The 219,725-nt window shown below is 40.4% G+C and overlaps 1 protein-coding gene and 1 long non-coding RNA gene across 5 annotated transcripts; both read left to right on the plus strand.

Annotated features, from left to right (window-relative positions):
• Positions 1–40,850: 40,850 nt before the first annotated feature.
• On the plus strand, positions 40,851–195,557 carry SYT14 (synaptotagmin 14). Of its 4 annotated transcripts, XM_075204195.1 has the most exons (8): positions 40,851–41,413; positions 58,486–58,533; positions 90,418–90,558; positions 100,233–100,427; positions 143,005–143,276; positions 149,351–149,803; positions 165,178–165,367; positions 170,725–171,328. In XM_075204195.1, exons 1-8 carry the CDS (start codon positions 41,401–41,403, stop codon positions 171,036–171,038), a joined length of 1,626 nt encoding a protein of 541 aa, XP_075060296.1. In that variant the 5' UTR covers positions 40,851–41,400; the 3' UTR covers positions 171,039–171,328. The 4 variants fall into 4 exon arrangements, 3 of the variants coding, with proteins under 3 accessions (XP_075060296.1, XP_075060295.1, XP_075060297.1); XR_012689795.1 differs by lacking the exons at positions 40,851–41,413; positions 58,486–58,533; positions 90,418–90,558 and adding exons at positions 94,870–95,976; positions 195,415–195,557 and having other exon boundaries at positions 170,725–171,289; XM_075204196.1 differs by lacking the exons at positions 40,851–41,413; positions 58,486–58,533; positions 90,418–90,558 and adding exons at positions 94,971–95,976; positions 167,956–168,012.
• A 1,090-nt stretch (positions 195,558–196,647) lies between these two features.
• LOC142143036 (uncharacterized) lies at positions 196,648–201,790 on the plus strand. The gene is made up of 5 exons (XR_012689473.1): positions 196,648–196,727; positions 199,078–199,130; positions 199,519–199,597; positions 201,149–201,212; positions 201,285–201,790. It is a non-coding gene; the product is annotated as an uncharacterized LOC142143036 (long non-coding RNA).
• The last annotated feature ends 17,935 nt before the right edge of the window (positions 201,791–219,725 follow it).

Raw genomic sequence — 219,725 nt, forward strand, 5'->3', positions numbered from 1 at the left:
TCGTACCAAAGAATGTATGCCTTGCCTTTCAGGCCCAATGATAGATGGTTGAGGAAGACACTTGCCTGGCTCTGATCAGGGTACCAATCACCTGGCCCTAAAAATTAGGGTCTCAACAGTCAAGCCGTCAAAGCTAGACAATCTAAAGAGTGGCAAAGAAGAGGTCCTCAAACGAGAAGATTGGGTAGCATTGGCAGACGTAAGGGAGGTGCTGCCGCCAGTTTCAGAATGTCTGAAAACCATGCCCTGCATTGCCAATGAGGGGTTACCAGGATTCCTTTTTTTTTTTTTTTTTTTTAGATTATATATATCTATCTTTAGCACCCGTGCAAGCATGGGTATTGGGGGACAGGGGGAGGGGGGGACAGGTGCACTAGGCGGAAGTGCCATGGTACTGTCATGGCATCTGTGAATGCTGCCTGAGGGTCTTGAGACTTTGAGTAGTATTGGGGAACTTGATAGTTTGGCTTGGATGCCATGAGATCGATATCTGGCCTGTCCCAGCGCTCCACTAGGAGAGTAAAGACCTGCTTATTGAGGAAACCGTTCACCTCTGCCTGCTGAGTCAGCCTCCCAATTCTCCACGCTGGGAATATAAATGGCTGATATCTTGGGAACATGACGCTCCGCCCATACCATGTTCCTGGCCGTCTCCTGCATGGCCCCTACACTGTGAGTTCCCCCTTGGTGATTTAGATATGCCAAGACTGTGGCATTGTCTGACTGAATTTGAAGAGGCTTCCCTGACAGGAACCTTTGTGCTCGCGTCACCATCCTGTACACCGCTCTGAGTTCCAGGACGTTGATTGGGAGTGTGGCTTCCTTGGGAGACCAGAGACCCTGTTACCCCTCCACTACCTAACAGACTTGCATCTGTCGTAACCAAAGTCCATGACCATGCTCTAAGAGACTGATCTTTTTCCAGATTTTGTCTGGATAACCACCATTCCAGAGTGGAACTGTGCAAAAGGCACTGCCTTGAACACTGATACCATCGTTCCCAGGCGTTTCATGCAGCTTAGGAGAGAGACCTCTCTCCGCACCAGGAGTGCTTTGGTTTTGCGCAGCAGTCCGAGGACCTTGTTTTCGGGTAGGTATACTCTCTGGGTAACCATGTCAAACATGAGACCCAGAAAACGCATTCGTTGTGCTGGGATGAGTGATGACTTGGGTAAATTCAGAACCCACCCGTGTGCATTCAGCAACTGCATACTGAGCTGGATGTGATGAGATAATAGCGATGCGGATGGGGCTTTCAGAAGGTCGCCTAGATAGGGAACTATCCTGACTCCCTTCTGGGGCAGGAGTCCCGCCATAATTGCCATGATCTTGGTGAAACTCGAGGAGCGGTCGCTAGACCTGAAGGAAGGGCCCTGAACTAGAAGTGGGAGTTTCCTACCGCAAACCAGAGAAGACAATGGTGTCCCCTCCATATAGGAACATGCAGATAGGCATCCCCCTCCCACCGCGACTCACTATAGCTAAAGAAGTAGCCCGTTATCCTTTGTGGGGCACCTAATGCCAAAAAACACAAAGTATGGCTCCATGTGCACATTTCTAGGGGAGAACTGCAGGCCAAGAGGTGCCAAGTAAGTGAGACCAGGCTGCTGCTTACCTTTGCAGAGACCCAGGATGAATAGAGCCGACAGTTTATTCACCCCTCTGGGTCTTGAGGCAGATGTTGGAGAGTTCTCGGCATGGACAAGTTATTCTAATGAAACAGTGGTTCACAAACTTTGTGCCACGTTTTTAACTGTTGTTGAGCAGACCCGAAATAAATTCCATTGATAGAATGTAACCATTCTATTGATTACTGCATTTCTACCAGCTGGGTCTGGTTTCTTCCATACTTTCGCAACTTGGAATTTAGCACCGTTACAACAAAAGAACAAACATCAAATACATATATGTGATAAAAAATAGATATATTCTCCTTGTATGACAAACACAGAAATTATATATAAATATATGATCCAAAAAATTGTATATTTGACAACTACACCGATCAGTCACAACATCAAACCTTTGAAAAGTGAGTGAATAACCATCATTGACTGTCTCATTAAGGCACCAATCAAAGGATGGGATATGTTAGGCAGTAAGTGAACAGTCAGCTTCTGAAGTTGATGTTGGAAGCAGGAAAAATGGGCAAGCGTAAGGATCTGAGCGACTTTGACAAGGGCCAAATTGTGATGGCTAGATGACTGGGCCAGAGCATCTCCGAAAAAATGCTGGCTATGATAGTAAGTTGTCCGAACACACAGTGCATTGCACCCACCGATCAGAGTGCCCATGCTGACCCCAGTCCACTGCTAAAAGCACCTCCAATGGGCATGTGAGTGCCAGAATTGGGCCATGGAGCAATGGTAAAAGATAGCCTGGTCTGATCATGTTTTATTTTACATCCTGTGGATGGCCGGTTGCATGTGCGTCATTTACCTGGGGAAGACAGTGCATCCTGGTGCACTATGTGAAGAATACAAGCCGGCGGAGGCAGTGTGATGCTCTGGGCAATGTTCTGCTGGTAAACCTTAAGTCCTAGCATTCACTTGGAGGTTACTTTGACACGTACCACCTACCTAAATATTGTTACAGACCAAGTACATCCCTTTATGGCAACGGTATTCCCTAATGGCAGTGGCCTCTCTGAGCAGGATAATGCGCCCTGCCACACTGCACAAACTGTTCAGGAATAGTTTGAGGAACATAACAAAAAGTTTGAGGTGTTGACTTGGCCTCCAAATTCCCCAGATCTCCATCTGATTGAGCATCTGTGGGATGTGATGGAAAAATAAGTCCAAGCGATGGAGGCCTCCACCTCACAACATATAGGACTTACAGGATCTGCTGCTATAATGTCTTAGTGCCAGATACCACAGAACACCTTCAGAGATCTTGTGGAGTCCATGGCTCTACAAGATCGGGTCAGACCTGTTTTGGCAGCGCGAAGGGGACCTACACAATATTAGACCGGTCCTTTTAATGTTGTGGCTGATCGGTGTATAAATGTGTTCAAACTGTGTGAGTCTACGTAAACTGTATAATTTTATCTGGGATTGAATAAAGCTTTTTATCTGTATGTCTTATGCCTCCACAGCAACCAGATAAGAGAGCAAAGGCTAACATTATCTTGCAGAAGGTAGCATGGAGGCACAGGGGTAAGTACTGCTGTCTCACAGCATAGTTACCTGCAGGAAATTGTTTATGGTAACAGTACATAAACATTTTGATACAGAGATATAGACATATCTGTCTGCGATAAGGATACTTTCTAAAACTCTGTCTTTTGAAGCCTGTGCAGTTTCCTGTCATTCATGTAATCTCTGTTGATCGTTAAGAAGTTCCAGTAGGTGGCAGACTATGATCTCTGATAGGTGGCTTTTATATCACCCCTAACACCTAAGCCTGTAGGAAATGATAAGGAAAAGTAATAGTAAAGGTTTAGGTGTGTACAGATTGTACAGATCAATGTATAGATCAAAGGAGGTCAGATCAACACTAGAATTTTTATTTATTTTATTTTGTGGGCTTCAACTAAAGGGAGATTTACAGTTTGAGAACCACTGGTCTATACATTTCTATACATTGGTTTGTGTGCTAGTGATGTGTAGCTTTTGTAACTAGACTAATTTTCGCTGACAACTGCACAAAACTCATTATATCTTTAATTTGTACTGTGAAACACCCGCTCAATCGATGTCTTTTATATATAATTCTCTCATATATAACTCAATATATTATCTTCATGTATGTGGCAGGAGTTGCACCCAAGAGAATAAATTATGAATAAAGGACATAGAAGAAAATATTCTTTTATAGTAGGGGCGTTCTAAGGTTCACTTTGCTAGTTATTAAAAAAAATTTAATACTTTTATTTCATTGTTTAAAAACATTTCCATGTCGTCTTATAAATCTCTTAAGTAAAATATTAAGATATAGAAAGAATCTCAAAATCTGAAAATCAGATCTGTATTCAGCCCTTCACTGTCAATGGCTGCTAGGAAAAAATCCCCAAACAACAACTGTAAATAAGTTGAAATCTAAAATAATACCCCATTCATACTGCACCAAAATCCCGGGTTTTTGCCGGGGCGAGCTCAAACGACCCGGGTCTTGGTGCAGCATGAATGGTACAAGTCAAAAATCCCGGGTCTAAAAACCCAGGTCTTCAACCCGGGATTTATCGAGGGGTAATTCCCGGGTCGGACGCGGGTTGCCTGCACTATGAATCGTGCAACCCGGGTTTTTCAACCCGGATTGCACAGAAAACAAGCTGATTGGCTGTCTGCCTGTCTCTGGAGGATGATGTCATCGGTGGGAGCCCGTGGAAGATTCGAGAAGGAGTTTAGGTCACCTTTCAATGACATCACCATTTTTCAGCCAATCAAAACTGCTCTGGTGATGACTCCCACAAATTGCCAGGGCACAGACTTGTGCAGTATGAATGGGGTCAACCCGGGAAATTCCCGGGTCCGAGGTGCAGTATGAATGGTGTTTCTGAGCTGGGACGCTCCGAGCCCCGGCAAAAACCCGGCTTGAAAAACCCGGGATATTGCCGGGGCGGCGGTATTATAGAACCTAAACATAAGAATTAGGAATTATTCCAGCGCTATTGATTACTTAGAAAATGAACAAAAAAAAAATTATACTTAGACCATATTGCAGTGAGAGGAATTTCTTCACAACCCTACAATGAAGAATATGGAAAAAAGAAGAGAAATATAGTAGTGCAATATTGTATAATATATTGGACATCAAATAGTATCTGCATATAATTGGTGTCAAATAATGGAGAGCTTCTATTCCACATGATGTTCACCACTATCTTCTCCCCTTCGTGAATACACTTACACCAAAGATACTTGTGTTCCAACTTTATTCATGTGATTTTAACACATGCGATACAAAAGGAGTTTTATATGGTCTACAGTGTACATGTGACAAAGTATATGTAGGTAGGACTACGAGACCTCTGAAGAGACGCATTTTAGAACATCTAAAAAATATCAGGAATGTGGACAATGACCACAAAAAAAATTCGAAACCTTGACCTCAGTAGCCAAACATTTTTTGGACAAACATGGGGGGAACCCAAAAAAATTGGTGGCATTTGGTTTGGAGAAGGTCAGTTTAGGCATCAGAGGGGGTGATCTCAGTGCCGAATTACTAAAAAATGAGAGTAGATGGATGTTCTTTTTCTCTTTTTTCTCTTTCCCTTCTCTGAGAAGATACTATAATTGTACATTCTGTTTTTTAATCCTTATAAATATAAATTATAATCAATATAAGACTGATGAAGTGAATAGACTTACCTCTGTGTTGTGGAGTGTCCTCATTTTTTGGAGGGGAGACATTCTAGTGATAAAGAACATAAACAACATGAATTCTAATGAGATTTTGAGAAACCAAATTAAATGTGATACAGGATACAAATGTGCGAGAATGCAGGGCATGTAATATAATATATAAAGATAGAAGAGATTCTAAAAATAATCTAAAAACTAATGAAAATAAGTAAAAGGTAAAATATATAGATAAAAAATAAATAGCAATAAACAAATAAAAACTAAAACTAATACTAATAAATATACTACTTTTTAATATATCATATATTTTGGAAGACTTATGTGAGACTGATGACTATGATGTATAATAATGTGATTAAATAATTTCACAGGTGCGTAATAACAGTCTAAAACAAATTTCACGTATGACAGTTTTTATCACCCATATTGTTAAGGGTCTACACTATAAATATTTCTTTTTTCATTTTTATTTTTTGATCACTTCTTTTTTTTATCTATTTTTATTATTATCACTTGAAAAGGATTATACATTATTTAAATTAATTTGATTCACTATTGCACATAATGTATTGTAGATTCATTTTAGTTAGGGATTTGACAGTTTGCTATAATAAACAAATATAACACCTTATAAAATTATTAATTCATCACGGTTATACAACATAAAATATTACATTACATAACACTTTTTAGTCTGCACGTTACAAATTTTTTTTTATTTACCACATATATCACATAAAACATTAGATTAGCACATTAATAATGGTTTTTAAAGGTTTAAGTACAATAATATAGATAGGACTAACAGCCTCTATATATATATATAACATATATATATATATATATATATATATATATATATATATATATATATATATATATATACTCTGCATATCTAGATCAATTAATCATTTGTTACATAGAAATAATATATACAATAATTTTAGTTTACGTTTTTTGGTTTACACTTGTAGTTTGGTTTTAGATTTGATCTTTAATATTAACTGCGTGCATTGAAAACATAAAAGATACATGTTTAATCTAATATATGTCACCACTTTGTATCAATGTCTTTTTGGAAATAAATACATGTTAGGGAATAGGATTGGTAGCCTAGGCTGTCAATCAAGCAATTACATCTGTGATTGGCCATAGGAGATTTGAAAGTCTTTTAGGAATAGGAAACAGGTTGATACCCTGATGAAGCTAAGCAAAACGTGCGTTGGCTAGCAGCGTCGCAAGATGTTGTGTCAAGATCCTGTTAGGAATGCTGCTTAACATGCTTATATAAAGAATGAAACATAATAGTGATCTTACTACTTAAAAACGCAACACACTGAGAAATTAGGCAGTAATAATGGGAGCATGATTTGCCAAGTATTGTGTGTCCATTCATTCATCATGCAGTCCGATCAGCGTACTGACTGATATATGGAGCATCAGTGTTAGTCAGAACATATGTCCACAATTATGCCTACAGATATTTCATTTGGAAAGTTAATCTACACATGCTAGTGGTAGAAGCAAAGGACACAAATGATATGGATGGTAGTCTAAAAATACAAGTGCTACCTGTCTGGTACTGATTTGAAGTATATAGTTTCTTGTGGACTAAGTGTTCCGAATCCTTGTTGCGTGTGTGATTGCCGATTTGTTGCAGACACTTAATTATTTGGATATGAACTGTTAGTCTGGCATTGTTATGATCCTGAGTGGGGATAGAGATGTATATATATATATATAGTGTGATCATCACATGGATCGTAATATGGAGGATGGGTGCTAGACAGTATATGCAACCATAATATAGACCCCTTAACTACAAAGTTAGTTAATGCATTTTCTACACATTAATAGGATAACTGAGAGATATAGGGGGCAGTTTAACATACTGTACAAATACTATCTCTTTATAACTGATTAAAATATATTATACAGGTCTAAAACTTTTTGAACATGGATTACTAAATTAAGATTGCTATGATCCTGAATGAAACAATTATATATTTTCATTAAATCATTTAACCAAATATAAAGGATATAAGTGTCTGTAAACTATGAGGTTTATTTCTACCCACAATCAACATCACTATATGATATTCTTATTATTGTAGAAGATTAAATGAAGGAATGGAATCTGGATAACATAAAATCTACAGACTTTTTTTTTTCACATTTTTCTTTCTATATTTTAATATTTCACTTTAGAGATTGATAAGACTATGTGGAAATGTTTTTAAACAATGAAATAAAGTATTGAGTAAGTTTTAATAACTAACAAAGTGAACCTTAGAGCGCCCCTACTATAAAATAATATTTTCTTCTGTAGGCTTTTGCAATGTTAGAGGAAATGTCAACATGAAGGATTTGTAATTGCACTATACATACACTACATCGGCAAAAGTATGTGGACACCTGAACATCACATCCATATCTTTTTGTTGAACATCTCATTCCAAATCCATGGACATTAATATGGAGTTGGTCTTTGCTGCTATAACAGTCCCCGTTCTTCTGGGAAGACTTTCCACTAGGTTTTGAAACATGTCCATGGGGATTTGCATCCATTTGGCTACAAGAGCATTGGTGAAGTCAGGCATTAGTGTTTGACAATAATGCCTGGCTCGTAGTCAAGCGGGACGATAATGCCTGGCTCGTAGTCAAGCGGGACGATAATGCCTGGCTCGTAGTCAAGCGGGACGATAATGCCTGACTCGTAGTCAAGCGGGACGATAATGCCTGGCTCGTAGTCAAGCGGGACGATAATGCCTGGCTCGTAGTCAAGCGGGACGATAATGCCTGGCTCGTAGTCAAGCGGAATGATAATGCCTGGCTCGTAGTCAAGCGGGACGATAATGCCTGGCTCGTAGTCAAGCGGGAAGATAATGCCTAGCTAGTAGTCAAGCGGGACGATAATGCCTGGCTCGTAGTCAAGCGGGACGATAATGCCTGCCTCGTAGTCAAGCGGGAAGATAATGCCTAGCTAGTAGTCAAGTGGGACGATAATTCCTGGCTCGTAGTTAAGCGGGAAGATAATGCCTGGCTCATAGTCAAGCGTTCAAATTCATCCCAAAGGTGCTGAGGTCAGGGCTCTGTGCAGGCCAGTCAAGTTCTTCCGCACCAAACCATTTTTTCATGGACCTTGGGACACAGCAATATGCAATGTGAATTGGAGTGCATGAGATGATAGTTGTGTATTTTAAAGTTAATTGTGCACTATGCATCTACCAAAGCAAAAAACAAATCCCAACGATGTCCTTTTTGAAATCTTGTAGGCAAGTAAGCTATGCATTCTCCTTTCTCCCTTTGGTGATTCTGCTCTATCTGGGGCCAGATCATGCTGGGGGAATGAAGGCAACTATCCTGGCAGCATTTCAAACAGCATAATTACCTTTTATTGTTTATTTTGTATGGGTGGGGGTAGTTTAACTTGACAAACCCCAAAAAGATATTTTAAAGACACTAATGTGATTTTACATAATCCACCAATATCACTGGCATCACTAGAATATCTATATGTGTTTGTATATTCCTTAGTCACTATTGTCAATATATCTAATTTGAAATGCAGATAACACAGGTGCTATAGATTAGGTTTAATTAATATGTCTAAGCGTAATAACTGTATATACAGCAACAGGTATCGTGATCACTGATCCACTCAATAAAGTATAGTATAAATGTGCTTTGTGACTTTGCTCAATTCTGTAATAGTCATGAAATTCGCATACCGCATGGAAAAATCAGACACAACAGTTCCTTAACTTCGTTGTTGTGTAATTACTTACGTTGAGGTGTCTTTGTGTAGAGCGGTTGATTTTAGTGCATTTAAGCAGTAGTCTGTTAAAATCCTTCTTTAAGACAACATATTCAATAAGAAATGTCCTCCGTCCTTTACCGTAAAGGGGAGTGCTCCTCCGTTGTCCGTAGCTTATTTACCGGTCCTTTGGAACACAGCCTGTGTGTCAAAAGCCGAACTTCCGTTTTCGGCTACTGCATTGTGGAATGCATGATGTCTCATGCGTTCCACTGCGGGTGTTTGTGCTTTGTTAGTGATGTTAAAGTGAAAAGATGCTATTTGAAGACTCCACCAACGCGTTTCACCAGTTTAGGCTTCCTCAAGAATAAGAGTAACATAGTCCCTCGTGCACATATATATGTAAGTTAGTCAATTGTTCATCCCATTAGTCCATCACTAATGTGATTTTGTTAATGAGAATCACTTTAAATTAGACTTAAAATAAATGAAAGTACATATTTTAAAACTCCGTATATAGGACACCTATTTATATGTGCAAAAGTGATCGATATGTTTCTGATTTGTCTGTTTCCAAACTGGAGAAGAATTCTGGTTCCACTTCCACTAAGTGCCAGAATTGTCCCATGTATCATGCAATGTTCTTTATGATTTTCTGATTAACCATAGTGGTTCTAAATAAAGACAAGTCAGTATAGTTATTTATCCACTGCAGCATATCAGTTTCTTTTGTTTCATCTAAAGTTAAGATAAGGTTACTCATCTGATGTAATTTCGGCTCAATAAGGAATATTGCCATGCATTCAGCCGTGGGATGCCACTTTCTACAAGTCCCCTACCATTAGAAGACTGCAGCCCACAGAGATGCACAATGGACAGCAGTAAGTTACATTTAATCCCGGGATGTTGCTAAATAGTGTTTTGAATCACCCTTCGCACGGTCCGTGGGTTAGTGATTAGTTGCTAAGCTATGGTGAAATCACCTGCAGTGAGTGGCTCACGTAATGCTCAGAGAAGGTGTAGGTTAAATTCTCCAGCAGAGAATAAAAATACCCAGCACAATAGGCAGGAACACTGGAAGTGTAGAAAGACTCAGTGATTGCAGCGTAATTGGCTTTATTGTCATCCATTGAGAAGGGTGTACGGATTGTTTAATTGAATTTGATTGCAGGGAAAACTAAAGCAAAAGAAAGAAACAGCTGGATGCCAAGTTTCCACTATCCCATCCTAAAAGGAAATGTTCTAATGCGAAGTAAACATTCTTTACAAATAGAGATTTCATTCTATACAGTTGTTTTTCCCCCGTATTCGAAATTATGAATCACGTTGCATTGTATTTTATTCTGAATACAAAATCATAACCTCCTTTCCAACAGAAGAGAAATCCATTCACTGCCGCTGAAAATAAAAAGATGAAAAATATGTAGGAAATGGGTTTTATACTTAGAAGAAAGCAGACTATGAAATGTCCATATCTGATTCATAAACTCTTGAGATGCTCACTGCCAATCATAGGCCTGCCTGGGAGCTGTGATTGACAGCTTGACATCTATATAGAGTTCAGTTTAGACAAACTGTCTTAGTGGTGGTGAGAAAAATCAGATGGATATACAGGCCAATCTGTGCAGAAAATCCCCTCAAAACACAAAGTTGTGTCTCAAGTGACCTGGTCTGTCAGACTCAATGTTCAGGGAAAAATATACAAAATTTCTAAAGACAGTATTTTTACACTATAGTTGTATAAAAATATTCATGGACTTTTGAACTCAACAGACATGTCGGTCTGCATATCAGAACAGTGGTGAGTGTGTGGAGCGCGCAACTGACACTTCTTACGGTGGCATTGAAAGGTTGTCTAGAGGCTACCTGGGTGCAGGCAAGTGCTCAGAAGTGCTGATCATCCCCCGTGGCACACCAGTAACCCATGACCACATCCCATCAATTCCCCAACTTCAAAAGTTGGGAGTTATGAAATCCATACTTGCTAACTTTTGTATTGTCAAGTGGCAAGAGCAGGGGTGCGTGGCACCGCAAATGGCATCATTTATACGCTGTCCATCTGACATCGCAATCGTGGCATTTCAGCATGGAATAGGGAACAAAATGACAATGTCTGCCATGAATTGTGTCATTGAGGCCCCGTCACTAAGCAGTGGGCGGGATCTGGAGAAAGGCCTCCGCTCCCGGTAGACAGGGAGAGGTACCCGAAATTCTAGAGGGTAGGCAAGTATGATGGAATAAGAACAGCACAGGTTAATCAGAAAATGAATGAGACGTTTCTCACTTGGGGGCACGTTTATCAATGTTCGCATAAAGTGAAAAATAGTTTTCAATCCTTATCGCATTGATAAGGATTGAACTATTTCTCAAATTTATGAAGCACCCAACACAGTAACAGCAGTTCGATACACTGCTGTTTCTGTGATAAAAAAATATACTCGCCCCGCCTCTTCGGAATGCGCTGTCTCTGGATCTCTTCCTTGTCCTCTTCGTTTTCCTTCATACTGCAATTGCGCATGTCCAGTTCTTCGAACTGGACATGCGCACAAACATCTCCGCTCTGTCGTTGCAGAGAGAGAGCGGTGAGTGACAGGGAAGGATCATGTGATCTCTCCACACATGCGCTGTCCAGCTCTGCTCTTCGGAGCAGAGCTGACAGCACTGACATTTTACAATTATGATAATGTACGCCAGCTTCAGGTGTTGTACATTAACATGACAAGTTTCCGAAAAAAACTATTTTTCGAAAATTGTTAGATTGCGAGAGGGAGCAGTCACCATACTATTGAATGGTGACTGCTCCCAAAAACGAAGCGGAATGCAAAGCAGCAGATAGCCACGATATCTGCAGCAAAACACCGTTCATAAATATGCGGGGGACACTACAAGTGATGTGGATTTTACGGTAAGTGTCCGAAATTGTAACATCACTAGTTGTTAAATATGCCCCTTTATGCTGCTGTCATATCGTCTGTAAAAATACATGTTTAGTCATTGACATGATACAATGCCTGTTTGCAGCAGTATGCACCTGTAGTCTTTTATTTAACCTCCTATATCTGTTTACGTATCGTGGTTTTACAGAACTGGACAATCAGCCCTTATCTTAGACGGAGATTGCAAAACAGATTTCAAGTGCATTTGTCATCTATACACAGTGGAGTCAGTCATTTTGTGGGCTGAACCAGTATTTATCAGAGGGATGTGTGGCTGGGTCCCCCACCTCCGAAGTGGTCTAGATGGCTTCCATAGCATCGAATGGGTTATTACCTGATGCTTCGGTGCTGAATGTGTTAAAACCTGGCATTAGGCACCAAACATTTAGAAATGTATTAAATGGAAAGTTTATTCATTTAAATGTATATATTAAATAATTATGTATTAAATGTATGAGTGCTGTGCGCTGGTTATCAGTAGGATTAAGTCTCAACACTGGACGGTGAGAGTGTAGATATATATATATTTTCATATTGTTTTGTATAGGTTTATGAGTTAGTATACCATTTTGGAGGCAACTTGCTTTTGGAACATTTTTTAAGAAAGGAAATCTTATGCTAATTAAGTCATTTAGTTTGAGAGTGACCAACACATCTTTTTAGCCTGAATAAACAGCAGGGGGTCATTATCCTTTTTGTCCTGTGTGTTCCTTATGATAAACAGATAGGGAAATATCTAAAAAATAAAACAGCAAGTAATTTGGGAAATCACAGATTGATGTAAATTTTGTTAAATTTAAATTGCATTAATCCAAGTTTAATGAATATATTGAATCCTGATACTATACATTGAATGTGATATCTCAGACTTGGTGGTGCACGGTATGGGCAAGGGGCTGCCAACATATATGTCACAAACTGTATAAATAGAACTGTATTTTGTATTTCAAGATATATACCTTCTGTACTTCTGGATGAAGTACAGTACACTAGTACCTGTAACTAGTGTGTAAAAGTACTTATAAGGACCCTTGAGCAATAAACCATCACTGCTTCAAGATTCTGTGTGATGTCTATTGTCTGCTGTATCCTGTGACTAACAGATAAGATCTTACACTCTAATCTGTTCCCGGTTGTACAGTGTTGAACCCAGTGTCTAGTTCTGCCCACTACCCAGCAGTCCTGATCCATAGTAAGTGGTCAGGAGGTACCAGCCCCCCACGGTAACTAGGCACAGCAGCATCAATAACAGTTACCCAGAAGTAAGCTGTTTCAGATGCCGGTGAAGGAGTTGGTGGTGGCAGTGGTATCCTCCAACAACTATTGCACAGTTGGCAATCGCAGTTGGCTAGTGTCTGGTGAAAGGTGACACACTGCTTATCCTACTGCTAGGCCTGAGTGACAGGGTCCTTGGATGGGTTCATCTGTTCCTCCCTTGGCAGATGTCCTGGACATTGGTAAATATACGTGGGCTTTGGAGTTTCTCAGCTTATGTTCTTCTTATAAGACGTGGTGGACCTTATGCTAAGTCTGTTGAAAGGACCGACCTGGACATCTCTTCCTTTCCCCTTACTAACTTTCCCTCTTGCCCTAACTCTTCCTCTCCTCTGCTCTTCCTTTCCTCAAAGTTCTCTGATATCGTATCATTGTTTTTCTGCCTGAGATACTTGTGACTATAAACTTGTTCGATATTGTGTAGCTGTTTTCATTTCTTATCATATTTGATAATGAGGACTGCTCCTTGGTATCCCCTGCCTTTTGTTTTCCTTAATTGCTGTTCTTCTGTATACTGTTTTAAGTTTTAAAAAGAAAACGTTAATAACATTTGTTTAACAAAGTCTGTGTAGACGAACAATATCCATTGTAAACAAGAAAATAGCAATATACAAAGTCTGCTGATAACAGGAAAGTTTATTTAATAAAGTAAGTCATAGGCATCTGGTACAGATTTTCACAGAAAAATATCAGCATACAGTGATTCATTTCATAATAATTTCTCTGTAAATAGGTTTATAGATTTACGGAAATCTTCACCCTCATCCACACCATATAAAAAAAATATTTTATTTGGGTAAATAGTTATACTACCTAATTCATTACAGTAAACAAGATTCTTACTTTCACCACCTTAAGACTCCTGTAAATGCATTTTTCATGCTTATGAAAAGTGCATTAAAAATAGTTCACATTTGTTTTCAAATGCGCCTTTCACACAAATGTGCTTTCAAATCTTAATACAGTGTTTAATATTTTTAAGACATATACTGAACAGTTTTTAATGCACACTCTAATTATAAGCATACAAACCATATTAAAACCACTTTTAAATAAAATCAATGTGCTTTCTATGTGTTAATAATTTTGCATATACTAAAAATGGTTTATATTTATTATATTTTGCACACACAGTTGTTTATTATGACATAACAGAAATATATGCTAAAAATGGTATTCACTATAGAAGAGGTCAAGCTGACCTTGTCAACGTATGGGAAAGCAGAGAACCCACCCAATATTGATATTGTCTTCGTCTCTTTATCAATAACATAGTCAGTGCCGCTATGATAAATGATTTAGAAGCTTTTTAGTTAAAATTACTGCTGATCTCTATGAAAAGCAGAACGGCAACAGTAAAATACGGGTATCAAAAATGTATGTGAAATTGATTTTTTATAAATAGTTTTATTTTGTACAAAAAAGCGGTCAGAAATCACTAGGAGGAAGGGGCTCGATGACGCTGTTTGTGGCATAAAGTGGGTGAAGCAATCTTGTTATCGGCATGGCATACCTCAAATTAGCAGGGATGGGATGACATCCACGGAACCAGGTACTCACTGCGGTGGGTGTGGTTTGATGACGCATTTCGCACCATGGCCCCATCCACCTTGCGACAGGTAAGTGCTTCCAGACAATTTGCTTGTTCTCTCAGAGTCCAGGAGGTCTTCCCCTAATTTGGGAGTCTCCCAGACATTCCGGGAGCCTATTATTTCTATGCAGGCAAAACAAATACAAAAACCACCGTGTTGCTCTTCAGCACAGTAAATTATGAAAACACATTCAAGTTTCAACCAGGAGGAGTGATGTCATAAAAATCAACAATCCCTGTGACTGCTCTTATTCTCCTCTGCTCTATATGTGGAGGTGAGAGTGGGCCTTGGGCTTACTCGTACTTGTAGCGGCTTGTTTTGTGTTTTAACTTAACCCATAAACGCCCAAGGTCTCTTAACGTAGGGATGACATGGGCGCATATGGAATGCGTCTACACGTTGCTACTTGCAGCTGCACATTTGGAGTCAATCAGATCCTGAGACTCCAAAAAAGATGTTCAGCAAATGTTATTATTATTCCTGGAAAGTATATACTGGAAGCGGTATTTCTGCATCCTGTATCCCACCTGGTAATCACATGATCAGCGCCACCTACCTGAGAAAGAGCAAACTGTCGCATCTAGGATGACAAAGATTGACTCTCATAATAAAAAAAATAACTTTTTACTATTTTATTTTAGCATTAATAAAAACAACTATTTATTTAAAGATGCTACGTTAAAGAAAGCCCTATCACAAAAACAATATAAAATTAAAGTGTGTCTGATTATGAAGCTATAAATGTGTATTGTCATGAAGCACTAAAGTACCCTGGTTAAGGGGTTAATAATGTTCTGCTGCTTTATAAATTCAAGCTCCGGATGGCCCTATATTAAATTCATCTATTAATAGCACAAGGTATACTTCACATCATCATCATTTATTTATATAGCGCCACTAATTCCTCAGCGCTGTACAGAGAACTCACTCACATCAGTCCCTGCCCCATTGGAGCTTACAGTCTAAATTCCCTAATACACACACACACACAGACAGACTAAGGTCAATATTAAAGACAGCCAGTTAACCTACTAGTATGTTTTTGGAGTGTGGGAGGAAACCCACACAAACAGGGGAGTACATACAAACTCCACAAAGATAAGGCCATGGTTGGGAATCAAACTCATGACCCCAGTGCTGTGAGGCAGAAGTGCTAACCACTGAGCCACTGTGTACTTATTTTTGTGGTCAGCATGTCAGGCCTCACACATGTACTGTATGTATGAGAAAACATGACCTTAAACCTACTTCATTTGCCATTCATTTAAATAAAAATGGCATGTGCACAGGTTTTAGGGAAATAATATCACTGCTCTAAAGAGAGCAAACTAGGCTGAAGCAAACCTGTGTGGACATTCTCTGCCAGCACAAACCTGTGTCCTGCTCTAAAAACCTAAAGTGGTTGGTTACTCACAGGACTGCCATGTAAGTGGATTTACTCAGCAGCCCTTTCTCCTTTGGATTATTTGATAGTTGCCTACTGTGCCGGAATGTCCGGGAGAATCCCAAATTTTTGGCAGTTCTCCCGAACTTCTTGAGATCTCAAGTGTCGGCAAGTATGGATTTTTTGCATTTTCTGTCATGTAGACAACTGCACATTACAGGTATCACTGAACAACATATAATTAAACAAATGCTACGTTTGCTGCATGTCACAGCTATATTGTTTCTTCTAATTTCACCTTTTTAAGTGTCTTCATGAACCACCTTAAGAGCAGATTTGGAATGGGTAAATCCCATGAGTGTACTCACTGTGATCCTGAGTAACCTTCTATGATATCGTCAAACTGTAGGAAGTCTACCAGCTTTAAACATAACCCGTAACTGATATAAGATTAGAGACACTGGCTCTTTAAATCACAAGACAAACCACAACAACATCTAATTTAAATAATGCCTAAGATATTATAGCAGAACACGACAAAGACAGAGGAGTTCAGATTTATAAGTGATTTTCTCACAAAAGATGTGTGTGTTAGGGGTAGATTTATCAAAAGAAAAAGTGGAGGTGTCGCCCATAGCAACCAATCAGATTCTAGCTATCATTTCTAAAGTGCATTCTAGAAAGTGATAGCTAGAATCTGATTGGTTGATATGGGCAACACCTCCACTTTTCTTTCTTAGAAGGTGTGATAAATCTACCCCTTAATAACTTTGCATTTCAGTCAGGTTTTTATTCACAATTAACAGTATATTCTTTTTTAGATAGTTTACTTGAATAAAAATTAAATACCAATATCATTGTATTTATTTATTGGCAGATCAAGTATTTTTTTTAATGTTTTAGGAAATCTACTTCACTTGATATGTTTTTCTATTATTATTCTCAGTGTTTAACTGCAACATATCCAACAAGCAGCCAGCACACACAGGTAGGTATATTGCATTTCATAATGTCCCTGGGTTAATCTAAGGGCAGATGAACAATTGGTCTGTATCTTTTGTTGATGAGTAATTTCATCAAACAGGCGGGTTCTGTGGCTCACATGATCACATTTCAGCTCGCAGACCTCTGCTTAACTGAAAGTACTGTCTGTACAGGTCACCTTACCTAACACCATGGGCTAAGCAAGATTACCTGCGGCTCATAAAAATGACTTAATTGCCTGTGTCAGATGGAATAACCTGCTGTTTAAGCCATTTGATTTGATTTACAGCTAACCGACCGGTGTGATTTAATACTGGGCACAGCAGTTTTTATGTCTATGATAATTCTTTTGTGTGTAAACTGTGAGTATTAATGGTGAGAAAGCCAAGAACAACTTCATAATTACTCAATTGTTGAGTCAAAGGATGGAAAACAAGCATAGCCTTCTGTTTTTACAGTAAGGGCAGAAAACAAAAGTGCAGGATTTATGAAGAGGGGTTACTAATGTAAAACATACAGTAGATTATATATACGTTAAATGAGTTATACATTCCCCATGCGTTAAATTAAAATAGAGAATGTTCAGTGCCAGCTTGGAAGCACATGATTGGTTGGTGTTTAGGTAAGTGTCGTTTAAGAGAATATTTCCTGATTTCACCCCTACCCTTGTAGAATCTGCATTTCTCCAAGGTTCTGGCTGTAGCTGTTATCCCAGGGTACTCTGACACCTATAAATGGCTATAATGTGCTATACTATGAAATAGGGATGAGCGCGCTCGGATTTCTGAAATCCGAGCCCACCCGAACGTTGCGGATCCGAGTCGGATCCGAGACAGATCCGGGTATTGGCGCCAAATTCAAAAGTGAAACTGAGGCTCTGACTCATAATCCCGTTGTCGGATCTCGCGATACTCGGATCCTATAAATTCCCCGCTAGTCGCCGCCATCTTCACTCGGGCATTGATCAGGGTAGAGGGAGGGTGTGTTAGGTGGTCCTCTGTGCTGTTTAGTTCTGTGCTGTTTAGTGCTGTGCTGTTTAGTGCTGTGCTGTTTAGTGCTGTGCTGTTTAGTGCTGTGCTGTGCTGTGCTGTGCTGTGCTGTGCTGTGCTGTGTTCTGCAGTATCAGTCCAGTGGTGCTGTGTGCTGTGCTCTGTCCTTCTGAGGTCAGTGGTGCTGCTGGGTCCTGTGCTGTGTCCTGTTCAGTCCAGTGGTGCTGTGTCCTGTGCTCTGTGCTTCTAAGGGCATAGTTATTTCCCCAATATTCCCCTGTGTTTAAAAAAATAAAAAAAAGTTTTTTTTATAAAATACCAAAAACTACTTTAATATTTTTTAATTACCACAAAATTTTCACAACCAATCCTGCAGTATAAGCCCATTGGTACTGCAATATTACCAAGTTCACACATTCAGCAGTAAAAGTCCAGTGGTACTGCAATATTACAAAGTTTACACATTCTGCAGTATCAGTCCAGTGGTGCTGTGTCCTGTGCTCTGTCCTGCTGAGTTCCGTAGTGCTGCTGGGTCCTGTGCCGTGTCCTGTTCAGTCCAGTGGTGCTGTGTCCTGTGCTCTGTGCTTCTAAGGGCATAGTTATTTCCCCATTATTCCCAAGTTTGTAAAAAATAAAAAAAAAGTAAAAAAAAATAAAAAATTTAAAAAAAAAAAAAATATATAATAATTATAACCAAATTTGCAAAACCAATCCAGCATTATAAGTCCATTGGTACTGCAATATTACCAAGTTCACACATTCAGCAGTAAAAGTCCAGTGGTACTGCAATATTACAAAGTTTACACATTCTGCAGTATCAGTCCAGTGGTGCTGTGTCCTGTGCTCTGTCCTGCTGAGTTCCGTAGTGCTGCTGGGTCCTGTGCCGTGTCCTGTTCAGTCCAGTGGTGCTGTGTCCTGTGCTCTGTGCTTCTAAGGGCATAGTTATTTCCCCATTATTCCCAAGTTTGTAAAAAATAAAAAAAAAGTAAAAAAAAATAAAAAATTAAAAAAAAAAAAAAATATATAATAATTATAACCAAATTTGCAAAACCAATCCAGCATTATAAGTCCATTGGTAGTGGTACTGCAATATTACCAAGTTCACACATTCTGCAGTATCTTGTGCTACATATAATGGAGACCAAAAATTTGGAGGATAAAGTAGGGAAAGATCAAGACCCACTTCCTCCTAATGCTGAAGCTGCTGCCACTAGTCATGACATAGACGATGAAATGCCATCAACGTCGTCTTCCAAGCCCGATGCCCAATCTCGTAGTACCGGGCATGTAAAATCCAAAAAGCCCAAGTTAAGAAAAAGTAGCAAAAAGAGAAACTTAAAATCATCTGAGGAGAAACGTAAAGTTGCCAATATGCCATTTACGACACGGAGTGGCAAGGAACGGCTTAGGCCCTGGCCCGTGTTCATGACTAGTGGTTCAGCTTCACCCACGGATCTTAGCCCTCCTCCTCCTCCCCCCCCCTACAAAAAATTGAAGAGAGTTATGCTGTCAGCAACAAAACAGCAAACAACTCTGCCTTCTAAAGAGAAATTATCACAAATCCCCAAGGCGAGTCCAAGGGTGTTGGTGGTTGTCAAGCCTGACCTTCCCATCACTGTACGGGAAGAGGTGGCTCGGGAGGAGGCTATTGATGATGTAGCTGGCGCTGTGGAGGAACTTGATGATGAGGATGGTGATGTGGTTATTGTAAATGAGGCACCAGGGGGGGAAACAGCTGATGTCCATGGGATGAAAAAGCCCATCGTCATGCCTGGTCAGAAGACCAAAAAATGCACCTCTTCGGTCTGGAGTTATTTTTATCCAAATCCAGACAACCAATGTATGGCAATATGTAGCTTATGTAAAGCTCAAATAAGCAGGGGTAAGGATCTTGCCCACCTAGGAACATCCTCCCTTATACGTCACCTGAATAACCTTCATAGTTCAGTGGTTAGTTCAGGAACTGGGGCTAGGACCCTCATCGGTACAGGGACACCTAAATCCCGTGGTCCAGTTGGATACACACCAGCAACACCCTCCTCGTCAACTTCCTCCACAATCTCCATCAGATTCAGTCCTGCAGCCCAAGTCACCAGCCAGACTGAGTCCTCCTCAATACGGGATTCATCCGAGGAATCCTGCAGCGGTACGCCTACTACTGCCACTGCTGCTGTTGCTGCTGTTAGTCGGTCATCTTCCCAGAGGGGAAGTCGTAAGACCGCTAAGTCTTTCACCAAACAATTGACCGTCCAACAGTCGTTTGCCATGACCACCAAATACGATAGTAGTCACCCTATTGCAAAGCGTATAACTGCGGCTGTAACTGCAATGTTGGTGTTAGACGTGCGCCCGGTGTCCGCCATCAGTGGAGTGGGATTTAGAGGGTTGATGGAGGTATTGTGTCCCCGGTACCAAATCCCCTCGAGATTCCACTTCACTAGGCAGGCGATACCAAAAATGTACAGAGAAGTACGATCAAGTGTCCTCAGTGCTCTTAAAAATGCGGTTGTACCCACTGTCCACTTAACCACGGACATGTGGACAAGTGGTTCTGGGCAAACGAAGGACTATATGACTGTGACAGCCCACTGGGTAGATGCATCCCCTTCCGCAGCAACAGCAACAGCTGCATCAGTAGCAGCATCTACAAAATGGCTGCTCATGCAAAGGCAGGCAACATTGTGCATTACAGGCTTTAATAAGAGGCACAACGCTGCCAACATATTAGAGAAAATGAGGGAAATTATCTCCCAGTGGCTTACCCCACTTAGACTCTCATGGGGATTTGTGGTGTCAGACAATGCCAGTAACATTGTGCGGGCATTAAATATGGGCAATTTCCAGCACGTCCCATGTTTTGCACACACCATTAATTTGGTGGTGCAGCATTACCTCAAGAGTGACAGGGGTGTGCAGGAGATGCTTGCGGTGGCCCGCAAAATTGCTGGACACTTTCGGCATTCAGCCAGTGCCTACCGCAGACTAGAGGCACATCAAAAAAGCTTGAACCTGCCCTGCCATCACCTCAAACAAGAGGTTGTGACGCGCTGGAACTCCACCCTCTATATGCTGCAGAGGATGGAGGAGCAGCAAAAGGCCATTCAGGCCTACACAGCCACCTACGACATAGGCAAAGGAGTGGGGATGCGCCTGAGTCAAGCGCAGTGGAGACTGATTTCCGTGTTGTGCAAGGTTCTGCAGCCATTTGAACTTGCCACACGAGAAGTCAGTTCCGACACTGCCAGCTTGAGTCAGGTCATTCCCCTGATCAGGCTGTTGCAGAAGCAGCTGGAGAAAGTGAGGGAGGAGCTGGTAAGCCATTGCGATTACAGCAAGCATGTAGCTCTTGTGGATGTAGCCCTTCGTACGCTTTGCCAGGATCCGAGGGTGGTCACTCTTTTAAAGTCAGAGGAATACATTCTGGCCACCGTGCTCGATCCTCGGTTTAAAGCGTATGTTGTGTCTCTGTTTCCGGCGGACACAAATCTACAGCGGTGCAAAGACCTGCTGGTCAGGAGATTGTCCTCTGAAGAGGACCGTGACATGCCAACAGCTCCACCCTCATTTTCTTCCACATCTATGGCTGCGAGGAAAAAGCTCAGTTTTCCCAAAAGAGGCACTGGCGGGGATGCTGATAACATCTGGTCCGGACTGAAGGACCTGCCAACCATTGCAGACATGTCTACTCTCGCTGCATTGGATGCTGTGACAATAGAAAAAATTGTGGATGATTACTTTGCTGACACCATCCAAGTAGACATGTCAGACAGTCCATATTGTTACTGGCAGGAAAAAAAGGCAGTTTGGAAGCCCCTGTACAAACTGGCTCTATTTTACCTGAGTTGTCCCCCCTCCAGTGTGTACTCGGAAAGAGTTTTTAGTGCAGCGGGGAACCTGGTCAGTGAGCGGCGAAGGAGGTTGCTTCCTCACAACGTTGAAAAAATGATGTTTATAAAAATGAATAATCAATTCCTCAATGAAGTACAGCACTGCCCTCCAGATACTACAGAGGGACCTGTGGTTGTGGAGTCCAGCGGGGACGAATTGATAATGTGTGATGAGGAGGAAGTACACACTGTAGGGGGAGAGGAATCAGAGGTTGAGGATGAGGACGACATCTTGCCTCAGTAGAGCCTGTTTAGTCTGTACAGGGAGAGATGAATAGCTTTTTTGGTGTGGGGGCCCAAACAAACCAATCATTTCAGTCAAAGTTGTTTGGTAGGCCCTGTCGCTGAAATGATTGGTTTGTTAAAGTGTGCATGTCCTATTTCAACAGCAGACCTCTCAACTGCAGCTCATCCCTCCTCTGCGGGGATAATGTCTCCTGTGCTCTGACACGTCACTCTGTGTACTCTCAGCCTCAGGATCTGACACTACAGCTACCATGCCTCTTGTAGCAGCCCTCACTCCAGGGCCTCTTCCATGTGCAGTGTCCCCCTCTCTCTTGGGTTCACTATAGTGGCATGGAGTTCTCCCCCTCATCCAGGGCACACATTCCTTGCCCTGGCTCAGTCACCACGCTCAGACTTCCAGGCAATGCTGGGGGAGCCTGGGAGCTTCCACCCCAGGTCCCCAGCTACAACTCTCCTCTCCTGTGTCTTCTCTCTCTTTCTGACACTTTAAAGATCGTGCCTTTAAATGAAAAAGTCAGTCTTGATTGCACGACTATGTGCAAGTGCAACAGGGACATTTTTTTGGGTTTACAAAGTCAAACAGTAACACTACGACCCTGTCTGTCTGGGGTCTGTCAATGACGAATTGTCTGGAGCATGTTTTGAGGAGGTATTGTGGCCCCGGTATCAAATTGGGTACCGGGGCCACCCCACTATGCAGTCCAGATACTTGTTTGGTGGAATTCCGACACGTGGAGGGTTTTTTAATTATGTTGTGGCCTCGGTACCAAATTGTGTACCGGGGCCACCACACTACGCAGTCAAGATACTTGTTTGGTGGAATTCAGACCAGTTGAGGGTTTTATTATTATATTGTGTGGACCACTCTATCTATACCACACTACAACTCTATACCACTCTATTTCCTACTTTAATTCTATTTAATTCTATTTCCTACTTTAATTCTATTACTAATTAATTACCATAAAGAGGAACCAAAAAAACCAATTTTACCAAAAGTATAATATGACTTAGACTTACAAACACTACACTTGAAAGATCGTGCCTTTAAATGAAAAAGTCAGTCTTGATTGCACGACTATGTGCAAGTGCAACAGGGACATTTTTTTGGGTTTACAAAGTCAAACAATAACACTACGACCCTGTCTGTCTGGGGTCTGTCAATGACGAATTGTCTGGAGCATGTTTTGAGGAGGTATTGTGGCCCCGGTATCAAATTGGGTACCGGGGCCACCCCACTATGCAGTCCAGATACTTGTTTGGTGGAATTCCGACACGTGGAGGGTTTTTTAATTATATTGTGGCCTCGGTACCAAATTGTGTACCGGGGCCACCACACTACGCAGTCAAGATACTTGTTTGGTGGAATTCAGACCAGTTGAGGGTTTTATTATTATATTGTGTGGACCACTCTATCTATACCACACTACAACTCTATACCACTCTATTTCCTACTTTAATTCTATTTAATTCTATTTCCTACTTTAATTCTATTACTAATTAATTAACATAAAGAGGAACAAAAAAAAACAATTTTACCAAAAGTATAATATGACTTAGACTTACAAACACTACACTTGAAAGATCGTGCCTTTAAATGAAAAAGTAAGTCTTCATTGCACGACTATGTGCAACAGGGACAGTTTTTTTCTTTACAAAGTCAACTAATAACACTTGGACCCTGTCTGTCTTTAACATACTTAATGGGATCTCAATGACGAATTGTCTGTAGCATGTTTGGAGGAGGTATTGTGGCCCCGGTATCAAGTTGGGTACCGGGGCCACCCCACTACGCAGTCCAGATACTTGTTTGGTGGAATTCTGACACGTGGAGGGTGTATTTATTTTATTGTGGCCCCGGTATCAAGTTGGGTACCGGGGCCACCCCACTACGCAGTCCAGATACTTGTTTGGTGGAATTCTGACACGTGGAGGGTGTATTTATTTTATTGTGGCCCCGGTATCAAGTTGGGTACCGGGGCCACCCCACTACGCAGTCCAGATACTTGTTTGGTGGAATTCTGACACGTGGAGGGTGTATTTATTTTATTGTGGCCCCGGTATCAAGTTGGGTACCGGGGCCACCCCACTACGCAGTCCAGATACTTGTTTGGTGGAATTCTGACACGTGGAGGGTGTATTTATTTTATTGTGGCCCCGGTATCAAGTTGGGTACCGGGGCCACCCCACTACGCAGTCCAGATACTTGTTTGGTGGAATTCTGACACGTGGAGGGTGTATTTATTTTATTGTGGCCCCGGTATCAAGTTGGGTACCGGGGCCACCCCACTACGCAGTCCAGATACTTGTTTGGTGGAATTCTGACACGTGGAGGGTGTATTTATTTTATTGTGGCCCCGGTATCAAGTTGGGTACCGGGGCCACCCCACTACGCAGTCCAGATACTTGTTTGGTGGAATTCTGACACGTGGAGGGTGTATTTATTTTATTGTGGCCCCGGTATCAAGTTGGGTACCGGGGCCACCCCACTACGCAGTCCAGATACTTGTTTGGTGGAATTCTGACACGTGGAGGGTGTATTTATTTTATTGTGGCCCCGGTACCAAATTGTGTACCGGGGCCACCACACTACGCAGTCAAGATAGATAGATGCGTATCATAGATAAAGTACATTCAGTGGTGTGGGGCAAATTGAAAAATATTCAAAATGCACTGACATTATCAAAAACAAGAGGTTGTCACACGCTAAAACTCCAACATGTATATGATGGAGAGGATGGAGGAGCAGCCGTATGTGTAGTGTAATGCAGACCTGTTGAAGGTTTTTTATATATTTTATTGTGGTGCCCAGTGCCCACTCCTCTACGCAGTCCAGGTACATTTATTGGTGCGAATCAAACAAGTTGATGGTTTTCTTATTATATATATTGTGGTGACCCACTCCTCTACGCAGTCCAGGTACATTTATTGGTGCGATTCATAAAAGTTCAGGGTTTTTAAGATATTGTGGTGACCCACTCCTCTACGCAGTCCAGGTACATTTATTGGTGCGATTCATAAAAGTTCAGGGTTTTTAATATATTGTGGTGACCCACTCCTCTACGCAGTCCAGGTACATTTATTGGTGCGAATCAAACAAGTTGATGGTTTTCTTATTATATATATTGTGGTGACCCACTCCTCTACGCAGTCCAGGTACATTTATTGGTGCGATTCATAAAAGTTCAGGGTTTTTAAGATATTGTGGTGACCCACTCCTCTACGCAGTCCAGGTACATTTATTGGTGCGAATCAAACAAGTTGATGGTTTTCTTATTATATATATTGTGGTGACCCACTCCTCTACGCAGTCCAGGTACATTTATTGGTGCGATTCATAAAAGTTCAGGGTTTTTAATATATTGTGGTGACCCACTCCTCTACGCAGTCCAGGTACATTTATTGGTGCGAATCAAACCAGTTGATGGTTTTCTTATTATATATATTGTGGTGACCCACTCCTCTACGCAGTCCAGGTACATTTATTGGTGCGATTCATAAAAGTTCAGGGTTTTTAATATATTGTGGTGACCCACTCCTCTACGCAGTCCAGGTACAATTATTGGTGCGAATCATAAAAGTTCAGGGTTTTTAATATATATTGTGGTGACCCACTCCTCTACGCAGTCCAGAAAGATACCTTGTTGCAACGTTTTGGACTAATAACTATATTGTGAGGTGTTCAGAATACACTGTAAATTAGTGGAAATGCTTGTTATTGAATGTTATTGAGGTTAATAATAGCCTAGGAGTGAAAATAAGCCCAAAAACTTGATTTTTAAACTTTTTATGTTTTTTTCAAAAAAAATCCGAATCCAATACCTTAAATCCGAACCGAGACCTTTCGTCAAGTGTTTTGCGAGACAAATCCGAACCTCAAAAATAACGAAAATCCGGATCCAAAACACAAAACACGAGACCTCAAAAGTCGCCGGTGCACATCCCTACTATGAAAGCACATGATAGTATAACTCAGTATGGCACATTATAATTGGCCAGGCATTCAGTGGCAATCCGAACAGATTCAATCAAATGCTTTTCACAGAACTTTTACATTTCATGTACTCTGCATACATTAAATAGCCATTTTATATGCTGCCCTTCCCATGCAATTGATTGGTCCTTTGATAGCATTATACATGCAGCAAAGCTGTGTAAGGCAGATAGGCTAAGCCACAGAGCCCATGTTTGTTAAGATAATGAGCAGGCCTGGTGGAACTTTTAGCACTAGGTAGATTTACCACCAAATAGCACCCATGTTACTTACACCTGTGGAAAGGGACTACACAAAGTAGCAGGGCTTAGGACTTTTGATGTGATGTTTACACATTTGCATAGTGTCATTCTTCAGATTATCTCCTTTTCTGTACACCTAGGTGCCTTCTAGTTTGTGGAGACATTATTCTAAGAATGGAAAGTAGGCATGTACCTTGGTGACCAGTGGTTAGGGCATCTATGTGTAAAAGGTCCCCCCGATGGCCTATTCTAATACATGCGGTCCTTTCTGCCCAGGCTAGAAGGTGGGTACAGACTAATTAGATCAGAGGGCCCCACCCCCGAATACAGGGGAATTTAACACAGTGGTGGTGTGTAGTGGACACTAGTGTGTGAGTGGTGTAGTGAAAATAATGTTGGGTGCCAGGCCATCTCAGCAGGAGGTTAGCGCTTCTGCCTCACAACAATGGGGTCATGAGTTCAATTCCCAACCATGGCCTTATCTGTGAGGAGTTTGTATGTTCTCCCCGTGTTTGCGTGGGTTTCCTCCAGGTGCTCCCATTTCCCCCCAGACTCCAAAAACATACTGGTAGGTTAATTGGCTGCTAACAAATTGACCGTAGTCTGTGTGTCTGTCTGTGTGTCTGTGTGTGTGTGTGTGTGTGTGTGTGTGTGTTAGGGAATTTAGACTCTAAGCCCCAATGGGGCAGGGACTGATGTGAGTGAGTTCTCTGTACAGCGCTGCAGAATTAGTGGCGTTATATAAATAAATGATGATGATGATGATGATGAAGCAGGAACATACACTTTATTAACTCCTCTTCTTCCAGCACAGAAAAGCATAGCGGTTGTAAGAACGTACACATTTACACACCTTCTCCTCCTGCAACATTTCTAAAGCAGATGGTAATGCTGTCCCTTTACCTCCCCACACTCCTGCACAGTGCTTAGAAACCGACAGCATGTTACACACCAGCCATTGCTGGGAGCAGTAGTTCCACAGGCACAGACCACAAGTTGCATCACTGTAAAAGAACCCACCTTTACGCCATAATTGTGCACGATATCTTCGTATCGTGTGTGATTGCGGACATGTGTTGTGGTAGCTGGTGGATGGGGCTTCTGACAATGACTAGCAGCCGGGCGATAGCTAGGGCTGATGGGTTTAGCTAGTGTCAGAAAGCAGTGGAACATTTGTTGATTATGTTACAGAGTTTTTGTGAGAAAATAAAACAGCAACTTGTTAAGAAGACCGGAACGAGCAGTCACTCATTTGGTAACTCTTAAATCTAGTACTCACAATAAAATTTATCTTACAGACAAATCTTGCCAATACAACTTCACGGCTTAATAAAACTTCCCTGTTAAAACTCACTACTTAAAATGGCCAACCTCATGCCATGCTTTGTTGACAGCCCATGCTAATGTTGCTCCCTGGTGGCACACATTTCGGAGGCCCACCCGCCATCACGCTTACCTCCCCCACAGGCTCCCGGATACCAACATTGTAAAGTTGGTAAGTATGTGATATATATATATGTGGTATATATATATATATATATACAAGTTAACCCGTGCATGATACTCATGCATTCTAGTCAAATCAAGCTACTTAAGGTGTTAAAAAGGTTCTTGTCATGCATTTGGACCTAGCCCAAGCCTCCTCAGGGGAAGAGCGTTACTTCCCGACGCAAGCGCCCTTTTTTAACGTGGTTTTGTCCACATGTCATCACCTCATCATTTTTCTCCATTACCTCATCCTTCATCTTCATCGCCACATCCTTCATCAAGCTACTTAAGGTGTTAAAAACTCCCCACTGTCACCCCCGGCAACCACCAACCACTCCCAACTGTCACTTCTCCTTCAATAAATATATAGGTCAGTGTATAACTCTGCCCAGCAGGTGGCGCTGCAGCTTGTTGTTTTTTTTTTTTCCACACACGCCACTAGGCATTTATATAGTAGATAGATATATATATATATATATATATATATATATATATATATATATATATATATATATATATATATATCTATCTATTTCATTACCAGAGAAGAAATTACTTTTACACTGCAGATCTTCGTTTTGCAAATGACCCTGAAAGAAAACAAACATTGACACTTGGTACACTACACAAGATTTAGCTGAGCCAACAGTTCTGTTATCGGTACAGATTTTTTTTCTTGGTAATTGAACAAGTCTCATTTATATCAGGAGTTGAACTTAAATTGACCATCTTGAATGTAACAGCCTAATCTCTATTCTCCACACATACGATGCTGTATGTAATTAAGCATACTCCTTTAGACATCTTCATAATTTCTTAACACCGATGTTCTCTTTACACTTAGATAAATCCCTATAACTCATTAAGGTCAGGCTATTATTGAATTGTTTTTAATTAATAGTCTTGAATACACTACATTCACAAGCGCACCGAGCTTGACACTGTTCCCTGACTCATTATGTTCACGTAAGACCCCCTATAATGTGATACAATATAATCTAATTGTCTTGGTACTGAAAGATTGAATTTAAATTATTCTCCCCAAGCAATATATCCATTATTCTCTACTTCCATAATGCCGTCTTTATTGGTATAGGGTCCTCTAGTATTTAACATAGGTGATTACCCACCTATCTTTGTGTTTTAACAATTGCTGGTACCCAACATTATAATGAGACTTTGCTGTTCAATAATATTCCAGCGCGATAACTTCAAGACGAAAACAAAAGCAACAGAAAGAAAACTCAATTGTTATTTAAAGGTTTATGCCATGTGTATTGTAAAGCTGTCTGAACCATCATTAACAAACAATTGTAAAAGGTTTAACATTAATATGGAGTGCAAGGGTTCTCTTTACCAGCTGTATATTTCGTCTTTCAAAAGAACACAGAGGGTTTGGTACAAAAAAAAAATAAAAAAAATATTTCATACAAAAAAAGCTTGATTGTACAAAAGAATGAAAAAATGTATTATTTCACTGAGCGAAATCACAATCGCTGGTAATTTAGGTCTCAGAATATTAGGGTCTTATTATGTAAAGAGTGACTTTAAATACATGAGCTGATTTGTTAACACTTTCGCAGAGTGGAAAAAGCCATTTTATTTAGAAGGGATTGTGGAAGAGTGGAGTAGATGTGTTATTTATTCCGCTGATACCAACTGGTTCTTATAAAAAAAAAGCACTATTTCATCCTAATCACAATGGGTATTTTAAGAATATTTCTGCAAAAAAAAACCAACAGATTATTGCTTGCATGCATAAAATGGTAACAGTCTAAAAATAAAAAGTTATGCAAAACCACAATCACAGTCATCATAATCATATGCAGGTATTCAATCTCTTCTCCAGAAACCCATTATCTAGAAAGTTCCAAAAAAGTGAATTATTGCTCATTGTTTTTTTCGTACATCCAGATATGATGGAGGGGGAGGGGGTGTCAGCGGCAGTATGGGGAATTATAGGGAGAACTTTTAAATGTGAGTTAGTGTATTTTCGTTTTGATGCTTTATCTGGAAAACCTGTATTCCAAAACGGTTATCATATGATGAGCCTATGACTGTAGATACAACAGGATGGATGAGATTAATTAAACAGTAAACAATGTATTACTTTAAAATCTCAGACCGATGCATGCTACCATATCTTTGAGGTCTTTATACCACTGGTGTCATTGACTGTATTAGGTGTCTTGTTAGAACTGCTTCAGTGTACAGGTAAGCTTTTTTTTTTACCCGTTGACAAGTCCCATTTTTGAAAATGACTCTAAAATGTATTTTCTTTGATAATTGTAGCACAATAAGGCTGGGTACACCCTACAGGTTGTTCAGCTGATTATCGGGCCAATCACATGATAAACGACAGTTCGGCCTGATATCGCATTAGTGTGTATTCTCCAACGATGAACGATTAACGTTCCAAAGCACACAGTATCGCTTGATTTAATTTTTAAACCGGACTAAAAATCTCATTCAACGATGTCATTCCAATCCTGCAGTGTGTATGCACTCAGGACCGGCAGTACCCATAGGTCTCTATGAAGTGTGCAGAGTCACAGTCTTTTCAGCAGATGGTAATGACAGATGAAGAGCACAGATCTGACGGTAAATCTTGTGAAACGTGTTTAGTGTGTAGACGTGAATCAGTAGGCTGATTGGGACGATATCGCATATCACATCCAGAGAAATTTTCTCTAGTGTGTACCCAGCCTTAAGCCCAGGTTCAAAATCAAGATAGATGGAAGCTCAATAATTGTAGAGCTGACAAAAGTCAAAAATATTGTATACTTACCAAAACTAAACTGCAACTAAACTGGGCTAGGCATTCGCAAAGTGAGCAATGAGCTTGATGAGATTATTTGTATCTTTTATTAATATGGCACCGCAAAAGGACCGCAGCGTTTACAGTAGCAAGTAATAGACAGTAACGATCCATAAAAGGACAGACATACTGATTCAACAAAAAATACACATATAACTGGTAATGCAGGTGAAGTCATTTACAGGACAGTAAGTGAGAGTGATGGTCCAATGTGAAGTACCGTATTTCCCCATGTATAGGACGCTCCACTGTATAAGACGCACCTATATAAATCATGTGAAAAAATTGAGGAGAAACATTATCCTCAATTTTTTCACAGAGTATTTGTGCAGCTTATACAGTGGAGAGACTACGCTATAGTGAATTCTGACTTACCCTAGTCAGATGCTTCCTCTGTCTGGTAAAGTCTTCTGTCTTCTCTCCGTCTGATCCCGATGCTGGAAACCCGATTAAGGTCCTCTCTGCGATGTCCGGATGTCCTTTCAGGACCTTGACAATCCTTTCAGGACCTTGTCAAGGTCCTGAAAGGACATCCGGACATCACAAAGAGGACCTTAATCGGGTTTCCAGCATCAGGATCAGACGGAGAGAAGACTCTACCGGACAGAGGAGTCATCTGACAGGGTAAGTGCTACTACCCCTGTATAAGACGCACCCAGTTATTAGACCCAACATTTTGGGGAAAAAGGTGCGTCTTATACATGGGGAAATACGGTAGGTCTGAGTCAGAAGCTAGGGCTAGGGAAGCAGGCCTAGAGGTACAGAGGGTGATGGAACAGTAGATGGAGTACACGAGTGAAGCGGGCTCTGCTTGTGAGAGCTCACATGCTGAAGGGAAGGGGAAGACACAAATAGGAAGGGAGGGAGTGGGGGGCGTGGAGGTGATAGCAGAGGCAAAGGAATTAGGAGGAGGGCTAAACACAACCAGTTAATAACAGAAGCTTTTTTTTATCCTTTATAATTCTGTTCTCTAGTATTATTTCTGTGAAATACTAACTCATGAACCATATTTTCCAAATGATTGATATCACACACAAGAGGGTATATCCTCCCCTGCTTATCACAAACATGACAACAGGCCATCAAGGAGGAAGCTACAAATGCTTCTGGCCTTCGTCAAACGCACTCACTAAGTGTACAGTAGAATCCTATCCAGTAATAGAAAATTGTGTATTTTTAAAGGTATCTAAAGGCTTTTACTTAGTAACTGGTACAAAGGTGCTGAGCGTATTCTGCTGCATCTGTCTACATTCACAGCTTGGAATAGGTGTTCTAGCACCACCTTTTCACATTTGCTGTTCACAATATTGATGACACTTTCCGAGCCTAACTACCTGTAAATTTATGTAGCTCGATTGTAGCCATATCAGTGTTGGAGTCTCCTGCAGGTTACATCAGGAGTAAAATGTCATATTGATAATCAAGCTCTGCTGGGCAGTTGGGGAATTTATATTATCAATATTGTGCAGTGAAGAACAGAATCAGGACCGATTCGGAAAAGCTGGGACGGGTGGCAGGCATGCTGCAAACAATTTGAGCATCTATGTTGTCACGAAGGAGGAATCAGCACCTGCAAGTATTGGCACAACCACACAAGGAGGTGCGGAGTCTAACACGCCACCGGTTTTCACCAGGGACCCCCGCAAGGAGGTTTGGACTTCGCGGCGAACGACGTGCAGGTCGCGGCCCTCCCAGGTGGCTACTTGCGAGATGGCGGAGATAATCGTAATCGTACAGGCTGGAGTCAGGAACCAAGCGGGCAGTAAAGGTACCGAATCAGGAAGCGAAGAATTGTCAACAGGCCGAGGTCAAACCGCAGAATACAATGCAGAAGGGAGAATCCAATAACGAGGTCAGAGAAAGCCAGGTTGGTAACAGGTATCAGACAGGGTAAGTATATATATATATATATATATTTCAGGAACGCTGGAGGCTAGATAACTAGTTGCTCTGGCACCCTAGTGGTGTCAGAGCAGGCTATTTATAGGAAGTGGCTACTCCTTATTGGTTGGCAGTGGTTCGACGGTCAGACGCGCTGACCGCTGACAGGAAGCTCACAGCGCGTCCCGTTGCTATAGGGACGGGCTCGCATGCGCACCACGCCGCCAGAAGAATCATCTCCGTTGCTTAGCAACGGGGAGCTCAGACAAAAACAGACGTCCGTCCCTGCTTAGCGTGGAGGCGTGGGGACGGCGTCTGATATATGCCATACTTGCCAACCTTATGTTGGCCGGGTCCGGGAGACCCTGGAGAGCAGGAGGGGTGTATGGGTGGAGAGGGCGGGGCTTCGAGATTTGCATAATTTTGGCCCTGCCCCCGGTGATGCAATGCCTGTTTTGGGTCTTTTTAAAAAGACCCCAAACAAGCATTACATCACTGGACGCAGGGCCAAAATGACGCAAATTTTGAAGCCAGCCCCCTCTGCCCGTGCATTTCGTCTCTAATTTTATTGAAGTGGGCAGATGGGCCAGATGTGGGAGAATCGCCAGCTCTCCCGGGAGTCCGTGAGACTGACCTGAATTTCGGGAGTCTCCCGGACATTCCGGGAGAGTTGGCAAGTATGATCTATGTGTCTGGACATATTACCTACAGATTCAGCTGAGCCCACAGACTGCGCTGTGTTTGTGCAGCAAAAGTCTGACCTTTTAGCATATTTCTCCTTTATTTTCATTCTGTGTTTAAATAATTTAACCTTTATATTTTACACGTTTACACAAATTTGGTCCAAACATATACTATTATTTTTGTAAGATCTTTTTAGCATTACCCTCAATCTTTCTCAATTTCAGAATACTGCACAATGCTTAATTCTTGAATGACTTTTGAATATTTCCATGCTATAAGTGAATAAGATAAGCATTTCCATACAGTGTATGCGTACCAAAAAACGTACACATAAGTCCTTATCCAGATTTTGATGCATTGTACATTTATAATTCCTTACACTTGTAAAGGTAGAACGGGAGAGGGAAGAGGAGGTGAAGCACAGGCTGAGTACATTAAGGGCACATTTTTTACGTAATTGCAAATCAAGTACACCTGGAAGCAGATGCAGATACACCTGTCAGGAGGCGTATCTCTTGCGGGTGCTGATGTGCTGTGATGACTCAGCAGTATTATCTAGCCCCTTCTGATTGGCTGATTCTGGATTATCTCCAGCTGAATTAAAATATCAGTGTTGCAGTATATATTATGTGAAGTCATTGCTGTCGATTTGCATTACCTAATTGACATTTCCATTTGGACAACTGCAGAAAAGAAGATTACCATTCGATTTTTAAAGGGGGAATCAACAAATGTTTGTATTTAATTTCTTGCATTGCATTCTATATTGAAAATACGACATTAGCATTTATTTATAACTGTCCAGACACTAATTTCTCTTGTGAATATGACACTTCATTACATTATTATATTGTGTACAAATAGATTATACAACCTTAGTTAACACTGTCAAGCAGAATCTCTAAACAATCTCTTCTCTACCATAGGAAGTAATTATTACGCAAATCCAACTCTACATGAGTCCCATATTCTCTCAAATGTTTCTACCACATCACTGCTTCTGTTCTGTGAAGTCTTCATAGACATGAAGTAGTATCAATGCTTGTTATTTATTTGGTATATATGGTATTTATATAGTACTTATGAAAATTAAAATAAAGATCTTATTTTTATTCTCAAACCTTTCATCCATTCTTTCCTTATTTGGCAAACACTATAATGTATTATTTTTTCAAAATGTGCATCTACTCATCCCCTTTCTTTCATATGTGTGTTGAGAGTAGAACATAAATGGATGATACATAATAAGGCATCTTTGGTCATATTTTCTAACAATTTGTGGCTCTAGAGATGACTTACTATTTGTAGCAAGCATTGGATCATGTGGTGCTTCAGTTTACTCCGAAAAGACACTAGTTTTTTTAATCCTATAAATGGATAGTTCAGAGAGTGTGCTTTGGCCATTTGATGGCAAATAATGTATATTATTTATGCAGAAGGGACGCTACTAAGATGTAGAATAAATGTGAGTGTTTGCATGGCTTTGTACTGTGTCACTATACAGCATGTGTATGCAGTGCATTATCGTTCCTTTGTGGCTATAAATGTGCCCTTGTCCTATAAAACCAGATCAATAGTGCAAAAATAAAAAGAATGATATACACAATAGATGCCATCTAAGCCACAGTACACCCTTACCCTTACAATGCGTCGTAATTCCTGACCTCCAAAATGAAAAGTATTTTCCACCAAGGACTTGTAAATATAATTGGCTACAATAGTAGGAGAAAGCAGCATGTTTTCCTACAAAGATACACTTTGTCCACAATGGTATTTGTTACATAAATAACAAATACATTTGCACAATCAGCACCTATACTTTTTAAAGTGAAATAATAAATTGGGAAAGTGAATATATATGTGATTAGCATTTTCACACAAAGCTATTGTGTTATTAGCTATGCTATGTTGTGACGAATACAAAAAGCCGCACAATATCACATACACAAGTGTACTGATGAAAAAATTGATTTTTTAATGTCATTTATCAGTATAATATTTAATTTCATTATCATGAAAAAATGTCCTCTATGCTTTTAAGTATAAGGTAGCATTTCCTTTATCAACTTTAGAAACATAAAATGTGAATTTAAAGAGGTGTCTATATTTGGTGTGTGTTTGGGGGGAGCTAGGTTTACATAAATTGTTCCTGCCCGCACTGTCAACTGTTACTGAGATAGATAGATAGATAGATATAGATATATTGTGACAAAGGGAGTGCTTTTCCACAGGCTTCTAAAAGAGGAGTTAGGTTTTTCAGCTAGTAATCTGCAGAGAGGCTGCAAACAGAGTTACAGTAGTGCACCTAAGTTAAAGAGATATAGGTGGAGAACATATATGTGACACAATAATAGTAAAGAGTCTGATTTCTATTTTGAAGAGGTTTAAAGGCATCTTTTTACATAGCTAGCAGCCAGCTGGCAGGGTCTGTCTCCGCTTAAGCAAAGCACCTGTAAAGGACTCCCTTTTAAAAGCAAGGTGGGTGTGTCATCTGTCCATCAAGTTAGGGCTGTGGGAGGAGTGTAAACTATTTAAACCTGTCTTTTTCTTTTATGCAAAGTGACTGATGCCAGACAGTGGCCTGTGTCTAGAGAGCTGGTCTCTGTTACTTTAGCATTAGGGTCACAAGACAAGTGTGTGCAAATTTATGTTATGAATTACTTTGTCATCCTGACAATAGAAAGCATAGTAAAAGAAAAGCAAGAAAGTGTTTGTGTGTGCATCACCTGAATTATGCCTGTGTCACAATAAATAATTATAATAAAAAAAAATAATTAAATAAATAAAAATATATATATATATATATATATATATATATATATATATATATATATATATGGTAACCTGCAGAGCTTGCTTAACACTCACTGATCAATTTATCAGTTATTACAGAGGTCCCAATGGTGGGAATCCAGACACTCAGGGTGACGGATATCTCTGTAGGCCAACAAGATGGAAATTTCACATTGATTTCTTTTATCAGTCAGGTGCTCAAAGAAGATTCCCAATTCCACAGCTGCCACTGTCCCTAATTTTCAAGGACACTTCCATATTTTAAAGATCTGCCCCTGGAATTGTTTGAAGATGAAGGATTACCCACCTAGTCAGTATGGCAATTTCATCGACTGTCTCAGCAGCAAACTGCCCCTGGAAATTATTTAAAACAATTGCCAGCTATTCAATTCCAGTATCTAATACATCAAAAATATCTTTGTACACTGGATACAAACAACTTTTCCTTTATTAGTTCAAAGACATGCTGGTCTCCTTATCCATAATGTATATCCCCTGAAAGTGTCAACCATCGTAATATTTGTCCAAATCCTGATTATCCAATAGACTGAATCGGCTGCAGCCTAGGGTGCGAGGCATTTGGTTAGGAGGGTGCAAAATTGTGGCAGGGAGAGGTGTAAACTAAAATTAATTTTAAAAATGAGAGAATAGTTGTTCTCCAAATTAAAAAAACAAACCTGAAAGAAAAATGTAGTAAAGCTTTAATCTTGCGCAAGATTAAAGCCTTACTACTGGGTGGAAGCGGAGTAGAGAGACAAGAATGGCAACGGGCACAGTCGTGACAGCTTCCTCACCCTCCGCTTTCACATATTCACCCTCAGTAACGCTCTTTCATTCCTCCGTTCTGCTATACAGTTCTGATTTTAATAGAAATGAATGACAAATATTGCTGTGACCGTTTTAAAAAGCCAAGTGGAGTCAAGTTTCAAAATCATGGGAACATAAACATTGGTGGGGGTGAAGGAAGCCATATTTTAAATTAAGAACAAATTTGTTTTTAGCTACGCATTAGCCTGGCGTGGAAGGCGAGAGAGCGCTACAAGCGTATTAGCCTATGGTAGCAGGAAGCCTCAATCAAGCCTCTACCCCTGACGCTGCTTTATTGATTTGGAAACACTGCGTTTATGTATAAGAGCTATATTTCAGTTCATGTAAAAGAGTCTTAGCATTGCATTTGAACTTGCATTGTTTCTGCCATAGGATGCTTGTATCCGTACAGATTAGAGCAAATGCTGACCATCATTTCCTTCTGTTTATATTTAAACTAATGGATATTAGCATTGCTCTGCAGCTGGTCAAGCAGTAAGACTAAAGGATAGTTAATAGGACTTGATATTCAGTAAAAACCACCATACTACCTTAACCTTATGCCAACAGCTGCAGGGCCATCTTAACAACATTATGGGCCCCCGGGCAAAGCAGTGCACCGGGGCCCCTAGATATAGATATATAGATGTATACAGATACAGATATAGATATAGATATATAGAGATAGATAGATGTACTTGCTCAGTGACCCTTGTAGGTTTTCTTTGCAGGTTTTTTTCTTTTGCAGGATTATTTATTCTCATTAAGAGCCGTGCCTATGGGGCCCCATTGCCCGTGGGGCCCCCGGGCAGCTGCCCATTGTGCCCAATGGAAAAGATGGCCCTGAACAGCTGGATTGAGAGATTGAACGAAGATAGAGAATACGGAGCAGAGCAGGAGAACTGCCACCATCCATGTAATTACAAATGGAACAAAATTGGTACATAACATATTTTGCTATTATTTAGCAGTACAACATTAACGAATAAGGGTACTTTTATGTAGAATAATTTAATTTGCATCATAACATTAATAATAATAATTATAATTCACATACTGTCTCTACAAAATACAACAATTAGGAAAGCATCCTGCCCCGCCCAAATGAGCTTACAACGTAAGATTTGTGGGGAACAACTGGTAAACAAAGTAGCAGAATAACTGAATGATCCTCATGTGCATCTGTTTTTCCTTTCATTAAGGGGGGAATTCAACTGGACGCAATTTTTTTTTTCCTGCGCAGGTTTTTAACTGCTATAGCGACCGTTTTTAGTTAACGCAGCGTTAAACCTCGTGCAATTCAATTGAAAAAGAGGTAACGCTGCCCCCGCGCGTTAATCATTGGTGCATGCAAATTTTTAGGGGAGTGAAGGGGAGGGTTTAACGCAGTCATGTATATAAAAAAAGGATTGGCATACATTTGCATACATTAGATTGCATTATACAACCATTCTATTTGATAATATCTACATACAGTACTTTCTTTTAGCAATTTTTTTTATTTCACTATTTTTTACTATAGAATCATCTATACCATGTCAAAACACATTAGTACATACATATTAGTATAAAAACATACATAAATATAATTATTTAGTGATTTTTTTTTTTTTTTATATTTTTTCATTATTATTTTTTTAAAAAAATCTACTTTTTCATGTTATGCATTACTGATAGATATAGTTTATCTTTTTTTTTTTCATTATTACATGATTTCAAATAGTTTTCTTAGGTTTTTTATTTTTAGCACACCCCAAAGAGGTGTGAGACAAAACAGCATATTGGCATGTTTAACGCGCCGCGTTAAAAAACAATTGAATAGCTTTTAACGCAGCGGGCTTTCACCCACCCTATACTTTCAATAGACATTCTACTGGAGCGCGAGAGGTCCGTTTGATGAAAAAAACCGCTGCGTTAAAAATGGAATTGAATCGTGGGTAAAGTTAACCCGCTAGAAAACGATAAAAAAAAACTGTGTTAAAATGAGTTAACGCTGTGTTAAAAAAAAACTGACGGTCAATTGAATCCCCCCCTAAGAGTTTTTAAAATCATATATGAGAAAAAGTTAGAAATTACTTTTTTATTGAGTCCATACTTAATCATATAATGACCAGAGGGTTTTCTCTCCTTCAAAATCAGCCCAAAGTTTAGGTTTGGGGATAAATTGCTTTTTTCCTGTGAATCATTTTTCTATTTTTAGTCTGCCCAGCAAATCTTCTATTGATTTTTTTTTTCTTTAAAGATACATAGGGCTTTCTTTTGATAGCATATTGGAATAAATATATTTTTATTTTATTGACTTTAGGGAAAATGAGAAGAAACATACAATTTTTGATAGGACATAAATGAAACTAAGCTGTATTTTCAGAGACAAAAGCAAAAATTGCAATGAATTCAATAATTCATTTTACTACTTGTATGTAATTTACTTCCTGATGACAGCTCCCTTACTGATATGCCAACCTCCAATCCCCCGGCAACTAACTACATGGCATTTGTGTTTAAACCCTGAATATTGAAGGTTTCCCTCTTCCAGTAGTTTATATATTTCAGCGGACAGCTTTGCTTTCTGCAACAAATCTTTTTGTTTGTCCTCAACCTGACGTCCAGACTTGTCCTCCCCTCTAATTACTAAGGCTGGTGGGCAGTCTCCTTCAATAAAATAGATTTCTGCTCTATGACAGGAGAAAGTGGGTGGAACAACCATGAATCTAGACCTTGCTGGGAATTGTAGCTCTGAGAGTCACAGGCTGTCCAAGTAATGTAAAATAAGCATTCAGTTAGGCAACCATGGCTACTGAGCTGCTGTGGAACTACCAATTCCAGCATGCCGAGAGTTGTAGCTCTGCAAAAGCAGGAGAGGCATATTCTACCTGTTTTATAGTTTTTTTTTATATGTTTATGGTGATTTCTTATTCTCCTTTTGATTAGAAATAGCAGAAGAGCAGAGAAATGTAAAAAAAAAAAAAGTTTTTTTGAACAAGGGTGTGGGGTGCTTTTGCTCAAAACGGTGGATGGGGGGCGTTTAATACAGGAGACACAAATCAACCCACCACTTAGAGATGCTTCCAATTTTGCCGTATCTTTAAGATTAGCCAATTAAAAGGTGTATCTTTGCGCTTCCTGTTGACCTAACACATGTACCTGAAGCCTAGATTTAAAGAGACTTGTATATTAAGATATGTGCAACTCTAAATACAGCATCAGAAATGCGCTTATGCAAAAGTCGCCATTTTACTTTTAGCCATACTTGCCAACTCTTCCTGAATGTCAGGGAGACTCCCTGAAATAGGTGTGATCTCCCTCACTCCCTGAAGAGTCTGGCATTCTCCCTGATGCTGAGCCAGTACAAGACGTGGTTGGCTTCGCCATCTGTGGCATGATGACACAGGTCAGAAATTGTGTCCTATGGCCATGTATTGATGCCTATGGAGGAGGCCATTTTCATGGAGACCAAGATTTAATCAAAGACTGACAGGTAAGACAACATGACTTCAGTAATGGAGACAGAAATGTAAAAGACACTTCAGTCTCTAGAGATTCATTAGCTGCTTTTCTTTAACGCATAGTTGCCTACTCCCACATTTCTGGGAGACCTCCTGAGCTCCCAGGAGAGTAGGGCAACCTCCCGGTTCTCACCCCCGCAATAGATAAGTGACTTTGGGGATGAGGGGGGGGTCATCTTAGCCCCGTCCCCTGCTGTAATTGGCCAAAATTGTGACAATCGTTTAGTAGCGGGGCCAAAATGATGCAATTCATCAAGCTCCCCCCCCCCTCCCCAGATCTCCTTGAAGCCTCCATGTTTTTTCCCTGTTTCTAAATGACCCCAGTGTTAGTATCAATTGCAAATAGGTCTCTGAAAATGATGAGACATCTTTATTACCCTAATGATGTTGCTATGTAATACCAGTCTGCAGTATTACTGTGTAACTGGGATACATTCCTATTTAATAAAGACTAGATGACACTCATTGCTAGTGTCACTGTGAGAGTGTTACTGACAGGTATATGTCAGGACAGTCCATGACAGACATTAGCAGCCCAGCCTGGCAGCAGCATCCTGTCACACACACACACACAGGTGACCAGCCCGGGTGCCAGCAGATTCCCGCCGTCAGGGTTTAAACGTGGGCGCCAACCGTCACCACAAACGCGTGCAGCACTGGGCGAGCCCACCTCGCACAACACCCCCCCTCGAGCCTGGAACAAGTGAAAGCAGAACCTGCTGCTGCCGCCGCCGTGTGTGTGTGGTTCATTCCTGGTGCCTTGTCAGTCACTCACCGGTTCACTCCACCCCCTTAACCCGCGAAGTTGGTACGCTCCGTCCTGGAAGAATCATGGCGATTGATGGTAAGTAGGCCAATAACCGTCTGCTGATCGGCTCATTAACAACTCATCAGGCGGCTCTGAGACCTCTCGGCCGTCGCAGGGGTGAGGCAGTTCCAGCTATGTGTCTACCTGTTACCTGCCGTGGTGTGTGTGCATGGTATACATGGGGTTATAATGTGTGTACAGCCTCCATGCAATACCTCCTGTGTGCATACTACTGCTTACTTAGAGACCAGGTCCATGCATGGTATACATGGGGTTATAATGTGTGCACAGCCTCCATGCAATGCCTCCTGTGTGCATACCACTGCTTACTTAGAGACCAGGTCCATGCATGGTATACATGGGGTTATAATGTGTGCAGAGCCTCCATGATATGCCTCCTGTGTGCATACTATTGCTTACTTAGAGACCAGGTCCATGCATGGTATACATGGGGTTATAATGTGTGCAGAGCCTCCATGATATGCCTCCTGTGTGCATACTATTGCTTACTTAGAGACCAGGTCCATGCATGATCGCTGATCAATGTTTTGAAAACTATCTGCATTGTATATTATATGTGTTCATGTGTGAATGTATTATATATTGAATGTGTCCTTAATGCAATACAGTGTACGTTGTATGTTAGTTTTATGTGGGCATTACAGTATGCATTGACAGTCCATGTGGGGATGCAGTGTACATATTACATATATGTTCATGTTGGGGATCAAGTAAACATTGTAGAAGTGCCAGTAACAGTGATCCAATTGCTGTTTCTATGCAGTTTATAACTGCAGAGTGCAGATTTATATATTGTACAGTATAAGTGGTGATACAGTATACACTGCAAATGTGATGTGTGTGTGTGTATATAGCATACCCTGCATTTGTTCATATGAGGCTACTGTATATATGTGATGGTCATGCACAGTGAGTTATTTATTATTTAATATTATTGATACAGGTATGCAGAAAGAAGGACAAATAACTGGTTGCATACTTTAAATGTACTTTAAATGTAAACTGTTGTGGAGACAGAATGTAATATACAGCAGTGTTTCTTAAAAGTACCCCCCATGTTTTTGCAAAACTTTTTAAACTACACCTAAAGTATATTCATGTAGACTGAGTGCTCTCTAAGGTAATTTGATTTCTTTCAAACCATTTCCTAGGCATTTACATGTTTTAAAATCGCCTCCTACATTTGTATATGTTTTATTCTACACCGATGTAGTTACATGTTATATTTAACAGACTGACATTCCCCTTAAAGCTCTGCGATGTGCCCCTTGGTGTACTTGTAGCACAGGTTGAGAACCTAAAGGTGACAGTTACACAGGATCTGCAATGGTGCTGAATGGACAGCTCCTCACTAACACTTATTCTGTTAGGATCAGGGAGTCCTCACTTTATGCCTCATTTAGGGCCTGAATCATTAAGGAGAATAAGGCAATAAAAGGTGTAAATTTAATCCTGGACAAACCATGTTACACTGCAAGGGGTGGAAAATAGTTTATTATTTTGCATGTAAGGAAAATACTGGCTGCTTTTTCATGTAGCGCATAAATACTTAATAGCTTTATTTTTACACTGAAATTTAAAGTTGGTCTAGGACAGGGGTCGGCAACCCCCGGCACGCGTGCCAGACTTGGCACGCCGGCCCCCGGGTCATGTCCTGACATCAAGGGGGAACGCTGTTTTCGGGAGCTCCAAGCTTCCGCCGCTGGTGTCTCTGGGGAATAGGTAGTTTCCATTTGAACTGTAACGCGCATGCGGTCATTTATACAGGTACCGCAGCGCTACATTCTCTACCTACAGTCGCCTGCTTCTACCTCTTTTTCCCCTCTTCGCCTCCCTTCTGACTCATTATCATTGAGTGCCTCTCACGCGGTGCAGTGTAAAAGCGGAGCCTGAAGTAAGTTAGATCTCCCATCTGCATTACAACCCTGCCTTTTCCTGCCTCCATTTTTTCCTCCCAATGTGTGCCTCTGCCCCCCACTTGCATGTCTCTGCCCCATGAGTGCCTCTGTCCCTCCTGACCCATGTGTGCCTCTGTCCCTCCTGACCCATGCGTGCCTCTGTCCCTCCTGACCCATGCGTGCCTCTGTCCCTCCTGACCCATGCGTGCCTCTGTCCCTCCTGACCCATGCGTGCCTCTGTCCCTCCTGACCCATGCGTGCCTCTGTCCCTCCTGACCCATGCGTGCCTCTGTCCCTCCTGACCCATGCGTGCCTCTGTCCCTCCTGACCCATGCGTGCCTCTGTCCCTCCTGACCCATGCGTGCCTCTGTCCCTCCTGACCCATGCGTGCCTCTGTCCCTCCTGACCCATGCGTGCCTCTGTCCCTCCTGACCCATGCGTGCCTCTGTCCCTCCTGACCCATGCGTGCCTCTGTCCCTCCTGACCCATGCGTGCCTCTGTCCCTCCTGACCCATGCGTGCCTCTGTCCCTCCTGACCCATGCGTGCCTGTGTCCCTCCTGACCCATGCGTGCCTGTGTCCCTCCTGACCCATGCGTGCCTGTGTCCCTCCTGACCCATGCGTGCCTGTGTCCCTCCTGACCCATGCGTGCCTGTGTCCCCCCTGCACCATATGTGCCTTTGTCCTCCCTGCCCATGTGTGCCCAAACTGTTTGTGTGTACCTGTCTTACATTGTGGCTGCCTGTTCCTTTCTCTCTCCCTCTTTGTGTGCATGCCTCCCTTGTCCCCCCCATCCCATTTGTTTCCCCTTTTTTCCTATGTGCCCCCACAATCCACAGTCCTATTGCACAACACCTTCTACCCCCTTGTCTTCCACATCTCCTCTTTTCTCACCTTTTCTTCTGCTCTCCTGAATGTGGTAGGCAGCGTTGATAGCTGCCGATCTGAAGCAACGTAAAGGAACAAAGGCAAAACCACATCCAGCACCACATAACTGAACCTGAAAATTGTAACCTGAGGCTGGCGGGTAAGCAAAACTTTCCTTTAATAAATCGTATGTTTTTTTTTTTCAGAGGGTACCTCTGGGTATAATACTGCTATTGTTGGAGGGAACCCCTACAGGAGGCTTTTGCACAGTGAAGCCTATGTAACACAAAATATTTGTCCTTTGTGTGTGTGTATGTGTGTATATATATATATATATATATATTGGCACACCTGGGCTTGACGAGGTTTTAGCCGGCACACAGACAGAAAAAGGTTGCCAACCCCTGGTCTGGGACATGCCATAGCCCAAATATAAATCTGTCTTCACATCTTAAATTTACCTCCCCCTCCAATGCAACATAGTGTTGCCCAGGTGCAAAGTTACTCTTTTTTTTTTTGCAAAAAGAAAAAGAAGCAAATTTGCATCTTGGCAAAACCATATTGCACTGCAAGGGTGGGTAGGCACATGCTAAATGTACAGCCAGATTTAGAGTTGGGAGGGGGCATGTTTCAACTGAGTTCTAAGTTGCAGTGCAGAAATAACGATGTCCAGCATGAGTGTGCTACCTGCAAAAGCAGCTACTGCATGCACAAAAATAAATGCATTTGCACCCCTTGCATTGTAACATGGGGCCTGATTCATTAAGGTTTTTAACTTGAGAAACTTCTTATTTCAGTCTCATGGACAAAACCATGTTACAATGCAAGGGGTGCAACTTAGTATTCTGTTTTGCACATAAGTTAAATACTGACTGTTTTTTCATGTAGCACACAAATATCAACTTTAAATTTCAGTGTACAAATAAGCTATCAAGTATTTGTGTGCTACATGAAAAAACAGTCAGTATTTAACTTATGTGCAGAATACTAATTTGCACCCCTTGCATTGTAACATGGTTTTGTCCATGAGACTGAAATAAGAAGTTTCTCAAGTTAAGATCCTTAATGAATCAGGCCCATGGTTTGTATTTTGCTTTGCTCTTAACTCTAAATGAAACCCTTTGTGAGATGATATTCATGAAAACAAAGGCGCTAGAGTATTATTAGTGGTTATGATTATTATCAATATCAACTATTTAATTGCTAGTACAATTCTGAGGTGAGTAATTGTTGAATATCTTCATGCCCTGAATATAATGTTTTATAAGTCAGGAATGCCCTCAGTTATGCATACTTTCCAACCCTCAAAGTCCATATCTGATTCATCAAACAAAAAAGTTTTTTTGTAGCTTTTTTGCATATAGTAAGGCTCACTATTGCCACATTTCATATGGAACATCCCATTGGTCCGTGTCCAATTAAGTCTGGACATCATCTCAGGCAAATAGTTGCTTATCAAAAAATTGCTGCCAGCTTAGTCCATGTGTGGGCAGCACGGTGGCTTAGTGTTTAGCACCTCTGTCTGGGGTCATGAGTTTGATTCCCGATCATGGACTTATCTGTGTAGAGTTTGTATGTTCTCCCTGTGTTTGTGTGAGTTTCCTCCAGGTGTTCCGGTTTTCTCCCACACTCCAAAACCTACTAGTAGGTTAATTGGCTCATATGAAATTGACCCGAGTCTCTCTCTCTCTCTCTGTGTATGTTAGGGAATTTAGACTGTAAGCTCCAATCGGGCAGGGGCTGATGTGAATGAGTTCTCTGTACAGAGCTGCGGAATCAGTGGCGCTATATAAATAGCTGATGATGCTTATGATGTGTGCGTAAAAATAGAAGAATAATCTTGGGAGGAAAAATGATCTTCGCACGGCTGCACATCCCTATAATATTTGAAGATAACTGTCAAGACAACATTCTCTTGTTTTTATGACACTTCATTATTATATTGGGTACAAATAAGGTGATGTTAGAATGTCTACTTACACTGTCAAGCTATATCTCTGTTATTATTGGGTGTTAGCACACACTTACACCTTGCGCAAATGATTTTCCCGATTCAAAATATACACGTATGCAAGTATGCTATTTTTTCATGTAGCACACAAATATCAACTTTAAATTTCAGTGTGCAAATAAGCTATCAAGTATTTGTGTGCTACATGAACAAACAGTCAGTATTTAACTTATGTGCAAAATAAAAAACTAATTTTCACCCCTTGCATTGTAACATGGTTTTGTCCAGGAGACTTAAATAAGAAACTTCTTAATTTAAGATCTTTAATGAATCCGACCCATTGTCTTTAATGGTGTTGCAGATTAGAGTTCTTTTTACTGCTGTTACTAGAAGGAGAGGGAGAACGAAAGGAAATCCAAATATAATTTTATGGACGTTTTATGCTCCTAATTATTTTGTCTTCATTGTACATTTGAATAAGTATTCAAGTTGGTGTTTTCTGCTGACACATGTCCTTTAAAATTTTAGTTGTAAAATGTTTGACTAATTTCCAATTCAGCTGCAGTTCTCGACAGCTATAGGAAATCATTATACTAATAAAAGGTTGATAGAATTTCTTAACAATGCAAAAGTTGCTTCAATAAATCTGCTTTGTAGTTTTATGAAATTAAGTGGTCCAGGAGATTCAAGGCTTGGTATGTGTGTATTAGTAGTAATTTATAGTTCTATATGTATCTGATGCTTATAATATGCTGAGCCGTATCTGGTGCCAACAGTAGAAACATAGAATTTGAAGGCGGATATGAACTGCTTGGTCCATCTAGTCTGCCCACTAATATGCTGAGCCGTATACAGTGGCATTATTACTTATTTCCTTCTTCTACTGATTTCTCTCCTTATGCAAACATGCATCTGACTTGCTACTAATATGCTGAGCCGTATCTGGCGCCAACACGAATATGCTGAGCCGTATCTGGCGCCAACACGAATATGCTGAGCCGTATCTGGCGCCAACACGAATATGCTGAGCCGTAACTGGCGCCAACACGAATATGCTGAGCCATATCTGGCGCCAACACGAATATGCTGAGCCGTATCTGGCGCCAACACGAATATGCTGAGCCGTATCTGGCGCCAACACGAATATGCTGAGCCTTATCTGGCGCCATCACGAATATGCTGAGCCGTATCTGGCGCCATCACTAATATGCTGAGCCGTATCTGGCGCCATCACTAATATGCTGAGCCGTATCTGGCGCCATCACTAATATGCTGAGCCGTATCTGGCGCCATCACTAATATGCTGAGCCGTATCTGGCGCCATCACTAATATGCTGAGCCGTATCTGGCGCCATCACTAATATGCTGAGCCGTATCTGGCGCCATCACTAATATGCTGAGCCGTATCTGGCGCCATCACTAATATGCTGAGCCGTATCTGGCGCCATCACTAATATGCTGAGCCGTATCTGGCGCCATCACTAATATGCTGAGCTGTAACTAGTAACAGCTGGGAAAAGTTGAGACATATTTTGTTCTAAGAAAACTGTCCGAAATCAGGAAAAATAACTTTTTCCTAGTGTAAGAATGTTTTATTTTTGCTGAATAAGTTTCAAACAAGAAACCAAGCCATGGTCCAGTATTTATGTGATAATCCATTACTGGACTGGTACCAGCTGACTATTATGACTGTTTTACACAATCACGAACATCGAAAAATAGTTGTATGCATAGCAATTAATACCAATATTTAATTACAATGCCGTATCCCAGTATAGCACATTTTCTATAGATGTCACGTGAGCCTACACCTGGAGTTCTGGCATTGCTGCTGTTCATAAAGGCTGACAGCCAGAACCTGAGACAAGTGCACAGCCCTCACTGGGAGCATTCAGAGCTGGAACATGACTCTGAAGTACTTATCGCTCCAAACCTGCTAAGGTTGGGCAGGTGGCACAGCTATTTGGGCTGGCTGGTATGCGTAGGACTGCCTATGATGCCCCTGCTTAAAGAGGAGAGTCTTCAGTTACAGCTGATGTTAGATACTCTGCTAGATAGTGTACCTAGCCAGCGGAAAAAGTTAAGTAGACATCCTTTAAAGTTTTGTTCACTCTAATCTGGAACCCTAGATGGATACATTTCTTTGCTAGGGGCTCTTGCATGGGACAGATTGTTGTTTCTAGACTTGGTCACATACACATGGCAGTCAGCTAAGGTCCTTTGTGCAATTATGATAGGAATTTGTGGCTTCTCTCTGTAACAGTTGTTTGTAATACCTTAATCTGAGGTATGGACTGAATATAACTGAACATTCCCGAGACTATCAGACTGGCCCTTATTGTCCTCTGGATCCAACCTATGCAAGTGCTTATTTCTACATTATATGCAAGTCTTATTTCAGCCAGACTATATTGATATCCTTAGTCCATGCTGGAGAGGGGTGGATGGCTCTGGTCCTGGGAGTATTAGAATGTGACTGAGAAGACATATTGAAACCCCCACAAATGTTTTCCATGCTGCAAATACTAAATTAATTCAAGGTTTTATTGTTCACAAAGCATACCAAACTGGTAAATGATACTGTACCATATGAAGGATGCTATTCAAGCACCAAAAATTCCTAAATTTTGAAAAAAAAAAGAAAAAAAGGTCTTACCTGTGAAGCTGCCGGCTGCTGCTCCTCCATGTTGGTAATAGGCTGGGAGTAAAGCCCTGTGCAAGGATGGCCAAGCCCAGTGCCATACTCCCAAGAGGAGAGGATGCTGCCTACCACCACAGACATAGGAGGGTGCCCAGTGCCATGCAGGGTTGGTTTCTGAAGAAGATGATTTAAGGAAACTCAGATTGGAATAATGTGAATTTGTTATGCAGGTCACATGCTCCGATATCGAGAGGGCAGTTGGCTCGTTATTGTGACTGGAAAACGAGCCTGATAATAATTAACAGGCTCCCAGGTACAATGAAAGTGATCCTGAGCATCTGAACGACTGTATCATGTCTAATTTGGCCACGGTATTGTTGTCAGCTGTACAGGTACAGAGAATGTTTGAGATCATGCATGGCCTATACAAGACATTTTGTACTTTTTAGAGTTCCATGTATACATGGATTTTTGGTCTAATGCCGCACACTTAAACCCAGCAATCAGTACTCGACGATTCGCATATAGCAGCCCCTTTTACCACAGAGCAGATTGTGCTCACAGGTATTGCCCCCAAAACTTTTGCACAGGATTTTTAGGTGTTTATCGTAAAGGTTATTACCGCAGCGAAAAATCATCACTGATTGGCGCAGTCTATCATTAAAATATCGCCGGGGCAGCACAGCGATAAGTTATTTTACTGGTTCACTGGGCAGTCTCTGGATCTGCGTGGCCCGGGTACCCTATTAGCGCATGTGCAGGTTTGGGCTTTCAGTTCAGCTTAGTAAATAAATAAATATAATCGTAAAAAACAGATTAAAAAACTGAAAAAAAATATATATATATATATTTAAAAACTATGAACAGAATGAAAAAATGCTTTTTACAAAACATTGAAGCGGATTTTTTTTTCATTCATTTTTTGTGTGTTATCTCCATTCTGAGAAGAGGTTAACAGAAGGAATACAGCGGTACTTGTATTGCACCGACTATTGTTAGATTGCCTTCCCCATGCTTTGCATCAGGCCGCTATCGCCCATTTGTGCAGGATATAGGGCTTTTCATCATTTACTAACTGGACTCCTTAGTGAGAGGATCGGGCGGGGTCATGTCTAAGCATCAGATTGGTTGGTAGACATGTTTTTGGCATTCAGTATAGGACTCATTCAGTAACATGTCTTTCAGTACAACATTTGCGCTGAACCACAGCAACCAATTATACCCTTGCTTTAATTGCCCATCCTGCACTAGACGGATAATTGCCGATTGGCTGCTGTGGTTCAGTGAAAAGTTTGCACATAAATGCAATGTGTGTAAATGTGTCCTTATCTTATATATTAAATAATGCATCAGATTGTGTGAGAGTACAAAGATGTGCATTTTTACATTGCGTTTGATACATGACCTTACAGGGAGGAAACTCCATGTAATTACTAAAACACAACAACCAAGCAACTACATAACCACTTACTTAAGAGGAGCATCCTACCAAATCCGTAATGGTCAATTTATACATTTTATACATTTTCTTCAGCAAAATATTTTATACAGCATATTATAATGTAGCATGTTGTTGAAAGGTCCTTAATTATATGCATCCTGTAAAATACTCATTAGTAATCAGTTTCATAATTGCTTGTGAGATTCACTATAAAACTTTTATTTCTTGTAGTTAAAATTCTGTGATACCAGCATTTTATTGGCATGTACATATAAAAACACTATTTCTTTTTCTCACCTTTTTATAGAAACTCATTAAACCATCAATATTACTTTTGGTGTTTTTTTTTTTTAACTCATGAAGTTGTGTTAAAGGTTACAAGGCAGCAAACAAAAAATGGAAAAGAGGATAGGACAGAAGGTGGGACTTTAATTACCCAGAAAGCCTAGTATAACTAGTAGAGGCAGAACTTCCAAGTAAGGAATTTGTTGTGTTTGTGTCCAGGGGATATAAGATGTTAAATTATTTTCTGCAAACCAGCAAAAAAATCCTCTGCTTAGATTCTATATATTAAAGAAATTGCTCTGAAACGTAGGCTAGCAAATTAATATATACACAATATTCTACACTATTTAGAAATGACTGAATAAATTATGCTACTAGTAAAAATCTGCATATTATAAATATGTTCAACAATCGCTAAACGGCACTAGCTATTTTGTCCACTACTGTAATCGGTCCAATTCTTAACCTCAATTTTCCTTGCCCATAAAGTATTAATTTAAAAGTAATTAAATGTTGGCAAATTGGGGGCATTAGGGACAAAAGTCAGTTTGCCATGATCAAAGTTTCTTGTTATTATTAGATGTTTTCCTTGAGGAACGACGTTTACCCCCTGGTCCTAAACTATCTATTATAGAGGCAGTTTCTGTGAAGTTGTTGGTTTTTCCTTCCTCTATATCTTCTCTTACTGTTTATCTCCTGGCCAGGACAGCTGGTTCCTCTAGAGTTTGGAGTGAGTGTAATGATGTGGTATCACTTATCTCATTAAGGGCTAGATTTATTAAAGCTTCAGCCAAACAGATTCTAGCTAGCTTTAATCTAATACATTTTAGGAAATGATAGCTAGAATCTGACTGGACAGATTATCACTTAACTACTAATTTACTGACTAAAATGAGAGACAGTATTTCACTTACTGACGTCTATTCAAACTACCTGACTACCTAACCGTTCCATTGCTTCTTCTCCGCTATACTTTTCTGTGTTCTGTAATTTTCCTTTCTCTGTCATTAAATTCCTCAACTCCCCACCACACTCTATTTTCTTTGATCAGTTGAATGTTGTGTTACACTTACCTTAACTCACTTCCTCTGACTCTTTAGTGCTTTTATATTATATCTCACCTCCATCTGTCTACTCCTCGGTGCCCTCCTCATCACTTTCTTCCACCTGTCGGCTGCTCACTCCTCGTCTCCAGAAGAGCCCTCTCCTTCTCCAGCAATTCTCTGATTGGCTGACCTAGTTGGATCAATGGGAGGCTCGCTCCAGCCAGCTGAGGAAAGCAGATTATACAAGTGATCTTTCTGGTTCTAGGAGTAGATTTATTAATGTGCAAAAACCCCTGTGCCATTGAAAACATTGCGATAGGACCGTATCAAGAGCTTCACCTTATACATCAAGCGCTTTCACCAGCGATCTATTCAAAAAGCATCGCAGTGGTACATGTACCGCCACAGTACTTGTTCTGTTATCACCATCTCAGGTTGCCGATAACAGAAGAAAATTGATGAATAAATGCTTTTCATTTTTTTTAATGGCCAATTATTTTGAAATATTTTTACAAATAGTTTTAATCTACTGTTTTTATTTTTATTTGATAATAAGTGGAAATGAAAGCCCAAGTTTGAGCTTTTAATTCCACTGTGCATGTGTGAGTCGGCTTTCAAACTCATACCCAAGGCTGTATTCCATTTCTGCCAGTTAAATTCCCCAAGTAGACAAGTTTATAGGTGTTCAATCTGTTCATCTTAGAAGCAATGCAACCCCATGGGAGTGTTTGACCACTAGGTGCTATATCCTCAACATACAACATAATCTATACCCCTTATAACCTGCCCTTAAAAAGGGGAGACTCTAGATGGAGACACTCTTCTAAGAAACTGGAGTCAACTTGGAAAGGAACTTTTGAAGTTGTAAAGGAATCATAATTATTTTCCAAAATTAAAGTATGTTTTGTAGATGGGGAATGGTGATACCATTTTTGTACATATAGCCCTTTTTCAGTCTTTTCAGACTATACTGTTCTTGTAACGCCAACTTGATATTATTTTTCTGCTTTACAAACTTTTATCCAATCATTGTGATTGACAATATAATATTGAGTAGTTGGTTGCAATAGTATTTGTTATGCCAGCTTTGCTACGTCGATTAGGTCAGAGTTTTCACTTTCCCCACAGTAAGCTAGAAACGTTCGATTTGAAATGGTTCTTATTAAATAGCACAACTTTGACCTACTTGAAATCACTCATACGTATTATCAATGCAGCGCACATTTTCCTTTGTAGCGGCATCAAAATGCTTCATTCTATAGTTTCAGGGCTGAATTCCATCTTTCAAATTAAAAATGTTACATTAAATTAGCGGTCAGAGATAACCGTATCAGAATAGAGCTGTATTATAAATCCATATTTAAAAGAAATCCAAAACCCTTTGTCATTACTTTGCTATCCTCTCTACAAAGCTACTGGTACCACCATACTTCGCCTACACACAATAGTGGTTTAGTGGGCTGGTATTCAGCCTATCAGTACACCAGGAACTATACAGGCCCAAAGAGTCTAAATGATGTCTAATGTTCCAAATAAATTGATAAGCTGCATTCTTGTAGCTGCTTATTGTGTAGGCAAAAGGTTCACTTGTGGAGGGGGGTATTTATAAAAAAAAAAACATAGAAAATGAAAGCAAACCTCTGATTGGTTGTGTTTTACAGTACATTTTGCCTGAGCATCAGTTCTCGTGAAATGTCCCAAGGTAGAGTCTTTGTCCTCCCTTGCATGTGGATGACATGTCTGTTTCAATAGGGCAGAGTTTCAGTGGGTTATATTTTGTGCTTTAACACAAAATAAATATTGATAATAACAATTATTATTTCTGGATTGTATGTTTAGCATTTTTCTGTCCTATTTCGTTATATAATGTATAGCGCCAGTATATGACACCGCACTTTACAGAGAATCATTCACATTGATCACTACCCTAGTGAAGCTTACAGACTAAACTCTACCACATAGAAAGTGGTAATTTATGAAGATAGTTTCATTTTAATAAATGCATAAGCTACAGTGAAGATAGAGGATTCCTGACACTAAATCATATTAATGGTGTTGGTTACATTAATGCAGTGACTAATAGACATTCCGGGGTGTTGCTAGTTCCCATTGTCGCACTTCTGCTCTTTACTGTGGAAGCGAGCACTCATTCATTCAACTGCACTTACCACTGATTTCTCTTAGTTACACAGTACAAAAGATGTAGAAATATGTCATCTCCTCATTTATTCAAGTACAGACATCATTTATGGAATACATCACAGATCTGCACTTAGCAATTACCTTCACAATAAGATAGCAGGAACATGTTGTGGCTGCTCAATGCTGGAGCTCATTGTATCCAACCAGCCTAATTTGAAAGTGCTGGTAAAACCGTAACCCCTGCCAAAGTAGTTGTCACCACAAATACACCTTGGTTTCCTCTCCCGTCGTTGTGAGAAGTCCTCCTGCGATGGTGGGACCAGAGTGCCTGATATCCGAGCACTCAGCTCACAGGACATGCCTCCAGTCTCACCCAGCTTCATTGTGCTCTATAAGTCGGACACATATAAGTCCGAGGGGACATCTTCCAACCATATTTTCTACGCCCATACGGATCGCATCAGTTGCAAAAGGTTCATTATGTGGTATTGCTGTGGTTTTGTGGCCACACATGTTGCAATATTGGGCCAAGTGCCCATTATTGGGTATACTATTGTAGTTTGCGTGGTTGGCTTTCTTCACAGTTTTGTTGGCTTTCCAGATAAGCTGTCCCTCGACAATCACCGATCTGGAACAGTAGTCATTACTGCACCCTTGCTGTTTTGTCTGTATTACTGTATTACAATGCATAGCTCAAAACTGGAGGCAGTTGTCAAGGAACATTTTTTATGTTGGAAATCTATGAATTCTGCAGCTGGGAGTACACTCCCTCTAGTGATAGTGTTTTATGTTCCAAAAATGTACAACTACGGACATGGCCATGCTGTGTATGATAATGAAGGCTATTTTTTTGGGCCAAGATGGTTATAAAATAAAGCAAGCAGCTTTTTCTAATACTAAGCCTGGGACAATGTGTGTTGCTGTGTGCTGCTATAATGAATATGCCATGGCATGCAAGATCCACTTCTGAGATCTTTCAGGCTTTTATGATCTGTCAGGGAGAGTTTGGCTGCACATTCATTTGGGCATTGCAGTGTCATTACACAGACCTGTGCGCTCTCTACCCAGATGCTTCTGTATTGTTTGTCTCTCGCACACCCGTCACCTCCCGTCTCTAGAGTCCCCCGCTGGATTGTGGCTCATGCACATTTAATAGGGAGCAGGAGACTAAATAAACAACTCATTAAGAGTCTTCTGACTGCAAATTTCAAACAATGTGCTTAAATCTGCACTGTTGTGTTCATGAACGTTCCTCTTTGCTGTTAGTAATAGTATACGGTATTCCATGTCTTTATGTTGGATATTGGTGTAAGATAAAAGAAGTGTCAGACTGTCAGGTACAAGAAGCCACTGTCACATTTGTTGGAGAGATATACATGAAGAAACAAATGCTTGGCTCTGCTCATTTACCTGCTGTGGGAAATGAGCTCAAACCTGTAAATAATAATAACTTCAATTTCCTTCATTTTTACAGTTTTATTTAAAGGCTTTTTAGATCAAAATATAGGTATGTTTAATAGGCCTTTACTTGATGATTTCATCATTGATCCATACTATCCCTCCTCTGCCTCCCCTCTCTGCCTTGCCTTACACTGGCTCCCCTTCCCCTACAGAATCCTTTTCAAACTCCTCACCACCACTTACAAGGCTCTCTCCAACTCTACTGCCCCTTATATCTCTAACCTACTCTCCATTCACACTCCTGCCTGCTCCCTGCGCTCGTCCAACGACCGCCGCCTCTCCTCCACTCTTATCACCTCTTCCCACTCCAGAATCCAAGACTTTTCCCGTGCAGCCCCCCTTCTCTGGAACGACCTCCCTCGTTCCATCCGTATCTCTCCTACTCTGTGCTCCTTCAAACGTGCACTAAAAACTCACCTCTTCCTCAAAGCCTACCAACCATCTACTTAACCCCCATCTCCTCCGTTTTGCTCGTCCTCCCTTCTCTCCTCTTGCCTCAACTGGCTCCTCTTGTGCCTGGTCTGTTTACCCTCCCTTAGGATGTAAGCTCGTATGAGCAGGGCCCCCTCCCCTCCTGTCTCCATACCTGTTCTTCTGCTCCGTTTTTACTGCATATGACTAGCCGGAGTTTCTGAAGTATTGGTACTTTTTGTTCATTGTTCTGTATGGTTTCACCCTATATAGTCTACTGTTAGTACTGTGTGCGGCGCTGCGGATACCTTGTGGCGCCTAACAAATAAATGATGATGATGATGATGATAATAATAATATTATACATTTCTTTTATGAAAGAAAATCAAAGATTCATAGTGTAAACTCTTTCCACACTGCCATGTTCTTAATGAAGTATTATTATATGAAAGCTTATAACTATGGGTTATTAAGGAATCATCCACTTTTATTTTATTCGTATTTCCAAAGTCATAATACAATGATTTGTGAACATAGCTATACATTTTTATGGTGCCTTATGGTTGAAAAACAGCACTTAACACTGCACTACCAAGGAGCCTCCTCTCCCTATCTAGAGCCCCGGGGGGGTTTGTTACATGCAAATCCGGTAATTCAATTAAGCACTTTTAAATAACAGCAGAGGGGTTGCATGAGCAAAAGGGCCAATCACAAGCCACAATCTCTTGATCGTAGCTTGTTATTGGCCGTACCTCTTACACCTAACTGTTTTTTTTTGCCAGGGCTGTTATGGAGATGCAGAGCAGCTCCTGGGGGTTCTGGGTAGGGGACACCTGAGGAAAATATTTTGCTAGTTAGAAGTGCGGCTTTAAACTTATCAGCTTACCTGAAACACTAAGGGCTTGCAGGGTGCCTGCACGCAATCTACTTTACAGCAATTTTCAGTAACTCACATCACTGATGCCTTAGAAAGTGATCGTAGACAGGACTTTGCACATCCCCATCTCATCCCAGAAATGAATGATAGGCACTTTCCAAACCAAGTATGGAAGTTGCATCAATGTGCATAGACATATAGGCGCATTTGCAAAAAAATAAATAAATCACTGTGCATCCACATATTAACTAGGTGAGTATATGTTTATAGATTCGCTCTGACTTTCACAGTGACTAATGACCCGTAAAGTTTATGAGGTAATCACACATAATAGATGAAAGAAGATCGATAAACACATTGTTGGCCATTTCTTTCATCGTTATAATTACTGTTGCAGAGGACTGTTGTGTCTTTCTCATGCATAAAGTAGGCCCAGCTTCATGGAGAATTTTTATAAAACAGTAGTTGCTGTAAATAATACCAATACTGTGCTACCATTTGTCAGCCAAAATCTAGAGTTTAAAGAGGAACTAAACTTGCAAACTACTGACATGTTTAATGAGAAAAGTATGCAGAATTTGATCACTGGCACCCAGCCATATCCCTAGTCACTGACTACAGCTGTATTACCAGCTAAGTGGCAGAACACATAAGTGTGCCACTAAACACAACTGCAGCTTTTAGCCGGGGCTGTGCGGCGAACCATAGAGTCCCGGGAGAAAGGCTGCATGGGGCAGCCCCAGGGTCTGGGGAGGGGAAGGAGCATATTAGTGATGGGTTGTAATGCAGCTTTAGATAACATGTCTTACTTTCAGCAATGCATGCTACAGCAGAGAATCTCCCTTATTATTTTGCTCACTGCATACACAGAGACCTCATAGATGTCAGAGACCTACCAGTGAGCTGAGTGGCCTATTTACTAAAAGTTCTCCATAATCGCTGCCTATTTTGATTGAGACCCTGCGAATCTAACCTACAGCAGCCGGCAATAGCAGTGACCCTTTGACGTATAGGGCTTTTTGCCCCATAATAAATAGATTCCTAACATTGAACACCCATTTATCACGTTCATGTGTACATATGTATGCATACATCCCTAGAGTCAGGATTTTCAGGAGGCAAAAGTGCCTTGACCTATTGGATTGGGGTCATGACAAAGGCTAATAGGGGGCAGATTTGGAGTGTGGCATATTTCATCATCATCAGCTGTTTATATAGCACCACTAATTCCGCAACGCTGTACAGAGAACTCATTCACATCAGTCCCTGCTCCTTTGGAGCTTACAATCTAAATTCCCTAACATACACAGACAGAGAGACTAGGGTCAATTTTGATAGCAGCCAATTAACCTACTAGTATGTTTTTGGAGTGTGGGAGGAAACCGGAGCACCCGGAGGTAACCCACACAAACACGGGGAGAACATACAAACTCCACACAGATAAGGCCATGGTCGGGAACCGAACTCATGACCCCACTGCTGCAAGGCAGAAGTGCTAACCACTAGGCCACTATTTAGTACCAAATTTGTGATTGGAAAGTACTGTGTGTAGATGCCTGCTAAACAGATCCTTAAAAGTATTTTTGAGCATACCTTTAACAACAGAATTATTCAGGTCTGAGTAATGGATATTCAAAATATGTGATCTAGCACATGGTCCCTGCAGAATCAGAAAACAAATCCTCTTTACCAGAGCTCTGACAGTCACAGTAACCTGTGTTTTCAGACCTGTGGAGATTTAGTGTGCGGCCGTAAACATGACGACTTTGCCCCACACTAATATAAAGTGATGATTGGGTATGTAAGTGTCCTAACAAATACTGAAGTGTTGACAATGCCGCAGACTGTTCATTGGAGTGTATCTTCAAGGTCACTTTTGTGTTGTATGAATTGAATATATATCTGACTTGTAGAGATCTCTGATGAATGGTAAAATATTGACATGTTGCTTTAATTTTAATGAATATGTGTGACATGATCTGATCAGTATGTTGTCTGAAAGCAGTATGTGAGGGTAATATCCATGAATTCATACTTAATCTTTTTGTTTCCCATCTTATTTTTGAAGGTGGAGAGAGAACTTGTGGAGTCCATGAACTAATCTGCATTAGAAAAGGTAAGACGTTGTATAGGAGAGAGAGAGCTAGATAAATTCTGGACAGTTTCTTGTCTTCTGGTTGGAGACCACATTGTGGCCTGCATGCCCCTAATACTTTATTTCACGTATATCCGTAAGCCATATATATGAGCATGTTAATGGACTTTTAAACTCCAGATCTCCCCATATATAAAAATAACCTTTCATTTGCTTTGCCACTAGTCACATTAGTGGGACTGTGTTAGCATTGACAACAGATGTTTGTTATTTGTCCCATTGTGGGTTATTTTTCAGCCCCTTTAAGTTGTCACATATAGTTAAATGTTTCCACTTCTGATATTTTCAAGGCAGAAATAGGAAAGAAAAAGAGGTGGCTAGTCATCTCTATAACAGGCTTAAGCACAGCCATCACTGGGCCTCAATTATGAAGTGCAAAATGGCCTAAACACCGCTCCAAACTCTTTCTTGGTGTCGCCTGCCTATATTTGTACCCCTAAATTTCCGTCAAAGTACATTGGTTTCCAATGGGGAGGAATTGAGTGAGGACGATTCTTGCACCTTTCGTTTCTATAATCTCGCTCTCATGATTAATCCACACGTAAGGCTAAACCAAGCAGTATTTTGTGCGAAAAAAATATTGTTTGAAAGGGGTGGTTTTAAAGTGGTGGGAAGGTTGGAGGTTTGTTGTGACATTTACTTTTGCACTGGGAACTTCTTTAGATTGTTCCACCTTTCTGCAAACCTAGGTGCAATTCTAGTTTGCAGAGGTGTCACGCACAAGCAGAGAGTAAGCGTGCACCTTGATGGAGAAATGGAGCTACGATAGAAACATTCAAATGTTTCAGAAGTAGTAACAGAGGGCAGGAAGGCAGTATTTATACAGAAAAGAGGATTTCTAGAATGAAGGGGACACACTTTGAAACCGGAGAGAGTTAAACTGAAAGGCAACATAGGGAAGAGCTTTTTCACAGAGAGGGTGATGGGTCCATGGAACAGTTTCTCAGCACCTGTAGAGATTACTCATACAGTAAAGTGTGGACAAACCATACCCTCAACTGTCCCGATTTATCCGGGACTGTCCCAATTTGAGGGCTCTGTCCCACTATCATGATCGGGACAACTTGTTGGAGATTCTGTCCACTAGCGATGAACGGGTTGTGCGCACACTTGTGTGCACAGCAATGAAGCGGTTTGGAGGGGAGGAGAGAACAGGGCAGCCTAGCTTTTCAAAAGCACCTCTCCCCCCCGTCCTGCTGCTGGAAGGACCAAGGTTGGGAGGTATGGACAAACACATGGCTATTGCTAACACTTTTATATAAAATATATAAAAACCCTCCCGCCAAAAAAAACACCAAAAACTAAAACAGACAAAAAAAACAAAAACAGACACAAAACTAAGGGTGATCTATGTGAATCTCTAGTTTCTTTTCTGCCATCACATCCTATGTTTCTATGTGCGCTTTGTAAATAAAGTTCACCGATTTCTCTTTTTGAATTGGTGCATATTTTTTTGTACTCTGGCATCTGTAAGCCTGGTGAAGCCTTCTTATCTCTTTGAAACTGGCATGAATAACATATTACTTGACCTAATAGGAAGCAGATATATCTAGCACACAGTTAGTGCAGATTTATTGTAATTACCAATTGTTGAGCACATATAAAACATTTCCCCGTGTACAAACACAACTAAAGAATCCGCTACATGAACAATTAATAATCATATCAATCGGTAACAAAGTTCTTAACACTTATATCAAATAAACAGGACTCTGACTTTATTTATGTAAAGTACATTGCTCAGAGTATATATTGTAAGATAACACATTGATGAAATATAATTATTGTTTGTGATTGGATTATGTGGCATAAAGACACCTTGCATTATTTTGTTTACCTTTTTGAGTGCTGAGTAAGGTTGTCACATAGTAAGTGAAGTCAGACATCATAACAGTGGCTAAGTGTATTTTCATATGCATTATTAACGTCCATTACACAGACTTACATCTTATGCCATATAATATATATAATACTGAGGCGCATAGTTGAATTAATAAAAGTGATCAGCCGGTACAGATCATACCTACTTTCCCTGAGCGCCCCGTGGAGCTTGCCTTGCTGTGCTCACTGATCCAGCGCTGACGGCATATGCCTAAGCAGCAACTATAGCTTCTGCATTGGGTTCAGTAACCAGCTGTTTGGGACAGGCTCCTGGAGGAAGTTACATGAGCATGTCTGAATTATAAGTTAGCAGCCATGGTATGCCGAGACACCACTGATCCAGGTATAATACGGTGTCCATTGATTTTATTGTATTTATAAATTTATAGCAGTATATATATTACTTGCTATTAATTTGAAACTCTACTGAACAAGCAGACTAAACAGACTCATTAGAATAATCCTTTAATATCATCGCACAATACAAGATGCACCAAATCATCAATATTTTTCAATTATCCATAAAGATATTTCAAAATGATTACTAATAAAAAATAACCTACCTATTGTAATTAATATGGAAAAAAGAAAAACATAGCCAAGTACAGACCAATAAAATCAATGAACAGCGGTGGGTTAATGGGTTAATGATCTTCAAAATGTATTCAGATTTCTTGCACTTCACATGCATAATTCGTTTAACAAGTACTGTATCTGAAATCAAAGATCTTGAGTTCCGTGTGCACTCCCCCCCAGAAGAAGTGTTTCCAGTCCTCACTTGACCTGAGCAGACTAAAAGGCAACATTGTTTTTGTGACTAAAATAAGGTTTTGTGTGCACCATTTAAGTGTATTCCTGCCCAGTCCATCAAACGTCAAACATGTTTTAGAGGAGAAAGCACTCTGCAGCTGGCAAAGGTTTATTATTTGTCCTTAATTATGTATGGTACGCCCGAAGAGCTCCTAGTGCTTGTAAAATCTGTGTTCACGTCCCACGCTGTTGTGCTATTCTTTATGTTATGCTTAATGGACTGGACTGTTCTCTCTGCCTTTCAGAGAGTGGTATCATGCCTTTGATAAAAGCCGAGCGTTACATTATGCTTTGTGTAATGAACCATAAGATTATAAAGGTACCATACGATGCGGAACACACTGCGCCTAAAGATGAAGGATCTCCGTAGTTGTCCAACCTTGGCTGACCAACCAAATCATATCTATTTAGTCCATGGAAAATGATAAAGATTTCTCCTTTCTGATGAAAACCAGAAGCCTCCACCTGACTCTTTTTGTATCGTGATTGAAGACATTCATAAGCTTTGTGTTCTAATTACTTCCACTAGCTGTTTCTGTGACAAAGGATATCACCATTGATTGTTTTAGGAGGATGCTTATATAAGATAGTACAAAGGAGGATCTGCTTAAGAACTACAAAAATAGCAATACTTGTTTCTATGGCCCATAAGTAATTGTCTGATTAGTATAATTACGCAGTGGGGGTCTTGATTTTCAGAAGACTGTTTTGAGATGTGGATGTGGAAAGGGGTGTGGCTTTTCAGGAGGGGGCTGGTCATTTGGGAAATGAGTGGATTGTGGTGAGGACAAATAAGTGACAATTTTCAAATAAAAAATGCTGGTGTGTATATGCATGGGATGGTGGATGGGTGAGTCAGGTTTGCACTGTTGCAATATAGGACTACTGGATTGTGTTTCTGATCCGCAAAAACAAGACTTAATTGTAGGGAGCTCGATATTTATATGATCAGGAATGGTGCAGTCGCTTCTATACAGAGGCATTTATTAAGGCTTTTTAGCTGGGGGTAAATTTATAACTCGGAGGACCTTGTTAGTAATAAGTCCCTTAAAATTTCCTGATGGGGACACCATTAAAAGTACAGACTCGCTCATGTGCATGCTGACGCTTGTAGTGCCACAAGTCTGTACTTTTAATGGTGTCCCCATCACGAAAGTGTTGACAGAGCATAAAATATATATATTGCCCCACTGTTGATGAAACAGTAAGCCACTGCTATAAAAAACAACAACATTTATTCTATAATTACATTTGGCCCACTAATTTATTATTAAAATAAATTGCCCCATAACAAAATTCATAATAATCTCTGCCCCTCTACAACAAAAAGTATAGTTTATTTAGACTTCCATTATGCCTCCTGTTATATTAACATTGCCCTACAGTGTAACCGTGATGTGTTTGCCAATCTCGCCTATAGAAAGCAGCGTGTTGTATCTGGCGATTTTGACTTCAAACCCGGGTGAGGTTGCAAAATCGCAGCTTCGTACATTTGACGATTTGTATAGCTAAAGTGGCAAAAAATCGGGACTGCGATTTGTAGCGGTTTTGAAAACAGCGATTTTGAAAGAAACTCGTCTGGTGATTTTACATCAAATCGCCAGTTAATAAATCGGCGATTTTTAAACTTGCCCAAGAAAATCGCAGTAAATTGAAAATGGCAGCTTGATACATTTACCCCCTGGACTGCGTGCACAGCGTCTACTTCTCCCGAAGCGTGTCAATATGATAGCTGTATATTTGGTGATGCTTTCACTTGTGTAATACATTAACATTTGAGTCCCATCTTTAAAATTGTAATAACTGCTCACATTAGATACATACATGGACTATGAACTTACACTCATAATGGAAAATAATGAAGCTGCATAACTTATAGATACAGTAAATGTTCTCCCTAATATACTATTTCCGAACTGCTTAATATCATGGAGACAATGTCCTTAATGAAGTGTCTTACACCTCTTGTGCTGGAGCGAGTGGTGAGAGAGAATCACACACTTACGGCCATGATTCCATTTCAACTTATATAACTATTCAGGATATGCTTCTGTGTTAATACATAAGTTGATATCTCTAGATATTTTTTACTGTTAATTTTGCAATTAGTATTCACCCTTTTAGTATTCTCCCTAAGATAAATGAGACTTAGGGGCATATTTACTAAACTGCGGGTTTGAAAAATTGGAGATGTTGCCTATAGCAACCAATCAAACTCTATTTATCATTTTGTAGAATGTACTAAATACATGATAACTAGAATCTGATTGGTTGCTGTAGGCAACATCTCCACTTTTTCAAACCCGCAGTTTAGTAAATATACACCCTCATATTCCAATTATTATTTTGTTCTTTGCCACACCCTGCTATGTATCTCTAGCTATATGATGCTGTGTAATTTCCCAAATGTGATACTGTCATATCCCAAAGAACTGTTACTTAGATACATTGTCTTTTCTGTTGATAATTGCTAGTATGATTTTTAAAATGTTTCATTTATTATAATTCAGTGGGTGCTTTTACTTTGCAGTTTGTAAAAACTACAGTCACATGATCCTTCACAATTTTTTTTACAGACTACTGTTCTTGTATTTAATTGTGCTGATGGTTTGTACATTTGCATTGTGGTAGGCACAAATCGTTGTACTTCTTGCCTGATGATTAATAAAGTTTTTACTCTGGTCGCAAACACAATTGTTTGTGCTGATGCTGACGACATCCAGCAGCACCTTTTAGATTTCCTGCACCTTTGACCTATTCATTATTCTCCAGGCCTTCTCTCTGATGCCATAATTGCTTTTCAGAGACTTTAATGTAACTATAAACCTGTGTTGAGGAAGGCTGCTCAAACTTCCCTCACCTATTTCCTTCTGGCAGTTCATCCATTTACTGGAATTCATATCAATATGCCACGTAGGATGGACAATTCTCCATGTGTTCCAGATCTGCCCAAATTGGTCACCAGTCTGTATGTTGTCCAAGTGCCAAGGTTAGCTCTTGTATGGGCAGCATGTTAGCACATGGTCAATATTCAATTAATAATAATGTTTTTCTCCCCCAGGGATACTTTTAAGGGTGTTTCAAGAGGTGCATTTATTACTGACGTGCCTGGATTTGGATCAGCTCAAGCAGTGTGTCGACAGAATGTTTTTATTGAAAATGATACTACGTGTAGTGTGGTTTTCTGATTTGCACGAAGTACCATGTTACTTCACTGACATGGTTTGTAAATCCCTGTTATACAAATCGGCTGCTGTTCCTAAGAATGGGGAGAAGAATGGCAGGATGGGAGCTTACCAAAACTGGCAGGCTCTCAGTTGTAATTATCCACATTTAAACATATAAATTCCCATATCCCAATATAGTTATAGTAGTAATTATCTAGCTTCTCATACAAACCATAGGTGCGTTATCAATTTTTTTGGATGTAGATGGTTTCATCAATATGACAAGGACCAAAGTCACCTTGTGTGGGATTTTTCCCATTGAATACCGATGTAAAAAATCTCTGTACTGATAGGATGCCTTAGTAACGTCTCTGTAGTGTAGTGTAGTGTAGTGTAGTGCCTTCTCTAGATCTGGTTGATAGATTTGGAGCACTGTGTGATCTGCAGGTTAATTGGAAAGATTCTGTGTTAATTCCCTCCTGGTGTTTACCAGCCTGGTTGTGTTGTCCCAATTAATTGAATCAGAAGTTAAATTTGTTAAAATTATATATTCACTGAAATGTCTCGGTTTATTACGGAATACCACTAGTCCCAGGGAAAAGTGTTTTATCGACACTGGAGATCATGTACAAAGGGCTGGCGACTGGTGCAGTGTGTAAAATAAGTTTTGGTCCTGCCATACACCTTGATTTGTGCAAGTGTGTCTAGGTTTCCGCTGTGTTTGTAGAGGAGCAGAAATTTGCACTGGATGAGGGGAAGTGAAGGTGTTCCTTGCAGTAGGCGCACTGGTGCAACTAGTTTTGCGGAGCAGAGCCAACACAAGAATTTCATTTGCATAGCCCGATTATTTAAATGAGATGAAAGTGTGAAGAGGGCACATGTTTAGGAGCATTACTTTCTATGCAGGGAGGCACACAGACATTTACAGACATCGAAAGAGCTTGTCCTAAACTTTTAATGACACCCATTTTTGCCAGGTAATGTGATAAAATGCTTTATGGACCCAAAAGTACAGTATGGAATAAAATATTCCTGATTTCTCCTCTGTCATAATTAATTTAAACCATGAATTAGGTAAAAATGGGCGAAAGGGTTATTTCAGCCTCTCCACACACATAGACACATTTCTAGTTTGCGGAGGTGTCACCTGGGAGAATATGGATGTATTTTTTTGTTCGATGGTTGGACTACCCAGGTGCACCAGTATAACACAAGGTGTTTTGTGGTGCACATGGAGTGCACTTTGCAAGAGAGGCCCACTGTTGGCTGTTATGTGATCCTGAACTAATGGCTCTGGTGGGATCCAATGAAATTTAGCTGACCTAGCATTCTCATCCAGTGCTTCCTGTGGGATATATGTTCTCCTGGTGATGTTTTAACTTACATTTCATTCATTCTCCCCAAGTTTCTCTATTTTGGTAATTGATGTTATACACTGCTTTCCCCTAAAATGTTGTATCACTTCTTTTATGCCACTTGGGCTATTTTACTGAAATGGAAAAAGGCGGCTTCACCTATTCTAGCAAAGTGGACCAATTGTAGTTGGAGGACTGAACAATTTGAGAATGGAAATACGCGATATTCATGTGGAGTTCCATTGAGTGGATCCCCACCATTTGTACTACCTGGGGCAAGAAATCCCCTTGTAAGGTTCTGCCTAAGTGGAGATATTTTTTAGTCTACTAAAATGTTACATAGTTGTTCATGAAAGACAACCCAATAATCTAAATTAATTGAATAAAGTCTGTTGAAATGGTGTACCCATTGTGACCAATAGATCGTTCTATACCACCAGTACATTATAGGTATTGAGGTTAGTGGCTCCTGTGATTTGTTCTGCCCTGATTTAACCCTTTTATGTAGGCATTCATTGGCTCCTTTACTAACTAGAAACTCCTAGTAACTCTTATAAACAGATTTTTAGCATCAGGAACAGCCAGCTTTTGTAAATAAGTCATGCTAAAATTAATCATAATCACAAGTACAGTACAGCAAGCCATCTGTTGCAGAAAAGTCAGTCTAATAGAGCCACTCTGTGAAGAGCTGGGCAAAGTCTCTGTGCCAGTAGAGTTTGAAATAAGACACAAAGAGAAATAAAGTGTACAGACGGCGAGCTTTAATATTTTTTTATTTTGGTTTTTGACAAGCTTCGCAATGAATAATCTCAATTCAGAGACCTCTAAGGGAAGCATCACGTTGGCATTTTATACGCCTGTCTTTTATACACAGCATTTAAAGCGCTGTGTACAGCATTTTTAGACAGTTTGAATGCTAGTCTGACATGGATTTAGAATATCCATTTATTATTTTTTGAAGAAATTGACTGAAGGGCTGCTGTTAGGTTGCAGAAAAATCAATATTTTCTACTCTACAAATATGGCTTTTCTGGAGAAAATTAATTTTTGGGTTTGGCCAAAATCACATGCCCCCTAAAATATGAATGTTTTTTCTATTAAACAGATGTTTCAGTTTGAACACCGAGCGCAAGCTTACTGTTACACAGACGGTACCATATATACTATGGGATATACCGAGCACAGGCTTATTTTTTCTCTGGTTTTGTCTCAAAATTTTGCCCTATTGTTATAGTCGCTGTCCATCAAGCCTATTTAAGGGTCATTTGGGTGTGGCTTACAAGCCAGCCCTTCCTAGATGTAAACCACTATACCTGGGAGATGAGTGCTTCTGGGAGGTGAGTGCATCTGATTTTAACTGCATTTTAATGGTGTTTTAAAGCATATAGGTCAGCGTAGAACCTGCATATAATGAGGTATCCTGGATGCAGACTTCAATGTTTTAAACAAAATATAAACTGAAATCTCATGTTTTTATTTTGCTAGGTACACACAGATATGCAGTGTTAAGGATAAGCGCAGACAACTGTCTTTTTGTTTTGTATACATATATGGGCATTTATATTGCCACGCAGCTGGTACCATATATATTATATGGATATACCAATCGCTTGCTTATTTTTTCTCTGGTTTTGCCTCTTTTTGGATGCACTGTACATCATGCTCTTGAATAGTCATGAATGGAGTTATTCCTTACATCACTGTTAACTGGTACAGATGTGAATGAGATATCTGTGAAGGAGAGGAAATGTACTGTCGCCTCATGAAACTTGGTCTCCAAAGACTATGTACTCTGAGCGTGAATGTTACTATCGACTAATGCAGGAGTCGTTTATTATTGGATTGTCGTTTAATGTATGATGATGTTAGTGTTGTGGCCACTTGTGTTAATATTTGTCACCTGTAATTTAAATGGAGCCAGGTTGAGTTGTAGGAAAATCTGACATCTATGGTGTGAAGAATACAGGTTTGGAAGCTGCATCCCCCATAGCCACTCCTTCCTTCTCTCAAACAGGAAGTCCTGGTCAGCTGGAAGCCCAACTGAGCTGAAAAAATAATGTAAGTGGTTAATTCTGGGCAGTTCTCTTAAGCAAGCAAGCCACATCCCTCGTTTAGCAAAGTAGGTATCCATTGTTCTGGGTAATTGACAGCTAGTCATCCTGGAGCCAACTCAGCAGGGGTTCTAGGCAAGTGTGCATCAACAAGTATCAGCCCCTTTTATGATCAGCGGCTAATCCAGGGATACCAAGTTATCTAAAACCAAATGGGGTGAGTTCAGAGATCAAGGAGTCTGAGAGACCCTGGGAATTTTTGTGCCACTGCTGATGCTTTATACCAGGACACTAGTGTTGGAACTCTGGCTTTTGCCAGGTTCAGCTATCCTGTACTGTCAGTGCTGACACACAAGACCCTGACACCTGAGTGCACTTGCTGGAGCAAGAAGTCTTGGGCAATGATCCTATCACGTTGACAGAGGGTACTTGCCTGTGTGATCCAAGAACCCTAAGGGACCAAGATTATCCAATTAGCTCTGGTCTGTATCCTAGTTCCTGGTAGGTCAGCTTTCCTCCAGCACATACATCAGATCAGGAGGAGGAAGCAAGTAGACCATAAGGGAATCTAGCTGCTATTTGTGGTTCACTTCTCTATTTTAAACATATTTTCTCAATCCCATCTAATGCATCCTGTCCATGGGTGGTCATTTATGTTCCAGATAGAGTGCATCCCTACAGAATTTTTCATGTTATTATGCGCAGGGACACATGCTTGCAGACTACCCCTGTGCAGTGAATCTGCAGCTTCGTTTGTGGGATTGTGCGTCCAGCTGGAAATACATGGTGGAAAGAGAAAATGTCATCGCTTGTTTCAGGACCAGCCTCTTCATTTATTTCACATTGGGACATCAGGACTCTAATACTTTTGTTACTATCATACATTTGAATATTGTTATTACAATGGTAGAATCGCCCTATAAATGTGCCATCCTATATAAAATGTGCCTGGAAGGTAGAATCTTTTCCATCTCAGAGAATGTGTACAAATCGGCACCTTTTTCAGGTAGAACGTCTGAGAAGCCACATCTGAAAAGAATAGCTTTACTCCTGCAGTGCTTGCTGCAATTGGTCATGCTGAGTATTGAAGTTTAAAGAGCAACTAAAGCCGCTTGGACAATATATAGCAAAGGTTGTTTATAATTCAGCTGAATAATATACCTGAATGAACTGAAGATTTAATAGTTAGTTAATAATAGTTAATAGTTAACTAAGTATGTCCATCATCCTCTTTCAGGACTCTGCAGCAGTCACCATGTTAGGTGGGGGAGGAGAGAGCTCTTAGACATGTCTCAATAAACACTGTCCCAAACATATGCTATACTATATTTTGCATGTTTGCTATGTTTAATACATCAGTTTTGACCCAACTAGTGGATCCCTATAATTTAGTGGTCTATCACAGTACAGACTGGCTGTTTAATAATTTACAATCCAATAATTAAAAACTATTTGGGACAAGGGTTGAAGTAATTCTAGGGTTCAAGTTAAAATAAATTGTTCAAAATTCAGAAATGCCCATAAATCATTATGAAAATCTAGCAGTTCTATCTATAATTCTAGAAATATATAAATAATACTGTTCTATTGTAACAATGTAACAAAACCAGAGACTTTATAGTTTACTAGCCGTCTAATAGAAGAAATAGTCAGCAGAGGATGGACTGAAGGAAACGCTACTTTAGGTAATTACATTGGAAGAGTGAAGGATACTTACAGTTTCAGATGACTATAGCTTACACTGTCAAGTTACATTCATGTCTCAAGTGCACTCAATGTCTTGGTGATACCAGTTCATCGTGCACTATAACTCATGTACTGTAATTAGGCCAAGTTGTATTTAGTATACATGTAATTGCATGCATCATTTTTACCATTATTGGCCTTATTTAATATACATTACGCAGTTCCCTTGCAAGCACTCTGCAGTGTTACTTGATGATTTATCTGGAGTACTAGGGGGGGCGGGGGGGTCATTACCAGCTAAATGGTTTCTCTGCCATTTTGAGCATTATGCCTAAAGATTATTTATTTTATACATTTTGTTTTCTTCCTGATTTCCCCATGATGCACCTAAAACTCCTTAATTTTTCCTATATAAAATATGTATTACCTGTGGAAAGAGCATCAAACTCTGTGTGATGCTGCTACCTTGGTGTAGTCCATGCAGTACAATTTCTCTATGGTTTGCGTTTGAAATATTACCATTATATGAGGTAAGGCTGAGATCTGCAATTTACACTGAATCATAAATGCTGGTATACATAAATAATTAAAAAACAATTCAAGTGCATGAAACGGCAGTATCTGTGGCCTAAACTAGGTAACTCAGTCGCTGGCAGATAAAAGAAATCTATGGAGAAAATAAGAGAACTGGTAATGATTGACAGTTACCTCTGCGCAGGCCACATATGCTACATTGTGTGAAAATAAATAAATACATTGAATTGTCAGCATGCCCCCTCCTATCTTCAAACAGCCTCTGCCCTTGATAGTTTGGACTCTTTTCCAGTATAACAGGGGGGGCATGAGTGTGAAATCCCCTGCTATAATTAAAAACAGTCCCTGTCTAGTTAGTGCATGTCTAGTGCCTCTATGGGGAAAATGGCCACAAATCATGCCCCCGATTCACTCTACCAGGGGCTGAAAAGTGCTGGGGCTCATCCCAACTCCTGTGGAATGAGGTTAAGTAACAAGATTGGAATCCCTGGAGTGCCCACTTTGCCTGTCCATTACATCAAAAGAGTAAAAATAAATAACAGTCAGTATACCACAATGTTTGTTAAAAAAAAAAACTCATTAACCAAAACTTATGTTCACCCTTATATTAAATATTAAAAAAAATATTTTTGCTTAATCTGTTTTATATTCCAAATTGCATTCAGAGGAGGCACACAGAAATCCAAATGACCCAACACTTAAATGTCAAGTGACAAATAACTATCTTCAAGAGTAACCATGAGTTCCATTTACTATTAACCAATCACAAGTGGTTTCCGATGTTGGGTGATTGAGATTGGCTGGCAGTAAAGGGGAATCCCTACTTAGATTACCTAGGTTTGCCTATTGACAGCACTGGTCCTGCTTGTTGAGGATGACTAAACCACCTCCTTTATCTATTAATCTGTTTATTTTTGACAACAACAGTCGAATGAAGTAGGCAACAAATATCAGTAAATTTTGGACAACAAGAGAAAATAAAAAAATTACAATATCACACACAGCCTGTGAAAGTAAGAATAGAGCATGAACATGTGATACTTTGTAACCACAGAGTCTATGTAACATGGACCAGAGAAGTTGGGTACAATAATGAGATACAGTTGGCTGGATTCTACAGATAGCATGTGATCCCGGGGTCTGGTATCGGGGATGATGCCATGTTGTTGGGTTTTCTCTGTTGATAAGAAAAGGGGGAAGGGTACAGGGAAGGAAAGGTTATGGAAGGGGATAGGGGAGGAGGGTGTGTAGGGGGTTAAGATTGTAAAGAAGGAGAATAGGCGTAATGAGAGCGGCAGAGAGAGCAAGAGTAAAAGGCCTCTCGGGATGGGGTGACCTGCACCACTACTATCCTGAGTGATAAGATAAGCATTGTGTTAGAAGAGAAAAAGAGAGAGATTCAGGTGTTTAGAGGTGACGAAACAGTTCATCTGATGCCAGGTAATGGGGTGTGGTGAAATATGTACCAGGAATCCCATGTTTTGTGAAGGTTTGGTACATTATCTTTTAAAAGACTTGTGACATATTCCATTGACCCTGTATGCCACACTCTAGTGACCAACGCCTGGGGGCATGGAGGGCATGAGGACTTCCAGTCCGCTGCAGTTTATAAGCGGGGAGCTGCACATACATGCTTTACAAGTTTGTCTCTGTGTTTATCAATGGTTTTCATCGGAGAGCAAAGCAGCATGACTAGTGGATCAAGGGTTACTTCTGTGTCCATGATCTGGGTAAGTAGTGCAGACATCTGTTGCCATAAATATGATATATGAGGACATTACCACTATATGTGGTACAAAGTCCCCACTCCTCCACACCCCCTCCAGCAGAGATCAGATTTGCCCGGGTAAAGTCTGTGTAGACGTGTGGGATCCATATACCAGCGTGTGTAGACTTTATTTGCATTTTCTTTGATTGAAGTGTTTATTGATACCTTTGATATTCTGATCCTAATCTTGGACCTCCCTCCATGTCCAGGGTGCTCTGGGTATCACGCTCCCATGCTAATTCAAATGGTTCCAAAAGCTCGGTATCCGCTGATAAGGAAACATGGTAAATATGGGACACCTGGAAATACCACTCAGTACTTGCAGAACTTCTCGAAAATGGTATTTTTACCGTGATTTTCTTGCGGACGTTTGATCTCTCAGATGTATTAAAGTGAGATATGTAAAATTGCCAGAGATGTGTTTCTGTGAAAATCGTCATTTCCAAAATTGATAGAGATCAAAGTCCAGATTGTTTGCCACTCTAGCTATACAAGTCTCGAATGTATAAAGCTTTGATTAAGCAAACGCTCCCGAGTTTGCTATAAACATCGCTAGATACAACATGCTGCTTCCTAGCTGCGTGATTAGTAAGCACATCACTGTTACACTGCCCTGTGTATAGAGCAAGAGGTCTGGCAGCTGACAAAAGTGTAAAAATAGAGAAATGTTCAAAAAGAAAAATGCGTGGGGTCCCCCTGTCCGAGCACTATTAACCCTAGTGCTGCCAGCCTACTGCTGGATGCGTGAAAATCGGGAAAAATTTGCGTGGGGTCCCCCCGATTTTCACATAACCAGCACTGGGTGGGTGGGTGACGCTATAGCAGGGGGACATGCGGCAGGGGTCCTCCTGCCATAATGACAAACCATCCCCGGGCTGTTCAGCTCTGGGCTGGATTCCCTAGGAAGTGGGATCCGCTGAAGAAAAAAACGAGCAGGCCCCCCCTCTAGGTGTAACCCCTGGGCAGTGGGTGTAGGGTAATATCGGCAATTATAATGTTAAAAAAAACACAGACGCCATTTTGTTTTGTGGAATTACAAATACCATTTATGCCAGGGTGCCATAAACAGTGTGGGCATGCTGATGCTTGCATAACTACAAGGACCAGCATATCCATGGCAGCCAGGTCATGCTGGCACTTGGAGAACCACAATTGCCAACATGGCCTGACACCCGTGCCTGGCTGAGACCTGTAGTTCCACAAAACAAAATGTTAAAAAAAACACTGTCACTCACCGGACCGTGAGTGCCTCTTCCCGGACATTTAGGAACCGTGGCCGTCCTCCATCCTGAGGGTCTGCGCATGCGCAGCCCTTTTCTACCCTTCAGTGTATGTCCCTTTAACTTAATTGGCAGATCAGGCAACACTCCCTATATTAAGCACCTGTGGTCAACACCACGTTGCCTGATCTTGGAGTCTCATTCCCCATGAGTCTCTGAAGGTGTTCCTGTGTTTCCTCGTGTATTCAGCGCTGCTGATTCCTGTGGTTTCCAAACCACTTCTACCTCTGTGGTTTCCAAACCACTTCTACTACTGTGGTTCCCATACCACTTCTACCATCAAGTGTATCATCGTGACTGTTAGCTGATTCCTATCCGCTGCCTCCGTGCACTACAGTCTTCTAAGCCACTTCAACTCTATCTCATATCATTGTGACTGTTTGCTGATTCCTATCCGCTGCCTCCGTGCACTTCAGCCACTCTCCACATCTACTCACCTGTTCATCATCAAGACTGTGAGCTGATTCCTATCCGCTGCCTCTGTGCACTACAGTCTCCAGCTTACAACTCGTCTGTGTTTCAACATCGTGACTGTTAGCTGATTCCTATCCGCTGCCTCCGTGCACTACAGACTCCAGCTTGCAACTCGTCTGTGTTTCATCATCGTGACTGTTAGCTGATTCCTATCCGCTGCCTCTGTGCACTGCAGTCTTCATCTCATCTCTCCCGTGTTTCCTCGAGACTGCTGCTATTATTGCCATCCTCTACTCTCCGTGATCAACAGCCCCTGGTCTACTCTGCTCACCCGTGTTCCATCGCTATTTGCATCTGCTGGTTGCTACTGGTTACCTCCGTGTGTCCGCAGAGTCCTGCTGCTGCTGCCAGCGCTAGTCGTCCATCTACTGCTGATCCGCTCTCCACGCCTTCCTGTGTTCCGCTGGTCTCTACCCGCCTGTCAGCATTGGATTCGTGTCTCATCCGCTATCCTGCTGCTAGATCATCACCATTCTCCTGGGTCCTCCAAGAGTCCAGTTCCGCGTTCTACCGATTCCTGTGGATTCGTGTCCCTGTTGGTTTACTTACCTGTGCGCTGCACCTACTAGACCTCTGCTTCCTCCATCCAGGGACTTCTCATCCTGCCGGCCTCCTGCCGCTCAGGTATCGCTGCACTCCTGTCTGACTGCCTGCTTCTGAACCACGGTATGCATACTTCTCATTGACTGTGCTGGTGTATTGCATATCTTGCTGGACTGTGTTGGTTCTCCTCTGGAGTCTGCTATCCGCTGAGTCTGTTGCCATCATTGACTGTACTATCTTGTTCCGGATTACTTCAAGAGACTTTCCATATTTGCAGTGCTGTTCAGTCATTCATATATCTATATTGTGCATATTACTGTGGATCGTGTTAAGGTGCCGTGTTTACCCTGTGTTGCAGTCTCTCCCCGTGCACCTCCTCACATATATATTCAGTGGTACAACTTGCTAGTAGCAGACCACTGATCCCTGTTTCCAGTTTCACCTGTTCCAGTATCCTCTCACATAGCAGCGGTACAACTTGCTATCCGCAGACCGCTGACTCTCATCACCTCCTCGTTTCTGTTGGACATTCCTCCTCACTATAGCAGTGGTACAACTTGCTATCGCAGACCACTGACTACCTTCACGTGTCCTTGTCCATACAGTTCCTCGTGTACTATTACCTCCATATTACCAGTGTTGCTAGTCATAGACTTTCCTGAGCATCTCATCATCTGCTATTTACTGTTCCGTGATCACCCTGCTACCAGAGTACCCTGTTACCACCTACATTGCTCTGGTAAGCCTACCACCTGGTGATCCCTGGGTAAAGACTCCTAGTGCCCGTGACAAACACAACTCCCTGTTTAAAACCACCATTTTTTTATTAAAAATAATAAAACCTCCAAAATACTCAACAATTTGATGTCTTCATCTGTTGTCAGCAGCTTTTAATCTAAATGTGTTTAAAAACCATGTACCAAATAATTCCAAATGACCTTTTGTTCTTCTGGCCAGAAGGGCCCCCTTGTTGATTGCAGTCTTCTTTTCCCCAGGCTAGAAGAGACCCCATAATTGTATTCCAAATCCATAACATGCTTGGTTTAAAAAATAAACCCTGATTACAGACGCCGGAAGCTTAGCTTGTATCTAATTCAAGCTCCGATACGCAATGAGTTTAGCTCAGGCAAAGGTCTATTTGTAGTCTAAGGGATTTTCCCACGCTGTCATGGGAAAATCCCTTAGACTATAAATAGACTTTGCTCTTGTGATAGAGCGTGCCATAGTCCTTGGTGATGAGTATCCCTAAGTATCGTAGGGATTTGGGCACCATTGGCTTACAAACTTAGTCTAGAGAGTCCGTTTTTGTGCGTCCGAAGAAAGCAACCCATTAGTCAGTACAGATGAGGAGGAGTGATAATAGAGAGCTTGAATAGCGGTGAGAAAGGCCCCATGAAACTCAAAGTGTCTAAAAGTGCGGAACATGAAAGGCCATAAGATCCTGTCAAAGGCCTTCTCCACATTTAAGGCCAGGATGACCGAGGGTATTTTGTTTTTGTTGATGTGTGCAATAATGGCTATGGTCCTCCTTGTGTTGTCCAGAGCTTATCTGGAGGGAACAAATCCTACCTGGTCAGGAAAAATTAGAGACATCAGGTGGGTGTTTAAACGTATGGCTTGTACCTTGGCAAATAGTTTTATGTCCACGTTGAGGAGCGACATTGGGCAATAACTGGCGCAACACATCGGGTCCTTGTTCGGTTTTGGGATTACTACTATTGTGGACCTAGTGCTTTGGTCGTGGAACTTCCCTCCCTGCATTATATGGTTGTACATAAAGGTTAGTTGAGGCACTATTTCTTTGGAAAAGGTCTTATAATGAGACATCATAAACCCATCTAAGCATGGTTATGTAGAGCTCTATTCGGATTTGAGGGCCAGTGTGACTTCCTCTTCTGTGACCTTGCAGTTGAGGGAAGTGATCTGCAGTGGGGAGAATGTGGGTAGAGAACATTTCTCCAAATATGTGTTTATCGTCTTGGTGTCTGGAGCTTGGGAGGATTGTGTAGAGTGAAGGTTGTATAGTGTCTCGTAGTAGATTTGAAATGTGTCATTAATAACTCTTAGGTCAAAAGACAAGGCTCCTTTTTTATTTCTAAGTGAGGTAATGGCCTGCGAGGCACATTTCGCTTTAAGCCTATTGGCCAGTATCTTGTCAGCCTTATCTCCTGTTTCATAAAATGACTTTTAACCATCTAAGTTGCTGTTCCGTACGTTTGGCTTTTATTGTTTGGATCTCCCCCCTCACTTTTTGTATGTGTTGAAATAGCGTATGGGAGTGGGTCTGTTTGTGTAGGGTTTTGAGTTCTTTAATTTGGGCAGACAGTTAATAAAATGCTGCAGTGCGTTCTCTTTTCCTCCATGAATGCGAATTGGATAATATCTCCTCGAATAACTGCCTTTTGGGCCTCCCAAATTGTGGACTTAGGGACCTCCGGGTTGGAGTTTAATGTGAAGTACTGAACAATAGAGGCTGAAATATTTTCCCTGAAATTAGGAAGTTTAAGAAGCGTCTCGTTTATTTTCCATGAGGTCCACCCTCTGGGTTTTTGGAGAAGGTTAACAGTCAGCGACAGGATAGAGTGGTCAGACCACATATTTGGTGTGATATCAGCTTGGGTGATGTGCCGAAACGTTTGCGCACAGCTCAGAAACATATCGATACGTGAGTAAGATTTATATGGGAATGAGTAGAATGTGTAATCCCGGGAAGTTGGATACAGTGCGCGCCAGATATCAAAGAGACCAGCCTCGGTTACCTGTTTCTGGAGGATTCTCGTGTGAGGTGATGTTCTTAGGGAAGGGTCTGGAGGCTGACTTGTCCAGGCAAGGCGACATAACCGTGTTAAAATCACCAGTAGAAGCAGTCTCTTGCGTATGTGATGTAATGTGGAGAAAAAAGACGACCGACCTGTATTGGGGGTCTATTAGGCGTGTAAATGTTAGTGAAGGTAATGTCTAGGTGACCAATCTTTCCCATAATCATGAGAAAGCGTCTCTCCGGGGTCCTCCTTGCTTTCGGAGAGAACGAAGGGGACGGAGTTACGAATCATGATAGCCACTCCATTTCCCTCGGAGAAGTGGAAGGCGTAGTGTACCGTAGAAAAGCGGTGGACATACCACCTTTTAATGTAGATTAGATAGAAATTACTTTTGTTTTAAAGGTAGCATCTATGTCAATACAGAAGAGTTTTTTGTGTTCATCTGTATCTGAGCTTTACCTTATAAAAAGTATTTTCTGATGGGGAGTTTCCTAATAAATTTATGTAAATCAATGTATGTGTCAAATGTATTAAGTATATTGTATGGGGCACTTTTTATTATTTCTTTATTTTTCCCTCCTTTGACTTGTTTAGTTTTAAGTTCTTTTTCTGCTTGTTGTTGGTTGTCAGTGAGTGATATGAATCTTCTACAGAGTTTATTGGAATCTGGTTCTACACATACAAATTGTGTACTATTGTATTGTATGTGGATGTGTGCGTTAGTATTTGCTTGTTTTCTGTAATTTTACAAATACCTGCAGTGGTACTATTTCTGATTTTATTTCGAGCCTTGTTTGAATGATTGTATAACTGTAGTTTTATATGCATTAAGGCATTATTTTATTGTGGGATGTTTGTGTTTAAGGGATAACCTGTTGGTCTGGAGCAGGGGTAGGCAACCTGCGGCTCTCCAGGTGTTGTGAAACTACAAATCCCAGCATGCCTTGCCACCTATCTGCTGGTTATCTACTGGCAAAGCATGCTGGGACTTGTAGTTTTACAACATCTGGAGAGCCGCAGGTTGCCTACCCCTGGTCTGGAGTGTTCCTAATAAGTTGGTTATTTGTATGGAACCAACTTTTCCCTGTGATAATTTCTGTAATTATGTCTATGCTATATTCTCATTTGTTGCTGATATGTGAAATTGAGTTGTGTTTTGTACTTTTAGCATTCTTACCACCTTTGTTAATGTCCTAGTTGTTATGACTTTAAATGTTTGATTTCCAAGCTCTATGGTTTGATTTATAATCCAGTTTGTCTCCTTGGAACTAGTTGCCTTCTTACGTTCTAATTTTGATTTCTGTCTAATATATTCTTATTGAGTTCTTGCAAGTTTCTAAAATCATCTATGTCCACAGTGGTTTCTAGTTTTTGTTTCTCAATCTCCCCATTATATGTGTTCACTTGCTCTGTCAGTCTGTCCCTTAGCCTCAAGTGCTTCAAATGCTCCCTCAAAACTCACCTGTTCACAAAGCTCACCAGATTGCTGCCTAACACCTCCCTACCAGCCCCTTCTTCTTCCCCACTCTGTGTCATCCCCTTGTCTTCCACTTCAATCCCTCCCTATTGGATTGTAAGCTCTGACAAGCAGGTCCCTCCTTCTTCTTGTTGCCCCCCACCCCCTCTTCCCCACTTGCTTTACAGTCATCCTTTGACATCTTTAGTTATCCTCCCCATCCTTGTAACTGCCCAGGAATAACCCAATGTAAAATGACTTGGTTTATGTTAACTTTCTGTTATTGGTACTTGTATTTGTTACCCAACTTTTCAGTTACACTATGTACATTTTTGTGAGCTTTTGTTTGTTGATGTAGTCTATGTCTACCTTGTTTGTACTACCCTCATGTATAGCTCTGCTGAACATTGAGCACCCTATAAATAAATGCTAATAATGAAAAGATTATATTTTCTAGAGATTGGTTCCTATCAATAAGCAACTTAAGTGGTACAAAAGAGCAAATATCCCATATATTATTCCATTTGTCCAAAAATTTTGTAATTTCAAGATTACAAGTGGGACTTTTTAATATTCTAAGTCCCCTATGGATTCCTTTAAAAACAATAAAATAATTATCTTCATCAGATTTTATTGTATGGTTTGGCGATGTCCTCCTCCGTTTTGTTTCCCATTGAGCTCCAGCACAACTATAACTGACAGTAATTGACAACAAGGTGGTCTTATTCTAAGGGGGGTATTCAATTGTTCGGCTTGACGGCCGAAAAACTCGCGCTCTAAAACTATTACCGTTAATACGGTAAAACTGCGCTCAAAAACCGTTCATACAGTAATTTACTCGCTGAAATTCAGCGCGTAATTACCGTATTAACGGTAATAGTTTTAGAGCGCAAGTTTTCCGGAGGTCCGGACGAACAATTGAATACCCCCCTAAGTGTTATATAACTGCCCTGAAGTAAGAGTGCTCCAAGGAACTAGAGAGGCTCACAATGGACCTGATTCATTAAGGATCTTATCTTGAGAAACTTCTTATTTCAGTCTCCTGGACAAAACCATGTTACAATGCAAGGGGTGCAAATTAGTATTCTGTTTTGCACATAAGTTGAATACTGACTGTTTTTTCATGTAGCACACAAATACTTGATAGCTTATTTGTACACTGAAATTTAAAGTTGATATTTGTGTGCCACATGAAAAAACAGTCAGTATTTAACTTATGTGCAAAACAGAAAACTAATTTGCACCCCTTGCAATGTAACATGGTTTTGTCCAGGAGACTGAAATGAGAAGTTTCTCAAGTTAAGATCCTTAATGAATCAGGTCCAATGCGGCTAGACAGATAAGCAGCAATAACTTTCTACCTGTCCGATCCCTGGAATTTGGGATCTGCCTCAACAAGGTGTGTGATCTCACCCAGTAGCTTTTCAGTAGAGAGCTCAGAAAACTCAGTGAGGAGCTGAGGAGACCGCTGCTCAGTGGACAGCTCCGTCTAAGAGCTGTGGTGTATTCTACAAGAGGCAGGAAAGCTGAGACAGCAGATAGACCACAGTGACTGGCTGTGGAGGGATCCCCAGCTATAGAAGGAATGTGTGTGTGCTGCTAAAGAGAAAGTGCTAAGCTAGCTGTCCACTGGTTAGAGAGGGGCCAAAACATGAGGTATACATACAATTAGTCTTCTTTATTTGTTATTATGACATATCCTCAATATAGTGGTACAGGGTCACCTTGTAAAATATAACGGGTCTCTTTGTCATGTGTAGTGTATGATAAATGCTTCGTATCTTTCTGGTCCATTCGGTGAGGAGTACGTTGATAAATGGTGCATGAACTTGCACTATCCCACACAATGGGGAGAGATATAGTGCAGCAGGAAGTTCAGCTTAAGTTCATAAATACAATTTCCTTTTGAAGTAATCCCTTTTTATATGATTATGATTGCAAACTCACTTGATCTATTTTATCTACATGTATCTGACATTCTTTCTCCATCCATTGTCCAAGGTCTAACTACAGCCATTATGAATTAAGTATACACAAGCGCTCATTGAAAGTATGCTACGGCATGAAAAGAGAGGGAGCCATTGATCATATTACATCTCCTCTGTGTGTGAACGTATTCTAGATGAAAGTTTACATTCATGACATGCTTTTATACTGCTCATGTTTTGACAAGCAATGCTTTTTCAAACATACAGGAATATACTTTGAGAAAGGTGAGGTATAATCATTCTTGTCTAATCTGTTAAGGTCGCCTATTTTTTTTAGTGCTTCAAAGCTCCGCACAATACAAGTACACAGCTCTACAAATAAAATGGTTATTTAAAGCATAGGCATTGTCTACTCTCCAGGCATTCGTTTTGCAGGCAAAACAAATATTCGCGAGAATGTAGCCTCAATTATTCTATAGATAGGGAAGGGCTCGGTAGTGTAGAGTAAAATGGAATTGGGGAGACGGCGGATAGAGGAACTTTGTAGCATAGATGTAAGCGTTATGAAGAAGGGAAGAGGAATGATTGACATCTGCAGTAAGGACCTTTACATGCTGGAGGTAAACATATCAAGTTACGATTTGGAATTTTCCACAATATTCTCGGGTGAGTGTAAACTCGTCAATGTATTAAAGTGCGAGTTGAAAGAAAATCGTCAGTAAAGTGTTTTGTTTTTTTTTTTCAAAATTGCCATTCCCAAAATCGCTACTAATTGCGGCCCCTACATTTTGCCACTCTACCAATACAAGTCGCCATATGTATGAAGCTGCGAGTTTACAAACTCGCCCGAGACTGCTGTGTAAATCGCCACATTAAGCACGCTGTTTTGGATAGGCAAAATTAGCAAAGGCATCAGCTTTCCACTGCTGGCCAATGTTAACATAACAGGAGGCACAATACAAGTTATCAGGGTAACCATGAATTCTGGATTAGAGGGACATAAATTATTATTAATTATCTGCAGTTTGTGAATAAATTAGTGGGCCAAATTTCATTAATGATTATGTGTAAGATAATTTTTTTTTTTAATTATATTATTGTGTCTTACTATTTCATTATCAGTGGGGCAATAATATTTTTTTTTCTGATGTGGCAACACTTAATATTTCCAGATGGGGGAAAATGGTTGAGCAATGGTTTTCGCTGCTTTGTAGATCACTAACTTTTCTGTCCCCATAAAGTTCTATTGGGTCTGTGGTAACCAATGAAAAGTAGGTTCATAAATTGTGTAACTTGACGCAATGGCAATTGAACAGAGAAAACCACTGTTTTCTCCAGTTTTATGGCTTATCACACCATTGTTTTTTCTAGGAGATTTTGTAGTTTAGGAATAATGTTAATGGCGAATTGACACATGAAGTAGGAATGTCCCACAATGGACACTGTACTTGTATCGTCACTTCAGGGATAGTGTCCATATCCACCAGCACGAAGGACATACCCTGTTCCATGCTCTTTACTACGTTACCTCTTTGTCTGAGGTCCGGGTATGACACTGGTACAAAGTGTCCTTTGTACCAGTGAGCTTGGACAGTTTTCAGGAGATACTGCCCATAACACAAAGTGGGCACACGATGTTTGCATTGGGCTTCTATTGTTTCAGGACATGACACTATAATTGTTGTATACTCTTTTAATGCCCCTTTTTGGTAAGTGCCGTCAGTGGCTCAGAAATGAATATGTTTTGTATACAGTTTGCAGTATAGTCTTTTTTCTTTGTGCTCTATCTGTTCAGTATAATTAAAGTTAATATTTGGTTGCTGTTAGTTTCACCACACTATTAAAGGAATCTTATTACGGGTTGTGATGTAGGCAATTTTAAGCAGGTATCAGCATTTAAGCCACATTAATTAGTTTTAGACATTAAATATAGCCCAACGCTTAAGTTTGAGGTGCCTGTTCCTATTTCCTGGGGCCACTTGACAAAACGTGCTGTATTCGAATGAAGACAATGCTATCTATTTATGCACTGCGTCCTCTATTACAATGGTAAAATATACTAAGCTGGCAAAGTGCTGTAAACTACAGCATAGACAAATGAGGAGCGAGCTGATTGTAATGTGCTCACGTGACTTCCTTGTTTGTACATCAGTCAGATAGTATTACAGCAATTAAATCAATAATTAAAGCGCCATTAACATATGGACAGGTAGCCATATGGTCTTAAGCCACAAAGGATCACTTGATAGTATGCTTAGTGATAGGACACATGCAGACACTCTGATGGCAGAGAATATGTCCTGGATTCTGAATATATTGTAATATTACTTGACATTGATCTTAAGCTTTCATCACAAGCTGATAAGTTTGCAGAAACATTATATCATCAGGGTTCGGAGCTTCTCAGGTAAGGAAAGTCTACACCTCAAGGCTAGGTGTTTATTTAAAGCATGAGCTGTATAATTGTTACTGTGCTACCAGTGTATATAGGGCACGTGCATTTTTGTAACATTGCACAGCTTGACCTGTAATTTATATTATTTAAGGACTGTGCTGGTCTCCAATTATACTACTAATTAATTTTGCTTTTGCTGTAACTTGTTAAAATACTTTGAATTTTGGTAATAACGTAGAATGACGTATACATCAATCCTCGTTTAAGCTATTTGTCCTGCACATAAATTGTGTATTCTACTGGTGTAGTAGGGGAATCTGCACTCATCACCCTCATTGTATTGGGAATATAATTGTTTTAGCCGAATACAAATCACAAGTCAATCTTTTCTTTGTACAGTAGTATACATTTTACTTACCATCTGATCCTAATTTCCATTCTCCCAAGTTTTAACAGTTTCTCCCTGGAATGATTTGTTCATGGAAAGTCCCTATTCTTGAATATCGACCATTTCCACAATACAATTGCACATAGTCTGTATATTGGATGTAATTCTAACAATATTTTCTTGTGATTTTTGTTTTATGTTACTATTAGTAAAAAGTTATTTAAAATAATTAAAGGTAGAGTATAAACAAGTTGGATAAACATATATCGCTGGGTTTTGTAGGTCATCTACACTTTCTAGAGAATACCATGAGTAAAATGCCATTTTGTCAACTATAATACCTTAGTTGCATTGTGCCCTTTCTATTTGCCATAGCTCATTTACATCTTATAGAGAATAAAGTTACCTCTAAATTATAATCCTATTAGAAACCTCCAAAGAGTTACGCAGCCATAAAAAAGACTGCAGGCCAAGTACAATAAAGGGGAACATCATTATTTCTTATAATATACTAGACTGAATTAAGAACAACAATGACATTTCAATTAGCTTCAAATTGATTATTTTCTGAAATTTGTTTATTTTATACACTTCTCCATATCGCAAAGATTGCACATAGTGTCCATGTATAGAACGAACCTAACAATATACAAACCATATAAATGGGACCCTTACCCAGAATATATATTACATCTGTTGGACCATGGTTACTTTATCCTATATAGTGGTTTGAATGAAGGCGCATAATACATCAAAAGATAGTAACATGTTTCTCTGTATACTGTGCACTCACTATTATTATTATTATTATTATTATTATTATTATTATTATTATCATTATTTATATGGCACCACAAGGGTCTATAGTGCAGTACAGAGGGGGAGTACCAGTGCTAAGGTTACAGTATAGAGTAGTAGCATGTAACTAGTACTAAACTCTGCCATAATGTTAAATACAGCACATTATAATGCATAAGATGTTGAAAATGTATATTAATTTGTTGTTTCACTTGCTTATGTTTATGTTGCTGTTATCTATATGAATAATAATCATATGCAATAATATAACAAAGTAAATAATAATTATTCAGCATTTTGCATACTATAATTGAATGTGCTCTCTTGGAAATCTTGAAATACCTTACTAGAGATTTTAATTCAGGAATTTGGCATAAATATAATGATTAATATATACATGCTAAGGTTTTAAAGTGCGTTGTGAACATACTACAGTTTTGTATAATATTTTGGGGTATACTTACTGAACTGGGGGTTTGAAAAAGTGGAGATGTTGCCGATAGCAACCAGATTCTAGCTGTCATTTTGTAGATTGTACTAAGCAAATGATAACTAGAATGTTTGGTTACTACAGACAACATCTCCACTTTTTCAGACCCGCAGTAACTTTAGCCCTTTGTCTTTTTTCTATGTTTATCTGTTTAAAATACCTCTATACCTAAAGTACAAGTTGTCTTATATAATAGACATACTAGTAACATTCACATGTATACTAAGAGTCAGAAGCTTATTGGAACTGAACATATGTGAGATAAAGTTGTGATTGCTGGAAATATCTTTATTCTCCAGATAGCTTATTGTGTTTCTATAATGTAATGAATAATATAGTGCGCCTTCTTCAGAGTATTATCAATATCCTTTATTTATAAAGCACCAACATATTATACAGCGCTATACATAGGGATTATGATGCATATGAATGACATACAATGGATGAATCACAAGGTAAAATGGCTCTGCTCTAATGAGCTTACAGTCTGAGAGGTGTGGGGAAAACTTCATACATAAGGAAACAGAATAACAATTGTAGCTGGTGGTAGGTAAATGTGTGTGGCTGATTGTCACAATCTGGTGTTTTGCAGCATGGATCGATCCTGGTCAAATGGAGGACAAAAGTATAGTCAAGGTCAGGTACATCCGACAGTCAGGAATGATGAATGAGACACAATAATCGGCAACTGCATGTTTGCATTGCCAGATATTGATAGCCGCTAGTATTATTATCGTATATTTGTACTGCGCCACAGTGCTCCACAGCGTCGTACAGTAGGTTAAAACTTTACATACATAAAACAGGGACATACAAGGTAGACAAAATAAATGCAGACATGAAAACAAAGGGTATGAAGGACTCTGCTCATTAGAAAGCTTACATTCTATGTGGAAGAGGGCACAGCTGTAATAAAAGGAGCTAGCATGGCTTAGAGTGGAGATTGGAATAGTTGTGAGGGTGTATTAGTGTGAATAGTGTTATCGAGGATAATATCTCCTCTAAAAAAGATGGGTTTTCAAAGAGCTTCTTAAAATTTGAAGGCTGCGGGAAAGTCTGATTGAGTGTGGTAGGGAAATTCCATAAGTGGGGAGCAGCACGGGAGAAGTCTTTTAGGCAGGAGTGAGAAGAGGTTACTAGAGATGAGACAAGGCGCAGGTCAGAGGTAGATCTAAGAGGGCGGGAAGGAGAGCATTTTAATATGAGATTTGAGATGTATGAAGGGGTGGTGGTGTTGAGGGCTTTGTAGGTAAGGGTGAGTAATTTGAATTTGATTTTGGAGGACACAGGGACTCAGTGTAGGGATTTGCAAGTGGTGCAGCAGATGTGGAGCGGTGAGAGAGGAAGATCGGTCTTGCAGCAGCATTTAGGATGGATTGAAGTGTGGATATATGGGTGTCAGGACTGCCAGATAGCAGGAAGTTGCAGAAGTCAAGACGGGAGATGAGAGAATGGATAAGAGTTTTGGTAGCAGAAAACTGCGTTTTCTGGCTATGTTTTTAAGTTGGAGTTGACAGGACTGGGAGCGAGTCTGTAAGTGAGGAATAAAGCACAGGGCGGAGTCAAGTGGGACACCAAGGCAGCAGGCTTGGGAACATGAGGAAATTGTGGTGTTATTGACAGTGAGGAAGATTTGAGGGCAGATGGTGACTCTGGCAGGAGGGAAGATAATACGCTCAGTTTTGGACACGTTGAGATTTAGGTAGTGTTGGGACATCCATGTGGATATAGCAGAAAGACAGTTGGTTACACAAGATAATACAGAAGGAGAGAAGTCAGAGGAAGAGATATAGGGTTGTGTGTCATCAGAGTAGAGGTGGTATTTGAGGCCGAATGAGCGAATTAGTGCCCCAAGAGAAGTGTACAATAAAAAAATGTAAAGGGCCAAGAACAGACCCTTATGGGACCCCAACAGATAGTGGGAGTGGAGGGGAGGATGTGCCAAATGTAGAAACACTAAAGGATCGGTTCGATAGGTAGGAAGTGAACCAGGAAAGAACTGTGTCACGAAGGCCAATGGTGTGAAGGGTGTGTAGGAGAAGAGGGTGATCAACAGTATCAAAAGCAACAGAGAGGTCCAGGAGAATGAGTGTGATGAAATTACCCTTAGATCGGGCATATGCACTTTAGTCCGATTCAAGCTCTGGGCATCTATCTTAAGGTACGTGTGTTTTAGCCCTATCACTTGTACCAGCTGCAGGACAGGTGTAAGTGCCGACTGATAGAGATGACTGACATGTAGACATGCCAGAACTTGTGCATGCAAGTAAGAGAAACTATAAAAGTGCATTGCATATACATTACACATTAAGAACATCCTGTATTATGTAATTTATGTTTAAAAATATTTTTACATATATGTTTATTAATGATTGTAGCATTAATATTTGTAAATTAATTTTTTGAACTCTTTTTATTTTTGCATGCGTTCTGATGGGACTGGATGCATGTTCGTATCCAGCTCTGTATTCTGTCTGCATACGACAAGTAGCGTATAGACAGAGCGTACTTACACCCAGACTCAAATGGAAACGTTTCTTGAGATCCGCTTGTGCTTGAATACGGGTGTACGTGCTTACAAGGGTCTGTGTGCTTACAAGGGTCTGTGTGCTTACAAGGGTCTGCGTGCTTACAAGGGGTGTACGTGCTTACAAGGGTCTGTGTGCTTACAAGGGTCTGTGTGCTTACAAGGGGTGTACGTGCTTACAAGGGTCTGTGTGCTTACAAGGGTCTGTGTGCTTACAAGGGTCTGTGTGCTTACAAGGGTCTGTGTGCTTACAAGGGGTGTACGTGCTTACAAGGGGTGTACGTGCTTACAAGGGTCTGTGTGCTTACAAGGGGTGTATGTGCTTACAAGGGGTGTATGTGCTTACAAGGGGTGTATGTGCTTACAAGGGGTGTATGTGCTTACAAGGGGTGTATGTGCTTACAAGGGGTGTATGTGCTTACAAGGGGTGTACGTGCTTACAAGGGTCTGTGTGCTTACAAGGGGTGTACGTGCTTACAAGGGGTGTACGTGCTTACAAGGGGTGTACGTGCTTACAAGGGGTGTACGTGCTTACAAGGGGTGTACGTGCTTACAAGGGGTGTACGTGCTTACAAGTTACATTCATTTTTTTTTAAACACAAGCTGCGTTCACATTGTGTTGGAAGAAAAATCAGGCCCAGAGTTACTGTCAGATAAGTGGTGACTGCCAGCAATGTTTATAGAACCTTTCAGGGTTAGAATGTCATAGAGTGTCACATATAGAGTTTAATAAGGAGCCCATACGTTGGCTGCCTAACTTTATCCCTATTGCCACTAACCTAAATGTGCTCTGATTTGTTGTTAAATAGAAATATAGGGGAGTGGACTTGCACTGCCAACGGCAAATTAAATAACCTTAAATTGTTTTATAAGAGCCAGTTTTTCAGTATTATCTAACTTTTAGTCGCAAATGTTTTACGTTTTTGACCTGAAATCTAATAAAACAATCTTAAGAATAATGTTAACGTAGCATATAGTCAATTCTCTAAAAGCCAGTTATATATGTTTTATTGGCAGTTCTGCATATCACCCTGTGTAATTATCACAAATGGTTTTCTGGGACAACCTTTATCTGACAAATTATCTTTTGAAATCCCAAGTACATAATCGCTTTTAATGGTATAGTATGTCATAGCGTACGGGTGATATAATGATAGCGTTTAAGAAATATGCCCTAATTGTCCTCTAATTTAAACGGCTGCTTTTAACTGTTTTTCTTTTAAAGTTCTTGAATTCGGGGAACTATTTCCACTCATTATCCAGTTCAAGCAGCGTCCTTCTGCTGTGGGCATTTTATTCATGTATTTGTATAAATAAGTATATAGGGGTGTGTGTGTATGTATATATGTATGTGTGTATATATATATATATATATATATATATATATATATATATATATATATATATATATATATATATATATATATATATACACACTTACACACACACTCTGTGGGCACTTTATTATGCAGACCTTTCTAGTACTGGGCAGGACGCCCCTTTGCCCCTAAAGCAGCCTGAATTCTTCATGGTATGGATTCCACAAGGTGCTGGAAACATTCCTTAGAGATTCTGGTCCTTGGTGACATGATGGCATCACGCAGTTGCTACAGATGTGTCGGATGCACTTCCATGCTACAAGTCACCAGTTCCATCACATCCCTAAGGTGCTCTATTGGATTAAGTTCTGGTGACTGTGGAGGCCATTGGAATACACTGACCTCATTGTTGTGTGGAACCAGCCTGAGATGACGCGTGCTTTGTGATATGGCGTGTTATCCTGCTGCTGGAAGTAGATAATAACTAATTATGTTGTGGTAATAGTTTCCTGTAGGTTATATATTTTTACAATATCCTTACTTTTCTGTCAACAGTAAGATAATTGAAAAAAAAGTAAATTCGTATTGGAATAATGAAAAATCGCAAAAATGATTCGCAGTCATAATTTGGTTGTGAACAAAAAAGGTTTATCAACCCTGCGCATGCAGAAGAGACCTGTTTATACTTTACTATGTATGTATATGTCCAAAATGCAATGGCGCTAATGCAAAACAGTCCCACAGTATCTGCCACTTCATGTATGTATTGTAGTTATATTCAGTCATCATCATTGTTTATTTAGAAAATGTCACAACTTCCCTAAAAAATGATGGGCCTGATTCATTAAGGCATGGAAAACTAAAGTATTGTGCGTTTTATAAAAACGCACAGAATGCGGGCATACGCACATCTGTATTCAACTGCAAGAAGAAACGTCTCTTGTGGAATACGGGTCTAGATATGCTCTGCTTATACGGCACTTGCCATATGCAGACAGAGAGAACACTTATAATACATATGTGGGATGTAAAGTCCCAGTACAAAAGAAATAATAATTTTTTTCAATTATTGTCACCTGTTAATAATAAAGTTATCAATAAAAACCATGAAATACATTTAGCAGGATGTTATTAATGTCTACAGTACATAAAATGCTTCATCACTATCATTCAGCATTTACACCTGACCTGTAGCTGGTGTATCTCAGCTGGTGTAAAAATATGTATCGGAGCTCGAGCTTGGCACGCCCTGATTACATGCATACGCCATTCCCCTCCCAGCTTCGCCCAAGAAATCGTAGGCTGTTAAAGTTTCATTTTTGTTCGAAGATGGTTGTACTTATATTCACTGGCATAAAGTTCCTTTCTGGGCATACGCAGGGCAATTTAACGCAAAATAGAGCACATATCGGCATTTACCTTACATATACAAATCATAAAATACAAATAAACAAGTATGGAAAATCATACCAGACACAGAAATAGACAATAAACAGAGACAAAGCAGGTACATTTGAGGTATACAAGAAGGTGGTATCGGAAGATCTGACAAGAGACAGGTTAGTGAGGGCCCTGCTCGTAGATCTTACAATCTAGAGGAGGAGTTAATATCCGAGGCAGTAGGATCAAATGGGATACAAGTAGGGATGGCAGGAGGAGTAAGTAGAGGGATTATCTAATGTAATTTGAAATTAATGTATCTATTTTTTCATGATTTGAAGTCCCTGTTCCTGTCATACGGTTCAAGTATTTTACTTTAGATATTTAAATGTTGATACTTAAAAATTAAATTGCACAACGAGCTAATGCATACAACTGTGCATAGATGTTGAATGCATTTTGAATGATTTGCACTTGCAGAGCAAACTTGTGGAAAATAACAATCACTCTTTGGGCTCATTACAAACATTGGTAATGCTATGTGCATTGAAATGTCACAAAGGCAAAACTGTTCCATCCAGGTTCTTGAAATATAACTATCAATAACTATTAAAGTGCAAATGATGTCTACACAGAGTGGAGGTTACCTCCATTTATGGGTTGAACAAATATTCCAAAACACTCAACAACATTATCATCACCATCACCATCACCATCACCATCACCATCACCATCACCATCCATAATAATGCATATATTTAATTTTGCCTATAATATTAATATTTTTTTTATTTAATTTTTGCATTTCTTTACTGTTTGTTGGTTGTCTAACTATATGTGTTTCTCCTTCTAGTGTCACCAGAGGCTATTGGGTTTCTTTCAGCTGTCGGTGTGTCCATTGTTCTCCTCTTGTTACTATTTCTCTACATTAACAAGAAAATGTGTTTTGGGAAACCTGGAGGTTTCCACAGGGGCGGTTCTGAGAATTATCAAGGTGAGATGGAAATTGGTAAATATTGTAAACCGTTGGATACGGTATCTGAATTTAGCTGTAAATACAGAAATCTGCAATTGCAGGACTAGAATGTGAGATTACGGAGTCATGACCAGGACAGTCTGTATCCTTAGTTTTCATGTCTGCATTTATTTTATCTACTTTATTTGCCTTGTTTTATGCATTGCACAGTTATCCCCACTATCTGTTGTGCCTTGTAAATTAATGACAATAATAATTATAATAATACTCTGTTAATGTAAACATATCGTTGTTTAACTTGCTCTCGATCGCTGGCAATAGAATTATGTTGACGATGAATGGCTTTATTATTATCCTTTATTTATAGAGTACCAATATATTACACAGTCGACGGGAAGAGGTGTGGGAAACACTTGATACATCAGGTAGCAGAATATCAATGATAAGTGGTGGTAGGGAAAGTGTGATTGGCTGATGTAAGCAGAGTTGGGGTAAGTACAGTCATTTTAGAGAAGACGAAGAGGGATAGGCTTCATTGAAGAAATAAATGTTCAGGGACAGTTTAAAGATTTTTAAAGTTGAAGAGAATCAGTGAGTCTGGAGTAGAGCGTTCAATAAAAGGGGAGCTGTACTGGAAAAGTCTTGCAGACAACATGATGAGAGAGGTAAATATCCAGTTCAAAGTTTACTGGAGAACAGAGAACGACTGGAAGAGTATCAATGGATGAGGAAGAAGTCTAGGTCTGATTGAGGGATTTTTAGGCACGGCTGAGTTTTTTTATTCTGGAGTTTATGGGAAGATGTTATTGACATACAGGGACAACAGATGAGGAAGGACAGAAGGTGTAACAGAATTCATGATTGATTACAGGATGGATAGCCTTACAATAGGCAGGGCAGGAGATTCTAATGGGGGTGAACAAAATCTTGGTGGTATCTTGTGTGAGAAAAGAACATATTTTGCAGATGCTGTACAGGAGCAATGACTTAGTGACTGCCCGTCTGAACGTGTGGAATAATGGAGAGTGCAAAGTCGAGGGTTACACTATTAAATTGAGAAGTAGGTATAATTATGCCTTTGACTGTGAGAGAGATCGGGCAGAGGTTTGTGAGAATATAAATGGAATATAAATTCCTATTTTTTTTATATTTAAATGCGATTAAGAAATCCGTGAACAGGTGGATAAAGAACAGTCTTAGGTGTTGTCTAACACAGAAGGAATGAGTGCAGAGGTGTATATGTACACCTAGGGGCATACAAGAGATACTGGAGCCATACGTGGATATCAGTGAACTCCAATAAAGAAGATTGGAAGTGAGGATTAGGTGTCATATAAGGGAACTGTGAATGGTTAGTCGGACAAGCATGAGGGGAACTTAGAAAGGATAATATCACAGATGCTTTGGGAATGGAGCGTTTGCAGTTGTGTGAAGGTTGTCAACCGTTTCAAATGCAGAATAGAGATTGGGAAGGAGTAGGAGGGATAATTAACCCTTTGATTTAGGAACTAAGTTAGCAGCTGTGTGTGAGTGTGGTTTATGCGGAGTGAGTTTGGTGAAAGTCCAATTGAAGAGGGTCTAGTAGGGAGTTCAATGTGAGAAAAATTATCAATTTCTTTTGTTCCAAGCAAGACTTTTGTGAGCTTGGGAAACTCCAATAACAACATAAGGAAATGAGACCTCTCTAATTTAAATGTTTAGTAGCAGTTTATATGCTTGTGGAGGAATGAGTAATACAGATCATGACTGAGGAGCCAGCACTGTGCACTAGTAGTGTCTTTTCCTAGCACTGTGCGTCTGATGCGAGGCTGCTATACTGAGGTGTCAGGCTACTATTTATACAGCAGAATCATATAAGTATTGCACAGTAGCACAATGCACAAGTAAAGCAGCCATCCTTGCAGCTACGTAGTTCCCTGAGTAGGTGTGAAGTTTGCAAATCGTATAAGTACTATACAGTAGAACAATACACAAATAAAGCAGCATTCCTTGCAGCTACGTAGTTTCTGATCTGACACTGCCTCTCCCTTTTTGCGTCTCTTTTTCTCACTCTTGGCAGGCAGGTCTCTCTGAAACAGTGCTTGCTGGAAGATGTAGTTTATCATTGTCTTTTGGTGAAGTCTGGTGGGAAGTAGTATAAATGGTGAATTAGTTTTAATACATCTATATGTGATTTGTGCAAATAGTAGAATAAATATTCCTCCCAGTGGATAAATGTGCCCAATTCTAGCTCCCAGCTCATGACTGCCATTGATTTGGTGGGGGAGGATAAGGCGAGAGTACCAGGCAGAGATATCACCTTTGGATTTGGAGGCCTAAAGGCAGGGTTTGGCTGGGTTGGGGGATTCTGGGTTCTACCCCAGTCTGGGGAAGAGACAATAGTCAGCTTTTGTTCTTTAGATATTTATAGAAATACCATTTAGGGACATTTAACTTCTAAAGTTGATTGGCAAAATATTCCATTTCCCAAGTGCGTTAAGATCTGCCTCAGGTGAGGACAGCAGGACTATTGTTGTTCACAAGGAGGTATACTGGGAAGCCCCAATAATATTAGATTCTAGGCTATCAAAGCACAGTTGTGATAGTTTACAAGCATCTCCTCTTAGCTAGTGTGGCTACAGACAAATCTGGGAAGATCTGAATATTTTCCAGTATATAACATATAGCATATGTCTCTTGAGAGGTGTATCTTCTTTAGACTTTGTTTTTTCATATGGAAACAATGGATGCATAGTAAAACACACTTATGGTAAGCTTCAGTTAGGTGTTTGGGGCTTGAGATGCACAATTCTATCAATAAAACTTTATTTGAAGCCTATGGAATCAGGGATTTAAAAATTGTCAGGATGTGCATCTCTAGATCTGAGTTTGGAGATCCTCCTAATTTGCTTGTTATTTCGTCTTGACCTCCAAGTTTGTCTCAGAGTTCCTGTAACTCTTTTCCCTGTTCTTGATATGCCGAGATAAGGTCATTATGGGATTTAACAAATCCCCAAATTTACATTCTACGTGGTCTGTGCATTGGTTGAGCTCCTGCAAATAGCATTCTGTGCATGACTGTAATGGTAAAGGACAATTCCACCTTTTGTGAAGTTGTTGTTAATTAAGTATACCGCCACTTACAACAGATGACGGGACCCAGGAACCCTACTTTGCTTGAAGCCGAGAGATGTAACTAAGCTCAAAATTGTGCTCATTTTAAAGTTGTCCTTAGCTCTCGATAGAGCTATATAGTACAGCTTCCATAGCGTTCTGTTGTAGCCGTCCTTAGCTCTCGATAGATCTATATAGTACAGCTTCCATAGCGTTCTGTTGTAGACCTGTGGGTAGACTTTCGTCTTCCAGCCCTGAGAATTGGTTCTTGAAGGTATTGATTGGTTCTTGAAAGTAACTGGATAACCCCATTTGCTTCACATGGGTTGGGCTGTTTATTTACTGACAGCTCTACTAAAGAAAAGGTTGTCCTTTAAAATAAATACACTTATATATTTTAAAAATAAAATGATGTTAAAGTACTGTTGGGTATAGTCCTCCAATACAACGCTCATTAAAATATATCTGGTAATGTATTTATGCAAAGTTGTAGCTTAAACTATGACTAAAGAATAATCACATTTTCTTACTTTGCACGTTATTCATCAAATCACAATGTAGCATAATTCTACTGCACGCTCTTCAGTAATATTATAAGAATATTGAAAGCTAAAATTATAACATGCTCATTGAAACAAAGTAACTAGTTGTGTCACCCTAGGACTGTAGTAGGCTGACTTATTATTGCTGTCAGAAACACATGATGAAGAGAAGAAATGCGTAGCGCTGATCCACTGCATGTGGTATAAAACCAACTTTCAGCTTTGTTAGAAAGAACCCTTTTCATCTAATAAGGCATTCATATATTCCCTGTTAGTACAAGCCCATTATTTTTTAAAGATTCAGGCAGGGATGTATCAGGTGTAACGGCTGCTTTTAGCCGTGTAAGACATTTCCTTGTATGGTCAGTGTTCCAGCATTCAAGTTATTAATTGAGCTGCTGAACCCATGCATTTCATTATTCTTTTTAAAATATTAAAGTGAATGCTTGTGTAAGCATAGTTTATTACATGGATGTATCTGAAATGTTGTGGTTTTTTTTCTTTCTTTAAAAATGATTTCTTTTCAAGATCTACTTTGCACAATCTCTGTTTTATATTATACTGTGTGGGACTGTGCTGTACATTATTATGCTTACAAATTATCACTGTCACCACAGAGATCACTGTTCACTCCTTCACAACCATATGTACAATCAAAAGACATCTGGATTGCAACAGGAAATGAGGACGGATTATTACTAACGGACTGTGACTGTACATAGAAATAATTTTGCAATTGGGAAATTGTTGAACGTTTTGAACTTTGTTTTGCTATATATGAATTTTTGATTGTATTTGAAGAAGAAGCTTTTGGTGATGGCATTTTTCAAGAGCTTCCAGCAAAGCATTAGTCTTCCATCCATGTCTTCCATTGTGGACACTCTAAGTAGTGCAGTTGATGGCCTGGCCAGTGCGGTTGAGGAGGTCAGTTATAGCATGGCCGATTCTGTCACTGAGCAGGTTACAAGTATGATACACGGTCTACGCACGGAAGAAGAAGTAAACCATATGTCACAGGGGCAGGAGGCACCTAATATCAAAGAGGACAGTCAAATACCTCAAGATAATTCCAATTCTTACTATGGAACTAATGCAGGTTTCTCACCAATGGATAACATTGGAGATGGATCTACTTTACATACTGTTTCAAGAACTCAAAATTCATCAGAGGGGAGCAGGAAAGAAAGGAAGTCAAAATATGACAACCTTCATGATGTAAATTCCAGCAAATATCATCGGGACGTGGAAGGCTTATCTGGCTGCAATGACTTTCCAGGCTCACAGACAAGTCAACATTATAATTCTAATGAGATCACAGAAGAAGAGGTTCAAATAAATGAAAATGGGGATTACAATAATTACATTGATGGACATAGTCATACCCAGGATGGGACAGAGAAAAGAGGGAGATCTAAACACATGGCCTATAAGTCAACTGATCATAAAACCAGTGATCAAGACCTTAGAGCATGTAAAAACCCAAATGATATCACCAATCAGGTGTCGAAATCATCAAGACACCGATCACCTAGAATGAACAATGACGTAACAACATCTCCTCTGTCTGCTTCACAGCATCGCAAACTTCCAAACGTAAAAGAAGTTCATGGTGGCCAAGCCAATATCTTACCAGCTAAAAAGCAGAGAAATCGCGGTGAAGATCCCAGAGGATACAACATAAAGCAGAATGATAGTCCTTCTAATAGAGGTAATGAAACCAGAAACAGTAAGGATAAACATCTTCACAAAGGTAAGGAACGCTGCATAGAGACGTCGCATGAAAAGAAAGCACCAAACAAAGGTAATCTGCCCTTCAACTCTTGGTGTGCAACAACTCTTCAGTGCTTTCCTCCAATTCTTCTTCCATCAGCCTCTGTCACCTTCAGATTGACTTTAACTCAATTGTCTTTGAAAATTGCTTGAATTTTTCATGTTTTCTATACCTTCCCTTAAAGTCTTGTCATCACCAATACACAGTGGAAGCCGTCATTTTCTAGGATTAACCAATCTTCATGAGAATACAGTGAACTGATATTCTGATATCACTGGCTGATGTCACTAAGATTTAGGGCTAAATATACTAAACTGCGGGTTTGAAAAAGTGGAGATGTTGACTTTAGCAACCAATCAGATTCTAGCTGTCATTTATTTAGTGCACTCTACAAAATGACAGCTAGAATCTGATTGGTTGCTATAGGCAACATCTCCACTTTTTCAAACCCGCAGTTTAGTAAATATACCCCTTAGTGAGTTGATAGGCAATATTCTTGTGAATAGTGGTGAAGCACAAAAATGGGTGGTACACTTTAATTTCTAAACAGCTATATCCATATTATAGTATATTCATATCTGTAGTCAGCAAATGACCCTATATAATTGGTACCATCGTTGGTAGATCATTATACAGAGGCCAACATTAAGCCAAATGCTTCTGGATGATTCGGACATATTTAGTATGGCTCAGTAACTTTTTTTGTTTTTCTGTCATACAAGGATATCTCCATGACCAGAATATTGTATATTCTGCAATATTGGTCATTTACTTCACTGGTAGTATAGGTAAAGTTAATCAATTTGAATGTAGATATCACATTGTTGAATTTACTAGTTAATAAAACTTTCCAATGCTTTTTCCTATTTCTGTATTCGTTATTTTGCGGCTATTTCATTCTTCGGAGACCAATAGTAAAGCCAACATTTATGAGATATTTTCAGTAGTGGCCACCATAGAGGCAACAGCATGTAATCTATTGTCTCATATTTACCCAGTAATGTGGGGCTTTCTGAAGAATGGGGCTTCTAAAACTCAATATTATAGAAATAGAAAAATTCTATTAATGTAAAAAAATAAAAAAAAATCAATTGTAGTAATTTAATTATGAATACGATGGCAACGATTTTCAGGCTCCTTCTGTAATCTAGTGTTTCTATTCTCTGGTTTCCTGTATGGCCTTTTCTGTTTCTGTTTTGAAAATAATTTGATAATTGAAATAATAAATAGGTGCCGTTGTAATTGGTTTAATACATTTGCAGTTTAGTGAACATAGTGTAGGGCCTTTCCAGGTCCTCTGGATTTAATCAGCATTTTCTGAAATGACAATCCTTGAGGTCTGGAGAATTTAATGCTGATTAAGTAATAATCTGAGCATACAATAAGATGATAGAAGGATAATATTCTTTTCTGTTACTGTGATCTGTGTTTACTAGTTTAGATAATTATTGTTAAATAATTTGGGCAGGTACAACAAGTAGATGGTTGTGATACTGACAAGGGGCCTGATTCATTAAGGATCTTAAATTTAAGAAGTTTCTTATTTCAGTCTCCTGGACAAAACCATGTTACAATGCAAGGGGTGCAAATTAGTTTTCTGTTTTGCACATAAGTTAAATACTGACTGTTTTCATGTAGCACACAAATACTTAATAGCTTATTTGTACACTGAAATTTAAAGTTGATATTTGTGTGCTACATGAAAAAAGAGTCAGTATTTAACTTATGTACAAAACAGAAAACTAATTTGCACCCCTTGCATTGTAACATGGTTTTGTCCAGGAGACTGAAATAAGAAACGTTTTAATTTAAAATCCTTAATGAATCAGGCCCAATGAGATTTAAGTCTTTAACATAGTAGGGGGAGTCAGTGACTTAAAGCAATAAATGGGTTAAATTACTAGTTTAGTAGGAGAAAGAGGGCAATGTTCATCCACTGTTCAGAAGCATATAACATTTATATAGAGTACCTAATTTAAGATCTGATGACTTTTATATTTGGGACATTTTTGAAAACTGTTCTAAAGGTGTCTGTTCAGACGGGGTAGTGTTGCCCATAGCAATCATTGTTGTTTGCTTTCATTTTCTAAAGCAGTGGTGGGCAACAGGCGGACCGCATCCTGCCGAGCCTTTTTCTGTGGCCTCAGCCTGCTGCTCCTGATCTCACTTATTCTCTGCAAGTAGAGTGTTAAGCTGGGTACACACTACAGAATTTTCCACCAACTTTTTAATGCCGATCGATGGTCCGATCGCTCGGTCCATGGACTGCATACACACTAGCCTTGTTTAGGACGATAAAGGGAAGAGCAGCTGTCCCATTAGCGACTTTTTACAGCCATGTTGTCGTGAGCAATGACTGTAATTTCGTACTCACTGTTGTGGATCGGTCGGAAGTTTATACACACTACACAACAGAAACGAGATTGGAAGGAAAATAGTTAATGGTACGACCAAACAAATGAGGCGACAATCGTCCATTTGGGCAGACTTTCGACCATCGTGTCACTGTACACACTGACCCGACTTTTGAACAAGCGGTCATATGTCGGCTGATTGAGCCGATTATTGGACGAAAACTGTATAGTGTGTACCTAGCTTAAGAGTGAATGGGAGCAGCTGGCTTCCTCATGATGGGATCTCCTCTGTACACTGCGGGGACAACCAATCAGAGGAGGAGAAGTTAGTGCAGTGCATGCAGCCATGCGGCCCTTGAAGTGATCGGGTTGCCCATCACTGTTCTAGAGTGTACTAGAAAATGATTTTACGATGTAGTGAGTGGTTTTGGGCTACACCTCCTCCTTTTCTACACAGTTACCTGTAGAACAGTTTCCATGAATGTCCCCCATGTATGTTCTTGTACTGTAGGGTAACCATTTATGTGGACTCATTTAAAAAAGTGGTGAGGTCAAGCACTGTGCTTCTGTCAACATATAGGGCCTGATTCATTAAGGCACGCAAAACATACGTAACTTGCTGGTTTTTAAAATGTAAATTGAGCATACACACGTCTGTATTCAACTAGAAGTGGATCTGAAGATACGTCTTTCGTTGAATACAGGTCTAGGTGCGCTCTGCTCTAGCAGACAATACTTCCAGTACATATGTGGAATATAAAGTCACAAAAGAACGCACACAAAAAAACCTATTCAATTAATGCCACCTGGGTTTTTCTTATTACCCCCATAAAATACAATTATTAGAATGTTATCAATGTCTACTGTGCATATAATGCATTTTTACAGCTGCTCCTGATTGCAAACACATGTTCTAGCATGTATGTGTGACCATCATCACTATCACTCGGCACTTACACCAGACCTGTGATACGACAGAAATACACGTACCTTAGAGATGCCCAAAGCTTGATTCGGATGCTGCCGCGTGCGCTCGTGCTTGGCACGTCCTTACTGTACACTGACCACGTGCATACGCCCAGTCCCCTGCCCCATTCCGCCCATGAAATCATAGGATGTAGTAAGGGTCCATTGCTCTTGGAAGGTGCTGCATTTACTGGCATATTGTCCGCTTCTGGGCATGCACAGAGCGATTTTACGCAATATACGCCCATTTACGTTACTTAATGAATCAGGCCTGTAACCTTTAAATATATAGTTTACATAAATTGGTTTAACCAGGAAAATAAAGCAATGAAATTATTTCATATTGTGGTATAAGTATAAATGTTTTTTTATTGTTGTGCTTTGGAAAGGTTCTAACAATTCTTATCGGAGATATATGAAAGTAATTATTTTATTATACAAATGTACATACAGTGATTGCATGCAATTTCTTTACTGTGACTTTAATATGTTTCCAATTGGGGAGCTTTGAAAGACGGAATAGGAGAGGCTATAGCAGTGATGGGCAACAGGCGACCCTAGGGCTGCATGTGGCCCTTGGAGCCTTCACCTGCGGGCCCCATCTCCTTCCTGTTTAACATGCATGCTGATATGTTATTAAAGATAGGTGTCTCTTTATTTGATTAATTGTATTGATGTAACTCATCACTGAGATTTAGAGTAATCTGCGGCCCTTTTGAAGGTCAGAGGGTCATCTGTGCCCATCACTAGGTTACAGCCTACCTGTCACATGACATATTAATTTCTGGATAAATACTTTGTTCGAGAAATGTTTACCCTTTATTTATTTACGTTTTAATTATCCTCAGAACTTTTTAATATCCCTTCACCCATATGTAGATAGGAAACAGATTTAGCAGACATATGTATATATTTACGGTCTACCATAATGAAATGTCTAGCGGGGTGTTTATCTGTTTTATATAGGTCGAGACCTACACGGTTCATCTTCAGAAAGTGAAGATGAAGGCCTGGGAAAATACCACGAGGCAAGGAGTCGGTTGCATGGCTCCAAACCCGTCTCAGATAAGCAACAGAATTATATGTGGGAAACAAGGCAGAAATACAGCCCCCTGTCTGCAGAGTATGATGGGTACAGCAGTGAGATGTCTGCAGATGAAGGTAAGACTCTATACACACATGTATGGCTAAGATGTACTGTCAGGATTTTACTTTACGGTGGAGACTCAATTGTCGCTATGTGTCGCTATGTGGAGCTGAGCTGGCAGTAACGGTCAGCCATAACATCGCTGCAAGGTGTCTCCGCGGACGTTCTGGAAACATCTTGCGCCGAATTTAATCTCCCACCAAAGGGTTCGTTTGCAGTAAAAATACAGGCGTTATTCCGGTTGTGTTTTTATCAGCTATCACCACATAGTGAATGTATATTGAACATTTATTCAAAGGGATTTTTGGCCTTGATGGTAAAGAGATTCTCCGTACACACTGTAGCAGTAGTTGCACCTGGAATGCAGCAATTTATACTACTGGTGCATCAGCTAAGAGCACCGAAGGGAAAACACAGTTTCTTCCAAGTATATGTTCTGCCGAGCCGTTTCCTACTACAAGTCGGCATTGCTCTGGTCACTGTGTCAGTCATCTCACCTGCACAGGTCTGTTAGTCTCAGAGCTGGAATGAGTGACTCCATTGTGGGTTAATCGTGAGATACCAACCTCTGTATATTCCAGGAACTATATGATATAAATGCAATAAAGCAATGACTGTGTCTGATAGTACTTTTGGCTTCTATTTCGGTGAATGGTTATTACTGTATAGTGAATGTGTCACACGTTTTATGAATTTGTAAATACAGTATAATAATAGTAAGGTAGGTTTTCAAGCCAAGAAATCCCAGTCTTTTACTACATTTTCCCCATGCTGCTGGTTTTGAAAGTTGAAAAAACTCACTGACATTTTTTTGAATGAAATAAGGGGGGGGGCGGAGGGGGAGGACCTCCAGCTTCTATACTACACATGAAATATTTCTGCAATTATGTGTTGCAAATATTACCTGTGTGCCTTTCTCTCTAACTGAGCGTTTGTGAATTAGAGTTTAAAGAGTACTCCTTAGATCATTCCAGGTAACTGGTTTCCAATCTTTAGTCATAGTGCTTAGAGATCTATAGAGGGTGTTGTGTTAAGCTGGGTACACACTACAGAAATTTCGACCAACTTTTTATGCCGAGCGATTTTACATGCGATCGATGTTCCGATCGCTCTGGTCCATGGACTGCATACACACTAGCCTTGTTTAGGACGATAAAGGGAAGAGTGGACGTCCCTTTAGCGACTTTTTACAGCCATGTTGTCGTGAGCAATGACTGTAATTTCGTACTCACTGTTGTGGATCGGTCGGAAGTTCATACACACTACACAGCGGAAACGAGATTGGAACGAAAATATTGAATGGTACGACCAACCAAATGAGGCGACAATCGTCCATTTGAGCAGACTTTCGACCATCGAGTCACTGCACACACTGACCCGACTTTTGAACGAGCGGTCGTATGTCAGCTGTTTGAGCCAATTATTGGACGAAAACAGTGTAGTGTTCACCACTTAGGGGTATATTTACTAAACTACAGGGTTGAAAAAGTGGAGCTGTTGCCTATAGCAACCAATCCGATTCTAGCTATCATTTATTTAGTACATTCTGCAAAATGACAGCTATAATCTGATTGGTTGCTGTAGGCAACATCTCCACTTTTTCAAACCCGCAGTTTAGTAAATATACCCCTTAGACTTTTTGACATCACTTTGATTTGGTACTTTTTTTCCTTTTTACTATTGAAGCTACACACAGATGGACATTTCTTTCCTGTGTTTACAAATGCCATGGGCATTTATTCTCCATGTCTAGTCCATGGGGTAAATGTATCAAACTGTGTGTTTCAGGCGGGTCTGAAAAGTGGAGATGTTGCCTATGGCAACCAATCAGATTCTAGCTGTCATTTTGTAGAATGTACTAAATAAATGATAGCTAGAATCGGATTGGTTGCTATAGGCAACATCTCCATTTTTCAGACCCACCGGAAACTCGCAGCTTGATACATTTACCCCCCGGAGTGTGGAAAATGCAAGCTGGCTAATTTTCTATGCCTGTAGCTGCCAATTTCGAAGTTAAAAAAGCTGTTAGGTGTTTACAAGCATTTTTTAGAATCTCATTCAAGTGCACTGAGGGGTGTTTAGGGAGATTATTAGTAGTACATCTGAAGTGTCAAAGTGCTTCATATATGCTTTAAGAGAATATCTGTCTGGATGTACCATAAACTCTCTTGCAAACAAAGATTTATTTATATTCACATTATATGCAGCACTTCCTGAATTATTCCTCTAGATGGCCATGTAAAACTTTCTTTTCACAAAAGGAGAATGTCAGAGCAATATCTTGTTTTGTGTATGCCTACGTATTTCGGAAGGAGAGTAGTAAAACAAATATACTTATGTTCATCAAAAATTAATAATATTGGAGGCTGTATGCTATGATATATTATGTGTATTATCGGTTACATGTATTTAGTTGTTGGAATAGGGTGCGATCATCCACCAAAGTTGCACATTTAAAGTTAATGCAGGTAATAATTATTTTTCTTAAAATATTTGATAGGCATATAACAATTTACTAATAAAAATATCCGCTCAGTCCTAACAAATGTGCCTAGCTTGCCTGTTTAACCTGCTAGTCCACTTGTTTGCAACAATACATAGAACTTATACCAATTTCACACTGCATTCCTGGCAATATCCTTTGTTTACTGAACACGGGTCTGCCCAGGTCTCCCTGACAACATCACAAGAGGAGCTTTGATTGGCTCCTCTTGTGCTTTTTTTTTTTTTAACTTTACAATAGGTAAAAGACCCGGGTCTAATTGCTGGGTCATCTGACCCGGGAATTAGCAGAGGACTCGTTCACACTGAGCCTCGACCCGGATCGAGGCTCAGTAACACGGGGTATTACTGTATGTATCAGTGGGTTGTCAGTAGACACAATTATAAATACAAAGCATGGCGTTCTAGACATAGGACCTCATTTAGAGTCAGACGCAAAGTCCAATTTAGGCGCATCTAACCAAAAAACACTACCACGCATGTGCAGAAAGCTCCAAATCCGCCTGCATCTTGGACGCAATTAACACTTGCGACAGCTTGCGACTCACTACGAGAGAATGGGAGGAACGCGGAATTGTGAAGGCGTGACCATGTAAATGCATCCTAGTCGCAGTGAGGCGCAGACGCAACACACGTCAAAACGGCTAAAGCTGTGCGGCAGGAATTAGGTGGCACAAGCGTTAGCTAGCTGCAGGAAGTGCTCGCAGCTCGATGGGGTATTACGAGTGGGTGGCAACTTGGGTTTGCTTGCAACTCGTAATACCCTACCAAGCTGCCGCACACTCCCACTCCTACACTCCCTACACGGACTTTGCGTCCGACTCTAAATGAGGTCCATAGTTTACAATTAGGTTGGGCTAGTATGAATGAGTATGCCCTAATCTTACAGGAGTCTATAGGCTTGTGCCTAATTTTAAAATTCTGTCTGTTTGTAACAACGCTTGATGTAGCATTTGTGGTTCCAGAAGTAGTTTTTGCCTGAAAGTTTCACAAACTTGCTACTCCTTTCGGAGTGGTGGCAGAAGGTGTTGCAGATGCCAGTGAAGGAGGGTTCAGATGGGCTGATATTTTGTTTTATTCTTAAAACTCCCTCTAACAAAAACACTTCTCACTGTTTTCATTAGGAGGATGTATTTTGTATCCCTTAGGTGTCATATATTATTATCAAACTAACTGATCACAATGGTATCTATAATAACTCTGCATAAACTTTCGTGGTGCTCCATTCAAACATGTGGACAATGTTTGTTTAACAAACGGGTCCGTACTGTATTATTCCCAGTTGAAATAAACATTTAACCTTGGAATTTTTCCTAAACTGCCATATATAACTTTATACTAAAGGGAAAAGCCATTTGTTCAAATAGAAAATCTATTGTTGTCAATGTAATTTCACATTCTGCATTTATACAGAGTAATGAATACTTCTTATAGATTATTATCACTTATGTGAATGACTGTCAATCACGCAGCAGTCAAATATATTAAAAGCCATTTCACTCCAACTTCTTTTGTAGTACAGAATACCAGCTGCGTCCTTCAGCATAATGTATTATTTTCTACGTTTTATTTTTACATTTGAGCACACTTTTAAGACAGGCATGTATTTTGCTCCATGTTGTCAATGGAAAGTCACTATTTTTGAAACTCTTACAATATGTAATAAAGAAGGTAGATAACTGGCTATACTTTTTGATTCAGGAGGTTGAGCATTGAATCTTATCTCATTATTTGTGCTAATGATGTTATTAATGACGTTTCTGAAAAACAATGAGATGATTAACTAATTGCAAATGAAAGTTGATTCCCCCCTCCCCCCCTATGGAATGCCCATCATTTAACACATTGGAGCATGGCACTTTGATCCTCAACATCTAACCATCTTTCATTCAACTGAAAAATGATAGTTTAAAATAATAAAACCCATTATCCCGCTCCCAGTTCACCCCTCCTCGACCGCCAACCCCCGGACAGTACGTTCGCTTCCTTTTTGACATTTTCTGTACTGTAAAATTGTCTGTCGTATAGTTCATCCTTCCTAATGCTATGTGTATTTCTTATTCAAATAGACAATGTATATCCTCATCATCCACCCTCTTCCCTTTGTGCCTCCACCCCCCTCCCTTACAAAAATATTAATGAAACATATTAAAAAACAAAAAAAGCCCTCCATATTCACAATTGAAGGTTATTTCTTGTGGTTCGCATAAGAGGAAAAAAATCTTTCTTAAATTTGTTGATTCGTTGTTGTTATTTTGACACATTTTTAGTCAGAAAAATGAACAATAAAACAATGAATCTTTATCTTTATTAACAAAGTATGACCAGAGAAGCAAAATGATTGAACTATGAGCCACTCGGTCCCTCACATCTTGCCAGTAGTTCTCCTTAAGATGAGATCTTTATTCTTTCATGGCGATTCTGAGTACTTTCACCAGAGGTGAGTACAAATTCCCTTTGCACACATTTCTTCCCCATTCTGGTGTTTTGCTCTGAACAACAACTGAACCTCTTGGCCATGTTGCACTAGACAGTTAAAATCTAGTTGTTGCTGTAGGTCATTGCAAATTTTGCACATAAAAACAATATTTGTAAATGAGCCCTGTATTGTGGAAAGTCAGCATGACTTTTATATGACATGGCTAATTGTATCATAGTAATAAAGTTAATATATGGTCTTTACTTTTTGTTGAATGTTGCTTAAGACTATGGGCTAGATTTACTAAGCTGCGGGTTTGAAAAAGTGGGGATGTTGCCTATAGCAACCAATCAGATTCTAGCTTTCATTTATTTAGTACATTCTACAAAATGACAGCTAGAATCTGATTGGTTGCTATAGGCAACATCCCCACTTTTTCAAACCCGCAGCTTAGTAAATCTAGCCCCATGTCTGTAAGGCTGGTTACCCACTAGCATTAGGGCAATTCCAGTGACACTCTATCAGGACACTACATTGACCCCCCTTACGTTGACTTGCAGTGAGTGTGAATAAATAGAGCCGGCATCATCCACAATATGCTGCTGCGTTCCTGACCGCAGGTGCTAAAGTGAGTGGGTATGAGGGCATTGGAACCAATAGGTTCCATCTCCGTACCCGCTCACATGCTTTCAGTAATATTAATAAATGTTCAACAGGTGCCAAACCACAGAGCACATTAATCTTTGCTTATATCTTTCTTTCACCGTTATTAGTGTTCCCTAGTGAACTTTTAAAGAAAGTAGAAAGGAGTAAATGAAAAAATGTAAAATGTATGTGCCGATTTTTACTGACTTATGTGTGGAATTTATTGGGCTTGCCCCCCCAGTGTAAAAGTGTGATTTATTGTGATTTGTTCATTAAATCTTAAGGTGGACTAGTGTGTCAATCATGCCATTCTATTTTAATGATTTAACAGCTGGAGTCTTTGACACATTTATCATCAATGCATTTATTGACACTCAACTGACACCAGTGAAACAAGCTGCCACTTTGGCTCTAGTAAATCTGATTGCAATTCTTCTCCACGTCAAATGATAAGTATTCCTGTTCTTCAGACTTAGGTTGTGAAAAAAAAATAAAGTTGAACAGTGAAAATGCCATTAACTGTTTTGAACAGGAAGATAAAAAAATTACGGATTACAGTTCATACATGTAATCCACTCCAATGGGGCAGGGACTGATGTGAGTGAGATCTCTGTACAGCGCTACAGAATCAGTGGGGCTATATAAATAAATGATGATGATGATGATGTGAGCATATGTATATCCCAAAGCTGCTTACGTTTCAATGTAAAATAAGTCTATAAACAGTAAGACAATGAAGGTAAATCTTTTTACTAAAGCAAAACCAGATAAAATACATCTAAACCAATTTGCATTTGATCACAGCTGTTGGCAGTGGCGGATCCAGGGGGGGGGGGGGGGGGGGGGGCTTGCTGCTGGCGCCTGCACACTATGTGCAGTTCCGTTCGGCAGTGACAGGCAGGGACAGTGTGCTGCCCGGCCGCTCTGATTGTTTTTAATCAATCAGAGCGGCCGGGCAGCACACTGTCCCTATCTGTCACTGCCGAACGGAACTGCGCATAGTGAGCAGCCGCCGGCAGCCTCAGATGTCAAAAAGGGGACGGGGCCTAAATCGCCCCCCTAAATCGCCCCGGGTAGAAGTATTTTCTAGATCCGCCCCTGGCTGGTCCCAGAGAGTTCAACTGTCAATGTTGTTGCAGTCTCTGTTCTTCTTGTGGTGATCTCTGCGGTCTCCTCGGTGGTTGCAGACGCTGCCACAACTTCTGTTAATATTGGAAACAAGTATCCTGGCTCTAGCAGTGAGTATGCTGCCAAACAATTATACCAGGCACACAGCTGCTTAAAGCTGGGGGATAACAAATGCAAAATCCATCTCCAGAACAGGAAGGATGTTTGGTTGATGTAATTGGTGAAGGACAGTCATGGTTACCGGTAGATGTGTATAAGGACTAACTCATCTCTCATGTTTCCACCTTCCGCTGTCTCTGCTTAATCCAACCATCCAATGTTTTATGTCATTGTATGTAATTTGTGTCATGATCCGCTAAATAAAGGATAATAATAATAATGTAACCCCCATTGCATTGATGTTTGATGTGGTAGTGTGTCCTCTCTGACACCTACCGACCGGCAATGCCTTTAGGTGAAATACCCAGCCGAAACTTAGGGCCTGATTCATCATTGGACGCAACCTGCACACAATATGTGTTTAAAAAAGGACCACACAGAACTTGAGCTTAGTTCCGACCATATTCAAATACAAGCAGATCTCTGTGTACATATTCATGTGAATCTGGGAATCAGTACGCTCTGGCTAAACGTTACATGTAATATAAAGGCAATATAAAAACACACATTAGAACATACACGCAAAAAATATTTTATAAAATAAACGAACAACTCTTAATCAGGCGTTTAGTCTCCAGAGTGTATGGGTCAGTGTGGGAAAACAGAGGAAATACTGTGTGCCAGGTAATATGGTGCACAGGCAGAAAAGGTGGAGATAAGGTCACCTTCTTCAGAGTCTATATACAGTTTCTTGTACTACATCAAATAACACATTGCAGCATAAATCACTTCTTCACATCTGTACATTGAAGTGTAAACGTCTTTAGCATCCCAACCATCCTAACCTTTATAGTGGTTTAATAAGTCCACTTGGTCTAGTGAGCTAACACTCATTCATGGCTGGTCTGTCACTGTATAGATTGCTTTTCTCCTCCTGCCCTATAACTTTTAGCTAACTGATCTCTTATACCCCATAATTCCACACACTGAACTCTTCTCTGTAACTGTCACTATACTGGATCTTCTCATGTATTGCAGTACCTGTAATTAACTGAAATAAACATCAATTTAACTCTTGCATTCTGATTCTAACACTTGTCTGGATTTCTCTCCTTGTTGTCGATCACTGCTCTGTCACAATACTAGCCTTATATCGTTATCAATATTCGGATCTCAACACTTCACTATGAACTCTCAAACCTCTGAACCTGACTCAGCTCTGAATTCTTAACTTTGACCTCTCAACGCACTAGCTACCAGAACTACACGCCATCCTCCCCTTAAACAATCATTCCCACTCTCTGTACCACACACTCTCATGCCCTAGGAGGGGTTACAGTTATGTTGAACATGGTTGATTAAGTAACAAAACAGCTATTTAAATAATACATTTTCGCTCTGTAATACATAGGCTTATGTATGTATTAATGGCCAAATGTGACTTTACATAGGACAAGTCCCTTTGTGCCCTTTCTTGTCCTGGAATTATCTGTAATAGATCCACTGAGTCTATCATGTGAATACAAATTTCAGCTAACTTGCATTGTTGGTTTGATATACCCTGTAGTAGATTGGAACTAATGGTAACTGAAACAGCAAACATTAAAGAGTCATCTCTCTTAAAGCATTGGGCACAATATACAGTTATGTACACTCAGAGTACAAGCCCCTGGCACATAACTTTTCATGTTGGGATTTCAGAACTTCTGAGGTCAGCAGAAGACATGGTAGTGTTGGCGGGCGTGGCTGCAGAGCTACACACAGTGACTGCTACCTGAAGACAAAAGGTTCTACAGTCTCTGCAGATTAACTGTATCTAACCAATGATGCAAAGATTAACTTTCAAAATGAATGTTGTAGCAGAAGGCTGTGAGATCATGTTTCTAAATGTGGATTCAACGCACGGAGAACTGATAAATGTGTAAGATTTAAGTAGCATGTATCCTATCCTGCTGGCTGTGCCTTCATATGTGTATATTGTATGATATTAACAATACAAAATAGCTGTAGACATTACAGACGCAGAGTATGTCCCCCTTCAGATCCCTTTTAAATAGCAGTATCATTTTCTGTACTGATAGAAGGGTATTTCTAAGTGTGAAAATTGCCTCTTTGTGGGTGTCTATACAATTGCAAAAACCAATTACTCTCCATGGTAACTGTATTAATATCTATATGTATATATGTTTCTATCCTTCTGTCTGTATGTTAAGCTAACAGTGTGTAAACCAGATATACTCTATTGCATTTACTGTTCATACAAAAAATATCTTATGCTGTGAACAGCGCTGGACTAATGTAAGACAGGAGAATGGAGGGGTCCATCCTCACGTCTGCTTTATGGGGGCAAGGTTCATGCGGACTAGGTATGGGTTTATCTTGTCCCTAAGGTTAGGGAGGATAATACAGGGGCTGATCCAGGGGGAGGCAATTGGGCCCCCCTCCCCACCCCCCCCCAGCAGCGGAAGTATAACATTTAAAATGTCAAGATGCCAATCAAAGGGGGCAGGGACAATCGCAGCACGGGGGTGAGGCCATTTGGACTGGCCAATTAGACTGAAGGGGCGTGGCTGTGCTTTGGAATCTGTTTCATTATGTCCCTACCACTCAGTGTTCACTAAGGTGGGTGGGGCTTGGTGATGTAATTGATCTGCAAATTTTATGATGCATTCCTATTTTTTTTTTTTTTTCTTCACCTCTGCATCTCTATAGCAATATTGGAAATATTACTGAAACTGAAAGCCCAGGTTCAGTTACATGTTGTTGAAAATAAGTTCAAAATTAGATAAAATGTAATAAACAAATGTAAAAATATTTTTAGCCTTTGCATTAAAATGGTTTATTTAAAGAAAAAAACTATTCTAAAAATTAAAATAAATTATTTGGATCTGTTATCTGATAATAGCATAGATATTGCAGCATTTTAATCACCCCCACAATATGGGTTAAATTGGTTTGGTTTCCTCTTGTAAAGGAATTTCCTATTTTCGCCCTTTCCTAAACCTGCCCCTTTGTCTGCCCATTTAATAAATATAATAAATCTATGCAGCAGTGGTCATCATATTTTAGCATTTATTCAAGTGGAAACATAGATATCATGGTTATTTTTTGCATGGTAGCTCAATTCTATAGAGACCTGCGTTTATGTAGTGAAAATGAATGATTGCATGTGCCCTCTAATTTCCTTTTGTCCTTCACTATTTCTCAATTTATGACATCCCATGACTTTCCCCTGGAGTCATTAGTAGGGCACTCTAGAAACGAGCAGCCAGAAGAGTGAGAAAATACACAGAGGTTATGGAATCGGCCACGATACCGACGATTGATAAGCACGAAACTGTCTGCTTACTAAAGTATAATTTGTATATAATATATAATCAGAATATAAATTGTTCTGATTTCTTAAGAACAGCGCTCCTATTTAATGGCAGCTCATTTTGTTTATAATTTTACATATGTTGTGACTTACATTCACTGGGACATGCAAATATAATTAATAGAAACCTTCCCCCGCCAAACAAAAAGAATTGTTTTTATTGTGTTAAGGAAAATAAATAGCCACTATTCAAGTTATTAGAATGCTAAAAACAGGTTCACTACATAACCAAAATGTTATTTACTAATCTGCTTATTTTCTGGATCTTTCGATCCAAAAGGAACCTAACAAGGGGGTCAAAGTGCTGGGGGGCCTACTATAAAGCTAAGGAGGGCATCTAGTGAATGGGGGCAGGTCAATATATATGAATTTTTGTAAGTGTTTTAATGATTTGATTAATTTAATTTATTTCTGCATTTTATATTCAAGTATTTATTTAAATAAATTAAGAACGCCCTCCATGTTCTGCTGGCCTTATTCATAGGATGTGTAGATGTTTTTTATACATGGTAGTTTAATACACCCATCAGCCCCCACTCTCCCCCTCTGGCGAGGGATTGGGGACGTTTTTATTTTATTAAAATGCTTTTTAATTTAGTGTGTGTTTTCTTTTCTCCTAAATACTGTTTTGGAACTACATTTTCCAGCAGCCCCTGACTGCCAGAGCATGCTGTTACTTATAGTTCAACAAGCACCAGCATGCTCAATAAGTCAATGGCTGTCGGGCCTTACTACAACTTGTAATTCCACAGTAGTTTAATGTAATGTATTTTTTTTCTTTACACTGTTACCCTGGCACCCACCATCCCAGGGAACCTTACTCAGCATGGGATTGATTGTCCCGAGAGTGACACGGGGCAAATGTTTTTTGCAAGCTCATTTTCCCTAGGGCTTTAAACCCGTATTGACTGGGCTGTGCCTGGTTCACTTGGCAGGGGTACCCCATGCTCTTTGTTCCACTGATTTAGTGGTAACCAGCTCAGGCTTTAGCACTGGTGCTCAGAGACTCTGCAGCCAACCTCTGTGAACGGAACAAGAGATATCACAAAGTGAGAAGTAACTGCTGTGCAGTACCTTGTAGAGACATAGCTTGATCTGCACACACATTGATTCCAAAGCAGTGAAACAGAGAAAAATATTAACTGGACATTGATTGAATAAGCATGCTAATAGGGAGGCAAATTCATGACTAATTAACAATAATTATTAATAATAACTGGTTGTTACTAAGTTCTAAATTACGCTGCTGTATAAATATAAGTTAGATATATGTACTCTCATGGCCAATGAATCTGAGTAAAATTGTAATAAGCTATCCTGGAGGAAACAAATACCACATGTTCAACCTGCTTTATCTGGTGCCACAAGTAATGTTCAGATATAGCTTAAATTTCAGTTTTGTGGAACATTTAAGACTGTGGGGTTTATTTACTAAACTGCAGGTTTGAAAAAGTGGAGATGTTGCCTATAGCTACCAATCAGATTCTAGCTGTCATTTTATAGAATGTAATAAATAAATGATAACTGATTTGAATCTGATTGGTTGCTATAGGCAACATCTCCACTTTTTCAAACCCACTGTTTAGTAAAAATACCCCCTATGTCGCCTATTTATTAAACCATGAACCATGCGGAAACGGCTTTTACCACATCGTTTAAGCATTTTTAAGTTAATTATCGAACGAAAGCCTAACGCAGGAGATATCATAGATATCTCCTGCATTAGGCTAAGTTTCGCATTGAACCACAGTCCCCATAATAATGGGACCTGCGGTCTGGGGCAATTTAACAAGCTCCACATGTGCAACTGTCAGGATGAGAGCATAAATCTGATATGATGAAATAGAATATTAAATGCCAGGGCCCAAATGCATTGATACATAAATGAAACTGATTTACAACTCAGACAATTGTTTGACCAAATGTTTTTAAAAAGGAAACAATTAGCCCAGTAGGAGGTAATTAGGTTGAGCAAAACCTTTTGTGAGGAGACCTGCTTAAGATATGCAGATCACAGACATCCATTGTTTTTGATCATGTATTCCACTTCCTAATTGACTTCCTTTCAATAGGTAGTGTAAACACAAAGAACCAGTAAATGTAAATGAGAGAGCCAGATGCTTAGGTGAGAATCTTGGAGACAAAGGCCACATTTGAAAGCCTATACAGGTATGTAGAAATATGGACTTCAAAGGAAAATATCTTCATAGTTCATATTTTGGGAAATCTGGGTGCGACTCCATACCAATGAGCAGAAATCACACCAGGGTTGTGAATGACAGGTACTGGCGGTATCCGGGAACAGCTATAATCACATGTCTTTGGGAAAAGTATGTCACATTGTCATAATTCCATCATGTTTGGTATTTAAATGTGCAGGAAATTATGACCGATTTATTAAAGGGGAAGTTATGTCTCTGGGATATATCTGAGAGAAGCTACCAAAGGTCAAGACTTTTGAACAAATCCTAAGTGACTCCCAGGGGATATCCTTGCCCCCCCTATTAGCATTTAACACTGCCCCTGTGAAGACCGTCCCATTTCATTTTGCTTAAAAAACCTGTGTTAGGAAGGGCAGGTTGTCAGATGTTTTGGGAAATCAATTCACACTGGTAAGCTCTTCATCTTCCAAGCCAATTTCCCTTGGCCAGAAAAGGCAATTCATGTAAGTGCCACTCTGAATGAAACCCCTTTTATTTTAAACGGCTTTGCTTGTGTATGTTATCTCAATCTATTAATTGTTTATTAGTATTTTTTAATATCTGTGTGCCCTGTACTTTTGTATATTAAATCTGTAATTTAAAATGTTGCGTCCTTGGTACTCTAACGAATCCATTAGCCTGTTAAGAAGAAATAGCTTGACTAAGTTAACACTTTGAATACCAGTGTGTGATTTGTTGATACATTTGATTAACAAGCTTAGTGTGTGCTTGCATTTACATTTGTGTAACAGTCTGGTGGTGTGAAGAGTTCGCTGGTGTAGGTCTTGCTGGTCTGTGAGCAGCTAGAAGCCTTGTGTGCCAGTGTGGGACAATATATTGGGGTCCTATTGTCAGTATTGAATAGGTGGTGGCAGACCTGAAGTGTGTGAAGTGTGAGTGCTGTTTGGGGGCGATTCAGCAGGTCTATAACCTGTGTGATTGATAGGTAAAGAGTGGCTGCGGGCTGGAATCGTGTGACCTCATACAGCAAACACCCCCAAAGATGCAGCAGCTGGGAGCATGTCCGTGACATGATGCTGAAAAGTCATCTGTCATTGTTGTGATGACATATTATAATTAACAGGGCAAAAACCTGTTCATTATTAACTAGGCCCAAAACAGCCTTGTTTAGAGTTAGAAGTAAACCCACCTTGAACGTGCAAGGTGCAATTTAGCATTTTGGCCAAACAGAGCTGCGCTGCACGGGAGGCAAATTTAAAATGTATGGGCAAATTTAGAAGGGAGTTGCATCCTAGCTAAATTTTAATTCACATTGGAAAAATAAAGCTGATTAGTATTTGTGTACTATAGGGAAAATAATGCTGTTTTTTTCCCTGCATGCAAAAAAATTGCATTTGAACCTTTTGCGTTGCAACATGATTTATCCAGGTGCAAAATTGCATCTTTCAGCGGAGTTGCTCTTAACTTTAATAATTGGTACCCTAAATTTTTATCTTCGGATAGAAGCTGAGCCTGATAAGACCTTTGCTAAGTGCTGTTTAAAAATGTATATTCTATTTAAAAAAAATAAAAATAATAATAATAAAGTCTTGTCAGTGCCTATGACATAGGGAGAGAGAATGTCTTGTGCAAGATCACAATTAAAGTTTATTTCCAAACATGCAAATGTTGTTTTACGAAGTGACATGTGAAAAAACATGTTTTTAACGTTTTAAGTGTGTGGATTTAAGTGTATGGATTTTCTTATGTTAGGAATTAGGCTTATTGGAGTTGTTTCTTGTTAATTGCAGTTAAGATGCATTAGAACACCTACTTTTACACCCATATACTAAAATAATATTTCATTTTGAAGGATCAAATTATTTAAATTATATAAAAGCATGGAGAACAGCCTTTTTCACCTTGCAAGAGAATTTTTTTTGTTTACCACCTCTGAGGTGGTGGAGAATGTATCTTGTCCTTTGCAGCTTGCATCAATTTAAGGGAGTGGGTGACTAGGGGCATTACCTACTGATTGCAGACAAGGGGCACTCATGTACCTGAGTCTAAGCCAGCAAGCACAAACAAAGTTTTGTTTTGAAGATTGAGATATTTAAATGAAATCCAACGTTTGTGAAATGCGCATTTGTAGGGTCATTCCCTTGTTAGCTGAAGGACGCAAGGCTCTTTCTTCCTCTGGAGAGAGTTACCAGAGATTGGATCTCAGTCTTTACTGTCAATGGGATGCCGTATGCACCTTACGGGTGTAATTGATATGGTAAAGCTCATTTTTAAGGTGCGTTTTTTTTATGCAATTAAAAAGTTAAACTATACAGTCATGGCCAAAAGTTTTGAGAATGACACAAATATTGGTTTTCACAAAGTCTGCAGTTTCAGTGTTTTAGACATTTTATGTCAGATGTTTCTATGGTACCACAATACTTGTGTCATTCTCAAAACCTTTGGCCATGACTCTACAATAGTGACACATGTAATAAAGATAGTTTTAATGTCTACTTACTCATGTTTAGTTTGGGATATACTTGAGGTTGTCATGGACTGTGTTATAAAACAAAATTAAATCAAAAGTTGAAATTCTCCTATATTTACAAAGTTTGAATATTATTGAATTTTATACAGAATAATAATTCAACCACCTTAAGGGTGTAACATACGAAGTACGTGACATGTACCTTTTCAGTAAAAAGAGCAATTCAGCATACACATCGAATCAGCTTATTTGTCATGAATCCTGTATTTAGATGCAGGACTTGGTATTGAACTTTCACTGCACAGCATGGCAAGCACGGCTGATGCGAGTTTACTGAGATGCAATCACTTGATCGCTGAAAGTACAAAGGTATGGAGCTGAAGTTCTGAACAGTATATAAACCTGCTCTGCCTGTCATTTACTGTTCTGCGTTCGGGAGTGTATGCTGTTTTCTTATTGATTCCTGGTTATTGACCCGGCTTGTTCCTGACTTCATGGTGCCTGGATCTTGACTTTGTATTGCGATGAAAGGTTGGTTTTGACCTTTGGCTTTTCCTGAGATTTCCCTCTGTTTGCTGATTCTGTTCGTTTGACCTGAATCGTGCTGACCTCGGCTAGTCTTGACTATTTTTGCCTCAGAGCATCTAGCCTGTATTCCTCCATTCACCATACTAAGAGCCAGTTCGGTTGACCGAGACCTTGTTACTACATGCAGCTAAATCCATCCTGCTTTACGGCGAGTTGTGGTGAATAACTATAGTAATTTAGACTCGGCACTACCATCTGACTGTGTCAATCTTAGCTGGTTTTGAGTCCACACCCTGGACCTGATAGTATTTTTTTTATATTATTCAATTTATTTTCCTCTTCATATACTTTTTCAAGGGATATTACAGAGAGTGTATCTAAACATCTGATGAGTGACTTGTAGCTGTACATCACATTAGACCATCTGTCCCTCTTACACATGTGGTCAGCCATTCAGTGAAATTTGTCTATTCAGCATGGTGAAGGTTACTCTACTGAAAGTCAGAAAAGGACAAGTCTGACAATACATTTGTATAATGGATGCGGCTCCCAGTGCAAACCAATCCTGGTTTACAGGGGAAATCACCCCTCCCTTGCTCATGTGAGTCATCCGATGGGACACACCAGCAAACTGCAGAAGCAGATCCTTCAAGTCACCAGTTGATCATCTCATGATTTTCAGAGGTTGCCAGTTCGCAAGAGACACTCAAAATACTTTTTAAGACTAAGGAGCTTTATTTTGGAGTGTAGCAAGATTCTCATCATTGGGCTGCGGGGAATTGGGCTGTATTGCAAACAAAGTCTGTGTTATTTTGCTGCATTCCAGAAGGGGCTGCTGTCTTAGCAGAATTGTATGCCAAAGCATTTTCTCATGAGACATCATCATCGGTAAGAGAGGTGTAAGTTGCGCATTTAATGATTGCTATTTCAGACGGTAACACGATCTCATCTAGTAATTGGTTTACCCAAGTGTCATTTTTGATTTGTAGGACTTGCGATGTAAAATAGCCCTATTTACAGTGCTGCCTACAGTCATGAATAACGCCAAAGGCATATCTAGAGTCCATGAAGAAGTTTGTTTATAAGGCGTCACAAATTCCGCAACGCCATACAGTATGGGTAAAGCAATCAATATAAAACAAAATACATAAGGGATACCAGATTTTATTTAAACACAAACTAGAAGAAAACAAATACAATAAACATAGCTAACATAGCAAATAGTTGTCACGAGCCGCGGCGGTACTCACAGCCGCCGCGGCTCGCTTCTGGCGTCCCGGCCGCCACCTTGACGACCGGGGCATCACTTCCGGATCCTGGCCGACCGTTGCCAAGGCAACGGTCGGAAGCTCTGTGCCCTGCGCTGCGTCCCGGCAACGGAGGAAGCCGGGCGCGCTTGCGCAGAAGTTAAAACTACCTGTGGCTTGATTTAACAAGCCTGTGGGCTGATTAATGCCTGATACATTAATCAGGCAGGGGGCTGTGTGTGATTCAGAGCTAGGCTCTGATTGGTGGCCACTAGTATTTAAGGCAGTGAGGTCTGCAGCCTCACTGCCGGTTATAGCTTCTGTGCTCCAGTCTGCTGACCTGCTTGTTCCTGTTCTAGTCTTCTGAGACCACTATTGACTTCCCGTGTATGACCCTTGGCTTTGAATTGGACTTCTGTATCCTGTGACCCTGATCTCTGGCCTGTTTACCGTTTCTGCTATCCGCCTGTGACCCCCGACCCCAGCTTGTTTACTGATACTGTTGTCTGCTGCCGGCCCTTGACCTCTGCGTGGACCTCACTCCGCTTGCCTGGGTTCTCCCCAGCCGGTACACACTTCACGACCCTCTGTCAGTCTGCAGCCCAGTCTGTCCCCACCATCAGGGGCTCCAGTGAACACCTGACTGGCAGAGTAGATTCCGGGTTGTGTTGTGCCGGCTGGAGGGGTTCCTAACAATAGTACAATACAGCCTATCATATGCAGCGCTCAATGTAGCAAGGACATAGAGTCAGGAAAGACAGACAGGAAACAAAGTGTAGCGATGTTCTTTCCCTTCATTCTAGAGGCAGGGGGGAAACAAAGAGATGACAGGGCAAACGTGCAAAAGAGAGGGAGCAGATGATGAAGCAGAGGTGGGGGAGGGGGGGTGAGCAAGAAGTGGTTTATTTTGAGGTAGCATTTGACAGCTTTAAGATTGGAGAATAGGTCTTGTGTTAGGTCTATAAACTCTGCAATCTGGGTTATTTAGGCAGAGGGTTGATAAACACTCTTGACTACCACACACTACGAAAAAATAACATAACCACAGACAAGGGCACCAGTGTAATTTGTTAGCCAAGAATCCTCAAGCTAGAAAATAAAGTCAGTATTTTATAAAGGTATGTCTTTATGATCTGCCTTGGGGAAGTAATGTGAGAGGTTACTTAAATGTAATGTTCTACCTGCTCATCTGGAAAATATAGTATCGGAGCAGGATTAAGGACAGAGCATTTGGAGAACCATTAAGTGAAGAGAGGAGTAAAAGCTCATAGTCAATGATCTTTGCAGGTGGAAGGTTTTGCATTTTAGTTCACAGATGCAGCACGCGGTACAACAGTGAGTGCAGATCTTAAAACAATATTAGCAGAGGTTTCTAACAACATAGCAGCAGCTGTTACAGCTGTCATACAGGGGGAAATGTTTGAAATACAGGGTCAAACAGTATGCAGTAGGACGCTATAGCATGGTGCTTATACCCATGCTTTTGTGACTTTTTTTTTATTAATTTCATATTAAACTGTATTAGCCCATTTCTTCTTCTTTATTCAAAGTTATACCTTCTGACCTTCTCTAGCATACATAAGCCCATCTTGCAATTGTCCCGTGCATAGCCCATGAAGTCTAAAGTAATAATTACTTATCATAGAGTCTACTTCACTTAAATCCTTCACCAGTTCCCACTTCACTTAAATCCTTAACAAGTTCCCACTTTTCTCCCCAAAATCACAAATATCCCCAAGAAAAACACTGAAAGGGGAGTTGAGCAGTTTGTGACAGTTAATCTGATTTCAACTACCAAACAATTTTATGATATAAAATGAACTTCAGGGAAATCCAAAAAGGTATGTTCAAAAATACAAATATTATAGTTTAAAATACAAAAACCCTCTACATTATATTAAAAAAATAAATATAAACACAGAATATAAACATAGATATATCTTGCTGGTGTACTAGATGGCTGGTCTTTACTATTGCTTGCCCCATCTTGCAATTGTTAATTAATTCCTGCTTATACGCTCTGCATGAAGTAAGAAACAATGTGAAAGAAACATATGCTGGACAATCCAGAATTCATGACCTACTATTGATAAATAAAAAAATGAAGACATAAAGGGAAGATTATATCATTTGAATTTTAAACTTGTATCTTGGTCATACCAGAATGTACATTCATTAGTTCTGCAAAACCTGCCCAAACAGGGCTATTGTCCTTGTAGGCTGTTTCACTAAAGGGGACCAATAAAGATTAAGTGCACCATATACCTCCAGTGGGTCACTATGTTCTACAGGGAAAAACCCACATGTACTGCAAAAGTTATTCAACACAAAGGGACTGCTTAGTTCATACTATATGCATTCATCAATCCAGCATAACTTATAGTAGTACCTTTTGTTTTGCATGCAACAATATGTCATTATTCCAGGTATTACTACAACAACAATTTCTGAGTAAAGGAGCGTGAAATATATTTCCAGGGTGTTGTAACCACATTGCATGGAGCAGTCTGGTTAGTCATGACTTAAAGTTAGATGTAGAAAGGTCCGGCTGCAGAGAAGCTACAGTGGTCAGTAACTGAGATACCTCACTATGGGGGGGGGGGGAGTTTATCTTGCTCCTGGGGTTGATTCAGAATGCAGACCCGCCCACTATGTGACAGATCACTGCCAAGCAATGATGCAGTGTAGGAAGAGTAATGGCCATATGGGAGCCACATGTATTATAAAGGAGTAAAAGGTCAAGGTGGTAAAGGTAAATGGATGTTGTTATGCAACTCCCAAGGTTCCCAGGTTTTTGTGAAGGATTTTATAGAGATGATAAAATTATCGGTCATGTATTCCTTGGTATTAAAAGCAGAGGGAGCACGGGACTTCTAATCTGCCACAAGCTGGCAGGTGGCAGTCAAGATGAAATAGCGCATAAGTTTGATTTAACGTTTTGTAGCACGAGGTGGGGGGGGGGGGCTGGGGGTGTTTAAGGATAATGTGAGTACATAAAATTTGGAGGAGAGTGAGAGGTTGAATTGTGAGACTGCATTCCATAGTACATTCTTAAACTCTATCCTGCAATGTCAAAAAAGGCATGCACAGTACATGATATAATAAGCTGGCACTGACAATACAAAATAGGCATTTAGTATCGATGACTCATCTGATCTCTTGAGAACCAAGGTCAAACCATTGTATAACTCTGTATTTGTTACATATAGTCACACACATCTTTATATGCTTCCCTTAAATGAAAACATATTTGTTTTATTTAACCCTTACCATACAATTAACCCCCACAATAGGATACAGTGATATCCATGTGATACTTATTGACCAACATTTCATATGGCTGTTTCCTGGTATTCTCTTAAATATTGATTTAGCCCACAAAGTATCTGTCTACATATTGTATAGGTGATGGTTAATATAACATAAAGCAAGGCCGGAGTGACAGTGATAACAATAAAACATTTTATCAACTCGATTACATCTCAAAAAATGAGACATATCTTTTCTTGATCTCCCAGCTAGAATGTAACCAACAGTTCCCAAATATGTTTTCAAATATTGTTTTCTTTAAATATTACCTTTCCTTCTAATGTGATAGTATAACCAGCTGTTCATTAAAACTGTCAGTGACTTTTACAGACCAGTGAAGAGCAGAGGATGCGAATACATTACTACAGGGGGTTATTTGACAGGAAGAGTGGCAAAGAGTTGAATGATCAAGAGAGGAAGTGCCAAAGAGAGACATATAAGAGATCTTATTACGTATGTATCACTAGATGCCTGGGTGCACAGATTAATGAATACCTGCACTAATGAGCTGTAGTGTGTTCAGTCCTATAAGTAACAACTGTGTATTCTAGATTGGTACCTCTACCAGCCCATCCTCCACCCAGTATATGTCTGCAAATTATAACACTTGTGCTTGCCTTCAATGTCCTGAAGTACAACATAATGTTTGTTTTATTATGTAAGTGTCGTAACTAACGCAGTACAAAATCTCTTATTACTTGTTGTTTCTGTAAAATAATGATAAACATATAAGTATCAATTTTGTAAGGAATATTCTTTTATACAGTGTACTCTTGTGACTGCTACATTTTATACAACTGGAAGTCACACCTCAGCTAATTTGAAGGCAGATTTAACTCGGCTTTAGAAGCCCGAGGATAGTAATTTGAATTATGCATGAGTGTCTGGTGCATGGTTCCATTAGCCTGCTAGATAGTAATGTAAACATGCCCTGAATTTTAAGTATTCTATAGAAGTGTCAGGTACCAAAATAGAGTTTGTGTCTTTCGTAGTGCTAAACTGTGTTTGAGATTTACATGGTACATATTTATGTTCATTATTAACGATCATTAATGTCTTATTTATGGAATTGTTATGTTTATGACTCTAGGCCTTGTAGTTTGTATCTTACAGCTTTTACTAACCTGTCCCCCATAGAATTAATTCAAGGTACTTCAGTATGTGCTTAAACTATTTTTACAACAGCCTGTCATTTAAAATACATGATCTTGCTGAGGCCATTAGAATCGGGCCACTAAAGGTTTTATTTTCTGCCGACAAATGGGTTAGCAGTTGCTGCCCTACTGTACAGGTGGCACCAGAGCACAGTGGTTAGCATTGCTGCCCCTGAGTGTTGAGGTTATACCTTAAATTATGACCAGGTACCTATCTGTGTGGGGTTATATGTTCTCCCTGAGTTTGCCTGGGTTTCCTCCCACAGTCCAAAAACAACCTGGTAGGCTAATTGGCTGATGACTTAAATGGACCCTAGTGTGTGTGTGTGTGTGTGTGTGTGTGTGTGTGTGTGTGTGTGTGTGTGTGTGTGTGTGTGTGTGTGTAATTTAGACTGTAAGCTCCAATGAGGCAGGATTGATGTGAATGATTGAATATTCTTTGCACAGCACTACATAATATGGCTGTGCTATATAAATAAACATAACAATAATAGTACTTAAGGTACACCCTCTGGGTCTTATTCATTAAGGTACACAAAAGGAAGGTATTGTGTATTTCTTTTTGAAATAATTGTAAATCAGGAACCTCTTAATAATATAGTCATTAATGAAAAAAATTATCTTCTCTCCATGAAATACATTTATCCTGATGTTATTTATGTCTACTGTACATAAAAGGCATTTTTACAGTTGCTTTTGATTGCAAACACATGTTCTAGCAGGTATACACAGCCGTCATCACTATCAGTCAGCACTTACACCTGACCTGTAGCTGATGCAAGTGATACAGCTGAAAAACACGTACCTTAGATGCCTGAAGCTTGAATCGAACATTGCTGCAAGCGCTCGAGCTTGGCACGTCCTTACTGTACATTGACTACATACTTACACCTATGAAATCATAGGCTGCTGGAAGTGTCCTTTGCGTTCGGAGATGAATTGGATGCACTTGCATTCTCTGGTGTAGTCCGATTCTGTGCATGCGCTGTGCAATTTAGCGCAAAATACAGCACGTATTGGCATTTACGTTCCTTATTGAATCAGGCCCTCTGTGTTTATGTGGATGTCCTCCAGTTTATACCCACTGTTTAGTAGGTTAATTGGTTTCTTACTAAATTGTTATGTTTGAGAAATTTGGGCAAGAACTGATATTCTTGAATAAAGTACTCTGACTATGGTGAGCTGTAAATTATGTTGCAGCTCTTTAAATAAATAATGAACAATCATAAAAAAAAAAACGTATTTTCCTTGATGACGTTAGATCTGCCTTTCTTCAGAGCTGTGGGTCAGCAGTCTATGTAATCTGGGCAGGATTGCAGCTCAGGGGCTAAAATTATGTTTAATTTAATAAACTGATAATGCTTAACAGTATATTATTTTTAATGTAAATTAGTTTCTTTGCTGAAATATATATTTTTTTATTTTTGAGGTTACTTTCGTTGTCCAATCTGACCTGTTTCAGGCTCTTTCACCCTACACAAAGGCATGTTTACATACATGCAGCTCATGCAGACCTACAGAAACGCCATTCGCTTCGTAGGAGGCATAGCTATTGTATAGCAGGTGCAGATACTCACTGATGATGATGACTTGTCATCATGTGCTGTTGCTGTAGAGACAGACCCATCTCCAGATGTGTACAGCTCTATATGTGGCCGGAAATACGCTATATTTCCCTGTTTGTTTGGTTTTTTTTTTGTTTGGTTGTTTTTTTATAGTAATTTACTTTCATTTTACAACCAACTCTGCATAAGCCCCTATAACACTATTGTTGCTAATCCTTCTAAAACAACCAATTCTTTAGTGTAAGAATTTTAAAGGATTTTTAACTAAATGGCTATCTGCAAATTGTCACCAAAGCAAACATATATTTTCATTCTTGAATTATGGCAAAGCAATCAATTGTGCTAACATATTGGTAAATGTTGTTCATTTTGCTAAACCTGATGGACTATAATGTATTTTGCTGTAATGTACAGACAGAGGAGTCTAGTGCTCTTCTTACTATTATAGAGTGATGTCGAGCAGTGATTGGATCTTTATTTAGCAGGTAACTTTTTGCGTAATTAAACCAACACTCATTATACTTTGCTGTTGTGAAAAAGTGCTGTAATTTTAAATTTATTTTCTTAACATTAAAGCTATAGTCTGGGTGCAGAAAGATGTGAACAGGCTCATTTTTATGCAGACAAATGATGTGTATAGTATATATAAAAGGGCGAACGTATTGAACCCACTTTTGACACATAGTGGTTTGCGGTGTATATACTGTGGCATAGATATTCACCAGAGCCCTGCCATGGAGCTTGGGGATAGCTGAGGAGCACCCACATGTACCTGCACCCTGGCTGGCTAACTAGGCAGCAGACTGACAGGGGACATATTTAAATAAGGTCAAGGAAAGGCAGAGGGCAACTGTCACAGATTTGTGACTGGGAAGACTAGCTGAGGCCAGGGCAACTGCAAGTCAAGTGTAGCCAAAAAAGCAAAGACTGGTCATTACCAATGAGACAGCATAATACACAGAGTTTACGTAGTACAGGTATATTAGTTGCTCAGAAAAAGAGCCTTCAAACTGCCATTTTAAATAGATAATGCCAATAACGTCACTGTACATGTATCTCAAGAGCAGGGCCGCTGCCAGCAATACATTTGCACCGCTCTTTTATAAATTATTTGTTAATTCACTAATGCTTTTTCTTTTAATACAAACCGTTTAATCAACTTTAATAAAGAGTGAATTACAAATAAATGCCTTAAACAGCAACCATGAATTGCTATAGGAATAATATAAATGAAGAATATGTATTCTTTGTAATAAAATGTTACATTTTTTGCAAATTAGTTTGGTTATGATCACTCCTTAATCACAGTGACCCCTTCTTCATCAAACTGTACCCCCCATTCATCACACTGTGCCCCCTCCTTCATCACACTGTGCCCCCTCCTTTATCACACTGTGCCCCCTGCTTCATCACAGTGACCCCACCTTCATCACAGTGACCTCTCCTTCACCACACTGTGCCCCCTCCTTCACCACACTGTGCCCCCTCCATCACAGTGACCCCTCCTTTATCACACTGTGCCCCCTGCTTCACCACAGTGACCCCACCTTCATCACACTGTGGCCCCTCCATCACAGTGACCCCTCCTTCATCACAGTGACCCCTCCTTCATCACACTGTACCCCCCCATTCATCACACTGTGCCTCCTCCATCTCACTGTGCCCACGGCCGCCGAGAGGGAGGGGGAGCGAGCCCGGCCCAGGCCCTCACTGACGAGGTTTTTTTTTTGTTTGTTTTGTTTTTTTTTAACTCGTATACAAATACAAATACTCGCATGATGGTGGGGCCGGCGTCTCTCGTCCATCCTCCGTTTGCACTAAATGTCGGGCGTGACGTGATGACGACATACAGTGAGGAGTGGCGCAGAGAGGACCAAGAGAGAAGAAAGAAGAGAAGAAAAGAAAAGAGATGAAAGAAGCCAATACAAAGGTAAGTAAAAAAAAATATGGAGGAAAGCAGAAAAGCACAGGGTGATGAAGAAGAGGGGGAGGGAAGAGAGGCACATGGTGATGAAAAAGAGGGGGGGGGGGAGACAGGCACATGGTGATAAAGAAGAGGGGGAGGGGAGAGAGGCACATGGTGATAAAGAAGAGGGGGAGGGGAGAGAGGCACATGGTGATGAAGAAGAGCATAAAACAGCATGGCACAGTGATGAAGAGGAGGGAGCAGCATGGCAGAGTTTGAAGTGGGCAAAAGCAGCATGACACAGGGTAATGAAGCGGTGCCAGGAGAAGGGGGGGAGCAAAAGCAGCATAACACAGTGTGATGAAGGGGGGCCAGGTGAAGGGAGGAGAAGCAGCATGGAGGGTGCAGTGTGATCATAAGAAGGCACAGCATGGTGATAATAATAAAGGGGAACAGTAATGTGTGTGTGATGGCACAGAGAACTTTTGGCAATGTCGTGTGTGTGAGGTAGGTGGTGGCTAATTAATGGGTGCTATTTTGTGGGGTGATGGTGGGGCAATGTAATAGTGGAGGCTATTAATTTAAGATGGAGTGGTTTGGGGGCTATTGAATGTGGGGGTGAGTTTGGGGAGAATGAGGTCTCTTTATTAAATGTGAGTATGAATTATTTAATGGCAGTGATAGTTGCGGGAAATATGTATATTTATGAGATGTAAATACTATTAATTGATTTAACGCAGGAACTGGGTGTAATTTTCTAAATTTACCCATTTTTTTTTCTCCCAAACAGGGCCCCCAACATTCCAGGATCCAGACAAGCCTCAACTAAAGAAACCAGCAGCCACAGGTGGTGAAAGTGACAAGAATAGGTAGGAGAGAGCAGGACAGTCTGTGAAATGTTGTGATTCTAGTGGGACAATCCCAATTTTTGAATTTTTGGTGACTGTCCTGCCCAATGTAAGGTGCAGGCCAAGACTATGAACTCTTTATGTACACACTGCATTGTTTATATACTACACTGTGGTGCTAGATGTCCTGAAAGTCAGGAGTGCTTGGACATATGTCACACTTCGGCAAATTCAGGACCTAGCGCTTTTCACCTGCTAGCCACGCCCCAATGATGTATAGCCATTCCCCCAATGGTATGACCGCTCACACTTCTAATTTTGCGGCGGTGCACAATTTTTTTACCATGTTCAACTATAAGAGGCGCCCCCTGAATTCCTCTTGGCAGCCCTGACTGTGCCCTCTCCCTTATCACACTGTACCCCCCTTCATCACAGTGACTCCTCCTTCATCACACTGTGCCTCCTCCTTCATAACATTGTGTCCTCTCCATCACACTGTGACCCCTCCTTCATCCATAGCCGGATTAAGGGGGGGCACAGGGGGCACATGCCCCGGGCCCCCCTCTCTCCGAGGGCCCCCCGCCGCCGCGCGCATAACTTCTACTGATTTTTTTTTTTTTTTTTTTACACTTTTCTTTTTAGCGGCGCCGGCGGGAGGGGGGGTTCGGGGCTCCCTTCGTTGGTGGGGGGAGCCGGGTAGTAAAAAAAAAAAAAAAAGATACACTACTCACCGCGGCGCTGGCGTCCTTCCTCCTCCCTCCTCTCTACACTGTTGATATTGAATGACAGGCGTGACGTCATCAAGTCACGCCTATCCTTCAGTGAGGAACAGCGCGGAGAGGACCAGGAAAGAAAAAAGAAGACAGAAGAGAGGAGAAGAAAGAAGCTAACAGAAAGGTAAGTAAGAAAAAAAAAAGGGAATAACGCAGAAAGGCACTATGGAGGTAAAAGGAAAGAAGAGAGGCACAGTATGGAGCAAATAGGAAAGAAGAGAGGCACAGTATGGAGCAAATAGGAAAGAAGAGAGGCACAGTATGGAGCAAATAGGAAAGAAGAGAGGCACAGTATGGAGGAAATAGGAAAGAAGAGAGGCACAGTATGGAGGAAATGGGAAAGAAGAGAGGCACAGTATGGAGGTAAAAGGAAAGAAGAGAGGCACAGTATGGAGGAAATAGGAAAGAAGAGAGGCACAGTATGGAGGTAAAAGGAAAGAAGAGAGGCACAGTATGGAGGTAAAAGGGGGAGAAGAGAGGCACAGTATGGAGGAAAAAGGGTGAGAGGAGAGGCACACTATGGGGGAAAAAGGGGGAGAAGAAAGGCACAGTATGGAGGAAAAATGGGGAGAAGAGAGGCACACTATGGGGGGAAAAAGGGGGAGAAGAGAGGCACAGTAAGGAAAAAGGGGGAGAGGCACAGCATGAGAAAAAAGGGGGAGAAAGGCACAGTATAAGAAAAAAGGGTGAGAGACACAGCATGAGGAAAAAGGGGGGGGAGAGACACAATAGTGGGGACAATTAATTTAAGATGGGGTGGTTTGGGGAGAATGAGGTCCCTTTATTAAATGTGCCTATGAATTATTTAATGGCAGTGACGGTTGCGGGAAATAGGTATATTTCTGAAATGTAAATACTATTAATTTATTGTTGGGGCTGTTTGTAGGGAGGGAATTAGGTTTATTTATTAAATGTGAATACTATTATTTTAATCCTGGGGCTGGAGGAAGGCCTAATTATTAATCATGGGTGGTACTGATTTAACGCCGGGGGTGGCTGTAATTTTCTAAATGTACCCATTTTTTTTTCTCCAAATAGGGCCCCTAATATTCCAGGATCCAGACAAGCCGCAACTAAAGAAACCTGCAGCACAGGTGGTGAAAGTGAAAAGAACAGGTAGGAGAGAGCAGCAAAGTCTGTGAAATGTTGTGATTCTAGTGTGACAATCCCAATTTTTGGTGACCGTTCACTGGTGTACACAACAATGCAGTTTTTTTGTCTGTAGGAGGGTGGCCTGGCCATGCCCAGTGATGCATTATCAATGGTATTTTAATTTGCGGTATAACAGCTAGTTTTAATGTGCATTAGAAATTTTATTTTTAAAGTGCGGTATCATTGCTAGTTTTAGCGTGCGGTATCATTGCTAGTTTTAGTGTACATTATCAATGGTATTTTTAATGTGTGATATTATTGCTAGTTTTAATGTGTGGTGTCAATACCCATTTTAATATGGTGTTTTGATGATTGTTTTAATGTACAGTATTTTAGTTTGTGGAAGCAATGATTTTTCTTATGCAGACAACCTAAGTGAGCCCTCTGGGAGAGCTGTAAGTGTCATACTGTGGGCTGTACGTGATGTAATGCAGGATGTGTCACTATGCCCTTAATTTTAGATCTTAGGGGCCCCCCTGTCTTAAGTGCCCCGGGCCCCCCGAAGCCTTAATCCAGCTCTGCCTTCATCTCACTGTACCCCCTCCATCACACTGTGTACCCTCTCCATCACACTGTGCACCCTCCTTCATCACACTGTGTACCCTCCTTCATCACACTGTGCACCCTCCTTCATCACACTGTGCCCCCTCCATCACTGTGACCCTTCAGTCATCACAGTGACCCCTCCATCATACTGTTTTCCCTCCTTCATCACAGTGACCCCTCCTTTATCACACTGTGCCCTCTCCATCACACTGTGCCTCCTCTTTCATCACAGTGACCCCTCCTTCATCACACTGTGCCCCCTCCCTCCTTCATCACACTGTGTACACTCCCTCCTTCATCACAGTGACCCCTCCTTATCACACTGCCCTCTCCGTCACACTGTACCCCCTTCATCACAGACATAGTGCTGTCGGATGTACACTGGACAACATGTTTATACTTACAGATATTTAAAGGTCTGAAATTAAAGCAAAAAAACATGAGTAGCTTTGAACCTTAGCCAAACCATGTTGTATTGGAGGGGGGGGGGGGGGGTAAATTTTAAATGTGAGGACAGATTTCTAGTTGGGGTAGGGCATGTCCTAGATCAACTTTTAATGTCAGTGTAAAAATAAAGCTATCAAGTATTTGCGTCCTACATGAAAAACCAGCCAGTATTTTCTTTATGTGCAAAATAATAAACTAATTTGCACCCCTTGCATTGTAACATGGTTTTGCCAAGGTTCAACGTTACTAATTTTTTTGCTTTGCTTTCCTTAATTAATGAGGCCCAATATGTGCTGTTCTTGTGCAATGGTTTCCTCAGTACTGATACATGCAGAACTGTTACAGAAACCTGCAATGTGTGCACATCATTGTACATTGTCATGTTTATCTCGTATAAATCCTGTCCGCTTTCCAGGTGTAGTAATGGGACATTTCTTGTGTCCTCTTGAGATATGTATTATGCTATTCAAACATACAGGGAAATAATGTTGTTGATTCTTTTCCTACCATAATTAGCCGATTGGCCCAGAATAACAGAGCAGTCATATCACACAGCTGCCAACATAGCCAGATCATATTACATGAGAGGCAAGGACAGGCCGAGAATGACAGATTGTGGAAGCAGGATGGCGGAGAGGTTTCAAATCTTTAGGGGGAGATGTCCACGGTGGCACTCTGCAGCGATGTTACATTGTGAATGTTCCTGCACGCCTCTATGGGGTACAATAAAAAATGGGAGATGTTGGGTTTGTGTAGTACCTTGAAATGTGCACAGCTTTGATGCTTGGTGTGACATCACGCACAATTGGATCCCCCCCCCCTTTGTATATTTTTCTGCTTGCTGCCATTATCCGAAAGAGTGCTTTGTACTGGTACTAGCTGGCATTTACTTCCACATCATCAGATACATGAGGTTAAAGGAATTGTGCACTTTTGGGCAAAACACACACACACCACACACACCACACACACCACACACACACACACACACACACACCCCTGTTATCTGCCCCCAAAGACTACAAGTCTGTAAATTGTCTGCATACTTCTGTTGTGAGCCATGGACAAACTTAGTCTGCCAGCGCTAAGAGATGCAGCACAAGGTGGCTCCCTGGGGTGCTAATGTTGAATTAACAATAGATTGTTCATTGGACAGCCCCCTTTAATTACCATAGCTATAGTGCCATCACTGACAGTGTTGATATGTTTATATCAAAGTAATCTCACTTTGACTGTTAAATAGCAAATAAAGTAATATGCCAAATAACTAGTGGTTGTACTTTACTAAATATGTTTAACATGCATCATACTGTTACACTCCTTTGCAGCAGGTTGCATTTTAGGAGGATGTGTTTGTCTGTCTGTCCCAGCAGAAAGTGAGTGACAAGCTGGCAGACTTGCTCTGAAGAAATGCATTGTGTTGAGTGGTGGATTCATACAAAGAGTCAGAGCCAAGAATATCATAGGACAAATGTACCCACCATTACTGTACGTTGCCTACTTGAGTCCGCTCCTTCCCATCCTTCAAGACATAGCCAGGTGGAAATGTCATTTGCGTTTGGCAATAAATTAAATACAATTGTGTTCAATGGTGTAAGGTCCCTTTCTGAGTATTCACAGAGCAATTTCATGCAAGATACAGCCGGCAAAGGGACTTAAGCCGTGGATGATTCAGGCCCAAAATGTTCATTGTAGCATCTTTCTGTCAGCTAGCTGAAAAAAAGGAATTGGACGATAGATATTAAAGAAAACATCACAATAAAAAACACATTTTTCACAGATTTGGAGACATATTACAAATAGAGTTTGCGGTTAGTAATCTTGTAGAAAAGGTGAGAACTTGCATCTTTGTTTTATTTAACATGGGAACCATCAATCAATAGTATAACTAACAAGTTAAAATACTGTACACAACAATTAACTTGACATTTCTCTGCAGTACGTTTGTAAATTAGTTTAATTCAACTGAGAAATGCTAATACAATTTACTGTGGCTTCTTAAATCATTTAAGGTGAGTGCTAGAGAAAAATAATATCTTAACAAATCAATGTTATTCCCCTTTGTTGTTTTACACAGTTATGACTATAATACATTTTACATTAAACTCAATTTATGGAGTGAACATAACAGATTGAAATTAGGAAATTTAACACTCTAGACAATTTCCTGTTTGTTTAAACAATCTACCATATATTTACTTTTATTTGAGTCTAGAGAATGGATGGAAGATATTCGTGTTCTCATAGGTCTTGCATGCAGAGACTAATTTCAGGCTCTTACCCCTTAAAGGGGTTGTCCACTTTTGGACAGCTCCTCCTATTTATAAACTGGTCCACCTCTGTGTAACAAATAGAGTGAACCCCCTTCTCCGTCCTCCCGACACCTACAGGAATCCTCCTTTAACTGAAGTAGGAATCCGGTTCACTCCACATCCTGTTCGTTTTCTCTGTGCAGATTCTGCAGCTCACAAAGTATATTATGATCTACCCATTTCTCAATGGAGCTCTTTGAAGAGACTGGATGGATTGAATTCTCCATTAATGTGAGCAGACTCAGTCCACGATTCAGAGCCAACATTGGACAGGTTATATTTTAGGGGAGGGTTGTTTGTCCAAACATGGACAACCTCTGTAACATTAGTCTATGAATGGCATCCTACTATTGTTCTATTGAAACTCATCATTGTGGACTGTTCATTTTGCTAGTGAATGCGGATAGCCCTTCCCCTGGTTTTCGGAAAACTCGGGGTCTCCCCGCAGAGGCCTCACTCTTTATGCGATTCATATGCCTTTTTTCAGACACCCACTGCTTCTTTAACCATGAATGTAATGGAGCATCTTTCACAGATTAGGTTCACCAGATTACACAGGTGGGCTGCGTCACTCATCCAATCATGTAAATCCGTCAACTCAAATCACGTACAAATTCTCAGAATTTGGGTTTCGGAATTTCAAGAACAGTGGGTGATCCAGGGGTGAATGCTAACCTTATGAAAAAGTGCCCACATTTGTATATTGCAACCAGGGCTGGTGCTGCTATCAAAAAGAGGATGTAAAATACAGCGCTCGTAGTTGAAATTTTAAAAATAAATTTCACGACCCACACCCTCAAGACGAATGACAAAAATTCAAAATGATTATGACCAGGTCCAAATGTATGTAGCGGAGTAAAACCGTCACCCTACTGGGGGTCCTTAGTAATATTCATTTTCTATAAATCATTATGTAATCTCATTGGATTTTGTTGATCTTTGCTTAGTTTTGTATTTTTTTTATTTGTCAGCTAACAATAGTCATTAGACAATTATCTGTTAGTCAGTTGAATGGCCTTTAACAATTGTTGATGGCAGTATTTCTGTATGTCACAAACTTGTGCATTAGTTTTCACCGCCTATTTTACACTGGTATTACCCAATATGCAGCGTTCCTCAACACCATCAATGGATTAATCGATGTTATCGATGTGGCTGAATAATTGCTATCATGAGACATATTAAATAATGTAATTGAAAATACACAAGTAGTTTACCAACTGTTAACACTTCAGTGGTTTTGCTTAAAAATAATTCTTTAAAGGTTATTTGTATATTTTCTACTAACCTGTTGTGGGGTCCAAAGAAGCATCATCATCTTAGATGAAACGATTGCCAGGTGCAGAATTAATCAGAGTACTTCACCAGTGACATTATAATCTGGAGAACTGTTATATGTGTGAAGATCTATCTTGTTAACCCCTTACCTGCATTTGTAGAGATCACATTTCATATTTCATACATTTATCTTCTTTCACACGGTTAAAGTGAAAATATACCCAATTCACAAACCTTATTTATTTTTGCTCTTGTTTTGTTCTTTTAAAGCCGCTTTCCTCTCTTTGAAATGTTTTGTATACTTTAACATATTCACTATTTTCTAAAAGCTCTACAATGGCAGTTTAGCATGTTAACATAAGGTGCATAACAAACAACCATTGCAATTTCTAGATTGGTACAGAATGCTCTGCTCTCGTACTTCCCATTTACTATTGCAGTTACTAGTTCTGAATTCAGTCATTATTTTAATGAAAGGGGCATTTTTAAACTAATAATCCCAGTTAACGTTGGTTACTTACTCCTGCCGCTGTGGCAGCTGTCTCATCTGTTTTTATAAACACTCTTGTGAGGATACTGGGATAACGATTAGCTTCAACTGACTGGTTTGCACATAGGTTAGCCCTATGTGTTACTTACTGTCCTTCCCGGTACTTCAACGTGGGTTACATAAATCACCTAGCTAATTAGGGGGGGAAACACACCTTTTATTATATATAGAAAGTACACAGTACACAAAATAATATAAAATATGTGACAATACCAGAAGGTTATCTTATCCTCCTTGACCTCTCCGCAGCCTTTGACACCATGGACCACCCTCTCCTGCTGGAAACCATTCTCTCTCTCGGCCTCTCTGGATCTGTCCATGCCTGGTTCACCTCATACCTTGCTAACCGCTCCTTCTCAGTATCCACGTCTGGTTCTTCCTCCTCCCCTACCCTCTCCCTGTAGAAGTCCCGCAGGGCTCTGTTCTCGGCCCTTTACTCTTCTCGCTCTATACTTCCTCACTTGGTGCTCTCATCTCCTCCTTTGGTCTTAAGTATCACCTTTATGCTGACGACATTCAACTCTACATCTCTTCTCCTGATCTTTCTTCCACCCTCCTCTCTCGGGTATCTGACTGCCTCTCCACCATCTCCTCCTGGATGTCCGCGCATTTTCTTAAAATCAATGTCTCCAAAACGGAACTCATTGTCTTTCCTCCTCCCAGACTCCCATCCCACCATGAGCTCTCTATTGTCGTCAACAACACCACCATCTCCTCTGTCACCCAACTCCGCTGCCTGGGTGTCACCCTCAACTCCTTTCTCTCTTTTTTTCCCCCCACATTAATTTCCTTGCCCAAGCCTGTCGCTTCCAACTACGCAACATCGCCCGCATCCGTCCCTTCCTCTCTCAGGATGCCACCAAAACTATCATCCACGCACTCATCATCTCCGGCCAGGATTATTGCAACCTCGTCCTCACCGGCCTCCCCCACTCCCATCTCTCCCCCCTTCGCTCTATACTCAACGCGGCCGCAAGACTCATCTTCCTCTCACGCCGCTCCTCCTCTGCCTCCCCTCTCTGCCTCGCTTTACACTGGCTTCCCTTCCCCTACAAAATTACTTTTCAAACTCCTCACCACCACTTACAAGGCTCTCTCCCACTCTACTGCCCCCTACATCTCTAACCTCCTCTCCATTCATACGCCTGCCCGCTCCCTGCACTCAGCCAATGATCGCCGCCTCTCCTCCTCTCTTATCACCTCTTCCCACTCCAGAATCCAAGACATTTCCCGTGCAGCCCCCCCTTCACTGGAATGACCTCCTTCGTTCCATCCGTCTCTCTCCTACTTTGTGCTCCTTCAAATGTGCACTGAAAACTCACCTCTTCCGCAAAGCCTACCAACCATCTACTTAACCACCTCACCTCCTCCACTCGCTCTCCATTCTCTCCTCTGGCTCCCCTTGTGCCTGTTCTGTCTACCCTCCCTTGGGATGTAAGCTCACATGAGCAGGGCCCTCTTCCCTCCTGTCTCCTCACCTATTCTTCTGCTCCGTGCTTATTGCATTAGCCTGCCTGGAGTTTCTGAAGTATTGGTATTTTTTGTTTATTGTTCAGTACTTTTTCATCCTGTATAGTCTACTGTTTGTACTGTGTGCGGCGCTGCAGAAATCTTGTGGCGCCTAACAAATAATTGATAATAATAATAAAAAGGTTCTCCACACTGTGAACTGTGCACTCCTATACTTTGTGCGTCTTGATCACAGTCTCTTCGTTATGCAATCCCGGCTGCTGAGCCATGTTCGTCACTCTACCTATGTGGTAGTGACTGAGCTCAATGTCATCCTGCTTTTAACAGGTCCACAAAGAAAGTACAGTCCATGGAGGCATGAATGTCAACAAAGACATAATCCTGGACCAGTGATGGGAGTACTGACTCCTAGTCAGCATTGTCCTGAAGAGGGAACTACTCTGCCCTGTGTCTGTCTTTTTAAACCCCTCTCGCATTCTCACTTACCAGGGGCTGCCCGTGTTCCTCCTCCAGTCTTCAGCTCATTTGCATTTTTTGGCTCCTGCATGTCTGCTAAGCAGTATGTGACTAAGTGGGATGCCTGCTGCCTTTGTACAGCTACATCTGCCAGGAGGCATATACATAAACAAAAGGCATGTTTACATAATAGTAGCAGTGTGGGGATCCCCACCTGGCAACATATTAGAAAATACAATAGACATATAATAAATACAAACATGCTTAACTCACTACAATCCAAGCAATACTAAACACAATTTGGACGAGAGGGGTGTCCAGCAAACTAAACCTCTATTTTCAAGGTCCTGAAACTCTTATGTTGTCACAACTCTCCCGCAAGATGTACACAGGAATACTTGTTGCCTACTGCACCATGTCTTTGCTTTCCTTACAGTTCAGGATCGGCCACTAGATATCTAATTTCCCTGATTATTTCATGTGGGTCAGATGCAAACTGCCATGTCAAGACTGCCTCCAGTGACAGGCCTGGATGCAATCTGTACCTGCAAAGAAAATTGTTATCTCTACCACTCTACATCTTATCAGACAAATACAGTAATAACCTCTGGTAGACCCTGCAGGATAAATTAAACTGCTACCCTGTGGGTGGGCTCTGCTTGTTTACTTAAAGGATTAGTTGTGCCAGGGATTATATGTGCTAGAAATGTAGATATAAGTACTTTTCAAACTGCCTTTGTCTGAAAGATATGCTGACTAAAATCACTGCCTGGAACGTGTTTCCTGTGCTGTGACTTTGGGGGATAATATGATAGGTACTGCTATTTACAGAAGCACTACTACTACTACTACTACTACAACAACATACACCTGTTTTTTTTTTTTTTATTGTCATGCATTTGGAAACAAGATGGAAGACATATAGGACTAACCGGACCTTTAACTGCCGACAATGTACAACTTACATTGTGGCCTATCCCCCATTTAGACGGCCAACAATGAAATCTCGCGTCAGCCCCATTTCACTCTAACCTGTGGCCGCTGGTTATAACTTACAGCTTCAGTAAGCCATCATGCAAAGAAACAGCAATCACTTTTTACAACGATGTCATAGAGATCGCTATCCCCATGTGTTTTAATGGCGTCCCGAGACAGGCGGGAAACATTGGTTATCTGATTTTCAGCATGAATGAGATGATCTATATCTAGTAAGGCCCATATCATATGCCAAGTGCCCCTAGTGTGAGACCATGCAATACATGGCTTTGCACGTTAATACAAGCTTTACCAGAAATCAATATTATGATTACCCACATCATAGAACAAAGCTGCACTGACGAACAGATTTGTTATCCTTGTAAACTTTAGAAGTAAGAGGATTGAATAATGGGTATATTTTAATTGGTTAAATTATTTATGTGAAAGAAGTGAAGATCTACCTGCCAACATTTTCTGTCTGGAAAATGGGGATATATTAGGCCACGCCTCCTTTTCAACCACACCCAGAATGCCAATTTAGGGACTATGCTCCAAGACCAGGACAGTCCCAAAAAATAATGGCTCTTTGCAGATATTTTACGTTGTAAAACATACAAAAAAATGCGTTTACAATAAAAACATATGTACTTGACTCTGGGACCAAAAGAAATACATATTTATCTGGCAAAAAAAAATATTGGGTAGTGTGAAAAATAGTCCTATTAATGTCCCTTTTTTCCTTCTTTTTATTTTCTGTACCCCTTTATTTGACAAAATTTAATAAAAACTATTTTTGAAAGAATGAACAAGTTATTCTGAGGAGCAAACTCACCACTGTGGCTTTAGGGTTAATAATGTAAAAGTAATTATAAGTATGTCTTACAGTGCAGTCACCAAGACAAATCCAATGTGATTTTATGTGAAGATGTTATTCTTATTATTGCCTTAGTGTATGCTACTTTATGCATGATGGAGTAAGGGTCTCTCTCTCCTGCTCAGGCTTCCTGCAGTCTGTGCAGCAGTAGGGCTGTGACATGTAGATGATGCGGGCCCAGGAGTTTGCATTACAATCCTGGCTTCCAGTTGTAACTGTCAGACTGCACTATACTGGCTCCTGGGCCAGCTTCATCTACGTGTCAGATCTATGGCTCTACGATTGTGCAGGCTGAATGAAGCCTGCCAGAAGCACAAGGCTGTATGTAATAAAGCAACAAATGAAACAACAACACTGTAGGACCTGGGCACAGTCCTGCTTTACTGTGTTTTTAACTTATGTCACTCAAAAAACATTTGTAATTTCATTCTTATTTGTAGAGGTGAGAGATCCTATGTGTTCAGTGTTGAACATATTGCAGCATTGAAAGAGCCCACAAATGACTTAATTACTTGCTTAGTAGGAGCAATCATTGGCTGATGCTTTGCTGCAAGCAGAGCCATTTCCTCTCATTCTGTGATTATTGGAGGTATTGAATATAATTGACACTGTACACAGTTTAGTTAAATACAAGGTTTATAGTATAGCAACAGCTTTGGAAAAACTATTACACTGTGATATTTTGCAATTATCAATGCCACCTCTTACTTCATTCAGAGAGCAGACACAATTATAATGTGTAGGAAAATGATGGTAACAGAACCAAAGGTGTACATGACTAGTATGGTTGTATGTCACATTTGGAGAAAACTCAGAGAAAAGACAACATGCGAAAGATGCGTCAAGTTGTGCATCTGTGTAACTTAATAACATTGTGTCAATACAACTGTGCGTGGCACCCTGGTGTATTCAGGGGCTTCACATAACCTTTATTACCTTAATTCCTATTACAATCTGTTCATCCAGAAGAATTGAGTCACAAATGAACACAATCTACCTGTGTTAGATTCCGCGCCTCTCTGTCTAGTAGTGTCAATATCAGTCAGCGGCATCCTCAAAGTCATATCGTGACACTACCTCCTACCCAACCTCCATTGTGCTCATTTGTGGCACAGTAAAGGGCATGAACAGAACTGTAAATATATAGGCCAACAGCGCAAATGACATCTTGCACATTTTTTGTGCGTATGCAGGTCCATCGCTAGCAGCCACCTGACGGAGTTTGCATGTGCGCACTGAACCCCCTGGTAAGTGCGATACCCTCCTGCTGTGCTTACCGTACAGCCCTGTGCATATGTACTCATTTTTTACAGGAAGGGAACAAATTAATGAGCCATGATAGCGATGGTGTCTGCAGGGGATGCAGGTGCTTTCATCATGCGACAGGAGCTGACTTAAATTGGGTGGATTGGTGCATTCAACATATTCCTCCTATGTACAGAAAGGAAATTTCGAATTGTGGGTGAGTATATATAAAAGAGATTAAAAGCAGAACACCCCAGTGTATTTGGGGGTGTTCTGCATTACTGGGAGACCACAAAGCACTTTTTCTCCTGCAAAATAAATTTTATAGGTAGTGGGAGGTGGCGGGGATCAGGTTTCACCGCCATAGAACATCTCTTGCATCTTCAAGGTGCATTTTATACAGGTAATCTTAAAACCGCATTTCTGCCTCACAGCACTGGGGTCATGAGTTTGATTCCCAACCATGGTCTTATCTGTGTGGAGTTTGTATGTTCTGCCCATGTTTGCGTGGGTTTCCTCCAGGTGCTCCGGTTTCCTCCCACACTCCAAAAACATACTGGTAGGTTAATTGTCTGCTATCAAATTGACCCTCGTCTCTGTGTGTGTGTGTGTGTGTGTGTGTGTATTAGGGAATTTAGACTGTAAGCTTAAATGGGGCAGGGACTGATGTGAATGAGTTCTCTGTACAGCGCTGCGGAATTAGTGGTGCTATATAAATAGATGATGATGATGAACAGCTGTTCTACATCTGTAATAAAAACTGTCAAATGTTCGACTGTGACGTGTGATAAAGACATTCCCGATGTCCTTTCACTCATGCGTTATTAAAGATATAAATGAGGATTGAACAAAAAGTATTATAGCATAAATAGTATAAATAGAAAAAAATGTTACAATTAAAAATGATGATGAAGGTAGTCCTAAAGCGATAGTCTGGACTTTGAAGTAACGTTTTTACTCTATGTAATATGCATCTCCTCCAAAATTTAGAGCGTTTTTTTCTGAGCAGTTTAAGTGAATTAGAATGTGGGCACTTAATTGGCCCTGGTGTACCCAAGCTTCATCCAATCATTAACAAAATGTTTTGCATAGGTTCTTTCTTTACTCTGATGAAGATTTGATTTCAGAGTTGTGTATCTGTACAGAATAGTAGTAGTTGTAGTTTTATCCATTATCTAAAATTCTTCACAGCCAGCGACAGTGACACCTGTAGACTTTACAAGGGTTTAGCCAGCATACCAGAGTAGCATAATGTCACAACACGGTATAAAGTTGGCGCTGCCTCAATTGCTTGTGATGACTTGATGAATACATAGCTGCGATAGACGTTTGATTTTGTTGATAGCGATTGATAAATGGGCCCTAAATCCTTTAACTATCAAAATTCTCTGTCAAACATTAACAAATACATTTTGCACTAAATAATTTTATATATATATATATATATATATATATATATTATATATATATATATATATATATATATAAACAAAAATGAAATTTACTTGTATATTCTGCTGACTCACTTCATTCACTAGGACCCACCTTCTTCTTGCTGTTCCCTGATCCATGCATATACTAGTGCATTTGTGCTAGCCCAGACCAGGCGTGTGTACCTTGTGTAATTGTGGCTGGCGTGACCCAGCTAATCTCTGACCACAGTAGTGCTATCGCTGCTGGTAACCCCTTGGTAGATAGAGCACAGCAGTGTCTCCGAAGAACACACCCATTTTTGCAAGAGATAATTTTGCTCTTTAATAAATAGAGCCCTCTGTCCTGCAGGGCTGAGAGCTGGGTCACAAGCCGACTTTTAACATAAGCTCCACTAAAAGCTGAAAAGTTATTAAAACTACTATTCTGTGATACTCTTAAAGGGTAGTGAAGTATTTAATTCTTTTGCAGATTAATTTACAAACATGAAAACCCAAACATCCCAATTTGTACTTTCTTGACATTTTTGACATTATTTTCCAAGTTGTGCTTTAGAAATAATAATGCCCCTTTTACTAAGTCTCCACCTACGCTAAGAGAACTGTTTATGCTTCAAAGCTCCTCTCATTGCTCCATGGGGACACATAATGGTGCTCATCAAAATGATTCACAGGCATTTTATTTACTTTGTGTGCATATCACAGATTCCAAGTTGTATTTCTTGTGTAACTTCATTGGCAAAAAAACTGATGAACACTGCCGTTCATGATACTAGAATTTAAGAAGTCAGAAGGTCTTTGATAAAGCACAAGACATCCAGGTCCTGATTCATTAAGGCATGCAAAACGAACGTAATTGGGCATGCGCACGTCCGTATTCAACAACAAGCAGATCTGAAGAAACGCCTCTTGTTGAATACGAGTTTGCTCTGACAGACAATACAAAGGATATGTCCAATACATATATAGAATATAAAGTCCCAAAAGAACACACAGAAAAAATTCAACTAATATCACTTGTTAATAATATAACAATTAATAAAAAAAACTATCTGGCATTTTATTTTCATAAAATACATTTATTAGGGCTGTTATTAATGTCTACTGTACATAAAATGTATATGTTACTGTTACTCCTGCTCCAAACACATTTTCTAACATGCATACGCGGTCGTCATCACTTGTGATCGTCACTTACACTTGACCTGTAGCTGGTGCAAGTGTTATGACAAAAAAAAAGTTACATTTGAGATGCCCACGTTGCTGCGTTGGCTCGAGCTTGTCATTGACTATGTGCATATGCCCAGTCCCCTCCGCTGTCCGCCCCTGAAATCGTAGACTGTAGGAAGGGTCCTTTGTGCTCGAAGATGAATTGGACGTTGTTGCTTTCTCTGGTGTATGGTCCAGGTTCTGGGCATGCGCAGAGTGATAGGTCACGTATCGGCAATTACGTTCCTTAGTGAATCAAGCCCCCAATCTACAGTGCAATAGCAGTGGGCCTATGTTTACACCTAAAACACAGTATTGCAGAGCATAACAGTGGCACTTGCGAATGAACATGAATGAGGAGAGGAGTTGGGGACTGCGAGGATGTTTCTTGGAAAGTACAGTGTGTCTAGTGTTGCAGATCAGTAAAAATAAAAGATTCACCATTGCGGAGCATGATTATTGAAATTAGGGAAAGGGGTGGTAAGGGTGCACTTTCAGGATGTTCCTTGCTATGTAGAGGACGGCACGATGATTTGAGCCTATCAAAAGTACCGGTACTTGAATTTTGCATCAGCTCAGACGTGGTGGTCTTTGGGGTCTGGTCTTATCCGCTCAGACGTGGTGGTCTTTGGGGTCTAGTCTTATCAGCTCAGATGTGGTGGTCTTTGGGGTCTGGTCTTATAATTTTAATAGGACACATTTTCTCCCTTCAGGTTGCACTGGAGGGATTTAATTATTAATTTATTTTACATTTCATCTGTGGGAGCAATTTAGTTTCTTATGATGACACCCTCCTGATGTCTGATTGTTACATAAATACTTAACCCAATCTACTTCTCATTTTCACTAAAACAACTACTTTCTCCTATGACTGTATTGTCCTGCCCTAATCAGTCTGCCTTTTTCTTCAACCAAACACTCAATTCAGCCCTACACAATGCAGCTCGACCTACTACATACAGTCCCTGACGACCCGAACCCCTACCATGGCCCACCAAGCAAATCTGCTACCTGCAAAACTGCTCCCGCATTGCAGAGCGCCACTGGAAAAAATCTTTCTTATCCTCATTTCCTTCACTATAAATTCATCCTTTCATCTTACAACACTATCCTTTCAATTGCCAAACAAACATACCATAAATCTCTAATAGCCACCCAGTCTTCTACCCCACATCGCCTCTTTGGGGCGATAATCAGAGGGGAGCGGGTCCCAGCAGGCTTAACCCACAACTCTTTGAGCCTGGGGATTGGGGTGAGCAAAGAGAGTAAACAAAAAATACTCCTGACCAAAGTCCACCCTTTGTGTGAAACGAGGTGTATCCATGGCAGGGTGGAGTTAACCCCTTGTTCATCACAACCAGCTTGAAGAAATAAAAGGAAAGCGAACAACACTGATGACTGATGCTGAGTTGGATACATATGCATTTAAATAAAATACTCAAATCATCCGCACCAGTAACATATGTGTCAGGATTACATCAGACGTACATTAGATGCACCTACCAACCAGGTCATAAGCAAAATGCAGTGAAAGCACATTCACTACCAGCTTTGTTTTAAATAAAAATAAAAACCTACAATAAAAAAAATATACAATACAGCAGGTATAATCCTTCTTGTGTATAAATAAAAGTTGCCAAACATTCTCGGTCCGCATTTGCACTCCCCTCCCCTTTTCTGACTCTCCAAGTCAGTGCCGGTATCAGATCTGCATACGGGTGGAAGCGTACACTTTTCTGTTGCCATGCACAGTACAAACAAGCTAAGCAGACGGGCGTCCGCCCAACTAAGGAATGAGCCCCAATGTTGTTTCAGACAACCGGTGTGACTTATGTTAAAAAAAAAACAAAAAAACATTTTTGTAATGGAATTGCCACTTTAATATGCTTAACTTGAAAAAACCCTAAGTGCTAAGATATGTTTCATTTATGTATGAAACTGCACTGATCTACGATCATTGGAAGTTTAAATTCTTACCCATAATTACGCCTTATACTTTGTACCTGTTTGTCTAATGTTGCTTTATTGCAAGAAAATTTCTTCAGCATCTTCAATTCCCAGCGCTTAGACTTGAAGATGACACTGCGTTCAGCTAAACCTGCCCCAGAGACATGTCAGTCCACATCTGGCAGACTGAAGTATCCAGTAATGATTGCCTCTGTTAATTGCTACCGAAGTGACGTTATCTATTAACAGCTTGTCCAATTCCTCTCCTTGTCATGAAGGTCTTCCCAGTAGACTGCTGCGATTTGAGTGACATCCTTCTCGCTAGTTTCTATGGTTATACAAAGTTATTGTAATGCTTTGTATCACGGTAGCTCTGTATCTATGTACAGTGCCTATAGAAAATCATTGTACCCTGTCAGAATCATTACCTTGTGTCACGTTACTCCATGGAAATTGAAATAAATTTTATCAATCTTTTTCCAGTAAATATATTTACTGAGTCGTCTAACTGTCAGTAAAGAAAATATTGATGCTTCTAGAAAACTAATGTATTTGCTTATTTACAGCCAACAACATCCAGAGAATGAGGAGGACACCTCCACTGGATGAACTCCAGCCTCCCCCTTACCAGGATGACTCCGGGACACCTCGCCTTTCATGTACACCCTCTGAAATTGGAGACAGTAAATGTGAACTTTCCCACTGTAGCAATAGTCCCAGGTACTCCTATAATAAGTGTCCCAGTGAAGGAAGCATGGGGCAGGAAATAGAGAGCTTCCAGAATAAAGTGTACGAGGAGGACGTCCCGAGCGATAGCACTGCAGTCCTAAGCCCAGAGGTAGGTAATACAAAGGGGCTTATCTAATAACCTGGTAGAATATATGAATGGGGTTCTGTAAGGCCAGGTACACACTACAGGAAGTTTCTCCCGATGTGTTATCTATATCGATTTTACCAACGATTGAAAGTACAGATCACTCACACTATACATGTTTTACAAGATTTACCTTCAGATCTCTGCTCAGTGTTCTCCCCAGCACCCGGGTGCTCCATCCGGCTGGTTTTACCACCCGGCTCTTGGAGCCCAACAGAGTCCTATTATAATAGAATAAACCATTGTTTCTCCTATTAGAACTGGCACTATGTGAGCACTACATCCAGCAGTGTGTGTTACACCAGTGACCACCAGTCTGACCAGTCCTGGCAGGTGTGGGCACTAACATCCAACATTTTTCAATATTATTACAAAGTATTACAACTGCCCCTAGTAATACCATCCGGCTGTCAAAATTTTCTGGGGAGAACACTGGTGCTCTTCATCTGTCATAACCATCGGCTAAAAAGATCATGACTCTGTAAACTCTATGGAGATCCTGATAGTGAGTGCATTCACTCTGCAGAATTGGGACAACATTGTTCCATCGGTGAACGAGATTTTTAGTTTGGTTTAAACATCAAATGAAGCGATACAATGTGCTTTGGAACGATAATCGGTCATCATTGCAGTGTTTATCGGGTGATTGGCCCGAGAATCGGTTGAAAACCCTGCAGTGTGTACCCAGCCTAACCCATACCATCCAATCAGATGCCAGCAGTTTAGTGTGGTCTTACTAATAAACTTAGTGGAAGTGTGTTTGGTTGCCATGTGTGTCCTACTTGTTCTAAGTTAGTAATAAGCACCACTGTATCTTCTATATGTTCCCACTAAAACTGCTCACGTTCTACTCTTCTGCATGGTTTTCATGTTCCTTTTTCACAACAATTAAAGTGTATATGGATCATTTATTTTCCTAGAAAACAAAGCTATTTTAAAAACACTTCAAAGGTTATTGGCTTATAAACTACAGGTTTAAAAGTAGTAAATAGCAAAAATAAAATGGATCAAGGAAATATAAATATGTATAGAGACATTTCCTTTTAAAGTATAGCTATTGCCTACATCCAGTATGTATGGCCATTTTGTGGTATGAACCAACAGTGATAGATATAGGGCCAAATTTAAGGGACTCAAACCCTGTATTTTTTGTTTTCTTTTTGTAGATATGAAGAAAGAATTTAGAAAATATTCTTGTTAAAGACATTTACCAAGGTCTTGTAATGGTGCTAGTAAGATTACTGGCAGATGTACTATCATTTATTTATCAATAAGGGGCCACAGATTCCGTAGCGCCGGATACAGAAGTAACAAATAGATGAGGTAATACACATTAGTAGTACAGATGAGTGTGAGTAATGCTATGGACACTCACACAGAGTGCAGCAAAAGACGTGACAGGACGTACCAGAGAGTCAGACAATAGACAGACATGGGACAATAGGTACCATTTAGTACAGTTCCATTGTTTGCTTTCTTTTCTCCACCTTTATTTCTTCCCTGAGCTCTCCTGTCAATCTAGATAAGGTGTATTAATCCACTACGAATATAACTATTATATCTTGGAAAGGTAGCCCAATGGCTCTAATGGTGGCAGTCTCATCGTAATAAGATTTTCTTGACAAGAAATCTCTTTTCTCACATTTAAAAAAATACCAATATTATCCAAGTTTTGTTAATGCACGATTAACTCCTCAAGACAAGATCTGTGTAAGCAGTGCGTTCTGATGTCATTGCTTATAAATCAGTGAGTTCTAATTAGAGATTAGCAAAATTGTGGAGAAATTTGAAATGATTTTTGTATTGAGACAGGCAGCTGAACAGAAGTTCTGGCTATACACTTGATTTAGACCTGTAGGAGAGTTCAGTCTTGCTGTATTTTACAGGTTGGCTGCTTATAGTGGTTTGCATTACAAATTTTATAGCAGAACTAAACCTAAATTGTAACATCTTCATATAAGATTCATAAGGATAAGATACACTGTCTTTGCAAAACTCAACCTTCTGTTTCAGCAAGTTAAATTCTAAGCTATGTTAATGCATTTCCTTCCTCCTTTATCACAGACAAGAAAATACATAGCCTCTTCCTAAAATGTAATTCATATGAGGAAAAATAGCTCAACATAGTGTGCCAGCTAATCTGACTGGTGTTATTGTGCTTTGTCAAATCTAAGCTTCTGTGTACGGCCATTCCTCCCCAATCCAGAGTGATGACGACATTTAAGTTGTGTTATATATTTATGCTAGAGATACTCACTGACCCCCGTGAACTGGTTTTGGATCTGGATAAGCTTTGTGTTTTGGTTTTGCCAAAATAGAAAATGCTAAAATCACATAATTTTGCTCTTTTTTTTGTTCCTACATTATTATTAACCTCAAAACACTAATTTCAAGTCATTTGAAGTCAATTTTGACCACCTCACAGGTCACAATATTACTTTCATACACTTTCGGACAAATGCTGCAGGAACCTGGCTGGATGCTAAGCGACAGAGCAATGACTCAAACACACGGCAGTTCCTAGCACACCTAGGACACATTGGCACACGGCAGTTCCTAGGACACATTGGCTCACGGCAGTTCCTAGCACACCTAGGGCACATTGGCACACGGCAGTTCCTAGCACACCTAGGACACATTGGCACACGGCAGTTCCTAGCACACCTAGGACACATTGGCACACGGCAGTGGCAGAAAAGAAACGTGGAGCAAGATGGAATTGTCCTTGGATCATGAAACTAGTTATGGTTCATTTGAACGCTCCACTTGTTTCTTGGATAACACCTATTTCTTGGATAACTGAGGTAATTCTACAGATAATTCATGGCAACGAGCGCCTTCTTCTTATCACGTGCCAGAACTGCTTCCACCGGTGCAGGAGTTACACAAACAACATAATCCTCATCAACATCCTCATTAGCGCCCTCGTCGGCTACACAAATATCCCCCTCATCCTGTTGCAATTCCAAAGTGACATCCTCAATATGTGTATCACCGGCTACACTTGGGCTGTTCAGACACACATCTGCAGAATTGCTGAAAGGGGCCTTCTTTATGGGTACACTATCAGAAAGGTCAGTATTACACATAGCACTCGTGGATAGACCCTCCTCAGGGATTTGTGTCATTTCTGAATCTGAGCATACATGCCTTACTGTTTTCTTCCAGCTCGGCTTTTACATGTAAAAGTATTTGGACACCACTTTTGTAGTTCGAATGACAAGGTCTTGCTTGGTCACGAGTGACCTTACAAGAAGATGCCTCAATGGCAGTTGCAGAATTCGCACTCCTAGAGAAAGGCGAAGGCCTCATTCTTTCCTTGCCACTGCATGTGTAGAATGGCATGTTGGCAATTTTATTTTTTTCTGCAGATAACTTTGCCTGGATTACAGGTCTTTTTTTTCTTGACCAAGGTTAAAGGTGTTTTTTTACATTTTTGTTTCCCTGACTTAAAAACACTATGCACTTTACATAGGCTTTACCAGATGACAGAGAGGGATTACTATCATCATGACTGGTGCCAGCAGCTGCTTGGTGCTCTTGCTCTTCTGTGTACTGCTGTGAATCCAATTTGTATTTGTATTTCAGCAATGACAATTAGCAATAGAGCAGTGGAGATCTTTTCTTTGTGTGTAGCCTATATAACACCGTACAATTTGACTGCAAATTCATAAGAAAAGCCTGCCGCCCTAGTATTTGTATTTCAGCAATGACAATTAGTAATGGAGCAATGGAGCTCTTCTCCTTGTGTGTTACCTATATAACACCGTACAATTTGACTGCAAATTCAGAAGAAAAGACTGCCAGCCATAGTATTTGTATTTCAGCAATGACCATTAGCAATGGAACAATGGAGCTCTCCTCTTTGTGTGTTACCTATTTAACACTGTACATTATGGGACTGCAGATTTAGAAGTCCAAGCCTGCCCTATTAATTCTATTTCAGCACTGACAATTAGCAATGGAGCAATGGACCTCTCCTGAATGTCACTGGAGACTTTGAAAAACACTGCTACCCCTCCTCTTTCTATTCTACCTATGTTGCTGCCCAACTGCTCTACAGACTGTGCTACCCCTTCTGTGTCCCTCTGTGAAATGGCGCTGGATCGCCATGGGGGGCGGTACTCAGGGCTGGATTAACCCTAGGGCTAACTGGGCTACAGCCCAGGGGCCTCGGGCATCCAGGGGGCCCTTGAAAGTGCTCAGCAGCATTATTGATCGGTCTGGGGCGGGGGCGCCCCCGGCGCGATCAATGCACTGAGCACTTTCACTGCGGTCCTTCCCCGGCGCGCTGTAGTCTCCTTACTGAGGAGATCTCGTGAGTCTTACTCTCACGAGATTTCCTCAGTAAAGAGCAAACAGCGCGCCGGGAAAGGACTGCAATGCCAGGAGGAGGTAAGTGCCTTGGGGGCAGCACGGCTCACCGGGGGGGCGGCTCGGATAACGGGGAGGGGGGCCCTCACGGGGGAATGGAGGCCCCCTTAGCACAGGGGCCTCCATTCCCTTAATCCGGCCCTGGCGGTACTTATAGAATCCAAAACTCCCGAGATCCGACGACGTATCAATGACTTTTTGCCTCGTTTTCAATTCCGAAAAAGCGCAAAAGTACCAAGCCGACTCTGCTCGGCATTCGGATACTGCTAAGTTCGGGCATGTTTGGTTCACGGGCAACCAAGCTTGAGCATCTCTAATCTATGCCCAATGGTGGGGTTACTTGCTGTTTCATATCGAGTAGAAGATTTGTCATTTAGTATTCAACACAGGGAAACTTTGACAGATGTAAGCCTTTCACTCCAACAGCCTAGCAAATAAAGCTCAAGACAATACCAGAATTAATAAAAGGTTTCAGATGAGATTATAGAGCCGTTATTAAAAAAAACGTTAAATGTGAGAAAAATAATTAATGCTGTCTGAGCTGTTTTCTGAGCTAAATCAGTAGGAAGATTTATATGTATTAATCAGGGGTTTATGTGTATATTCCTCCACCAGCTTCCCGCGGTAAATGTCAAAAGGTGTTTCCAATGATTTCCCACAAACCCAGAATGTAAATATTGTCCATATTATATTAAAAGTAGTCTAATAAAATTATGTAAACAATAGTGAAATTTGACATTAAAGGGGCCTTGTCACCAGCAGACAATATTTTATCAAGTAGATCTTCAAATAAACGTAATGCAAAAAAAAAAAAAGATTCCTAATTCATTAATTTTTTTTCATTGAAGAGAACCTCCAGGCAGGTGAGCGGCTAGCATGCTAATTGCCTTGACTAATATGCTAATCACAGAACAAGATGGGAGGGAAATGTTTATATTTTATGAATATCTAGTAACTGAAAATCCCTGGGAGCAGTTCCTTTTCAACCATGGGACTAGTGATTGTAATATATATACAATTAGATAGATAGATAGAGATATATATTATATACCTGTATAAACTATATACTACAGCTGTATATAAGTGGTGCCATTTATAATTTCTCTACAATGTAACAGCTTTCGGATCCTCTTCAAGGTGCAAAACCTGCCATTTACACACACACACACACACACACACACACACACACACACACACACTGTGATTTTTACTCTACAATTTTACAAACTGTAAAACAGCCCTTGGTGCATACTTTCACACCTAGACATTTATTTAATAATTTTCAAATGATTCTAACTTGCCAATTGCCAATCTCTTTCTGTGCTGCAAATTCCCAAGTGATGTAAAGTCCCCAGGCTATAACACTAATTTAGGGCATAGTTAACAGTCAATTTTGACATGTTCTTAGCTCTGGGGGAAAAAAATGCTATAACGTATTATCTGAATTTCTGGAAGGTTTATTTCCAGGTCTATCTGCCCATTGTTATCTTGTTGATAAAGTTGTATTTGTAGTTGTATTATATTATGTTGCTTTCTTCAGCTATATTATTTCCAATGTACAAGAAATTGTCATGCATAGACCCAGGAATAGTCTTTTATTTTCTAAAAGATCTGAAAGCAAATGGAATAAATAAATTCATACTTCTATTTTTTTTTTTTTGTAGGATTTGTCAGCCAGAGGATCATCTTCACAGCTTCCTAAGTCTTTTGATCCGGAGCCAGTAGCTAAATACGGCACATTGGATGTAACTTTTGACTATGATTCACAAGAGCAAAAACTTCTTGTCACAGTGACAGCTGTCACCGACCTGCCCACACACAACAGGACTGGGAATAGTAACTCCTGGCAGGTCCACCTTGTTCTGCTACCTATGAAGAAGCAGAGAGCCAAAACAAGCATCCAGAAGGGACCTTGCCCAATGTTCACAGAGACCTTCAAGTTTAATCATATAGAATCGGAAATGATTGCAAATTATGCAGTGCGCTTCAGACTGTACCTAGTGCGCCGTATGAAAAAAGAAAGGATTGTTGGGGAAAAGGTTTTTTACCTAACAAAGCTGAATCTCCAAGGAAAGCTCTCGGTCCCGGTGGTTCTGGAGCCTGCATACAGTCTCTCGGTAAGAATTTCATGTAGACAGAGCACCTGAAATCTGTGAAGGATACATGATAATTAGGGATGTGCAAATCCATATTTTAGAATGTATCTGAGTACTGAATCCTTTATTAACACACTGAACAGAACCTAAACCCTCATTTGTAAATTGAAATGATGCTCCCAACAGTGGAAACTTTATGCCCTGTTATATAAAACTGCAGGGAAATCAGGATTTATATACATGACTTTGTTAATGACATTAGATTCTGGGCTGTTCACTGAGGCACTGTTATGTGACCACTCTATATCGCCTGTACATCAGTATGTCCCCAGTTTAGATATGAATGTGGATAGAACAACCTGCAGCCAACAGAGTGGTCACATGAGCAATTGAGAATGCCACGGTTGTCCAATCAGGATATTGTAACATTTTGAAGCTATGCTAGACTTAGCCGATGTAACCTTAAACTAAATGAGTGACACTGGTCGCCATCACACCAGCGAGCAGTCCTGCAGTGAATGTGCTGCATGCAGTATTTTGTCATTATAAAATATTAAGGTAAATCTACTTCTATGTTACGCCAGCTGAGGTTATCATCACTTTAGAACACTGCAATTTCCTGGTTAGATAACCATGTGGTTCCAAATCGTCTGTGTCAGGCCTGGCCAACCTGTGGCTCTCCAGATGTTATGAAACTACAAGCCTCAGCATGCTTTGCCAGTAGAACGCTAGATGTTTACTGCTAAAGCATGGTGGGACTTGTAGTATCACAACACCTGAGAGCCACAGGTTAGACGTTTATAATTATGTGGCGTTAACACAGATTTTCCTGCACTTTGTATCACAGCAATAGAAAATCTGTCATTGCCGCAATTTGTTATTAAAATATCGCCGGAGCAGCTCCCTGCCTTGCGTTAGGTCAGGAGTTGATGTGACGGGAGTTGTCATGAAGTGGGAAAGGAATGGAGGTAAAGGAAAACACATGACTGGCTGCTTTATTTTAAAGTACAATTGCTAAAAAATATGGGAGTTTTTGCTGACGTCAGAGCTTCTTCTCACTTATATACATAGAAGGGTTACAGGGTGATAACGCTTCTATCAATGGCGGTAATCTCTGTTGGCATAATGATTTGCTGGTGACGGCTTCCCCATGCAGCAATACCTGTACCGTTATCTCCATTTCAGGATGGCAATAAAAGATTACATTCTTTATTTATTTATTTTTTAAAAAATACTTTATTCTTTGATTTTTTTATTGAATTAAGATTTGTTTAATTTCTTAAAAAAATTGTTTTTAATCAAAAGTAATTATTTTCTAAACTTTATACTTTTTTTTCCTACATTGGTGGTACTCAAAGTCCACATGTTGGCTTTCAGTTCCACTGCGCATGTGCAAGTTGGGTAACCGGATCAGGCATTACAGCCCTGTATAACTGGGTCTGCAGAGTATCACTAATATTTTCTTGATAAATTGTGGCGATATTGATAAACATTCAGAGTGTTGTAGTGGAAGAAGCAGTGTAGTGATATGAGGTTCCTATCAGCTTCATATAACATACATTTCACACATCCAACTTCTTTTTCTTCTTACGATTTAAAATAAAGCTGCTGGGATTTATTCAAAGGAATAATGTCGGACCGTTTTGAAACATACGTTTAACAACTTCTGTTATTTGTTACTTTAAATACTAAAATCACGAAAAAGCAAAGAGTTAAGATTATTGTTTAAATATTTGTCCCACATTGTTGGTCACAACCCAATATCAATTTGCAGCAGGAGGGTGCAGGAGGGCAGATAAATGAAGGGGGCTATATGCAATCCTCCTTCCATTGAAGAAAACAGTCTTCTGATCCTGGTACCAAAAAATACAGTGCATAATATTGCTGGCAGGCTTGTGAATTGACTGCAACTTGATATGTAAAGGAATCCGTGCCCTGAAAAGAAGACCTATGTAATCTAAAGTTCCCTGAGCTGAGCAATCTGAAACTAATAGTTTTAAAACAGAACTTGTTAGAAATAATGCACTGCACTAGGTTGCTCTGAACAGCAGATTCTCCCTGCAGCCCCTCAGGGTGAACCTGTCAGTAGAGTAGGCCCACAGCTCTGTTCTTTTCAGGTTTCCCATCTTAGACGGAGAGCGAGTGGAATGAGATTTAGAGGACTGTAACATAAACTGATATTTGTTAAACAGCGGTTATTATGTTGCTGGAGAAAACATAAACAAATAGCAACCATTATTCATTATTATTTATTGTTAATGAATTATTAATTCAAACTAAACTTGCTTCCAAACACATTCAGAAGTAAATATTTAAAAGGAAAACATTTCCATTACCTGCTGAAAAATATCAATATCAAATGTCATTATAAATATTTGACGTCAGTAGCTGGATGGCAAATTTTAGCTTGGCGGGCGAGACTGGGCTCAGCGGACTATTAGGAACATTTTAAAGGAAAAAAATGCATGTAGCCCAGTGACCCACCCAAGGTAGCCCACGATGGGACCAGATGCCCCCCCTGATCTCCAGCCCAGCCAGCCTTTGTCTGATCTTCTGTTAAGTTATAGAAATATCTACATATATTATGCAATGAATAATGTTGAAAGTATCTTTTACATATTACCTACAACTGTTAATGCATCTGCATAAGGATATTAGTAAATAATGTGCCACAGGGCACATGGTAAGGGGATCTTGGTCACATGATGGGACATTTTTAGGAAGCACAATGAATTGTGGACACTTCTAAAGACTAGAATAATAACTGGTGGGTTTTATTGGTTTGTACATTTCCTTTTATTATATTTCCATGTCTAGCTTCCTTGTTTGCCTTTCAGAAATGTCTGTATAGCATCAGTTCTTTAGCTTTGTTGCTCTGCTGTGCTCTATGGACTGGATACAGCGGTATCCTGAGGCCAGTATGGGCCATATCCACCAACAAATGAAACAACCTCATGGCATAACATGGGCCACAGAAAGAAAACATTAGTAAAAGTTGCAGAATGACGTGTATAAGCCAATAAAATAAAGTCGTCTGCAGGAAGAAATCCTATTTATGGGAAAAAGAAATCCATTTTTTTCCCATACCCAAATGGCAAGTGTTCCGGGCATGAAGCACTGAGCTTTCTTTTAGCTGGTAAATAATATGTACCAAATCCACTTAGTCCAAAAGACTATACAGAGGGCTATGCTTGAACTCAAACTAAAAATCTCATGTTAGGCCTTCAGTAGATAAACTTACAACTGAAGCTCATCCTCTGTCAATAACGGAAATCACATTTACATTTCAAAATGATTTCTGTAGAGAAACCTGTATGTGACTCATTAGGTAACAGGAAATAACATTAGCACTCGTCATCCTCCGCAGTCGCTACAGGGGTGCATTACGGGGGGCACCGGAGAACAGTACTAATGTAATCAATACACACCTTGCGATGGCTACCGGCACACTGGCATTTATACTGTGTTTATCACGTTAAAATATGTGGGACACACATATAGACCGCATTGCATTTATGTATTTGATTAATAAGCATTTTATATGCATCTGCGATCCCGTCATAATCTCAAAATAAAACTTTTGGGATTTATCAACAACAGTGTGAATAATTTTTGAGATGTTTTTCAAAAAAATTTCAAATATGGCTTCTTGAGAAAGTCAAAATTGTAATTTTAAAAAATTTATATTTTTATTTTTTCGAAACATGATTCTGTGTTATATATCATATGAAAGCCCATAAAAAAAAGAGGTTTGAAATGAGATCTTGCCCAACTCTCTAGCTCAATCAGGTGAGTTACAGTGCAATTTAAAAAGCGTTAAAAGCAGGTTTTTTGTTAAGAAAGTGCAACTCTAAAGGCATATAACTTCAAGACCAGTGCACATGTCAGCCTGAGATTTGGGGGTTTTCTTTACACCAATGGCAGCATTTTTTATACTTTAATTGAAATTAGAGAATATAAAGTAGATCTTCTTCTAAAATTGTGTTAATTTTATGTGGAATGACCCTTTTACCTACCAGAATATTTTTGGAGTATAGGGAGAACATACCATCTCCACATAGATAGGGCACTGGTTGGAATCGAACCCATGACCCCTGCGCTGTGAGGCTGCGGCACAACCCTTTGTGAACCACAGATTGGGGGATCATACACTGTCAGCTGATATTTTTCTGTAAGTGGATAACTGATCACTTTTATAAATGATGTCTGAATAGAGTATTGAAGATGAAATTTAAATATGAAATTTACCGCAGTAAGCGGCGCATTCCATTAACAAGTGTCAGCATTTCAAAGCACATATTTATTATCCAACCATTAAAGACACTGGGGCGTGATTAATTAAGGAACATATATGCTGATATGTGCCGTATGTTGCTTAAAATCACACTGCGCACGGCCAGAAACGGACTATACGCCAGTGAACACAAGAACATCTAATGCATCTTCGAGTGCAGAGGACCCTTACAACAGCCTACGATTTCATGGGCAAAATGGAGAGGGTAGTCAGTGTACAGTAAGGACGTGCCAAGCTAGAGCTCTCGCAGCTGCATTCGATTCAAGCTTTGGGTATCTCTCAGGTACGTGCATTTCTGTTGTATCACTCGCGCCCCCTACAGGTCTGGTGCAAGTGCCGAGTGATAGTGTTGACGGCTGTGTATATATGCTAGAACATGTGTTTGCAATCAGGATCAACTCTAAAAATACATCTTATGTAAAGTAGACATTAATAACATCATGATAAATGTATTTCATTGAAAAAAGAAATTAAAAGAAAAACGACGTAAAATAAAATGTTATCATTAATGATTATATTGTGAACAGGGTTTTTCCTGTGCGTTCTACTGGAACATTATATTCCACATATGTATTGGTCATATCCTGCAGCGTGTTGTCTGTCCATAGAGCGCTCCTAGACCCGTATTCAACAAGAGACATTTCTTCAGATCAATGAAACAAGGAAAGTTTATACAATTTGGAGCACTCCAAACATGTGACTGCCTTTAGAACAAAAACAGGGCCTTCACCAAACACAAAACATAAACATTAGTTATACATACAAGGTGTTATTGCATTGGTGGGCGCTCTACAATAAATAAATCTGACACGAAAATGAAATACAAATAAATAAATGGTGATATTCCAAGTAAATGTCAATGTTCCTTAAAAATAGTCAATTCATCCAGCGTGAAGATACCAGCATGTGTTGTTTCATCCAGGTAGGGATTCCACAGACATACTGGGTCTGAGTCATTAAGGAAAGTAAGTCAAAAAAAGGAGTAAATGTTCTTCAGGACAAACCATGGTACAATGCAGGGGGTGCAAATTAGTTTATTATTGTGCACATAAGTTAAATACTGGCTGTTTTTTCATCTAGCACACAAATACTGGATAGCTCTATTTTTACACTGAAATTTAAAGTTGATCTAGGACATGTCCTACTCCAACTATAAACCTGTCCCCACATTTTAAATTTACCTCCCCCTCCAATGCAACATGGTTTTGCCCAGGTGCACACAGACCCTCCCCCCTTAACTGCTCTTACTGTACAAAACATGGCGAAACACTTTATGCCAAAAAATAATGTAGCATGTCTCAGTATTATTTTCTGGGACACTCCCCCTTTGTGAATTCGCTTACTTGAATTAGGACTTTAAACTGCATGTAATCATATACTGTCATCCTTCAAGACAGGTATGGCCATATAATCAATGTATGAATTCTCCAACAAGTCCTTAAATATTGTTTGAGTAGTCATAATACAAATATAGAAGGAAGAACATAGTGTATTACCTCTTTTTATTTAAATGAACAAACATGTTTCTTCAGATCCTCTTGTAGTTGAATACAGACGTGCATTTGCCTGAATTACCTGCGTTTTAAAACAAAAACGCAATTTACGTTTGTTTTTTCGAGCTTTAATGAATCGGCCCCTGGATGTTCATTCCTGTCTTACTGGATTGTAGGCTTTTATCTTCCTGCTGAATTCCACGGTTTTAAAGTTATTCTGGATTTCAATAACTAAACATCAGAGTGTTCCCTTTAACCCTGTTTACATCTCATATATTGTTTGATCCGATTTATTTTGCAATATTTATAAGTGTTCACATTTCACATAACATTCTTTTGCATTGTTGTAATCAAATATCCCTGTCCTACATTCAGATCCATTTTTCTATAATTGATTTATGTATGAATAATGCAGCGGCAGATTATGGGGCATATAAAACACAGGCTTTAGCAATCTGATTTATATTTTAAGTAGTTGCTAGGAACATACACCAGTCGCCTTTAACAGTAATCTTGTACTAGATCCTAATGTTTGATTTTTTTCCAACTAACAATTCTACTTATTGTATAAACCTAGCACTGTGTCTGTGGCTGATTTTGCAGCAGGTATCATTTAATAAAATATCTCTTTCCTGCAATGCTCAAGTCGCTTTATGAATTTGATGTGTTACATCTGTACCAAGTCTGCTCTTGTACTATGTAAGGTAAATAGATTTCAACAGAGCTAATGTTTAATGTACCTTATACTGTACGTCCAAGTAGTACAGGAATGCATTATAACAGGTACTTCATTTGGAGGAAACTATAATGAAAACTGAGCATGTACCAAATCCAGGACTCAGTACGGGATTATAGGCTTTTTATTGAACAAAAAATATTTTCAGGTGGAATTAGGTAAAATAATTGAAAGCAGGAAATGTTTCCTGTGCTGTTGTGTTTCTTCGATTCGGCTGAGTAAGATGCTCCCAGGGAGGGGGTCTAATAACGAGACTAACATTTAAGTAAGGACCACGTGAGATGCAGTGAGGATTTCTTCCTTGAAGCCATTGGAGAGACATACGTTCTTCTAGTATGTCGCCGAATTCTACTACAAAACAACGTTTACAATTTTAGATTGGTAAGGAATTAGCCTTACAATAAATGCAGGTTATAGAGTATTTTGTGGGCAAACTAAATAGTCCCAGGGGCACCAGAATGAGAATATTCCAGCCAACAACCCCACGTTATGTTGGGCATCACGGTGGTAAAGTGGTAAGCACTTCAGCCTCACAGCGCTGGGGTCATGAGTCCAATTCCCGACCATGGCCTTATCTGTGTGGAGTTTGTATGTTCTCCCCATGTTTGCGTGGGTTTCCTCCGGGTGCTCCGGTTTCCTCCCACACTCCAAAAATATAATAGTAGGTTAATTGCTATCAAAAAAATTGACCCTAGTCTGTGTGTGTGTGTGTGTGTGTGTGTGTGTATGTTAGGGAATTTAGAGTGTAAGCTCCAATGGGGCAGGGACTAGTGTGAATGAGTTCTCTGTACAGTGCTGTGGAATTAGTGGCGCTATATAAATAAATGGTGATGATGATGATATGTAAAGAGAAGAAGCTAGTGGTCAGGGGAAAGAGGGTCAGGACCTTTTATTTAAATAATTGGGGTTAAACCATTTAATTATACTAAGAGGGGAGATTCAATTAATCTCAATGTGCCTCAGGAACAGTCCGCGGAGACTCACTGGCGCAATGTTGAAGATGGAGACTCTGCTTATTTTTCCTCATGTCCCATAGAGGTGTGCAGAAAATTTACAGGTGAATTCTTACCATGATGAGCATAAAATGTGCACCTCTGAACACCGAGGAAAGTTTGCTCCTATTTGAATTTAACCTAAATGTTTTATGCCAAACCTTAAGTTTACTTTATGGTAGCACATTCAAATCAGATGAATGAATGACTCAACATAGACCTGGCATCCAGAACATGACCTCCTAGGGTGACAAGAATGAATTACTTACAAGAATTTATATAAATATATATGTATCTGATGGTTCCCTATAACCACAGTAGTGAAAAGCAAAGGTTTAGCTTCTAGTAGTTTGCTGTATATCGCTCACTATGATGCTAGTTTATGATGCTGGGAAATCTGAGGCATGGAGGCTACTGGGCTTTTTCCACAGACCGCCACAAGGCAGTGATGGAATCCAGTTCCAGTTCACCTGCCTGGGAATCTCCTTGTTGTTAATTTCACTTGTACCTTTATACTGAGTGCCCATGCATGGTAGGGACAATTATGACTGGTGTGTTTGTTTGTGGGGTTAGACCTCTAGCGTTTTGTAAATCTAGTAGACCAGGGTCTGATTTTAATCACATTTTAAGTAGTTGCACCCTAGTCTGCCTGCAAGAAGATATTGTATTGTTCCCATCATTTCGCAAAACACCATGACCCCTCTTAGTACTGACCGAAATCTCCTGTTGCTATACAAGAACAGTGCAACTTTCTCTCTACATCGAAATCAGCAATGTGAATTACTCTACCCCGGGTCTTCTTCAATGACCTTGTATAGCTCACAATGTCCAACACAGAGGTGCATATGTCTCCTATAGTATGATCAAAGAAGATGTCCCTTTGCTGACTTGTACACTATTCTTAGGACCACACCATCCGTTGTCAGTTAGGTCATATACCTGTATATATTGACATCTCATAGAGTAAGTCAGTCATTGGTTATTCCTGTATTAAGTGCTGCCTACTCTACACACATGACTGGATGGCAGCTTCCTGTGTGAGGGAGCTGCTGGTCACCCAGGGTAAAGTGATGGGTTTGTAGGTGGGTAACCGTGCACATATAATAATGTCACACATAATTCGTCAATGCATGCTAGTCTGATATACTGTATAATATTTATTATGACAGCAATCAACAAAGCCTTTTTTCTCCTCATAGAATTGTGTGATTATTTTCACCAGCATTAGGCAGAGCAATAACATATACTGTATTTATACCCATTAATAAGTCACAAAGTCTTTTTTTACAAGTAGAAAGAGGCTCAGTGACAGTCAGGTTGGTCTCTAATCTAAACATCTAGGCAGTGGAGCTATAGTAGCCACATCAAATGAAAGCCACACTCTGAATAATTTATGGAAAGTGTTGAGGTAAGATTAGCCAAGCACCCCGTGGACACGGTTTCCTTTAAAGCTCCGCATGTCACTGAGCTCACAATAGATTGCTTTGTTTCAAGGCTAGAAAAATATCACCAGATACGATAGATGAGATAAAAACCTGATCAGAAGGATGTAGCTATATAATTGCGTGGTGTTCAGCAACATCAGAAGGTTATACATAGGAATGTATGGCCATTTGGTCGATATTATGAGAGGTATTAATAAAATGGTCTGTGGATGGAGAAAGTGTGAGAAGGTCACCAGGCTTAGAATACTAATGATGTTTGTGTGGAAGAGAAAGAACTATAAGTATTATGATGTTGGGCACCGGGTGTTATTGTATTTCTGGGGTTATTGTGATATCTGCTCTGACTGACACTTCCTGTCTCTTGTGTCTAACAATGTCAAGTGATAGACAAAGCTTGTTGTTAGGAGCATGTTTCCTGTTTAGTGACTCATATTATGGATAAAACTCATTCATATTGTGTCTTAGCATACAGTGTTCCATTAAGGGAAATGATACAAGAAATTGTAGATTGAAGATGTTTATGGCTATTGGAAAAGGTAATCAATTTGGAGAAAGGTACATTATTCCTGTGTATTACTTTTCAGAAAGATTCCCAGTTACCAGGCTTAATTAGTGTCTTTACTGCATGTCTAATGCCAGTCGTGAAAAGTCTGGGAAGAGACTTGTATAGGAGACATGTCAGACCCTGTATTTATCAGTACCATCATGCATCTCTATATAATTAAAAGAGCCCTACTACTATACAGTGCAATCTTCTTTTTTGTGGCACCCTTTCTGGAGGGCACTATACAGTATGCCCACTATTTCATTTGCACTAGCGAGACCCCCTCCTTGGTGCCAATCCATTTCTAAGACCTTATTATGGATTTGGATTTCTGGAGGCTTCTATTAAATACGTACTTCCCTCTTTCTATTGATTGCAGCCATAGGGAACATGAACTTCAAATGAAGGCAATGCTGGCATAATGGTTAGTATTGCTATCTCACAGCTCTATGGTCATGTATTCGATTCCAACTAGGGACCTATCTGTGTGGAGTTTGTATGTTCTCCCTGTGTTTGTGTGGCTTTCCTTCATGTGTTTGGTTTCCTTCCACACTCCAAAGACATAGTGGTAGGTTACATTGACTTCTGACAAAACTAAGCTAGTGTATACGTATGGGTGTGTGTTAGGGAATTTAGATTGTGAACTTCACTGGGGCAGGGAGTGATGTGACTGATGAATTATTCTCTGTAAAGCACTGCATAATATGTAAGCATTATATAAAATACTTAATAGATAAAGTACTGTTAATAGCACACGATTTCCTCCCCTTCAGTGAAATCTGATTGGTTGTTAGGAGGGCTGGGGAGAAGGAAGATGTGCATACTCTGGAAACCAGAAGACCTTGGGGGTAAATGTATCAAGCTGCGAGTTTCCGGCAGGTTTGAAAAGTGGAGATGTTGCCTATAGCAACCAATCAGATTGTAGTTATAACTTTTTTACTACATTTTACAAATGAAAGCTAGAATCTGATTGGTTGCTATAGGCAACATCTCCACTTTTCAAACCCGCCGGTAACTCGCAGCTTGGAATGTGGATTGTCTTGCAGTAACTTAGCTGGTATCATTGGGAGCAAAGATCGTAACATTCTGCTTATTACCAATTGAAGGGAGCGTTTCACCTGGGCAGAATTTTAAAATCTTAAATCATAGCACAGATTAATATTACTAAGAGAGCATGTGACAAACTTCTGTGGATATTCTTAATGTTTCCAAAGGGATAGAATGAGCATATTGGGCCTGATCCATTAAGGAAAAGAAAGCAAAAAAAATGATTAACTTTGCACCTGAGCAAAACCATGTTGCATTGGAGGGGGAGGTAAATTTAAAATGTGGGGACAGATTTATAGTTGGGGTAGAGCATGTCCTAGATCAACTTTAAATTTCAGTGTAAATAAGTATCAAGTATTTGTGTGCTACATGAAACAATAATAAACTAATATTCACCCCTGACATTGTAACATGGTTTGGTCCAGGAGAAAATAACTCATTTTTTTACTTGCTTTCCTTAATGAGTGAGCTCAATAATATGTAGAATTCAAAATATATAATCTAATATGTAAAAAGTTACTTTATAATCCTTTCATGTCTCTATTGGTCTAGCATTTATTTGGTTTCAGAAACTAAGAAGAAATAAATGTGGTCTTTGTTTTGCAGATGAGGGACCACCGTATGAGATTGGTCCTTTTAATGTCTTGTTGTAAATAACCTCAGTTTTCTTTGGATATTACTTATTTTGTTTTTAACGTCAGTTATCTATTTAGATACATATTTTTTTACCTACATTTAAGTGATTTTTTTAAGATATTTTTTATTCAGTAGTATCATATAATTATTTGTTCCTGGCTTAAGATTATTAATATAACAATATTAATATATATAACGTTCATATGACTCTTGAAAGCAGCTTCTCTATATATACTGTTCAGATGTTCTAATAAGGGCATCTCTTCCATCAAATCCCGCTCTGACTCCTTCTTCCTGTGTGCTCTATTGTCGATAGCTCTCTGAAGTTTTTCCTGGAGATATTTGTATCATCATAATCATCATCAGTTCTTTATATAGCGCCATTAGTTCTGCAGCACTATACAGAGAACTCACTCACATCAGTCCTGCCCCATTGGACCTTACAATCTAAATTCCCTAACACACACACAGACAGATAGACAGAGAGAGAGACTAAGGGCAATTTAATAGCAGCCAATTAACTTACCAGTATGTTTTTGGAGTGTGATTAGATGACAGCTGTGGTTACTTCAATCTTTATAATAAAAAATATTATTTTGTGATGTATTTAATGCAAATCTTATAAAGATAGCTATTTGAAGTGTTTTTTTAAAATTAGTTTATTAATTGCTCTGCTTAAAAACTAAATTAATTTGAAAAATAATTTTACCGCCTGTTGTCCATTAAATCAGCGATGGGCAACAGGCGGTCCAGCATGAGACGTTGCTTGCGGCCCCCAGTGATGTCCTCCGCTCTGACTCATTCTCTACTGTCTTATAAAGGACAGAATAAGTCAGAATGGCTTCTGGGTCACGTGACCTCCTCTGCACACTGCAGGGAGGTCACCCAGCACAACCGATTGGAGGAAGAGTAGGGATTGCAGCTTATTCTGCGACACATACTCTGCCTCCTCTGCTGGCTGCTGGACTAGAGGTATGTATTGTTACTAAAGGCCACTAGATTAGCTAGTGAGTAGGGAAGTTTCAGTGACATTTGTGAAATTCTGGGTTGTATATGTGGGGAGGTCTCTGTGGTATGTGCAGAGGTCTGAGAGGTATGTGTCTGTCTGACATGTGTGAAGGTCTGAGAGGTATGTGCAGAGGACTGAGAGGTATGTGCAGAGGACTGAGAGGTATGTGCAGAGGACTGAGAGGTATGTGTCTGTCTGACATGTGTGAAGGTCTGAGAGGTATGTGCAGAGGACTGAGAGGTATGTGCAGAGGACTGAGAGGTATGTACAGAGGACTGAGAGGTGTGTGAAGGTCTGAGAGGTGTGTGCAGAGGACTGAGAGGTGTGTGAAGGTCTGAGAGGTATGTGCAGAGGACTGAGAGGTATGTGTCTGTCTGACATATGTGAAGGTCTGAGAGGTATGTGCAGAGGACTGAGAGGTATGTGCAGAGGTCTGAGAGGTATGTGCAGAGGACTGAGAGGTGTGTGCAGAGGACTGAGAGGTGTGTGCAGAGGACTGAGAGGTGTGTGCAGAGGACTGAGAGGTGTGTGCAGAGGACTGAGAGGTGTGTGCAGAGGACTGAGAGGTGTGTGCAGAGGACTGAGATGTGTGTGCAGAGGTCTGAGAGGTGTGTGCAGAGGTCTGAGAGGTGTGTGCAGAGGACTGAGAGGTATGTGCAGAGGACTGAGAGGTATGTGCAGAGGTCTGAGAGGTGTGTGCAGAGGACTGAGAGGTGTGTGCAGAGGACTGAGAGGTATGTGCAGAGGACTGAGAGGTATGTGCAGAGGACTGAGAGGTGTGTGCAGAGGACTGAGAGGTGTGTTCAGAGGACTGAGAGGTGTGTGCAGAGGACTGAGAGGTATGTGCAGAGGACTGAGAGGTATGTGCAGAGGACTGAGAGGTGTGTGCAGAGGACTGAGAGGTGTGTGCAGAGGACTGAGAGGTGTGTGCAGAGGACTGAGAGGTGTGTTCAGAGGACTGAGAGGTGTGTGCAGAGGACTGAGAGGTGTGTGCAGAGGACTGAGAGGTGTGTGCAGAGGACTGAGATGTGTGTGCAGAGGTCTGAGAGGTGTGTGCAGAGGTCTGAGAGGTGTGTGCAGAGGACTGAGAGGTATGTGCAGAGGACTGAGAGGTATGTGCAGAGGTCTGAGAGGTATGTGTCTGTCTGACATATGTGAAGGACTGAGAGGTATGTGCAGAGGACTGAGAGGAATGGACGGAGTGATTGTGGTGACATTTTTGACCAAGGGAGGGCATTTTGATCGTTTTAGGGCTGTATTTTAATTCTTGAAATTAGACGTAATGGGCTGCACATCTGAAGGTTGGCCGTGATTGGCCTAATTGTTTGAGAAGTTATTGTTGATGTACTTCCCTAATGGGATTTTATCAAGGTTAATTGCCATATGAACAATTTAGGGTCACCATTTCATAATCAGAGCAATTTGCTTCATTCACATCAGAGGCTATGTTTGTTCCACTTCCCATATATCAGCATCATTAGGTGTATATCTGTACATCTGGTATCTATGTTGAGTCAGACTACACAGGCCATCAGTTTATGTATTCTGCCTTTTGACTCTCAGTCCATTTCTCTGCATTCATTCTAACACCTTTATAGTAGTGTAATATAATAAGTCTCCTTGAGTTAACAAGAGCAACATGTTAGGGTCCAGGAAAAGGGATGTTTTCCACGTGTGCTGCAGCAGATCGTCTTCTCCATCATCAATAAGCTATAGTTTGATCTGCTATGTAGAATGTAATATACAGAAATGTAGCAGTTTAGGTTACACCCAGTTGCAGTGTACAGCAATTGGGTGAAGAGCACAGTGTTGCCCCTACAAGCTGACACAAAGCTCTGCACCCAATTCATTCATATGCAACTAATGCAAAATATACATATCTCATATATATAATATCTTACATTTAAGGGGTATCAAGTATTCAAGGGCATCTGTCACCTAGACACAGTAGAGGTGGCCATTTTGTATGCTTATTCGTTTTATAGGAATGCAGCATATTTATGATGTCACTGGGGCATCTTATAGACTGCGTTCCCATGATCATTGGTTTACTCTACAAAATGGCTGCCTCCTTGGGTGTAGGCATAAGGTGCTCTTTCAAACCAGGATTACTGGAGCCTTGATAAGACATGGGGTAAACGCCAGGAAAATTGATGTTCCAAAAACATAGAAGACTAAATCTAAAAAGTACAAGTGAAGCTAAAGCAAGTGGAGCTACAAAGCTTTATAAAAACTATTTATTGTAAGGAGAGGTATTATAGGACATCTGGGGGTAAAGATCCAAAATAGTGCCAGGATAGTGAGAAGGGAAGGGTCCGGGAAATGAGCTGCCAGCACAAAATGGTGCCTTAATAATAATGATAAAAGTGCTGGCACAACCTCTGTGCTGTAAGTAATATATCAACCATTGTTTGACATGTGAAACGAGGCGTGCCAAGGATAATGTTGTTTACTTACCCTGTGGTAGATTTCAGACTGGTCTACACAGCACACTGTGCCCACATTCATGTGCCTGCTCAGCCTAATAATGTAACAGAGGTCTCCACCATCCACTGAGCGTCTTACTGTGTGTCACAGCGGACTCGGTATAGTGCATAACGTGCAGTGACTTCAGCTTGTGTTTCCATATTAGCGGGTCTGGAGGCCGACAGAGGCCAATCAGCCATTAAACAACAAACCGTTTTTGGGATTGCCATAGAGAACTCTGTATGGGATACCTAGTCAAAAATATGTGCTGATCTACAAGCCAAAATCTCATTAACAAGATGTTGTTTTTCACGTGATGAATTAAAATAAGTACAAGCAGTGGTGATGGGGCAGACCTGCAGGCATTCCCTGAGGGGATTTAGAGCTTTTGTACTACACAAAAGGCCCACATTTCACCCCGTAAGTTATTTTATTTATCACTTTCATTGGGGTGCATTCAGGACACATAATATAAAGTGTATACATCCATGGCCAGAAACCAACATTTTTACAATTAAACACTTGACATAAATTCTACATTATCCTTACTTTCCAGACCACTCTCATGAATATTGGTACAGCCAACAAAATGGCTGCCGTTACTTTAACACTATGCAGCCCCTGTCCCAACACATACTACACTTGGATTTCCTGCCTCTATTTTTGTTTATTTGAAACAACTCTATGTTAGTTCTGAGTAAGGATTTGCAATAAGCTGTATTTGTGTTTCCAGGGCTGTGATTCCCAGATGAGCATGTCAGAAGTGTCATGTACAGAGAGCACGTCTTCCTGTCAGTCTCTGGTCCACGGCTCAGCTCCAGAAATCCTCATCGGCCTGCTTTATAATGCCACCACCGGCAGACTTTCCACAGAAGTGATAAAAGGCAGCCACTTCAAAAACCTGTCAGTCAACAGACCTCCCAGTAAGTGAAATGTCTTCTTGTTTTCATCTTAATGAGTCCTAGCACTAAGAGAGATTCAGCCTTTCCAATTACAGATAAAGGAGCTGTAAAGCACAGGCTCAGCTTTATATCATCCAGGCTGAGACATATAGTTTTGTTTCAGTTGGATATGACCAATAGATGCCTTAAGGATACAGTTGTATCCAGGGAAGGGCTGGCAAATTTTAGCCTGGGGTGCAAGACCCGACTCAGCAGCCTATTAGGAATAGTTTGAAGGAAAAAAAATGCATGGGCTCCAGTGACTCAGCCCAAGGTAGCCCACTATGGGCACAGAACACAGCACAGTTGTTAGCATTGCTGCCTCACAACGCTGGGGTCATCTGTATGGTGATTGCATGTTCTCCTTTATTCAGGTGCTCCAGCTTCCTCCCATTGTCCAAAAACACACTGATAGATTAAAATAAACAATAATAAATAAATATGGTGGGTGTAAAAGCAATACAATAAACAGCTTGGTCAGGATGATATAAAGGCCTTGGTGGAAAAATCTAAGGCACCAGAAGGATAAAACAACGTGTTTGGTAAAAATATTCAAGCGTGTACAAAGCAATACATTAACATTGTCTATTGGTATGCAGTCCAAACACTTGATGTATTCTTGCTTTTAAAATGAAATATTCCAGATAGAGAAGCCTGAATACAATGATATTATTTATAAACTCTAAATTGCTGCAGATATCACAAGCAAAATAACAATGTGTCATATACCATGTAACATATTCTGGTATCAGTTATCAGAACACAGCGGTACAACATACCTACACATCTGTCCAGTCTCTGCAGTGAATTGTCCTTACAGACGTTCCTGAGAACCTACCTCTATATGTTTGATTATGAACCTACTGTAACCTACTTTGATTATTAACCTACTTAACCTTTACTGTAGGCTAATAATCAGACATATAGAGGTAGGTTTTCCGCTCATATTCCCTCACACCACTATGTTGTGAGCGGAATTTCTACCGTAATTGCCAGCAATGTGCATGGAGCAATGTCCGCGTGCTACATAAGCAGCAATGGAATCTCCACCATAAAATAACACAACATGTCCCATGTTATAGGGTAATTACACATATGTCACTGCTGCTGTAATATTAAAATCACAGCACACCTCTTAGGTATGGTCCGAAACTGGTTATAAATAAGTGCAACTAAATCATCATCATCACCATTTACTTACATAGTGCCACCAATTCCGCAGCGCTGTACAGAGAACGTTTGTCACTCATATCAGAACCTGCCCTATTGGAGATTACAGTCTAAATTCCCTAACATACAAACAGACTGGGGTTAATTTTGTCAGCAGCCAATTAACCTACTAGTATGTTTTTGGAGTGTGGGAGGAAACCAGAGCACCTGGAGGAAACCCACGGGAGAACATTCAAATTCAACACAGATAAGGCCATGGTTGGGAATTGAGCTCATGGCCCCAGTGCTGAGAGGCAGAGGTGATAACCAGTGAGCCACAGCGCTGCCCCCCAACTAAACGTTCTTCCAATGATTAATAATAGTAGCAATACTACTCTTATTGAATATAGTACTGACTCTACAAAGAGGCATACAGATAGAGCATTAATTATCAAATATATGAGCTTAGAGATGCAATAGTTGGTAGGATAGTTATCTATAGGGTCATTTGTTAAGCTCTATTACTAGGCATAAATGTAAAAAGTTGTTTTAGGATAAACAGGACCACCCATTAAAATTATAGGCCCCTGAAAATTTTTGATCCCGGACTAAACTCTCTTTGAGAGATGAGTTTATAAAATGTTACATCTCAAAGTCTAATTAAAAAAATGTAATTTACAGCAATCATGTTATTATGTTTTAGGGTGGGTAAAGTAATGTAATGGTGGGTTAGTATGTATCCCTCATTAAAAGGGTCATTTACTTTATAAAGCAGTAATATCCTCGGGCCTTCTGAGATCACCCCCACAATGTGTCCTCCCCCAGTATCCCACTGTGGGCAGCCCCGAGAATTAACTGCACTGTTTTGGTATAACTAATGCTGTATATGTTTTATGTCTGTGTGTACCATTGTGCTCACCACTCAGATATGTTACACAAAGCTTAGCTGGGAGGGCTTAAGGGCTTAGCTGAATATGTAGTAGGTATAAACAGGGGATGATCCAGTCATTGCGGATACATTTCAGCTGTATTGAGTGAATAAGTAATAGTGACTGTGTTAGAAATTATTGGTAAACTTTGACTGCATGTCCATAGTCTTAACTAGTCTTAAAGGATGTGCTATCTTTGAAACATGTACAAGTTATGATAGATACTCCTGTGTCATATGCTCAATTTTATCTTTTACTTCTCATCTTTGTTACTATGACAATTATCCTTAAAATGTGCGTCTAGTTTCATGTTGTGCCACTTTAAGTGGAACAAAAGTGTTTTCCTGTTAACTCTTTCAGCACCAAAGGAGTCTCGGCAGCAGGTCACGACAGGGGCCTCTGGTACTGAAACGGTTGACCTCTAACCTTTAACCCTCTCTCACCCAACTATTGTCATTATTTCTTTTTCTGCTTTCCACCCTCTGTTGTCAGACGGACTGTTCTGTTGTCTAAAACACTTGATAGGTGGACAGGTTTATATAATTCGAGGTGAGTGCCGTAGAGGCTAGCTTGGATGTTGTCTTTCTCATGCCGAAGAGAACCTGCCGGCAGTAAAGCTGTCCACCATGTTGTTTTGTTATTTTGTTCCGATATGTCTATCTTATCTGTGGTCTAGCAGATGGGCTGATAAATGGAACTGATCTCTGCCAATGGATGACGGTTTACAGGCTGCATAAAGACATCTCAGATTGCATAAATCATAAATACAACAAGCTAACACATGAGCTCTGAATGCTTAGATGTATTTGTATCATTCAAGAGACCCTGTCACATTTGGGTTTATTAGCTGCTTACATAGTGCCTGGTGCACTACGGGCCTGCACTAGAGTTATATGAAAATGCTTCCTGAACATACAACTACAAATGGTTGAGAACAACTGCATTGTTACATGTGTATTCTGAAGACAACGTACAATCTAGCTGATAGATGCAGCCCGACCAAAGATATGCTGTGATCTATCATCATCATTTATTTATATATGGCGCCACTGATTCCGCAGCGCTGTACAGAAAACTCATTCACATCAGTCCCTGCCCCATTGGAGCTTACAGTCTAAATTCCCTAATATACACACAAACAGAGAGAGAGAGACTAGGGTCAATTTGTTAGCAGCCAATTAACCTACTAGTATGGTTTTGGATTGTGGGAGGAAACTGGAGCACCCAGGAGGAAACCAACGCAACCTTGGAGAGAACATACAAACTCCACACAGATAAGGCCACGGTCGGGAATTGAACTCATGACTCCAGCACTGTGAGGCAGAAGTGCTAACCACTTAGCCACCATGCTGCTTATAAAGATGCTGTTGGAGTAAATATGTACCAATCATCATCACCATGAAGATGCATCAGTTAACTTATTGACGTCTGTATCTTTACAGTTTAAAAAAACACAAGAAAAACTAGATAAATAAATGGCGTACACACACAGATGAATAGCTGGTATCAGTAATAAAACCTGGGCTGGCTACTGCTAAAGCAGGGGGGGCAACTAGTTTGAAAAATCAGTAGCCAGCACCTGGTCACAGTATAACAGGGAGACCCGTGTTGTGTGACCCAGCCGCAACCCTTTCATCATGGGGCTGTAACCCCCAGGGCAGGCCTGGCCAACCTGCGGCTCTCCTGGTGTTGTGAAACTACAAGCCCCAGCATCCTTTGCCAATAGATTTAAAGTCGATAGTTGGCAAGGTGTGCTGGGACTTGTAGTTTCACAACACCTGGAGCCGCAGGTTGGCTAGGCTTTCCCCTTGGGGATCTCGTCTGCAAAACCCCGGGCCTTTCCAAGTGTGAAACAAGTTGTCATCGTTGACCCTCCACACTTTCTCCAAATGGAGTGATAAAACACTTATTACTACTAATTTATTTTATGTATATTATGTATCTCAGTAAAACACAGACATTCATATGTAGTATTAGTGTTTAATGGTGGCTTTACTTACCTATTATAGTTTTGTGTACTGAATATATATTCATAGCACTTTGTGGCTAATATCTTAGTGATGTCACTAGTTCATCATCAGGTGATTGGCTGAATATCAATTCAAAATGGCAATGAGTACACCAGAATGGCATATTACGTTGTTGGCAAATGTTTAGACATAAAAAAGTATGTCTAAAGATCGCATTTAAACAGATAAACCTATTTACTTTTTAATTTGTTCTGGGGCTGTGATTACCTTGAATGGAGTCAGTTTTAATGTCACACAAGTATAATTTCATAGCCCCAGCATTTACTATAAGGCGTGCTCCTACCTACCACATTGTTTGTACACATAGCTAGTAATGCTGATATCTCTATCACACCGTTACATTTCCGCAGACTGCGTCTCTATCCATGAACAAACTTAGTTGAGTAATGTTTGTCTTTTTAATGGCTTTTTTGTTGTTTGCCACCAAAATGAGCAGATTTTCAAGTACAGTATATGAAACTATTATACTCAAATTTCACCTGTCTGTAAAATGAGTTTCAGTACATTATCTGCGCTCAGATTGGAGAGAAATGTGACAAAATTGCAGTCTGAGAGCGTTCAAGGGATGCTTGGCTCCAGTTCCAATGCCTTTAACTCAATCAGAACTGATAGGGGCAACAAAGCAATGCAGCGTAATGTGTGGCAGGCTCTTCCTGCTGTGAAGGGGTTAAAGCCAAGATCTGCTGTGCTAAACCGTATCCATGCAGAGCGTTCCTCATCAGTTCCCATATTTGGCATCACATTTTCAGCTGTTTTGATGTCATTGCACTTCTGTTCTTTATCCCCCCCACCCTCCCACCAATCCCCCCTCCATCAATTGTTCTCATTCCCTCTGTTGATGTCTTTTTATTCTCCAAGAACTCAGTGGTATGCTTCAAGTGTTGTGGCTAGACGAAGCTTGCTCAGTGTTAGTAATGCTATATTATTTGGCTTAGTGCAACGATTAAGAATGCAAGAGGATTATGCGGTATACCTTATATGCAAATCCAGTCGGCTGAATCACACCCAGCCAAGACTAATATTTGATATATTTTTTTTCTTCTCTCACATTAAATATTTAATGCTTGGATTTTCTTATTGACATTATTTAAATCTTATAGAGCTGAATAAATTGCCTTTGATTCAGGTGACTGGTATGCATCATATCCTTCTACACGAATGCACTGACTGCTGATATGCAATGATACTAACAAACCTGCACTAATACTAAATCATCTCTTTCATTTTGTAGATACCTATGTAAAGTTAACTCTGCTGAATTCCATGGGTCAGGAAATGTCCAAATGTAAGACGTCCATCCGACGGGGCCAGCCAAACCCCCTATACAAAGAAACCTTTATTTTCCAAGTGGCTTTGTTTCAACTATCCGATGTGACTCTCATATTGTCTGTGTATAACAAGCGCAGCATGAAACGCAAGGAGATGATAGGCTGGATCTCCCTAGGTCTGAACAGCTCAGGCGATGAAGAGCTTAATCATTGGACTGAAATGAAAGAGTCAAAGGGACAGCAAGTATGTAGATGGCATACGCTGCTGGAATCGTAATTGCCATCAGCGAGTCTCTTGTGACTCCAGAGAGCTCATCTGCTCTTTGAAAGGACAGGATGTAATTTAGCCACCTGCATAAGATTGCTCCTCGCAGGTAATGGGTTTGACATGCCGGGGTAAGCTCGGCACACACACCAGAGATGGATTCATACTGCAGTGTGTCTTCCTGTGCGTCGGAGCGGAGCTGGTCATGGGACGTGAGCCACATCAAACTGGATTTCTAGATAATATTCCAACCACTTCTTTAGGTGCTTTTCCTATTTTATTAAACAGTTTTGTACAACGTTCTCACCGATTAACCTGACACTTTCTGGTTTTGTCAGAGGGCAGAGTAGAGTAAGGAGCTTTCTCCGTGTATGTAAACACCGGCATCTTTATTTTGTGTCTTTTATGTCTAGAACTTAAATGATCAACCTTTAGCACGCCAACTGTTACTAAACTACATCCCCCATGATGATCAATGTCTTGCTGGCTATTTGAGAACTGTAGTTTAGCAATGGGTAAATCTGGTGGCACAGTGGTTAGCTGACCTGGGGTTGTGGATTTGGTCCCTAATTGTTTTTTCCATGTGAAATGTGTATGTCTTCACTGTGCTTGTATGGGTTACCTCTGGGTGCTCTGGTTTGGTCTAAGTTGGCCCTGTTATGTTTGTGTCCCAGTGATATTAGAATGTAAGCTCTGCTGGGGCAAGGGCCGATGTGCCTGCATAAGATTCTCTGATTGTACAGCACTGCAGAATGTTGGTGCTACATAAATGAGGAGCGACAGCTGGAATGCCGAAGGTTGTCCATCCCTGTTCTTTATATTTGTTAAATATTGCAGCAACATGAAGTAGCTTTACCTTTTATTCTCAGTACTGACGGCCAACATTCAAAGATGGCAGAGGATGAAAGTGTGCTCAGGTTACCCAGAACTCAGTGCTGAATAGAACCAACAATGGTTGTAGTACTTATTCACATTGGGTCCAGTACTAGGAATTATTCACAATGGCTCCTGTACTAGTCATCATTCAGTTCTGTGCTGATTATCACGCACATTGACTCCTGTGCTAAGAGGGATTAACAATGACATCTCTCTGGGCTAAGCGTCACCCTCGTTGGCTCTAGTGCTGAGTATCACTCTCACTGGTTCTTGTGCTGAGTATCACTCTCACTGGCTCTAGTGCTGAGTATCACTCTCACTGGCTCTAGTGCTGAGTATCACTCTCACTGGCTCTAGTGCTGAGTATCACTCTCACTGGCTCTAGTGCTGAGTATCACTCTCACTGGCTCTAGTGCTTAGTATCACTCTCTCTGGCTCTAGTGCTGAGTATCACTCTATCTGGCTCTAGTGCTGAGTATCACTCTCTCTGGCTCTAGTGCTGAGTATCACTCTCTCTGGCTCTTGTGCTGAGTATCACTCTCTCTGGCTCTTGTGCTGAGTATCACTCTCTCTGGCTCTTGTGCTGAGTATCACTCTCTCTGGCTCTTGTGCTGAGTATCACTCTCTCTGGCTCTTGTGCTGAGTATCACTCTCGCTGGCTCTAGTGCTGAGTATCACTCTCGCTGGCTCTAGTGCTGAGTATCACTCTCGCTGGCTCTAGTGCTGAGTATCACTCTTGCTGGCTCTAGTGCTGAGTATCACTCTCGCTGGCTCTAGTGCTGAGTATCACTCTCGCTGGCTCTAGTGCTGAGTATCACTCTCTCTGGCTCTTGTGCTGAGTATCACTCTCTCTGGCTCTTGTGCTGAGTATCACTCTCGCTGGCTCTAGTGCTGAGTATCACTCTCGCTGGCTCTAGTGCTGAGTATCACTCTCGCTGGCTCTAGTGCTGAGTATCACTCTCGCTGGCTCTAGTGCTGAGTATCACTCTCGCTGGCTCTAGTGCTGAGTATCACTCTTGCTGGCTCTAGTGCTGAGTATCACTCTCGCTGGCTCTAGTGCTGAGTATCACTCTCGCTGGCTCTTGTGCTGAGTATCACTCTCACTGGCTCTTGTGCTGAGTATCACTCTCACTGGCTCTTGTGCTGAGTATCAGTCATATTTATGGAAAGCAGGAAGCAAATTTGACTGGAGCTCCCATAATTTTTAAATGAAAATCTGGGACAACCATGCGACCTCAATTTTGCTGAGGCTTTTAAAACCCACCAAATACATCATTCTGTATGGACAATAAGATAAATAGGTACACCAGGAATCTGAATTATAGAAAAATAAGCAACGGAGAGAGAGAGAGAGAGAGAGAGAGAGAGGGCTGTCCTGTGAAAACAGACACCTGGGAGCCCTAAATAAGACATTCTGCTCTATATTCATACTACATGTTTCACCTTAAACATGAAGTACTAGAAATAACTTACTCGGCAATGGAGCTGCTCAAGATATCCGCCATATAGAGCGCTGATTCCATAGACTGTGTGATGTCATTACCTACTGTCCATAGACAGAGCTAACCACAGGCTGAATGACACCCAGTAATCACAGTACAGGAGCAACAACGGTTCTCAAGAATCACTAAACAACTTTTAGGGGCGTATTCAATTGTTTGCCATGACCGCCAAAAAACGAGCGCGTTAAAACTATTACCGTTTATACCGTAATTACTCGCTCAATTTTAGCTCGCAGCTCCCTGAGCAGCGAGCTGAAATTGAGCGAGTAAATTACTGTATGAACGGTAATTACGCGCAATATTACCGTATAAACGGTAATAGTTTCCGAGCGCTCGTTTTTCGGTGGTCACGGCAAACAATTAAATACGCCCCTTAGTTTTGCATTACTTTGGGGGGGGCAGTTTATTTGTTTAATTTAAATAAGCGTAACCTTTTCTATATGCTGCAAAACCTTGATACATTCTTGTAGGTTCAGACATAGATTTTACAGTTACTCTCATCAGGTATAATATACTGTATGAGAGCTTAAAGCACAAAAGAAAAACCAAAAAAATGAAATAAAAATGGAAGAAAAAAAATTGTTTATCACCTCCGGTTCCACCTCAAGGAAATTAATAGAGTGTACTTGTCACCTGGTTACCCTGAAGGCTGCCGTGTTGTAGGCTGGTGCGATGTCCATGAGAAGACAACTTAGACGGCAGTAGGAACATCACTGAGGCACAGTTGCGTTTTCCTTATGAATATTGATTCAGTCCACAAAACAGCCGCCTCCATTGTATGTCAGCAGCCATCAAACCCTCAAACAATGAATTGTCCCAGACAAGTTTTATCCAAAGCTCTATGAAAATGATGTGCTACTATAATCAGACAATGCAGACAAAATCACCAGCAGCAATGGCTTCAAAATATAATGAAAACCTGGGATAAAGGTATCTGTTCACACTTTGTCCAATACAAATCTTCCATGCATGTATGTGACTGTATAGGTGGTCTTTACAGTTGAGATTCTTGGCAGTGTGATTAAACTGGTGAAAAGTACTACACCAGATCTCTCCTATGGAGGCAGCCATTTTTATGACGGGACCCATATTCATGAGTAGTCTAGCCTATCAATTTGCTAGGAATTTTTGAGGTCACCTGTTGCTATGGTAGACTGAATATTGGCTTAACCCACAAAACAGCTGCCTTTATGATGGGTCCACTTCCATACTGTAATTGTATTGTCATGTTTGTACCATGCCCAGACATACACCTTTGCACATTACATTTTGTACATTATATTTGCTCTTGAATTGGAATGTGTATGATCAGTGTAGTCCTATAGCATCTGGGGATGGCTCTGTCAAGTTTAAAAGTCCTTGTATGTAAAGAATTAGTTTGTGATTGTTAGCTTGTTTGTAGCACAGACTGTGCCCACCATTGTTGGCAGTGACGTTATGTCGTGCCAGCTACACGGGCTGATTTATAAGAGAAGGGGCACTAATGTAGTCCACAAATAGATATAACCAGTGTTTTGGCCTGAAAGCATCAGCTGAAAGGACTTAAATATACTGTTATATTTATAATTCAAAAGCTTTCTCAGTAGTTATGAATGATTTTTATATACTGTAAGATTGTCATGTTTTGGAAGTATTACCTTCAGTCCTATACTTTCAAGCAATGAACAAACAGCACAATTGCCTTGTCTCTCAGTGGATGTAAACTGTTGTCATTTCAGATTACTGTTTTCTGCAACAATGGAAAGAAAATTTGTATCAGGGTTCACACTGAAAATATTCCACACAACTTCAATTATTATTTAATGCTCTGGACCCAGTTTTCCGGTACAATGAATGAATGAGAAACACCTGTTGCCTTCACACAGTGGAAGTTGCCATTTTGGGGCCTGTTTATGAGAATGTAAAATGAATGTGCTAGGAAATAGTGTAATCACTAAACCAATTCAGAATGTGTAGGTGAATATGTCACTGGTTCCTAGAACATTGATAGCCTGCTATTGGTTCGGCTCACAATATGGGGAAAATGAGGTAGAAGAGGAATTTGGAATACCTGACAGAAACATGAGTAGCAGCACAGTGTCTGGCAGTGGCTGCAAAGTCAAATTAAATTAGTATTGTCCAGAGGACCACACATAAAATAAGGGGTCATCAAATGCAAATAAAAGAAAGACGATTTTACCTAGGAGAGTTCATTATGGATAGAGATATTAAGCTGAGGAATTCCTGACCACATGTGGACATTATGGGGGTAAATGATCCAGGGAATTTATCAGATTGGCTTTTTTTGTGGTCAGGAATGATTTCCTCATCTCTCATAGAAAACACAATTAAAATTTAGGAAACATTGAATTTGATGGACCAATTTCAGCCTCATGTACTCTAACTATGTAACCGGACGTCTTTTATGGAGTGCACTGTATGTTCTCTGCAGAACACCTTAGAATCTCACCAGTATACCTAGATGGTCCTCCCAGGTCACATCAAGGTTCACACCTACTCTTTGCTCTCCAGTGTTCTCCCCAGAACATGTTGCCAGCCGGGTGGGGGGTGGTTTAATACTTTGCAATAATATTGAAAACTTGGAGGTTATTGGCCACAAATGCCAGGACTAGTGGTCAGTGGACTAACACACACAATGGCTGTAGTGCTCACATAGTGCCTGTTAAAACAGGAGAAACAATGGTTTCTTCTATTATGACAGGACTCTGTTGGGCGCCAAGAGCCGGGTGGCATGTAAATACAGCCATTTATAGGTGCTGGGGAGAACACTGCTCTCAGTAGACACTGTGTAGGCAACATGTGCATTTGACACCAGAAAAGAACACTTGTTGGAATTGTGGATGATTGGTACAGATCTCCCTCTATCCTTGTGTGCCTTTAAATTCATAAGGGTTATATGGTCCAAAGTATATCAGCTCAGTCTAATTGTATAACCCAGAATGTATTGTTCATGCCAGAATATCACCTTGATTGTTTTGTGAAGTCTTATTTGGTGATCTTACCTGTTTTATTATCACATTTAAGTTCTGCTTAGTTTCTTTTTGCTAACAACTGACAAGTGAAGAAACGCGTTGTGTTGTGTGGGATGAATTATGTCCTTTGCACTGATATAATGCAACAAAGCAGATGTAATTATTCCATCATTTGTTCTGTAATCTTGCCAGATATTGTGGGTTAATGTACTGAATCATACAAAGAATTGCATTGGTGTGACACAAATCTTACATGTCACAACATTACATCTAGCGACAGAGACATTAAAACAAGATTCACCACTGCTTCTAGCACTAAAGAGAACCCTTGTTATGCCATATATAAATTGTATTCCAGTTTACTATGTTGTCACTGCTATAAATGTATTTAGTTTTATGTAGCATGTACCAAACATACAATAAACCTAATGAATAATACTAACAAAATGAAAGAGACAATTTTCACCAGTAGTCTATACTGGCGATATGGGCAATATTAGGTACTCTGTTGCTGAGGGAATGTGCAGCACATTGAAAATCAGAGACTGTATGCAATCAGTCAGCACACATGGGGTTAATAAGTGCAAGTGTCTTATGTTCACAATTTTTACATACATATACCCTGCTGTGTGACAATGTGTGTCTTTTAAGCCATTTAAATAGCTGCACTTAAGAAAAGACGAAGCAATAGACTGGGAAATCTAGCGTAGAGAATGTTAGCTATGTAAACAAAGAGATTCTATACTTGTCACACTTGTAACTATTAGATAGTTTGCAGATTTGATTGTTGAATGACCAATTTCACCACACAGGATAATTAGCTGAGAGCAAATGGTTAAAATGTGCATCCAGTGGTAAGCCTGCGGACCATCCAGTCTATACACTGCTATCAGTAACCAATGGGCCAGAGGCCGGTGGGCTCTTGTCAGCCCACATGGTCTGAGAGTGCTGAATGGTCAGAAGACCAGTAAATAACATATGCCATTTATGGATCAATCACACACCACCTGTTAAATGTATCATAAAGCTGACCAAATTCTGGTGGGCGTAGCCAGATTTACTCCACCCACTAGGATTGAAACCAAGATCTGCTGTACAGCACTATAGAAGCTATGTTCTATCATTATTACTTATTCTATGCGTTTTAGGTAACTATTTGGGCATAGTTTATTCTGTAAAGAAAATCTAAATTCTTTTTATATTTGCAATTGCTACACTGTGAGCTGCCATGTTCAGCTGTATAATCCATAGACCCCGCAGGAAGTGTGGATAAATTACCAGCCACAGTAACACGGCTGATTTGTACCAATGTCTCTATTGACTTTATGTCCTTTTGGTCCCTGTAGCATTATGTTTGTAAGCCGTTCAGAGGCAGAACTCTGCTTATTACACTGACCATGCCTAATATACTATTCTTCCCCACTGTCCACTGATATTCCATAAAATACAGAGGTTGCTCCACATTGAAAGAGCTATGTCTGCTATGTAGGAACTTGGACAATATTATCTAAGCCATTTTCAGAGAGGGAATTATGTCAAAGGTTAGCTTTAAGGAAGCAAGTTAGCTGGCCCTGCCCCCAGGCACCTCAGGAGGCATCTTGTGTGGGCTGTGACATCATAACCCAGCGCCAGACTCCCAACATAAGGGTCTGCTGGATGCTGGCCCTCCATGTCAGCACCTCCTAAACCTTGGCTCCTTAGGCCTCCACCTATATTCACATAATGGTAATGCCGGCCCCAGTGAAATGATTCATGCATAGTAACCACAGCATTCAGCTGCCAGAAGACCTTGGTATTTAAATTAAATACAAAAAGCAGAGGGAGTAAGTGCTACTACTTTAATATTAACTGCACACAGATAGTACATAGAGAAACATTTACTTTAGCTGGACAAAACCTTTAATAATCTTCAAACTGCGTTTCTCAGAGAAAACAAAATCCTAAATTGCTCAGCTTGCTGGAAAAATTGTCTGTAGCACATAGTACCCAATCAGCTGATCAAAGCGATTTTCTGATTGGTTGCTATGGCTTATAGGATATTGTGTAATTGCATTATAATTTCATACGAGCATGATAGTGCATTTACAGAGCGGGATTATACGTGGGATAACTGGGGAGTCAGCCCCAAATCCCCACTCAACAGGGGCCCCCACAAACTGTCATTCATACCATGCAGCACTTCCGGCCTTCAGGTGCCAGCAGTATTTGTCCTGTGTATGTGTAGGCTGAATATGGGCATGGACACTGCACAAGGTTGGACAATGAAGTTACTTCCTTGGGGCTCCTAGAAGTCACAATTTGGTTTTTCACAGATCTCTGACTGAAATGAGCAAAGAAAGTCATCAGATGTGAACCCAAAGTTACTAATAAAAACATGTTTGTCACATTTTAACTATTTTTGACATTGGTCTTTGATCAGCAGAACATCTTATTCAGCATTTTTTACTTTAAAATGGCGACCATCACTTTAAGGATCACTGTTTATTTCACTGGAGGCTTCATTTTGTAAACAAGATTTGTGGTGTTTACTGGTACTGTGCCTTTAAGACAGCATGGTCATTTATTTATACACACGGTCATTAATTTAACCATGTTGTTTTCACTTCCTAAGTTAGAATTGTTACCCTATTATTAATCTATTTGGTGAGCTGCAGCCGAGATAGAAAACCTGACGTGTTGCAAGATGGCGAGCTACAGGTCGCTTTGCCCTGAGTTTTAGAGCTAGATTTACTAAGCTGCGGGTTTGAAAAAGTGAGGATGTTGCCTATGGCAACCAATCAGATTCTAGCTTTCATTTATTTAGTACCTTCTACAAAATGACAGCTAGAATCAGATTGGTTGCTATAGGCAACATCCCCACTTTTTCAAACCTGCAGCTTAGTAAATCTAGCCCTTAGTGTAGATCTAAAGACAGCATACCATACATTATAAGGAATGTCAAGTTCTTTGTCTATAGATTATCGCTCAGGATCACACTTTCCACAGTCCCCAAATTACCATTAGTAAGCAATAATCTACCACAAATTTATGTTCAATATTATTGGATTACTGAGTAAATTTTTCTTATCTGAATCAGCACTAAATATAGACCTTTTCTCTTAAGTGTACTGTATATGTCATAAAATATGCTATTTTAAAAGAAATAGTTATCATTTAAAGCGCTCCTGTAGCAGACACATAGAGGAGTCATTTTGTAGACTGAATCAATATTTTCTGAGCATGCAGCCCATCAATTCAATATGAACCAGTGACATCACTGTGTATCATGTTTCAAAGATGTCACAGGTTCTTAGTGAACTATTGGATGGCTTTCTCATGAATAATGACTCTTTCCACAAAATGGCTGCCTCCACTGTGTATACAAGATGGGGACACTAACTACCAGACACCGTGTAGGTCTCTGCAAACATTCCAAAGACTGACTGAATCTCGTACACTGCCAGTGCTTTATAAAGATGAATGACGTGTGTCATGGGGGAGAAGGCTTCATGGAGGCAGAGATTTTACAAATGACCAAGATCACAAAGTCTAAATATTTAAGGAGTGCGTATAAAAACTGGAATGAAGTGTGAGGAATGCGTAGAAAGGTTATCTACTGGATGTATGTAGGAGTGAATGTAAGTTTAATCATTTTCTAATTCCAGAGTGTTTTCTTTATCTGTACTAATGCAAGAAAGTTTTATATTGTATTATTTCTTTAGAGTAACATCAAATTGTTATTTTCAATGACAATGTATGCTAGAATGATGCATCTCTCCATTTTATCTTGATTGTTTATTACACATGGAAAATGCTAAACTTTGGCTTCTGGATAACATTATTCAACCTGTAATATTTGATACAAAAAGAAAATATTTGAACATGATTGCTTTAATAAACTACATTTTTAGTCCTTATGTAAGTCACTGTTGGGTTTATTTGTGCTTAAAGTTAACATAATGGTAGAGAGCAGATTTCAGAGAGAATATAGTGTATAAGGTCATGCTCAGTGTAAACTAATGGTAGGCAATATTTTTTTCACACATTACCTAATGGAGAAGAGTGTTTGTGAAGCATGAGCAGTAGGTTAAGCTGGGTACACACTACACAGTTTTCATCCAATAATCGGCTAAATTAGCCGACATACGGCCGCTCGGTCAAAAGTCAGGTCAGTGTGTGCAGTGACACGATGGTCGAAAGTCTGCCCAAATGGACGATTGTCGCCTCATTTGGTTGGTCGTACCGTTTATTATTTTCGTTCCAATCTCGTTTCCGCTGTGTAGTGTGTATAAACTTCCGACCGATCCACAACAGTGAGTACGAAATGTCATTGCTCACGGCAACATGGCTGTAAAAAGTCGCTAAAGGGACGTCCGCTCTTCCCTTTATCGTCCTAAACAAGGCTAGTGTGTGTGCAGTCCATGGACCGAGCGATCGGACCATCGATCGCATGTAAAATCGCTCTGCATAAAAAGTTGGTTGAAATTTCTGTAGTGTGTACCCAGCTTTAGTCTATGAAAGGTTAATCAATCAGAAAAGAGGATGGTCACATAGACTGTGTGACTGCACTGTGTTCACTGTGTGACATCACCATCCAATCACACACTAACCTGCTACATAGACTGTGTGACTGTACTGTGCTCACTGTGTGACATCACCATCCAATCACACACTAACCTGCTACATAGACTGTGTGACTGCACTGTGCTCACTGTGACATCACCATCCAATCACACACTAACCTGCTACATAGACTGTGTGACTGCACTGTGCTCACTGTGACATCACCATCCAATCACACACTAACCTGCTACATAGACTGTGTGACTGCACTGTGCTCATTCTCTGACATCACCATCCATTCACACACTAACCTGCTACATAGACTGTGTGACTGCACTGTGCTCACTGTGTGACATCACCATCCAATCACACACTAACCTGCTACATAGACTGTGTGACTGTACTGTGCTCACTGTGTGACATCACCATCCAATCACAGACTAACCTGCTACATAGACTGTGTGACTGTACTGTGCTCACTGTGTGACATCACCATCCAATCACACACTAACCTGCTACATAGACTGTGTGACTGCACTGTGCTCACTGTGACATCACCATCCAATCACACACTAACCTGCTACATAGACTGTGTGACTGCACTGTGCTCACTGTGACATCACCATCCAATCACACACTAACCTGCTACATAGACTGTGTGACTGTACTGTGCTCACTGTGTGACATCACCATCCAATCACAGACTAACCTGCTACATAGACTGTGTGACTGTACTGTGCTCACTGTGTGACATCACCATCCAATCACACACTAACCTGCTACATAGACTGTGTGACTGCACTGTGCTCACTGTGTGACATCACCATCCAATCACACACTAACCTGCTACATAGACTGTGTGACTGCACTGCGCTCACTGTGTGACATCACCATCCAATCACACACTAACCTGCTACATAGACTGTGTGACTGCACTGTGCTCACTGTGTGACATCACCATCCAATCACACACTAACCTGCTACATAGACTGTGTGACTGCACTGTGCTCACTCTGTGACATCGCCATCCAATCACACACTAACCTGCTACCTAGACTGTGTGACTGCACTGTGCTCACTGTGTGACATCACCATCCAATCACACACTAACCTGCTACATAGACTGTGTGACTGCACTGTGCTCACTGTGTGACATCACCATCCAATCACACACTAACCTGCTACATAGACTGTGTGACTGCACTGTGCTCACTCTGTGACATCGCCATCCAATCACACACTAACCTGCTACATAGACTGTGTGACTGTGCTGTGCTCACTGTGTGACATCACCATCCAATCACACACTAACCTGCTACATAGACTGTGTGACTGCACTGTGCTCACTCTGTGACATCACCACCCAATCACACACTAACCTGCTACATAGACTGTGTGACTGCACTGTGCTCACTGTGACATCACCATCCAATCACACACTAACCTGCTACATAGACTGTGTGACTGCACTGTGCTCACTGTGTGACATCACCATCCAATCACACACTAACCTGCTACATAGACTGTGTGACTGCACTGTGCTCACTCTGTGACATCGCCATCCAATCACACACTAACCTGTTACATAGACTGTGTGACTGCACTGTGCTCACTCTGTGACATCACCATCCAATCACACACTAACCTGCTACATAGACTGTGTGACTGTACTGTGCTCACTCTGTGACATCACCATCCAATCACACACTAACCTGCTACATAGACTGTGTGACTGCACTGTGCTCACTGTGTGACATCACCATCCAATCACACACTAACCTGCTACATAGACTGTGTGACTGTACTGTGCTCACTCTGTGACATCACTATCCAATCAGACTATCCTGCTTGTCATGATCCAGCACTTACCTGACATTGTGTGTTGTGTGTTTGACAAAGGGTTAATCAAAAACAACCATCTGGTCCTTTTAAAAATGATTAAAACTCTGCCTATCCCACACACTGACTTTTGCGTTACCAATTCTGCCACCACCAAGGTTTTTGGTGAAGAGCTTACTCAGGAAGAATTTGGATCTCCCCTTATCTAGACTAATCTATCACAACCTACTTAATCAGAGTTATCATGAACCAAATGATCTCCTCAGACCCAGGTTTATCAAAAAACAAATGATCTCCCCTTTTCAGCTATGTAGCATTCTAATACCAAGCTAAGTCTGACATATGAATTCATAAGAACACAGAAACGTGCACTTTTAAAGTGTAATTTAATATGGAAAATAAATCCACAATGCTTAATAGGAAAACAATTAATATCAATGACATACAATTATATAATACAATAGTTTCTTGGGAAAGAAAAACATAAAATGGTACACTCAATTCAATGGAACACTTCTCAATATGACATTGACTCCTGAAAGTGACTAAAATCAGATTTAAAGGACATTTTAATCATGTTTCAGGTGCCCACAGCCTCCATTCCACTGTGATGTCAGGCCTAACTAGTATGTGTAAATGCAAAAATGTTTTTAGGACTTTCAAACCTTTCAAGTCAGGGTTTATTTACACTGACTTAACTTCTTACCAACATGTCCTACACATATGACATTGCCTCTACACTACATGTCATAAGTTTCCCTTCATTTACGTACCAGGACTCCTGTAAGTATAATATTAGAGCATGCTTGCCCACTCTCCCGGAATTCCCGGGAGGCTCCCGAATTTTGTGGAGTCCTCCCAGACTCACGGTAGAGTAGGCAAACCTCCTGCATTCATCGAAATTCACGGCATTGAATGGTGGGGGTGTGGCTTAATTGAGCTATTAAGCCATGCCCCCACTTTTCAATGACGTGAATTTCGGCATTTTATAGTGGAGGGCGGGACTATGGTGACGCAACAACGTCACATCGCCCTCTCCAACCCCCTGTCACATGACTTAAAAGTTGGCATGTAAGTATTACAGAAAACATGATATTTTCCTGTCTTTATTTCCCTTCATTCAAACTTACCCAGCTGCTCAAAAGAAAATGTTGTCCCGCACTCTAAGACAAACATTATATAAATAACTATGTATCAGCATATATATATATATATATATAAATAGGAACATTATGTTCACAATATAGCTAAATTGGCACAAGCTCACCTGCCGATGTCAAGGCTTCTCCTGTAGGTGAGTCTCTAGCAAACTAGAACTTAGTCAAAAATAAGTGATTTTATATATATATATATATATATATATATATATCAATTACTTTTTTTTCAAACCCCCCTTAACTAACCTTTGTTCTTTGTGTCCAATCCTCTTCTCTTCTTCATCTCTGTTCTGCGATCCTCAGTGCTGCGCTCCTCCGTGCTGTGCTTGCAGTGAATGTCTGAACAGGTGACCGCAAAAGGTAAGTTGTTTTTTGTTTTTTTTTATAGGAGTCCTGCCTTGGGCCCCCTTGTCCGCTGGGCCCCCGGGCACCTGCCCATCGTGCCCAGTCGGAAAGACGGCACTGGACAGAGACCATGTTTTTTCAAGGGGTGCCCATATAATTAACAAGTATCAAAATAACTGTAGAGATACACTAAGAATGGAATGTTCCAGGACACTTCTCTCTTACATTTCCTTCATTTCCCAGGTCAGAACTGTTTTTTTGCTACTGAAAATTTGGAGTGCTTATTTTCAAAGAATTCAGACCTCTGGTGGACAGGATTGTCAGAAGTGCAAAAGACTTTCCAACGATCTTATTGTATTTGTTGCAGAAAGGGTAATAGGGGCTAGCTTTTACCATCTGAGAAAACCTCAGGTCATGTGCGTCCCAGTAGTTTGCTATAACCACTAAAATTGTTCCAGACTACAAAGTGACCCAGATTGCTCATCTGAAGGGCAGAAATGCCTTGTTGTCCATGTTCCAACTTCCACATTACAATATATTTCTTGTAAATCATGGGCAAATGTGTATATATATTTGGCTGAATACAGCAGTGGGCCAGCGGGGTCAAGGCTATTAGTTGTTAATGTCCAATAACCAGACTTCACTGACATGCAGCCAGTTTTATTTAAAAGAATGAAGGTTTAAAAATAAATCCTTACCTGTCAGGTTCTACCTAATACAGTAGACTCCTGTCTGACAGATGCTGAGTTACTCTCTTCCAGTTCACGGAAAGCAAAACCTCACAAGCTCTCGGCAACCATTTCACTTATAGTTTGCAGTCTTTTCCCTGGATGTCTTAGGCTTTTCTGTGTCCCCAGTTTGACAGACTATACATACAGACAGCGTCAAATATCTTTCAGCAGGAGGTGCACACCTGATTAAAGGCAGGCCACTAAAAACTGGAGTTGACCTTCGTAACATATCTTCGGAATCTTGGGAAAACTTTACTTCCCTTCCACAGATTCTCCAAACCTCCCACCAATAATGTATATATCGGACCAAAGAGCTGATCACTTAACTCCCGTCTAATGCTGGGAGAATCTCTCCAGCTACTTTAGTCACAGCCCACATCCCAATAACTATCACGATGTAGCTGGTGGTTTGCTAACCCTTTAATCCATGCATTTCTGACATAGATCTGTGACACTATTACAACTTTCATTATCTGAAATATTTACACAAGTTAAATCCCAAATGTGACCTTTAACTTCTTGCTCTCAATACTATATTATACTACAGCTGCCCTGTGCGATTTGCAGCTGAGAAAATGATTAACACACATTAAGAGGCATCTTGAGATGTGTCCGTTGAATATATACCCATAACTGCAGATTTTCATGCCAGACTCTTTTCCTGCATAAGGTCGGGTGCAAATGTGTCAAACCCTACACGAAATCCCTAAATAATCATTTACACATTACAGAATAAACGTTGACTCGGAGAAATACAACATGTTTATAGTAAACTTAGCAATAACAAGTGGAAGCAAAATTGCAGAAAACATTGTTAATTTTTAATATGAGTCAAATTAAAACAAAAATTGTGAGCATATTAAGGTATTGTATGTTTCTTGATAAATATATTTATTTCCACATGTCATTGAATAAAATGTATAGTCTTGGAAAGGTCCTTCTAGAAATCTGGTTCATGGCTTCCTTACCTGGATAATGAGCTTTGCTTTCCTCGGGGTCTAATTATTCAATAGGTTAACTAGGCTGAAGCCTAGGGTACAAGGCTTTTGGGGGGGCGGGGGGGATGGACAACATTTTTGGAAATATTGTGACAAGGAAAGACATACACCGAAATTAATTTTAGAATATAAAAGAAAAGTTGTGAAGCAAGGAGAATAGGGGGTGAATGAAGCCGGATTTTAAATTAAAGACAAGTTCGTTTTTACCTACCAGGTATTAGCGTGGTGTGGAAGGTGAGGATAGAGCTATGAGCGTATAAGCTTAGGGATGCCTGAACACTTAATCAGACCCTAGCTTTCATAATATCTCCTACCCCAGTGCTAGGGGAACACTAAACAAATGGAACGAAACCAGTACACAGCTGTGCTAACTGCGACTGCCAGGCCCCCAACTTCATCAGACCATGTAGCCAGTTCACTCCACCACAGATTAGACGGGACAGTCAACTCTAAACCTGTCACGAACTTACCTTCTCCTCGCTCCCCCGCCGCTCCGTCTGTCCCGGAAGCCACTTCCGGGTTCGGCGGTCACATGACCGCAGCTCGGGGGATGGGGGGGGGGGGGGTTGAAATCCCTGCAGCTATTTAAACTCACTCTGACACTGAGTGAGTGTCAGAGCAACTTACCTGCTTCCTGGCTTCTGTTCACCGTGGAATTCCTTGTATCGGCTTCCTCGTGAGTGTTTCTGTGTACCAGTCCCTGCTTGCCTCACCTTTCTGGATCTCCTGTCCCTGTGTACCGACCCGGCTTGCTGACCACTCTGTTTGCCTGTGACCCTGACCCGGATTGTCTGACGCTTCTTTTCCTCCACTTGTACCTCTGGCGCCAGCCTGTGTATGGAACTCGGATTTCTTCACGCTGCACCTGTCCGTCTATCCTGTACTACGTGCACCGGCTGTCGGACTCCATCTTCTCTACTCACTGCTCCACCCGCTATACTACATCTTGAGGCGAGCCTGAGGACCGCGACCTGCGACTCCTGGCAGCTAAGTCCATCTCGCCTTGCGGCGGTTCTTGGTGAACACCGGGGAGTTCGTTAGATTACGCACCTCAGGTAAGCCAGTGCTAATCAAGATTAGTACCGAATCCAGCTAATCCATTACAAAATCTTCTATTGAGAAGGTCCCATTGCTTCTGTTTAACCCTGAGAAAGGGGGAAGAAGTGGCATTCTTACTATCCAGATAAGTGGGACGATCAAAGTCTATAAAGGAATTTATGAGTGGGCCTTGCACACGTAATGTAATTTTTTAGACACAGCAGGGATTCTGTTTTACCTCTGTCCAATGCTGACAAATAATTTATTTTTCGACAACCCTATAATAAAGAAGAATTATCTGTATTCAAATTTTTAGTGTTGGCATTGAAGGTAGTTTGTGTATTTGTATAATTGTTCCTCTGTGACAGACTGCCATACTGTCATTATGCTTTAATGGGCACTGCCCCAAATGAGACGCTTGTCGGGAGCCAGTCTCGTAAGTAGAGCAGGAGTCCAAGACAAGGAGGGGGGGGGGGGGGAAGCTCCACTGTGTAGTGAATTGTGCCCAAGCTGTCAGTCACTGTAAATGTGACTTTCCTTCTGTCATTGTCTCCATGGGTCGGATCCATTCTCCACGCCTGACTATCAGCGCAGGAAGGCTGAGAAGATACAATGCCATCAATCAGGCATAAAGAACACACACATCGCGGCAGATGGCGACTTTCCTCATCATTTGTACAAACACGTCTTGTTCATTTGTGACCAGTTTATTTTTCTTGGGAATTTAAACTATGACTAGATCTAGAACAGAAAATAAGATGAAAATATGTTGATAAATTTCTTGGCATAAAGATCCACAGGAGACTGAACGTTGCTGATACATTTTTATACTCCGATAATGTTACACTATTTTTTATCACATTACTTCTAAGTTGATGCTGCATATAAATGTTTATAGGAGCATTTAAATATTTCTCTGGGTTCTGGTGGATAGATTACATCCATAGTTGCCTACTCTTCCGGAATGTCCGGGAGACTTCCGAATTTGTAGATGTACTCCCGAGCTCCTAGGAGAGCAGTGTTACCTCCCACTTCTCTTGTGAAGTGGGTGGGGCCTAATGACAGCGAATCGCATCAACTTAGCCCTACTCCTGACTGTTTTCTCACGCGGCATATGAGGGGGGTGGTGGACTAATGAAGCAATCCACAAGGTCACACGCACCAACACTTGTCAAAATAATCTCTCGGAGAGGATTTCAAAAAAGTTGGCAAGTATGATTAAATCTACACAATAAAACTAAGTATTAAATAATACTCATCGCCTGTACGCAGTGGCTGCAGCTATATTGTGAACTGGGTTAATATTCATGTGAATTCAGGCTCTAGGATTGATAAGCTGTGTTCTCCTGAATATTCAAGCAGTAGGAAAAATGGCTGCCTCCTCTGAGTACACTTTAAAAGTGACAGACATCCTGGGAATATCAAGTATTGACTGGTGACTTTTATTAATACTGAGGACGTGTGGATTAATTTTTAATTGGGATGGGAGAGTTACTTATAAAGAACTCTCGCACCCTCCCTTTCTATCCCCTACAATAGAATTTGTTAGCAGCCACTACCATTGTGATTTTTTATTTTACTAAAATAATGTTGCTGCACTTTACAAAGAACCTCTATAGACTTTTTTTCATAAGGCTTTCCAGGAGGAAAGCCTTATTGTTGAGCCTTGACCTGCATTTTTCTAAAATAAAAAATGGTGTTTGTGTGTGCTTTATTAGAATACCATTCAAGTGACTGAAGAGGTATTTTAGTAATCTACTATGATTGTTGCTAATGCATTTAAATAGGCTCCAAAAAATCACCAGTCTGACCGTGGCCAAAATGTTGATTTTCAATCATAAGTGAATAAAAATGCTGATCATCGTATAATCACTTAGGGACTGTAATTTAAAAATAAATAGTGCAGATCTCTAATGTAGTTTGTATTTCACAATTATTCATCAATACAAATTGGATCATTATCTGCATAATAAACAAAAAACATGTTCAGTCTAGGAACACAGCAAACATATTTATCGTAAGCCTGGCAGTAGCAATTGGATGCAGATTGGGGCAAAACTGCCAATTATTAATGTGAGTCAAGTTTTTGTCAAGAACACTGAGTGAGAATCTTATGGTGTAAGATGTTAGTGAGTAATAATGAATAATAAACTTTCAGCACAATCAGACCCAATCCTATGGAAAAGCTACATAGTCCTGTGCCCAGGGCAGGAGAATTGTAGGGGCTTCAGGATGCCATTTGTTTCATTAACTTTGCAGTTTTCGTTTTATTTTGCCTGTAACAGTCAATAACCACTTTTCATTATTTGTACAGTACAGGTATTGTATACTAATGGGATGCCATGGGGGCTGGAGCATTAAAGCTCATTATTTATAGGGTAGGGGCAGGAAAAATTATGTAGGGCAGCAAGAATGTTAAATCTGTGCCTTACAACAAAAAGGGTGCAGACTATCGGATATTTATTACAGTACCTCAAAAAACTGGAGCAAGTTCAAATGTGAACATGTGGTTTTCTATATGCCATTATGTGTTATTTAGCACCATTTGTCTCAAGAAAACTCACTCTGTGTGTCATATTTTTTTTATCACAATGAGAATATATGGAAAATCTTTTACAAGGTAACTTCAACGAGATATTCCAATCAATGAGAAGACAATTGTAATTGAATTTAAGGGCCCCCTCCCAGTACAAAAACGTATTCCACTATTACTGTAGCATTCAATTTCACAATACAGCTCTACTCTACTAATACTTTCACTCTACGTCATAATACAGCTCAACTGCTCTCTCTTTTACAATACAGCTCTACTTTACTAGTTCTCTACGTCTACACTCTACTACTACACTATTACTCTACTTCACAATACAGCTCTACTCTACTAGTTCTCTACATCTACACTCTACTACTACACTATCACTCTACTTCACAATACGGCTCTACTCTACTAGTTCTCTACATCTACACTCTACTACTACACTATCACTCTACTTCACAATACATCTCTACTCTACTAGTTCTCTACATCTACACTCTACTACTACACTATCAGTATACTTCACAATTCGGCTCTACTCTACTAGTTCTCTACATCTATACTCTACTACTACACTATTACTCTACTTCACAATACGGCTCTACTCTACTAGTTCTCTACATCTACACTCTACTACTACACTATCACTCTACTTCACAATACATCTCTACTCTACTAGTTCTCTACATCTACACTCTACTACTACACTATCAGTATACTTCACAATTCGGCTCTACTCTACTAGTTCTCTACATCTATACTCTACTACTACACTATTACTCTACTTCACAATACGGCTCTACTCTACTAGTTCTCTACATCTACACTCTACTACTACACTAGTACTCTACTTCACAATACAGCTCTACTCTACTAGTTCTCTACATCTACACTCTACCACTACACCATTACTCTACTTCACAATACAGCTCTACTCTACTAGTTCTCTACATCTACACTCTACTACTACACCATCACTGTACTACACAATACAGCTCTAATCTACTAGTTCTCTACATCTACACTCTACTACTACACCATCACTGTACTACACAATACAGCTCTAATCTACTACTACACGATCACTGTACTACACAATACAGTTCTACTCAACTACTTCTTGATCACTGTACTACACAATACAGCTCTACTCTACTACTACACGATTACTGTACTACACTATACAGCTCTACTCTAGTACTACACGATCACTGTACTTCACAGAGAGATTCCATATTGGGGGTATCTCTGTTATTGTGTGACCAGCCTGGCCTGGTCTATTGTGATTCCCTTTTTTCAGGGGGACCCCATTCTTGTGCTGGGCAGGGGGCATATGCCCCCTGAGCAAGTATAATTTTAACCTTTCAAGGCCTGCTTCTGGCCTGCATTCACGCACTGCTTGGACCTGCCTGGCAACCAACAGGCGGACTGAGGATGCTCCCTGACAGTTCCCATTGCGTTTATCAGCCACCAAGCGGAGTTATGAAGTTCACGACCGCACAGTTACTGGGTATAACAGAATTCTTTATCAAGTTCTCTTTATCGATTATTAGGACCTACATGAAGATCAGCGGGTATATTTATTAAACTACGGGTTTGAAAAAGTGGAGATGTTGCCTATAGCAACCAATCAGATTTTAACTGTCATTTTGTAGGGTGTACTAAATAAATGATAACTGGAATCTGATTGGTTGCTATAGGCAACATCTCTACTTTTTCAAACCCACAGTTTAGTAAATATAACCCCCCAGGTGTCATTTTAGGTCAAATCAATACATGAATAAAGAGAATTCTAAAGAGTTCACAAATTTACTTTCACCACAGGAGAATTGGGATCATAAAGAATTAAATATGTCAAATTCAGGTGTATTGTGTCACATTTTGTATTTGATTTCCTATCATTTTTCAATCCAAGAAAATGTTCATAAAATGCATTTTCCCGTCCACACTTCCCACATGAAAAGGAATATTAAATGAAACCACTCCAAGTTGTCAGATATCAAAGTATTGCGTTAATTTTAAGTCAATTACAGCCTTTCAATCTTTTCTCTACGAATTAATCAGATGTCTCTCTGACTGAAACATGTTTTTTTTTCCCTAAATTATTTTGCATATAATTAAAATATTTATTTTTTTCTACCAAAAAAACCCCAAAACAATAATACCAGAAGTCATTGAGTTAAGGATAGTCAGATTTACTACATGACAGGTAAACCATGGTAACGGCTATTGTATGGCATTTAAAAGGAATTGTAAATGGCATTTAAAAAGAATTTTAAATGCCATTCGTACATTCCTACTGGTATGAGAAATATCACAGCTTTTCTGCAAACTGCATAATGAAACATTGGAGCTTATGGTGTTATGGACACAATATATTTTTTGCCCACATAGACCAATATGTACAGGATCTGGTTGCTATGGGTTACAGTACATGTACGTACATGGCACACTTTTTTTTTAAATACATTTACTTACCTGAAATATTATTCAATTTATAATAAAATATACCATACATATTGAACAATATAGCCAAATCCAGACTGGGAATAAAATTTGGCCCTGACATTTAGAGTATACAGGACCAGCTGCCATGGGCTCCATCCAAAATATGTTGCAGGCTGAAGGGTCGTTGCTGGTACAATGCAGCATGAACCATTGTATGTGGTGTGCATGGTGTCCTGCCTAAATAGCTTATTTCCCTTGCTGTGCAAAGCAAAGAAACCTTTGCGTGAATTCATTAATCCAGACAATATTCTCTATTGAATATATAATACCACATTACATTAATACATTTGGCTTGATTCAATAAGAAAGGAAAGCAAAAAAAATGAGTAACTTTGCACCTTGGCAAAACCATATTGCATTGGAGGGGGGAGGCAAATTTAAAATGTGACAGCAGATTTGTAGTTGGGGTAGGGCATGTCCTAGATCAACTTTAAATTTCAGTGTAAAAATAAAACTATCAAGTATTTGTGTGCTACATGAAAAAACAGCCAGTGTTTATCTTATGTGCAAAAGCAATAGCCTAATTTGCACCCCTTGCAATGTAACATGGTTTTGTCCAGGAGAAAACATACTAATTTTTTTTGCATTACTTTCCTTAATAAATCAGGCCCATTGTGTACAAATATGGTAATATGAATTTAGTATTTACTACTAATACATGTCAAGCCGCACCTATGTGCTACCTACCGCTACACTATGGTGGGGTGTACATTTACACACTTGTACACACTTGTACATCTGACGTAGACCTGCTGCAAATGCTGCTGTTTTGGAGATGCGTCCAGCTAAACATGTGCATGTAAATATGCTTTTTGGTTACATGTGGAGCCAAATGGGTGCACTTCTAAATGAGCCCCAATGTGAAGCACAAGTTATAAGTTTGACACAGCCTTTGAACTGTTATAATGCACATTGAAGATTAGTTTGCCTGTTTTTAGTGAACGTATGCCACTCAGTTACTGATTTATTATTATCTTTTATTTACAACAAGACGACATATTGTGCAGTACATTGAGGGGATAGTGATACAAATAAATTATTTACAATGACATGAAGCACGGTAAGAATGGCTCTGCTCAAATGAGTGTAGAATGAAGGACGGCGTTCTTCTGGCAGGCTGTAAACATGCATCAAATAGGCCACGCCCACTCATGACACATGAGCAGGTGGTAGGACAGGTCAAGCTTGAACACGTGACCCCCGAGTATACTCATTGGATGCTGCCCTGACAACACGTGAGACGTACAAAATTGCAAGAAAAACATCCATCTAATTGCTCTGAGTACATGTATATGTGCATGTCATTTGTATAATATAATGTGTCCGAATGAGGGAGAGTTGGTGGCGGGGGAGGGCTGGCAAACTTTAGCCCGGGTTGGTGATACTCGGCTCAGTGGCCTATTAGAAACATTCCTAAAGGAATAAAAAATCCAGTTGATCCAGCCCAAGTTATCCCCCAGCCCAGCCAGCCCCTGCCTGGGAGCTATTTTCACCTGATCACACTTGTAGTTCTATTGAGGCTTAGCAATATATTAGATAATTGTGTTTGTTTATATGACTTATTGCCTTTGACGTCATCAGAATGGATTTTTAATAGATTTTTTTCTAAGGGTTTTCCACTTTCAGATTATGTTAACTGATTAGTGTCCTCCTCACTGTTTTTTTACAGAATCGGGACAAAATAAGCCCCGCCCATATCTGTTCTAGGGGGAGGGATTAAAGCCCCACCCATTTTTGTTTAAGACCCACCCCTCATTCAGCCCGGGATGTACAGCTAAAATCAGGACTGTTGGGAGGTATGCTCTGTATGAGACGTTTACACATGTCTCTATATCATCAGGCAGAGGTGTTTATTTGTGATGTCCAGGTATATCACTTTGCCCGAAGCAAAAAAAAAAAAGCTTCACACATCTAAGTCCCACATGTAATTAACAGTCCCTAAAAGCTCAGTCCCTATGCTTTTTTAAGCCATAAACCAGACTAAACCGAGCAATATTTAAGTAGGAAAACATAAAAGTTTAATTTAGAGGTGGTTGTGAAGTGCTGATTGGTTGGATATTATGTGACATTTACACCTCTTGATACCTCTGCCTGTACTATTGATGGAAGCGTATTTATGGACACATTTTTAACATTGTTATAAAAATATTCAAATGTATGATAGTAACACGTGCAATAAAGACAGCTCCAAAGTCCCTTTACCAGGGGCTGGGGGGCAGAGGGGCATTTGCCCCCAGGCTGAACCCATAGTGCTATAAAACAAAGTAGTCTAAAATATCCTGCATAATATCCACATGCAGCTTGTTACACTAAAGGCTTCATTCCTGTCTGAGAGTCTCTCACTCTTCTGACCTTGTGTCACTGCTGCCCGTTCTGTGTCCGACCTCTGCTCTCTCATTGTCTGATAGAAGCCATGACTTCAAACATTTTCCACCAAGTGCATTTACCTGAAATACTGTATTCATTTGTGGAGAGAGAAGCAGAAAGTCGCTCTACACCTATGTATGTAATAGTTGGACATATAGTTGCATTTGGCATATTTAAATGAACTGCATTGTACCTTTTCTCTGACGATCCTGAGTGACATCAACTGCTCATCAGTACTGTTGTGTGACAATGGCAAATAGCTCAAAATATTTTAAAATGCAGTCAATGCTCTTCCCTTCATTTTACATGGTTGCCAAGTACGAATTAAGTTTATCAAGTTGCTGAAAAATATATTTAAAATAGAAAGTAATCGGTGAAGAGAAGAAGTTAGTTTGATGAGACCTCTATTTTCATTTCTCTTGCTGATCATTTATCATTTATTTGAGAACTATTTATATTACATAAATAATATAGTGATTGAACATTGGTAAACTACCTTTAGCACATTTCAATAAAGAAGATTTTCAGCATTTGATAGAGCTTTCCTCTGTGTTGACTAAACTTGGGTTTATCAGCCCCCTTCTGTGATCCAAACTAATGACATTTAAGATTTAACTTAAATCTTTTTTTTTTTTTCCAATTCTATTAGTTTTTAAAATTTTGCAAATTCTTCCTGCAAAGATGATTAAAAAAAAATACATTGTAAGTCTAAAACGTAAATAACTATTGGATAAATTCAATGCAAAATTGGTTTCTGTCATTCTGCATTTCCCATGTCATTTAATTTCTTTTTCTGGCTTTTTCAGTACGACTGCTATAATATATTAAGGGTGAAATGCTTTAACAGTCTCTTGTGAATGAAGATGCAGCCAAGCTTTTCTTCAACAGCTGTCATACAGTTCTTATTTTCCTCCTCTATTCTAGACATATTGCAATTAACATCCCACTCACTTTTTTTTGTCTGAAAATCTCTACAGTACCACCGCCATGCCGCCTAGTACAGAAATAATGGAGAGAATTAATGCGGGCTTTTAACTCCTGGGAAGTGGATGAAAGCCTAAAGGAGTGACTTTCACAGAGCTGTGTGGAAATTGGCAAAGGTAAAGTGCTTTGGTTGAGTCCCTCGCTGCGAGGTTGTGAACAGGACACTTTCCCGGCAGGTTCTTGCGAACCGGGTTACTTAAAACAGCACTTCAGTCGCTTGAGATGTATGGAGTTCCAAGTGGTGCTGTCTATAGAGCTGCGACCTGTTGTGAGCCCGAACAACCAGCAGTAAATTGTGTTTGGCATTAATGTCATTTAATATATTCAGAGAGTTGTTTGTCACAGAGCTAGATGAGGTTGAAAATATTGTCCTGATTCGCTTGTTTTCCTCCTTCAGACTTGACATTTTTTTTATTACAATGGCAGCAGGATTCCAAATAAAATATAGACACTAAAGGGGAGATTCAATTCAACGTGAGGTGCCCCCGGACAGGGGCAGGCTGGGCTGGGGGGTAGGGGGGCACCTGCCCCCTGAGCCGGTACCACAGTGGGATACCTTGGCCTGGATCACTGGGCCATCTGTATTTTTTTCCTTTAAAATGTCGCTAATAGGCTGCTGAGCCGAGTCTTGTCCCCCGGGCTAAAATTTGCCAGCCCTCCCCTCCCGACGGACATCGCCTCAATGTCCGGATGCTCATATTGGCGCCTATTACAGCAAGAAATCTCCGCTCATTTTTCTGCTTTCCTCTAAGAGGAGCAAGGACGTTGAGCGGGGATTTCACCCATAACATCGTCTCGATGTGTCTCAGCCGACTGTTCCAGAGACACATTGCGTGAATTGAATCTCTCCCTAAAGTGGTGTCATATTCCTGGTGTTCCTTGTAAGGAGTTTATAATGTAATGGTCTAGAGGTTTTTTTATAATATCTTATTGTCCCTATTCAGAGATACCATTAAATAGCATACTTTGCCACTATATATGCACCATATATCACAGTGAGTGGCGGCTCAGCATCTAAGAAGAAGTAAATAAAAAATCTTAAGCTAAATTGATGTGGAGTTATCCATTTAATCCTTGAAAAGACAACAAGGGTAGAGAGTGGACAATGGTACAGGAATATACACAATTCTAGTGGTGTTATAGTTTATATTGTACAAAATAAAGATAATTACCTGATTCTGTTTGTTGTGGCTTTGCAGGGGGCCTGCGACACACTGCTTTTCCCAACGGGGACTAACATGATGGGGCTGCTACCAGAGTTTGTCTTGTCACCTGGTAACAGAAGAAAACATAATTATTTGACAAGGTAATGTATTGTCTTTTAAGACTGAATGAATGTGGAGATGCTTGATATATATATATAGATATTTATTATCATACCTACCGTGGTGCTTAAATAAGGATCTCACTCCTTACGTCTCTCTATCTTATTGACAAGCGGGGCCTTAAGCTGAATGCATGTAAACGCATTTGTTTGTCATAAATCAGGCACTTACCGTAAAGAGTCAGGTGACATTCTGCAGCCTATGGATGCAGGGGGGAGGGACTCAGCTGAGTCTATATATTCTTCCTCCACTGGGTGTTTTCCTCTTTACTTCACAAATCCCCCCCACCCTCCCGATAATTGTAATGTTGTTTAACCATATTTCCTATGACTGAGGAGACACAGTTGGCGGGAGAGCTCTTGCAATCAGTGGCTAATTCACACGGTGCTACTACTGATTGGCCGCGCGTCACTACCCCTTTGAAGCACCCTGGCTCTTGGTCCCTTTTTGTGTGGGGGACCCCTCAACCTGCCTTGTGGGGGCACGGCCTTTTGAGCCCAGAGGGGAGTAGTCAAAATGCCGGCAGATTTAGAACCGACCAATCGTAAAGGACGATGTCCTGGGACCAGTGCTTAGTGCCCGTGGCCGTACAATGTTAGGTTTTGCCATTAGTCGTTAGCTGATTGTGATTGCTCTCCCCGCCACCATACTTTCTTAATTTAATAAACTGTGACCTGTTTTTTACCAAAATCAAGTTGTCAGTGTGATTATTTTATAGATAAGGTTTTAGGTGTTACATTAAAGAGTAAAGAGATTTGGTGCAATGAAGATTCAAATCAATAGTATGCGGTTTAATACACAGTACAGAGATACTCGTCCCAAACACCTATGAGATTCTCTTATCTGCATCTGAATGTGACATTCATGTAAATGTAAGATAGGAGGAGTACAGCATTTCCATCCCATTACTGATGTGTTCTAGTAAATAAATGGCCGTAGTATATGCGAACGGCTGTAAATTGACTCACGGTACAGATTCTGTTTCCTACTATTCGCATTATAGACGGGATTAACAATCTGGTACCACTGTCTGTCCGGAAAAATAAAAGTAGGGAAAGTGTGACATACATTTATCTGTCTCTCTCTCACCGTCTGTCACTCTCTCTCTCTCTCTCTCTCTCTCTCTCTCTCTCTCTCTCTCTCTCTCTCTCTCTCTCTCTCTCTCTCTCTCTCCCTCTGTCTCTCTCTCTCTCTCTCTCTCTCTGTCTCTCTATCCCCTCTGTCTCACTCTCTCTCTCTCTCTCTCTCTCTCTCTCTGTCTCTCTATCCCCTCTGTCTCTCACTCACTCTCTCTCTCTCTCTCTCTCTCTCTCTCTCTCTCTGTTTCTCTATTTTCTCTCTCTCTCTCTCTAAAACTTATTTTATACCTGCATTATTCCCTGGAGAGGAGAGAAAATGCTAATTTTTTGAGGCACGAGAGGAGCTGCCTTGAAGCCTGGTCAGTCCATCATTATATCACTTAATATTACAATTTGATGACAGTCACAGCCGTGGTGCACTCTTTCCTCTCAATTGTCCCATAAGACCAAAACTGAAGGTTTGTCCACACACTCTATTACTGTAATATATACAGCAATCACCCCAGGTGTATTATATACCCAGCAATCACCCCAGGTGTGTGTTCAGCTACCCAGCAGTACCGATCCAAATTAAGCGGTCAGAAGGTTTTAGCAACCAGCAGAGAGGTGCTGCTGCAGCTACACCCCACAGAGAAGTGTAAGCAGCTTCTGGTAGGCTGGTGATGGAGCTTGGTGGTGACACTGATTACCCACCTAAAACTGGATACGTTTAGTTTGGTTTGGCCAAGCGGGGAAATTAGGATTAGTCAGTGACAACAAGTTGCTGAAAACCAGCGACACTCATAAAGCGCAATGGAAGACGGGGCGTCACAGCACAGATGGGGGCTTGTCGCTGCTTGAGTTAAAGTTTTTGTGCAATCAATGGCGAAAAGTTTTTCATAGTCTGGTTCTCTTGGATTGGTTGTCACATAATAGGTCCACGTTCCAGTATCATATCTATATTACTATGGTGGTAATCCTCGTGGGAAGCTGCATAATATCAGTGTGGGGTCTTGTTTCATTCTCTATATAAGTTTCTGTTAAATGAACTCTTCAAGACAAATTTGTAAACCAAATCAAAATTTAGTTTTTTTATTAAGACCAATTTATTAATTTTTCCATTAAATTATGTTCTCTCGTTCTGCTGTATAATGTATAGTAACCTGGTAATAACCTGCGGGGACAGACTGTGGCCGGCTTATCCGAGTCCCATGGAACTTGTCCTAAAGATTTGTTGTGTATAATTTATTTCTCTCTGTATCTCTTTCTCTAGATTATCAACAGAAACCTGCGGGAGTGGCAGCCGCAGCCAGAAGCACCTTCTCTGTTAGTATCTATATGGTTTATTCCAGGTACACATACATTCTATACGGTTCTAAAGAGGAACATTTGTGTATTAATCAGTGCTGTCCATAGATATATCAGGAAGACTTTAAGTCCTGTACTGGTGACTCCAGACAGGCTCTGTCTATACTGATCCAGTAGCTCCAGAAAGACTGTCTATACTGTTCTAGTAATTGCAAACAGGCTCTGTCTGTACTTTTTCTAATAACTCCAGAAATATCTATTATTTACTGTTAAATTGTTGCTCACCCAACTTAAAAAACATTGTATAAGAGAAACCTCCAGATAGGAACTATGACAATGGACCATGTCAGTAACTCTTGTGAATAGAAGACATAAATTTAAATAATAATATTTTCCGGTCCTTTAGGAGTTAACCTGTGGAGCAGGCTACCACGGATCCTGCAGAAGTAACATCACTGATTCCAGAGATGGTGAAGGCTGAACTGGTGAGTCCATGTCATCAGCCCCTTCCTCTATGTTATATAAAGTGAGATCATATTTACTGTCAGCAGTAAGACATTTGTACCTGTTATCTCTGTCACAGGTCATCTTTTGTTACTACTATACATCTTGTACCAGAAAGAAACGTTCCCATCCCAGGAGAGGGACAGATAGCGAAGACGCTCAGTGTGCTTATAACATACGTGCTCTGACCCTACCTCACCAGTTCTCCTGCACCACACCAGAGCTCTCACTAGTATAGTGCATTGACGTGGAGCAGGAAGCCAGTAACGGCAGTGATTAGCATGATAGCTGGGTTGGTTACAGTCATTACCTTGAGGAAGGACTTTTTTTCCCTACAGGCTGTAAGCTCTCTAATACCACTTTCATACTGCCGCCCCTGCAATATTCTGGATTTTTCAAGCCAGGTTTTTGCTGTGTCACAGAGTATTCCAGCTCAGAGACCCCGTTCACACTGCACCGAAGACCTGGGAATTTCCTGGGTCGACCCCATTCATACTGAAATCGGGTCTGCCCTGGCAATAAGTGTCAGTCATCACAAGAGGAGCTTTGATTGGCTGAAAAATGGTGAGGTCATTTAAAGGGGGATTTTTTATTTGCACACAAAGAGGAGGCCAAAGGGGGTGGTGACTGTTCACAGCATTGCTTTAATCATGGCCTGGTTCATTGTGTTTTTTGGCTGTTCTATAAAGCAAATGAGAGCTTGATGCTAGTATTGTTGCTATGTTATAGTACACTCTTCCTCTAGCCAGTGTGCCATGCTTTCTCCTATCTCTCTTCTCTGCAGCATTGGAATGACATCATCCTCCAGCGTCCCTAATCCCTCCAATCAGCTTCTTTATGTGAGACCCGGGTAGAAAAACCCGGTTCGCACCGTTCACACAGCAGGCGACCCGGGACTGACACGGGAATAACCCTGCAAAAGTCCTGGGTCTAATTCCCGGGTCATCAGACTCAGATTTTGCACTGACCCCCTTTTACACTGCGCCATGACCTGGGTCATCGGAGCTCACCCGACAAAAACCCGGGTTTTTTAGGCATGTGAATGGGGTAAAAGCCGGGCGTACATTGCAGCAAGACCACTGTCAACAAGATTGGTGGCCAAGATCCAGGCGCTGTGGCCAAGCAGCCAGTTTACCTATGGCTTACACTAGTGTCTGTTAGTACAGTTGGGTGATGACCAGACACACCTATCACATTTTCCAAAATGCAGGATATGAACTAGTTGATTTCAATTGGACTATTAGCAGATAATGTGTTGTTCATTTTGGGGCAACATGCTGCAATATTGGACCAAATGATCAATATCGTAGCATGGTCAGCCAACTTTATAGCAGTGTTTTATTAACGTGTCCTTGATGGTCTGTATACCTTCTCTGGTCTCACATCTCGAATCATCTCCATGAAACCTACAGAACATATTTATCACTCGTCTTACACAAACCTTCCATCCCAAACATCTAATGACTTTCCTAACTTCAGTGGCTGATCTTGTGTCTTCTCATAATCCCACCACTCCTTTGATTTTCCTTCAGGAGAGGCAGCTGCACAATGCATCTAAGATAAAAGAAGATAAATATGCTGCTTTTCAGGACTAAGGTGAATTATGTTCCTATTATTATTTCAAAATTATTGCAACTGTTCATCCCTATAACAGAGTTTCTCTTTCAGATTGCTATGTAACATCATTATACCACCAGTGCGGTGGTCTGGTAAACTGATCTTCCCCACTGGGATACTGCTTCTGTTTTTTTATATAGTCCTGCGGATGAATGAGGCTGTTAACATAAAGTGCCAAAGCTGCTTATGAGGAGTCCTGTAAACCGTAGAACTCATCCTTAGTCCCTACCTTGGTCTCAAGACGCAGGGCCCAATCGCAACATAATGGATGTGCACAATAGCAGAACGGGTGCAGGCTCCTCTACCTGGTTGGTCTACTCCTTGTCCTCCAGTCCATACGGTGTAGATGTCCTGCTGCAAGGAGGCAGTGACCAACAAGAGAGGTTGTCGTTCTCTGTAGAGATCCATTTGTCCCAACTTGCTACAGTCTTGAAGCTTTCTCAGTGAGTAAAGGGGTGTTTGGTTGCATGATTGGTACAGAGCTCCAAATCTCTGTACTAATAACACAGCCATCCCCCATTACCCACTGAGGTATCTATCTGCACCAGCACTTAATAAACCGCTTGAACTGTTTGTTTCATACTGTCATATATTGTTTTAGCGCTACAGCTTGGAACTGGAGCTGGGCATGAACTTGCCACAACTCAGTGCACTTCTTGTGGTTTCACTTTTTGGCACTATGGTGACAGTTTACAGTTATAAACAATGACGTAACTCATCTGTGGACAAATTCTAGAACACACAGGAAGGTTTTATTGCTTTACAAAATGTTTATGATTCTTCATTACTCACTACACTGTGCTCCACCTCTTCTAAGTCTGGTTCTAAGGGCATCCAATATGTAACACCAACTGCAATAAACTCAGAGGACAAGCATATTGTAATTTCTCAAAATACATTATATGTGTAAAAGCTGCAATATGGGATTTCACAACAGAAAAAAAGCAACAAACACTGTGTATTATACATGAAGGTTTATTATGTTTAATCCGTATCCACAAGTAGAATACTTAAAATTGTGCTGTTGTGGATAAGGCTGAAAATGTCTTAATCTATTAATCAATCATAATATGCAAAGGAAGAATAACATTATACCACCACTATGATTCAATGTAGGGATCGTGCTTTTGGAATCACGTGCTTTGTTAGATTTGTACCTAGAATTGAAGCCAAACTTTCCAACTTGGTCTCATCAGGCCAGATAATCTTTCTCTACTTGATGAAACGGGTCTTCCACATGCTTTCAGACAAATTCTAGGCAAGATTTCATGTAGCCAGTCTACTGTTGTCCTATGGATAGTTTCTATCAACTCTGCAATAGCAGACTGAACTGTCATTACTGAGTTGCCGGACTCCTCTTGTTGTCTACCCTAACAAGTACCCTTCTCGGAGTGATATTTTGTTTTGTTCTAGACAAATTCACAGTTGTGCCACATTCTCTCAATTTCTTTATGATGGATGTGAAAGTGCTCTGGGGTATGGTAAACATTTTTGAAAAACTATCCATAGGACAACATTTTTGAAAGCTCCTTATAACCATCTTCTGACCAGTGCTTCTCATTAACATGTTTTATTTGAATTTTCTTTGATCTTCATGATGAAGCTGTAACCAACTGTAGGACCACTCACAGACAGCTGTGTTTATTTTCAGATTACATGTAACACTAATTGTATACAGGTGGGATCCAACTACTTATGTGACCTCTGAAGACAACTGATTACACCAGGGTTTACTTAGGCAAAATGCTCAAGCAATCGTTGACTATTTTATATTTGTCATTACTTAAGAAAAAGGTTTAGTTATTTTGTTTTGGCATTGTGGAAATTACGTGTTGATCAGTGGTAGGGATTCCGGAATAAATCTATTATGATTCTATGATGTAAGAAAGTAAAATGTGAAAAAATTCTAAAGGGGTAAATACTTTTTATAGCCACTTTTTTTGCAATCTATCAAAAAGAGATTGCACAATAGGGAACATGAAAATCTTGTGTTTTACCCTGTGATAATTTTATGACACCAGTTACATTTCAAATCCCCCCTCCAAAATCCTGCACTTGCCCCTTCCACTTCAAGGATACTGGTCATGCATACTGCAGATACCCCAGACTGTTGGAGACAATTACACTGTTTCAATGTGAGCATATGTCTGCAACTCTGTATAGTCAGTCTAGTCTGTGAATTATCTATGGCCAGGGGATTTGGGTTCTGGAAGTGAAGCTTGGGAAGGAAGACTGTTTTCAGTACAGAGGAATGCAGTTGTTCAGGGTATTCCATCTCCTATGGACAGTAATGTGGATAAAAATGAAGCACCTAAATTGATAGCTGTGATTCAGGTCCAATCAGGTGCCTCATTCAATGCACAACTTGGGCCTGAGCCATTAAGAAGCGTATCCTGCGAATGGGTGCCTATCGCCAGCACAAAATACACAGTGCTTGCCCAGAACTGGGCAATACACAGTAGAACGCAGCCTCGTCCAAGTCACCTCTGAGCGCAAAGACACTTAATACAGCCACCGATGTAGGGGAGAGAACAGGGTGGGAAATGGGCGGTCTCACGCAGGCATTATACAGTAAGGGCGTTCTCGTGCAGTCATGTCCAAGACAAACTCAGGCGCAAACAGACGCACGCTGGTTTTCTGCTGTATCTCTTGCTCGAACTGGTGGGCTAGTTTAAGTTCCGAAAACTAGTGCGCACGGCTGAGTACTGCCAGTTCTCACCTGGTGTAAAATTAAAATTCTTTTGCAGAGTGGGAAAGGCCGCACCTGGCAAGGGACACACCTCATTACAATAATTTCAAATCTCGTTCATGCGCTGCTCTGCAAAATGAGGTGCATCATTGCGCCTACTCTGTAAAGAGCAAGGAACCGAACGCCCTGACTCCACCAAACACCACCCCTTTGTGTGCAGATGTAATTTCCTCTATAAATGTGACCGTTCTGCCCTGCAAACCTATAACATTAATTGAAACTGCAGCTGCAAAAACCACTGCGGTTCCAGAGCTGCATTTGTGCCGCCAAACCGCCAATTTGCCCATCGTAAATCAAGAGGTTTTTTTTAATGCAGTGATGGCTGAATGATTCCAGAATCACCTCCACAACTCTGTAACCTGATTGGAAAAACACTTATTTGTGGCAGTTTGTGCAGAGAAATAGCGCTTCTGTTAAGATATGTAAATTCTATTGTATTTTATTTGTCTACACCGTGTGCGTGTCTCCTTAGCAAACTAATAGTACACAAACGTTTGCGTATAGAAAATGACATTAAAATGATGTTTGCCTAGGCTTATGCGATTGTGAATGCGTATTCTGCAGCTACAGACACTTTTACAATTAGTAAACACATTACTCTGGCTTGAAATGATTTATATATTATGCTAAATGTTTTCTATGTTCTTTTTAATTAATATCAGCATTTTTTATTACAACTTTTTTTTGTTCTGTCTCCTTTACCTGATTCATAGGAGCTTCTTGTAAATGCGGCCGATAATTATGTGATTCAGCAATACTTCAGTTGCAAGTGCAATTTAAATATATAAAACTAAACCTTTTTTTGCAATATGTTATTTCAGCTTTCTAGGGCCTCTGTCTCCACGCCTGCCGAGTTCTGGGGGCTGTAGGAACAGATTCAGGTCTTGAGTCCTCTGCTCCCTTAGGCTCAGGCTCACAGGGGGGTCAGACACAGGAACAGGTCCTGGAGCCGCGGTGAGCAGCCGATTCAGTATGGCTGCCAGGGATGGGCCAACCCTATTTATAGCTATAAAAATGCTATCCAGCTGGAAGTGGGCAGATGCGGGTGGCTGCGGTACTCTCCCGGGAAGTGTGATCTATCTATCTATCTATCTATCTATCTATCTATCTATCTATCCCATATCTATCTATCTAGCTATCTATCTATTATATCTATATCTATCTAGCTATAGAGATATCTATCTATCTATAGAGATATCTATCTATCTATCTATTATATCTATATCTATCTATCTATAGAGATATCTATCTATCTATTATATCTATATCTATCTATCTATCTAGCTATAGAGATATCTATCTATCTATCTATTATATCTATCTATCTATTATATCTATCTATCTAGCTATCTATCTAGCTATAGATATATCTATCTATTATATCTATCTATATCTATCTATCTATCTATCTATCTAGCTAGCTATCTATCTAGCTATAGAGTTATCTATCTAGCTATAAAGATATCTAGCTATCTATCTATTTATCTAGCTATCTATCTATTATATCTATATCTATCTATCTATCTATCTATCTATTATATCTATATCTATCTAGCTATAGAGATATTTATTTATTATTTCTATATCTATCTATCTCTATCTATCTAGCTATAGAGATATCTATCTGTCTATTATATCTATATCTATCTAGCTATCTATCTATCTAGCTATAGAGATATCTATCTGTCTATTATATCTATATCTATCTAGCTATCTATCTATCTAACTATAGAGATATATATCTAGCTATAGAGATATCTATCTATCTATCTATTATATCTATCTATCTAGCTATAGAGATATCTATCTATCTATCTATTATATCCATATCTATCTATCTATCTATTATATCTATATCTATCTATCTAGCTATAGAGATAGCTATCTAGCTATAGAGATATCTATCTATTATATCTATATCTAGCTATCTATCTAGCTATCTATCTAGCTATAGCGATATCTATCTAGCTATAGAGATATCTATCTAGCTATAGAGATATCTATCTATATATTATATCTATATCTATCTATCTACCTATCTATTATATCCATATCTATCCAGCTATCTAGCTATAGAGATATCTATCTAGCTATAGAGATATCTATCTATCTATTATATCTATATCTATCTATCTACCTATCTATTATATCTATAGCTATCTAGCTATCTATCTAGCTATAGAGATATCTATCTAGCTATAGAGATATCTATCTATTATATCTTTCTATCTATCTATCTATTATATCTATATCTAGCTATCTATCTAGCTATAGAGATATCTATCTAGCTATAGAGATATCTATCTAGCTATAGAGATATCTATCTATCTATCTATTACATTTATATCTATCTAGCTATCTATCTATCTATCTATTATATCTATATCTATCTATCCATCTATCTATAGAGATATCTATCTATCTAGCTATAGAGATATCTATCTATTATATCTTTCTATCTATCTATCTATTTATATCTATCTAGCTATAGAGATATCTATCTAGCTATAGAGATATCTAGCTATCTATCTATTACATTTATATCTATCTAGCTATCTATCTATCTATTATATCTATATCTATCTATCTATCCATCTATCTATAGAGATATCTATCTATCTAGCTATAGAGATATCTATCTAGCTATAGAGATATATATCTATATATAGATATATATCTATATATATATATATATAGTATATAGTATATACACTCACACGCACACTGAAATAACTTTGCATACTTATTACAGCATAGACGTGAATAGCTAGCATGAGAGCTAAGGTAAAACTTATATATTCCCAAAATGTAAATATTTCATGATACAATGTCCTTCCGACCCAATGCCTTACTATTGTCTCCCATACCCCCCTATAGCCAAAGTAAGGCTGCAGTCAATTTTACATCAGATGTAAAACCAAGGAAATCTGTCCTATGACATTAACAGTGATGTTTGCAGGCACAAGATGAAACAGATGCTTAATAGCACGTTAACACGGCTGGTGTGACTTTTAATACATAATACACCATCAACTCTACAGATTGTAATCGTTTATTTCTCCTGCCCCTACATAATGAACCAGCTTTTATCACAGACCATCTACAAAATTGTACAGAAAATTTGACATTTCAAACATGCATAATTTTTAAAAGCGGGATGATATTCATGTAGTCTGATGGAAACCTTTGATGATGTCCTGAAAGTTTTCTAGTGCTGTGTTATAACCACTAGAGATGTATGAACACTTCCCCTGGCATTATAGTAAGTGATCTGTGCAGAATGTTCTATTATCTTGTCAATCTCTCTGCTCAGTGACTGCCATTATAATTCAGTCTAAAGGTCCCTGACTTTTTCATAAAGTATGAATAACACAGATATGGGTGTCAGTAGGGCCTGATAAAGGGTTTCCGGTACCCTAGACAAATACACTCGTAGCACTCCCGAAGCCACCACCACCACCAATGTATAGGTCTATAGTATTCTCCAGAATTCACATTTAGATAGATTGTGTTGTTCTCTCTTACCTGTTCTTGCAGCTTTGACTACCTGCTGTTCTCTCTTACCCGTTCTTGCAGCTTTGACTACCAGCTGTCCTCTTTTACCTGTTCTTGCAGCTTTGACTACCTGCTGTTCTCTCTTACCTGTTCTTGCAGCTTTAACTACCTGCTGTTCTCTCTTACCTGTTCTTGCAGCTTTGACTACCGGCTGTTCTCTTTTACCTGTTCTTGCAGCTTTGACTACCGGCTGTTCTCTTTTACCTGTTCTTGCAGCTTTGATAACCTGCTGTTCTCTTTTACCTGTTCTTGCAGCTTTGATAACCTGCTGTTCTCTTTTACCTGTTCTTGCAGCTTTGACTACCGGCTGTTCTCTTTTACCTGTTCTTGCAGCTTTGATAACCTGCTGTTCTCTTTTACCTGTTCTTGCAGCTTTGACTACCTGCTGTTCTCTCTTACCTGTTCTTGCAGCATTGACTACCTGCTGTTTTATCTTACCTGTTCTTGCAGCATTGACTACCTGCTGTTCTCTCCTGCTTGTTCTTGCAGCTTTGTTGTTGTCTAGCTGGCTTCTGGTAAGTTGGTGTCTTGTTTTGAAAATCTGGAAAAATTGTATCGTAATGCAAAATGGTAACAAACCCTGAATGATTAGGCTCTCTAAAGGCACTTTTTGTGTTCAAACACAACACGCCATTATGGCAAGATAAAACTACCCTATAGCACAGGCAAATACAGACAATAAACTATATGAGAATTTGTGGTCAAAGAGCTATAATCAAATACACATATCTACCAGCCCCGCTGACTAGTATTTAGCCATTTCATCAACCCCAAGCAGTCAATTCATGACCCTTCCAGCAATTTCATCACCCATCCCCCCAAACTGATTCGGGAGTCATCCAGATATACCAGGAGAATAGGCAAATATGGTCTACACCTGTGAATGTTCTGGTGAATTGATTGAATACAACTTGGTTCTATCCCCACTCACTTCAAGTTAGAGATGGTTACTGACCCCCGTGTTTTGGTTTTGTTTTTGTTTTTGGATCTGGATTACCTTCGTGTTTTGGTTTTGGTTTTGCAAAACCACCCTTGCGTGTTTTGGTTTTGGTTTTGGTTTTGTTTGGTTTTGTTTTGCTATTTTTGAAAAAAATAAAAAAATTTTGGTCTAAAATAACCTAATTTAGTGCTCCACTAGTTTCTTAGATAAGTGAGGTAATTCTAAAACTAATAAATTATGAAAAAAACTGTTTAATCCCTGGTAGGCCGTCTTTAATTCCAACACTTGTCTGCAAATTATACAGACAAACCTGGTTGTCTACCTCCTCCATCTTTGATTATTGGCAATGTAGCCATCGTCTTTGGGTGTATATTAGACCCTCCACTTGTAGTTGAATATAAAAAAAGCAGCATGCACAGACTGTGGAACTAGAAAGTAAAATTAAATGGACCACGGTAGTTTGGTGTCTATCTATGCCCTACCTGCCCTCCACTTGTAGTTGAATATAAAAAAAACAGCCTGCACAGACTGTGGAACTAGAAAGTAAAATTAAATGGACCACATTAGTTTGATGGCTATCTATGCCCCCCCCCCCCCCCCCCGCCTTCCACTTGTAGTTGAATATAAAGAAAGCAGCCTGCACAGACTGTGGAACTAGAAATTCGAATATACAAAGAAATGGACAAAGGCAGTTTGGTATCTGTCTGCATCAGATCCCCTCTCCACTAGGAGTAAAATAGAAAACTATTCAGCCGTTATATAATCTAGAATATAAATAGAAATTGAGAAAGGCAATTTGGTATCTGTCTGCATCATAATCATTAACATCCTCATTAGCGCCCTCGTCACCTCCACAAATCTCCCCCTCATCCTCTTCTATTTCCAAAGTGGCATCCTCAATTTGTGTATCATCGGCTACACTCGGGCTGTTCAGGAACACATCAGCAGAACTGCTGAAAGGGCCCTTCTTTATGGGTACACTAACAGAATGCTCACGATTAGACATACCACTGTTGGATGGACTCTCCACAGGGATTGGTGTCATTTGTGAATCAGAGCAAACATTATCCTCTAATGCCTTACTGTTATCTTGCAGCTTGGCTTTGAAGCGTAACAGTAGTTGTGCACCAATTGTAGGCTCGGTAACTTTTTGGGATCTGCCACTAATAGCCAAAGGTGAAGGCCTCATTCTCTCTTTGCCACTGCGTGTGTAGAATGGCATGTTGGGAAAAAATTTTTTATCGGCACTTAACTTTTGCTCAGTAACACTTCTTTTTCACTTCAACACAGTAAAAAAAAAATTTGTTTTTGTTTTTTGGACTGATTTCGAAACACTGTGTAGTTTGACATTGCCTTGCCCAGATGACGTACTGGGAACACTAACATCAGGACTGGTGACAGAACCTGGTTGCTCATTCTGCTCATATGTGGACTGCTTTGAATCCATTATCAGCCCAAAGCACTTGTAGTGCTAAAAATTATTTGGTAGATACTGCTGACAGATAGTAATTTTGACAGCCAGAAATATTTATGCACAATTATGGGCGACACCCCAAAAACACTGGGGAGTGCTAAAAATTATTTGGTAGATACTGCTGACAGATAGTAATTTTGACAGCCAGAAATATTTATGCACAATTATGGGGGACACCCCAAAAGCACTGAGGAGTGCTAAAAAGTATTTGGTAAGATACTGCTGACAGATAGTAATTTTGACAGCCAGAAATATTTAGGCAAAATAATAGGGGACACCCAAAAAGCACTTTTGAGTGCCAAATATTGAAAAAAAACTCCTCTATCCTCCTCTCTTCTCTAGCGATTTTTGTTAGCACTATTGGATTTAGAATATTGTATTCTCTGTCCCTGCTCTAATCAGCCTGTGACTACACCCTGCTCTCTCCTTCTGTCAAATGGTGATGGATTGCTGTGGAGGCGGGTATTTATAATCTTCAAGTATCGCGAGAACGGAGCCCCGAGATCCAACGAAGTCACAATGACGTTCGGCCTTGATTTGGATTCCGAACGGGCGGCAGAGTACCGAGCCTACTCGGCTCGGTACCCGGATACCCAGGGTTCGGGTGGGTTCGGTTCTCGGGGAACTGAGCCCGCCCATCTCTACTTCAAAGTCACTTACATGGATGAAAAAAAGGATACAATAGGATCTTAAACATAATATATAATAATAATTATAATTTTTCTTATCTCTTTATTTTGAATACAAAAGTTACATTATGCAGAGTCTAAAAGTGTAACTACTAAGTATGTAAAGGTACAGATAATTATAGTCATCATCCTTAATAACTGTGTACAAGCAAAGTTACCTTTTGTATGTTTATCAAAAAAGGGGGAAAGGGGATAAATATGTAAGTGAAATTATAGCTCGAAAAGAGTTTATATAAAAGGGGGATAGGTTAAGGAGGAGGAGCTGTGGGATGGTTGGAAGAGGAGCTGTGGAATAGTTGGAGGAGGAGCTATGGGATGATTGGAGGAGGAGCTGTGGGATGATTAGAAGAGGAGCTGTGGGATAGTTGGAGGAGGAGCTGTAGGATGGTTGGAGGGTGGTTAGAGTTGGAGCTGTGGAAAGGTTGGAGGAAGAGTTGTGGAATGGTTGGAGGAGGAGCTATGGGATGATTGGAGGAGGAGCTGTGGAATGGTTGGAGGAGGAGCTGTGGAATGGTTGGAGTAGGAGCTGAGGGATGGTTAGAAGAGGAGCTGGGGTTGGTTAGAGGAGCTGTGGGGCAGTTGGAGGAGGGGCTGTGGGATGGTTGGAGGAGGAGCTGTGGGATGGTTGGAGGAGGAGCTGCAGGATGGTTGGAGGGTGGTTGGAGGAGGAGCTGTGGGATGGTTGGAGGAGGAGCTGTGGGATGGTTGGAGGAGGAACTGTGGGATGGTTGGAGGAGGAGCTGCAGGATGGTTGGAGAGCGGTTGGAGGAGGAGCTGGGGATGGTTGGAGGAGGAGCTGTGGGGTGGTTGGAGGAGGGGCTGTGGGATGGTTGGAGGAGGAACTGTAGGATGGTTGGAGGAGAAGCTGTGGGCTGGTAGGAGGAGGGAGTGCCCATAGCCATCTCCAGTGGGATAAGGGGCTGTGCTATGGATATATCGCACAGGGCCCAGCAATTACAAAGGTCAACTCTGTCTGGCACCCTCTCTGGAGACCCCAACTGGGTACTAGCTGTGCCCTCTCCACTATTTTCAAATCAGCGGGTGGTCAGCAAGTGGTTAATCATCTCTAACCTCTATTTCCTTTGTTTAGGACATAAATGTACAACCTGTCATATGGTAGTGTAGATTTCACATTAAAAGCATAAACTATGATCATTTCTCAACACACCCCAGAAAGCAGCCAAGTGAGGTCTGTCAGGACTGAAAAAGCAACAGAATAAGGAAAAATGACGTCTGCAAAGCTTCTTTCTGCATATAATTAATGCTCTACTACCTCGAGGAAACTATTTATCATAACATTCCACCTGTGAGGTTCATTAATTATTTAAAGGCGAGGGCACATTCTTAAATTTAAGATTAATTATTTAGTGCTGGTTCGCAATAATAGAATATACCATAAACCATGATATATTTTACTTTGTTAACAAAATAAGTAAAAAAAAGAAATGTAAAAATATATAAGAATAAATAAGTTACTGCTCTATCTATGAATTTAGGATTATGAAATAATTTGTCATAGTTTAGAATTCCTTGGAGTTTGGCCTGGTTAGCAAATTTTAAAATAGTAATTTAAATTAGTTACTGTGCTCTCAATGATCTTACTACTTTGTAATACATTGATAGGCTTCATTCTCATGAATTTTGGCTCAGCCCACACAATTACCACCTCTAGTGTGTAGACAGCACATGAACTTAATGCAAACAGAATAAAACAGAAATGCAGTTACACTCTCAGCCAGCAGCGGGTGATGCAGAACTCTGCCATCAATTCATTGGGTAATTATTGCTGACTATACAATACAAAATATTCTAGGGCATTATTTTGATTTTAAAAGTTACATAATACTATTTAAGTGGCTTGTTTTACATCCTGTATTTCTATATTGTATTCCAATTGATCGGCTCATGTTGAGTTAAACGGTTTTGGTGTATAACCACTATTTTTTTACATTTGAGCATGCGCACAAACCACTAGATTTGGAACTAGCTTTTGCAGAATAAAGCATATTATACGTCAATTTGCTTTCAACTCAACATGAGCCAATCAATTTTTATATTTTAGTGTCAAAATCATCTCTAATAACAACTAGTTCTTAAACTCGTATCAATGTAATTCTCTCATAATGCTATACTTCTCACAATAAGCTTGTGATGGACCTGCTTCTGACTTTTGTAAATTAAAACCCTTCCCCAACCTATGATCATTAATTGTTTAGTGACTGACCAGCTTGATAAGTATAGCAATGTGTGGGACTGACCATCCCTATGTTCATACAATCGCCCTCATTTTTGCCAAGAGAGAGTGGGGAGAATCAGTTAATTATATTCAATAGAGTTAAATATGTCTCTCATTATCAGAGGCCATATTCAATTAGCCGCAGAGTGCCAACAGAACGGTCGCGAAGGCGCTCTGCTGCAATGTAACATTGCGAAAATCAGCAATGAGGAGTTACAGCAGCTAATTGAATACCCCCCTTACAATTGCCTGGTCATATAAGAAGGGGCTGGTTGTGACCGTATTCCTCATATAAGAAGGGGCTGGTTGTGACCATATTTCTCATATAAGTAGAGCTGGTTGTGACCGTATTCCTTATATAAGAAGGGCCTGGTTGTGAACTTATTCTGCATATAAGAAGGGCTGGTTGTGACCGTATTCTTCATATAAGAAAGGCTGGTTGTGACCGTATTCCTCATATAAGAAGGGGCTGTTTGTGACTGTATTCCTCATATAAGAAGGGGCAGGTTGTGACCATATTCTTCATAATAAAAGGGCTGGTTGTGACCGTATTCCTCATATAAAAAGGGGCTGGTTGTGACCGTATTCCTCATATAAGAAGGGCTGGTTGTGAACGTATTCCTCATATAAGAAGGGGCTGGTTGTGACCGTATTCCTCATATAAGAAGGGCCTGGTTGTGACTGCATTCCTCATATAAGGGCTGGTTGTGACTGTATTCCTCATATAAGAAGGGGCTGGTTGTGACCATATTCCTCATATAAGAAGGGCTGGTTGTGACTGCATTCCTCATATAAGGGCTGGTTGTGACTGTATTCCTCATATAAGAAGGGGCTGGTTGTGACCGTATTCCTCATATAAGAAGGGCTGGTTGTGACTGCATTCCTCATATAAGGGCTGGTTGTGACTGTATTCCTCATATAAGAAGGGGCTGGTTGTGACCATATTCCTCATATAAGAAGGGCCTGGTTGTGACCGTATTCCTCATATAAGAAGGGCTGGTTGTGACTGTATTCCTCATATAAGAAGAGCTGGTTGTGACCGTATTCCTCATATAAAAAGGGGCTGGTTGTGACCGTATTCCTCATATAAGAAGAGCTGGTTGTGACCATATTCCTCATATGAGAAGGGCTGGTTGTGACCGTATTCCTCATATAAAAAGGGGCTGGTTGTGACCATATTCCTCATATAAGAAGGGCCTGGTTGTGACCGTATTCCTCATATAAGAAGGGCTGGTTGTGACTGTATTCCTCATATAAGAAGAGCTGGTTGTGACCGTATTCCTCATATAAAAAGGGGCTGGTTGTGACCGTATTCCTCATATAAGAAGAGCTGGTTGTGACCATATTCCTCATATGAGAAGGGCTGGTTGTGACCGTATTCCTCATATAAAAAGGGGCTGGTTGTGACCATATTCCTCATATAAGAAGGGCTGGTTGTGACTGTATTCCTCATATAAGAAGAGCTGGTTGTGACCGTATTCCTCATATAAGAAGGGGCTGGTTGTGACCGTATTCCTCATATAAGAAGGGGCTGGTTGTGAACGTATTCCTCATATGAGAAGGGGCTGGTTGTGAACGTATTCCTCATATAAGAAGAGCTGGTTGTGACCGTATTCCTCATATAAGAAGAGCTGGTTGTGACCGTATTCCTCATATAAAAAGGGGCTGGTTGTGAACGTATTCCTCATATAAGAAGAGCTGGTTGTGACCGTATTCCTCATATGAGAAGGGCTGGTTGTGACCGTATTCCTCATATGAGAAGGGGCTGGTTGTGACCGTATTCCTCATATAAGAAGGGGCTGGTTGTGAACGTATTCCTCATATAAGAAGGGGCTGGTTGTGAACGTATTCTTCATATAAGAAAGGCTGGTTGTGACCGTATTCCTCATATAAGAAGGGCCTGGTTGTGACCGTATTCCTCATATAAGAAGGGCTGGTTGTGACTGTATTCCTCATATAAGAAGGGGCTGGTTGTGACCGTATTCCTCATATAAGAAGGGCTGGTTGTGACCGTATTCCTCATATAAAAAGGGGCTGGTTGTGACCGTATTCCTCATATAAGAAGGGCTGGTTGTGAACGTATTCCTCATATAAGAAGGGGCTGGTTGTGACCGTATTCCTCATATAAGAAGGGCCTGGTTGTGACTGCATTCCTCATATAAGGGCTGGTTGTGACTGTATTCCTCATATAAGAAGGGGCTGGTTGTGACCATATTCCTCATATAAGAAGGGCTGGTTGTGACTGCATTCCTCATATAAGGGCTGGTTGTGACTGTATTCCTCATATAAGAAGGGGCTGGTTGTGACCGTATTCCTCATATAAGAAGGGCTGGTTGTGACTGCATTCCTCATATAAGGGCTGGTTGTGACTGTATTCCTCATATAAGAAGGGGCTGGTTGTGACCATATTCCTCATATAAGAAGGGCCTGGTTGTGACCGTATTCCTCATATAAGAAGGGCTGGTTGTGACTGTATTCCTCATATAAGAAGAGCTGGTTGTGACCGTATTCCTCATATAAAAAGGGGCTGGTTGTGACCGTATTCCTCATATAAGAAGAGCTGGTTGTGACCATATTCCTCATATGAGAAGGGCTGGTTGTGACCGTATTCCTCATATAAAAAGGGGCTGGTTGTGACCATATTCCTCATATAAGAAGGGCCTGGTTGTGACCGTATTCCTCATATAAAAAGGGGCTGGTTGTGACCATATTCCTCATATGAGAAGGGCTGGTTGTGACCGTATTCCTCATATAAAAAGGGGCTGGTTGTGACCATATTCCTCATATGAGAAGGGCTGGTTGTGACTGTATTCCTCATATAAAAAGGGGCTGGTTGTGACCGTATTCCTCATATAAGAAGAGCTGGTTGTGACCATATTCCTCATATGAGAAGGGCTGGTTGTGACCGTATTCCTCATATAAAAAGGGGCTGGTTGTGACCATATTCCTCATATAAGAAGGGCTGGTTGTGACTGTATTCCTCATATAAGAAGAGCTGGTTGTGACCGTATTCCTCATATAAGAAGGGGCTGGTTGTGACCGTATTCCTCATATAAGAAGGGGCTGGTTGTGACCATATTCCTCATATAAGAAGGGGCTGGTTGTGACTGTATTCCTCATATAAGAAGGGCTGGTTGTGACTGTATTCCTCATATAAGAAGGGCTGGTTGTGAACGTATTCCTCATATAAGAAGGGCTGGTTGTGACCGTATTCCTCATATAAGAAGGGGCTGGTTGTGACTGTATTCCTCATATAAGAAGGGCTGGTTGTGACCGTATTCCTCATATAAAAAGGGGCTGGTTGTGACCGTATTCCTCATATAAGAAGAGCTGGTTGTGACCGTATTCCTCATATAAGAAGGGCTGGTTGTGACCGTATTCCTCATATAAAAAGGGGCTGGTTGTGACCATATTCCTCATATAAGAAGGGCTGGTTGTGACCGTATTCCTCATATAAGAAGGGCTGGTTGTGACTGTATTCCTCATATAAGAAGGGCTGGTTGTGAACGTATTCCTCATATAAGAAGGGCTGGTTGTGACCGTATTCCTCATATAAGAAGGGGCTGGTTGTGACTGTATTCCTCATATAAGAAGGGCTGGTTGTGACCGTATTCCTCATATAAAAAGGGGCTGGTTGTGACCGTATTCCTCATATAAGAAGAGCTGGTTGTGACCGTATTCCTCATATAAGAAGGGGCTGGTTGTGAACGTATTCCTCATATAAGAAGAGCTGGTTGTGAACGTATTCTTCATATAAGAAAGGCTGGTTGTGACCGTATTCCTCATATAAGAAGGGCCTGGTTGTGACCGTATTCCTCATATAAGAAGGGCTGGTTGTGACTGTATTCCTCATATAAGAAGGGGCTGGTTGTGACCGTATTCCTCATATAAGAAGGGCTGGTTGTGACCGTATTCCTCATATAAAAAGGGGCTGGTTGTGACCGTATTCCTCATATAAGAAGGGCTGGTTGTGAACGTATTCCTCATATAAGAAGGGGCTGGTTGTGACCGTATTCCTCATATAAGAAGGGCCTGGTTGTGACTGCATTCCTCATATAAGGGCTGGTTGTGACTGTATTCCTCATATAAGAAGGGGCTGGTTGTGACCATATTCCTCATATAAGAAGGGCTGGTTGTGACCATATTCCTCATATAAGAAGGGCTGGTTGTGACTGCATTCCTCATATAAGGGCTGGTTGTGACTGTATTCCTCATATAAGAAGGGGCTGGTTGTGACCGTATTCCTCATATAAGAAGGGCTGGTTGTGACTGCATTCCTCATATAAGGGCTGGTTGTGACTGTATTCCTCATATAAGAAGGGGCTGGTTGTGACCATATTCCTCATATAAGAAGGGCCTGGTTGTGACCGTATTCCTCATATAAGAAGGGCTGGTTGTGACTGTATTCCTCATATAAGAAGAGCTGGTTGTGACCGTATTCCTCATATAAAAAGGGGCTGGTTGTGACCGTATTCCTCATATAAGAAGAGCTGGTTGTGACCATATTCCTCATATGAGAAGGGCTGGTTGTGACCGTATTCCTCATATAAAAAGGGGCTGGTTGTGACCATATTCCTCATATAAGAAGGGCCTGGTTGTGACCGTATTCCTCATATAAGAAGGGCTGGTTGTGACTGTATTCCTCATATAAGAAGAGCTGGTTGTGACCGTATTCCTCATATAAAAAGGGGCTGGTTGTGACCGTATTCCTCATATAAGAAGAGCTGGTTGTGACCATATTCCTCATATGAGAAGGGCTGGTTGTGACCGTATTCCTCATATAAAAAGGGGCTGGTTGTGACCATATTCCTCATATAAGAAGGGCTGGTTGTGACTGTATTCCTCATATAAGAAGAGCTGGTTGTGACCGTATTCCTCATATAAGAAGGGGCTGGTTGTGACCGTATTCCTCATATAAGAAGAGGCTGGTTGTGAACGTATTCCTCATATAAGAAGGGGCTGGTTGTGAACGTATTCCTCATATAAGAAGAGCTGGTTGTGACCGTATTCCTCATATAAGAAGAGCTGGTTGTGACCGTATTCCTCATATAAGAAGGGACTGGTTGTGAACGTATTCCTCATATAAGAAGAGCTGGTTGTGACCGTATTCCTCATATGAGAAGGGCTGGTTGTGACCGTATTCCTCATATGAGAAGGGGCTGGTTGTGACCGTATTCCTCATATAAGAAGGGGCTGGTTGTGAACGTATTCCTCATATAAGAAGGGGCTGGTTGTGAACGTATTCTTCATATAAGAAAGGCTGGTTGTGACCGTATTCCTCATATAAGAAGGGCCTGGTTGTGACCGTATTCCTCATATAAGAAGGGCTGGTTGTGACTGTATTCCTCATATAAGAAGGGGCTGGTTGTGACCGTATTCCTCATATAAGAAGGGCTGGTTGTGACCGTATTCCTCATATAAAAAGGGGCTGGTTGTGACCGTATTCCTCATATAAGAAGGGCTGGTTGTGAACGTATTCCTCATATAAGAAGGGGCTGGTTGTGACCGTATTCCTCATATAAGAAGGGCCTGGTTGTGACTGCATTCCTCATATAAGGGCTGGTTGTGACTGTATTCCTCATATAAGAAGGGGCTGGTTGTGACCATATTCCTCATATAAGAAGGGCTGGTTGTGACTGCATTCCTCATATAAGGGCTGGTTGTGACTGTATTCCTCATATAAGAAGGGGCTGGTTGTGACCGTATTCCTCATATAGGAAGGGCTGGTTGTGACTGCATTCCTCATATAAGGGCTGGTTGTGACTGTATTCCTCATATAAGAAGGGGCTGGTTGTGACCATATTCCTCATATAAGAAGGGCCTGGTTGTGACCGTATTCCTCATATAAGAAGGGCTGGTTGTGACTGTATTCCTCATATAAGAAGAGCTGGTTGTGACCGTATTCCTCATATAAAAAGGGGCTGGTTGTGACCGTATTCCTCATATAAGAAGAGCTGGTTGTGACCATATTCCTCATATGAGAAGGGCTGGTTGTGACCGTATTCCTCATATAAAAAGGGGCTGGTTGTGACCATATTCCTCATATAAGAAGGGCCTGGTTGTGACCGTATTCCTCATATAAGAAGGGCTGGTTGTGACTGTATTCCTCATATAAGAAGAGCTGGTTGTGACCGTATTCCTCATATAAAAAGGGGCTGGTTGTGACCGTATTCCTCATATAAGAAGAGCTGGTTGTGACCATATTCCTCATATGAGAAGGGCTGGTTGTGACCGTATTCCTCATATAAAAAGGGGCTGGTTGTGACCATATTCCTCATATAAGAAGGGCTGGTTGTGACTGTATTCCTCATATAAGAAGAGCTGGTTGTGACCGTATTCCTCATATAAGAAGGGGCTGGTTGTGACCGTATTCCTCATATAAGAAGGGGCTGGTTGTGAACGTATTCCTCATATAAGAAGGGGCTGGTTGTGAACGTATTCCTCATATAAGAAGAGCTGGTTGTGACCGTATTCCTCATATAAGAAGAGCTGGTTGTGACCGTATTCCTCATATAAGAAGGGGCTGGTTGTGAACGTATTCCTCATATAAGAAGAGCTGGTTGTGACCGTATTCCTCATATGAGAAGGGCTGGTTGTGACCGTATTCCTCATATGAGAAGGGGCTGGTTGTGACCGTATTCCTCATATAAGAAGGGGCTGGTTGTGAACGTATTCCTCATATAAGAAGGGGCTGGTTGTGAACGTATTCCTCATATAAGAAGAGCTGGTTGTGACCGTATTCCTCATATAAAAAGGGGCTGGTTGTGACCATATTCCTCATATGAGAAGGGCTGGTTGTGACCGTATTCCTCATATAAAAAGGGGCTGGTTGTGACCGTATTCCTCATA

The sequence above is a fragment of the Mixophyes fleayi genome, chromosome 3 (assembly GCF_038048845.1).
Source record: "Mixophyes fleayi isolate aMixFle1 chromosome 3, aMixFle1.hap1, whole genome shotgun sequence".
Classification (NCBI taxonomy): domain Eukaryota; kingdom Metazoa; phylum Chordata; class Amphibia; order Anura; family Limnodynastidae; genus Mixophyes; species Mixophyes fleayi.

Coding starts and splice junctions, on each gene's coding strand:
- SYT14 (XM_075204196.1), top strand. CDS start 94,992: ATGGCATTTTTCAAGAGCTTCCAGCAAAGCATTAGTCTTCCATCCATG. Junction 95,977..100,232: donor AAAGAAAGCACCAAACAAAG/GTAATCTGCCCT, acceptor TGTTTTATATAG/GTCGAGACCTACACGGTTCA. Junction 149,804..165,177: donor AGCCTGCATACAGTCTCTCG/GTAAGAATTTCA, acceptor TTGTGTTTCCAG/GGCTGTGATTCCCAGATGAG.